The following is a 238111-nucleotide window of genomic DNA, read 5'->3' on the forward strand; positions in this document are numbered from 1 at the left end:
TGCTGGATGGCATTTTTAATAAGATTTCTGTGATATTCCTCTAACACTCACACTGCGGTAGATATGCATCAGATGTTTCTCGCAGCATTAATGTAGCGTGTGTTTTTCGTCAAGGTATGAAGGAACAAATCAAAGATTGTGTGATGTTTTCAAGTCTGGGCTTGTATCCGCATGTAAATACTATAGTATGGATGTCCCACCCCCTGGAAACAGGGACGTGCTGCCCCCTATCAGCGACGGCAAGCCCCGCCCCGCAGCATCTCTCCGTCCGTCCGCAGGAGCTGGGAGTCTGTAGGAACTGGAGCAGACGGCACAGAGTTCAGCAGCTCGCACGTTAGTCCGTCAGTTAGCAAGAGCTGCTCCCCAGGCAGTGGAGGTGATGATGGCGGCGGCTGTAGAGAGAGGAGGCGTCCGGGCCGCTTTCCTGAACCCGAGCAGCGGTGGCGGCGGTGGACCGGCACCGATGAGCCTCCCGACCGGAGCGGTAGCCGGGTCTATGGTCCTGGGCTCGGGCTCCGGCACCATGCCTGTGCCCATGAACCTCTTTGCGACCTGGGAGATAGACCGATCATCACCGAGCTGCGTACCGAGGTAACGTCTGCGGTTGTCGGGTTACAGCGGGGTGGCTCCCGGTGTTTAATCCGTGTCATTTGATACAGAATCAGCTAACGTTACACAAAAGGCCATACAGGATAACGTTAGTCAAGACAGACGAGCTGCCACACATTTCCAACAGTGGTAGATTTGGCTAACTCGCAAGCTAACCAGCTAGGCAGCTAATGCTAAAGCTACCAAATAGCAACTGCTGTGTGAGTTTCTCCCAAGCATGATGCTAAAAGCTTATACGCTCCCCAGTAGCTAAGTTACCCCTTTTTATTTCACGCTTAGAGAACATGGCTGGCTAAATGTCCATTTTTTGTTTGTTTTATTGCTATACAGTTTACTAAAGATGTAGGGTGCAGGTCTATTTTCTTCTGTTGCACTCTTTGACTGTTTTATCTTAATCCGCCCCATCGGTATGATTAATAGCCGACAAAAGTTCAGCTTCTGTCTCTGGCAAAAGGGGTGTTGCTGCTCATCTTCGACTTTGTGCCTGCGATAAAAAAAAGATATTACAGTTTCCTATTTTCATGTAGGCCTGTGCTCGAATTGATTTACGGAATGCATGCCATCCAGTGGCAACCCATCTATAAATACAGTGCTACATGGATGCTGCCTGTGTCATACATGTTGAGTGTCAGCCATCCTTTCCCTCTGAAAGAGCACTGGATGTAAGTGTGGAGCTATTTGAACAACTGAGCAATTCAACAGCTGGCTTTTTCAAATCCATATTTTGTGGGGGGTTTCCTTGCTCTAGCATGTGGGCTGTTTTATGTTCATGTGGTTACATGTAATCACAAACTGGCTGTGAGCATAACAAATAATAGTGTTGGAACATCAGCCAATGCAAGAGAGTGGACAGTTTGTTTTTAGATGTCTTTTTTGGTGTCCAAGTTATTCCTGTTGTCTTAGTATTGTACTGATGGTAGCATTTAGAGTTGACTATTACAGTAATGTTGTGTATTAGTATTCACTGTCAGAGAGCAGGCACTGCTGCCACCTGACCAGGAACCTCTTGGGAACTGTGGGCACATTAATCAGCTTTGACCTAGATCTGTTCCACTCACTGGGAGAGCAGTGGGCTTGCTAAGGGAGGGCTTCCTCCACTCACTGTGCATATGTGTGCTTGCTTACTGCTCAGTGTCTGCCCGAGTATGCAAGTGTGAATGAAATCGGAGCACCGTGAAAACATGGGGAATGTACCGTCATTGTAATATTTCATCTCTTCTCGACAATCATTCCATTTGGGCTGATTTGAAGCTAACCTTGAATGAGAATGAATAGAAGTCTTTGAAGTGGCAGCATCCCTTTTTAATTTGACATTTTACCAGCCTGTGTGTTTGCGTGGACATCATTTCTAAAAAGATGACTCCCTTATTTTTTCTGTTTGCTTTGTTGGCTTTTTCATCAATTGTCTTGGCTTTTCTCTTTAAAAAAGCGGGTCAGTGGTATTTAGAGACGATACCATATGAGGCTGGATATTGATTCTCCTCCTCTGTCTCTTCCCGTGCCCTATGTGCTCTCTCCATGGTGGATGACATACAAGGTGCAGTATTAAAGATGAATAAGGGTGAGGATGATTATGGATTATTAATGGGCAGAGGCATAGATTAAAGGTTTACTGCTCATAGTTGAGTATAAGACTGCACGGCTGAATGGCATTAATCTTTATAACGTCCTAGATACTTTACGATTTGATACGTGACTGAATGAAAATTTTCTGAGATGATGCATGACATGAAAGTTTATTTACCCTGAATGTTAAATGCTCTGGTTGTGGTTTCTGTTTGACATGGTGGTTTGGAATTACAGCCCTCATAGTATCTTACAAAGTAATTTGGCAGGCCTATTTCTAGGCCACAGTGGGCCAGACCCACGGTGTTTGCAGACCACTAGACTGTTCAGAGAGATCTTGCATGCAGTCCAACCCAGCGCCTGTTTTGGGGATTGTGTCTTGAAATTCTTTCAGGGGCTGGGCCTCTCTTTGTGTGCAGCTGTTTGCTCCTCAGCTATCCCATAGCATTTGTGGATGTCCAGCTGAGTGCCATGATTTCAAATTAGGGCACAGGACCAGTACCAGTTCATTACTTGTTATTATGTCAGTCCTTCAAAACAGTACACACACATCTGTTGTCCTTTAGTCATCACAGCACTGTGTTTTTTAAAAACTGATGCTCCAAAGCAACTTCATATCTTGCAGCTCTACTGAAAGCCACACTTTGGGGAAAATATTTTATCCACATTGGAAAATATGTTGTCAGCTCTCATAGGCCCTCTCAGTGTGGGGATGTGGTTCCTGACAGCTTTGCTGATGACACACCTATGGCACAGTGCCATGAGAAGACTCCTTACAAAACTAGGAAATTTGTTTGCCTTTTCTTGCTGGATTTTCCTTCTTAACTGGCCACTTCTCAATCATACCTCACTCAAGCTTCACAGAGATATTTGTTACATGTGTTGTCTCAGCAGTGAGGTTTGGAAACGTGCATTCCTTACTGTTGATTGCTTGTAATGTCCAAACACGAGTGCTGGCTACATGCTTCAGTGAGTTAATGTGTTTTTGTTGCTGTGTGTCAGTTGACTGAATGGTGACTTTTACTTGTTAGAGGAGTGTTGTTTGAGCTTCATCCCGAGCACCACTGCCTCTGTCTGCTGGACAGTTACATTGTTTTCATCCCATCGCTGTGAAGCCTCCCTGAAGACACAGGCAGAGGTGAAGGCCTCTGCCAAATGTCTTTTAAACCCTTGTGGCAAACTTGGTCTTCCAGCTAACTTTTTCTACGCTGAATGTGTTATTTTCCTTTTTTTCCTTTTTTGGAGTAGCCTTACGCCTGTCTTTTCCTTGTGTCACCTTCGAAAGTAATATGAGACCCCAGTGTAAGGGGGTAGAGCTAGTGTACCCTGCCTTTGCCTGTTATGCCCCAGCCCTCGTTCCCTGAGACATATAGCTGAACAATGTTTTGGAAATATTGCTGAATAAGCCGAGATAGACGAGGAATAAAATGCACAAGCTGACTTTTCCTGAAATGTGCTTACTACTTACAAGGAAACATATGGACAAAGTGTTCATTTTAATTAAAGATAAGAGTCCAATAGGCTTGATGTGTGTTGTGGATGGATCTGTGTGAGCTGCATTGTAAACAGGGTGCTCATTGATGATATAGCTAAAATATTAAAAAGGAGAAAAAGGTAGTGCCCCCATACAGGAAGAGTATTTGGTCAGGCTGAGCTCTCCCAGGACATCAAGACACTCTTGTTTCATTTGAGGAGGATGAAAAAGGTCTGTTTAAGAGTTTAATCCACACTTCTTCACACCCAGGTGGTTGAAACACTTTGCTGGCTATTAAGGTTTTTGCCACACTTGCTTTGACTTAATTTGACTTTGACATAAGACTCTAACATGGAGATTGTTTGCTCCCTCCCCATGATTGATTTCTGGAAAATCACAGCCACACTGCAGCCTCTCTCGTGTACTGTAAAAAAAAAAAACTTTTTTCAGAGGTGTTTTTCTTTCCCATGACAGATACAGAAACATTAGACCAAGTGGGAATTACATTCCCTGAGGGTGCACATGCAATTAGATTGTGGTTAACCAAAGTTAAAGCCAAATTTTAATTAGCCTGCTGTGATGTGTTAGCTATTTTGACTTTGATATATTTGTCTCTCTGATGTCAACAGACTGAAGAATAATAGCATTTAATAACTTTGTAGTGCAAGAAGAGTTCTATAGAGAGATTGTAGTACTGCAAACAGGCAGTAGCGTCTGTGTGTGTCTGCGGCTAAGGCTGGCATTTGTTGAGGGAGCGGTGCAGTATTTGGAGGTATGACACTAATGCAGGGGTCGAGACTGCGCTATGTTTATCTACTAAGGATGTAGAATGTGTAGCAGCATGAGAAGACTGGCTTATTACCAAGTCCAAAGATCTTTTTCAACTCAGGGTCAAAAGTTGTGACATTTCACCCTCATCATTAATTAGATGAGAGTTATCTGTTGGTTTGGCTATGTCTGCTATCCGGGTTTCCAAAATGGAAGGGAAGTTGTTATTGTCATTAACACAGCACTGTAATGTTTAGATCACCAGAATTTTAATGTCAAGCTATTCAAAAAATATTCTTAAAGAATATATATATATATATATATATATATATAATTTTTTTTTTGCATCCTATTTTTTGCCTGTCTTCAATCTTTCAAGCTTTACTGTGAACCTAGGGAGGTGACAATATCTTAAACTTGTGCCCACTAGCCACAAAGAAACATTTTGCCTCTGACATTTACGTTGAATGAGGGAGGCATCTCTGCCCATTTGATTCAGGCAAGTCTCAAGACAACCTTATTCCCTTGAGACTGGGAAGGTCCTATCTGGGTAGTAATTGAGTGTATTGTGCAGGCTCTGCGGCTGAGGCTTGTTTCTTTCGCCCAGTGTCTCACAGTGGAAATCGAATGGACGTGTGCCACTTATATCAGCAAATAAAGCAAGCAAACAAAACCATACTGAGGTCTGTATTGAAGGAATATTGTGTCTTTACTTTTCCAGGTCAGTGGAGATGAATCCATAAGCCTCAATTCTGCATTAGTCAACATATCTCCTTATGCTAGTACAGCGAAAAAAACAACATGCTACAGCCCAATATTATGTTCTCCTGAGATTTCCATTCACTTAGTCTCACTGTTTTACTGTTTTAGTAGCAATATTGTGGATTAAAAACCAAGGTAACCCAGGATACAAATAAAGGAAGCTGGTCTATCAGATTATGTGAGCTTCTTTACCCTTTAACCTCCCAGGTGCCCCTCAACCATAAGGCTTAGACAGTGTTCCTCTTAGCAGGGGAACTGCAGTAGGGCTGGGCGATACGGACAAAAATCAACCAATCAACTTTACTGTGACGCAGCCTTTAAAACCAGGAAAAGACAGCGCTTAAGCCATATCATGATGTTAAGATATCCAGACGATATCTAGTCTTATATCACAGTATTGATGTAATATCAATATATTGTCCAGCCCTAAGCTGCAGTAATCTGATTTCATAACAGGAAAAGAAGATGAGCCAGTAATCTGATGCTGCACACAGACAGTGTCTGCTTAATCCCTGGGTTCCCTGTGGAATCATAAACAAGGCCCCAGCAGCCTTCTCCAGGGCCCTCCAGGAATGTGACACAGCACCCCATGTCACTCTGTGTCATCTTAAAGCCCCGCTCAGGCTTCAACAACACTATTGACATTTGATGCAGCGCTTACAGGAACAGAAATGGTGACTGTAAGGGGTTGGCCTGCTGTTCCAAACTTACCGGAGTTTGTGTAATCAGGCTGACACTAACTTTAGAAACAGATTCTCTCTTACTGTGATGTGGAGATACGGCAGCTGTCAAGGTGCTGCTTATTCCTCAGGACATTACAGCATTTTGCCTTCTCTGATCCTGTTTGGTCTCACTTGTCTCTTGTTTGTGTTTGGTTGCGATGTTCAAGTAGGGCTAAAATCCACATGCCATTTAAACAGTAACCTTAAATGAACCAATAATGTGTTTATGTTTTTAGCTTGGTTCAAAATTAACTGCATTTACCATGAGTGTCACTGGCGATGGGTTATAGCCCTCAGTCTGCTGCAGTGCTGGAATAATCAATGCACCAGTGTATTCTCCAGCAGAACAGATCTACTGTATATTTTTACAGTCAGGTGTGTTAGTTGTCTTTCAGTATTCTTACATAATGGGTAGCATGTGGTTGATATTTTTGCTTGATAAGACACTAAAATTATTAACCTGTTGATCAACTAATTGATTAACTGACTTATTGTTTAAATGCTTTATTGTATGAAGACACGAGCAACATTAGGTTACACCAGAAGCATTTGACTTGGGGACTGGAACCTGAAAAGACTTATTAGCATGTATGAAAATGCACCAGTATAGGTCAGTGAGGAAGCATTTCACTCAAAGACATGACAAGGCTCATTGCCAACCAAAGCAACTTTCACACTGCAGCTAAAACCTGTTTGCAACTGAGTTAGATTGGCAGTGTGAAAGGGTGTATCCGTCTGATGTCAGCTGGCATGGCTGTTCTGGACCCTGCGGCCTAATCAACTTTGTTGTGAATGGTTTTCAGTCAAATCATGCTCAAGTCAAGACCACAGAGTTAGAGTGTAAGGGGTGCTAGTCAATAGGCGATGGTGTATGCTGCTAAATTTGCAGCTAGGAGATGAAAGGAGTGATACCTGCTCATGGAGTTGAGAGATAGGTCTGCAGTTGTCACCTGCAGAGAAATTTAATGACTTCTAATGAGTAGGCCTAATTTGTTTGTCAGCAAAGCGAAATTGGAGAAAGACATGCCTTCACAATGTACTCATCTACTTTGATTGTCTAATTTTCAAGGTACTGTTATCACATATTTCAAAAAATTCAAAACAATTCCTTCAACTTTACTGTAGTTGCTTTATGTATTCTGGCATCCTGATAGAAAGTCTGTCATGAATTTTGGCTGGGGGGTCCCACCTCCCTGCTAACAGTCTGATGAAACTTCCTAGGCTAATAGTAGACCAGCCACCCCCTTCACTCCCCTCTGTTTCATGGTCACTCCCACCGCCTGAAATGTGTCAAGCTTTTCTCAGTTTCCTTCCCCCGACTTCCTGGAGGAGGAGGAATTTCCTTGGGAAACATTTCACATTCCTTGCAACTAGAGATCTGCTGGCACGGCCGAAAGCAGCCTGCTTCATTCTGGGTCTCCGCCCCCTTTTGTATCCCGTTGTTGACCAACACCCTGCTCCCTGGGAGGCGGGGCAGTTTTGGAGCTGTGCATTGCCCACCCCGTTGAATAGTTTTGCTGAACTGGCCCAGAGCTTCACAGAGGAAAGGACATGAGCTGAATGCCCATGGTGAATTCCTCAGAAAGGGAAGAAAGGTTTGTGTCCCCCCTCTCTGTACCTCTGAATGGGATCGGGGCCAGCTTCTAGAGTGGGTGGATAAAGGGGTCTGTACTTGTGGAGGGAGATCCCACTGCCCGAGCCAACAAGTGAAAGGCAAGAAATCTGTCCTCTGATACAGGGAGGATCCTGTCAAAACAAGCACATTGGGGAAAGAGAGACAATGTCTCTCAGCTTGTCTTCTCTCTCTTTCCCCCTCTCTCTGTGTCCTTATTTTCCACCTCTCCCCTTCAGGCATTTCCTGCGTTATATGTGCCAGTAGCAACACCGAGGCCATTTATTTCAAAGACAACACACTGCAGCATTTGGAGTGCTGTGGATGGATGAGAGCACATGACAGTCCATTAAAAAAACAACAACAACACATGTTGCACTGTTGCAACAGCATCCAGAGAATTTCTGCTACATTCTGGTGATGCCTCCATTAAACAAGCACTTGTGGGCATTTTTCTAATTGCTGTGCTATGCCTATAAATCCAGTAGAAAAGTTGTCCTTGTTTTGGTCAAATAAGAGACAGTATAATTTTTGCCTCTGCACTCAAAGTGAAGACACAACAATCCTCAAGCAACAGTGAACTGGATCTCCTCCTGCTTGTCTAATCACAGATTAACTGGCTAGAAACCTTTGCTGCCTTTGCTGTTAGTTCAGCTCTTGCACACTGTCTGTCTGTGGAAAAATACCTAAACCCCACAATTAAAACTGACGTTAATACGTTGCTTTAGATGTGTGTCAGTCTGCCCTGCTTCTAAGCATTACTCAGGGGAACAGTGGTTGAAGAAAAAAAAAAAATCAAGATGCTGAGTGGGAAACATCGCCAGTTCAAAATGGTTGAATGTTGGATAGCAGCCGGGCGAGGCTTTTCTCTGAAAATGAGGAAGGGGAAATGCGTTTTTTTTTTGTTTTTTTTTTACATCATCTATTGCGCATCCTTTTTAAGTGCCCACTTTATCTCTCATTTTACTGTGTCATTTTGATGAGAAAGGATCTCCCTCCCTTTCTGTCCTTGTTAAGGAATTGTGTCGTGGCATATCGCAGCCAATTGTTTTCCTCTTTCTTTTTCCTTTTTTTCTCTGATGAAGGAGTGCTATCCGTTTACTGAAAGCTGTCCATCTCTGCAGCAGGTCTTTTTTTACGTTGCATTTTTTGGGGTTGTGTTTATATTCTTCTTTTGGCAGCAAACTGTTGGCTTGTATGGCCATTACTCAGCTCTAATGAGCCTTACGCTTTTGGTTTCCACTCAGTTTGACTGATGTTAAATTACTATTGCATGGATACGAAGAAAAGCAAAGTCAGTACACAGAAAAAAAGGGAGATGCTGAGCCTGGACAGATGAAGCAGATTAGTCATTTCGATATATTAAGCTGGGGGGAATGATTTGGGTGGAGTAGCCAGAAAACATTTCTTGGCCATCATTAAATTGCTCATTGTAAGTGCAGTACCACAGTTTCTTTCAAGTAATATTGCAGAAACATTGTAATTGAAAGCATCAGTTGTTTAGTTGACTAATGAAATCGGCACTAGTGGAGATTACTGCAAAAGAACCACATGCCAGTAAATCACTTGTTAATTTAAGCCTCCTTCCTTTTTTCCATGTTGGTTGACCCTTTAGATACATACATCAAGGTGTATGAACCATAAAGAATAACACCATCTTATCATTTTAGGAAATAAAGCAGAATTTTATTTGCTGATGCTGACCATGGCACACTTATTGATTGCACAATATGCAGTTCATAGTGCACCTCTATTTGTCTTCTTTGAAGTATTGTCTACGTGGCACAAAATAATTTTGAGTCAGGCTAAAGTTTTGGAAGGCCTCTTTGTCAAATGCAGGGCAGGTAGCATCATTAGCACTGACAACACTTAACCATGCTCTGTATTGCTTCGTAAAGCAATATTCTTCGTACTGTGATACATCATGCATCATTTTTATTAGTTGTCCCCTTTACCAAAAACAGATGTGCAGATGTACACCACCAGTAGAAACACTGTCGCTTTTTGTATTTGTCTAAGTAGATGAGGCCAAGGGCATTTGGGTTTTTGTCCGTGTTTTTTCTTGTTTTTCCCTAAGCTAAGCAGGGATTCTTGAATATGTGGCCATGATGCAGACATTTCACAATACAATTTGGCAGTAGGGCCAGACAATATGTTGATAACTTGACACAACGTTAGGTGTCTGAGATTTTGGATATCCTAATATAATGATATGGCATAAGCCTTGTCTTTTTCTGGCTTTAAAGGCTGTATTAGAGTGAAGTGATGCAATTTGCTGAACTTATTAGACTGTTCCACCTGTTCTATTACTTGCCTGTACCTGTTTGGTCATCAGATCTACATTACTAATAACTGTTTATCAAAAATCATATATATGTAAACTTCTCATGAAAACACCAGTAGTCAGACCCTACAGTATCGTCACAATATCAATATTGAGATATTCAGCTGAAGATATTGTGATACTTGATTTTGTCTATATTTAATCTATTTTGTCCACCCCTGATTGGCAGATCTGTGGCCCAGCCAGTGAACTTTGGTGTTATGAAATAAACTGAACCTGTAGCATAAAAAAACTTGAGCCTGCATATGTTATGTTGGGTGGGCACAAAGGTACAAAGGCTTGTGGGTATGGCAGTAAGTTGTGCAGATGGGTGCAGCGCAGAAAAACCAGTAGGAGCAGTCTTGTTAAAACAGGCCCAAACAGACCTGTACTGCAAAATACAAATAAAAGTAAATTGCTTCTATAGATGGAATTAAAAAAAACTGTACATTTCATCAAGGCCACACCTAGGGTTGCTTAGTCAATTTAAGAACCTCAAATACAATCAGATGGATTTGTGCCTTACTCTTAAAACACTGTGAGGCTGTATTTATGTGAAGATGCTTGGGAACCAGAATGGAACGGTTGCCTTGCCTGTACAGGTATTTTAGGGTGGGGAAAAAAACTGTACACCAGCCAAATCCAGAGAAATTTTGGCTGCGGCTGGTAAGTTTATCTACGCTACCAGACAACCATATTTTGGGAGTTCTTTTTCTATTTAAAAAATTCAATTTGCTGGTTAAATGGTGAAAATGGCTATAGTGCAGTTTGGTAAGAACCAGCCATGCCTTTTCCCCTATAGGTATATTATAGCAATCAGTAGGTTTTCCATCATTTTTCCACTAGAATTTTGCAAACCTTACATTTTTATTCTGCTTATTTAGATAGCATATTAGGGCTATCCTACATTTATCTTTTATTCCCTAGGTTGGTAGATTGAAAGCTTGCATTAAATTTAAGTAAATTTGAGGTTTCCTTTATGTAAACTGGGACTGGGTCTTTTTTGATGTGCTGGGGGCTACAGATGTTCTGTTGTGTAAAAAGCTCCCACGGGTCAATGCAGAGGTCTGGCATGCTTTCCCCATCCATGCTTTTCATTGCGTTTTTATCCGTGCACAATTCACCCCATTCATCAGGGCTTTTTAAGATGAATCATCTTCAGTGATTTTTTTTTTTTTTTTTTAACGGAAGAGTGCAATAACGTCAGGCTTACATAAGTCCTGTAAGCTATAAATATTGCACTCTGACATACTGTGTACATTTTAATTTATTCATGCTGTTTAGCAATTCCAAATCTTTCCAAGTACAAGCATTTCATTTCTATTGTTAAGAGCTTAGGGATTATTTTTGCTCCTATTGCTGTACTTAGCAGCCCCAGAATGTTTCATGGTTAGACTACAGTGCTGGTCATGTACTGCATATGCTTCATATGTTTCTGTGAGACCAAGACTTAATTCTGTCAAGGTTCAGGGTGTTTGAATGACAGGATTTTCTTGGTCAGTAGGTCAGACGGCAAAGCTGTTTTAAGCAAGGCGTTGCTCTTGAGCTTGTTATGATCCCACCAGTAGACAGCATGCAAATATTGTTGATGTCATGCAGACCATCCACCATAATAGGATTTTAAAGCTGAGCCATAACCGTGTCAGAGGCTCTTAGCCTAACAGTGACTGGGTCTGTATTTATAGAAATGTTTTGATTAGGTGTTATTGGCATGAACTTTAAGACACATCTACAGGATAGGATATGGTTGAGAAAAAACAATAATGTGATGAGTCTGTACTGTTTTCTGCATTACATGGAAATATCAGTAGTTCCCCTCTGTAACGATTAAGCAGATCCTGGTCAAGGTGTCTCTTTCTGAAATGTGTTTCACCTTGGTGCTGATTTTGCCTGTAAACATGTCATGTCTGGTCTTGTCTTGCATAGCCACTACAAATATGGACCTGCTGACCTCATCAGTTTACAGTCAGGGCTGAACAAAAGAGCTTGTTTACCCCTTGAAAATGACAACACGGGATGACAGCCATGTAGTTGGTTACTTTAAATGATTGGCTGATAACACACAGTCCTCAGGACACACTGAGGTGTGAATGCAGCTCAGTGTTGTACATGTAATTGGCACCAGTGAGGCTGAAGAGATAGGGAAGAAGCTAAGAATAGTCTGATGAACCTGACTGGGAGCACAAATGTGTCTTGAAGCATTTGTCTACAAGGGAGGCCATGTTGTACCATGACCATGGCGCCATGTAACTGCTGGCTGTTATACTGTGATTACATATTTCTACACTTTTAGACTGCTTTCTGATTTTTTTTTTCCCACAAGGTGCAGTTGCATAGAAAATAAAAAGAAAAGGCAGGTGCTCCCATTCTTTTGTTGCCTGTTGTCAGTGAACAGCCATTTCTCCGTTTCATACTTTACTATCAACATGCCCTGTCTCCGTAGCACCCCTCTCCTTATCAGAGAAACATGTCTTAAGGACAGCCACACAGCAACAGTATATGGGTAGTGAAACCTCACAGGTTCACACTTGGCAGATAAAAATGAGGCTTGTGTTTTTCAAATTGGTTTTTGAGGAAAGGACACAGGCTTAACCCACCAAACGGAAGTAAAAATCTGGCACCGCAGCTGAGCTCTAATGCACCGGCCCTGCTTTAGTATTACATAAAATGTGCGTGTAATCCCCACAACAACCAGAGTCTAACATAGCCCTGGGATGCAGCATGCATGACCACAGAGTTCACAAAGACCGTAGAACAGAAGAGTATTACGACAGATATGAATGCAGCTATTGCAACATTTTTTCCTGCATTCTCACATGTACCAACTGGTTCATCTACTCTTTAAGGTGTCTTGCTTTTTTTTTCTCCTTTTTTTTTCTTTTTCTTTTTCATAACATATCCCTCAGGGTGATTTCATACCTGACTGATGACACCTGTCCTGCCTCCCCATTGCACCATATCACTCCGTTGCTGCTCACAGCTCTGTACCAGCTGGCCCGACAAAGCTAAAATCCTTCTTGGCAGCGACAGAACACAGGCTATGTATGAGGGCATTAAAAACAGCCAAAGCGCTGTCTTGTGGCTGCTTGTTAATTAACGTTAACATTGAGTCAGATGGAATCATTTATGTCAGCCCTCCAACATTCTCACCCTGATTCAATAAAGTGGATATTTACCCTTTCCTTTAAATCTTGTGACAATTATTCCAATTTTTATAGAACAGTTAAACTGTTAAGCACACTTACCTTCATGAGACCGCATTGACAGCCAGTATTAATTTCCAGCAATCATTATTTGGCGCTTTAACTTTTTTGGACTACATAAATAAGTATAAGTATAAATAATTGCTCTAGAGTATGACTCTGGGTTCTAATGTTTGTAGTTTGTGTATATACAAATAACAGCAAGAGAGAGGTGATGATTACAGATATCGTGGGAACCCACTAATTACCCTTGACAGTTCATTTAGGTATTCATGCTATAAATCGAAAATCTACCAAAGCGACTTAAGACTGTCACTTTAAAAGCCTAGGTCAGCATAATCCATTAATGGAAATATTATGCTTAAAGACTTTGGCTTCCATGGCCAGGGTTAGGCTTCCTTCTCATGTCAAAGCACTTCAGTGTGGTTCATGGCATTTTTTAAAACTGGATGTGCTCCATCTGTTGGCTTGGATGAATTAATATCTAAAGGGAAATGTTAATCGTTATAACTTGCATTTAAGATTAAAGAGAGCTGTCTGTATCATCTATGTGTTGTTGTATGGTAAAATTATAGGGATTTGTGATAAAGTATATGGGGAAGTGCTCTTAAATTAGACTTACATTTGCTTCCCTTAATCTTTGAAAGTGACTAGGCTGGAGCTTTATTTTTTCCCCCTTTGGTCAGATATGAACTGCTAAAGTTGATAAATCCAGTTTGAGATACTGCCATTGGTTTGTCTAGTTATCACTTAGTAGCCAAATGCTGCAAAATTTTAGTTGTGGCTTGTATATTAGTTTGTTTTCCTGTCTCTTTGACAGGTAAACAGACATTGTATTAATTTTTTTTTTCTCTCCTAAAATTTTTATTCCTTTGTGAAGCACTGGAAGGTTGTTGTGAGCCTGAGATTCTTTCGCCTCTGTTGCCCAGTTGTGTCTCATGTGAAACTGGGCAGCAGAGAGGATCAGGCCATACCAAATGAATAGCTTCCTCTTGTTCTCTTTTTGTACCCTGGTCACAGCCTTTTCCTCCTCTTTCACTCTGGCCTTGAGAAGATTTCATTCAGGGAATTAAAGCCCAACCAGCATATGGCCATCTGGCACAGATAACCAGATATTTGGGGGCTAAAATAGCTTTTGCGTGCAGGCCTAAGTGCAGCCTAATCTCTCATGGCACATCCCACTGTGTGAACTTGTTAAAACCGATCCTTTCAATCTCCTGGATTAGTCTCCATCACTCATAATGTAGATTGGATTCAAAAATTAATTGAGCAGCTCCCAAATAACCTACCTTTAATCTCAAACTACCTCTTTCTTCCCTCTCGAGCCTGTAGGACTTCCCAATCCCCATCGCCTTGCCATATTGGTCTACGCTCTCGGGATTTGAAAGAAAAAAAAATAAAGGAACATAGGTCAGCCCTAACCATGAATAGACTTTCCCCCACAGTGTTTCTTGTAGGCGAATGAAATATTCAGGGCAAATAGCTTTTAAACCAGCGTACACTTTATTTGGACTCAATTATGCAGCTAGACATGAACAGGTAATGGTGTTATGAAAGAACAAAGTGCTATGGCTTTCTTCAATATGGCTTTAACTGGAATGTTATGTTTTTTTTCTACGGTTCCCCAAGTGTATGCCTGTATGAATATCATCACATTCATAACTCGAGAGCACAAGCAGAAGTGCATCGATGGCACTGAAAGCATAATTTGAAAAGTCCTTTTTTTTCAAGCTTGGTCACCCTCCGGGATACACCAAACATAGACTGTCTCTTTTCATTCAGCCCTGGGTTACGTCACTCGCTCTCCATCCTCCACTTCCCCCTGCTTTGTGCCTCTGACAATCGCTGTGCACTGATCCGAGGGCATGAGGCTGGCAAAACATCAACCAGAATGCTGACCAGGGGGAAAAGAATTACAAAAGTGTGTTTTTGTTTAGGCAGCATATCGTTCAATTCAGAGGGTTTGGTTGGCTTCTTTCCGGATGCCATGCAAGCAAATGCGGAGCATGTGAGTCTGTGAGAAGCCATGGTTGTTATTCCATGAGAACTTGATAGGTTCCAGTTTTGACCCTCTGCAAGCTGTCGTCTGCACCATTCTGCAGTACTGCATGAAATAGCAGCAGTGTAACTAAACATGTGAATAAAATCAATTACCAGTACTTCTATCTTTACACCTGAGACAAATGAGGACATAAACATTGCTGAAGCATAGGGTTGCCTCCAAGAAAGTCAACCGATTTGAATCATTTGTCTAAAACCCAAGTTACACTGAGTATTAGTGTTTTTTTTTGTTTGTTTGTTTTGTTTTTTTGAGATAGTCAACATGCATTGCAACACCACAATACATCAGATTAAATGCACCCTATTTCTGCAAAGATGCACCTTCATGATCAAAGTGACAAGCAATGTGTGGTTGCAGACAGAGCTACACTAGCACACAGCCACCTTTGGTATGATATTTCTGTGTAAAAATGTAATAAAAAAAATAAAATCATAAGTTAGGAGTTTCATTTAACCAAACAAACCTGTGTGCTGTCAGCTTATTCCATCTCATTGCTCTGACAAAGCCGGTGTTTATGTGAGTTGTGCTCATAAATTTAATAGATTTTAGATGTTCACATATGTTTGTTTGACTCTGCTGCATTTGATTATACTGATTATGATTATGTTGATTATTATTAACATGGTCTAACAACATTGAAACTGTCTCATTACCGGGAAGTCTGTGGTTTAAAGCAACAACAACAAATCATTGAAATGTCATGGTGAACATCCAGATGAGCAACTGAGGAAATTATGAGTTAGGCACAGCCCTAATAACACATCAATATTGCATTGGGATGACTAGCTACCGTCTCTTTCCAGTCTCTTTAATTTTAGGACGTTTCTATCGCCAAGTCATTTGAGATGCTGCTGTCACTTAAGTGTTCCAGAAATAGAGTAGCCTGTAGCCACATGTACTTTCACACTACAGGACATCCTGGACTAATGGCATTGAATGATGGTAGATAAAGGTTTAGAGCTGTTTTGGAGTTGGTTTATCTGTTGACACTTTGTCGAATGGATCCACACAAGAGTCACACCTGAGTGGCACTGTATTATCCATGTGCAGGATACAGCAGTCATTTACCCCACTGAGCTGTACTTTATAGAATGTTAACTGAACTGTCGCTACATCAGTTCCATTTAGGATGTCTTATAGTGGAATGATCAAAGTTTCATATTTCCACCTGTTACATCATTCCTACCTATAATATGAAGCGAGATGTAAGGAGCTAGATTTGAATTGGCTATGTCAGTTCTGCCTCTAACATCCTGACGTTTCAAAAGCAAGGAATCAACAGAGAGGAAGCGCTGCGGTTAGTAAGTTCTTCCATGCAGCCTAAATGACAATTCCCACATCTGCACGCAGTTGCATCCTCTCAGATCTGATGCCTAGGCTGAGGGTCTGGAGCGTTGATTTCAGATTTGGGGGTGTACATTAATGCTTTTTGATGTCACTGTAATGAAAACTGTCTCTGCTGGCATATGTGCAGCCTCCTGACAGGCATATTACTTTACCAAAAGAACCCAGCTCAAAGCTCTGCATGACTGAAGCCTGGTCTGGGGCCAGAGGTGCTCTTTGAGTCTGAACTGCAGAGAAACCTGTGTGTGGTAAATTAACCAACCCGAGTTAGGGGAGGATGAGGTCAGACAGGGGCTAACAAAATGGGTTATTCACTCTGTGAAATGTGTACAGCCCATGGCAATGCTCCCTGATTTCCACCTCGCTGTCCGCCTTTTAATCCACCTGCCACAATTCATGTGGTTTCATCTGGCAGTGAGAGAGTTGAGACATTGCAGCTTCAACATCTGCTCGTGCAAACTACATGTTTGTATAACACTGGCATGAGCGAGGTGTTGGCTAACTTGGAACAGTTGCACACTGAAGGTGTCGGGCATTCTTCCTTTCTAAGAACACTGTTGCATCCTCACTTTGTCCTGAAAAGACCTCACTGCTGCTTCAGTGAAATGAGGAAGATACTTTGCAAAACGTTGGAATTTGTAACCCAACTCATGGCGGATTAGGCTCGTACATGACTGTTTAGCTGAAACACAATGTTTGAGTTAGTCTAGTTACTTTTGGATGAAGCAGCCAAGATAAGATAAATGCATCATGGAGTATAGCCCACAATCACAGACCTCTCTTATCTGAAACCAAATATTTGACCATGGCTGTTGGAGCGTACAGCCTGATAGGTTGTTTTGTTTGTCGAGCCCAGATAAACGTGAAAGGATTTGAGTGGAGCCACTGACCATCTTTCATTATACAGTAGCTCCCTGCTGTGCACTGCGTTTGAGTGTTTCTGTGGGTTTACTAATTAGTAGATCTAGAGAAAAATCAATTAGTTAGTAACAGTATTCTTGCATGTTTTAGATATATAGGCTTAGAATGTTCATTTTAATTTGGGGGAAATGGTTCTTCCAAAATATTGTGCCTGCAGAAAGCTACCTGGACAGCTGATTGCGTGGTTGATATTAGGCTGATGAGACGATTCAGCAATGAGGAGCTAAAATGATTACAGGCTATATTATAAAACCAAGGCTTGGATCTGTGCAGACTGACAATTGTAGTTATAAACCAAAGAGACTTGCGTGGCAGCTGGCACTGAGTGCAGTCTGCAAGGATATTACCTCCCACAAACAACTCCATGAGACTTCCTCAGCTACATGCTCTGAAATTGGGTGCTGTCAGTTCTACAGTGGGATTTTAAACCAAGAAATGACTTGCTGTTTAAACTGTCTGACAATAAACCTGACACTTGGCTTCCCAGTTTCACACCTACTCAGTTCTGCCCACTGATTTGTTTTTTAAACTTGTGATGAGACGGTGGTTATAGGATATTGTGTTCAAATATGTCTTTTTAGACATATTCTCTTCGGGTCTTCAAAATGTTTATTTGAACATTTATCTTGACATCAGTATTTTGTAATTTATTTGAATATGTATGTTGAAGCCAAATCTACACTTAATGTAGGTGTTGCAGGTCGTGGCAGTCAAGAGGAAATGTTTTTAAAGCTGCCTGCTTTGTGGGAAGATATGCTGAGATATTTGCAAGCTAACATAGTCATGACCTGTACCTCAAATATAAAACTCAGATTAACCTCCTGAGAAATGGAGCAGATAAAACATGAGAAATATATGCCTTCATTTGAAGGAGTGCAAATCAGTTTTAGTTGCCAAAAAAAAAAAAAAAAAAAAAAAATCATTTACCAGCTATAGGATTATCTTTGCTGCTGGCTCCAGTTGCATAGTGTTTGTTTATTGTGTAGACATATAATTGGAGGCCTCACAAATTTGCTTTAGTCTTCATATCTTGAGCTTAGCGACATCAATAGAAAAGAGGCAGTGGTTAGTATTTATTGCCAAGGGCAATGTGTTGCTATTGGATCTGCTTTTATATTTCTAACCATAGCTTCTACATAACTTATACATGTATATGCAACAAAGGGCAGGCATTGAGGGTTCATAAAGGTGTGCAAAGATTTTGTTTTTGTGTCCCTTGTTTTACATCTGTATAGTGGTGAGAACACAGCCTGTTGTCTGAGATGTTTGTAGCCTAGCGCTTGTTTCCATGACAGTAGGTTTATGAGGTGCCAGTACTTTATGGTTGAGCTGTTGTCTAGTCCAAACAGCAATAGGTGCGTTACTTCATTTAATACTGGAGCAGGAAAATAATATAAACACGTCATACTTTGTTATATAATATGGAAATATGGCATGTGGAAAGGATATAAGATGTGTTATCTAAGCCAATTTTCTTACACATCAGTTCACTTATTCCATCTAAACAAATAACATATATACATGACCATAATTTTTTAACATTTAGAATCATTTTATACTATTTAATCTAATTAAGAGCTGATGCTTCTGTGGTTCCTGCTCGTCCCGCTCTGGACGTCTCTCTGAATGCCAGTGCCCGCTGTCACTGCAGCTTCTTCACAACTGGCTATCTGTGTTCTGGTTGGCTCGCCATTGCACTGTGAGAATTAATAGACTTTCTGGATTGAGCAGTTGTTCAAATGCAATTAGGAACTGAATGTCAAATAATTTGCTGGAGTGAAATGCAGAAAAAACGGAAGTCCTGATTATTGCTCCTGATAACCTTCACCCAGTGATCAGGCAGAGCCTTGCTGCGTTATCCATGTCTTCTCAGTCTAGTCTGCATAATCGTAGTGGGATTTTTGACCAATCCTTGAGATTTGATGCTCATATTAGGACACTGTCCAGTTTCTTTCACTTAAAGGAATTATTCATAAAACTGGGCTGTCTATGCAGTTGAAAGGCGCAAATGTATAAATCAATTTAATTTGTGCTAGATGACCAGTGAAAACTGAGGAAAAAGGCCTTTGGTATTCTGATTGGCACAAAAGGTAGAAAACCTACAAAAATCAGCATGCATTGTGCAGATAGCACTGCTGCCTATCAGACTGGGTCGGTGTACATGTTCTAAGCTAATCTTGAACGGGCCTCATAAAAACGTGGATTGTGTGTTTTCACAGTGTAACGCTGCCGTGTTAGTAACAAGACACTGTTGCTATTGCACTTACTCTACGCCCAGACTTCTGTTTCAGCCCGCTGACAGAAAATGCACAAGTACAATTTGTTGTTTGCTACAGCCGGCAAATGAACAGAGAGGTCTGGGTTCAGGCAACATGGGAGGAAGCTAAACATTGTTCATTTGCGTACACTGTTGTAATGATACAAAGCTGGCTGAAATTCGGCGAAGTATTCTTTTAAGAAACATAGCCAAATTTAGGTCTGTTGTGTCCAGAGCTTAAATGGAGATGCTCTTACATGCTTTTATCTCCTCACATTTGGACTGCTGTCATTCTCCTTTTACCTGCCTTAATGAATCCACCCTGGACCATTTGCAAACTGTCCAAAATGTTGCCGCTAGGCTGTTAATACAATCCAACAGATGGACGCACATTACAACTATTTTAACTTCTCTGGCTGCATTGGCTCCCTGTTAATTTAGGAATTCGTTTTAAAATCTTAATAGTCACTTTTAGAGCCCCACATGGCCATTTCCCCCAAATTAAAACTTATGTGTTCAGACAGACATGGTATATAATGTTTTTTTTAATTTGTATATTATATCTCTATCGCTAAAGAAGGCATTTTTTTTTCTTTGTTTATGCAGCTCTAAATGTATGGACAGTGCAGTTTTACCTTGAAAGAATGTAAAACACCTTGCAGCTTTTTGAGAAGAGCTTTATAATAAATCTGTTTTTTGTGGATCAGATCAAATTAGGCCGGAGTCATACAGATATGAATGTCAGTACATAGCCAACAGCAGAGGTGTGGTAAAAATACTGTTAATTTTATGAGAGGCTTACAGGGTTTGATTTCCCCCTCCCCTCACCCCCCAGCACTCTCTGGGATTTTGACCCCAGGATAAAATGTGTGTGGAAAAGTGAGGCAAAGGACAGACATGAAAAGAGGCTTAGGTGCACTTTCTTTTCACTCTGTGTCTAATTGCCTGATAATTGAAATGGGGTCATGCACTGGACAAAATCCCTGTGTGATGCATCAGAGGACAATGCTGTGTTCAGCCTCAGCCTCATTGCTTGGGCAATTAGACAGTGGGAAGGACACTGGGTCAGCCAGTTTGAATTAAGCAAGGAGAAAACCTTAACCTTAATTCAAGCTCTTTCTTTCTCTCTTTCTTTCTTTCCCGTTGCTTTGAATCAGGATATATAGAGACAAATGGTCATGTAGACGATCTTTCTGCTTCTATCAAGTGGAGAGGAGGCGGATGAAATGATGGAGGATAACAGGAATGTGAGGCAAGGGGGGAAATGGCATTGACAGGCATTAAAATCCTGATGAGTTTATGTTCTTTTCCACTTAATAGCTGCATCATTTGATAGTGTGTAAACCCGTTTGTCTGTAATGAATAGATTAGCCCATAATAAGGCTGTGTAAATTGGGTGATAGGCAGGCATCCACTGTGTTCGGGATTATGTTATGGTTCTTTGCTGTGAGGAGTACACATCAATTGTTGAGAGCGGCTCATGTTTGTCAGTCCAGAGCTTTGGATTCATCTTGTTGGTCTACTTGCTATAGAGAAGCTCACACAAGCCTTTTCCCTCACATTTCATACTAGAAGGAGAAGTTAAATTTAACAACCTCATACTTTTAATTTCCTTAGTAATGCTGGCTTGTCACTGAGAGCAGTCTATATAATTCTGAAAGGGGGGAAATGGCCCCATAAACTAATGCCCTAGCCTTACTTTAGAGGCCAATGAGTCAACAGTTAGTGACGGTACAGCGAGTGACTTGGACGTACTAATGGACTTAGATTGAGCAGCCCTGCCCCGTGCTGCTGTGAGCGATGCCATGTAGGCCAAACCTATTAGCTGTCGGGGGCTCGGTCTCCTACTGGGCAGCACCGGCCATCAGAGCAGTCGATAGCTGTTGATTTTTGACACGAGGCTGCTGTTAGCCTATTTGCATGGAAGGTCTTGGGTTTGTCATCCTGGAAATGATTTGCATTTTGTTTGGTATAATCAGCCTATATTTGGACTATAAATCCTGCTTGGCTTTAGAGTTGGTGGGCCATGGTTTCAATCTAGATTTTTCTTGTCTTTTTTTTTTTTTTTTAAATTTATTACTACCACTAACTGATGGAAATGTCTGCGAGCATGATCGTGTGACTGGTGAATTGCGCATGTGTTTCTGGGCATGCATGTTGGTTGTAAATGAGCAAATTGGGCTTGTTTGATTTTATGAGTCAGCCATTTTTCGCCCAGCCCGATCACACACAAGGTATTTTCGATAAACGGTTAACCCTAATGTGGACATGGTGACCAAGCAGGTTACAGGAAATAATAGAACAGCTTTGCATCTCTTTGCTGTAATGTGACCTTTAAAACCAGGAAAAGACAACACTTGTGCCATATTATGATATTGTGATATCCAAAAACCCAGACTGTATCTGTTCTCACCACGGTGTCGATGTAATAACAATAAATTGCCCAGGAAGAGAAGTAGACAGGTTGAAAGTGAGTCAGGAGAGGAGAGCTCGCAAAACACAAATTGACCAAAATGTAAACAACAGCAGGGATCAATAAACTCGGGTTATAACAACAATGACCCAACCAGCAGAACTTGGCAAGCAACGTGTTAGCTTAACCAACACAAGCACTGAGACTGAAAGAGGGATTTCCCCCATGAGCTCTTATCAACTGGGAAACAGACTGAAAACATATTATGACTTATCTTTGCTTTCCTCCGCCTATTCGCAGAAATATTGAACTCGAGACTGCTCTATGGATTCTCCACCCACCCGATCTTCTCTGTGGGTTGATAACGCTGTGTTTTGTGTTGGTCCTGTTTGGCACAGAGAGGCGTGCTGTGATCCCACCCCAGGCTCTCTTTGGGAATGTGGGAACGACAAGCCAAAAAAGCGCATTAATGCATCTTTTAGGGGGCTGCTGCAAACCCCCATTTTGATCTCAAATATGTGCTCTGGAGTCATTTTGCAGTGCTGATTACATGTCGAGAGGCGAGCATATCACAATTTACAGCCCCCCTTCCCCGCCTGCAACGACACACACACACGCCCACACACTTACCCACACTGCCACTCCCCTCCAAAGCCAGCTGAATTATCCTTGACCCAGCACACTGCCTCTGCCAGATATTTTAGCACAACGATTAGTGCCTGTGTGCGACACCTGGTCTGTCACCGTCATCACTGTTTGGGTGGCATAGTGAACTAGCCCTGGGCAGGGGCACAGGGACAGGCTGGCACCAGCCCAAAACAGATGGCCATGCGTTTCACTTACAGCGCGACACAGTGGCAGGCAGCAGTGGAGATAACACCTCTGTCTAATAATAAAAATCCCCGGTTCCCTAGGTGACCCCTTCAGTGCCTGCAGCCTTTTTAATTACATCTGAATCCCAGTCCACTGAGAGAGAGTGAGACAGAGAGAGAGCAAGGACGGGATAGAGATGTTGTTAAACCATCAAGCACCCCCCTCCCTCTCTCGTCTTCTCTCAGTTCCTCTGTCTCCCTCTCTCTTTCGTCCTCCCTCCATCCCGACAGAGAGCTGTGGCTGGCTGGTGACTCATCCTCACCATAAGCCATGCTGGATCCATGCACTACCTACAAGGTCTAACATTTTATTATTTGAGCTTCGAATGGATTCATAGATTTTTGTTGTTGGTGGTGTTTTTGTTTTTTTTAATGCCTGAGATAACTTGGGTAATCGTCCAAACATGCTGGGCTGCATACATTTTAAAAAGAGCTAAACTTGGCTTCTCTCTCTCTCTCTCTCTCTCTCTCACTCACACACACTCACACACACACACACACACACACACACACAGATGCTCCATCACCTCCCTGTAAAATGTAGTGGAATGCCGCCTATTTGGGCCAGTGGGTCTGGGAGGGAGATTACACATGGGAACACCAGGCTCCAGGCTTATTCATGTTGTTGAAAATTTCATATTGTCGTCATTAAAAATACAATATGTGACTAACCAAATTTTCCGTAAATGCACATTGTGAGGGGATTGAATTGTAGGTGGAAAATCGTCTTTGTTTGAACTGTTCAGCCCTGTGAAACTCAACGTGCAGATGGGTTTTCATCCAGTTTTAAAAGCACAGTCAATGTCAACAACGGCTTTTACAACCTCAAAATTAATGTATCACTCAATTTTTCATCATTGTCATTGTCTTTGATTATGTGTAAACCTCAGACAGTAAATGTCAAAATGAAAAAAAAAGCAAAATTAGGCATGCACTGTCACCACATTTTCAATACCAGTAAGCAGAAAACATTAACTACCAACTGTTCCTGAGCACTGATTTGATCAGTTACTTCTGCTGAACAGTGTCGGTTTGAACTATTAGTTTGGGTTTATTGATATAAAATCCTCCTTTTTTCCATTATTTAAGAAATGCAGGCTTCTTTATGCCAAAAATAGAGAAAATCCTAGCATTCCTAAACAAAATCATCAAGGATCAAAACAAACAAAACAAAAAAAAACCCTAGTTGTGCAGAGACAGCACTTCAGTGTAATTTGCCATAGTGCAGTTGCAAATTGGGCCTTTTTTTAAAGGAAAGATTTTATTCTTACGGTCTTCCCTGCATGTACACCAAGCATTCAGTCTGAACAGAGCACCTTATTGTTGTCGTCTTTTCACCAGCGTGTTATCGGTGCTTGAACATGATGAGGCTTTATGAATCACGCTCACACAGCTGTGTACCAACAGAGGCGAGTGAAGTGAGCGAGTGACTGAGTGAGTGTTGCAGAGTGGCTCTCTCAAGGGAAGTGGGTGAGCGGATAGCTATTTGTTTGCTTTGTCACTTAGGGCGCCCCCCCAACCCTCCTCCCCCTCTTTCTTCTTCCCGTTGGACTGTGGCTGAGAGTAATCACAATTTAATGCAACGGGACTGGTGGAAAAGTGGGTCAGGAGGAAGTTTGGCAAACTTTGCGCAGGGAGGTTGTTGACTTCTTAGGGAGGTTTTTTTTTTGTGGGGGTGGAAGACAGTGAGCTTTATGGATTTTTAAAGGTCACTACTGATTGTACACCCCATGCTAGAGACATGTGGAACCATGCTTGTGACTGTTTTTACTCATTTATGTTTCCCCTTTTTTGCCTCTATGTTGTGTCAGCCTTGCATGACCTGCAGAAGTATCCACTGGGACCCTCTGACCTACATGTGTTTTTCTGATTAAATATCCTTTTCACCATTCTATAGCTGCAGAAGTGAGTGCTGTATAGCAAGCTCTGAGGAAACCCCATTACTGTTTTTTTTGTCCCTCACCTATTCTTCATCCAAAAGTGCTCAGATGGCTCAGTGTGGCAGCTCTTACTGAAGATAACTAGAGTTATGAAGGCCAGCATGCCTGTCAGAAATTGATTTCACTTTAGAAGGGGAGGTATGTGGTTCTTCGTTGTTTTATTTAATAGCAAACAGATGCCAGTGAATCACTTAAAGCTCTCTCTGTTCAAAATTGTAATTTGTATCTGCATGCAGACACAGAGCTGACTGTTGTTGCACTATGGCTCATCCAAGCATCTGTGCTGTCAACTTTTATGAGGACTCTGCCCATAAAAAGCAAAGCATTAAGAAATCAGAGAATTCAGAGTCAGTGGCAGTGGAACACATCATCCATTCACCAAGAATCGCAGATTTTTGACATCATACTCCCTTTTTTAAACTGCATGGGATCAGATTTTATCACTCAGCTGTTCTCTTGATCATTCACTCACTTTCCTACTTGGCGATGGGATATGAATCTCTGATGTGGCTCACAGTTATACTATCACACCTGCAGAACAAGGGAAGAATAAAGACACAAGTGGAAATCCAATGTGGCAATAGTGGGTGTTGTTTTGTCTTGAGTATAAGAGTGTCAGTCATGCTTCATCACAGATGCTGCGATGTATCATGAAGGCGTGCTCATACAGTATTAGTCATGCCTTTAATCGGTTTCTTTCTCTGCCCCCCCCCCCCCCCCCCCCCCCCCCCTCCTTCCCCCCCTCCTCTTGTTCTCTGTCTATCTCACACAGGCTCTGCAGTCTCACACTGAAAAAGCTTATCGTCCTCAAGGAGCTGGACAAAGAACTGAACTCCTTGTCTATAGCTGTCAAAATACAGGTGAGTTGGTCATCTCCTTTGTGTCCTGAGAGCATATTTGCTAGCAATGTGTCACAGTCTGGAGTCTTGCTCATAATGTCTCAATTCATTGTCAAGGCTGCACCCTGTTGAACATAAATCACTAAAGCCTACAGGGTGATAAGACAGGCCACTAATCCTGCCGATTGATTAAGAACCCTCCTCCTTAGCTGTACAGGAAGCTCTGGTGAGTCACATCCACTCAGGTGTTTTAAATGGCACACTAGCATTATCACTCTAAGCAGGAGCATTAGTACCTTTAGATGGATTTAGCATCTTTCATCGATTGCTAATACATTTTCTGCGACTGCAGGTGCACAGTCCTAACACGTGTCGTCTGGCATTCTTCTCTGTGCCGATCTAAAGATGGGGGAAGATAGTGCACCGGTCATGTAGAACGCCCTGGCTTTACCCAGACTGATCTGTGTTGGCACATTGTCTTACAAATGACTGTTGGAACACTTTGCTGTTAGTGTGCTTCAGGGTTTTAAAACACAGACTCAGCAGTAAGCCTAGTAGCGGTTGTGAAGATGATGGTCCACTGCCTCCAAAACGGTTGATTTTGGGAGAGAACTGAGGGCAGTCGGTACACCTTAAGTGTAGACACACACACACACACACACACACACACACACACACACACACACACACACACACACACGCACGCACACAAAGTGCCGTAAGGTAGGCATGTGGAAATAATTTCCCCAGGAAAAAGTCATTCAAACTTTTCTTCACTGCAATTGTCCAGGAAACCGAAGCAGAGGCAAATTCGAGAACTGGGCTCACCTCATAGTGAGTAGGAGAGAGTCAGCTTTTTCCGCGACTTTTACCTGAATGATTCAGCGTCGCAAGATGGAAGTCTGAGCGAAAGCTTTTACATTGCCCACACAACCGGGGTTGCCCTCGCCACAAACAAACCTACACTAATGTCTGGACTTTCACAGGCATCTCTGTGCAAGTTATATTTCCTATTTTTGCTCTTGATTTATTGACTGCCATCCTGCCGCTCCCTTGCAGAAAAATGGTTTTGTGTTGCAGGGTTGTGCGAACCATTTTAGAGCCTTTTGTCATTCTGGTTTCCCCTCAGCTGACCTCTAAGTAGGAATGTGCCACCTGTGCCACGTCGAGATGACACATTATGTGCTCGACATGCCAGCTTTATCTGCGCGCTGATGCTGTGCTTATACCAGAGGGGAATACTGATTCGCAGTACTGTCTTAACACCAGCAGAATAGGAAATACATGAGCATTATTATAGCTGTAACCATCAAAGGCATTCTCTGCTCATATTTTTCAAAATAGCATAGTGTGTAAGAATGAAAGATGAGAAGGGAAGAAATATAACTCCATGGTTACCACAAGACTGCTTCATCAACTTGTGAATTATTGTCATGGCTGCGATGTGGCAGTGTTTCCTCACTGTTCATTTAGCAGTGGCAAGCTGCAGTGGCATGCCACTGCAGCAAGAAATTTACCACCACAAGAGAATATATGAAATTAAAGTGATCATTGTAATTTATCTGTCTGCTTTTACTTTGTTCAGGTAGTCAGGGTTTCCTCTAGGATTTTTTTGAAACTGTGGGGGAGGGCTTCAGCATCGTTGGTGGTGCAGGTGCAGGTGAAACCACTGGAGCAGTTGTGCCACCCAAATTTGCTTCCCTCCATGTGATTTTCCCCAGACATATGTCCATATTCCACACAAAACAGCATTTCATTCAAATTATGTCAAATTCGGTGATATTCCGCGTTAAAAAATAGATTGCGTTTTATTTCGGTGATCGCGGAAATTATGGGCCCTACAATGTAAACATTAACGATAACATTAGGGTCGTTTTCACAGGCTTGACCAAAAAAATGGATTAAATTTAATCTTGCCCAGGTACCTTTCTCTTGCTCTTTTCTCTCCCTCTGCGAGCGCACAGCAGTAATAATCAAACAGGCGAGTGATGACTAAAGTTAATTGCAGTGTAATGTAACATTTCATGATATTTAAATTATCATTTCAAACTGATTATAATAAGTATATTTGCGCAAATAAAGGCTACATAGCCTATATATGTGTATATATATCCATTTAAAATTGTTGTAATGTCTGGAAGAAAAAAAAAATCATCATTCCGAAGGTGTGGCGGCCCTGAGGTAGTACAGTTTATGTGTTTGCATTCAGCTTGTGTTTCCTGGTTTGTTGTTACTTTTGTGGTTTCCAACTGCATTTTATGTATTTTATCTTCTCCGTTTTATTTTTATCTCATGGAGCACTATATAACATTGTTTAGAGAAGTGCTATACAAATATAGTTGTTATTAGGTTAGTTTTGTAGCTGCAACTAAAAGTATAGTTCAGATGTTTTTGGCATAATGATTTCGGATGAAATAAACATTTTTAGCATCACAACCTCAATTCAAAACATAAGACCCAGTCGACACAGCTGCATTTAATTATTTAGGAAACACCGGGCAAAGCAAGCATCCTATTTTATATACACTGTATAGATTAACTGCTCTAATGCAGGCTTTCAGGCTTTGTTTTTTCCTCCTGCCTAATTGGGTTGATGCATAAAGATGGCTGCTTCCATCCAACATTGGAAAGTGTTTGAATATCAGCATCCATTAGTGTTGCAGAAGCTGAGTAACAACTGGGTGCACATTACACTGCTGACAAGAGAACCACATATCATTCCAGGAAGCCACAATTTCTATCCTCTTGGTTTATTAATTGACGGTTCTTCCATTGCGTTGTCATCATTCTCCCCCTCATTATTAACTTTAATTGAAATTTTATACAGTAGTGGGTCACTCTGTTTAAAGAAAAACAACTCATTCCCCGCCTCGCTGTCATCATTGAGAAGGAGCAAGCAACCAACCACGTGTGGCTTTATCCATGAGCTGCGTTGTCTCCGGAGCGTGAAATCTCTCCATTTCTGCTGAGCTGCCCGGAGGAAAGCCAAGCAAGCCCTGGTCACCACAACTCTGGAACTGGAGCATTAAATCCAATTTCCAGCAGGTTTGGCTAAGGAAAATGGAGACGCTGAGGAGATGAAGAGAGCGTTGGAGAAGATGACAGAGCAGGAGCAGGGTTTTTATTTTTAAATGACAAAGCCTCATTACCGCACGTCATCAGTTATCTGGCCGTTACAATGGCCATCTCTTTGTGTCTCAGAGGCTCATCAGGTTAAGTGGCTTGCATGCACCGCCCCACCCTGTGGGGTGTGTACCACTAGCCATTTGGATGGTCTCCCAACCCGCAGCAGCAGGGATGATGAGATAGCAGCTCGGTCTCCAGGACACTCAGTGTTCCCAGGGGAGCTCGTCTCCCGTCTCTCACCCCGGAGACCGCCAGGTCACTCCACTTCGAGCCTCCTCACACAAACCTTTCCTGCGTTTCCCACTGGTTGGGTTTCTGATTTCTGATTAATTGATTAATCATTTCACCTATAAAATATTTAAACGAATGACAAAGACCTAGGCCTATCACAAGTTTCCCGAACCCAAAGTGATGTCTTCAAATTGCTTACCTAGTCTGACTAGGGGCCAGACTAGGTCAAAAATGTAATGACACATAGAAAGGAGGTTGTCTCAAATTTATTCACAAAGGAACTGCAGCTCTTCAGTCTTAGTCCTTTGTTAGGCATACATGAATTAAGATTGACACAATGATATATAAAACATGGCACAGCCAATCAAACAATCATAGGCTGCCACATGACAACATGTCATTTACCACACAAAGGATCAGTCGGTTTAACGTCACTGGCTTGACATCCAGTATAATTTGTTCCTCCTTTCAGCATTTCATCTTTTGTTAAATAAAGATTATTCTTGTATGCAGAAGTCAAAGTCGTTCTTTTGCATTTTATGATATGAGAGGTTAAACCAGAAAATGTTTTCACTTGAAAAATGACTTAAACAATTACTCAGTTATGTAAATTATAATAGATTTGTTGTCAAACGACTTATTGATTTAGTCGCCTAATTGTTCCAGCTCTAGCTGCAACAGAATGCCCCGGTATTCCTCATGCCCTACATACTGAAGTATGAGTTCAGTGAAGTGTCTCCTCTCTGTGCGGATGCCTGGGGTCATGGTCAGACATTGTTTTGAGCTGGATTATGTTAGGAAAGGCATACAATCCTCATTTCAGCTCCAGCCAGTGTCCAAAGCACTTACATTTGCTGTACTCTGAGATATGATCCAATTATGTGTCTGTGAGTGTGTGTTGAGTGAAAGCAGAGGTGCAGTATGCCAGTTCTCTTAAATACAGTTGCACATGAAGCTCTTGTCCTCACCCTGAATCACTTCTAAGCTGCATAAAAGCGATTGGACCCCATTGGGAGAATTTCACATCCTCACGTCTTTAAAATGGTTACCTTGCATGATAATGTACAGTTGGAGTTATAGCCAAGCTTTTTTTTTCCCTCACAGGCATGCAGAGCTTGGTAGAAGAGAGGGGCTGTTACATCCCCCCATCTGGCCCCAGAGAGACAGTAGACAAGCTTGTAGCGGTGCAGAGAGGGCGAGGGGGGCGAGGGAGGGGGCCAAGCAGGACATTCAGTACAAGCTTTCCTTGCCAAGGCTCTGTATTGTTAATGCATGTCAGGCAGTTTGAGAGTGCTTGGCTTTTGTGCCTTGATTCATTGTACCAGCTACTGAGCTTGAGAAACGAGCGCATACAAGGCTTCTCTGTGTGGAGCTCGAATTAGTGACAAGGTCAGCCTCAGACACAGAGATTTACCCTTCTTTTTTTTCTCTGCGCGTTCCAAAACAACCGCTGTGGATACTGTCAAGACTCTGCCAGCATGTTCCATCTCTGTAGCATATTGAGCCATGATGCATAACAAAACTTAGCAAAGTTTTAGAATACTTTATTCCCATGCTCCCTTCAGTTCTTCAAAGCTTTTTTTCTCGCTGTTCTTTGGAGCTAAGTTGAATATCTGTTTTAAAACCCTTGGCTTTTTAATGAGTGATCAACCCATGCTAAAACTTTACGTTCCTTATTTGTGAGATAGCAAAATGAAAACATTATTAACCACATGCAAGATCTACTGATGTATGAAGAATGAACCTGTTGCATATTTGTAACATATTGAGAGGAAAGTAAATGTACCACATACAGCCTTGCATTTTGTTTGCTCCAGCTCAGCTATTTATACTGCCTGACTGATCTCAGAGAGTTGGTTAATTGAAGTGTGGGTACGTATGCCAGCTCTGTGGGCTGTGACTCTTCTCCTGTTCCTCTTCCCCTCAGCGGCTCATTAAGAGAGGGCCATTGATGACAGCTTCCTATTGTCTAGGATGCTTGTTGATCTTACTGTCTCCCACAGTGCTTCTTTCGCTCTTCCTCACCCTGTTTTCTCCATCCTTTATCCATGTTGAGTTTATACGTGTGGAAAGATGGCGAAGCAGCATGTCAGATCAAAAACGGAGCCAAACAAGTTAGTTAATGGAGTAAAATGCAGAATTGCAGCCTCAGTGTTATGTGTTACATCTGTAGGAGGCATGCATTGTCATTTTGATGCTATTAACACACAAGTGGGTATTTTAAATCCATCCAGGTTATTTTGCTCTTGCTTTTACATATGTAGCTAGCACCGCTGCATAGCTGAATAAGGCCAATCCCCCCTCTGGTATCCTGTAATGATTCCTCAGCACATGCCCGAGCATTTCATTTGGTGTCTGTTACATGATTCAGCAGCACTGCCAGTCTAGCTGATGACATTAGGATCTAATGCTGTACCCGCTGGATCAGACTATTAATGAGTTTCTCCCCAGGGTATTAAGTCAGATACAGGATATCCTACCTGCCCCGTGGTGCTCAGCAAATCTTATTTCATGCTTTCGTTAGAGTTTGAGTAGACATGTGATTTAAGTTTTGAGCACTTGTGAAATTTGTACAGCAGTCTGTGAGCAGTCGGAAATCAGGCCTTCCGTCTCCAGCGAGAGCTTGACACCTTCCTAAAATGGAAAACTGAGACTTTACAAGCTGTTTCTGCCCTGATGTTCATATTCTGCATACTTGCTTTGAAATCATGATAAGCAGCAGAAAAAAAGAGTTTGCACTGTATCTTAATGTGGTGTATGACAGAATCCCATGCAGTTGCACTGAAAGAAACATGCTGAGATGATGAGCTGTATGTTAGGACTGAGCGATAGTTCCCCTGAGGAAACACAGTGGGCATTAGTATCCATATAATTTTAAGAGACTTCCATACCACATGGGATTTAAATCCCCATGCTGTTTTGCCACAGCACCTTCGTGCCAGTGCTAGCATGTGCTTTGATGATGAGCTGTTCTTACTTGTGGCCAGAATACCAAGCGTTGGATAATTAAGCTAAATTTGATCCTGGGCAGCAGCTTAGGACACTTGATCGTTACTCTATTCAAGAGATCCCTGGCATCAACATGCAACTTAGTAGCAGATAATGGCTTAAGTCCTCTGCATGTTCTGAAAATAAGTTAACAGTTTAGTTTTTCTTATTAAAACGTGCTGAAGGCCGAAGCCTTGAAGTTTTTTTTTGTTTTTTTTTAACCAAGATCTAAAAAGGATATGACATTTTCACCTGGATCTTACACCATTCCGGTCAAGGAAGTATTTAACTCACACATGAAAAAAGGCTTGATAAGTAATTTTGTTGTCTCTGGTCATCAAATCGGCTTGGAAAACATGGATAGTGAAAGTGAACCCTAATCGTAACCCTTCTCTCTGTCTCTCCCTCAACACCTACTCTTGATGTGCCCTTGAGCAAGGCATCTGATCCTCTTTTGCTTTAGTGGCACTGTTCAGTAGATGGCCATGGAGGTGTTGAATGTGTTTGAACTTGCCTGCTCTAATGTGTGAATCTGTAAATGTGTGAATGTGATACAGGGTCGTACTGAGAAAGAGCATGCATTCACGGTCACCATTCCCTGGAATAGATAAAAGCTAAAAAAAGCAACAATAAGAAGGAATGAGATGTGGGATTTGGGGGGATTTTGTGTTCCATAAATGAGTACGGGACAGAAGTGAGCTTTGAAAGCCATAAATCTCAATGCCTGGCAAAGTCATTGCTGCATTATTGGTATTAATCAGCAACCCTACCAAAGCACCACAGATGTAGGATTTTTGTTTGTGCTATGGGACCGCAAAAATTGTACTTATTGTCGAGGATATGCCGATCCAATATTAAGCATCTATTTTGGAGTTTATCTGTGTGAATTTTGATGTATTGCATTTGCTACAGGTTGTTCGATAAACATCTGATCTGCTTACAAATATATTTATTCCTGGTTAAGATCCCTTACAGTGTTTGTAATGAAAGCAGCTGGATAGCAGTCATGTCTGCAAATGGAAAAGACTTTAAAACTTAGTGTGAAAGCAGTCAAACAGCTAATTGTAGGCTACTGCTGGCAATGCAAGTGCCTCAAGGGACGGCAACAGTTGAGCTTATTACAGTACTACTAATTTTATTTGGGCACTCAAAGAAACACTGAAGGAATACAAGGAGTTTGGTCACAAGAGATCTGCACTAAATGGTGCACATGTGTTTTCTTTGATTCTGATTGTCATACTGTGTTTTGGCTTTACATCACTGATTGGAGAAATTTGTTTATGGGCTCAACAAAGTGGTGTAAGATTACTGCACCACACTGAGGAAACATTTGGCAGGTGATGGATCTGTTTTACTACTAGGTTATGAACAAGAGACTTCCACTGCAACACTTTTCACAGACTTCCACTATAATCATATTATTCAAGTCGCATTCAATCAGCCCCGTTCCATTTTGTAAAACAAAACTGTAATGTATAACATCTTACTTTATGACCCTTAAATTGCTTTACATGCAGAATGCGTGTAGCAAAGCACCCTAATAGCATCCTGAGTGCTATTCAGATTTATGTATAGCATCTATAAATGTCCAAAATTCATAAGGATAAACTTTTCTTCCCTTTGTCTTCCAGGGTTCAAAGCGTCTTCTGAGATCAAATGAGTATGTCCTCCCACCCAGCGGCCTAATGGAGACTGATCTGGAGCTCACTTTCTCACTACAGGTAAACATTCAGTCATGACACATTGAATTCTTGTTGCTGGCCAAATAAATATCGCACTTGGGCTTTATGGGACAAGCTCAGGATTTTTCAATTTCTGTAGGATGATTCATTTACCCGCAGACTCTTGATGGCTTCGGAAATGATTGTAAGCCCTGGTTCACACAGCCCTTCTGTCTTGTTGTAGTGTACTTTCTGCCAGTGAAACAAATTGAGTGCTTTGAAATGAGTCTACTGTGTGCATGTCAGTTCTTATCCAAAAGCTGATGAATATATACTGCGGCTTGCATTCAGTTTTGTTGATCTGAGTTTTTGTTTTACTGCTAGTACCCCCATTTTCTGAAGAGAGACGCCAATAGACTCCAGATAATGTTACAGAGGAGGAAACGCTACAAGAACCGGACCATCCTGGGCTACAAGACGTTGGCCGTCGGAGTCATCAATATGGCTGAGGTACTGGAGACATTAATGTAAATTAACATACGTCTCTTTTTATTATTTAATTTCTTGATACCTTGTCTGCCATTTAATTTCTCTGGAGAAACAAGTCATTTTGGTACGAGCGTGTGATTGCATTCTGTCTCTCGACAGTGATTGACATAGTTATTAGCGTCTATTCACCATAGCTTGTTTGCCAGAGAGAAGGCCTCCTGTGTCACACGTCATTTTAGATGATTCATGCTTATCACACATACTGCTGTGTGAGATTATGGGCCATCTGGAGCTGGTTTCATATGCACTTTTGTGAAACAACAGTGTTCAGCCATGCTGTGCATAAGTAATGGACTATGGCTCACAATATTACCCAGTGTGAATATTTGTGTAATGTCTACCATGGGTGTGCAATACAGTTGATAGTTACTAAGCCTTACTTATGTTCTCTGCATAATCACAGACAGCATTGATACCATGCTAATTACAGCATTGGATGCACTGTACATGGGTGTCTAGCCAAAGGTATTTTCCAACAATAGCCCCGTGGCAAAAGTAGATTGACATCTGAAGACTAGGGTAATGCGTTATTACAGTTTAAAATACCACTCAACTGCTGTGTTGTTATGATGATGCAGTGAGCAACCCACAGTCTTGTATGAACAAAGCCAGATTGGCCATTATTGTAGCCCATTGGGTAATTATGTTGTCATCAGCTGTAGAATAAACTCTCATGTCCCCTCATTTTGAATCTGTCAGGACATTATGTGGGAGGAAGACCATTATTGGGCTTTGCATAGAGTCTTCTAGTGGCCCCCTGCCACTGTTTGAACAAAATTAGCCTCACTCCCTCAACAGCAGTTTATCAAGCAAAACACTGAAACTGCCCCCTGGACAGTGCTTAAAATTAAAGCTCATCCCTTCTCATATGATTCAGACAATTTATACCAGCTATGCCATGCTGTTTGACTTGGTGATGTGAGCAAATTGGCTTGGCACATGATGACATTCAGAATGGAAAAGCAGCACTGTGCCGGTGTCGGTTTATTTATAAAGAGACCGCAAATCTGTCAACTTGTAATCAGTTCAAGTTGGTAAATCTCTGCAAGCATAAAACAGTGTAATGAAAGCCATCTCAATCTCTGCTGGGTGTGTTAGCTGCTCAGTGAAGAGAGAGATACGATTCTCCCATCATTGTGCCTGTCTCATTTGTTCCATTCAGCTTCAGCATGGGTTTCCTGAGTGATTGATAGGCACAGGAATTGTAAGGGACATGGCAACGTCTCAGCTGAAATGGATTTGATATTTAGGCAGATGCTATCCATGTTCCATGTATCAAGTCTTACGACAGATGAATTCATTCCAGAAAAGACAGTGTTGTCAGGGACATTACAAGGGAAGTATAGTGTACAACTACAGTTTGTTGCAGTTGTATAAAATATTTTAGACGTGATTTTTGTGGAAATTCATCTCCTTAATCTGCAGCCAGCATTAATATTGTTGCATCCTGCGTCCAGGTGATGCAACACCCGACAGACGGAGGACAGATTCTTGGTCTCCATAGCAACGTGAAGGAGGCGCCAGTGCGTGTGGCGGAGATCAGCGTGTACTCTCTGTCCAGCCAGCCCATCGACCACGAGGACAGTAGCGGGCAGGCGGGACGCAAGGCCAAAACCTCAGGTGGGCACAGCCAGCTCCCCTCCCCCTCCTTGCGTGTGTTAGAGAGGACTGTACCCGTGCTGCCCAGCCAAATCCTGTCTGTAATTTCAACCTCCATCCTGGAGCTAGCTCTCCCTGCCGTGGCCTCTCTCTTCCCTCCTTTTCACATGGCTCCTATTTCCCAACCAAGGACAGAATATACTCTATTAATCCCAGGCCAACCTATGGCCAAGGATATGTTATTCTCCTCAGCTGTGGTTGTAATGTTGATTTGAGAGTTGAACAGATGTACGGCCTATTGCCTTACACTACTCTAAATCTGGAGGGGGCAAATGTTGGGCCTTGATCGGACTCCACGCCTTCATCCTGCTAAGTTGATCCCTCCCTGTTCTGGTTGTTATTAAGGAGGCCACTCAAACATAACAGATGAGCTCATGCACCAAGTATTAAACTAGTGTCACTCAGAGGGAAAGGAAGATGTTTATCTTTCTCCTTTTCTGCAGTGATTTGTAATAACATCCATCCCATCCAGGAACATAGAACAGGATGTTTCATAGTGAGAAGGAAGTCTGAATTAGCTGTCCAGAACAAAGATCTTCTATCACTTGATCTGTCACTTGCAGTCAAATATGCAGTTAAGTCTGTTCAAGCCCAGCTCTTTAGGAGTGGAGCTCATTCATACCAAGTAAAGCTGCTAAACAGTTAAAAATTTCAGTCGTTGAAATGTAGTTCAAATTTATTCAAACCGTTAAACATTCATTTCAGAAATCTTTCTGCAGTTGTATTTGCATTTCATAAGCTTTTCATTATATGTCGACAGGCAAATTCAGCGTTTAATTGTGCACAATGAAAAGAATATATTTTTACATTACCACATAATGTTGTCCATTATGCCTGCTAAGTAGACCGGACAGTTTGAGTATTGAAACATAGAGCAGAATTGAAGAGGATAGCATAGACCGTGCAAGCCTACCGATAGCAGTGCAAGCATGACATTTACAGAACCAGACTAGTTTTCATACTGAATTTGGGAGGCTTGATTACACTCAGAAAGAACGACTTCCTATAGGCATTCCTCGTTCCTGCAGACAGTTCAGTTTGCATGAGTTTCAACGCTGATGTTTAATAAAGCAGTGACCTTGGATTTCTGCTTGGCTCTTTTTAGGTCACCAGTTAAACTCGACCTCTCTCAGTTTGGGTCTAAAAAAAGACGTCTCAGTGGGAAACTTGGCAATTTGAATCCATGTAGTGCTGCCTAATATAATTCCGGACATGTTCTTGCCTGTATTTTGACGTGTGTCTGTATGTGTTTGTGGGTTGCCCAACTCAGACCGCTCCCCAGACATGGATAACTATTCTGAGGAGGACGACGACAGCTACTCGTCAGAACAGGAAGCGAGTGATGACGCAGTGCACGGCCAGGTCAGTGCCAGAATGTGCATGGGTGTAGACGGTGCACAAATCTCAATGGAAATACCCAGTAAATTAAAAATAAAAGCACATATAACGTACACAGCTGAATGAACATGCCCACATATCAGTGAAGCATCAAGACACATAAAAAATGAGCATTCATGTGTGATATTTGCATTAAGTACAGTACTTGTGCAGTTTTCTCTGTGTTCATTGTGTTTATTGAAATATTTCTTAAAAAAGATTTTCTCTATTAATAGTTTTCTCGTATATTTTTTTTTGCATAGTACTTTTTAAATTTAAAGATATTGAACACCAGCACAAAATGTTGGTAATTGACAACAAAAATTGTAGTCAGGGTCAGTGTTGAAAAAAACATGTCGGTTAAAACCCTAATTCAGATAGGAATTTAGTTGTGCCTGCATATTGCCATTTATGAAATATTTTGTCTGAATTGCCAAAACCTTCCCTTCATTTCAGGATCTCTACGATGAAGACGACGAGGTCAGAAAGCCGAAGAAGGCCCGGAGGAAAATGATCCGAACAACCTCCATGACCAGGGTTAGCCGCTCCCTCTCCTCCGTTTATACTTGCCAATCATTGACCAGCAGCATAACTCCAGACTTGTGCTTGCCACTGTACAAGCTTTTAAGGAGGAAGGACACAGTGTGTTCCATTTGTTCAGGCCATTAAGGGGATGTGGACAAGCATGTAAATGAACGTTGTGTGCTCACTGGAGTGATTATAATGGTCTTTACATAGAGCGGCTGTGAATGAATAATCCACTGGACAGTTACTGGGAGAACTGATAAGCTTGAGCCCAGCTGCCATGCTTATTTAATCGGCAGTTGTTGCATTTTCAGGGGGTTCTCTTTCATAGTAGCTGCTTGATTCTTCTGTCCCTTTTTTTTCTCTGAACAGCAACCCAACTTCAAGCAGAAGTTTGTGGCCTTGTTGAAGAGGTTCAAGGTGTCAGATGAGGTAAGTTGGGAAAAAAATAATTGCTTTTGTTTTGATCGCCACCCAGGGCAACATGTTCAAGGTCAAAGCAAAGGAGGTAGCACAAATCGAAGAGGGGTAACATACACCCCTGGTCCTCCCTGCGTGCACTTGCCTGGCCTCTCTCAGTCTCTCTGTTGTGGAGCTTTCAGTAAATCAGCTGTGAAACATATCAGTTATTAAATTGCCCTCAGGGCAGGAGAATAGAATCACTCAGTATTGACTCTCTAAACAGCATATTGCTACATCACTGCTAATGTGTTCCTGACTGGGGAAAGAATTGCCTGTAAAGAAATTATTGCCACAGCATCATTATGGCGCTAGGCTGCATTACCTCTGTGTTCATGGATGTATGATTCATACATTGCCATTAGCAGTGATCTGCATGGTGAATCCATTAACAGCCTCATTCTCCACCGCTTAATCTAATGATAAATGAGGGTTCATAAACTTGTCCTATTTCCTACTTTTTGAATAAATGTTTTCTATGGGTTGTTCTACATAATGGCTTGTAATCAGGTCATCAGCAGCGCGTAAGCCATTTGTATGCAACTATCCTAGATATCCATTAGTAGATGATCTGTGTTAGGCCTTTATAATGATAATAATTACCATATGACTGCATAATCTTTGGGATTAATTGAGATATCTAGAGCACTTGTTTGTGTATGGGATTGTTTGTGACTTCAAAGACAGTGCATTGATGGCTTCAACAAATATCTTAGCTGTATAAATAGATGCTATTTATATTTCCTCTGGTTTTCTGACTGAATGGGGATTTACTCTCCCGTTGTTGTAATCTCTTTAGCTCTATATTTGATTCAGACAGTTTGGAGCAGTGTTACCCGTGTGTGAGTGGTTTAACCTAGTGTTTCTTACAAAAGCCCTCAGGCCATCTGACCTGTGCTTGTCTAGATGTTTCTGGAAGCCTCCAGGTGGCCCAATGATCTTTTTATCACGTTCCCTGTCTCTAATCCCTTCCTTGTGGCCGGGCAGCGTACAGGGCTACAGCTCTATAAATACATGGCCAGGAGGAGGGAAGGGGACAGACTGTGTTTATCTGCTTCCTGCCAGCTCCTGCTCTTATGGAGTGGCATTAATCACCTGATTAGTCCACCAACCTGCTTGCGTGCAATTCTTATGATATACTACCCCACCGTGCAGCTGGGACATCAAGGCTCAGCACCTTGGCTGTCCCCTAACACTCACTTACCTTTAATTGGCCTGCTCAGGACCAAGGCGTGGACGTATTTATAGCATAGAGTAGATACGCTCATCTTACAGTTTTCAATGCATCTCATTCATTCTTTAAGCCCCATTAGCACAGCTCTGTAAGTGATTAGCTAATGCACAGCAGCAGTGACTCCCCGCTCTTTATTTAATTCGTAGTCACAAATACATTATTCCGATGTACCGACGTATTGATGATGTACTTCTGTTGTGTGACAGGTCTTGGACTCTGACCCAGTGGATCAGACCCAGGAGGTGGAGGAGGATCTGGACTTACTCTACGACAGTCTGGAGGTGTACAACCAGAGTGACAGTGGGCCGGAGATGGAGGACAACGAGAGTGTCCTGAGCACGCCCAAACCCAAACTGAAGTATGCCCATACTTGCTTACTCACATCGAAGGTGGATTCATGCCATGTAGACGGGATTATGTTTGACTGAAATTAGGCATTTGCTCTTTAAGATCATTATTTTTTTAACACACATAAATTATTTATGCTTATATTGGGGATGCACTGATATCTTTTTTTTAGGCTGATACTAATATCCATTATCTCCACATTCATAACCACTGATACCCATATGCATATTTATAAGAATCACAATGCAAATGCAGGTGCTGTACAGATTAAGTTTTTCAGGCAAGTCTGTTTTAAGATAATCTTAAGTCTTTTTTAACAAAAGAAAGTGTTAGCCTTACTTTTTGCAAATTTTATAGCGATGTTAACTCACACACATCTGCAAGAGGGTCCCACATGTGCCAGTTTCACAATTAGACAAGCATAGACAGTAAAAATAATACTGCACTGATATCAGATGCTTTTTAAAGCTGATATCAGCTTATATGGGTGCATCACTAATTTGTATTGTTTGCAACCTCTCAAACTAAATGAGCCTGTACATGGATTTAGAGTGGAATTTAAAAGTTGATAAAAGATCTGTAAGATACTACTATAAATATATTCATAATTCATAATTGGTAAAATCAGGATTGGGCCATCATATTGTCCTGCCTAGCTAACAGAAAGGTCACATTTTATTAAATAAATGAGGAAATAAATCATAAATCCATTTTTTTGTTCTTTTTTCCAGGCCGTTTTTTGAAGGGATGTCTCACTCCAGCTCCCAGACAGAAATTGGAAGCCTGCACAGCCAAAAGAGCCAGCACAGAGAGCTGTCATGTCCTGTAAGCAGATGACCTTGCACTCTATTAACTACCCCCTGGGATGGCTTTCAGCTCCAACATTTATCTATGAAGTGTTTTTTTATTTTTTTCCTTCCCAATGTTACGTAAAAAGCATGACAGAACTGCCCGAGAGCACCTGTTTAAATGCCTTGCAATCCATTATTTTTATTGTGGTCCGGGGTTTCCCAAGGGCATGCTGGGATCGCGGTACTATAGGCGAGACATTCTCAGCACGAGTGCAATGTGATCCCAAAGCACCACTACCCCACCCCACTATCCCCTCAAGCCTCACCCCTACAGGACAAGGTGGGGGTGGGAGTGGGGGTCATGCCACGAAGCCCTTAACCTATCCACCCCTACAGCCCTCTTGTATTTATAGAGACTGACACTAAACAACCCCTCCACCACCATCAACACACCTACACAGAGAAAAAAAACATACTCCCAGGCCTGGAGAGAAGATTGGATGGAACAGTCCCTGAATTCCTGGTCTGAGATTTATGGCCCATTGGAAAGAACAACGGCAGAGAGAGAGGGAGACATGTTGAGACTGATGATGAGAGAGGGAGGGCTGTTTATAAATATCTGGGAATCCATTTTAGCCTGTAATAAAACAGCCCAGAGCATTACAGACTGCTATAGCCAACCATTTTGCTCAATAAATGTCTCCCGTACGATTTGATAAACATTTCAGGCCGGCAAAAATGGAAAGTCTTTCATCTAACATTTAAGTAAATTCAACTGAACATCTCATGAAGTACTTAAACACTCCTATTGAAATAAACTTCAGCGTGCAAGTGCATCAGCCATTCTTATGGGGTTTATTCACACTTGTCAGTAGGTCGCCTCAGTGAAGTAAGTGCTGCCTGAGAGTGAGCAGGCATCAAAGGCTGTGCAGGCTGTCAGCCACACCACTTGGAGATATTTATCCCTGCCAGCTCTGCCGCTGTCACTAAGCCTCGACTGTGTGGAGCCGCTTCTGTGAAATTGTTCTATTATACATCTTAAGACGGGTCAGTCTGGACCTGAACAGATGGAGCAAAGCACTCCCATTTGGAGCTGTCAAATTTTGTGAGTTTTATACAACAAGGCAGTGCCCCCTATAGTTAAAAGTTTTTGGTGTGTGTGTGTGTTTTCCCTGCAGAGTGGAGAGTTCCTATCTGTGGAGAGGTGTAAAGTGCAAGGTTCCAGGTATCAGGATGACAGCATCACAGACACCACCATTGGGGTATGTTTTTGGAGCAGCAGCATTTTTACTTTTACACCGTATCCCCATGAGCATCTTTTGTTGTATTTTTATTTCACCCTTCCAGCACTTCCCTCTCTTTGCTCTAGTGTCCTTTCCTCCCATGGGGCTCAGTTGTTTTTCAAGATAAAGCAAAGAATGAGTATGTGAGTGAGGGCAGGCAAACCAAACAGCCCAGTCATCCATTATGGATGAGTTGACTAGACAAGGCAGCCAGAAGCTGGATAAATCTCGACTGATGAGGAGCAAAAGAGGAGTGTTTGTGTTTGTTGTTGCCTTTGCGCTGCTGGATCTGACTAACCTCGCTCCTCTAACCCTGATTCCCCTCCTCTGACCAGCGTGGCGGCTACTTCACTAACCCAGTTCAAACTGAATATCTGAGCTACAGGAGCAGCATTTCCCCGGCTGCCTGCTGAGAGACCGTGACTTTTTATCTCCTCTGTCATGGTGGGCTCCCATCATTATCCTCAGCCTCTCAGCTAAGCTCAATCATCCTTTAAGCCAGCACCTCTCTGCCTCCCCGCCTGCCTCACCTCTATCAGCTTTCACCCTCGATACTCCCGCCGTTATTCGCCGCATACAAAATAGTGGAAGGCTACAGAATGCCAAAAGCCTGAGAAAGACCACGATGAAGATGAATGGGACATGACGGTGCCTGAGTTGCATGATAAACATCAACATTGTCCTCTACCGCCTTCTCAGGTTATCTATGCTCCCCCTTGCTTTAGGAGACAGAGGCGGACGATGGCGGGCAGGTAATGGGGGACGTGACCAGCGGCTGGGATGTCAGCACTGAACGGCTGGCTGGCACTGTTGGCAAGCTCTGCAAGACAGAGTCCCAAAACCACATGTCCCCCAGGTACACGGCTCAACATTACATTTGAAACATGGTAGAAAAATAAGTCATCATGCTCTAATTTGTATTATAGAAAACTTATGGTGGACTTTTGTTTATTTTCATTTATTTATTTATTTATTTATTTTGTTCAGAAATGATTGCCGAATATGTAGTGTTTTTGTTGTATGATCGGTAAAGCAACAGTTCATCCAGAATACAAAAAATATTCTCTCACTCTGTTAATCCAGACAGTTTCTTTGTGATTTGGTGAGGTTTTCAGTCAGTCACCCTTTGCCCCAGTGCAATGGGGCTGGATGGGTATTGTTCATGGGGCAAAGCAAAATCTCTCTCCAGAAACAACATCACAAATAATCATAATCACATAATCCACCGCCCTCAGGGGCAAAGAGTTTAATTGGGAACTACTTCCTGCTGAAGAACACAGGCAAACTGTTGCCGTCTGCCTTAATTGGTACTCATTGAGGCTGAATAGATGTATTGCTCTTTGACGATGATGTCAGCGCCACAATCGAATACCCATTCAGCCCCATTACATTGAGTGGATGGTGACAGCCTGGAAACTTCACCGAAATCACATGGAAACTTTCTGGATGGACAGCATCCACGAGGGGTAAGTAGGAAAATACCGTTTTTGTATTTTGGGTGAACTGTTTTCCTTTAAACCTCCTCATCCGCTTCTCCTCTCCTCTCTTCCCCTGCTGTGTATTCTGATTTCCTTGCGGTTTGTCTCCTCCTCAGCAAAGTGGAGAACAGGCTGCAGCGGCGTCCTCGCAGCACCTCCATGAAGGACAGACAGAACTCCAAGGCCCAGAGTGACAGGACCAGCAGCATGGACAGCGAGTGCTCTCCAGACTCACGGCTCATAGCACAGGTCCAGACAACTCGCACGTCACTCACAAATGCTATTTCAAGCCGCAGATCTTCTCTCCAGTGTCCACATGTTTTGTCAGATGGAAATGCACTGGCCTGTGTCGCCGTCTGACTCACTGGTTCTGATTGGTCCTGAAGGTTCCCAGGAAGTCTGTGTACGACCAGCTGAACCAGATCCTCATCTCTGACGAACGCCTACCAGAGAGCATCATCCTCATCAACACCATGGAGTGGCAAGGGCAGGTAAGTCTGTGTCTGTGTCTGTGTCTGTGTGTGTGTGTGTTATTATATTTCTAACTCCTCAGTCATAAAATCCCTCTCACTCAGCTCCTCATATGTCGATACACACAGGCCACGCGGGTTCTTGCAGGGTAGAGCTGACTTGTAAATGATCCTACTAGTCGACATTTATGCCTTTTATCATTAGGAAAATAATTAAATGAGTATTTTTCAGACTTACTCAATATTTTTGTCTTTTTGTAATGATGTCAACTATGCTAACGTTTACATATTTTTCTCCACTGTTGCCTGACTGGACAAATGTAGATGGATAGGTTTGGTTTATCATGTTTTTTGTTGTTTAGGTTATTTTCTGCTGTGTTTAGGTTATTTTCTGCTGTTTAAATTGTTCAGTTTAGGTTATTTTCTGCTGTTTAAATTGTTCATATTTCTATTTTTTCTATATTCCTTGTTTATAGTGTTTATATTGCTTGCTGCTATTTATTATGTTTATAATGTAAATTTGCTTCATATTTTGCTATCCACTTTGCTACTGTAATGCTGTAAATTTCCCCACTGTGGGACTAATAAAGGAATATCTTATCTTATCTTTTTGAGGCCAAACTCAAGTTGCTCTGTGTTCCAGATGACGGGTACCAACATTTTAATACAACCTGGCTTGAAAAACTCTGAATCTACTGTTAAGGTTCTTGCTATTGTACAGGCAGTTGGCAGTGGAGACCGTTAAACATGTAAAGGTTAGCATAGTTGACATTATTTCAAAAGGACAGAGACATACACAGAAAGTGTTTGAAGGATCTACACGCTGTGTGTTCTCCAGCAGCCTGTCTCCCCTGGTTTTTCCCGCCTCGCCTCGCAGTTTGTATCCACAAACTCATCCTGTCCCTCTCATGTCTGTCTTTGTGCAGTATGTAGCGGAGTTGCTCCATGAACAGGGCCAGCCCATTGTGTCCACCTGCTCTGCTGCCGATGTTCAGGCTGCCTTCAACACTATCGTCACCCGCATCCAGAGATTGTGAGTCACACCGCATACACACACACATGCTGGTTTGAATGACAGGTCATCGGAGAGTTTGGTGTTCTTGCTCATCATCTCAGAGCGGCCCTCACCAAGCTCTTCAACATGTATGTTTATCATGGCTTGCTGCCAGACAAATTCCAGGATGCAGTCACTCACATCTGCTGAAGTGCTCCCTGTCTGTGAACTCGCTCACTCACAATGTGCCCTTTTCCCCGTGAAAGGCTGAGTTTGAGCTCTCTCTCTCTCTCTCACTCTATCTCTTTCTCTCTCTATCTTTCTCTCTCGCTCTTGGATCCATCCACCTGGCTGCCATCTCCACAGGAAGTCCTGTCTGTGGGAGATGAGGCTGCCTCAGTCTGCTATGCCTCTTCTGTCAAACCTATTTCTCTTTAATCCAACTGAACAGCAAGTTTTCCACTCTTTACACACCTGCTCCTCAGTCAACGTGTTTACTCCAGCTGGGACCATGTCATGTCATGAGTCCTCTGATGTTAACATGCTCACTCTGTTCTGTCGCTGCTTTAGCTGAGCAGGGTTTTTCCTTCACAGGGAATGGGAATGGCACGGGGTGCATTTTTGAAAGCCAGAAATCTCATCTGAGCACCCGGCGGAGTAACGGTGGAGTCGGAGATGAACAAACCTATCAAACCCTCACAGATAGGCTGGGTCATTTTTATACCATGGGACAGTATGCACCATTAGTATGTTGAATCCCATAGTATTTAGCAGTCAATTCTGGCTGTCTACAGATTTAATTTACTCCTTAATCTAAATTTCCAGAGTAAATTTAAGACCTCGGAAGTCGCTGCATCTGTTAAATACAACTTGGAAGTCTTATATTCAATTTTTACAACTCTTACTTTTGTTGTGACTGTTTTTCTGTTTTCCTAGTAAGAATCTACGCGGTCATACCCATAAAATAAGTAAAAATGTTGTTTCTTGCCATTTTTCCCTTATATTTCATTCCACCCTGAAATGGAAAACTTGTGAAAAGTAGTTGGTTTCACTTGCTGAAATTTGCATGTGCTGCTAATATGCAAATTAACATATGACATCATCTGGCTCTTACAACAGCGGCTCTGGCAAAAGCCCATTTTGAGCCAGAAAAAAAAAAAAACCCTGCTTAGGCCTAAACTTGTGCCTCAGACACCCATTCTTTTCTCTCCTCTTCCTCACACTCTCTCTGACACAGCTGTTCTCTCAAAATTTAAATCTCTCCCTCTCACTGGCTCATTCCCTGTCTTCTCATTACAACCCCTGCAGCTGTAACTGCAATGCACAGACACCACCGACGATCAAGGTGGCGGTGGCGGGCGACCAGAGCTACCTGAGCACCATACTGAGGTTCTTTGTGGAGCAGCTGGCCAACAAGACACCGGACTGGCTCAGTTACATCCGCTTCTTGGTGATCCCTATAGGTAAGGCAACCGAACTTAGCACAAACCTCACAGCAAAGAGCTCAGTTCAGTTCTTTATTGTCCTTTGAGGGGAAAGTGGACAGTTAAGACATACAAGTGGCACATGAAAGGCTCATTAAATCAAGACAATAACCCCTTAATCCCATATTTTTCCTTAAATTTCCCTTTAGTAGCTTCAAAGTTAGATTTTTTTCCTCCACATTTGAGGGCAATATCACATACATATTCTGTATGTGCTTACTGCAATGCTTCATTGAAGCTATATCACATTTATATTGGGTGAAATATTCAAACCCAAGATGCCAGTGTTTTATGGCTTCAGCATCACATCAATACAATGGGACCTGCAGGGTTTGAGGCGCTCAAAAATAAAAGTAATTTCACAACTTGGCTAATCTGTTCATACACAGTAAGGAGTAAAATGGTTACTAAAATGTGCAGTGTGCAATGTCACAGTGTGTGCAAATTTAGCATAGTTAGCGTTTAAGCAATAAAAGAAAATTTGTCTTTATTGACCCAGTCATTGGCTAGCTTGCCAAATATTTCATGCACCTAAACTCAGTTGAGAACTTTTGCTCTGTGTTCATGCACAGGTTCTCACCCCCTGGCCAAGTACGTGGCCTCGTTTGACAGCAGGTTCAACAGTATCTTCATGGACACCGCATGGAGGGAGCTGTTCTGCAGGACAGAACGGCCCGCCTCAGGTAGGACTCAGGCTCGTGCTCTTCAGTGACGCACAGCTCTGGTATCTAGCTGTAAAGCAAGTCTGCATATCTAATGTTCACCCACCATGAAAGGGAAAGAGATGGGGTCAGCGCACGGGTCAGAGGGTGATGGATGGGAAGATGAGGTTTGGTCCAATTGCCGGAGACAGCTGCAGCCTGCTCTGAACAGCTCTGCATCGCCTCTCCACTCCTCCACCGCATGAACCATCAGGAGCTGCTTGATGAAGGAAGCGCTTATCCAGAGTTGCAGACCTCGGCGCTGTCAAAGCTCTGATTCAAACATTCAACACATGGGCTGTCAAACTCAGGCATTCACATTGATAACTTTAGATGACGGTGCAGGGTGGACACATTGTGGGAAATACACACCCTGAGGTCACACTCTGTTTTCTTTTTATTATTTCATGTAATATGTATCAGTTATGGTTTAAGTTTTAGCCTTTAAACCTCAGTTTATTACCGTTTGCTATCTGGCAACCAATAAAGTAATGAATAAAGTGTAGCCTTAATCAAAATGGGACAACGGAAGAAATTCGTCTTTTTGTTATTGGATTACTGCAGCGTTATTTTTAGAGAATTGGAGCACTGTTTTAATTAGGTTTCAATTAACTGTACACACCCACATGCAGTTTATAAATCTCGAAATTGTTGACTCACACACACTCGCTCGCTCAGTAACATCCAAGCTCAAGGCTCTTCCCCCACACATCTCCTCAGTTTTCAATTGTTGTGTTATAATAAGCCCACTGATTTTCACCCAGCCCTACTTTTTAATTCACTTAATAACAAATAACTCATCAGAGATTCAAGAGACACAGTAGTGGGGCTTAACAACATGGGTAAATAAAATCATATTGCAATTACTTTTGACAGATATTGCAACTGGGACATGATTCACAGCTTTAATGGGAATGCTAGATTATTATCTCCACCAGGATCATGCGTTTTAGTCATGTGTATCTGTCCATGTGTGTTCATGTATCTGTCCGCAGCTAATCTCGCATACTACTAGGACTATCAGCCTGACATTTTTGTGCACAGTTGTGACTGCATGACCAAGTACCTCTCGTGGTTGCGGTGATTCAAAACCTTTGAAAAACCTGTTTTATACCACAAACGAGTGCCAGCGCCTCAGTTGGTTTTCTGCCAAAGTCAAAGCACTGGAGAAAGGGAGAGACACTCAGACAGTGCCTCCATATCTCCGCTGTGTCTCCCTCTCTCTGCTGCTCAGACTTTAGTGGAAATCCACCCCTTTTGGGCCTACAGGAGAGGGGCAAAATATGGAAACACTGCCTGCATATCTCCCCTTCTCTGGAGCTGCTCTTTAACTCAGTGGAATATGAATGACTAACACACAGGACACTAGCTGGTTACTGTATGTAAAAATGAGCACATTTGCACCAATTTGTTTGCATCCTGTCAGTCAGAAAATCACTTTACAACTCTGCACTGGAAAAAAACTGGTTGCTTACCGCTGTGTGTCTCTGTCCCTGGCAGATAACATAGATGTAGCAGGACGAGTTGTTCAGTATCTGGCCGGTGCCAACGTGTCCCACCAGTTCCCCATCTCAGAAGCTATGCTCACCTACAAGCAGAAGAGGTAAAGTAACTTTGATTAGTCACCGCTCTGTATACTAATGTGTGTCTGAGTGTATGCATGTATTTGTGCCTCTGTTTTCTTGAAGCATGTCTGTGTTGGAATGGTTTCTACCTTGTGGCACTGATGTTGATGTTACTTGTTCCTGTTTCCTCTCATTAAAATTTTGTCTCGGGAAAAAAAAAGCTGCTACAGGTCGACTGCTAATCACTGTATCAAGTGAATACCTATTCAGTTACATGGGGAAATATATCCAAATGCACATGCATGGAAAAACAAAGGCACATGCATTATTAGACAGAGTCACAGATTGATGTGTAGTGATGCAGCATCAGTTAATTAATTTCCTCAGCACACATGCATCTGTTTAGTGGGAGCTAGAGATCTGCCACCTGACCCAAGAACAGCAGAGGCCATTTTGGCTCCTTTCACATTCACTTTTTGATAAATAGGTCTGACTCAGGAGGGGCTTGGTCCTGGCTTTCAGGTTAGAACAGACTTGCAAGAGCCTGCGAAATAGACAGAATTCAGAAGCATGGATGCACTCCTGTTGGTTTTCCCGTGTTTGAATGGACAGCCTGTTGCCTTTGTGCAGTTTGCCTGTTTTCTTTGAGGTTTGACCGAACCCTTCCCCTCTCTGTCAGCGTGGCTTCCTTGTGGTCAGAAGGTACTCAATACGACGCACAATTTAACACTGTTGCATTCCTTCTTCCCCCTTTCCCTTTGGTTTTGCATTCAAGGAAGAGAAGTTTGTATTTTGATTTTTACATCAGGTATCTAATTCAACTATTGTTTTCTTCCCTCCTTATTTTTCTCTCCTCCATTTAGCCTGAGCTTCTTGCTGTGTCTAACATTTCCCTTTTCACACTCGATAACTCACTGTAACCTCACTTTGCACTCTGTCCCAACCTGTGTCCTTGGTTTGGTGTGACTTTGATTCTTATTCTCAGTTCTGTGTTGTTGCTGTGAAGATATGCCTAACAACCTCAAAAAACTAATTCAGATATTTATGGTACTGACAAATGAATGGTGACAAATGAATGGAGGGCTTTGGTCGCACCTGCAAAATGTTTCAAATTTGGGCAAAATCATCTGCATTTAAGCATACAACAAAAGCAAACCAGCAGAAAGGTAATTAGATAGATTCAAAGGTGAGCTGACCAAGAAATATGTCATGGTTGCCGCATGACTCCCATTCTTTTAACATTATCGTTCGCTGAATCTTGCTGCTGAGTACTGCAAGACCAACCAGAAAGTCATGTACCCAGTGTTATTGGTTTCTTGAACTACTAAAAAAATTTTTTTTACATATCAGGCAAAAAGGAATTGCAATTCACGCAGTTTTCAGAATGCTTTATTCTACATAAATTTTGCAATGATAATGCAGAATCATGTTGGATTCCTAAACACAGTACTTGAAGGTAACAGCAAGGGCAGTCTTGACAGAGGTAAAACAAATTGTATTTCAGGCTTTGCGACAACACTGACCTTCCTCAGGCATGCTTTTTTTTTTGGTGCAGGTGATTGCAGTGAAATGCACAGTATAAGTCTTAATCCCTTCAGATGGCACAGGAACAGAAGGACAGTCAGTACTCAGAAGAGCCCTAGCACATTGAAAAGGTCACGTCTGTTCAATCCTCTCATGTGCTCAACACTTTTTTCGAGTAGCAACAGCCACAGTTCGCCTTCTGACACCCAAACACAGTTTAAAATAGCCACACAGTTTCAGCCACTGGGCCCAAGCTGACTATCGCTATAATAAAATGGCTCTCTAATCCCAGCCCTGTCCTTCTTAAGAGAGGCCGTGTCATTTTGGTTGTAAGGAGCGGTCCTTTCATTCATCTCATTGTAGCTTGACCCCAGAATAACCCCATTCCACTCAGCCAATCATGTGCCATCTCCACTGCGATGGTACATGGTGTCGGCCATGCAAAGGCCATCATCCTTCCAGGGCCATTGAGTGTTCATGTGCATCCCTGGAGTGTTGAAGTTTTAAAGTCAACCCTGATCAGGCTCACAGCCTCTCTACTCTCTCTGTTCACAGCCCGGACGAGGACTCCTGTCAGAAATTTGTGCCATTCATTGGGGTAAGGATTTTTTTTTTTCTAAAGTGCCAAACAAGGCAAAAAGTTAATTTTGTAGTTAATTTCATTGTCTTACACTTGTACTTTTTCTTCTTGCAGGTTGTGAAGGTTGGCATTGTGGAGCACAGCCTCTCAACCTCTGGTATGATTATCTCTGTTTTAAGCCATGCTGCCTTTCCTTGTGGCTATAATCATACAAATGTTACTGTTCTGTCAGCTGTCTGCTGTAGATAAGACTATTACCGCAACGTGCGATGGCATTCATTAATCTGAGCCTTTCTCTAATTGCTGCACAATTTTATTATACAAAGAAGCTGATGCTTAACATAGAGTACAAGTGTCTGTTTGATACATGAGTGCAACCAGCCCTGATGTAAATTATTAGCAAGGATGGCAACATTTTGCCACTCATTACATGTACTAACATGTAAGTGCCAGAAAAACACAGGTGTCTCACACTGGTAGCAGGTTTTAACCAGGGAAGAGGGGGAGAAGTGACCCAGATTTTGTGACTGAAACGGATACTATCCCATTTATTCCAAAATGTTAAAATTATGACCAGGACTGATGTACAGTATTTCAACACAAGCAGTTAATACAGGGCTCTGGAAAGTCATCGAAAATTTGTGAATTTATAGTATATATAATTTATAATTTATACAATATATATAATTTATAATCCTTAAGACAAATCATGGGAGATCACAAAATTTTGTCAGTGTCAATTTAAAAATTCAGACACAAATTATTCACCTCATATAATATTTATTTTGTATTGTCTTCACTGTTCACTGCATAATAAAACAAAATAATTAACTTAAGAGCTCTGTATATGCTGTGGTTAAAAGGAATAAAAACCTCATCAGCTCATTCAACATTTTAGTCATGGAAAAGTCATGGGGTTTTATATTTCACATAGAAAGGGAAGCCTGGCAATATATACAGCATCTTCTTGCTATGTATTTATTCATTTTCAAGCTTTGTAAATTGATGTCTTTACCACCTTGCTATGCAGTGGACTCAGATGATGCCATGGGGGGAAATACGAGCATCCTGTCCTCCCCAACGCCCCCATCGGCTGGTCCGTATGGGAAGGAGATTGGGGGCACGCCCCCTCAGTCTCCCTCCGTCTCCACCGCCCTCTCTGGAGCTGGGTATGTCAAGATTACACATCACTTTATCTGCCATGTTTCGTACATGCAGTGAAAGAAACAAATTACAGCCTGCAGTGGCTGATAATTAAGTGATAAGCCTTTTTTCTGCTGGTAAAACAGTATTTTTCTATGCCAACGTTTTTTTTGTTTTTTTTTTCTTTGTCAGTCTGTAAACGTTAGTTGTGCTGGAGCATGATACAGATGCCTCAGACTTTTAATTGTTTTCCCCTCTCCAGTTCTCCATGCTCAGGCGGTGAAGTGATGGGGCTCCAGGTGGATTATTGGACGTGGCAAGGCCCGGAGAAGAAGAAAGAGGGAGAGAAGAGAGATGTCGGTCTGAAGAACACGCTGAAAAGTAACTTCCGTTCACTGCAAGTCAGCCGCCTGCCCTGCGGCGGAGAGCTCACCCCTCCGCCCAGCATGGCCATGACTGTGGTGACCAAGGAGAAGAACAAGAAAGGTACGCCGGGGGAAGGGGTTTGACTTGTGCACTATACAAAGGAAAGAGTCTGAGGAGCATGTTATCTAGTAATCATGCGTTATGAAATGGAGGTTCATGTATAACAGGCTTCCTTTACATTTATATTTTAAGCATTTAGCTGATGCTCATATCCAGAGCAAATTTAGAAAAAGTTTGAATTCTTAGATCATCAACATTAGAGGAAAACATTAATCAGCCACAGTGTAACAGAACCAGAGTCATCACACTGAGAGCTGCTTATGAAGAATATTAAAAAGTAGAAATGTATTAATACCTAGACAGGTGATGTTTTAAGTGCAGTTCATCAAACAAAAACCAGCTAAAAAAATACTAACCAATTACATGTGTTCCCCCAGACTGTTAGGTAATCAAACAAGCCAACAGACCCAGAATAGATATGGTTATATTCAGCACAAAATTTGACTGTAAAGATAAACACAATGAAAAATAAAGAGATAAGACCCCACATGTAAAATCATGTCTACAGCTTGGGAGCAGCTTTCAGTTTACAGACGTGTTTTCCATTTTGTAGTAAATATTCCTGTGACTAACAATGTGCATGTAAAGGAGAGATGTGTGAGGAAAACCTGGATTTATTAACATGGAAAGGTTGAAGTACAGAGATAAGGATGTGAGGTTTTTGTTGTTTGTTTGTTTGTTTGTTTGTTTGTTTTACTCACTGAGTTCTCGCTCCACAGTGATTTTCCTCAGCAAGAAGCCCAAGGAGAAAGAGCTGGACTCTAAGAGCCAAGTGATTGACGGTATCAGTAGGTTGATCTGTACAGCCAAGCATCAGCACACGATGCTGAGAGGTAAGGCCAGTCAGTGAGACATACACACACACACACACACACACATCCACTCACACACTCACCCAAGTTACTCTACTGCTTTCGATTTGAAAAGTGCTACTGCCATCTAGTGGTGATGCCAAGTACAGCAGCTCTCCTCTCCAGATGGTAAAGACAAAGTCATGTTAACAAAGATTTGTCTGCTGCTTAATCAAAGTGTCTGCAGGTCCTTCAAATATTTTAAATGCGTCAGTTGTATTTTTTGTAACTGTTGGACCTTAAAAGCAATTAAATAGTCATGAATTTCTTTTCTTTCTCAATTTCTTTTAGTCAAATTCCATTTATCCATCTGTTTTTTTCTGTCATGAATGAGTCATGGCCTTTTATGTTCAGGGTAAATTTTAGTTTTATGTTTTTAATTTAGTTTTAGTATTATTGAGTTTGGGATTTTATATTTCAATTTTAGTTTCAATTTTTAAGTTACATTTACAGTTTTATTTTCTGAAAATTACTAATCTTAGTTTAGTTTTTATTTAGCTTAAGATTAAGATTCAGTGGCGTACAATTTAGTTTACTGTTTGCATTCAGATGAGAACTGAAGCATTGTTCTCTGCAGTTTTAGTTCATTTTACTGTAATTCTGCAATGCACATTTGTACCAGTTTTTGCAAATGTTCATTTTTATTTCAGTTAACTATTCACAACTCTCATTCATGAATTGTTATCTTTGTGATCTGTCCTGCTCGTGGTCTTGCATCACTTTCCTGTCCCGTTGGCTCTTCAGTTTCTATCGATGGAGTGGAGTGGAACGATGTCAAGTTTTTCCAGCTGGCCGCCCAGTGGCCGACTCATGTCAAGCACTTCCCGGTGGGAATCTTTGGTTACACAAAGCCCATGTGACCCCGGCCACCGCCCACCCGTCACCACCGGACTCTCCCCTGCACTTGTCTCACCGAGACGCTACGGAGAAGTAGAGGAAACGCCAAGTGGCCCCGGCAGTAATAGTTTTCCTGTGGAAACCTTACTGACTCATAACCACGTGTTCAATACACCCAAACAAAATTTCATGTTGTCAGTTTGATGTTTTTGATGTTGATGTTGTTGGTTGTTGTTGTTTTTTTACACACTACAAAAAGAACAAGTACTATTTTGTAAGATTTGTGCTGCCGCCTCGGAAGTATTTTGAGGTTTTTGACAATTTGCCACATTTCGATAATGGCAGCTGTGTTTGCACTTTGTTTTTGTTAACATTTTATTATTTCTGTGAAATCCTACGTTTATTGTTACTCTATAGACAATGGAGGAGTGTGATGGTGATGTGCAGTGGTGTGTGTGTGAGATCGTTTGAGACTGTGTTCGTGTTTGTTATTGAAAGTTGGAATATTGCTGTGAATCTAGATGGAATCCTTCCCTTCTAACTCAGTGCTCTGTTTTCTTACTCGTCCCTTACTTTATTTTTGACAAAAGCGTTAACTTTTATAGTAAAGAACACATTACCTTGTTCTTTCTGCCTTGTTGCTTTTAAGCACACTGTGTACCTAAAGCAAATCAAAAACAGTTGAAGCAAGGTATTTTTGAAGGTAGCTATTATGAATGTAGCTATAATGCATTTGTAACACATGTAAACAGCTCATGAAATCGATCCTTTGTTCATCAATGTAAGTGCTGAAGTTTTTGTATCGGTGTCAGTGTAGATTCATTACTAAAGGCTGTCGGCCTGTAAAGTTATATAACCACTTTGAAGCAGGGTAACCTGATACACAGAACAATGTATTTCAACTCCAACAGCTGAATGCCAAATGTAAAAATCCCTTTAGTTGTGAATGCATTCTGTCTACTCTTTCAGTCCTGATCTGTTTGTTACAATTCATTCCCAGTTGAGATTTGGTCTTTAATTAGAGGTTTTACACCACTTATTTGTGGTAAGTGGTTTCCTCGTGTTCAACTCTGATATATATCGGCTTGCTAGTGTCCGTCTCATAGACTTGCAGTATATTATCAATTATTGGATTAGATCAGATGTGTAGTGATGTGCCAAAGTCAAAGTTTCTTATACAGGATAACTACCAGAACTTTGAGCTGTACACTTCTCTTGGCTAAACTAAATATTATGCTTCAACTGGCTAAAAATGTACAGAAGATGTATTTGTTGTCCCTGTAGACATCAGTATTGAGTACTGAGCTTGGAAAAAGATAAAAACAACAAAAAAAAAAAATTCATGAACATCATATGGTAAACTCTTCCACATTTGGTTCAATTAAGGCAAAGTATGTTTTTAAATGTGCACATCCTAACCAAGCAATTTACACTGCGTCCTGTACTGCAGCCTCGTCGTGGCTGGACATGCAAGTAGTACATAAAAACCTTAAAAAGGTCTTATCCGTTCAGTATTGTGTAGGCCTCTCTCTGGACATGTCGTATTGGGAATGAATTGGTCCGACTTGAAGTGCGCTGTGACACAAACGTCGAGCGCGGTCCAAGTATTAAGTTGTTTTTAAAGCTGATTTGATGGTGGAAAAAGCATATGGTTGGAGCCTTGCCAGATGTCCAAGTCACTGCCTGTGTGTGTCTGTGTAGGTGTGATAAATGTTTGATGGTACTCCCTGAATAGTGTTACTTATGTGAACTTCTTGCAATAGGAAACCTTTGGACAAAGGGCCTTCTGTATGAGTTTCTTTGTTGCTTTTTTATAAAGTGAAGACTTACAAGCTTTGATAGGCTGGCTTTTTTAGTATTGTATATAAATATACAAGATGTACTATTGTGAATCGCAAATCCCCCCTTCTACTAAATTGAAAGCACAAACTTGCCCTTGTTTCTCACCTTAAATGCCAAATGTTACCAAAATGGAAATGGATGGATTTCTACAATGCAAACACTATTCAATATGTATTCTCTTGTACATTTCTCTCCCACTGTGTAATGCACTTTCTCATGGTTTTATACCTTTCAGCTCTGATTGGGACACCTTTTGGTTTTGGAGGTGAAGTGTTAAAATCTGTTCAAAATATAAACCACTACCTAGGCTGTACTTTTTTCAGTTTTAACTTTGCCCTTTTTTGTGGTAAGATTGTCATTTTTTTTTTTTTCTGTTGATAGGATTAAGCCCCTTCTGAGGTCTGAGGAACCATCACAACTCTGTTACTTTTTGATTTTGCCACTCGGGATGTTACGAAGCTTATTCAGCAGCTACCACCATAAGTGTCTGCCTGTGGCTGTTTAGTCAAACCGTCTTGTTTCCTGGTTTTCCAAGTGTTCGCTGTCTTCTCTTAGCTGGGAGAAGTGGCCTGGCCCGTGTGTGTTCTGTGGAGCTGGGCTGTGAAGTGCTGGCCAGGGCGGAGTTGTGTGTGGAGGGAGCTCATCATTTGAATTAGCCCTTTAAATCCCCCAAAAGGGCCTAATGACAAGTGTATCTCAATGTATTTGACCTCAAGAGTTTTTTTGCCCTAAATCTAGAGGTAGCATGGGGGTGTTTTACAAGACTGGATCATTGAGCCGGCATGCTCACGTCACACCACCGTCGTCTACCATCTGAAAACGGAGCACTGCAGGAAAAGTTGAACATCACTTAACATTTTGTCGTGAATGAACAGATTACAAGTGTTACAATAACATGCCATCTCACTGATCCTGTTACTTGAAATGCCACCCAGTGTCTTTGCACAAACCCTATTTTAAATGACATGACAGTATTTTTAAATTTACCACTAAAAAAAAAATATGGGTTACTCTGCATGTTTTACTATAGATGTAAATATGTTTTGGATTTTTATATTGTTTTGTTTCTTTCCATGCTCTCACAAGCAGTTGTGTTTAATAAAATTTTTAATCTTCTGTACAAACAGTCTTTGCCCTTCTTCTCTCTTTTGGAAAATGACATTTTATTTTGATGTAGACACAAATGTAATGATCAAAGCAATAATACAAGACATGAGCCGGCTTTTCAGAAAACAGACTCAAGTTGTTAGATCTCTCCAGCGAGAACAAGACAATCTCAGAGAGTCCAAAATAATCAACTTGTCCATGTTTGTGTTAGTTGGCGGAGACAGAGGGCAGGTTGACGTAACTCTTCATCGGCGGCAAGGGTTTGATCTTGCGTCCTGCCCAGCCGCCCTTCCTCTTCCACAAGCCGCTTGACGGCCGAATGCCGAGCCAGCGGTTGCGACCGGCTTTGCCGATGATCCGTTTATTGTGGTCGATATTGGAAACGCGACCCACTGTCACCATGCAGGTCTCCAGTACCTGTGTGAGCCGTGACGAGATTTAGGTCAGAGTAAAGTTTGGTAATAACATGACGGGTGCATGTTTAATCCCAAGAGTCTCACCTGAACTTGCTGCTTTGAAGGGAGCTGAACGATTGCGGTTCCGTTTACTTTACGGAGCAGTACGCCACTTGTGCCTGGAAAAAAAAAAGAAAAGAAATGGCACTGAACCACAATATTCAATTTACAAATAACCACATTATAACTATAGCAATTTTCAGCAGCCACTGTTCCAAATATATATGTATCTAAAAAAACAACAACACACAATTAGATTAGGCTGTCACTGCAGACAGCAGAATATAGCCAAGGCAATAAAAAAGCAATCACCTGAACATATTGAAAATAATACAACAAATAAGGAGCATCTCTACTGACAGATATAGAGGCTGATGTAAACAAAGTGTGGGTCGACTAGATTAAAAAACTCTAATGTTGTCACTGAAGAAAACTGTTCAACAGCCTAAAAAGCATGGACGTGTTTATGAGTAGGGCTGGGTGATAGACAAAATCCATAATCAAAATATCATTGACTATATTTATATCAAAAAATAACTTAATTTCTGCCAATCTTGTGGGTATGACAACTGGTGCTTTCATCAGATAATTACACAGTAGTTTTGCTTTTTGAACAGTCACTGGTAATGTGGATATGATGGCTGAGAAGGTAAGTTCAGAAAGTTGCATCCCTTTACTGTTATGCAGCCTTTAAAAATCAGGAAAAGACAACACTTATGACATGTCACAATATTACAACACCCAAAATCCCAGATATTGTCTCGTCTCATCTTACAGTATTGATCTAATACTGACATCCTGTCCAGCCCCGCTGTGTGCACACCGTGTAATGCAGCATCAGATTTAAGTGCAAACTATCAGGAGCTGAGAAACAGAAACTAGGCTGCAGATTACAACAACCAAGCTAAACTGCTTGCAGCCTCAGGTGTTCATGTTAGGACTGAGTACCCCGGAACAAATGTGCAGGAATACTTGATAACACCTACATATATATAGGAATGGTACAAGCTTTGCACCATTGGTGTGCATTAGTATCTTTTTTCAGTTTACAAGATAATGAAAATGCAAATGATTACCAGCAGCACGAATGTATTCTGCTCCCTTCCCTGGGAGGATCTCCAGGTTGTTGACCAGCGTGCCCACAGGAAGAGCTCCGAGTGGGTAGGCATCGCCCTCATTGGCTGAGACTGGAAGGTTAAAAAAAAAAACAGTATATACACATACATATATTTATTTATTTTTAAATCACACAAGTCACACAGGCCAATCACACAGCTGATTTCATGTGATGTAGTTTAACCAACAAGCTGATAAGATGTAAAGCGGAGCTCAGACCTGCCATGCGTCCGATAACTCCAGACGTTTTTATGATGTTTCCAGGCTGCATGCTCTCTGTAGCGATGATCCATCGCTTTCTGTTGCCACCGGCGACCAGGGCGATATCTGCAGACCTGTTCACAAGACCCAAAACATGATTATGAAAACATTATTAGCCCATTTTTGCCCTCTTTTGTAGACGTGCTGATGAAATGTTTTGTCCCACGGAGCGGTTAAGAGGCCTTGATCTCACCTGCATGGGTCGTATCGGACTTGGACGACCTTCTCCGCAAAGGGCTGGTCATCTTTGCCAGTTTCATAGCGAAGCCGCTGGAAGTCGACCCAGCGGTATCTCTGTTTGTGGCCGCCGCCGATGCCATGTGTCCGTATCCTCCCTGTGTGGCAGGAGAAGAGAAGCAACAATTACACTCACGCTTCAGTCATCACTAAGCGCTCTCACTGCCCTTCTGCTCTTAGTCCCCAGTAACCAAACACTTCTTGTGAGTGCTGTTACGACCAAACTGCTATTATCAAGCCCTCTTCTGCTTCTAAAGTGAGCACACTTCACTTTGAGATTCTCCTTTCTGCTCTGTGGACCGCGGCCCTCCTCACCTGAGTGATCCCTGCCTCCTGTCTTTTTCATTCCTATGGGCCGGACAGTGTACTTGTCCCTCTGCTTCCACAGCGTGCGGTTCTGCTGTAGAGCCGGTGTTGTGACGAAGCCTCTGCACGGTGTGACTGCACTGAGGGCAGATACAGGAGCCAGCTGGGCGCCGGAGACGGCCCGAGGTCTCAGCTTCGTCTGCACCACCGCCTGCAAACACAGTCAGGAGGACATGTAGCTTCTTGTTTGTGACGGTGCAGATTAATGAGTTAAACTGTGGGAGTGTGTGTTTCCAGGAGTGTGTGTGAACCTGTGAGGGGAGCAGAGCAGGCTGGGAGAGGGTCAGGGAGCGCAGGGCCCGGGTGAGACAGGACAGCGCCATGTTGATGCCCTTTTCACAAGGCTGGAAGGAGGAGAGAGGACAGAAAAGCTTTTAATTTAATCACCTCTGCTGTTTTTCACCTTGTCTGGTAGGCAGCATTAGCCTGACATGGCTCTCTTCTTAGCATAACTAGCTAATTTCATCCACTCTAAAGGGTTTAATAGCAGTCGCCAATCAAATTAAAGTGCTTAACAATTAAAAATGCCATTTGCCATTAAGTTTGGAGTAAAACCACAGTTGTATTCCTGGCTGGTTTCTGTCTGTGCTACCGACTGTCACATCAAGCTAGCGTTAGCTTAGCATGCAGCTAACCACCTTATTTAATCTTAGCCAGCCAGCTGCAGCTGTGTAACACAAAACTCTCAACCTTTTCCTTTTCTTTTGAGCCAAGTGTGACATTAAACTGGCAGCATAATTTGACTGTCGTCAAGTGTAAACATCACGGTAACACCAACCTCTGTTTTTTAAGTTATTTCATCCCGGTCCTCTTGCCTGCGTCCTTCACTGACTTGCACGCTGCGTCGCGCTGTTGATGACGTCGGGCAAGCTTTTTTTTTTTTTTTTTTTTTCCGAGCTTGCATAAAATATTTGATGATGGTGTCAAGGGGTCAAGGGGCAAAAACAAATAAAATAAAATAAAATAAAATAAAATAAAATAAAATAAAATAAAATAAAATAAACAAACAAACAACAACAACAAAAAAGAACAGTCAGTCTAGGAGTCCAGATGTTTTGTCTTCCTGGCTCTTTTCCTGCCAGGAATGACAACATCTCTGGGTCGCTGGCTGTTTTGGGGCAGGGAGCCGTCCTCCTCCTCCTGCTCCTCCCTGCTCCTTTTCTTAGAAGCAGAGGCTCTCTCCTCCTCTTCCTCCTCTCTCCCCCTCTTGCCGGAGGAGTTTGCAGGAACCGAGCTCCTGGCTGCAGACTCGTGGGTCAGAAATCTGTAGATGGAGCTGCAGTCTCCGTCGCTGTCCCAGCTGGCCATCAGGTGTGCCTGCAGGGCCCGGATGGTTTGGAAGTGCTCCTCACAAACGGCACACTGGTAGCAGCGGGAGCACAGGCTCTCGCTGCGGGCCAGCACAGGCCGGACCTGGATGTGCTCCGTGCCCGGCTGCTGCAGCTGGACCTTCAGCCTCTCGGTGCCCTGGGAGGTGGAGGCTCCAGCTGTGGAGGCTGGGCACCGGTTGAGGCCTGGAAAGAGACATGAGCTAGCAGTGTTTCTCAAGAGTTTATGCTCAGGGTTATTGGAAAGAAGTCAAATTTAATGATACAGCACATTTAAGTTGACCAAAGTGCTTCACAGACTTTGATAAGATAAAAAAAAAAAAAAAAAAAGACCAAAAAGATAGATAAATAGATCAATATAGTCTTTATTGTCCCATAGGAAATTTGTTTTTACAGCCTGTACATACACAGGAACATTCAGATACTGCAGCATACAGATATACATACAGATACATAAGCAGATAACCTTCAGTCCTCCCTGGCTGCCAATACATAGAAGATTATGACTTTATTAGGATCCCCATTAGCCATCACTCCACTATAGGAGCAAAGGCTATTCCTCCTGGGGTCCCAGCACAACACGTACACTCAGGTTTTACTATGGAGTAATCATAAGATAATTACATACAGAATAAAAAAAAAAAACAACAACCCAAAATCACGTCAGGTAATCACATACACTGACAAAGCAACAACCTACAATTTCAATCAATTTGCCACAGCATAGACAACAATAACAATAAACAATAATAACAATTAACAGCGAAAAGGGTAAAGATAATAGAAGAAATGAAGAGTTCATTTGCAAAAACAGATATCTCCATTTGAATTTATTAAACCTTTTCAAACTTTTTTGAATTTTATTAGAATTTACTTTATATTTATTTCTATTTTTTATATGTTTATTTAGCCTGGCATAATGTTTATTATCCTAAATCATGCTTTGTGTGTGTGTGTATATATGTGTGTGTGTACTACGAGCAGTATCAGTGAAAAAGGTGTATTCATTTTAAGGATGGCTTTTATCTGTTTTTGCAAATGAACTCTTCAAATAATTACAGACAGTTTGAACAATGTGCAAACTCAGAAAAAACTGGGTCCTAAACTGGGCCTATGAAAAAAAAAAAAACGAATAAAACAGAGCCATATACATGTATCACACACACAGATAAGCCTGGGTCTATTCTAGGTCAGAGAGGCCGTTTATTTAGTGTTGCTATGGCAGACAGCAGTAAAAAACCATAAAACATTAAAAAAAAAAAAAATCATATTCATTAACACATATATAGGAGCCAATTAGAGCTCATTTCTATAAATAGGAACCAATCTTTGCCGGGTCAGGTGTTCCCCCCGGAAGGTAAACAGTTTTTGAGCCCTGCGGCGGTTGGTTTCAACGGTAGACAGTCGTGGCTCAGTGCGCTACTGTTTCTTTCTTTGTTTGTTTGTTTGTTTGTTTAGTTGTTTGATATTATAAATAAATTCGACTTTAATGGACACGGAGAAGTCAGAGGAAAGTAAATGAATTGAGTTTTCAACCGGAAAGTTTGTCTCAGATTCAGGAAAAACACGGTAATGAGATTTGGCGGTTGGCTCAGCCGCTACAATAGACATGTACAGTAATTATTCACAACATTCATATATAATAGTTGTATATCGATAGACATCTTCCACTTTTAAACCTCCACACATCACAGGTAATATTCTCAGATATGCTTTCTTCTTTTATTCCTCATCTTCATATTAAAAAAAAAAAAAATACTGGAAATGGTTCTCACTGTGTAGTATAAGGACTATTTTGGCCAGTCAACACTCATATCTAGTCACAATCTAACAAAAGAGAAAGGTGTATTACTAAATCTGCCTCCTGTTTTGCATATATGTAGATTTAACTTTTTCCCACAATGCCAGTTAAACCCCTCTGGTTCCAAGCCTTCAAAAATCTCCGATGTTAGTGTTTATTTTCAACAGAAAAGGTGTACAGTTTGCTGTCGTTATTCTGACTGAGCGGTCTGAACAGTAAATGAGACGCAGGGGAAGAGGGGAAGGTGGTCCAAGAGGCAGGGGTCTTTCAGCACAGTTCATTTTCTCTGGGCAAGTCTGTGTTTCTTAAACCTAGAGGAGCTCAGACTAACTCTGCGGCAGATTTAACTACCTGGAATGAGACCAAAGGAAGATCTGTGCTCGTGTTCACACTCAGGGCAGAATCCTGTGTGTGCAGAGGGAGGAGTCCTCGGTGTGCAAGGCACAAACAAAACACCACAGGCTATGCAAAAGTGGCCATCAGGGTCCCAGGCATCAAGCTCTGCAAGACCTGCAGGGTCTAGAAAGTCCTGATCCCTGTCCATCATCCACAGTTCACCTGAGGAGGAGAGAGAAGCACAGGTGAGCAGCTTCTTCAAAGTTCCTGCACAAGACAAAAGAGGGCAGAAACAATGTCCATGCGATTTGTAGTCAAGTGATCACATGCCTACCTGGGTTCTTGGTGTGTTGAGTATTATAAAGTAAGTTTGAGGTAAGTTTGTCGAAATCCGTGCGCTCTCACGTACAAGACTGCTTTCTTCAATGGTATTGGAGAAATGGCCGGCTTGGTACACGTCTCCACCCTCAGCTGCAGGGGAATCTCTGTGTAACAATGACCCATTCTGGAATATCTTTATGATGCTGCAGACCTCTGTGCATTATGTTATCACTGATCTGGAGGGAGGTCTGGTTTTAAATTTAAAAGATAAGTAAATGTATCACTTTTCCATTTAACCTCCCTGTGCATCAGTATTGGGATAGTTAAATGTAGTTATTAGTGACCAGTGAGTGAGGGAGTGAGGGTTGGGTTTTCCTGGAGAGTTAGGGGACCTAAGTGCATCCAGATATGGATGTCATAGCATTTGCTACAGGCCTTTCTCTGTCTTTCACTGATGCTTGTTTACATGGACCCACTTTTTAATCATCTAACACAGAAGAAATTACATAAAAATAAATTGTAGAATACATTTAGTACAGTGTTAGCTAGTGGAATCACTTTATTATTCACTCTCACTCAGTTGTAAACTTCTAGAGCAGTTTTGGAAGGTATTTAATTAAATCATGACCGTCAAAATTAAGCAGAAATTGGAAGTATGCTTATCTAGTCGTTGATTTTCTTTAAAGAACATACACTCCATACTCTGTAGGCTTCACAGATCCTCTGCCAGACGTGCTCAGTACTTTTGACACTTCCTCCCTTCATTTGCATTGTGTTTCAGCTTGAGGAAAGTTTTTTTTTTTTTTTTTTTTTTTTAATTACTGTCCTCTACAAGGTCAAAGTCATTGACTGAACAGCAGCCTTGCAGCTGGTAGGCACCAGGGCAGATGAGTAGGTAGGTGGGTATCTAGTTTATTGATCTTCAGGAGGAAATTTTCAGTGTCATAGAAAAATAATAGTAAAACAGTAGATATTAAATCACACAAATAATACCTCAGACCAAGACAGCACATTATTAAAACAGTTAGATCAGTATCAAAGCTTGTTAAAACAGAGGACCTTTTCAACCTAAAAATGTAAATTTGAGCAGGTATCAAAGAGCTTTTAACTTGCTCAGTTGAGCAGGTGTGCATTTAATTCTGTGTTTTGGCCCATGTCGTCTTCTCCAGCTTTCTCTGAACATCATCCAGGCTGTCCAGAGCCGCTCCTAAAGTGGTGCTAACTTTGTTGATGATCTTCCTCTGCATTAATGTCGTGTGTAGCATCTTGCCGCACTCATTAAAAGCCGGTTTGCTAAAAAGAAATGCCTGGGCTTGCCCTTTCTATGAAGGGCATCACAGTTCTTTCTTCTGACCAGCTTGCAGTCCAGATGTACCCCAAGATTTTTATATCAGCTCCACTTCTATGAATGTCTTCAACAAGTTCCTTCATTTACCTGATATTGAAAAGCAATGAAATCTTTTGACTACATGCCATGAAGTCAGCAACTACTGTCTCATACTCCTGGTCAGCTCCAGCTGTGATCCATCCAGCCACAGAAATGTCATCAGAAAATTTCTGTAGACGGCAAGTAGGCTGGTTGTATTGAAAGTCTGCGAACAGACTGAAGAGAAATGGGGGAAGTACACTTCCTTGAAGGGCAACAGCATTTCACAAAATTATCACAGATAAGGTATTATTTAATTTGCTGTACCGTGGTCTGGCTGATAGATAGTTCTGTTTCCAGTTTATTATGGGAAGCTGACACTGCATGCCTCTGAGTGTGGAGCTGAGTAGCTGGAGCCAGATTGTATTAAAAGTACTAAAAATTTCCAAGTGAGTGTATAGTCTGCACCAACTTTTTCATGGCGGGCAAATTGCAGTGGGTACACATGCTGGTCTGCCAGTTCGCTAAAATGCTATAAAACAACCCTTTCAAAAGTTTTCATCACCCGTAAGTCAAAGGCCACTGATCTAAAGTCATTAAAACCAACAAGGTTTTCCATAAAACTGGTTTTAATCAGAGACAATGACAAATTATACATATAGCAAACTTTAGAGGACAAACCCTGCACCTCTTCTGAACCCCCCCTGGTTAAAGGACAGTCTTTTAACTCACCATACCACCCAGTTGTCGTCTTTGTTAAGTGTTGAATTGGCTCATATGTAAAATCAACTTCTAACACTATCTGTCAGACAGAAGCCCAACTAGAGATAGACAGAGAAAGAAATTTGAAATGTTCAACAAAACGTCAAGAAAAAAAGAAAAAACATGAGTATGCCTCATTAGCGGCAAAATACATTTAGGCTACATGTCACAGTTTGAGGACACTAAAAACCTAAAAACATTTGTTATTGGATGTTTGAATATTTTTAAGTATTGCTTTGAGAACAACTTTTGTTTTTTCTCTTTTATTTGTGTTGTCACTATCTTTTAACATGCACTTGCACTATACATATTCTTTGACAATCAGTACATTTGTATTTTATGCCAGTAAAGCCCAATGGAGTGAGTGTAATAAACATTATTGATCATACAAAGTGCGTGCCATTGTTGAGCTCGTTATATGAACTAGAGTAGACTTCTTGGTGCCATCGAGGAAGCTAATCTTAAGAGAAAATGTAACTTAAATGGGCAAAGGGGCAAGGCAATTTTTTCTGGTAAACTGTTTTCAAAAGAGAGGGATTAATCCTTACCAAAATAAGTCAATCTGAAGAACTGAAATTAAAAGTTGAATACATCTTTTAGTGTTTACAATTTGACCACAAGATGGCGCTATTTGCTCTCTGTAATTTTTGTATGGGGGTGGGGTGGAGGGAGGAGGGGTGTTGAGGTGCAATAATAAGTTGAATATCTCTACACATCTATAATATGAAATTTTTCAAACTGGACAGAGGCATCAGTTCACTAAACCCCACATCTATAGCATGCACTGCCACAATATAACACTTCTCCCCTCATATGATTATTTTACTTGTATTTTTGTTAAATTACATTCATACACACCATTGGTTTGATCGCCACTCCAATGTAATAATAATAACATCAAAAACTACGCCAACAATTACTTCCAGTATTTAACTTTATTCGCAGTTTAAACAAAGGATTCATTAGAGTAAAAATCCATTGAAACACATTGGAAGATAAACACGAAATAATACGGTAAAAAATAAATAAATAATAAAATAAACAGACAAAGTTAGTAACTGGATAGCTAATTAAATAGTAAATAATCCATAGATGAATAAAACATAAACAAAAAAGTATAGACACAAAACATGACGTCACTCCAGAGCAACTTAGGCGCCGCAAAGGCTGTTGGGAGAATCTTGCCGGAGACATTTTGGATTTAAAGGGGCTGAGCTAGCTGTCAGTCCCAGCTCTCGGTAAGTGTCATATTTACACGAATATTTCATCTTTCCAAGCCCGTATCTGTCAGTGCCATCACCAAGTTGTGTCAGGATAAGTTTCCGTGCAGAGACATGGCCGGAGTTTGGGTTTGAAGGCTGGAAACTCGGAGCAAATCAGGGAGTGGTGGCGCTAGCTGAATTGGCTGAAGCTAGCTAGCTAGCTAACGTTAGCCGCTGACGGGACCGCCGCAAAACAGAGCGACAGGCAGGCGAGTCTTTTCGTGCTTTTCAGACGAGATGGTGTGAATTGAGTCCTGCTCGTAAAGAAATCTCGAAGTAAGTCTGACAGAGTCTCGGGTGTGGAGGAAAGCCCGTCAAATGTAGCGCTACAGTTAACCAGCCGGTTCCTCGCTCTGAGATAAAATCATAAAATGACACTGCACATGCGAGTCTGGTGAGGACTGTCTACTTTATGATGCGGCTAAGCAGATTACTTGATGTGTTGTTTTCAGCTGAGGTCATCATGTCCACCATTTGAAGTCTTCCCTTTCTCTGTCTTAATGCATACAAAGGTGTTTCAGAGTCAACAACATCAAATCAAGTCTGCCTTATTTTGTCCTGTTGGGTTTTACTTGATATAGACATGATGTTTCACTGTAGGAAGGGTTTCATCCCAGAGAGAGCACGTCTATTGCAAGACTACTAATTTCAGTACTTTGCAGTTAATTATTTAAGTGAGGAGGATGCTGTGCTTGATGTCCTCCCTTGCTTCAGTTGCCACACAGAGGCAGGCCTGTTCAGCCAGGAGAACAACACTGTAAAGCAGCTGTTCCAGTGGGATGATGGATTATTTTGGCAAGTGTCATTGGCACTTCCCTCCGAGTTGTCCCATGTCCTGCCACACCCTCCTTGTTGGCTGACGCTCCTTTGTGTCTGGTGCGGCCGGTGGGTAGGGTTGCTGTGTGTGCAGGAAACAGAGGAAGATGAAATGATCTGGTGGTGTCCATCTTCATCGACTGGACAGGAAATGCAGCTCTAGGGAGACGGTGCAAATGTCTTGGATTCAGCCACCTGGCTTGCCGATGCAGTACAGTCTGTCTTTTGACATTTTGTGTGCATTTAGGCTTGCATTTTATCTTTATAATAATAACATCCACCACACCCTCTCTCCGCAAAGGTCTATGAGTCATAGTCATGTTCTCTATATGCTCAGTAATAATTAATTGATGTAGTTTCTCCCTCTTCCAGAAACAAGTTTGGTAAATTCAACTCCTATGAATAATTTCAGCTTCTGGTATTGCTTTTGGTCAGGTGGCTAGAGAAATGTTTCAGCTCAAAGTTAAAAGCAAGCAACTGCAGAAAAAAACAGAGGCAGCTACTTAACAGTTTCTCCTTTGGCCTAAAAGCAGAGAGCTGCAATGTGCAATTGCATTTGGCAATAGCAAGCGCACGGCTATGCCAGTTCAGGGGTATTCAGTTCATTGCCTCTCGCCTCACATCAGAAGTGCACTTGGAGATGATTAAATGTGAAAATGGTAAGGTGGGAATAACATGAATTATTTTTCAGTGCTGATCATGAGAAAAGCGCAGTATAGCCTTTGTTGACTGCGATGGTGATGGTGGTGTCGGCCAAAGGGAAGATGTGATGTAATGTGAGGGTCAAGGGCACCCTGGAGATGGTCACTAATGAAGACTGGGACTCTGGTGAAGCAGATGGGGCAGGGTGAGACGGCAGAAGGGGGGTTCCAGATTCCCACTGTGAATAGCACACAGCTCAGAGGAAAATGAACAGTGAATTCAGAATCCTTATATGCAAAACTGTTCTTCATAACATTATCTTTCCCTCTGTCAGATCACTGGTCTGTACTGGCTTATGGTACAGGCTGAAATACAGTTTTCTGTGCAAGTGACCTGTTTGCTTTGTTTTTAGTGGTGCAGGCATTTTATAGCCTTTAATGGTTGCTGTGTTTAGCAGTCATTGCTGCAATATTATGGTCTAATCCTTGAACCCTTTTGAAACATGAGCCACCTAACTTGACCATAAACCTTAGTTTATGATCCATCTCACAATACAGAGTCAAGCGTTGTTAAATTCTCTTAAATAAATCTGAAGCTGCTGGTGACTAACGTCGTGGACATAGTAACAGCACCCGGTGTGATATTTTTGTGTAAGCTTCTAGTTAAGACCTTTCAGCGCTGTCATGAATTTAAGCTTATTTGCATGGAAAAGGTGAGAAAACAAGTGGTGTTTAGTTCACAAATTTAGCCTTTTATAATTTCAGCACCGCAGCTCCGGTGTGCGCTGCTTCATAGAGTCACAGTCTATGTTCTCTGCATTCTAGCATTTGGAGTGAGTTGTTCACAGTATTGATATGAATGTCGAGATCATGGGAATAAGCAAATATTGTTTCTGGAGGGGCTTTCACTCAAAAAGCCCATGTGGCAGGTCTAACATTTTCACTCTAGTGTTTACCCACAGGTGTGTGTTTTGCCATGTGTTTGGCTTAGGCAAATTCCATCCCGTATTTTCTCACTTTATCATGTTATCAGAGGGTGACTTGCACTGACCGCACTGCAACATTAGTCAGCCCATGAAGGTCACCTCAGAGTCTTTCGGTATGACAAATATGATGCACACTTAGTCTTGCATGAATGGACGTGACCTGATCTATAACCCGTTATAATCTCTTGTTATCTCTTGTTAATCTTGTTGTGTGTGTCTTCTCTGGGACTCTAAATATCCCCATCACTTTGTTGCTGTTTACTGGACCTTATGAGTTTATTATGGTCATTCTAAGGGCTGGAATTAGGACTAAGGCCATGGCCACAGTAAGCCAGGTAAATTTGGAAAGGCATCATAAGTATTAAACTGTTAAACAAATATTTGCCAAATGCATAACCACGTTTTAGGTTTTTTATTAACTCAGGGTTAAGTGATAAACTGAAGTTGAACTAGCAGAAAAAGAGAAGGTGTTTTTGGATTTACCCGGCTTAGTGTGGACACGGCCGAAGTCAATGGCGCATCTTCACTCATTTGGTAATGCAAGACGCACACAGCATCGGGGCATGTGAGAACCACTGTGGAGCTTGCAGATAGTCTCATTATGCCTATTCCTTTGTGTCTGATGACTGTGGAGAAGCAGCGTCTAGATGAGGACGGCTCCCTCCCCCCATTCAACCTGCTCCTCTGCTCCTCTGCTCCTCTCTGCTCTCCTCCCACTGTGGGCGGGGCTGCTCCCTGATGGGTGCCCTGAGCTGATGTTGGCTGCTCTGACGGAGCAATGGGAAGGTCACCACCCTGCAGGCAGCTCTCCTCTCCTCTCCTCCACACTGGCGCTTATCACACTTACCCCTGTCCTGTTCGATCGCTTCTGGTTCCTTCTGAAGGTTTTGTTTTTGTTGTAAGGAGGATCTCTCTGGATTAGCAAGGCCACTTTGAGATGCACTTGGCTTGGGTGTAACGGTATTGCTGGAGGAGTCGTCGTCATTTCATCAGCTTTTCTCCGTGCCAGAGTATGAGGCTGTGATCTTCCGCTGAAACTGAGGTTAGTTTTCTGGTCCAGTAAGCAGTAGTTGTTGGAAACATGGCTTAGTCATTCAGCACGGCCTGTGTGTGTTTGTTTTGGGATGGACGCATTATCATTTTGGATCTGTAGTCTTACTTGTTCCCTTCCATTTCTGTATTGACAAGTATTCTGATATGATTTTTCTTGGGTCTAACCAGGAAGGTTTTTCCCTTACTATTTTTATTTGTATCAGAATTCTACTTTTAATACATGCTGATAGCTCTAGATGGCAACTTGTTATTGATAAGCTACTTCTTGTAAAATGATCCATCTTTTGCAAAGTACCAGTGAAAGGCATAATCACCTGTTATGCAGCACTCCCTATCTGTGTTGTGCATGAATTAAAGTGATAGGCCAAGTGGTTCCAGGCTTGTCTAGGCTCAGGGCTGTGCTTTAAATGGTTTCCCCATGTTGACCGGCTGTCTGCCCGCATTACCAAGTGAACCAACCACACTGCTAGTTGTTTGCTGCCCCTGAAATTAGGCTAATACTTGATTCTGGGCACCATGATGTAGGTGGCACGGCTCAGTGGGCGACTTGCATGCTCACTCTGCTCATTTATGTTGTAGATGTTCTTTTATATTGTATTATGTTATTCTGATGGTTGTTTGAGCATGTGATGCATTACGAATTCTCATGTGAACAGACAAAGTGTTATCACTGAATCTGATTTAGGAGAGCAAAATGAAAGTCTGTTGTGAAGGCGCAAATATTGTGTAGATTAATGTGTAACTTGATGATGACTGTAGTAATGGCCAAAAGGCATCATGGCATGGCCTGTATCAGCATTATGAGAAGTTAATATTCATTCCATCAAGAACTAGGGAAGGTACCTAGGCTATCTTTTATTCGATTTTATTCATTCTGATGCCTTTATTTTTACCTTTGCCACTATTGTTAACTTTTAAATGCTCATGTATTTCATGATCAAACACGGAAAAAAGAAGAAATGTAAGATTAAAGATTAGCCTAATTTAAAAGCAGTCTTTTGTAAGAAAAACTACCAGGGCTGTTGGACTTTATCTCAGCTCTTTAAGAATTGGGAAAATATTAACTCAAACTGAAGACAGAAGGAGCTGATGCAGGTGTTTGTCTAGCACACCAAGGCTAGGCCACTTGTTCCTCCTGAGTAGCATGAAAACACAACTTCTTTTTGTCAATCCCTTTGTACTCGGTCACTAATTTAGCTGAGTCTTTTAGTCCTTTCAGCAACAGGAGTGTTAAACCGCTGAGTGACTGTTTTGGGTAATAAACCATTTGATTTGTGAATGTACTCGACTTTTCAAAGAGCTCATATAAATATAATACCATAAAAAATACTAACCCTAAGCAGCAAAGAGCTTTGGAAGGAGGAGAAATGTAAGGTTCAGTGGCACAACACAGTTCTCCCTGTATGTCTGAGATATTTCTATGCCCCGTGTGGGCCTTCCAGTCCTGCTTTCACTCTGCTTAGGGATCCTCCAAACCCCCTCCTTGGTTTACTGTTCACTGTATTAACCATGTTCGTGTTGGAGCTCTTGTGTTGCAAAATCCACCCTCTTAGAGCTTGGCTCTGAGACTAACCATTTCAAAACCAAGTGGACAAGCTCAATGTCACAATAACTGTGTTTTAGCATATGCTCAGGCTTGTGTTTGACCATTCAAATTTTTACATAACTATATCACTGCCTCTGTGACCATGCAAATGAGAGTTACCTGGAGTTGTTTCTAACATTTGAATTTCATGTAAAATAGTATGGGTCACTATTTTCTTTGTCTGTTCTCTTCAGGAGAGCGTGGCTTTTAAGTTGTCCATACCCTGTGATTCTTAAATGCAGCACTCCTAAAAGACATGCCACTTCATGTCTGCTGACTAGCTTTACTGTGGAGTGCAGTTATGTGTGTTTGCAACTGCTGACTGTAGGCCTCTTGTTTATTTTCTGGTTGGCATACCTTGGATATGCGCATACCACGGCTACAGCACAACATCCTCCGTCACACTGTGTCTTTTGGCATTCACGAGTTTTTCCAGAAATATTTTATGTTTGGATATAATGTTGGCTTTATTGCCTTGCAGTGCCACTTGTTTTTAACTGTGCCTTTGTTACATTAAAAAGTGCACAGAATATACTAATCCTAGACTGACATGTAGGTGCATGTTTGATTCTGAACATTATTGAAATGGTTCACAAATTAAAGAGAGTGGGCTACCGTTTATGAGATCTGAGAGTGGCCTACTATTTATTTTTGATCCTGTATTTCAGCAGAACAGGGGATTTAGGTGTTTGTCTGAAAATGACTATCAGACCATCAAGCTGGTCTTCTCTGATGAAATTGTTCGCCTGGTGAATTTGTTCTCCACTATCCCTCTGTTCCCTCTTTGTATAATGAATGCCAGTAAAGGAAGATTGTATGTGAAGCGCAATAGAGTACTAAATTGCAGGAGAGAGATGCTTAATGTCACCTCTGGGGACTGTAACTAATCTGCTCAGATATTAATCAGCCAGTGTGGCTCTAGCTTTTATCGGCCTAAGCGGGGATGATACCTGCACTACAGCAGCGATATGTGAACTTGCTTCAGCTTGCACTCTTGCTTTCTCCACCCTGAGGCTTTTTGCACTTAGCATTAAAGCTTCTATCTCAATAAAGTTTTCATGTCAGGAACTGAGTGAAAGCAGCTCCCATTAAACGCTATGCATTTTTGGAATTCTTCAATGGATTTGAATAAGCGGGTTCATGAGCTTGGAGATCGTGAAGCCTTACGGGGCACTGTAAGCGAAAAAGGAGAAAAATCGCTCAAGTTGCAGTTTAGGTTTTCATTCACACCAACTTACACCGTATCCTCCTATCTTTTCCATAGGGCTAGGTTACCTGACACTTGTATTGATCACCAAAGCGCTCTCCCATGCCCATCAAGAGCCTCTAGCTTATGGTGACATATAGTCTCCAAATCATCCTGATTACACTGAGCTCATTCAGAATGCCTGCCTGAGATCTAGTTGCCCATTAGCTGGCCACAGTAGCTGTCTCCTTGTGCATGCCCAGCATCCATCATCAAATTCGTATCGTAAATAACATCTTCCTGACAGAGCCCAGCTGTGATTACATGGTTTAACATACATTACATCAAGGAGGCAAACTATTATTGGACACTAACAACAGACCAGCTGCGTTGTTTTGGGTGTGTTTGCCAGTGATGTTTCAGGGTACAAAACCAGGCCTAGATCCACTGGAAATCCACAAACATATTTGATTTTCTGTGAGAAGACCTGTTGGCCAACGTTAATATTCATGACCGTGATGTGATGTGTTGTGTTGGTGGTTTGACACCAGAAAGTGTTTGACCCACAATACAATCACACTCACAGAAGACCGATGAAAAACATTTCTTTCTGGTTTTACAGCTGATTGCAGTCATCCTGAATAAAATATATATACTTCCCATTTTCTCTTTCTGCGTCATACCTTTAAGTTAACAGCTGTTGGTTGTCATTATTGACTGTGGATTTTCTTCGTGAATTGTTTTTTCTCAGTGGCTCTGCTTTTATTTGAATTGACAATAGCTGAAAAGAGAGCAGCGAAGTGGGGAGTGGCTCACCAATAGTGTTGTATATTTTTCTCTAAGCAGATGGTTCTCTCAGCTGGTGTTTATTTCTGCCCCTTTATCCAGCCTCATACTGAAAATGAATGCAGTGCTTCACTACTGTTTGAATTGCCCAGATACAGTCAGAAGGGTAGGGCTACTTTGTACACTGTCAGACATTTACGTGATGTAATCAACAATGACGTGGCACAGTGAGTCACAGGCTATTGCCAGGCTGTTTGGAAAAAGACAGATGTTCCATGTACTCACAAAATGGCAACAGGTCTTTGCTCAAGAACACAATATTGTCAATGCTGAGTGTTTCATTTTTTTTTAAATGGCTGGACCAACTATTCTGCAGCACTGCTAATTCCTTTGCCTCGTCATCCTCTCCTTGACCCTTCAGCTACTAAGGCAGACAGCTAGGCCTCTGTCTTGTTGCTGGTTTAAAGCGTTGGCACCAGAAAGTGTCCATACTGCAGCATCTGTGTACCCTCTGTCAAACAATGCCCAATGCCCAACCAGGGTGTATTTTGTGTGCCAAATCCTGACAGTCTGTCCACCAGAACACCATGTCCCTATGGCCTTCAGCTATGCATACAGCAGGCATTCCACACATTTCATTAGGACGCCGTTCATCCAACACAGACAGCTGACAAATTTGCCAGACGTGCTTGGGGCATAGTCTGTTTGAATTTATTTTATGTACCCACCTTACTCTCCAATATTAATGGGCTGCAAGCACACATTCAGGGTTTGTATAATTTGACAGCTCAAAGAGATACTGACCTATCTAATACATGAAATCTGATTCCCTTCATCTCTGTTGCAGTGATAAAATGTGAGTTCATTTCCCCTTTTATGGCTGTCACGATGCTGGTAGATCATGCAATGATCTTATTAGCAGAGCGGAGAAATGACATGTCATCTGTAAGCACCAGGGGCGGGGCTCCTACGGTGAGACAACAATATCTGTAGACAGACTCTTCTAGACACTGTCTTGGATAGCCTGCAGTGTGGAGGATCACTTGAATTTGCAGATACTGTCGATATTGAAAGGAGAGAACGCAACAAGAGACTTGTTGTGACAGCTGAGGGTTCACCCAAGCCAAATCCTCTGCACTCTCAGGTTTAATAAAACAACGGTAAACAAGCACAGCCGCATGCTTGGAAGCCTGTCATGAAAAATTCTTTTCATGTGACAGGTGCTGCTGTGGTTTATGTTCCCACTTTTCCACAGAATTCCCCTGGGCCTGTCTGCTTTAACAGCCTGTTTTTCATTTGTTTTTTTAATCTTTACAGGTTTCCCTGAGCTACCTAGAAGATGTCCACCATGGTGTACCCACGGGAAGAGAAGCTGGAGAAGCTGTCTCAGGAGGAAATCATCTCCAACACTAAGCTGGTGATCCAGGGCTTAGAGGCCCTGAAGAACGAGCACAACTCCATCCTCCACAGCCTGCTGGAGACCATCAAGTGCCTAAAGAAGGATGAGGAGGCCAACCTGGTTCACGAGAAGTCCAACCTGCTGCGCAAGTCGGTGGAGATGATCGAACTGGGCCTCGGAGAGGCACAGGTGAGATGGGGGAGGTAATGGGACGAAGGCTAAAAGGGGACAAAAGGGATGATGATGACTGCTGTTAATTCGGAGCTTATGAAGTTCGGTCAAGTGGAGCTTCTATACCGGAACTTAAGATCCTGAATGAACCCAATGCGACCAAATTATTTCTGTCAGGCTTGGACATCACAGAAATTTCAAGTGTATCAGGTCACATTTTTATCCTCAGGTTTCAGATTTTACACTTTTCCTAATTATTGTAATGTTTAATGGATAGTTAATATATGCTGCTGCAAGGTATTGATTGATTAGAAAAATTTGTTAGTGGCTTTTAAACTCCATTTTGGTTTGTTCATAAGGATGTATTGGGTATAGCCTAATGTTAAACTTAAACTTTCCATCCGTTCATTGTAATGGACGGATGGAAAGTTTTAATGGAGTTTTAATGGATCAGTTTTAATGGATGGATGGAAATACGTAGACTTTAAATAATGAGTAGTCTAAATATAAATTTCCACAACATAATTGTGATGTTTTATTGATACTGTGGCTGCTGATGGGCTGGTTTCAGACAGAATTTTCAGATTAGGTCAGAGTCAGGTTCAACATTTTCTTCTGGGTGACAGGTTGGATTGGGTTTGGACAATACTTGCTCAACCACACTTGGTCAAGTTTGAAATATCAGAGACAAAAAACCTGCTCATATAGAAGATAGAATAAAAAAAAGTGCATTACAAATATTAATAGCTGGATTTTCAGAATTGGAAAAAAATGACTAAATGCTTATGTGAATTTTTTTCCTTCCCCTGCCATGTGTTCGTGTTCTCTGCTTTGGGTCACTGAGGCTGGTTCTTCACAGTTTCCTAATTCTATATTGGTCTTGAATGGTGACCATGATTCACTCTGAATCAGCTCTAGTTTTTGCGCTCTCTTGCCTTCTTACCACAAGTCATTTCCAACCACAGTTTTCCTCTGTAACCGGTCCTTGCTCAATGTCTGCAATGCTTAGCGGCCTGTCTCCTTCCCAGGTGATGATGGCCCTGTCCAACCACCTGAACGCCGTGGAGTCGGAGAAGCAGAAGCTGCGTGCTCAGGTGAGGAGGCTCTGCCAGGAGAACCAGTGGCTGCGGGACGAGCTGGCCAACACCCAGCAGAAGCTTCAGAAGAGCGAGCAGAGCGTGGCCCAGCTGGAGGAGGAGAAAAAACACCTGGAGTTCATGAATCAGCTCAAGAAATATGATGAGGATGTGTCACCCACTGTAAGTACCTTCTGAAACATTTAAAGAAAGGTAGATATTAACACCCAAAACTCTTAGTTGCGGTGAACCTGAACACAGGTGTTGCTGCAGTTAGTCTTTATTAAAATTATTTTCTTTTAATTTTTGAAATGGTGGCATAGATATGTACATACATATCTCTCGCTCTATTTCTCTCTCTTTCTCCCTCTCACTCGCTATCTAGCTATCTACATATATACATTTTTGTGAGACTGAGTTGATACATTTTGAGGTATTTAATTTCTGCCAATGAGCTTTTTTACATATAGTGTGTACAGCATATATAAGGTCCCCAGTGTAACAGGATTCTTCAAAATATGCTGGCTGGTAATTTTTCTTACTTTGCTCTCAGAAAAGCATTATTTTCAATTGATTGGTTTCATTTTCATTCAGTAGCCACGGCAATGCAATAGGCTTGTCAGTTACCATAGGCAGAATGTGTCAGAAAACTGCTGTTTATTACAAAATGCTGATATCACTCCCATGCCAACCTATTTGGAGCATTTCATTTGTGCTGAATGCTGTTTGCCCTGATTTACTGAAGAGAGGAAATCCAGATATCCACACAGCTGCTGTTTGTGCTGGGAAGGGGAAATGACCTGCAGGGTCTTCCCGGAATGAGCCTCCTAGTTGGGTCCTCATTGATTGGGTGGTGGGGGATGAATCCCACCATATTTAACCTAATCCATAGTCAAAAAAGAGGTTGTAATGGCCTGTATATCTACGGACTGCTTAACTCAGCAGGAACCAGTCCAGCCAATAGCCTTAGGGATCATAGTTCCCGCTCCGATAGCAGATTTTCCATTTTCAAGTCTTTTTAAGAGGCTGCCCTATCGAGAAAATAATTTAATGATTGTGGATTGATGCATTCTACCCTTGAAGGCAAATGTGTCTTGCCAAGGTGAAATTATTTGCTCATGTTAAAATGAATTTTATTCCTGAAAGCCTAAATCTAACAACTGTTATTTTCTCGTGGATGCAGCTCGTGAAATAATTACGTTGATGTGCTTGTCATGCTTCATTTCCAGCTGTCATCTGTGCGGTTGCCATTACCATTAATTGTTTATTTCCCGTATCTGACATGGATGTTTCCAGAGTGTGTTGTCTGTGGTTCCTGCTGTCTGTTAGAGGGTCTAATGGGATGTTTTGTCACATGCTTTATCAGCAAGAGGAAAAGGATGGAGAAACACCCAAGGACTCTCTGGATGACCTCTTCCCCAATGATGAAGAGGAGCACGGCCAAGGCAGTAAGAGCAACACCACCCATCAACCCATCCTGACATTTTACTCCTAGCAGATAAGAGCTCAGAGCCGGATAATGTTGCTTTTCTGTGCTGAGTTTCATTCCATCCTGCCACATGGGGGAAGAACTAATACACTTTCTTCCATGATTTATAGTACTTGATCAAAACCAAGAAAAAAAATCCTTTCATGGGATAGTTTGTAATTTTTAATCTTAAGTAGCTAAATGATAACACTTTAATTTGTTTCAAGTACATTGTCACTAGTCTGAACACACATTACAGAAGTCAAATGTAAAAGATTAATGATTAAATGAGTTTAAACAGCTAATTTCCTAGATGACATGCTGGAATATCCAATAGTTCAACAAAATAAATCATATTAAACCATCAAAAGGATACAAAGAATATGAAACGTGTATAAAGAATGTAAAGATACATGATTGGATACTGAATAGATTGTTGATACTCAGTATTGTATATTTTTGGGAAGCTCAGCAATGCACTGTAGGTCAACTGTTTTTACGTCAGCAGGCAATTAAGTTAAGACAGCAGGCAATAATACATTCACATGCACATGAATAATCTACTTATACCCTCATTACAACAGTAGTTTTACTATACTAATTTTGCTGCATTTATGTTAAAAAAAAAAAAAAAAAAAAAGACTTGCAAACAAATTTTACCCCACAAATCAAAGAAATCAACATTTTAACAAAGTGTTTGGTATGCACAAAAACACAAACTCCATACAATATGATAAAATCTTTGGTGTGATATCAAGATGACTGAGACCCAGGTCTTCTGGTGCCACATCTCTCTCTTAAGTGAACTAATCAACCCAGATATCAAATAAATCCAATTTAACCCAGGCTGTTTAGGGAGATAAAGTTATATCAAGCCATGTAATGCCAGTGATACAATCAGGCAGGTATTTTTTTCCCCCTTTGATTACAACACTGACCTTTGCCCTCTGCATGTGTCCTCTCCGCCCTACAGTGCAGCACCAACACAACAGTGCGGCCGTGGCAGCAGCCCAGCAGGGAGGCTATGAGATCCCAGCCCGTCTGAGGACCCTCCACAACCTGGTTATCCAGTACGCCTCCCAGGGCAGGTACGAGGTGGCCGTGCCCCTGTGCAAACAGGCGCTGGAGGACCTGGAAAAGACCTCTGGCCACGACCATCCTGATGTGGCCACCATGCTGAACATCCTGGCCCTGGTTTATAGGTCAGAGCCCCTACACACATTTCTTTGCAACTATTGTTACTTCTTATATGCTTTTGAAAAAGGCCAGCAGTCAAACACAGATGAATGAATATTCTTCTTTATTCATCTATAATTACTAATGTCCAGCACACATTTTGGCTACATGTCTTCAGCGGTGAGCACTTGTAGTATGATTCCTAATGTTAGCCACAAACCAACCCATTAACTAATCAGGGACTGACTAAAGATTTCCGTTGCTTCCCCAATAACATCCATTTACTAAGTTTAACTGCGAAACACGACTGTCCTGTTCATCTAATTCATCGTTACCTCTTCACAAGTGAATGAGGGCTAATGATCATTAGCTGTTGGTGCATTGGCAGTGTGTCAGCAAAACATCACCGACCATTATGGATTATGCATTAATTACCATTCTTTATACAAAGTGAGAGAGGTATATCCAGTGGAATCAAACTGGTGAATAGGTGCAATGTGCTTGTTCTGCAATTCAGTGCAAAGGTGTTACTGTGAGTTACTGTTGACAAATTCCATTACTAATATAAGCAAGTTTGAAGCAAATTGTAGAATTGAAAGTTTTCACTTTAGTTTTCATAGCGAGGAGGTCATGTTGAATTGAGTACAGTGCTACTAGTCTGTGCATTGCCAAATAACAGCTGCATAGCCAGCTCTCTTATGTGTTATGAATTTGCTAAAAAATTTTAAATGTCTAAAACGATTATTTTAAAAAAAATCTTCCTTTGGACGGAACAAATTTTTCTTGATGCACCACCCACGTGAAGCCTGTATGCCCTTGGGCTGATTTTTTTTTTTTTTTTTTTTGTAATTATTTATGATTTGTTAAATGAGTGCTTGTTAACTTGAATACTTGTTTGCACTTCTGTTCATCACTGCGTAGATTTGTGTTTATGCTCTAATGTTGGCTCTAAATGTGTTGCACTATTCTAATACCACATCTGTCCCTCTTGCTTGCAGGGATCAAAACAAATACAAAGAGGCCGCCCATCTGCTCAACGATGCTCTGTCCATCCGTGAGAAAACTCTGGGCAAAGACCACCCTGCTGTAAGACTCCACAGCATTTGTCCATATGGACATGTACATGTACAGATAGATCAGATTAGTTATCTGTTGTTGGTTTATAATCGCTCAATAAGCCTGTCAACCGGGAAGCAATAACTGCACGGCCTTGCTTATTTACTGTTCCTCTTAGTGACTCGGTATGGATTTCTCCCTCTATTTGAGTATGGATTTTTTTGACCAGATGCTCACAGGCATGAAAGTAATCAGTCACAGCTGATCAATACCTGCTCATATATCTTGCACTAACCAAATCACAAAATCCATACAGTTTAAAAAACAACAATCAGTGGGAAAACACTGGGAGATATGAAGTATTTCGTGACTTCTGTGGAAAGATTTAGAAAATCAATTTACATTGCCGTACCAAGACATACTTAGCCAAAGGGAAGCAATTAAAGGTCAGTGCCAGTCCAGGCAGCTCTAAGGGCTTTACAGTCTGCCGCGTATCCTCACTCATGTCATACTACCTGATCCTCCAGACAGAATAATGAAACACCAAGACAGGTTACTACCATCCCATGCATCCCCTGGGGAATTTTTAAAGAGACGGCTAGATTGAACAGTTTTAATTTTTTATGACTGCGACAGCTCATCTGATAGCAGTAAAAGAAGTTCCAAAATTGTGATGGTAAACATCCAGGAATTCAGCACAATGTAGAGGTAGAGAACAGAGGCAATTTTATCATATTTTCAGCTTTTCTGTATCTCTGTTTGTGATTTCCAGGTTGCTGCAACGTTGAACAACTTGGCTGTGTTGTACGGAAAGAGGGGGAAGTACAAGGAGGCCGAGCCACTGTGTAAGAGAGCCCTGGAGATCAGAGAAAAGGTAGGCCATATCCCTGGGCTGCTCCACAGAGCTGTCCACAATACTCCTATCTAGGCCTCTTTCCCATGGCTAAACCAATGGTCAATTAGCTCATTGTAATAAAGTAATTAACAGTGATTATATTTTAAGAATGTCAGCGGGAGCCACTGCTAGGCCGGTTACTATAAAAAGGGAGAAGAGCAAATTATTTTCTTAAATTGTCTGTGAAGTTCCTGCCGCAGGGCGTTCCTGTTTCTGGGGGGAATTAAAGGGTTTAATTGAGAGCACAGCCAAAAACGGATCGCAGGAGATAGATAGGAGAAACAGAGCTCAGCATGGTACACTGAACAGAGCCTCTCTGCCTGAAAGCCCCATTCAGTCCCCGCTCTATTGATCAGCCAGCCTTTTATTAGATCTTCTCAGCCTGGAGAGCCTCCAGCAGGCAGGCATGCTGCGCGGTGAAAGCAGCATGGGGAGATGGAAGGTAGAGGGAGAGGGGCGAGACGCAAACCGTAATGCTTATGAAATTAAAAGTGTAAAAACTGTGACTGTGCTGTGTGTATTTAAAGATACTCGAGTGTTTTGGAACATCTCGTCCTCTCTTTGCCGTCATCATTATCCTCCATGAATGATGTTTTCTGATGTTTGTGTGCATGTATTTCGGTGTGTTTGTGTTTGTATGCACCCTACAGGGCTTAATGTGCCCAGGCACCATTCTTCATTTTAGGCACACCAGCTGTTTAAGATTCATAACATATTTAAGCTGCTACTGTCTAACTTTCCAGCTTCTGGGCAGTCGTTGGAGAATCAGAGACAGTTTAGGGACCTTGGTAGGGTGACATAGGCACTCGCAAAGCTCCTGTGACAAGATGAGGAGCGGGAAAACCAAAGGAGTGGAGACATCTGAGAAACAAAGTCCATAGATACACAATGAAAGACCTGTATTCCACCAAGGAGCCACTGGTCATTTTCTCCAGCTTATAAAATTCTTACCCCTGGGTGTATTGAAATGAGCAAAGATGTAATTTATTGCTTATAAAATCAACTTTTAATTTGGATAGGTGAGATAAAGCTTTTTTATCATACAGATTTACACAGTATTGTTTTAACTGAATTCAATGCACACATTCCCTGCTGGACATAGTTTACAGTCCAGAACATTTTCTCACTTTAAACCTTGTTCCTGTCAGGTGCTGGGGAAGGACCATCCTGATGTGGCCAAGCAGCTGAACAATCTGGCTCTGCTGTGCCAGAACCAGGGCAAGTACGAGGAAGTGGAGTACTACTACTGCCGCGCCCTGGAGATCTATGAGAGCCGGCTGGGCCCAGATGACCCCAACGTGGCCAAAACCAAGAACAACCTGGTGAGAGAAGAACTCATCTTACCAGTGCCATTGTTAACTTTCCCATACAGTTTGAACAGCTGGACCCTTTCCGTTTGATGCCCAGTGATTTTGATGAGCTAGTTTGTCTTTGACTGTGGTTTTACCAACGTAAACACTGTCAGAACATACAATTATTGAGAACAGGACATTTCATCAGTTCCTATCAGCTTACTTTGTTATCTTTGGAGGAGTTCTGTATCTTTAGCTGTTGCTGCTTTCTGTCTGCAAAGTTTCACCATAAGATTTGTTTTGCAAATTTTTTCTTTCAAATGTGCTTTAAATTGGTTTTCCAGGTGATGTTTGACAGTGTACTAGACGTTATGAAAGGAACATGCTTTGGTTCAGCATGGGTTCATGTTTATTTTTGGCTTGTTAAAATGTAAAGGAGGTGAATGAGTCCTGTTCACTTTTCGCTGCCATTCAGAGAGACAGTTCAGGGTCTTTGTAGCTTTTCTCCTATTGCGCTCATGTCAACATCTCAACATTTTATGACTAAAGCCTTACTGCACAAATGTTATGGGGGGGAAACATGTTTGAATTAGCATTGCATGGTGTGTGCAAAGCTTCCAGTGCTTTTTCTGTCACCTTTGTTGCTGCAGCTCTCCAACGCCCTGCCTCCTGCTCCCATCTTGTTTGACTAATGATTGAAAGGTTGTTTGGAAGCAGTAAGGGAGGCACAGTGGTACCATATCATTTTTCACGAGCTATACAGTGCAGGAGTGTGCTCTCAGGGGGCACATTGAGATTCAGCAGACCCATTTGATCCAACACAGAAAAAGTGCATTTTCTCCCCTGTGTTTTCCAGGCATCCTGCTTTCTCAAACAGGGGAAGTACAAGGAGGCTGAGATTCTGTACAAAGAGATTCTGACCCGTGCCCATGAGAAAGAGTTTGGATCCGTTGATGGTAAGGCAGCACATATTCATTAGTTTATTATCATATTGCTGTGGGGAAGTTATAGCTCGAAATGCCCTTTAACCAAGATGAATATGTAACTAGCCTACGAAAAAATGGTGACGGTTTTACAGCAAGGTGCCCCATAAAATATGCAGGTGGTGTATATCACTGTCATCTCCTTGTACTCCATCTACTCTTTGTCTCACACCAGCGAGCAGGGTCAGTGATCGACACAAGGTTCAAAGGTGGACCGTGTTCTAAAGCAGGATGCCGGCCCTCACCATTGAGACGACTCTCGAGGGAATTTTGCTGAGACACTTTGAAGAAATAAAGAGTCGATTTACTTGTGTGAAAGATGAACTGTTTTTGCGGTTTTCTTCTCTTTTAGGCTAAACTAAGCTATTTTATGGTTTGCCTCCAGGGATTAGATTTCCAACTTTGAAAAGCTGCATTACTAGAAAAAAAGTGACTTTGCACAGTGCACCACTTTGTAGCATACTGAACCAAACCAGAAGTATTTCAAATATTTTCTCAAAGCCTTTCTCCATGAATCATTTATCCTCCGAGTAGGGCTTAGATCTTTTTCTTTGTTGTTTCAACTTGTTGGTTGAGTGACGGATGAAGGAAGCACAGCAACAATAAGCAACATAGTTTTTTTTTTTTTTTTTTTTTTTTTTAAATCTCAGGGAGTGATGACTCAGTTTGCTGTGAGACCAAAAAAATTTTTCTGTCTGAGCTCTGCATATTTTGTTCTGTTTTACTGAAGTAGGGACCACAACCCCCAGAATTTAGGGGGAAAAAATCACTCCTATTTCCTACAATATTACAATTTTATATTGACAATTGTAATAAGGAATTTTGGCTGCTGATTGCATAATGTATTATTTCAGCCCCAGGTTAAAATCTACTGTGGTTCTAGCTTGGAATGAGATCCATGCAGTGTCAGTGCCTGATGAATCCCAAAATTCACATGTCATCTGTTGTATTTAATAGCCAGATAGAAATAAAACAGATGTTCACCTGCCAAGAAACATAAATTATACATTCACAGCCATGAGGGTGAAATCTCGATGACACTGCCTGATTAAATAAAGATTAAATAAAATAAAATGAATAAATGACTCACTCAGTGCATGTTTACTGCATCCAGTTGTTCCAACCAGTTGGTTTTCATTGACTGGTTGCAGAGCAATAATGTTTTATGTGGTTTTGACAATCCATCGCATCTGTTATTCAGTTAGACACCATGAAATATCACAAAAGCAAGTGGTCGGTCTCTTCTCTAGTCTTGCTGTACTCAGTGTAGAACACCTCTCCTATCTCTGTCTACAGCTGAAAACAAGCCTATCTGGATGCATGCAGAGGAAAGGGAGGAGATGAGCAAGGTGAGCAGTGCAAGTGCTCATTTATGTGTATATTTGACTCTGATCAAAACCTCTGCAAATGAGCTCTGCAGATGCCTTAAAAGTTGTCAAAAATGTGTGGTTTCCAAAGGGAACAATTAACCAGTTTAGCTCACTTCCTGGAAAGTTTTGGACATCCTAGTTTAATTTTTTTCAGCACACTGTCCTTGAAATACAGTATGAGCTAAATGCGTATGCAATAGTTATAAGTAAACACAGCAAAAATGCTGCTGATCCAGTTTGATCTACCACTCCCCTTCACACGTTTTTTTCTTCCTCCTCTCCCTTATTTACTTCCAGGGCAAACACAGAGACAACACTCCGTACGGAGAGTATGGAGGCTGGTACAAGGCCTGCAAAGTCAACAGGTGAGGCAGAGCCAGGAAGTGCACTTTTACAACTTGATCACATAAAAAAGGGTCATAAATTAATTACAGTGGCCTTTTCAATTTTCAAATCATCTTCCAAGGGCCCTTTCTTTGTTTCAAGAAACTTTCATTTATTAAAGTGAATTATCGATGCCTGCAATTTTATTTTTTAGTGCCTATGTAAACTAGCATGCATTTCTAAAGGAATGAATGCATTTATGTATCTATGAATGATTTTACTTTTCAGTCTTAGAAATTCTGTCTGAAATACTTTCACATGTGCCATGTGTGATATCATGTGTTAACGTTCATGTACACCTGTCATGTGTGTGTCCAGCCCCACAGTGAACACCACCCTGCGAAACCTGGGGGCTCTGTACCGCCGACAGGGCAAACTAGAGGCCGCTGAGACTCTGGAGGAGTGTGCCATGAGGTCTCGCAAGCAGGTCAGCAGCATTTCCAAAGTCCTTAATACGACCTTGGCTACAGTCAGACAGATTTCTAGTTTTCTTGCTGTAAGTTATGGAATATGTTCCCCGTGCTAGGGCAGACAATCTCATGATATTTCTTTTCCTCTCCCTGCATTTCTTTGGATCCAGAGCAACACAGTAAGTGGTTTCTCTCTAACTGATAGCCTTACTAGAGTCTCCACTTCACACTCCTAACATCACTCACCTTTTTAATGTGTTTTTATCTGTCATGCTACTGTGCCAGTGCTTTTGTTGCATCAGAAGAGACAGGGAAGATCATCACTCTAATACCTCCATATAATCGTGCACCCTCACCATAGAGACTGTAAGCGCCAGGTAATTTCTTCCTCAAAGGTAACAATGATTATAAAGCATCTGTGTGTTTGTGTGTGTCTGTGTACGTTACCTCCACCAGGGCATTGACCCAATCCACCAGACACGTGTGGTGGAGATCCTGAAGGATGGAGACGGTGACAGGCGGAGGAGCCGGGACAGCCTGTCCAGCGTAAAGTATGAAAGTGGCTCAGAGGCCGGCGAGGAAGTGAGTATGGGCGTGGAGTGGAATGGGGTGAGTACAAATCCACTACAGTTCAATCTCACAGCCAGTGGGCTCTTGGGGGGGACAGGGTGGTAGTAACAACATCTCTGAGTTCATGGACTGGAACAGAGCGTCCTTAAACCGGAGCCTCTGAAACTGAGCTGTCAAAGCCTGGAAACCTTTCAAGATAATAGAGATTGGCTTGGTATGTAATAGAACACTTAGGGTGTGTTGGCATTATGCAACGTTTATTTCCAAGTGTCACTGTCTTTTTTTATGTTAAAATCTATGCAGAGCAGTTAGACGGTGGATTAAAAGCACTCATTTAAGGAATGCTGCTGCTCCTCACATCTTTTTTTCTTAAAGAGTGGAGTGTATTTCAAAGGAGGAGATGGGTTTCTACAGCCCCCCGTCTCCTTCACCCCAGTGCAGGAAGTTGTCTATGGTCAAACAAAATACAGAAAACCCCAAATCAGTGGCACATGCACACATCATGCATCTATCTATCATTAATGTGATCTTTTTAATGTATGTAATCCATTTAGCAGTGTAAACAAAATGCTGATGCCGTCACCAGTTGAACAGAGTGCCCTAGCAGTATTATAGGAACAAAGTGTGCACTGTGCAACTTGCTTTCTCACAGAATGCTGAGGCAGTGTTTTTTTTAACTAAATCAGTGGAATATGACAAACACACCCAGCGGCTGCTCAGTCCCAGCTCTGGAGTTATTGGAGATATCGAAGAAACCATGCCTGTACCAGTCGATCAACTCGATATGGAAGTGCCCTGTCCTCCACATGAAGCTTAACCCGAAATCCCTTTTGGGAATGTAAAGCTGATTGAGTGTCTTGTCATGCTGACTTGGTTGTTTCATAGCAGCCGAGTTTGTGCTGGACTAGATCTTGATGTTTTAATGTTCATTGCTTGTGAATGAAGCCCTGATGTCTTGTATTAATAAGTGGTTGTGCTAAATGTTGCTGGTAATGCTTCTACATGAGTGGGAGGGTACCAAAAAGGCACAAGCTCATTCTGGGGCATCCTGTCAACATTAATTATCCCTTTGCTTTTATCATATTCACAAAGATATCCCCTTTCCCGTCCATATTAGGATGTTTTGACTGTCAAACACAATTTACAGGGATGCCAATATCCTTGATACTCATCCTTTAGTCAAGTGATGTTTCATCCTGCTGTTTTATTGCCTCATTAGAACAGCCACTAAGCCTTTTCACCCAGACCAACAATCGTTACTGTCATTTCACTGCTGGGCTTTTATTTTTGGGCTGCTTGTCTCATTGGACCATTATACTACTTGTAACCCTCCCGCTCACTTTGAGAGGAGCTGGAAGGCGAGATATTCTCTCACAGCAGTTTATGGAGTGTTTATAGCTTCTGTGAGAGACGTGACCCCGCTCCCAGAAGCCCGCTGATGAGCTTTACCCAAGTCATAGGGCAGGGGTTGTGCCACCAGAGATGCCTTGTCTGAGTCTGTGCCTACGCTTCTCCTCTCACTTAGTGCACCCACGCCCTTCACCGCACCAACCCAGTCCAAACATGCATGTAGCACTGCTAGCCTGCCAGGCACACCTGTAACATGCACACACTCGTGGGCCTTTTTTTTTTTTTTTTTTTTTTTGATATGAAATGCACTGTCTTCCTCTTAACCTAATGTCTGCTGTGCTCTCTGACTGAGAGTAATACTAGGTACAGTGGGTGGGTGGTATGTTTGCTGGGTCTTGTTTGATAGCTGAGTTAATCCCATTCACATCTCCATATGCATAGTACAGCTACTCAAAACCAAATGCGCTGGCATGTATGTTGTGCGCCTACCTCTACTTGAACTATGTAATGGCATGCCATGGATTGCTGGGTATGTGCTAGTCATGAATTATTCTTCATTGTTCTCATAATGGCCACAGTAGTGGAAATTTTATTGACAAAGTCAAAAGAGAAAAGATTACTCATGAACGTTTCATGCTTCCTGCAGAGCTTGACTTAATGTGAGTGTAACAACTTGGAGCTTTGGACTTAACATTTGTTGCACTTATTCCATCCATCCACTCATTATTCAAAGCTGCAAAAATGAATTAACTACCATTATATTGTGTCTTATTCTGCCATGGTATCAGTCAGCATGACACAGAGCAGAACATGCACCTGCAAAGTGCAGTCCTATCTCCTCCTTCATTATTAAGCTTTGTAGATATCTGTTGAAACATGATGGGTATCTTGGAACTGCCAGTCGTGCATGTTTTGCCTGTTATGAAATTTGTGAAGAGACGCTCCGTGTTCTGTAAAGAAACAGTCTGTTTTCCATTATGGGCTAATCTTCAGCGCAACAGGCCTTGCTGTGGAGGTCATGTTCAATCCAAAATGGGCAAAACAATCATTTTAAGTCTCAGGTTTACATCAAGGTATCGGTCCTGACACATTTCACTCACTTTTTATGCATAATTCAGCTGGGAACATGTTTTCAGCTTGTCTCAGTGTACGTCTGATTATAAGTATATTTAGGTTGTTTACACACTCATAGACCTTAACCTTGGCAGTTGACCTGAACATAGGCCTACTGTGTTGCTTTAGATTTATCATTTACATGGACCTGATAGTCGGACATTTTGCAGAAGATCATTTATTAAATGTTGAGCTTCACCAATGGAAGTAGATGATAAATAACAATGAAGAGATGTCAGTAGTGCACTGTGAAACTAGCATGTCAGCAGTTTTGTGGTTGTCCTATTCTGGGTCATGAATAATATGAGTTTGCGTGTCTGTTTAAAATGCATGACTTGACTAGTATGTGTTTGTGGCTGTGCTCTTGGTATTTGCTGTTGGCTAGGATGCGTCTGTGTATGTGTGTTGCCTGTTAGTCTGCATGCTCTCTAAGCGTCACCCTGTGCTTTTTTCCTTTTCTTTGTCTCACTAACCTACCTCCTTGTTAATTACTCTTGCAATGACAACCAGTCAGCCTGTCAATCAAATTTCCTTTCCTCACTGAGTGGATTGTACTCTCCCTCTTGACATCCCATTCCACATTTCACATGATAAGCTTTGGTGGGTTGGTTTATATTGACATCATAGACTAGATAATGAACTAATGAGTCATCTATTTAGCTATATTTAGTGATGCACAGAGTCTAGGCTGCATTTTATTTAGTTTGATCAGGGTTACATTTTGTCTAGTTGTAAATAAATACATTTTGGGTTTAGGTTCAGGTTTTATCTCCCCAGGTTAATACAAAAAGGAGAATTCAAGATGCTATAAAATATAAATATAGAAATGATGCTCAGGGCCAGTTCCACTCCTCCTATTATCAGTGTAATGACGATATGAGTATGTGTGTTGCAGTGCTGATGCTTGCAGATGTCTTCCATCTGCAGTGCACAGTCACTGGCCGGGCACAGCGTGCCAAGTTCACCCTTCCGGTACTGAGAGAGAGGGAGACGGGGAAAACGGCTGAGTCACGGTGACTGCAACCACCAACCTGCTGCATCACTGACCTGCCTGGTCATTGGTGCAGCGCAATTTGTAAGATGGCTGTAATTTTTCAAAAAGAAACACGACTCAGATGCTAGATTTTCACATAGGGACTTGCACTATTGAGGTTTAGAAAAGCAGTTTATGTTATAAATTTAGACCTCAAGCCATCATGTCTTACTCTGTAGAGACTTGACTAAGGAAAGATTCAGGGTACTTTAATATACAGGAGGATCAAGCTGAGATATACAGGTTGTTAGTGTAGTGTAGGACCCCCATCCCAGAGCTCCTAATCTTACAATGTGTGCCGTTTGTCTTTTTGTCTGTTTTCTCTCTCTCTCTCTTTTTATCAGGCCTAAGCCATCAAGATTATTCCTCCATCCTTCTCTCCTTCCCCAACACAGTAGCAAAGGATGTGTGTTGTCGTTCCCTCTGGCCTTCTCTCTCCCACCAAATGAACAGCTCCTCTACCACTCCCGGTGCCCCCGGCAGAGACTCAGAGAGCCCCTCCTGGTTGTCACCTCTGTCCCCTGTTCACCTGAAAACTGCTGGGACGTTTGGTCTTCTCATCTCTGCTCTGTTCTCCCCCTTATCCTCTTTTTCCTCTCTCTTTCTTCCACTCTCTCTTTGTCTCTCTCTCTCTCTCTCTCTCTGTCCTTTGCTCTCAATAACCTTGTGTCATCCATCCTGACAGAAATTGGTATTTCGCCTCTCTTCTCTTCTTTCTCTCTCTCTCTGTCTTCATATCCCAATAACACATTAATATGTCATTGTGTGTAACCTTTCCCCCTGAAGAACTCACTCACACGTTTCCTGTCTTCAACACTCATTTGTAATTTTTCACACATGCTAAGTAGATTTATCTGACTAAATAGGGGAGCAGTAACATTGGAATTTTAATCCTTTGGAAGAAGGCAAAACAGAAATACCATAAGATTTCGAACAAGAAGGACCTTTGCTCCAGGCATCACTCCCAACCACAATCCCATACGCTGTAGAAAGTTGCCACCATAGACTGAAGTTGTTTGGATATTACAGAGAAAAATAGACTTTCACAGTTGTTCCGCATTGGTCTCACTCTACAGTGTATTTGTGTTTGTTGCTAGCCTTGAACATTTGCAGCCACTTCCTAGAAACAAGAGAAAGTTGACATACAGTAGATGGCCTCAAAACTAGCTTCCAACCCGGTGCCTGTGTTTAGCCATAGCATATTTTCTTTGAGATTTCGCTTTTATTTGCTACCTTAAAGTTTTTATCATCTTTGTAAATGTATGCAAATGCCTGAGATCATATGCAGTTGTTAAGAGGTACTGTATAGTTAAAAAACAAACAAACAAACAAACAAAAAACACTTATCACAATAGATAATAACTCTTCAACTGTTACAGCCTAGTTGGTGAGAAGTGAGAAATGAGAAGGGAGCATTAGCATTTTTTTGTTTTTATAAATATATTTCCTATTCAAGTTTAATTTTGTATGATTTTATTTGTTTACATTTTTTAAAAAAATGCTTTTTATGACGTTGTGGCTGAATATAAAGGCAGTAACTTAACAGTACATCACATAAACGAGCAGAAACGTGGTGCCCTGCAGCAGTCAGGCCGGTGCTGTTGGCATGTCGCTCTGATCAAAGCAAGCTGTTGTTTCCATGGTAATTTATTTTCAAGTTGCTCTAACTAGGTAGATTGTCCTTGGTGTTCACACAGGCTGTACATCTGTGCAGGTTAGCTTGTATTTACAAAGGGAATATCCAACAATGGCAAATACTGAGAAGCTTAAAAAGGCCGTAGAGACCAACCTGGAGCACCTAGCACAGATATTGGCCACCCATGAGATTGCAGCGTAATAAATTTAAATGCCCAGAATATTGCCTTTGAACTCATTTGTTGGTGTAGGAATATAATAGTCAAGCTAGTCTTACAATTTGATGGAAGTCTGGATTCCACAGTAGTATTAGTGTGTATTTGTGTGTGTTTTGGTGGTACAAGGCCCACATTGGCTCCGGACACTGTATTTTGAACACAAAGCTTGATGGAGTGTGTTGCCTTTCTCACACAGTTCATTGCAAGTGAACATTGTCACTTTGGTGAAGCTTCTTTTCGGCACCGAAAGTTACAGTGCGAGTGTTTCCTCAAGATCAAATGTTATTTCAGATGTTCAACTAACTGAATGTAAAAAAAAAAAATTAAAAAAAAATTACTTTAACATCTTGGAAGTGTAACTGTAGGCTGTATTTATAGATTTGATAAGTGCATTCATTATATGGCTTTCATTATGCTACTTGCCTTGATTCTCCATTCCTTCCAATGAGTAGGCCTGTACTTCTAATGCAACTCTGGACAAGAGAAATGACAATGTTCATCACATAATTATGACAATATTGTTGTGTTAGTGGAATGCTGATTATTTATTGAACTGTCCGTTCTTGACATATATAGTGTGACTTCAGTTTCCTTAAACGGAAGAACATAAATGGTAAGGTCTATAAACACTTATCGTAGTAAGTAGGACTGCATTATATTTACCATTCTGCATTGTGAAGATTATTGCATCAACACTTGTTGGTATTCTCAAATAAAGTTTTTCATTTGTGAAGTTTGTCTTTTCTCTGTGTCAGATTATAAATGTTTGTTTTTTTTTTTAAAGTTATTTTTTTTTATTCTATTTCCATCCAGTTGAGATTATTTTCATTTGCTCACCTTCAGTGTCTGCTCCAGAGCCACCTACTGGAGTAGTGATGCTGCACCTTTTCACTTACAAACATGCAACTAATGCCCTCTGCTGGTGACACTGTAAAACTGGATTATGAGGACCTCTTCCCAAACACTGTGTATACTAAGCATTGCATTGTAACCAGACCAGAGGAAGGTGGTCAAATTCTGACTGATAATGTTCGATTTTTTAGCAGCTAAAATACAAACAGGGTAATAGAATGTTCTCAAAATGTGGATGGATGATGATGATGGATAGATAAGTCAGTAAAAGACTTTTCCCCCTCACATATTGTAAGGGAATAGATTGATTCTTTATTTCTTGCTGTGGGGAAATCAGTTTGCAGCACAATCACAAGGTATTTCATCGCAACATCAGAGTCACCAATTGACACACCCATGCGCAAACACATATCTCACGCCTTGCAACAGATGAGATGCAAAGAAAACAAAAAAGAAAAGAAAACAATAGTTAGGATGGGCGTGACTGTTGCCCAGACCCGCTGGACGTCCTGCTTATTATTTGTTTGTATTACCAGTTTAAAAACTAAACGGCTTGTGGAGCAAATGAAAATTTGGGTCTATTTTAGTGAGAAGAGGGGGGGAATATCGCCCCCCAGGTGGTAACGGCTCAAATGAGGAGGCAAGGGGGTGCCACCCTCAGTGTTGCCTGTTTCATCAGCTTGTCTCTGTAGGTGCATTTCATGCTTGGTAACAAAATCCCTGCAGTGTTTTTCTGATGGTCTATTTCTGTACCTCAGTGGCATCGCCAAACCAGGAAATGATGCAGGAGGCCCAAACACTTTCACTAAAAGCACCACACCTTTGAAGCATTTTGTTGTGGACATCAAAGGACAACAATTTCTTTACAAAGTACATCCTTTGTTCAGTGATAAAAGAACGTGTTGAGCTGGTTTACCATCTCCAGATGCTCACTACCAAGCAGGACAGGGGATGGGTTTTCCTTTTCCTCTGTGAGGAACATGGATCATGATTTCAGTTCCCTGTCATGGCTCTCTGGGTTTGCCAGATTCTAGACTGGCCACTATCTTTTGTTTATAACTGTACTTGTCTCTCTGTATTTAGATATAAATGTATTTATATGTAGTACTTGTAAGCTTTTAAAAAGCCTTCAAGTGTTATATATTATGGCAGTGGTTCCCCAACCGGGGTCTGGGCTCATTTCACTTTTATGACGTTCTCTTGAAGTTAAGAACTCTATGGAAATGTATAAAGGCGAGTGTAATGATCATAATTTATAGTGAAGCTAGTCTGATCATAGTTTCCCCCTCTCAGATGGCTTTCCAAGACAAAATCTTCTCAAACAAGGGTCCATGATTTATTGCCCATTTATTTCAGGGGTCCTTAACATGAAAACGTTCAGGAACTCTGGTGTTATGGGATGTGCAGAACATTTGGCCTGTGTAGTGCTGATGGACAGGACGACAACCACTGGATCATAATTATTAAAAAAAAAAAAAAAAAAAAAAAGTACAAACCTCACTTACAGTCATAGGGCACCAGTTGACATCATGATATCAACTCTGTACATACATAGCTAAATATTTCACTCGCTACTAATTTACACATCTGAAGCAAGGGTTTCCTCATGGCTGTGCAACTGTGTGACCTTATACATGCAGGCCACATGGTTGCATAAATCATTTACAAGCTGTTTTGTGTGAGCACGTAGGGGACACACTGTTGTCTGCACCCAGCTGCTGTGAATAGAACTGACCTACAAGACAAATAATACACAACATCGTTGCTGAAAGAAAACCCTACCTCTGCAAAAGTATGGTTTTCAGAAATCAGTAAAAAAGATGATTTGTTTCTCATTTGTCACCATGTAGTTTTGAAATAATAGTGTTTCTAACAGATTTCAGCTTACCAAGTAAATAAATGATGTGTAAGAAGAAAAAACTGCTGCATTTCAGGTATTTTTTTCTGTCACATCAGCAGTGATGAGTGGATAGGATGACTGATGAGTGTGTGTCTGCAGGACGGCAGTGGAGCGCTTCAGCGCAGTGGCTCTCTGGGGAAGCTGAGAGATGTTTTGCGACGCAGCAGCGAACTGCTGGTGAAGAAACTGCAGGGCAACGGACCACCTGAGCCTCGCAGCACCAAGTAAGAACTGCTTTTGGAAAAATAGCAGACAATTAAGTCAAATTATAGTGCATTTTGAAGAGTAGGAGGAGTTTTGAGAGACAAACTCTTAAAGTCCCCATGAAATGATCAAACAGGGCATCTTAAATAGTGACATCAGCCTGCACTAGTTTCAACCAAGAAAACGCTCACAAATCTCTACACATCCTGTCATCCACCTTGTTATCCCTTCAAATGAAGTTGTATTTCTAAGGCTTTGATCTGTCCTGTTGGTTTTAACTTGGTTTACTACAAATCAAGAAAGTAAGAGTTTATTTCATGGGGTCTTTAACACTTTTGCATGCTGGACACTACATTTTAGAGACACTGAATGATTAATTAAGGTGATTGTTATTTACTCTCCAACTACCCCAATAAACTTCATGAACTAGGAGCAAAATTCATGCTGCACAACTGCCTTGATCACACACAAGTTTATTCTTACCGTGTTCCTTTGACGTTCAACAGCATGAAGCGAGCTGCCTCCTTAAATTACCTGAATAAAACCAGTGATGACTCATTCCAGGTGAGGCCCTGTTGCACTGCGGAAAGTCTTGTGAAATAGAAAAGGATTCATTTTTTACTCGAGTCTGCCGTCTCTTCCCTAACAACTCGCCCTTCTCTTTTCCCCTCCGTATCTCCTCCTCTGTCAGACTCAGGGCAGCAGCAGGCTGAGGGAGAGCCGAGGCCTGAGCTCCAGCACCGTGGATCTGTACAGTGGAAACTGAGCAGCAGGCAGACGGAGCCTCGGCTGCTGGAGTCACCGCTGTCCCAAAGATATACTCCCACTCCCTGGGCCTGTTGTCTGAGCCACAGTGACAAGCAACAACCAACCAAACGGTACCAGATCACCACGACAACTTCAGCTCCCCCACACCACCCGTCAGCATCTGACCCAAAGACCTGGTCTCTCCAGCGACTCGGACCCAAAGACACTTTCAGTCCCCAGTATTTTTTGTTGGTTTGTATCATTTTTTCCCTCTTTTTCAATTCAGGTTTTTGTTTTGGACAGACAGCTTCCATTGATTTCCAGTGAGAAAATATTGTATTTTTTTTTTCTACTTCCTAATCGTGTTCTTAATATTAGGACCAAGCACGAGCAACCACTTGGTGCCTCCTAAATATGACAAAAAATCAAACATATTGTCCCCCCTTCTTTGTATGATCACTGTGACTGTGATTGGTTTTACATTGTCTATTGAATCTGTCTAAAATTGCTATTTCTCTTTATGTTGTTTTGATTGAGATATTCCTGAAAAATCCCCTCTGGATTTTCATCTTCCTGTGCCATTCATTGTTTTAACAGTGCTGACTGTTTTTTATCTACATGTAAAAAAAAGAAGAAAAAAATCTTTAGAGATTTAGTTTTGTGTCTCCCTAAATAGAAATTAGTTAACAAAAGGGTGTGGGGATTGTCATGGCATACTGTAAAACTGACACCTGATAATACTGTTTAAAAAAAAAAAAAAGAAAAAGAAAAAAAAAAGGTTTTATTTGAATGGTTATACATTTGCCTGTTGAGATTTTTTTAGGATACAAGATGTTAAAGTTTTGGGAAACAGGGTGAAACGTTTATCCTGCTGATATGATTTAAGTCACATCACTTTTTACGGATAAATTTTGTTCATACGATGTTGGGGTTTAGAGAAAATTTAGATAGGCTGCTGTTTTATTTTGTGAGATCCAAATGATCGATCTCTCACCAGTTTCACTTCCACTACAGGAAAAATAGGAGGGCTGTGTGTCATCTCACAGCAGATTGTAGGCTCAGAGAGCTGGCTAAGAAAACACATCCAAACGAGAATCTACTGCACAAAAACTTTAGAAATAGCGTAGCATTATGAAGCTGAGCGAGGTCACATGATTTGACCTCGGCTTCCTGAACGATCTCTGGTGCCAACAATACAAAGTTCAGAGTTGGAGTGTCTTTTCTTTCTTTCTTTCTTTCTTTTTTTTTTTTTTTTTACTTCAGTGGACTCCTCAGTAAATCTCTCCAATTGTAGGCACACTCTCCTCACATGCTGTTTACAGTTGTTGGGATGTGAATCATACATTTCTATACTGTAAATCATAGATTTTGCACAACACTCAGATGGGTTTCCTCTGCCTTTGATCGCATTTATTAGAGAAAGCTACTCAAAGCAACTGGAATGTTCCAATTATTTTTGATCTTTCTTGTTTTGGACATATTTTTTTTCTCCATTGTGAAATACATGTACAAAATAGGATCTCATCGTAAGTTGACAAATCTTGCAACTTCTAATCAGGGATTTCGGAGGACATCATTGAAGTGAATTTCTTTTGGTTCAAAATCATTGTTGGTCATAATAAATCAAGAGCCTGCATCTGTTTGGGTCTGGTTCTTAATCAGTCCTCCATGTCATAAATACTGCGTATTCATGGTAAATATTGTCAGAAATAAAACCAACAATTTTGCTATTCATTGCTGTGCTTCTTTTATTTATCCCTATCATTCAACTTGCATGGGGTTACATTACACCCACAACACTCAGTAACTTCATGGTGAAAGTCACACCTTCACCAATGAATTTGCCATAAAGCCATTTGTCTTGATCAGATGTTTTCCAGAAGTGTCCTCATGTATCCTCCATCTACACAGGGTCTCCGATGGGACTTGAAATCTGTTGAAGATATGAGAATTTTTTGGAGATTTGTTTTGGGGGGCATTTCTGCTTTATTTGACAGTGATAGCAGAGAGATAGAGGGGTGACATGCAGCGAAGCTTTGATATGTGGGATGCTATGGCACTTGAAAATTGTGAATTTTGATGGAAAGCAAAATAAGTCCCTTTAAATAAATCGATGGCCTTGAAATACCTTATTTTTTTGTGAGACTGTGGCACCCAAACTCATGAATGTGCTCTCTAGGACATTTTCTGTTCAAGCATCAAAACCTCACATCCTGAGGAAAACCTTGTGATGGTGATTTGTGTTGATGTAGTAGCCGTCTTAAAATGAAAGATTTCAAAAGGATTTCTCGGCTTGACAAGACCCAGAGTTAAATCTGAAGCCTCTGTGATGTGAATTCTGACCAAAGTCATGATTTACCCCAAAAATGCAAATGTTGAGTGCTTTAAATTACCAAGCGAGACCTTGGAAGTCATGGGAAAGTGTTTTTTTTTTTTTTTATGTCAAAGTGAGAATGGGAAACTTCCTCTCCAGTGTGCTTTGTCCATCTGTGATGTGTCTACCAGAGTATCCCTCCTCCTGTTAGGAGTCAGCCTGAGGTTCCTACGCTCAGTGGGAGTCTACTCGGCTGTCAGAGCGCTGCCTGGATAGCCAGAATTGCCCTCTAGGAACCTGAGAGCTTTGATTTTCCACTCCCAGGATGGTTCAGTCACACTGAGCTGACACACTCCCTCTCCCAGGTCTTGAAGCTGCAGCTGTCAGGGAAGCAAACAACATGTTGGAGTAGCTGGGTTCATTAGTGCATATGAGTTCACACTGTGCCCTCCGAAACTTCAAAAGAGCGGAGCAGGCAGGTCGGAGCTCCTGTCTCCTGCTGAAACACTCCTGTTCCCTCATAACCGAGGAGTTCATATGGGGAGCGGATGAGCTGAGAGGCTGTCAGGTTTCACCATAATGTACTTGGAATTCAGCGATGCAGTGAAGTTAGCAAGCAGGCGGATTTGGAGTTATTTTTTTCTGAGCCCCGCAGGCTTGATTGACTGCATCACCCCGAGGTGACTACAAAGGTGCCAGCTGGACCAGCAACATGGCACCAGTCACACACAATGCCACCAGTGGGGCCAGTAGGGGCGATCCCTTCTGCTGAGCATCATGTGTTGCTGTGGCCTGGATTCATCAGCTCTGAGCAGCTGGTGACATTTATTACCTGTCACAATCAGTCATGTGCGGCCTGGGTTAACCTGGCACAAGGCTCTTAACATTTGAATTAAATGTTTCAAATGTGGACAAAATAGGTGCACACACTGAAAAAACAGCCAGCCAGCATCATCATTTAAAGGCCAGACCTCTTCCAAAAAACAGCTTTTAATCCTATAATAAATTGTAGAGGGATAGTAGCCTATACATTTTGTTTTATAGGAAAACTATCATTCCTCAGAGTAATAATAGATCATACCACGTGAAAATAACAATTCCCATAAAGAAGGATGAGTCATATTGCCACAGTCACACTATAAATCTCTACTGTAACATTAGAAAAAAGAAATATGATAGGGGTTAGTCGTGAAGGGCGGCCACATGAACAGCAGGAGGGTCGCTCCTCTCTGGTTGGCATGGCCGTGCTCCGCCAGGGGGTCGCACTGTTGTCCTCCGTATCCCCGCTCAGGTACGGCCACCGGAAGCTGCACTTCAGTAACCGGAGCGGCTGCGTCAAGCTGCCACGGAGACACAGAGTAACACAGGAAATTACATGATCCCTGACTTCAAAAGAAAGCAGCAATTGTGCCATTTTTTTTTTTTTTTTTTTAATCTAAGAGGGAAAAAAAGACGAGGCAAATATGAAACAATGCTAGAAGAAGTGGAAATAGGAAGCCAAGAAGGCAAAATTAATATGAATAAAAATACTTTAGCATAGGAAGAAAGAAAGAAAAAAACGGTTATTTGGTGTGAATGCGTTAGTTGAAACTTAAATAATGAAGTATGAGCAGACAAAAAACAGTGGTACAACATACAACGTGAAAGGAAAAAAATATGCATTTAGTTAGTAGTATTAAGCAGTTAGTAGTATTAAAAAATAAAAAATAAATAACTGAAAAACAATAATCATATAATCACCACCTTTTGGATACATCATTTGCCTTCTTACATTCCTTTCTATGTGGCATCTTGCGTATATCTGGATATGAATATATGCTGCAAAGAGGGTGTTCTTGGGGCAAAACACAAACTGGGTTTTACTTTATTACTGTGTTAACAATGTCCAGAAACCTTTGCAACATGTGTTTCGAGGGGGCTTTTATCTTTTTGTTACTTAAAACCGGAAGTGGTGCGCGTCATTCCCGCTGGCTTGGCGCTGGAGTGGAAAAAGCGAGTGGGAGGAAGCCAAGTTGGGAGCACGGCGGAGTGAAACTCCCTCTTGTTTGAGACGGAGCTGGTCCGGCGGTCGGCGGCTGTGAGAGCGGGCACACGGCGACAGACGGAGGGGACTGTAATGTCCGAGCGGAGAGTCAAATTCCCGTTTTCCCACCGGCTCGTCGGCGAACTGGAAGTTTAACGTGCAAACTTTCGTCGGGGCTTCGCGGTCTCAACTCTTCGGTAACTCGTCCGTCCGGCTAGCCGAGACGGTAGCGTAGTATTTTGCGTGCCAGCCCCACATGTTTCTGCTTTCTCCGTAGTATCCACAACAACCAGGTGAGCAGGGCGCCCGCGCTCCCCGGAGACCTGCCTAGGTAGCGGCGTTAGCTTACCTTTACGCACAACGGTGACGCACGGATCCGCTGTTCTCTCCCTTTTCCCTGCGGCTCTCAGCACCGGGGAGCCGCTGAGCACCGCGCAGCCATGGATCTACCAGCCGAGACTGGAAACCAGCGGAGGATAGGCAAAAGTAACTCCGCGGTGATCAACAAGAGAAGGGCGCCGGTGGACACGCTGTACGCCGTCGGTGTTTTCTTCCTCCAAGGTTGGTAACAAGCTGCAGGACACTTTGCATGGCGGGCGCAGCGGTGTCCCTCTGTTTAATGGCTCCAGGGCTTTGCGAGCCTTTTCGCATCGCAGACCCCCAGCACATGCACATCAAAATCATTGTTGTTGGTTATTGTTGAGTTGCTTGTGAAGGGAAAACACCGGTGAGAGCAAAACCTATGATTGGTATCGCCATCTTCATGCATTTTCCGGCTGGGATAATCGCTGTTGCTTAATTAAATTCTTGAGGAATTAACTTCATTTTGTTGGGGACCCTCTGCACCGCTAGACCCCAGTTTGAGAGTCAGGCAAACTAAACTAATTAAAAAAAAAACATCTATTGTCATTAGAAACTATGTTAGTCTAAGGTAATCAATTACATATCAATTAAATTTCTCATTTGGAACCAGGGAATTGCAACATTTTAGTGCGGGGTTTCCATCCATCACTGAAGACACCCCCCTCTCCATTATGTATTCCCAGGAGTACACTTCCAACCTCACACAACACACTGGATACGCCATTTCTGATTATCATATTCATAACTCCCTTGTTTGCATTTTTGCACTGCCTGTCTGAGCCCAAGCTTGGCATGCTTTCATGGGTCCTGCTCATGTGCATGAATGGAGAGCAGTGCTGCTACTCTCTGGGCTGCTGTGTCTCAGTCAGAGTACTATCCCAAAGGAGGAAAAAAAAAAAAAAAGGGAAAAAAGAGTGGAGCTGAAAGGATGTGCCGCCCTCCCACATTGTTGAAGCGTCTAAAGTTCATAAACTCAGCAGAGTGTAAGGAACGCCAAGAAAAAAGCCACTGATCCTTCCTAGTTTGTGCAAGGAATGCTCTTATCCTGCCAAGCATCGGGCTCATTAACTCATAGCTCATCATGTCAAAACTGGGTGAATTTCATCTGATCTCTCCATGTAGCCTGTAATGTAGACCGGGAGAGAATGGATTTGCCTGTACCTCCTGCGTGGCCATGATACTCACAGTGTCTGAGAAATATCCGTAAAGTTGAAGTGTGTTTGCCCCCCCCTTCCATCCCTCCTAATACTAGCCTCCTGGTGGTGCTCACTCAGGGATGAATGTGTCCTCTGTGTGGCGGCAGCCTGCTCCGGGCTGCTGTTTATATGAGGCATGAATAGAGCCAAGCCAGGTACTGCCACCACAGTCTCACATTTTAACTCGCTTTAGAAATCTCCTATATTTAAAAAAAAAAAAAAAACCCTTCTCTTTTGAATGCACCACAAAGGCCAGAGCTGGCTGCTGCCCTCCAACATGGCGAATGGTGGTAGTATGTTGGTTGATTTCCACATTTTGCAGAGCAGAGCACACTCCATGTTTCTGTAGGGCTGTCCAGTCTACAAAATCCGGCTGCCATGATTAAATATTTACCTAGATCTTTTTTTTTTTTCTTTCTCCCTCTCTCTTTATAATAACCACTCTGTTTTGCCATTCCACTCTTTGCTCATGGTTTTTTATCTCGATCTGGTTTCCATTTGTAACTGACCGGCTGGAGTGCTCTCGACGCAGCTCTCAGTGCAGATGAAAGCCACTTATGAAGTTAAACATCCATAATGTAAATGCGGCATCCCCTCCCCCTTGGAGCCCATGTCATCCGTGTGCTCCCTTTCTTACTATCCCATTCTACCCTTCCCTACCTCTGCCTCTCTCTCTCTCTCTCCCCCTCTCTTCATGTTTTTTCATTCCTCTTCCCCCTGCTTCATCAAGAGAGCCTCAGACCTGAGGCGTTTCTGTGAAAAGATGACTGGGCTTAGCGCCGAGTTAGCTGAGATGGATCTGAAATGTTTAGTTAACACCCTCACGCGCTCATCTCCTCTCAGGCCCCCTTCTTTGATCTCCTAAAGTGTGGCTGGAGAAGATCTGCATTTCAGCTCTGCTACTGCATTAATGATCTCGGTGCCTGGCACAAAATAATGCTCACTTCTTGATGACTTATGATTACATCCCCAAGTTGCAATTTTCAGGGATGGATTTCAAAAAACTAAGTCCCCCTGACTTTACTAACTTTCTGGATTCTCACACCATTTTCCTCTGTCAAAGCAAGACTCACAGAAAGCCGAAGCATACACTAAGAAAGCCACAGTGCATTTAGTGTATTTTATGTGATAGGTTTGCTGCCCTGTGTTTTGCCCAGAGGTAAGCAGGTATTGTGCAGAAGCTCTGTGCAGAATCCTGAAAGCAGGATCAGTGTTTTACGCAGTGACGGCGGTTCCACTGCCATGATTAGAGGCTCCATGAAGCTAATCTACAACATTTGTACTGTATCAGTTTCGGGTCTGCTGGCCAGATCTGAGCAGATACCATGTGGGCTTTCAGGATGTTTTGCTGGCGTGCCCACCTGCCGCTGCTTTATGTTAGAATCCACTCACTTGGCTTTCATTAGCCCTGCCATGCCCTGCGGCTGTTTGGCTGCACACTAGTCCTGATTCTGCTGAGATTCACCGGGGATAAAGGATGTAAATAAACTCAGGAATAGATTGTGCAGACTGAAATTGCTCCCATTACACACATACACAGAGTTTTGTAATCCTGAGGGAGACATCAATCAATCTGTGGTTTGGATTTTTCTTTCTTTCTTTTTTTTTTAAATTTTATTGCGGATCTAAACGGATTATGAAAACAGCACAGCGTCCCTGATTGGTGTCTTTGATCCAGCAGCTATATTTAGCAGCCATTATTTACGCTGTAAACTGCTGTAACTTTATGCAAATATTGCAAGGGAGTTATTAATTTCATGTCATATCATGAGACAGTTTTCAGACAGCTTTTATTTTTCCTTAGAGCAGAACCCAGTATTTTCCCATCTCTGTCCATCATTTCAAATCTTGTCAGTTACTTCACCACAGGCTTCCTTACATCTTCCTTACCTGGGTTTGACTCTCCAATACAGCTCTATTGGATGAAAGCACAGTTGAAAACATCAACTCCAATAGCATTTTTGACATTGATACACAGGGGATGGAGTTATATGTAGTTTTAGACTGATAGCTGATGTCTTTGCACCCATAGCAGCCAATACCAATACTAATATGCATTTTTATAAGAAATGTAGGTTAAGCTTTTCATTCAGGCCGGTCTTACAATACTCAAGCGTTTTATAAACAAAAGAGTATGTTAGTCGCAAATTTTACTGTTGTATTAAGTGACAAACTCCTGGAAAACGGTCACACAGATGCCAATTTCGCAATTAGCCAGATATTGACATGAAATAGGAATATTGGGCCATTGCTGTTTTTCAAAGCTGACATTGGCTGATATGATGTCTGATGAGTCTGTGGTCCGTCCCGTGCTCTCTTTGTACCAAGACATGTGGGTACAACAATGTAAATGAAATTAGTTTAAGTCATATCTGTGTTGCGTGGCTTTGATGCTGCTGTGGCCACGGCTCCAGCCCTCCTCTTGTTTGCATTTCGCCAGCCGTCTGCAGCTGCCGGTCTACATGTGCGTTCAGTTTATACAAGACCTTACAACTTTCACTATTTATTTTGCACTACTTTACACAGTGGTGCCTGTCAACAGACAGCTGCAAAGAGCAAGCACGAACGTGCCGAAGCAATGGCCCGGGTAGCGTCAGAACTGTCAGAACCAATCCATGACTTTAGATATTTTCACTTACAGCGTTTTACCCATTTCACTTATAGAGTGAGCGGTTAATGTGTTGAAAGAGACATGTTTTGAGGGCTCTTAGGGCTGATTTTTGGCCATTTCCCTTGCTGAAGAGCCAAGCAACATGCATTAGGGATCAGATTTGGTTCAGTATGATTGGGAAAAAGGTGGAGAAATGCATCCATTTAAACAAACAAACAAAAAAAAAAGTAGCCCCCTATAGACTGTATAAGAGGCAGAAATGCTGGTCATTATTGTAACTTTGCCAGGCCGCTGCCAAGGTTCACCAAAGCTGTGACAGCCAAGTGTGACAGCACAACAAAGCCATTCACTCGCAGCAGAAAGAAAGCCTGATGGATCGAGTAGAATAAATAGATCTGCCTCTCCTCTCTGTAGCAGCCTAATATTTTAATGTTTTGTCGCACATTTTACCTTTATCCCAAAAACTGCAGTTTGTGCCATTTGGATATTGCATTTGGCCACGTTGTGATTTTTAATGATGTTTTGATTAATTGTTCTGCCCTACACTGGTAGCACTAGTTGTGAAACTGGGAGAGGGGTCCAAATGTTTTCCATGGCTCTTGTTTCTGGTCATTCATCAGGCAATGTTTACCCAATTTTAGGTGCAGCCTTTTGAACGTGAGAGCCCCCTTTTTTCACGCAGATGGTATGTGCCGTTGTGCACTCACTCCATTAGTGAGGGACCAGAGTTACCGCAGGGCTATTTTCCCAGGGGAGGGTCCTCTCTCACAGAGTCATGGCTGCCCAGTATTTTAGACTTGTTGGCCTCTTCCTCTGCCTCCTCCTTCCTTCATCCTATCGCCCTCTTTAGTTTTCTCATAAATTAAATAATTTGGCAGAGATATGAAAAAAGTAGTTTCTACTTCTGCTTTGAAAATGTGTTGAATGAAGTTATTTTGAAGTCACAGATCAAATGCTCGCCAAAAACAACTGCCTCGTCGGAGAGGGGGGGAGAAAGCGGTTTAGAGCAGTGGAAGGGGATCAAAGTGTAGTCTCCATTTTGCAGAAACGGTGGTGAATTCAGTGGCGGTGCACTGGCTGAGATTCCTCCTGCTTGGACATCCATTACATGAGCAGGCCGGGGCATTACGGACGCCCCTGCATGTAGCCTCAGCGGGAAGCGTGCCTGTGCTTAATGGCCGTACTGATGTGTGCAGGAAGGCAGAATCTCCCTGACATTCCTCCGCCTGGGACGGGAAAATAACTCTGCATAATGATCAGTGCCCCCGGTGGCCTCTGTTGGCTCAGTGTGATCGATAAAGGCAAATCGCCGAGGGACTGCCAGGCTAATACTACTTGTCTCAGATGTTGATTGCTGTGTGTAACGGCCCATATACTTTAGCTGGCGTGTATTTGTGTGTGAATGCATGTGTTGGCTCTTGTATTTGTGGTGTATGTATGTATGTTAATGTGTATGCTGGTTCTGGAAAAGGGCCCTGTGGTTGCAATTGGAGTGGGGCCTAGATCTGTCTCTCTCTCTCTCGCTCTCTCTCTCGCTTGTTTGGTCTCTCGCCCCTCATGGTTGACAGCCTGGAAGGATGGCTGTTGTTTCCTGTTGATTTGGTGCCTGCCTGCACTTCTGTCTGGACGGGGGAGGCGGGGGGTTGAGCACCGACCCCCCCACCCACCACCACCACCAGTCCCATGTTTGTCACATTTCTCTCAGCAGTGTTCTGCTTTATGGAGGTTCCTCTTACTCGCAAGGGTTGAAAAATCAATCAAAATGCAATTGAAATTGCAAATATGGCCAAATGCAAACGCAAATTTCAGGCGCTACAGCTTTTTTTTTTTTTTTTTTCAAATAAATGAAGTGGTGCTACAGAGATGCCCTGGCCGACAAATCATATTCCTCAGATGTACAGATTGGTACAGACCCCAGAAAAAAAATCACATCATCATTTAATAGCCTTTTTTCAGTGAAAATGAAAATTATGATGCAAAAAGTAGCTTTCCCACTTCAACTGTGAATTACACTCCAATGGCACTATCTGTTGGAGTAATTGCAATATGATTTGTTTCACTGCCTCCATGCTTTAGTGACACAGTATCTATGCATGGAAGCTTTGTAATTTGCATGAATTTGGAAAGAAGTCCTTAATCTAGTATTCTACCAAAAAGCTGTTTCGTATCGCTAATTTGGAGCAAATCTTACACATGTAGTAGCGTGTTTTAAAAGTCTGCAGTGTAATTTAATGACTGAAGAGATCTTTTCTTTTTTAAGTCCCTGTGATGCCTTAATAATGTGACATAATTATTCTTTTATCAGATCCACTGGCTGACATTTTTTGACCCTTTAACCCTAATCCTGTTTAATCTGCTGTAGCTGGATCACTTATCAGTTATGAGCCATTACTCCTGGATTCCTGTGCTCTTTAAAAATGATGAATACAGATGTTTCTACCGGTTTGACACCTCGGAGATCGTGCCCTCCTGACCACGGTAAATCCTCGTGACAACTTCTTTCCCCCCCGCAGGCCAGGTGTGAGGCCTGAGTGAGGGCAAGCTCGCCTCGGGAGCGAAACCAAATCCCTGTTTTGTTCCCACGTCCGCGCCAAAGCATGTGTGGTGCCGCCGCCGCATTCAAACGCATCTGATTGAAACGTGCAGGAATGCCTAATTTGGCTTTAGCCCGTGTGAAGGGGGCGAGGGGGGAGGAGAGAGAAGAGGAGAAAGGCGTCTGGCGTGCCATTGCATAATCCCCAGCAGCCATTAACTCTTTGTGCCCCGAGGCTGAATGAACTCATCATAGCAACGGCCACAGGCAGACTGACATGAGGCAGCTCTCAATCAGCGCCGGGCTCCTCCCCGCCACACCGGTGAATTTAAACAGGCTGAAAAGGCCGCTGGTGTTTAATAGCAAGGGCGATGAACTATGTTTGATCTCCAAGTGAATAGGGTCATCTGTCTACAACTGACCCTGCACACGACCCCGGCTCTTGTGTAAGTAGAATATATTTACCTCCAGTGGTTCTCCTCCTCCTCCTATCTGTGCTGATTTACTATATGATCCAGCTCGCCTGTCAGCTGGGTGTTTTTGGACGTCCGCTGTGCCTGGCGGCGCTCCACGTCATGTCGCGTCTCGTCTTTCAGCTGTGGCAGACGACGGCAGAGCTCGCGGGCCAAAGGAGGGGCAGCGCCGTCTCCATGGCAGCCCGTACGCACGACGCTACCCTCCTCGCCAGAGTACCCGACGAAAGCCCGCGGAGATCTGGGGATTACGCCGTAGGTTGGAGTCAACGTACGGCGCGCGGTGTGACTGAAGCTGGTGGCTTTATCAGCTCTTGGCACGGAGAGCATGTGAATGTTTCAGAGCTTCCTGGTTCCTTTGAATCCACGCTCATACATATTGGATGCGAACCAGCCGCCACAGTACCTCTAGTGTTCTCCCAGGCCAGTTGTATCTTTTCAGCGACTCCGCTCAAACAGCAGTTTCCCTTTGCAGCAATATTTCTTGTGCGAGAGGTTTTTTTTTTTTTTTCTTGTTCCTTGAAAGGAACCCTCAGAGAAACTGTAGGCATGAAGAAAACATTTTGCATCGCTGAGACTTCTCGCTGTTGCATATTTCTGTGTGTTTCTCCTGACAAAAAAAAATAAAAAATCCCTAAGACTCTGTTGGCTTAACATGATTGACAAGCCGGGAAGACTGATACACTTGCTGCATGCCTACATTTGCTCTTGAATGTCGAGGTCTTTGCCCAATCTGAGAGCAGCAGACAGCACACACACAACCCACACCGCCCATGATATCCCTGTTGAATGTGGGTTGATGATCCCATTTTTTTGTTGACTTTTAAACACAGACGTTTTGATGATAAAGTCTTTTGTTAGTGCAAGTCAGATGAACGCAGCGGGACACATGCAGAGAGCAGACGTCTTTGACTTCCACACTGGTGGAAGTTTTAAGACGCCTCTCCTGAAACTTTCACCGCTTTTAAGAGTTACTAGTCGCTGCAGACTCCCCTAAAAATCAGCTCCATCTCAATCTGTCAGCCTGCTGGCTTCAAACACGCTGAGGCTCGCTTTGACACTTTTCCCGTTTAATAATCCTCTCCCTCATTGCTGCGCTGCAGGATCCAAAGTTACAGTTTGTATAGTAAGTTTCAAGGACTTTGTTGCTGAAATCAGTCGAGCACATATTCCTCCTTGCCTTTCTTTACAGGAAAAAATCCACCCTCGGATATTCTTTCTCTGAGTGTACTTACTGCAAAGACATTTCTATAAGTAATTAAGAAGAAAAAGACGTATATAAAAACAAAACAAGCACCGCATTGGCTTTGGACTCTGCAGGCGTGCTGAACGAGCGCCTTGAAAAGCTTTTCACGCCGGCACCCAAAACATCACATGACTGGTCATGTTGTGTTGTGGACAAGCTCCTCCTTTCTTTTTTTTTTTTTTTTTTTTTTTGAATCCTTTTCCAAGATTCAAGATCGTTGTCATATGCACAGACAATGCGTCGCCACGTGCGATTAATCTTCCGAGATGAAGTGCATAAAACAAATTACATTTCTCACTGCCTTTGTTTACCTCTCTTGTGTCTCTCACACCAAATCCTCGGTCCTGTCTCTTGATTTAATGGACAAACACACCGTCTCCTCTCTCCTCCTCTGCTCCTTTTATTAGCACGAGATATAATAAAAGGGGTTAGGCCTTCTCATATTCCCTCAGCTGCCTTTGTCACTTTCACCACAGCCATTGTTGTTATTGTTGCTCTTAACTGTGGTTATCTCTGTCTCTGCTCTCCGTGGGTGACGGTTGCCTGTTTTAATCTTCATGCACCCCTAACAGAGTTAATAAATGAACAAAACAGAGCTGCAGTGGAGAACACGCAGTGCACATCGCGTTTGGCTGTGCTTCTATTTCGGGCTCGTTCGACTTTGTTTGAGCTGCCCCGCTTCTTCAAGACATCAGCAACCGTTAATGTTCAGCGTGGCTCACAACTTAATATGCGCTCAAGTGTTTTAATTAGCTTTTTTGTTGCTCCCGCTTTCCCTCAACCTGCCTCGTCTTCGCGTACTTCACGGAGTGATTTCCCAGAATGACTTTCAACAATCTCTGGAGGATGGGTGTGAACGTTCGGCGCTCAATCCAAAGTGGACAAATGGATATGTAATTAATATCGTGTGGTAGCGTATTATTTGGTGGACACTGGGGCGTGTCAGTGTTTGTGCCTCGTAATTAAAATCTAACATGTCTTGTGGCTGCACTGCATTGCGATCTTGCATCTCTCCTTGTTTAATTGTTGAGTTTCATGAAAAATGATCCAGGATGATACACCTCCTTTTTTAATTCTAAGGGGTTTGACTGCCAAAATGATGGTTATTATTGATGTATTGTTGGTTTTTTTTTTTTAAAGAGTTTCTCCTTCCAAAGTCCACTGTTTTTTTTTTTTTTTTTTTTTTTTTCTGAAAATATCTTCATGTGATGTGTCTACATTTGGCCAGCTATCCACCGGAAGAAGAAAACAAAACCACCAAATTGGGCCCAGAAATGCATAGCAGTGCACATTCTACTTTTGATGGTGAATTTAGTGTTTTTAGGGTGACTATTCCTTTAACTTTTCCCTCCATTATTCCCTCTCTTATTCGATCTCGTCAGGATGCCGGGACATTCGAGGAACCACTGCGCCTTGTAGCTGTTTACCACGTATTGCCGTCAAACGTTGATCGTTCATAGATTTATTTATCGGCCGCATAATCGCCCGCTCAGACGTCCGCTGAGCTGAGGTCAGTCGCCCAGCCGTGTTGAGCGATTATTCATCTCCTCTCCTTTGGCCTGTACACCCCGTGGCATTAGCACATCGTGTGCAGCGTTGCTCGGTGTTCGCGGACAGTAATTGCTGCAGCAGAGAAGGGACCTCATTACACGGAGCACATCATTCTTTTCTGTGGCTTTAATTATGTTAATTAAAAAGCCTGAGCAGCTTCCCCGTCTCGTCCTGCCCTCTCTCTGTTGCCTTCCTCCTCCTCGGTTCACTTTTTTTCCTCTAACTATGCCATTTCAGACTACTAATTTTCGTAAAATCCGTCCTCTTTTTTTTTTTTTGCGTCCTCTCTCTCCAACTCCCTCTGTGCCCGAGTTAAGCCAGACATCACTGTTTTACTTGATCTTTTCCGACAGAGCGATGGCATAGCAGTGGCTGAATAATTGAAGTTTACTACGTGAGGAGGTTTTTTTCGCTGCAGCATCACCTCGTTACTCAGAGTTCAGAGAGCGACTCTCCTGATGTGATGGGAGCTGACGTGAGCCCGGGGTCTGACTGTGTTTGATGTCAGGCGGCCGCTTCGGGGAAGTTTCCCCTTCGTCCAGAAACATTGTCCTTCCTTCCCAACTTTGCAGCGCTGCCTCTCGCAAGGGCCGTGCTTCAGGCTCTGCGCCCATTTCTGACCAAACACTCGCCCAGAAGGTTTTGTTTTTTACAGTAAGTTTACCGATAGGGGGGAAATGTTTTCTGTTGTTTTATTGGTGATTGTCACTGGTCAGTGCTATGAGAGGTCAGAGGTGAGCCCAGCAACATCTGCTATAGCCGCCTGCTTCCTGTTTGTCTTGTGGGATTCTCCCCGTCCTTCCGTGCTGGTGTTGTTTTGAATCACCGGACTGACATCCCAGAGGAAAACGTTAGATTGACATCCGATATATCAGACCGATACTAGCCTTTTATAAAAATATGGCATTATTAAACAAAATACTTGACCGAATACTTCAATATCGATATTGTGGGCATGATATTGGTGCTCTCAAAAGATATTTACACAGGAGATTTTCGATAAAGAATCATTACTACTTTCGATAAAGAATCATTACTTACTAATCATTACTATTATATGATGTCCAAGCAGGTAGAGGCAAATAATGCGACAGGAAATTGCATCCTTTACTATAATGCAGCCTTAAAAGCCAGGAAAAGGCAGCACTCACACCATATCAGGATGTTAAATCCAAAATCCCAGGTGATAGCCAGTCTCATGTCATGATATTGATGGAATGGGGACATATGGCCGAGTCCTAATTTATTGTGTATTTAATTAATGCTACACTGATTTTTTTTTTCTAAGTAAGCCTGTAAACTGAAATAATTCTAATGCATCATTTTGATTTTCAGTCCATACAAACATGCAGGAGTATTCTGTTTCACTGGTGATTTTTTTTTTCGTCCTCTGTGGTGTGATTGTTATTTGAAAGGCTTTTCCACCTCGCCAGGAATAAAATTCTAGGGGGGAAAGAACATGGATTGCAGCAAAACCTTGGATTTTGTTGGCACAGAGATAAGTCAGATGTGAATACAATGAATACTGGCACACAATGTCTAAATTTATCACCCGCCAAACACTAAATGCAGGTGCAATTTGGTTTTAGCTGATAAATTAAAGGATTAGCCAACACAAAAGCTGGTTGATTTTTGTGACAATAGCATTTGAGGTCTTTGGTTAAATAATATTTGGTCTTTGCCTTTTGTCAAACTTGTGTTTCATGATGAATTATTAAGTTGATCCATTGTACACGTGAGTGACCGTGTTGTAAAATGACACATCATACCTCAAGTATACATGAAATAGTGTGGAAATACCCAGGAGGACATATGTATTTCTATGAAAATTGTAAAGTTTATTCATTATTTTGGCCAAATAAAGAAATTGCCAAGTGTTTATCAAGTACGTTATTTTAGTTTTCCAGCCACTTGGTCCAAAAGGTTTTAAATTGTCACCATAGAATATCAACAATCAGCAGCCTAAAGCTACAAAAAATATTTGTATCAGTATTAAACTAAAAAAAAATAAATAAAAAGGTATTTATAGGTGCGGACACACACATGCACCAACACAATAGGCTCCTCTGTGCAGGTGCAGCGAGCGTTGTTGATGGGGGAGCGCAGGACAGTGTTTCCTGTCTTTATCTGCCGAGGTGACGAATGACAGCAATGCCAGTGTTGTGTCTGACGGCGGCCCCGCCAGCTCCATCTCCTGTGCCAGAGAGCTCAGGAAGCGGATGTGTTGTGAGTGTGTGTGTTGTGATTGTTTCCTCCGAGCGTTACGTCAGAGAGAACGAGGCGCGCGGCTTGCTCCCTGCTCCACATGTCACAGCTTTCACCGGCGCTTTGTGTCCACGGCCGGGTTAAGGCCCAGACAGGCGGCTGCGCTGCCGTCTTTCCTCAGCCTGAGCTGTGTGGCCAAGGGTCCCGGCTCTGCGTGTGTGTGGTCAAGAGGAAGGGCAAAGGCCGCGCTCTCCCTAAGGGTCTGGACAACAGCGGTGGCAGGAGGTGGAGGCTGTGGCTGTGTGGCTGTTGCCTTCCTGTGGTGCAGATGGAGCTGGTGAACACACGGGGCTTTCACTGCCACTGGAATTTTAAAAATATGTAAAAGCAGACTGCTGTCATTCAGGAAATGAAATTTTGTGCAGGCATGTGTTCGTGCGGTATGTGTAGGGACGTGTGCATCTGCGGGCGCATATCTGCCTGTGCGTTTCATAGCGAGCTCTTTGTCCTGGTGCGTGTCACGACTGACAGAGCCGGGAAGACGCCAGACATGGAGGCAGACCCGGCGTTCTGTGTTTGTGTTGAGAAGTGGGTCAGTGTGACAAGCTGTTTAAGTACAGACCTATGTCTTTGCAGCCTGCCACTCACACACACAGACACACTTACACATTTTTTTATTCACCTTACTGTTTCTGCGTCCTCCTTACGCTTGACTGGCAATGTCTCATCCTAGGACACAGCTCTGACTGAGTTCAGGGCTGCATGAGAAAATGGAGAGCCAGAGATTCAGGCTTTAAGAAGGGCATGCAGACCCAGTATTTTTTCTCCTGCTTTCCCATAGATATGACATACTCTGTTTATATGCACAGAGGAAACCAGGTCACTGTGAGTAACCAGGTTATCACTGGAAATTGGTTCATGTGTTACTTATTCTGATCATCTCAAACCCCAGTGTATATGCAGTGGTGGAAAAAAGTTTTCGGACACCCTTAAAATTTTACACAATCTCAAATATTATCATGAAATATTTGTGGAAGAATCTTTTTTGTGTTTCAAAAGGTGTGGCTGCATTAGACAGATACAAACAAATACAAATTATATTTTTTTGTTTATTGTTTACAAGAAAATCAAACAAAACTAAATTCTCGACAGTGTAATCTTTCTCTTCAGGCGTGTTTCCTGCGTTAGGTTCCTTGTTTTAGCCATTTTTGTGTCTGAAGAACTTTCAAATGTGCTGGCTTTATATAGACACCAAGCTGGGCAACAAAAATTGTGTCTTTTAATAAAAAGAACGACCTTCATCACTGGTACCAAAATGACCCAATACTCAAAATTCCTTATGTATTTTTATGGAACCAATCAATTTTAAGTTTTTAATGGCTTTTTTAGGATTTGTTTAGTATTTTGGCTGTGACTGTACTAAAAGAAATTGCACTTGACGACCTAAGAGTGATTTGTTAATGCAATATTTCACAAATGCATGGGGTGTCCGAAAACTTTTTTCCACCACTGTAAGTTAGTTTTTATTGTCCACAGGTGTGGACGTTTGCCTTCGGCTTCATAAGTTAGTTAAACACATCACAATAAATCCCAATACATGGAACGATAAAAACACAGCATGCACAGTACAGACAACAATAACAGACGTGGCTCTAGTGTGAATGGTGTTTACGAGTTTAGAGTTCTTGCATTTGGTATGAAAGACGTTTTCTAAATGTTTTTAGTTGCTGCAGCAGCTCTATAGTGTCTTCCTGAAGGCAGTTCTATAAAGTCTTTAAACAAGAGATGAACAGGACCCGCTGTATATGTGCGTTCCCCAATAATCATTTTTCTCCCCTACCCGAGTCGTTCCCCAGATGTTACCACAGCTGGCTGCTTGTGGGGGGGTTTACCTGATGGGAGCGACGGGTGTTTTTTGTTTCCTTATATTTTCATCATGAAATTACTGAGCATTCTTCAGTGAATGTAGAATGGAAAGTTTTACTCTGTCGCGCAGTAAACAGTTCATATTTATCCTGTCAGTTTCCGTATCGGTGCTTTTCCTTCACATGTAAAAATCAGTCCAGAAAAACCAAGTCAGGATTTACACGGCACAATAATCTGGTGTCTCCACGAGAAATCTAGCGGCCTTTCGCCAATCGCTCTTAATGCCTTACCCTGATTATGAAAAAGCGACTTTCTCATTTTCATGGCATTTCAGAAATCAGATAACTCCTTGCACATGGTGAAAAACCTGATTACAGAGTGCATGTAAACGCAGTGATAGTCTCTTAGCGGTATTTTTAGAGGGAATTTGAAGGCCAGCATGTGACAGAAGTTATTACCTCTTTTACAGTGACCTAAAATACCTCTACCATCCGGGACTTGGGTGCAGAGTATACAGGTTACTCTGACATTTTAGTCTCGCGTTCTGAACCCTGCAGCGGTCCCGGGACATTCTCGGCTTGGCTCCGATCGGCGGAGGTGTGGACAGGTCACTCTCTGATTTACGACCTGCGTAAGACACAGTCATACAAGACATGTACTTTGTTTAAAGTTAGCAGTCATGGCCTCGGTGTAGGTTAACTTTAACCTCTGTGATATGCAAACAAGGCTTCTGCTAACCTAGATGATGTTGCCTTCCTTTTAGGTGTTAGCGCCAGGGAAAAAAGTGGTGTAAAAGTTGTTAATTTGACGAAGAACCGATGACCTCAAGTGACAGGAATATGTATGACAAACAATCCCTCTTGAATGCATCTGACCATCAAGTACACACTGTCCTCAGCTGCTTAAGCTTCTCTCTCTTCCCGTCTCCGTCTGTTTCTGGAGGTGTAATTTTTGGAAGAATACCCTGGACCGTGATTTGGTAATGGCGCCGTGTATTTCTGCCCATTGCGTTTTTATGCCGTGACTTCACCAGGGCTCTTTCATCTCCGTGCGGATGGTTTCCAGGCAGACGTCTTACTCTGCTTTGTGTGGGCCCTCTTTCTTCTTCTGTCATCTCGGAGGAAGGAAAAGAAAAGGTTGCAGTGAAAAGGTACACCCTTGCCTTCCCTGCAACCTCATGGGTCTGTCTTAAAATGAGGTCAGATGACACATGAGCCCTGGGTGCACCTCTCTCTCTCTCTCTTTCTCTCTCCCATTCTCCCTTTCTCACTCTCCTTTTCTGTTTCTCGCTCACACTCTTTGAACATGTAGATCGATGATGGGGTGCTTTGAAAGGGGAAGACGACCCTCTGACTTGGGAACAGCAAGCACCTCGCGCTCTGATGTAAAAAAAGAGTAAAAAAAAAAAGGCTAGAGAACCCCTGCTATCCACTCTCAAAAATGTTATGTTCGAGCTGTACATGTCTTGAATGACAATGAGCTACTCGCTGCTCCGTTCCTCATGTGTTCAAATGAAAAAGAAGAAAATGCATGCCAGACATTAGTGGTTATGCTGACGTATATCCGCAGTGTGCGCCCTTGTTTCAGTATTATTTTGCGTCCAATTTGAAGTTGACGTTATTGTTGTCAGTCCTCTATCCTAACTCAGGAGCCCTGGTAAATATCATGCGGGGACGTTGCTGGTTTTTCCGCTTGGAATAATTTTGTTTGAATGGCTGTTCGGATCTTAATTTCATTGGACTGAATGACGGAGAACTCGATCAGCTGCTTCTCGATGGAAGCGGTGGTTGTCCTCACATCAGCAAGGCCGCTGATGGATAAGCAGGCCCTTCAGAGACGCAGCCAGCTGGGGTTGAATTTGACAACACCTCACAGAAAGAGGCCAGTCATGAATTAAACAAGCGTTGCTATTCATAGACACCCGCACAAATGTTTCTCATCTCTTACAAGAGAGAGAGCTGATGTCCTGCAGCTTTCTTCCCCTCCCCTCTTTGTTTGATCTTTTCTGGCACTGTAACTCTTTAGAAACTCTGGCTGTTCAAAAGGCATTAAACATGAGTGGGTTCCCCAGTGGAAGGAAATGGTGAGAGACATTCACAGAAAATGCTGAGCATGGCAGCCCAAATTAAAGCTATGCAAGAGACCCGAATCTCCCCAAGCTGTTGGCCCTTGCACTCCCGTTTCCCTGAGTAAACACACTGCGCACACTTGCGTGCACGTCCGCACACACACACACTGTTTCTATTAATGTCTTCTTTTAAGGTTGCCATTTGGGATTCTCAAAAAGTTGAGTTTGTGCATTCCCCAAAGCCATTACTTGGCACCTTATTTCCTGCTAAATGGTTAGTTTACTTTGGGAATATGATCATAAAATGTTCATGGAGGAGAGGAAAGAGGAACCCGAGGCATTGTTTTAGCTCCAGCAGACGTAGTCTTACTGTGGACATGTATGAAATATGACAGCACTGTCATGTATTAAACCGTACCCCTAAGATTCACCTCTTAGTTATGCCTCCTTTTGATGTGGGCAGTGAAATATTGGGAAGCAAGCAAAGGCAGAGACAGTAACTTGAAGACAGAGGATTTGCTTTTGATCTACTAAGCTTTTCCAACTGAAGAGACGAAGTTAAGCGCCTTCCCCCGAGTAACTTGAAGAACCCACAATCGACTAGTCAGAAACTCGTCATGATTTTATGTTCTGTCCAAGTTGGAGATGAACTCCCTCCTCTTTTTTCATGTCACAGCTGGAAACCAGAAAGAAGTCAAAGGTGGTTTGGGCTGCAGACAGTATTTCAGAGTGACTTTATGGTGGTTGGTTTGTTGTTGCGCAGATTGTCCACTTCACTTTTTTTTTTTTTTTTCCTGGGTTACGCCATAACCTTCCAGCTTCTAAAATACGAACCGTGGTTTACTAAATTTTAGGAAATGCTCCAAAGAAGACTTTCATGTAGAGCGGGTGAACCGGTAATTTGTTCACCAACGGGGCATTAGAACAAGACGAAGGGAGTATAAAGGGTCAGGGAGAGCTTGAGGTCAGCCCCCAAAGACCTAAGACCTGCTCATGTTTCAATGCAGATGGCCTCTAATAAGCAGTAGCCCGATACAAAGTGGGAAAGAGAGACATGTTTTGAGCCACTACAGACTGAAGTGTAAGCTCCAAAGCGGAACTCTTGTCAGCTTTAAAAGCCTAATGAAGGATTATAGGTCACACAAAGGATCCATTTGTTGCATTTACATACGGCCTCTGTGCAAATGGTTTCCTGAGAGGTTCCATCTTCACAGGCGGCTACCTGAATTGATTTCTGCAGAATAAAAGCACGGGGCTGTAGCGTGATGTGAAAGCATATTTTATCTGTGAACTTACAAGCGGAGGGTTGTTCATCATGGTTACCTACCCTCCCTTTTTTCCACTTTGGTTTCGTTTGTCAACGCTTCCAAATAGTTTGCACCATATTGCTCAGAAAGCCTCTCCAAGTGACCTCTTACAGATTAGATTGCTAATTTTGTGATAAGATGGTTTTGTTTCTTGCTGCTGTTGATGTTTTTTTTTTTTTTTTTTAAGTTCCATTTCAGCTAGTGTCAACAATGAAATTACAATGCTTTCTGGCCTCGTATATCACCATTTTTTTAGTTCTATACTAGCAGTTTCACGGCAGTATTGGCCCCGGAGCTGATTTTCGGTTTGGCTCCGGCTCCGGCTCCGGCTCCGGCTCCGGCTCCGGCTCCGAATGAGACACTGAAGCCAAAAGAGGCAGGCAACGGAGGCAGCCCTGTGGATGACCTTTGCCTGATTATCTCTGAAGATATGCATGTATAGGTGGCTGTGCGTGCTTGGTTATACAAAAAGACCATCTGCTGTGTGTAAATTGGCCAGTGAAGTAATCCTCATCTTCATCTTCATCTCCTTGAACTCTGTTCCATTTCCCCCTCGGTTCTTCCAGCTCCCCTGTTTCTGGCGCGGGAACACACCAACTTGATCCTGTGATCCTGATCTAATTTTCTGTCTGGATCAGGTGATGCGAGTCAGCCAGGGCTTGTCCTCGTACTCTCAGATGAATGTGTTTACAACTACGATGGAACAGCCTTTGATGCCACATCTGAAATCAGCAAAACCTGGAATGATGTGTGTACATAGGCTAGATCATCTGTATTTTGATCGTTTCACCTCACTTTGACTGGGAAGATGGGGTGGTTTGCCATCATTTTGCTGGCTTCAGATCTGCTGACTTTAGGTCTTTGCCACCAGCAGGAACTTCATCCTGTTAATTATGTGAGCTTCTTAATATCCTGAGTTTGGTTAAAGACCCCCTCCACTCAAAATATGTTTTTCTTACGTTTGTGTCTCCTAAAATGTCTGATCTTGACTATATTGGCTTGTATGTGTGCAAAGTTTGGCACTGCAGAGGTGTTTTCACTGTCTTCTTCTGAAGTGAGAGGGCGGTGCTTTCCATATCAGTAGCACCGGCTCCGTCTTGTCGCTTCCATGTTTTACTTTCAAAAACCCATCCAACCAATCAACCAAGACCAACTCGAAATGGCTGCTTCACATGAACAATATTAGTCAAAGAGTTTCTCCAGAAAATGTAGTGTAAGTTACAAGCCGATGTGCAAGCAGGCAGGGGGATGGGTGGGGACTGTTTGCATTTTTTCATGGAAGAAGAAACTTTAATAATATATGTAATACTGATGAACATAGATGAGTTTTGGGTCAATGATCAGGAGGGGGCTGTTTGTGCTTTTTTGTACATCATCATCACATTCCTGATTACATTATAAAATTGAAAACATTTTAAAAAGTCAACGACAATCCGAATGCTCTGGAAGTTGCTGTCGGTCTCACTAAGCACGTCTAATCACTATTCATACAGACATTGCGTGCAAAGTTCTCATAATAATACTTTGGCTTTCTGAGGCATCGTGCCAAGGCTCGTGTTTTGAAGAAGGTTTGGCAAGAGGGGGGAATTACAGATTAGATTAATTCAGATGCACATCTCCAATCAAGATTTTTTTGTTATTGAATTACCCCGTCTTGCAGATTACTTAAAGAGACTGTCTCTCTGTATTAGCGTATAAAAGGATGGTCCGTCATCTTATCTTTATCCAATGACATTTCAATTCATCATCCATTTGGTGGTGATATATTAAGTGTTAACACTGTTTTTATGACCAGAATTTGACTGATTGAACCTCAGGTGAATCTAGTCTTTCTTTTTTTCCATCCAACATGATGTTTTCTTCCCCCCCATGGGCCTGCAAAGACAAACTTGTGCAGGCCTTTGTGGTGTGTCTGATGTTCCTTTGAGGTCCTTTGCGGATTTTATGAGTGAGGGTTGCTTTTAGGTGGCTAGTTTCCTGAGGTCGCACTCAGGCGTGCGGTGAGGTGATTCCCTGCTCTTCTAGAAGTCGTGCAGCAGGAGAACAAGTGGTTCTTGTTAGATGAGAGTGGGCAAAAAATAGCTTTAATTGAATGTGAAGCCATATGCTTCTTATTTGGCCCCCTTTTTTTTTTATCTTGCTAAATGTAGTGTTGCCAAAATACTCAGTAGAAGTCATAAACAATGGTCTGTATTCAGTGTTTTATAATGGAACATTACTGTATGACAAAGAACCAAAGAAATTTTACCCGATTTAAAATCAGACTTTCATTGTTTTTTTCCAGTTTAAAGATGAAACATTAACCTCTGTTTTTTTTCTTGGACGCCGTTTAGTAACCCTATTACTCCGCACCCAGAAGTGACTATGCCGCAAAAAGGGAGAATGAATGAATCTTTGAGAGAATTATTGTGGTAATAATCTTCATGTGATCCGCTGCACATGGTCTCATCAGGCTGTACTCTTTTATCACTTGGAAACTAAACCTCATTACCTCCTTTTGAAAGACAACAATAGCATCTTTCACTTTTTCTTTGGCTTCTGAACCCTTAAAAAGACAGTCCATTGCAAGTAATGTCATTTCCTCTTAACTGGGTAAATGTGTGTAGAGACAAGAGCAGGTGGCTTCATGGAGCTGAAATATGGGCTGATTTGAAGGTATGTGGGGAGACAGAAACTTGAGTGTGCTGTTTCCCTTGGCCACGCTCCAGCAGAACTAGGCTAATCCAAACGAAATAACGGCTCCTTCTGAAAAAAAAAAAAAAAAAAAAAAAAAGCAACAAAAAAAACATTTTCTTATACTGCTTCTCAGGCAGCCAGCAGATTTTTCACTCACTCTGCATGTTTGCTTTAGCATGAAGTTGTTGGTTGATTGAAGCACTTTGATTTTTCAATGGGTTTGCCTTTTAATATGCTTCAGGGAAGGGGTGGCTTGTGGGGTTAAAGAATATGTTTGCTCCCGCAGACAGCAGGGGATTATGTTGCAGCAGAGGTCGAGGCAACTCAGCTATTTTTTCCTCATTTAGGCTATGAGTGGTAGACTTGTCAAAAAAAAAAAAAAAAAAAAAAAAAAAAAAGGACAAAAAAAGCCGGTTGTCAGCGATCCTTAAGGAATCAGAGCCTCAAGATTTAAATTCAGTTGCTTGGATCAGTGGCTCTTTGTTACTCGAGATTAGAGAAAGTGTTTCCTGACCCTCAACTCTCCAAGAAGGTTGTAAGTCATAGCCTGCGGAGCTATGAGCTTGACCCTGGGCGTCAATCATGTCAGCCAGAGTTGGGGCTTTGTGATCAAAGGTCAAGGCGTGTGATCTAACCTCCGGCCCTGAAACACTGGGGCTTCTGTTTTGTACGCCCTCGCGCCTTAAAACAAGCCAAATCAGCTCCTTAAAGGGTCATTATCTGATTATCCCACCATGTAATTTCACACAGGAAACGGCATCTTGACCAGCTGCAGCCATGTTGTGTATTTTACAATGGTTTAAATCCTAACAAATTGTCACGCTCATCCAAACAGCCCCAGCCGCCCGGGGTTTTCCGTTTACTCGGACAATAGTTGGGCTGTTGTGGTCGGCCGGAGAGTGTCCCAGGATGTAAATTCTTGCGTTGTTTGTACGAAACTTTTCGAAGGCTGCTTGAAAACGCAGCTAATCAGAACCTTTTCTAAACCAACACGGTGCTGACGCAGTGGCTATGTGGAGCTTCTCAGCCCCGCTCTTTTCTGTTTGTGTGAAACTCAAACAAAGCCCGCGTCACCTTGCTTACCTTCGCATACTGTAATAGATTTTTTTTGGCCCCCCCCATTGTCAACAAAATGCATCATCCCTCTGGAGCGGCAAACAGTGGGGGAGGTAATTTAGGTGGCATCTACTCATTGTGAAATAACGCTGAAGCTCCGACATGCTCGATCCCTGACAATCCGTTCGTCACTCCCTGTGGAAAGGCGGCTTCGTCGGGCAGCTTTTCAACGCTGAGGTGTGAGACGGGGAGCGGGCTGAAAAACAGGTTTCCCGGTGATAAATAGCAGGCCTGGTTTGGAAAGTGTCTCCTTTCTGACAGAGGATCGGGCTTTGTCTTGAAATGTGAGCTGCCTCTCTGCAGCCACTGCCAGCTTCTCAGGGGCTCTGACTTTCAGCAGGGCAGGGAGAGAGGGGAAAGAAAGAGAGGGAAAGAAAAGGGTGGAGGGCAGAGGGAGATTTATGTTACAGGGGGATGCCTTGGGGCGACGTGGAGGGATAAAAAGATTTGAGTAGCTGTTGCTGTCTGTTAAAGGAGATTACCATTTAATTAGAAGTATGGTCAAGGAACGTCCAGTCAGTATTTTTTAATTTTTTTTTTTTTTTTACATGAACTTTTGTAACAGAGTGCAGCAGCCACATTTGTCGTTTTATCAAGAAGAGGTGGAACTCCAAACAGCCATGAACTTGAAAGTGTAAATGTATTCCCTCCAAAAAATCTCATTGGATGCCCTCACAGCCGCCCATTTTATGTATCTGAATTTTTTTTCATGAATTTGTATTTGTGTTCTTACTCTGTGAAACACTCTGTGGCCATGCTGCTTGTTAAAAGTGCTCTATAAATAAGCCTGGCCTGACTCATAATTGAAAGACACGGTGCAGATTTAAAAGGTTGAACCGGCTCTCTGCTCTTGTTTCCGATGGTTAGTTTATGTTAGTGAAACTAGGAATTCCTGGGGCGTAAGAGACCCATATTTCAACACCGAAATTTACCGGTACTCGCCTTTAAGGGCCTGAGGTTTGGAGCCCAAGTGGTCCATTAGTACTGACAGGCAGGCTGTGTTTAGGCTAACAATTATAATGAGATCCCTCTGCTGTGGGTCTGCTTGTCATGTCTCTCTGCACGCCCGCTTTAACGAACTGTTCTGCCAGGCAAAGGCTGACCTTGTGTGTCCCGAGATGTGTGTGCAGCCTGACCCTCCTTTGGTTCGCCCCCCCCCCGCATCTCACCGTCGGTGCCTTCGGGTGTGATATGCGTGTTGATGGAGTTGGTGAGTAGGGATGGCTGCGGGAGGATATGCCAGGTGGTAAATGGGAATTGTGATTCACCCACAGTGGGGGTTTGGGTGCCAAGCGTCACTTTTCACGGCTGGCAGAGCTCACTTTAGTGCATCTCTGGTACGCTGGTGCAATCCCTGCTGTGCCCACAGCTGCACCCGCTGCTAACACACTCCTCTAAAAATTCACACACACACATGCACATCCACACAGAGACCGGAATGGTGTATCGCATAGACTGAAGGGAGACAGACAGGCAGACTTATGTCCTTTGGCAGCGAGCCAGTTGGGACTCGAGTGTGATGTCATGTGATGGATGCAGTCCATCTCATCTGCCTGCGCTGTGCCACTGATGGATGTGAGTGACTGGTGGATATTGTGAGGGCTCATTACCCTTGCTCTCGGTGTCAGAGCGCCTGGACTGCTCCTCGCTCGGTGAGCCCTGCGTGCACAAACATGCTCGTGTAGGTCCAATTTCGCTCGGTTTCACTTTGATCTACCGCGCGCTAAATACACGCTTGATGGTTGTCGTCAAGTCATGCTTTGGAAATGCGCCCTTAGTCGGTTTGGCCGGGACTGGCATGAGTCAGAGTTAAGAGCATCATTAGACTCCCATTTTAGTGCTTTTATCATAACGATGACTGAGCGTTCACATAGTTAGCACCCCAGGTATTCACCCCCTGCGCATCAGCTGGAACACAGAGACAGACTGAAGCACTTAACCTGTGGTTGCTACAGCTGGGAGATGTGGGAGAGCTGCAGAAGACTCAGGCAGATTGTGTAAGGCCTTCCCGCCTGTGGGAGTGCGGTTTCCTGAGCTTGTTAATATTAGCCATGAGGTCAGAAGAGTACACAGTCTGAGCTCTCAGCAGCACAGGGCTTTGATCAGCCAATGAGACCAGCAGGGAGTAAACAAGAGTCCTGCCTTCCAGTGGACCCTGACTCATCTGGTCTGACAAAAGATGAATCTATTGATCATGTTACATATCACGTTTTAACACCAATAAATCATTACCACAATAACTCTGACACAGTTATAGTTGCTGTAAACAAAACAAGAGCATCGCTGATGAATTCGGTACCTCTTTCCGGCTTCAGTGGTGCAGCTCCTGTTATCTGCATCTGGGTCAGATTTCACGGGGAATCTGCCACGTTGTTTTACAGCACAAGAGGGAGATCACTTTAAAGCATCAAAAAGGAACAATTTTTAATTTGTTCCAGGCTCACTCTTTTAAGGGCATTTAAAAAAAAAAAAATCTGTTTCCTTACTTTGAGACGATTTCATATTTTGAAGGAAATGCAAATGGAGCACAGTGCTTCTATTATAACACCTCATAACAATTGAGTTAAACTAGAACAGTCTGTGTTTATGCACTTTATATGGAACGGGAACAAAACAAGAGTAAAGGGAGGAATTTAAAAAAAAAAAAAAAACTGCAAACGCTACAGGCTAGGTGGATGATTATCTGTCACAAATTGGAGGAAATATGTTGTACTTTTCTTTTCTGCCTGTCCACTTATCAGCTTGTTTTCTTGAGTGTTTATAGAGTCCTTGGGAGAATATCAAGACAAACAGTCTTACCAGATGACTATTTTTTTTTTTTTTTTACAGACCCTTCAGTCAGAAGACATCATAGGTTGCGATTTTCACACGCAGTTAACATGTGTTGTAAAAAAGTGGAGAAAATGAATATGATTGAAACATAATAAAACTCTGAACCTTCAATAGACCAGAGTCGGACACATTTTTGATGTCGATGGCAACATGAAAGGTTTTGATAATATACAAGGTAGCACGACAATTTTATATCTTCACATTCAATCAGCAGTAGCTCCCCATGGGATTTCATTGACCAAGCACTTGTTAACCTCAAGTTACAGAAAAAAAAACTGTATATTTTACTCAAATGCATTTCTTCAACTCGATACAGATCACTCTGTGAGCTCTGCTCCGCTCAACCTGCTGTAGCTACAACTTTGAATATCGACCTCGCAGAGTACAGTTGCGTTATTGATTGGAGCCAGGTGTGAAAACAAACTTTTTTTTTTTTATTTTTGTATCCAGTAACTCAGAACTCCAGTCGATTGATTTTAAACTGGTTCACAGATTTTATTTCACACCAAAGAATACATATCTAGAGAAACAGTAAGGAACACCCGGTGTCTCTCAGCCGTAATGAATACACAGTTGTCTCGTTTTACACATCATAAGTATTAATATATGTCTCCTCAGTGACGCTTAATGTTATTTGGAAAATATTTGGCAGACTGGTTGTACTGCTGCTAAAAATAGAAATACTTGCTGTCAAGGCACTTTGTAACTTCAGTTCCCCAATAAATACATAGAATGCAGTGCAAAGGAAAGAAAAAAAAAAATCACACACAGAGGTGATGCCAAGTAGCTAGATGTTTCTGAGACAGGAAGCGAGGGAAATGAGCAAATGGAAATTCACAGCGTGGTCATAATTTTGAGGAAGACGAGCATTAACGATGCCGAGTGAAATAGCCGTCTCCACAAATAGTTGTAATGATGCCAAGATATCACAATTAATCTGTCAGTGATGACTGTGTGTTGAAGACGGGATGGTGCGAACGCAAAAGCTTGCCCGTACATCAGCCTCCAGCGTACAGTCGTCTGCATAATGGACACATCTTCCAATTAAGCAAAGAGCCGCCACTGTATGCACCATTCTCTCGGCTCATCATCTGTGACAATCTCTAACGGTAAGGAATACATCACATCCGATGTTAAGTAATCACATGATTGGTAGCTTAATTAATTCAAATGATGTTTTTTTTTTTTTTTTTTTTTATGGCAGCCTCTCCAGTCTCTCCAATTGCCAGCATGATGGCGGCTGTTGGAGTGCAGCTGTTTAATTGGACCATTTCATTAGCTCTTGCCAATCCCTTTTTTCCGTGGCGTTTTATCCACGCCGTGTCCGTCGCCCATCATGCTCTCAGGGAGCTGTTACCCATGCTAATGCGGGCCGGGCTCTTTTGCGGCGGGATGGTCGAGAGCTCATTCCCGGGGTTGTGGAGTGGGGGGGGGGCTGGGGCTTGCAGGGTTGTCACTCTCTCATTGAGGAGCAAAGGGGCGCGCCTCAACACATCTTACTCTAATACAAAGGGAGGCTGTGATGTACATACAAATGAGCCCATAATAGGTGGTTTTGTCACTCAATTCCTACTTAGTTTAATCTGACAAACAAACCCCTCTGTGTGTCTGTGTGGATGTGTGCATGTGTCTGTCATTCCTGTGTTCAAGTGTGTGCATGTACAAGTGTGTGTATGTGTGGGAGGGGGTTGGCGTGCACACATCTATGCTGTGTGTGTTTTGAGGAGATTGGGGAGCAGAAACTCAAGTCAGCCCCCCCCCCTTCTTCTTCCTCCTCCTCACCCCGGCCTAAATCCTGTGAAAAGCAAAACATTGTTCATTCTTGGTGAGCATGACCTGCAGGAGATGGTGTGTAGAGCAGGAAGTAATTAGAGCTAATTATTCTGCTTTAATCATAGGAAAACTCCACCACCGCCGCTGCCTCGCAAGTCTAGTTGGTTAGCTGGTTGTTCTCACCCTGCCCCCCTTATAATTATTATTTTTTGTATTAGACACAGAGGGTTTATTGTTCCCAATGAGACAGGGAGGCAAAGGGACATGATGCCCTTGGTTTACAACCACTCTGAGTCATCTGGAAGTGCGTCATAAATCTCAGATAAATTTGCTTGTATCAGAGGCTCAATGCTTGACTAAACATTCAGGAGATTCCAAGTGTTTCAAATGTGTGTGTTGGTGTTCTCCTATCATTTGTTCTCCGCACTTCTGTTAATATTGACAGTTTGCAATATTAAAAGGACAGAATCTCCTCTGTGGGGACTCATCTGTGGCTTTCTGTTTCTCTCTCACTCTCTCATCCAAATCCCTCTTTGAAACCACTTTCACTCTCTAGTATTTCCCTATTCTCCCCTCCCTTTGTTCTTAGTGTTACACCCCCCCTGCGCACTCGCTTGGAAGTATCTCTGGATAAGAAGATTGTAGAAAATTGTCAATATGACATGTAATGTCTTTTGTCAGCCGTGCCTTGAATCTTCAAAAGCACTTTGTGTCCGACGATAGGAAAACTCAAAATCATGACTGTCATAACCAAAATTGTCACGTTTTTTTTTTTTTTTTTTTCAGTTTTGTTGTCATGTTATTTTGTTAACTTCCCCTCAGCATGTTTAAAACCCAACATATGACCAAACACTGGACATAATCTCCTTTTAAGGGTTAAAGATCTCCCTTGCGCCATAGTTTATTGAAAAGCAAAACAAAGACATGATAGCATTAAAGAAACTCAACTGTTTGTGTGATTGTTTGGTTGATGCTGGATAGCAAGCATCTCAAACATATCTGACTTAATAAAAAAAAAATACTAATCAGAAACAGTTATTGTGACAATTAAAATGGTGTTTAAATAACCGTAGACTATTTTATCATGGTATATAATCAAATGTGTAGCAGTTCCAACTCTCTACTGTTTGTCTCCTGGAAGCTCCCAGCCTTCGCCTCACTGTAGTTGTCTAGTTATCTGATGTGAGATCTGTATAGAAGATATTGCAAAAAGCCACCATTTGGAAAGCTATTTTCCAATTTTTTTTTTTTTTTTTTTTTTTTGATACTATATTTGAGCCACCCGTTCCTCTACCAAAAATGGATGCGAAGCCTGTTGGAATGAAGCTCTACATGTATGGAGGAAGACAGATGGACGGCCAAGTGTTGCTCCTGCTGTAGGATCCCTGTACATCTCACTCATCGCAGGCGGCAGCTGCTGCTTGGCTAAACGCTGCAACGCCATCCCTTTGAAAAATATTCCCCCCTTTCCTTCCTGTTACATCTGGGCAGTGACAGCACACAGGAACTAATCTGTCATGTCCTGCACACATTACACGTGGTTAACGGATGACAGGTGGATTGTGGTCTTCGCGGCACAGCTTGCTCACATGTGCGTCGACCCCACGGATTCGTTCACGAGCACTCAGGGGAACCAAACCCTAATTGCCAGGGGAAATGGGACGGCCTGGCTGGGAGGTTTCTTTTGTGGCCAAGGCAATTAACTCTGCTTTTTTCATTCGAGCGTCTCCTTTGAAAAGAGACATTGTCCCTAGCGGCTTGGTGAGCACCAAGATGGGACTGAACTGTTAGCAGCAGCATTCCTCTGCAGTGCCAAGAAGAGGTGGGGGGTCAGGGGGCTGCGGGGACGCCACAGAGGCTCTGTCCCCGACTGCCTGACCATGTCGCGTCCCCCAACACTTGCTTTGTGAAAAACACAAAGACCAATAAGCTGTGTGTGTCCTGTTGGCTACTTCCTGACAGTTTAGTCCGTTTAGGGCTAAACATGTTTGGTCCATATTTTACTTCAGAACAGCGGTGAGAACTGAGACTGAACTTACATTATAGCCCCGTTTTTTGCAGTGAGCTGCTTGATCTAATGCCTGACTCCTTATTGCTCTTTTTAAAGCTAGAGGACTGTTAAGGCGGCTGGAGATATGCCTGCAGGAAGTTGGCTTGCTGTAAAGAACCCTTAACCACAATCTGTCCGGCTCTTTACTTCTTTTAAAGAGGTAGACGATGTGTACCGACCCAGTATAGAGACGATACTGGAGTGGGGGGTTTGAGGGTCATGACACATCGTGCCAGACTCGAGGACTACCTCAGGAGAGCTGTGGGAGACCTGAGGAGGGGGCAGGGATGAGATGAGACTCGAGTCTGTGAAGTTCTGCAGCCAAGCATTTACGAGAGCACTCCGCATGTCTGCTTCCCACTGGAGTGGAAAAGGGGGCCATGCAAGGCCAGGGCCGGGTAGAGCCAGGCTGTGCTGGGCCGAGGCACGTCAGAGTGTGGTGGAGTGGTGAGGAGATGTGGGATTTAGTGAACGGTGGAGACAGAGCTCCCCCCCTCCATCCCCTCTTTCCAACACTGAACGCCACACTGTGAAAGAGAAACTGACAGGCACAAATTAATTCAACATCTGAATGAATCATCTCTTCATTTGGTTGTCCTAATCCGACACTCCCCTCCTCTCCCTTTCTCTCCCTCCCTCGCTCTCTCCCCTCTCTTTCTTTATTCATGCGTCCTTATTACCCTCTCTAACTGTCCAAACTCATACTCCAAACTCCAAACACCCCAGGATGTCTGAAAAGAATATTTTAGCTGTGTTGCATATCTTCCCTTTCCTCCTACTCATCTACATTTAATTAAAACACCAAAGAGAATACCCACTAGTGTGAGGGAGTGTGAAACAGCTATGTTCTTAGGGGAACATATTGTACTGTGCGTCTGTGACCCACTTATTCATTTACCAGAGTGCCCTGCAGGAAAGTTGCATTACTTTGGGATAGATACTGTCGGCATGAAACTGATTAAGCTGTTACTGTGTTTGGGGGGGGGAGAAATTTGGAAAAGTGGAAATTTGGGTATTTTTTCATAGAGGTGTTTTTCTCTTTCATGCAGAGCTAGCACAATTATTCAAAATATTCTAATTACTGCATGTAAAATAAGTGTTTTTTTCATGTTCAATCTGCTAATGCACATTGAAAAGTGCACTTAATGTAATTGTAGGAGATCGTCCTGCTCAAGGTTGCTTTCTCACCTCGTCACCCTTTCTCCTTGCTGTCAGGTGTTACTTTTCACACGTAGTAAATACAATCGGCTGCATGGCTTCCTTGCAGAATAAATTAGAAGAGATACGCAAGTACCCTCTAAAAGAGTGACTACACAGCTTCATAAAATGTGAAGCCGCTGGTCACTGAAGGACTGACTGTCACCGCAGCGCTGATGTTGGATTCCCTTGAAGGCACAGCCAGGTTACTGGCCCGTGTGTTTCTCCTGTGTTGGATACGCTCTTTAGATGTCTGTGTGAAGCTGATCCCTGCTGAATGTGTGCGGTGACACTCAGTGCCGTCCCTTGACATTTGGGGGCCTCTGTGTGGGACAAAATTCACTTAAGTTATTTTTATTTGTATTTTTTTATTTGTATTCTTGTATTTATTTATTTATTTTTTTTGTTAATTTATGGCATATTTTTAGTTTTTGGGTAATTATTGTAATTTAAATGTAAATGTTTAACTCCAGTATAGTTTTCTAGATTTTTGTTTTGTTTTATTTATTTTATTTTATTTTATTCTATTTTATTTATTTATTTTTTTTTTGTCTACCAATTTGATGGAGAGTTTTTGGCTAATTTTTTTAAATTTCTTGTCTTTTTACTTTTTATTCAAATGATCAACTTTTCGAAACCTTCACTCCTCCACCCACACCTGATTTGTTTTGAAAACATGGAGAAAAATGGTAATTGGTAATGGTAATAAGTAGCAAGAAAAAAATATCTGAACATTAGTTAAAAAAAAAAAAGATAATCAACAAAAATTACTAGAAAATTAGAAAAAGAATAAAAAAACTATTTATAATCATTAAAATGCTCTATTTAAATGTCAGGTCAGTCATACTGGATTGATGGCAGATTTGTAAATGGTGTCTGACCGTACTGTTAATTGAGCTTACAAAAAAAAAATCTGACTGGATGTGGGGACCCTCTGTTGGAGGAGGTGGGGCCCGAGGCGCTGTGCCTGACGGCTCTGGTGATGCCGACAATGGCAGCAGTGCCGCTTTAGACTCCTCACCCGGCAGCCTTCCCCTCGCCCTTATGCTGCTCACTCAAGGAGAGGATGTTGACGGTCCAGTGGCTCTCCCAGTGAATACCTATCATTGTCCCACTGGTTTGGAGGAACTCAAGAGGCTGGCGTAGGACACCCTGGCCGGGGTTCAGGAACTCTGCGGGGCCAGAGATTAGCAAGGCATGGCAGGATCCCTGATAACTGACACCCTCCACGCAGGCATCTGAGCTGCTCTCCCATCCCGCTAAAGACTACAGCCACAAAGACGCCTTTCAGCACCGGGCGCTGTGGCGCTAATCCCCTTAGCACAAAGACCCCGGCCACCGATAGCATCTAAATAACTCTTCAGTAAATGTCATTTGCCTGAATTAGCTGTATAGAATCTCCCGATGCTGGTGGATTGCCTTGCAGTGTGTACAGAAATATTTGTGCCTGTTGTGATTTCTGTTGATGTGCTCTTGAGCGTTGTCGTTTAAGAAGCCATGAGGATAGGTCACCCACGGAGAGGCGGTGTGCCATCGGCTGCCTGGCCTCGGGGTTTAGGTCACTTTAGAGCCGCGGCTTTGTCAAAGGCGTCCTTAACATTCATGTGGCATCCGACCGTCTCAATGTTGGCCGTCACTGACACCATCGCCTTTCAACCGTTGGAGGCTTGCATTTGGGTGGGGATGGGGGAGAGGTGGGTGGTCACTTCAAAGCAATGCAGTTGATATTGCCTTCGATTTCTCATAAGTGAAAACAGCCTCTGGGCATTGTCTAGATTGCTGCCTTATCCAGGTCACCTAGCATTAGAGTGAGGTTCGATTGTCCTTGCAGTGGTCCTGTCACAAACAGGGTTAAAAGCATTGGTGCTTATATGGGATTGAGGGAAAATATCACAAAGTGGATTGGCTTCTTTTGCTTCTGCTCTGAAGAAGAGGTCTCTCTCATTGGAAATAAAATTGCTCCCCCATTCATTAGAAAACTCACACATGTCTGTGATGGAACAGTGACAAATTGCCTTTGAAGCAACATTTTTAAAACGTCAGAATGAGGTTTTAAAAATGTTGCTTCAAAGGCAGAAAGAAGAATCAGTCAGTGGTGACTGAACAATGAAATCCCACCTTTGAAGGAAAGCATAATGGGAGGATGGCTGCTTGAAGATGGGAGGATCATCACTTCTCCTGGCAGAAATAAATTACCCTTAATTGACCTCTGACCTCGAATGGGGCTCCTTTTCCCGGGAGGATCACTGTCCTGCCGTGGTTTCCTTGGAAACGCCTGTTGGAAGATGCTGCGTGGACAGGCAGAGATACATGAAGGATGCTCTGGGTGCATCAAATTGCCTCCACCCTCCTCTGATTGTGTTACACTCCACCCAGCCTCCTTAGATGAATGCACGCCCATTACAAATGGTTGCTAAATTTGTAATGAAAACTGTAGAGGTGCTCAACCCTTGCCCCCCCCCCACTCTGCTTCTGTTTCTGCACAACCTAATTATATGATACATGACATTTATCTGCCAGTTGATGACTTGCGCTGCCACGACTGAAGCAGCATTCTCCTTGCCTCCTTACAATGCAGCTCACACCCTTTCTTCGTGTAAGCCTATCAGCCCATTACGAGGGCATGTCTGGGTCTCCCTTAGACAAGACCTTGAGCTGCATGGAGCTGTGGATCAATACGCCCCACTGAAATGGAGAATGGTAAACAAACAGGCTGTGTGTGGAAGTCTACAAGAAATGAAAGATCCTTAGCCCGCTGTTTTACTCTGCTCACTCTTCTCCCCGCGGTCCTGGCCGGGTTTCAGAGTTTGAAAGGGGGGTTTTACCCAGTGCTGTGCCCCAGCCCTCCCAGCCGCAGTTCAATAGGGCTGACACCTGAGAGCTGGACCAGGGCTGCGTTAGCCCTACAGCCTGCCTCTTGGGTCCAGGCCAGATGGAAAGAGAGATCATACTGTTAGTGGATACATGAAAGGGGCGGCACAGGGGGCTGCAAATTAGACATGCAGATACTCCCGTTGTTACTGTAGAACATGATCTGTCATTGTTGAGCATCTGCCGGTAAAGCATTTCTGCGTCTTTTCTTTCCGGGAAAGATATTTTTATCATTTTGGTCGCGACAATCCACATAAAGTCAAGGCAAAGACCTGTAACTGAAGCTTGCTTAGCCTCTGAAGCCTGAGAAAATCATTAAATCACTCAGTCTGGAGGCAGCCATCACCACTGATGTGAAGAGAGGGAGCGCTTCTCTTTGTGATACTGATACGTGGGTGGGGGAGAGTTACTGATGATGCTAAACAGAAAGGGTTTCCTTTACACCGCTTCAATCCATGTGAGATTTATTGGACATCCTCCTTTTAAGATCTTCAATGACAGACTAGAAGCAGTGGGTCGACCACTCTTAGTTGGTGCTAGATTCACAAACATGTTAAGATAAAAATCTTAGGGAAGAGCGTACAAAGACATTTTTTTAAAGGTCTAAGAAGGCTTTTTAGCGCAGTCCCTAGTATTTTCTCTGTAACAGTCACATTTCTCACGCAAATTTATTTCATTTTATAACTTGAAAACTTATGAAAACATTTGTTTTTCATTGTTTTTTATGAAAACAAATGAAAACATTTTAACATTGTTTGTGTTATTTATTAAAGTCAAGTGTACCTGTAAAATTTCCTAGCTGTTAAATTTATTAAGTGTAGGGAAGTCTAAATCTTTATTCATATGAAATCAGAGGCTTAGCTTGTCACTGAAGGAATTTTGAGACAGGTGGAGGATTGTGTTAAGAAAGCCAAAAACAATTCTGAGCGCTTTCATTTCAAGGATACATCTTATTTGTAACGTTTTTTTTTTTTTTCTTAGGAAGACAGATAAGATTTTTTTTTCCTGTATGACTAAAGGCAAGAAAAAATGACAACATGAGAAGATTTTTCTTGAAGGTTTCTTGAATCTGGTCACTGGAGCTTAACTCAACTTGTTTTTTTTTTTTGTTTGTTTTGTTTTTTTTTTACGGGAGAGTAGCAGTGCGGTTGCTAAAGGGCCTGTGTAGACCTTACAGTCTATTAGGCAACATTCAGACCTAGATGCTTTCAACCATTTACCATTTCAGCTCAGTCTTAGGCTCGATAATCCCCTCCTCAGGGTGCATATGAGGATGTATGCTTGTGCATGTATGGCTGTGTGTGTCTTAACCCCCCTTCATACTTTCTGCTGTGTGTGTGTGTGTGTGTGTGTGTGTGTGTGTGACACAGTCCACATATTTCAGTGAAGATGATGTCCTCTCGTCTAAAAGCAGCTCGTCCCTGTGCGCCTATTGGCCCGGTGACATCATGGCGCCCAGGAGCCTCTATCTGGGTCGTCGTTACTTTGTGCGTTCCCATTTGCCTCAGTCAAAGTGCTCAGACATGTAGAAACGCATGTGCCTTCCATCCACACGGTGCCCTGGAAACATCCACTGGGGACGTGCTCTGGGTCGAGCCGCTGATCACGTCAGGTTGCGTGTACGAGCTGCATTGTCCCCTCGATGCCCCCCCCCCCCTCGGGCTGGGAGCGCTGGTAGAGACAGAACGCCCTCCCGCTGTCTTTCTTTCTTTACTTAATCCTCTTATAAATAGGCCACTGTGTGTATTTTACAGGCAATAAAGCAATGTGGTCGGAGCATGTCAGTGAGGTTTGGGAGGTGGGCTTTAAGGAGGAAGGGTCTCCCCTGGTGGCAAAGGTCTGTCTTGGTAAGATGGAGCGAGATGGATCCTCACCTCTCTCCCATTTATAGATGTGCGATCTGTTATTTAGCCCTTCCCCTCCCTCCTTTCTCCCCTCTTGTGGTGTACAGACTGCACCAAGATGAGTGGGAAGATAGATGGAGAGAGAACCCGGCATGAAAAAAAAGAGATTTATATTGCACTGCTCAGGGGGGCTTTTAGAGAATGTAGTCGGTGCACCTTTTCATAGATCGTTCCTTTAAGGCAGAGAGCGCGCTCGAAAAGGGAGAGAGGAAAAAAGGGTTGACCCCATCTGCTCTTCGCTGGATGAAAGCGTTTCCCAGAAGCCCCTTGTTTTGGCCCAGGAGACTACCCCTGTTGTTGCTGCGGCCCATGCAGCGAGAGCCGATGAACCGTAAATCCATCATGGCCGTATAGTTTTGTGGAAACATTTATGAACGATGAATAGATAGATTCATGTTTACACCTGGATTGATTTATCTCGTCCTCCCCTCCCTTCCCTCTCTCCTGCAGTCAGATGTGCAGGGTTTTTGTGCCAGAAGGGAATCTCACCGTTACTACAATGATGTATTGTGTAAGACTCGCACTAAAGAAAAACACCTTTCCAAGATAGAAATGTCTCATGTTGCCTCAAGGTCATACTTTAAAAAAAAAAAAAAAAAAAAAAAAAAAGTCATGCCACCAGAAAAAGACCTATTCCTGTCTGTGTCGTCAAGGTGATGTTAATGTTGAGCCTGTGGCTAACATTTTGCTTTTTTTTTTCTCTCTCTCTCTTTTTCTCTCCTTATGTCTGCTCGGATGTGACTGATGCTGCCGTCTCCACCAAAGGTAAGCTTAAATGCATTTCATCTGCCTTCTCACTGCAACCCAAACACATTCACTCTCCTGTTGTGGGAGGCGCTCAGCTGACCATCACAGTACAGTAGTTACTCTCCAAGGCTTGTTAGCTGTCTATAAGTGCTTTATTGATCACTACGGGTCCTAATGTTTACCTCTTAAAGTGCAGTGCTGATCTAGCCGGATCTTATCACTTAAGTGTACCCATTTAGTTAATGTGCGTCTTAATTGTGTTACATTACAGATTAAAATAAGTATATGTACCAGCTCTTCTCCTCAAATGTGCGTACTTACAGAAAAATAGAGTTAAAGTGGTATAATAATAGAAGATGAACTCAAAACTGCATGGACCTTCTGCAAGAAAAAAACCATTTGACCTATTTTCTAGAAAGTTGCAGGATTTTGGAAAGTCCATTCAACACGTGGTAAGTCAGGGAAATTAATTAATTCTTGTGAGAAGTCATGGGAGATGATGGAATATGAATTGAATATGATTTAATTTTTTCGGCCTCAATTAAACAATGTCACTGGTTAGCTATTCACCAAGTGTAATATTTGTTTTCAGTTCTGTTCACATTGTTCACTTCCCCTTCACAATAAAAAGGAGTAACAATTAATAAGACATTAATTCTTAACATTAATAAGAACTCTGAATCTGCAGCTCTGAAGTGGGTTTGACATTTTGGTCAAGGAAAAAAAAAATCAGAAATTCAGTCATTGTTGTTGTTGTGAAGAGCTGTGGAAAAGTCAGGGAACTTTACATTTAACACAGAGAGGGAACCCTGCAGGGTTTTCTACAATAAAAACACAGTTAAAACAATGAGGAAAACAAACAAAAAAAAACAAGTGACACCAAAGAAATCAGTGCACAACACAGAGCACAGTGAAACAAACTGGGGAAACACATGCCGTACATTTGTCGCCATCACCAAACAGGGAGTCAACAGGTTGGCATCGCACAACAAAAGGTAACAAAACAAAGTACTGATAGACACGAGAGGCCGCATCATTTCATGTGCAAATGAAGCAATCTAAATGCGGTGAGGATAAATGAGCGCCCGCTTCTTTGGCTGTTGTGTCGAGGCTTTTTGAAGAGACGCCTGGAGGGGCTCGGCTGCGGCCTGCCTCATCACAAACTCTTTGCCGGGTGGGAAAACCTCTGACAACAAAAACTGGTCTGTGGGACATCAAAACTGATTTGTTGATGATTATGATAATGATGATGCTGGTTAATTAATTGTAACAGCGACGAAACCCATAACAACCCCGCCAGTGACAGCAATAATGACTCGTGTAGGAATACATTTTTATATTTGACTGTCTGTTTAGGCTGCAGGAGGCTTATTTTCAGTGTCGATTAATCTGTTGTTTATTTTTCCAATTACATGATTAAACATTTTGTCTTTAAAGATTTACAAAAATATAATGACAAATTCTCATGTGAAGTTAGCAGAGGCCAAAGTCATGTCTTCAAATTTCTTCTAAAGTCTGACCGGCAGCCAAAAACAAACCCCCAATTTTATTTTATAATTATACAAACGGAGAAAAGTAAGTCAATCCTAGCATCTTTGTCGTTCACAGTGAAGCTGTAAATCACAGATGTTTGACATTTTTGCTTGATAAATGATTAAAATAGTTATGGAAATTATAATCTGTCTTTTTTTTTTGTCCCTTAACTAATCGAGTAATCGTTTCAGCCCTCCTGTCTGTATGTCTGTCGAGAGAATGACAGAGAGAAAGATGTAAAACCACTGAAGGGCAGAGAGGACAAAAAAAACACGAGAAAAGGCACTAGAGCAGTGACTTTTGTGTCATGTATGGAGTGGTAGGGAACGATTATGGGATGGCGACCCGACCTTGGTCTCCCGGGGAGACGGGGAGGTCCCTTCGGGAGGAAGCGGCATTGTCCAACTCCACTTAAAGAGGACACAGGCTCTGACAGACAGACAGGGAGAGCTCCAGCCTCACACACAGGTAATTGGCTGTCAGCGTGAGGCGGCGACTCAGCGTGAGACAAGACTCTTTATTCCCAAACCCCCTTCCCTCTCCTCTTCCTCTCTTCTTCACCTTTTGAGGAGCCTGCTTATAACAACAGCTGCTGCCCGGCACCCAGTTAGTATTCACACACAGCCAAGCAAGCCAATTAGTGGCCTTAGAGTATATAATTGTGTGCGTCTGTGTGTGTGTGTGTGTGAGTGCATGTGTGAAGGTGTCATTACGTTAAGTCTCAGGGGGCCGCGCCACCTCCTGCGGTGAGGTGTCTCTCCCCAGAGTGTGAGTGACAGTCGGCTCTGAGGGAGGCCATTGTGCCAGTCAGGCCTCAGTGGTTCCCAAAGCTGTTTACATTCAGGGCGAGAGGAAACCAGTTTGTTGTAGACTTGTGTGTACACCAGGGACCGAGGAGCACACAAGGCCTGTGTTACACCCACGGTGGGAAAGAGGAAAGAAGGGAAGGAAGATGGCACGGCGCTAGTGAGGGATGTGACAAGAAGAGACATTTGGCTACCAAATCAATACAAACCACTGTAAACAATACTAATAGTAGTGTTTTAAGTCGAGGGAGGGCTGAATCCTGACATTTCACTTGTTTGTTCATGTATTTATTCATCAGTTTTTGAATTATACAGAACATGTATACTTCAAACGCGCCGAGGGCTGTGTGCCAAAACGCACGTGTTTTGCTGTTGTGATGGGAGCCAAATAAACAAGTGAGATGTGAGTGTTTCGGCCTCCAGGGATGTGCTACCTTTTCACATGTATTTTTTTTTGAATACGCTCATTGGATTTGGGGGTTTAGCACTCCACGGAGAATCCCGTTGTTGAAGCACAGCCTCCTTTTGTAGTACGGATGGACAATCGAGTGTTTGGAGTGGGGATGGAACTTGTTATTCTAAGCTTATTCTTATTCTAGTGGAGCCTTATCCTTTATGTTTACATGCTTCAAAACACTGTTAGTACCCGAAACACTTGAAGTTGCAGCGATGCTTTCAGCACTGTAAATAAAAATGAGAGCACACCATCACACCATTGTATTTATTGTGACCATTGTGTTTGTTATTTTACACCTGACAACAATGGTAACACGATACAGGAGATCTTGTGATATGTGAAGGTGTGATACATGACGATATCTGCAACTGAAGAGGAAAAAATACACTGGAAACGGCAAAATAATTATTCAATTAGCAGGAATCAATCATATTTCCCAGTGCACCATGTACCTGACAGAAGACACGACCTAAATGACCCAAAGGAAGGCTACAAATCAACCTCATTAACTTTTATGTGCTAAGTTGAAAGCTCAAATATCGATAATTGGCACAAGTCTATTGATAACACAGCCCAAGTGGAAGTATTGCAGTATATCACAATATCAATTGAGTTTCATACAGATCCTCTGATTTGAATTAGCATTTCTTTGGTTTGTTTTCTACTGTAAGATTAGAGGCAGGGGTCGTATTTTCACTAAGTGTTCTTATTCTAATGTAGCCTTTATGTTTAAATATGTGAAACATACATTTTCTGTCAGCCCTTAACTGGAATACATGTGTAATGTTCATTCTCTCTTGGTGTTACGTGCAGTGTTTTAAGAAATAGGAGGCAGTTTGTATTCACTTAGGAGGATTAGATCATTTTCCTTGTGATGTTGGGTTAGCGTTGTTTGCCAGAAAGCAAACACACTCTTCTCACAATTCAGGAAGTCGCATCGAGAGGACTGCTTCCTGTGCTTAAGTGGGCTAAGCATCTCTCCTTTACTGTAAGTGGAGCGAGAGAAGGTATGCATTAATGTCTCAGCTCGCACATCAGACACCAGGGTTTCCCTCACGTGCTTGGGAATCTGTGCTTTAACAAGGTGTCCGCAGGCCCTCAAACACTCTTAAAATGTCTTTGTATTTAATTATCTGTATTTAAGGCCATTAAAGTCTTTCAGTACTGTTAAATGCAGCTTTTTAGAATGTGGTTCTTTATAGATGTGGTTGCTTTTTTTTTTTTTTTTTTTTAACTGAGAAACCAGCCCAATTACGCTGACGTACGCACACTGATAGCACCATGTTGTTTCTATTGATTTTGTTGTAGTCGTAGATTTAGATTGATTAAACGTGCAGACGACCTGTGCAAGTACAAGGGCTTTGTTTAGGCTGAAGGAATGTCTGTTACCTGTTTGGGGGCATTTCAGTATATTGTGTGCACATTATTGTTGTAACAAAAGCCATTGTTTTCAGTGATCGGCCGCTCCACACCTCCTATTCGTGTCAGCTTAAATTTCGTCCGTTCACCTGACTGGATGGTCCACTCAGTGCTTGAACTCTTTCCCGGTGATCGTTATTACCCGAGTCACACAGCCGGTGGATTACTTGCGAATTCACCTCATGAAAATAAAACAAGCATCAACAACTTCAACAAGCAAGCCGAGGTATTTTTTCCTTGGAACAGTGACTTTGCTGGAAGGGGAGCTGTGGATCCGCTTTGCGCCTGCAGTGGAAAAGGGGAAGGCGCTCCAAAAGCCTGGTCAGGATCACCTCCGGTCTAGCCTCGGTCTGTAACTTCCCCACATCGGCATCCTCATTAGACCGGAGCCCTGAGCAGAAACAGACGGTCCAGATGAGAGCAGCCTGTCCGTTTGATCCCCATGATAGAGCCCAGATCGCCTCTAAACACAACCAGCATCCAAGCCCTCGCTGAACCAGAACAGAAATGGAAATGGCAGAGAACAGAGCTTAGAGGCAGAAACTCAGACACACCAACGTGCATTCACACACATTTTCTCCCCCCTCGCTCTCTCCAGCTCCGAACATCCCTCCTGTTATTATTTCTCCTTCTCTCCTTTGTTCAACTTTCCTCTTTTTCTGTCAGTCTTCCATTCTCTCACCTAAATACAGGCACATATTCACATGCACACACACACGGATACATGCACATGCAATCACCACGGACATTTGTGAAACAGATGCAGCAATGGATGCCAGCTGCAGGCGTGTGTCCTCCTCTTGGAAGTTGATGAATGGAATGACAAATGCAATCTCCCGCATTTACATTGACCCACTTCGCCAAGGCCGGCTTCCTGGAACGGCATCAGGGAAGGAATGCCTTGGAAGGAGGCTAAATCGCAATCAGGATGGTTTTTCATAACAGATCATTATTCCTGAGAGGGAGACAGAGATTCTTTCTTCTTCTTTTTCTCCAGCTTCTTTTTTCTGGTCCAAGCTTTCACAGAGAGACAGGCAGACAGACCTGCGTTTTATTTAACTCAGCCTCTGGTTCTACTTTTAGAAAGGGGGAATTCAGGAACTGTCAGGGGGGAAAAAAACGGCAAAAATTGTTTTCACAGCGTCGGCCTTTAAGAATGTGTTTTGGCTTGGGTCGGCTAGTATATTTAAATAATTCGTAATGTTTGTTTTTAATGCGCATGAAGTACAAGATAAAGGGGGAATTGCTGTATCATACAATTCAGGTTCTGTTAGCTCGGCCACACAGGAGTACACTAAATTAACTTTGAAACGCTTTGCTGTGATTTTCCAGGGTTCTTGGCACCCTCTCTATGGTTCAGTGTGGCAAAAACAAACCATGAAAATAATTTGCAGATCGCTATCTGACCGAGGTATTCTTTGTGTGTATGATCTCGCAGCAATTACATAATGTCCTTTTAGTTTTCCTGTAGCCATCGCTGTGGTAAACGAAGGTGAACACCGGCTGATAGCCTGGAGCCTGTAAGCTGTTTGACTAGACGGGTTGTACAGTGGCCCAGTCTTACACACACACACACACACACTCTTAAACCCCCTTTGTGCAGGCGTTTATCGGTCACACTTATCCCCCAAGGAAGTCAGCTATCTGTCTTCCTGTCCTATCTGAGACCCTCACGCTCTGTGTGTTAGTGTCTAGATACCTATCAACAGGTGCCGTACCTGTACAAACACTCCACACAGCCACAATGTGGAGAGACCAAACATTTCATTTCCTGTCCTGAGACCCCTAATCTACAATACATACAGAACAGTGAGACTACAGTAATCTGGTAGCCAGCGCTGCCGTATTATTTCTGTAGGCTTACAGGGCGAACACAAAGCACTTTTCATAGCGGGCGCGGGGTGAGCGTTCAGAGAAATAACATAATCACCTTGACTGTGTTCAGCTCAACCTGAGTGGGTCTAAATATCACAAGTGGTGTGTGTTGCCAAGTAACGCAGCCCTACGCCAGCGGTTGTGTGAGGGTCCATAATAGCTGTGGCTGTACGTCACAAAGCTTAAATAAAGCTAAGGTTGTGAGACATAGAGCTACGTTTTGAATTTTTATCTTTTTTTTTTTTTTTTGAGAGGTGGAGTCGTTCCTTAAGGTTGCCGCAGCATAATTTGATTTGAAACGGGGCGAGATCCATTTATTTATTAGGGAAATTAACCTTTGTTACTCCATAATTTGATTCATCTGTGTTCGTTATTTGTTAATTAGCCTTCAGTTGTATGTAATCTCTGAGCTATGGCCAGCGCCCACCTGATGGTCTCTTAATATTGACTGACAACTAAATACCACACAGATTAGAGAGGGGGACCATTAGATCAAATATTCATTAGAGATGCCTGGCAGGAATAAAGAGAGCCATTAAGACCGTGAATTTTCTCTCTCAATTGCTCTTTTTTTTCCTCCTCCTCCCCTTCATCCCTCTACCTTCAAGGTTTGAAGTAGACGCGGCTCTCTTTATGCTAATCAAAGCGGCACGATCACATCCGAATGCCGAGCCTCACCGGGGGTTTTGCTGCATCTGCCTCACCTCTGATATTCAAATAAATGGAGAACCTGTAAATGTCATGAACTCCCTGCGGCACACTCGGAGTCATCCGATGGGATTGGGAAGTGGCACACATGCCGCAATGCCCTTTCTGAATAGTGTAATGCTATATATGGCGAACATAAATGAAAACAAATAGATTCATTTAAATCCCTGCCTCTGCTAACAAATCCCTCATGGTTTCTTGAAGCTCAACAAATAGGGGGTACAGTGCAAAAAATAAATAAATAAATAAATAAATAAGCAATCTTAACCAGTCATTTAGCATCATATTTAGTAATACTGTCTGTTTTTCTTGAAGCTACAGAAAATCAAGCAGGTTGAGATAATCTAGGTTGAGGTAATTTCTCTTGTTTCCCGCGCTGTTACACTCGATTCAGGGATTTTGTAGTGAAGCATGGCACCACTGTTGTATTACACTGACACTTGATCCAAGAAAACGGTGGAAACATGTAAATTTGCATTGGAGGCGAGTGAAATTATCTTGCCTTTTTGATGGATGTTGGTGCATTTATCAAGAAATTTGAAATTTCAGGACTCAAAACTGCACTTGAAACTTGATAGGATTAATACTGGTCTGTCTTTGGTAAACCCCAAACATAGTAGACTACAGAAAAGAGATTAGCAGCTGTTTTTTCTCCTTCCTCTTTATCTTCCTCTTTGTTCTTCCCATGGCAGTGCAAATGGACCACCTGCTGGCATGCGAACATGACGGCGCGGAGTATCGCGTTTAATTAAAAGCTAATACAGCCTAATTAAAATAATTTGAGCTACAGACCGAAAATGCACAAAAAGCCTCTCTCATAATGGGATGCTTTTGATGTCAGATTTTATTTCGATGACACACATTCTCATAAAGTGTACAATTAGTTCCTTGTGTCCCACGCCTGCTGTTCGGCTGGATGTTTTTCATGCTGGGGGTTTTGGACCTGGTTGTGTGTTACGAATCCGGGAGGCTGACGTAGCTTTGACTCCATCTGTCACTGAATAGTTACTTCAGGCTTGTTTGGTTCCTTGACACATATTCACTGGAGACCTTCCATCTCTCTCTGTGCATCTTGACTGATGGGTCAGTTTATTCTGACCAGTTGGCGGCAATGCAAGAAGCTCAGATTGCATCTTAGTGCTCTCATGCAGGAGTTTTGAATTGGCAAATCATGTATATGTAGCTGTTTGCGTTTCATAATCTTACTTTGTTTTGGTAAGTTAACATAGCAAGTGCTAATTAAGCAGCCTTAATAAAAAAAAAAGAAACAAAACACAGTAAATTTATTTCAGAGCTTACCGTCGGTCCCAGTGATGGATGCAGCTGTTCTTTAAGCATTTTTTTTTTTTTTAGATGTTTATTGTCGTAGTTTCTCAAATAAAAGTTGTAGAGTGGGGAGTAGCTGTGATCAACTGCCTGTCCATTTTGCAAGGTAGGACTATTATCGATGAAAACACATCGGTAAGGAAACAATAAAGAAGTCAAAATACTCCTGCCCGCACAAAATTAAACTGCACCTTTCATGAAGATGTTTCAGTCATCTAACCTCTCTCAAAACATTTTGAACGTGCTCAAGTCCTTTCTGAAGACACAATGTTTAGAGAAAGGTCAGATGACTGAGTCGTCAGCACAATATTATTTCAGAGCTTGATTTTGTGAGTGCGGGAATATTTTAATGTTTTCCCTCCATATAACAAAGACGCCTCAAACCCTGCACCGCAACTTGAAAAAGTTTGTTGGAGAGTGCATTTTGTTTGATGCTCTGCCTTCGAGGAAACAAGAGAGCACAGAAATCCGCTGCTGCTGAAAAGTTGAGTGCTACCTTTTCTCGGTCAACAACTTTGTCGTCCACATGTCAGCCAAGTTTCTGTGGTTGCCAGTCTTTATAGGAAATGAATTGACTTGCAGTGGCTTGTTGATTGTTTTGGTAACAGTATGAACTTAGTTATCCTTCAGCAGCTTTCCTCAGTATAACGGTCCAAGTGTGCAGCAGTGGAGATCTTCCAATGGAAGTAACTTTCTACTGTGGTATTTACGAAGTCAACAAAAAAGCACACACACACACACTCCTACCTATGTGGTCCACCATCACAGGCTCCATTCTTGTAGAGGTAGACATTCCAGTGACTGGCGCTACAGTAGACGCCTGTCCAGGAGGTTGTGGCTAATTAAGCATTGATGACCACACTGCGCTTACTCACCAGACTCAGCCAAGCGCTGCTAGGAAACAAACACCGCAGAGCTGCCTGGTGCTGGAACCATCCTGGTTGTCGAGTTTGTTTGATTCGCTGCTGCCAGCAACAACATCTGTATGTGTGGTGGTGTGTTTGTGTGTGTGTCTGTGTGAGAGACAGGGAGAGATTGAGAGGCAAAGAGGCCACCCATGCCTCCATTCCATTTTCCCAAAGGAAACGAGGATGAGTAGGAACACATTGCCCTCTTGCCTCACTTCCTCAGATGTGTATATTGAAGATCTGATCTATTTATAATGCTTGTTGTGAGCCATGCTCTTCCTCCAGCCTCAGTTAGGACTCAGAACCTAATATTGCATCTCAGTCACTTCAGAAACTCTGTCGGATATTGTGGATTGCTGCTGCCACGGGGGTTACAGGAAGCTTTTTAGGTACATACTTCTGAAGGGCAAGGGCAGATGGATTGTTGCCGGTGTGATGGAGAGCAAATGCTGTTTAATGGAGACCTTATTGCACCCTGGAGCCCCGGTGGGTGACTGGAGGAATCCAACTCTAGAAATAGCTATCTACACATGCCATGTTCATCCATCTGTCATTGGGCATTCCATCTTCCCCTCTTCCTAATCTGAGTTTCTCATTAGATCAGTGAATTGATACTGCCCCGACCGAGGAATCTAATTTCAGACAGCTTTTTTAATTAACCTACTGAAATATATGAGCTGTCGGATGTTACTCCCGTGACCCGACTTTGTATTGACCCAGAATGAAATTGAAAAACTCCAGGGGACTGTTTTATCACCTATACAATCTCTTCTCCTCCTCCGTGTGAAATAGTGATTGGGGAAGGAGTGCAACAGACTCCCTGGCTGGCGCACCCTTTATAGGAACTATCTCATAAAGCCAAAACGTCTCTCGGCGTTAGATAAGCTGTCAACAGAATGACGGAAGTGAGGATTCAGGCTCTCCTCTTCTTCTGAATTGCTTTCCTTTCTTGTATCCTCTATTTATTTAGGCCGTCCCTCTTCTTATCTCTGTGTTTTCCCCTCCATGCTCAGTAGCTTGCCAGGCAGCGGCTCACTGAATGCTACCACATTCCTCGTTGGCACTTTCGTCTGGGCATATATGAGGTGCAGGCATTAGCCAGGACAGCCTGCAGGGAAGAGAGCAGGACCGGCAGCCAAGGACTCAGTGCCCATCTGGTGCCCGAGCCAGAGATGGAGCCATCATTTATTACCTCTGCTGATGCAAAGAGCAGCTCCTGCCATCCCGGAGATTTAGTGCTTTAAAGCATGATCGCTACCCTCCAAAGGGTTTCAGTCCCAAGCCACAGGCAGTGTCTTACAGCTGGCTGCATGGATCACTGTTTTGGTTTGAGTTGCAAAGTGGAGGCATTTTCCCTTTCTCTGTTTAATCCATTGACAATGTTCATCCTCGCAGATCATATTTCAGAATGCAAGAGACTTGGAGACGGTGCCCCCCCCTCCCCTCCTTCTCTTCTCTTCTCTCCTCTCCTGCAGCTCTCTGCTTTATCTCAGATCTGTCAAATAACTCGTTTGAGGCAATATCTGCAAGCCGGCAGAGGAAGATTTAAGCTTGACACCAAGTTTGAGTTCTGTAACTCCCACCAAACAGCGGACATTTTAGTCTGGAACATCTATCAGATCCGTGGGATATGTTTAGCCTGGCTGCAAAGTGCTGAGCTCCTCCGTTCCACTGCCGTAATCTTCCATCTTTGGCTCATTATGCTGGAAAAATATTGCCGACTGTGACCCCACATGTTTGACGTTAGCTTTCCTTTATGTTCAGTTTGATACTAAATCCTCTGTTAAGTTTTGCGCATGCCCTTTTGCTGCATAGTTTTAGCACTTACTTGTGTAAACAGTTTGCATTAGGCTTTCATCATGTTAGCGGTCTGTGGATCTTTTGTTGAATAAGGAAAGCTAAACATTCGTACAAGAAATCGCGGCCTTTATTCCCTCGCTGCCGCTCTTTTCAGTTTTCCCTCCAAAAGCAGTCTCATTATTGGATTACTGCCCAGCTTTACAGGACCAAAGAGACAGCAATGGCCCTACCTGCTTTACCTGGGTAACCAGCCTAATCCGTCTTAATCTAATAATTGCTCCCATATTCACAGTCTCATAAGAACACAGCTGCAGGGATGGCTGTGGCCCCAGACTGCTGTACACCATGGGTAATAATACCCATGGTCCCTTTCATGGCCAGGATCAGATTTGTGGATGCCGCATGTGTTTTTATCCTCATTATTTGGGCGTTCCAGACTAAGATTGTATAACCTCCTGTCAGTCTCTCTCTCTCTCTCTCTCTCTCCTCCCTCTTTGTCCTCTAGAGCCGTTCCCGGCGTGCATGGGTTACACCGATGCATTAGGCCGCCTGTGTTTCAACAGTCGGCCTTTTATGAGTGGGTGTTGAAAATCGGCGAGAAGTGGCTTGGCTCAGGCGTCTCTATTTTAGATATGGCATGACAGTTATGAAGTCTTGGGGAGAAGGACGGAGCAGGGGGGGACGATGAGCGATGTAGCTCATATCTCCTCCGAAAGCCTTCATCGTATAGCCGCATTTGTCATACAGCTAACAGATCACTCTCTGTGGACAGCCCTATGAATAACACGCTATAATAAGAAATAGCATGACCCTGTAGTGGAATGGCTGCATCACAGTGGATGCTTAATGACCCCAGCGAGCGATAAAGCGAGAAATTTACTTCAAGTAATATTTACTCTTGCCAACTGTTTGACAGGAAAGGACAAGTGAATGTGAAGAAGTAAGTGTGAAAAGTTCTACATGACATGCATGTGAGTTTTTCCAAAAAAAATTGCATTCTGGCACATGCTGTCAGCAGTAACATCAGTTTACTGGTTTCGCTCATTGGCAGCAGCCCTGTAGGGTGTTTTTGCACAACTGTGAGAGTCCTTCTTGGGCTGATGAGTGATGATTTTGTTGTTTTTCCCTCCTGGCTATGTAATGGAAATCCTAACATCCCTCAGGGGGCTAACCCTCTCCTAGCAGTCCCAGTCTGAGTCCTTCGTCGCTGCCTGAAGCTTGCTCCATCCCCCCCTGGTGGGACACGGTAATGAGGCGGTAATGGCCCAGGATGGGTGGCCTATTAAAGCTCACTTTGAGGAGTGTTTGGGTGGGGCTCAGTGCACGGCTAACTCTTTGATGCTGCTGCCCCCTCCCTGTGTACTTATTAAGAGATTTATGACTGATGTGCACCCCCCCCCCCCCCACCTCCTCCTAAGCGCACGCAGTTACATGAGTGTTTTTATTATTTTTCCTGTCATGGAGACCATATGGTGCAATCCTTTATATTTCAATGGAAGAGGTGCACTGGCAGGCAGCGGCTCGTTAGGCAAGAGGAGCGGGCATATCACAGCGGTGTACGAGAGGTGACATACTTCTGTCAAAATGCCATGTCAGGCACTTTGCAAAGGAAAATTAATTTCCATCGCTCTCAGAAAAAAAACACTGATACTGCAGCTCCTCTGTCTTGTTCGTGACAAGAGTGCTAATTGTGTAAGTTGTCAAAATAGCGATCATAACTTCCACAGAGGCTTCATGGATGACTCTTTCTGCGGGTGTGTGAGGCTCTGTTCAGGCTTGATCCGATCACAAGTGGACAGGTGAGACAGATCACTGTCCACACCTGGCGTTAGCAGGCATCTCCGGTAACCACTTCTGTTTGGATTTGCGATTTTTGTCATCCATCTGACATCCATCCAGATCACCTCCTTTTCCTTTTTCTTTTACACCCATCCTCTTCCTCGTCTCTGACGCACTCGAGCGGTTGTGCCCACCTGCTCTATTTTTAGGGTTACCCAACAAAGACACCGCCATCTCACCACAAAAACAAACTTCATTCAAATTTCATGTCAGGGCCACCAAATGCTCCTTCATTTCAAAGAGGCGGTCTTGCAATTTTGTCAGTGATGCATTGAGATGCATTAGAATCGAGCTCCCACTAACAATTATTTTCATTATCAATTCATCCGTCAATCATTTTCTGTATTAATCAGTTAGTTGTTTATTCCATAAAATGTCAGAAAATGGTGAAAAATGTTTGCTTCTCAAATGTGAGTGTACCTCAGAGAATTTGGACATTTTCTTGACGCAAAAATATTAATTAATTATCAAAATAGCTGGCAATTAATCCACCAGTTGGCCACTAATTGATTATTCGACTAATTGTTGCAGCTCTACATTAGAATTCGTATTACAAATGCTGTGTGGCCCAAAACGTCTCTGCTCACGTCCAAAGCTGCGTGATCCGATCGTGAACCCCCGTCACATCTGCACATAGAGCTGTCCACTCGGGATCACATCACCTGCAACAGATGTTAAAGCCGAGCCCGAACACGGTTTGAGAGAGGAGTGCAGCAGAATGGCAGAGCACTCCGGTCCACCTGGGGAGAGAGAGAGATGAATGAAGGAACAGAGAGGTGAGAGATGCGGTTGCCATGCCAATGCTGCCTGGTAATAAGGCGGGGAACAGGGTCTTTGTATAGTTGGTGTAGAGTGTGCTCCCTGCTGTCAGTGGCAAGATGGAGAGCAATAGGCATGAACTGATACTGATCTCAGTGTGGTTTGTTATAATGAGCCCGGCCCCTCTTCGCACACGAGCAGTCACTTTTCAGGACGTGACCCCCCTCCACAGTGCAATTACCTGGTACAATAAAAGCAGTGATTGAATTAGGCTAGAGGGTGTGCATGCCGGTAGTGCTGGTAAAAAGGCAGTCCGGCTCTGCTCCTTTGAACATGGTTTTCAATTAGGGCCAGTGGAATGAACACAGATATGTGGGGTACTAATGTATTCCCCATGGACATGCAAGCTGGGGAAAGTTTTTTGGATGTAATGGAAAATGAAGAGGCGGCAGGAACTCTTTTTTTTTTTTTTTTTTTTGTATTACTCTGATCCATTTGATCTTGATCTTGCAGTGCGGGTGCCTCCATAATGGTTGTGGTTGAACATGATATATTGGCTGTCAGTCAGCGCCTCCTCGTTATGTTATATGAAAAGCGTCGGACACATTTTGACTCGTGTGTGTCTGTGATACCCCCTGAAAACACCCTAAGAGAACACCCACTGTGGGAGAATTTACAAACGCCGTCCTGGTCTTGTTAAAATGACAAATGGACTGGGTCAGGATTCAGTACGTGATGCAGAGGACAGCCCTCAGAGCCCTTTTCGCTATTGCACATTGATTTATTTCCATACCCCAAGCACATCAGGACAAAATCACTTCGTTAAACCAACCAAACCAAGCCAGAGGTCAATAATGAGATCCGTTTGTGGTGGAACAGACTGCCACTGCCGTTATAATGCCTTGACAGAGACATTGTACTTGGTCCGACGGCGTCCTGTTTAACGTCTCTGCTGTCAAGTCAAATAAGGTAGCCTGCTCTCTTTGTTTGGGTGTTTCAGCTTCATGCATTGGTAATTTCCCTTTCGAGATTCCTGTTGCACATGCCCCGCTATTGCTGACACACGGGCTCTGCTAAAAATACGGACCAGGAGACTGGCGAAGCATGAAAATGCACGTTTAGCAAAATAGACTTGAGATGACATCAGCATTTGAAATGACCTTCCACTTTTCTTTTCGCTGTGCTTGGTTTATAGGCTCCGCATGGATTATTTATTTATTTTTTTTAACCACACAGTAGGTTGGAAGGTGTTTCTTGCATGTATTTCCCACTGAGGCACATGCAAGATGAATTAAACAATGAATTAAATCAATTTTATCGAAGACTTAACAGCTTGGGATGGAGTTTAATGTGGAGTCTCCTCTGTTGTATATCCTTATTTACAGCAGCTCCAGGGTCCTTTTGAGACCATATGTACTGTTGCTTGTGCAGAAGACTTTTTGCCAACCAGTTTTTAAGGAGCCTGTCATGGGAGGCATCTCACTCCATGGAAAACTGGAGCATACACATACACACACACACATACACACACACGCACTCACACATCCAGTTATTTGTTGAAAGACCATGAGAGCTCTGTCAGTGAGCTCTGGTGCTTCCCAAGACTTTTCCCTTTATTCCCACTCCCATTTATCTCCTTGACATCTCAGTCTCCAAACACACTGAGGATGAAGCTGTTGCTGTTTTTCATCTGCTTCTGAAAAAGATCGTCTCTTGCATTATGGCAGATGCAGACGGTATCTGTCTATGGCTAACACGGCATTTCAAGTCATAACTTCTTTTGAGATTTCGTTGTCAACATATGATGAAATACACTGCAACAAATGAGTATTCTACGGTACACTCCGATTGTCTGTGGATCTGACCTGGGTTAAGTAGTTTCTCTAAACATTTATGAGCTTTTAACCTTTTTTAAGTGGGCGGTATTCACTTTAAAGGGGCAATTCAGCTAGTGCCAGGTCAATTATCAAATACAAAGATAGTAAAATTGATTCTACATGGTCTGCACTTTCAGAAACTAACTGTTTTGCCTGTTTGTCCCCCCCCCCGCCCACCTCCATTGGGCATTCCAAAGTTTATTAAAACAAAGAATCATTTGCAGATGCTGATCCAGCTCTGCTTGTGTGCAGCATTGTGCATCTTACTCTCCATCCCCCATATTAAGACTCCTGCCTTGTCTCCTTCTCTTACTTGCTCCCTCCTTCATCCACCCTGCCAAGAATGCTAATCTTGTTAGCTAGGCATTCCAGAGCAACAACAGGAATCTGCAGGCATTGCTAAATTGCTCAGGAAATAAAAATATTAACTGGGATTTTTTTTTCTCTCCCTGCTGCTGGCATATGGGGTTGGCTTATTGGAGCACTTTGGCAAGATGACCTCATCACGTGTGTCAGGGAGGATGCAGAGGATGATCCACCTTGATATTTTTAAGCCTGTTCTTAAAATCTTAAAAAGTTAGTAGTTTAGACTTGAGTGCAGTGAACTTCTGACAGCGGATTGAATTCATTTTGGGGCTTTTTACCGAGCACCGTCCTCAACTTTTTAAGTCGTCAGCCTCCACTTCTGAAAATATTCCAGTCTCCAGTGACCGGTAAAGTAGACGCTTTTAAGGGTGAAAGCAGCTTGCGAAGCCATTTGCATCAAGGCTCCTTCGCTGCTTGTCCTTTGCAGCTTGAAAAATTGATAACGTATGTTTTTCCACTCTGTGCTCAATGTGCAAGCCCTCATCTGACCCACTGATTGACATTTACTAAATAAGTCGTTTATTCTGCCTTTCAATTCACACCGGGCTCTCTTTTAGATCTCATACAAGCCCTTGGGGTTATTAATAATTGATCCAATCAGAACTGCTCTAATCGTGTTTGTGCCATTTCCTGTTTTTGGCGCCCCTTTGAAGTTTCACTGTTTGTTGTCAGTGTTTGCATTTTGGGTAAAGAGGACCGATGTTATCTTGAGTCTTGCCGCTTTTATCCTTAATTGGGTTATGTAGATTTAGAGGCTGGGGAGAGGAAGGGAGGGGCAAACGGGGAGGAGGGGTGTTGAGAAAATAGAGTGATCACTTGATGGTATAGTCATGTCTTCATTCCCAGCGGCAGGAAATGGCAGATGGTGTTTTATTCCTCTATTCTGCAACATGAACATTACATCTAGGGTTTTGTTTTTGCATGTCAAGTTGTAGTTTTTAACCTGTGTGTGGTGTGGCGGAGTGTGAACCTGACACACACCTCATGCCTCTCATCTGACTCTCCGAAACGTCTTTCAGGGCAGCTGTCGTATTTAGAAATGCTCCACTGAGAGCCTGATAAACCATATTTATAGGGGCTATTTGAGATCCCACAGCGGGTGTGTCTGGTGCCAAGTGTTTGTGGGTGCCGGTATGTGTATATGTGTGTGTGTGTGTGTGTGTGTTTGTCTATAGCCCCTGCAGCCCCAGCCCTGTGTCTCATCCCCGGCTGTCGTCACCCCGCTGTGACTCGTTTAGAAAAAGTTGCAGAGATAACATCGGCCCTGTTGTCTCCCCGGCAGTGTGTGATGGCCTGCTGGAGACCAGATAGGCCATCTGTAAACACTGATTACAGACTCCAAGCCCTCTTTTTAAAAAAAATGACTTGGAAATTATTGTTAATTGGGGAAAAAAAGGTCTCATGTCATATTACAACAAAAAAGCATTCACAGTAGGTGTATCTATCTGTGGAATTAATTTATTGGATAAAGATAGAAATAAGCTCGAAAAGATCTATTGCAGAAAATTGGAGAAACTCAGTGATTGTGGCATCAAAATATTTTATGCAGGTATGTTTTTAGCACATACCTTTACCCAAATCCAACTTGTGAGGGGGGGCTAGTGGCAGATAAGTGCAGAGTGTGTGCTCACTATGACCTCTGGGTGCGTCTCTGTTCAAGATTAACATCAAATGGTTTCTCTTATCTGGATATTGATCCTATTGTGAATGTCCACACACACACACACACACACTTACTTTCTCCTAATCCCCCACTTTTTCCCTCACACACATGCCCTCTTTCTCTTATCCTGTTTTTGTTTCTTGCCCTTCCCTCCACTGCCGAGGTATAGAGGCTTTTTGTTGAAATGTGATTCAGCTTGGCCAGCTCCGTCTGTGGCAGCAGACAAAGCTGAGGCGGAGAAAAGAAAGCGGCAGGCTTGCTGATGAGCCCATTTTGGTGGGTTCTGGCTGTCACGCCAACTTAAAACTGACTCCTACCTGACAGGCTTGGCAGACGGGCCGACTGACAGCAGAGTCGGGCTTAATGGGGTCGTCAGTGCAGCAAGTCGAAGAGGAGAGTCCCTCTGTGCAGATATTTTACCCCTCTCAGCAGTTTCCCCTCTCTCTTCAACCCACTTTCTGCCTTTTCCAACACACTCTTTCCAGATACCAAGGTTGAAAACCAGGGAAACTCAAGCTGTTTTGAAATGCAGGCAATTAATATTGCATGATGATCACTGCTCCTCCAGGCGCATTAGTGTATACCTCTTAGCTTTTCCAGGTATGTGCATATTGATTGGTATTTTTTTTATCTGGTAAGATAAGGAGGCTCTCTGGAGATAGACTGCGCTGCTCAGCTCGGTTCTTTATAGCTTTATTTTATCAAGACATCACATTCTCTCACAAGCAAGAATGCACACTCATTTGCTGTGTCCAAGAAACTAGGGCTATCCTAAATACCTTTTTTGATATTCAGATAAACACTGAATTACATGAGCACATGTTTGGATATTTGCTTTAAATTAATTGGCCTACATTGGGCTGTGGTGGAGCACACTCCAAACAAACACGCAGATCTCCCAAAGGAGACAGGTGCTGCGCCACCAGAAATTCCCCCCACCGTGTAAGGAGCTTGCAATTAAACGTGCAAATGATATTTTCCCAGTGCATGCTCTTTATTTTGATTTGAATCTATTTAGATTTTCCCCAAGTATTTTGAAACTTTTGTTAGCCTAAATAAGCAGAAAGAGCTTGCAAACAGAATATGCTAAAATTCATGGTTTCAGTAATTCCAAGTGACGTAGTCCTGCTAATACCAACTGAAATAATTTTTGACAACTTTCTTCAAAGGACAAGACCTGTCACACATACCATACAGCTTATAGTGATTTTGAAAAAAATATGCTGCAATGAACACCTCACTGTCTAGAGTGTGATGTTTGAGATCAAGTCATTTTTGCTGGGCAGGATCATCCCCCACCCCCCAAATTACCCAAATACTGAAAATGATGTTTGACTAGCCACCTAACAAGCATTTAGCTGAATTTTAGAAAAATAAAACAAAACACAACACAACAACAGGCTGAAAAACTTGGTGATTCAGTAGATTTCATATGCCACCGAATTGATTTTCTTCCAGTTCCTTTACCTTGCCAGAAGAATGGCAAAATGCGTCGAGGTACAAAATGACTTGAGTTTGTTGACAAGGTGTGTGACATTTTTGAAGCCGTGATGAAAACAATCCTAAAATCACCAGCATTGGTTAGCATGGCATTACAGTAGCTGACTTTGAAATTTGTGTCTGGTCCTAGTTTGGTAACAAATATATGTTTAAAAACAGATTAAGGCAATAACACAAGTAATGAATCCAGCCGTTGGCCTTTGGTGACGATTTAACACATAATACACAAAAATACACTAAAACTGGAACCAGAAACCCTATTCATTTTCAGATTAGGTACAAAATGAAGGAATCCGATGTTGCGTGGATCAGTTCGTGGCTCGTCTTGTGTCATCGTTTCCACCGGCCTTGACTCTGTTTGTCAGTTGGTTGAACGCACCCTTCATATTCCCCTCATTCCCTTAATCCCTCTTTGAATCGGAGGGGTTTTGGCATAAGAGTATTACCATCTGATCCCATCCGCTCTCACTTTGAAGGGTCCTCAGTCGGAGTTTGGATCGCATTCGGCCTGCTTATCTCTTTGTAGCGTTTGCTCGGAGCAGACGCGAGCGCTCCCTCTCCTCCAGCATCAGTGTGACTCAGTGAAAAGCACGACCTCAAACCCGGTCTGCTGATTGGACTGGACAGATGAAATTTTTTATGGTGTCTGCTGGTAGGGACGTGACTCCTCGGCTATGTGACTATTTGATGGGGGGTTGTGTGTGTGTGTGTGTGTGTGAGTGTGTGTGTGTGGGAATGTGTTGGCGGGGGGGGGGATTGTGGCTTTGCGTCTATAGGGCTTTGTGTTTATGACTGTGTGCTTTGTGTGCGTGTGTGTGTGTGTGTGCCCTTGAAGTCCGTCCATGTGTGTCTGTTTATATGAGTGGTAGAGAGGCAGGGCGGCTGTGTGTTGGTAAGATGTAGGTCACGGTGCCTTCTGTGTTTGAATAGTACAGTACACTTGGCAGACGTCCACAGATGTGATAGACTTTGCCTCGTTCTACGCCCCCCCACCCCCTTCTCTCTCTCTCTCTCTCTCTCTCTCTCTCTCTCTCTCTCTCTCTCTCTCTCTCTCACTCTCTCTCTTTACTCATCTGTCATTCTGTGGTATGTGAAAACACCTTATCTTTGTGTGCTGTCACTGCTGGGACTTTTGCTGGGAGTCATTGCCTGTCTGCACTGATCTGAACACACACACACACACACACACACACACACACACAGTTTTCAGTGTGCATCTCAAATGAAACCATCAAATGCCTGTGCTCAGCTCTGTGTGCATACCAAAGCCCTATAACGTTGTTTTTACCGAGGAGGTGCAGTGTGATGGAAGTTGGCAGGCCACCCCGCACACCCCAGCTGTATGCTTGGCATGGAGTGTGCTGTCTTTGAACATTACCTGATAGAGAGCTAGAGGTGGATGTTATGGATGACTCCGCGCCGATGTTTCCAACCCATCTGCCTCCAATTATCCCAGTCATACACAGATGGAGCGCATTTACAGCCTCTTGTAAATAGACGAATTGTTGCAATCCGTGTCCCGACACTCAGGATGTGCTGCATCAGTCCTCTGGTGCCATGAGCCTGGGCCGGCGTCCATACAGAAGCCCGGTTCAGATGTTGAAAGAGTGATGTACTCATCCACTAAGGGTGACAGTAGAGGAGTCTGGCTAAACTGTCATAGACCTACAGGACTGTCAGCCAGTCAAGTGTCAGTCTGTGTAGATAAAGTCAATCAGCGGAGATGAATGGAGTGAAATGGATGCAATTTGGATCTAGGCAGCACCAGGCTTGGGCCAAAATCCAGGAGTGTCAAATATTGAAATGTATTATATTTGCTCAAATTTCAATAATTGTTACAAGAAAATAAGAGAGGGCGGGATTAGGAGCGCCATGTGGGTCCTCAAATAGGCAAACAGGAATCAGGTGATGGTTAGATCAATGGAAAATATATATTTTAAGCTTGTCTCCTTTTAAATAAGCATTCAAACTAAAATACGACCAGCACATTAAAAAAAAAAAAAAAAAAAAAAAAAAAACATCCAAGGCACACTGTTCTGTTGAAAAAATGTTAAAAAGCCTTTATTATTATATTAAATGGCTAAATGTGATTTAAAAACCTGGATGCTGACCAACATGCTTCAGGGTGCATCAGTAATTGTTTTTTTTTTTTTTTGTTTTTTTTTGTGCAGTCTTTGCATTTAAGTGCTCATTTGACTTGATACTGTATGTAATCAGGAATAATAATGAATATTGAGAATATTTTGATGGGACAGTTTGACAGTATTTGATTTTGGACGTTGCCCTAGCCAAGGCAACATGAATTGAGGTGAAATTTGAACTCAAGTGAGAAATACACCTGAGGCATTAAAGGAATAATCAAATACAGTGGTCCCTCGTTTATCTCGGGGGTTACGTTCTAAAAATAACCCGCAATAGGCGAAATCCGCGAAGTAGTCAGCTTTATTTTTTACAATTACTATAGATGTTTTAAGGCTGTAAAACCCCTCACTACACACTTTATACACTTTTCTCAGACAGGCATTAACATTTTCTCACTTTTCTCTCTTGTTTAAACACTCTCAAAGTTCAAACCTTCGTAGAAAAATAAGTCCAGTATTATAGAATGAACGCATTCTGTACTGTACAGGAGACACGGCACGGAGGAGATTGATTGACAATGGTCTACAGTCCCTTAGCCAATCAGGACGCAGAACACAATGCACTGTAAAAAAAAAAAAAAAAAGCATGCAAAATTGCACTAAAAAAAATCTGCGAAACTGCGAGGCCACGAAAGATGAACTGCGTTATAGCGAGGGACAACTGTATAACCTGGTTTAGCGTGTGGGTGCAGATTTGTCAGTGGGGGTTTCAAAAGCTGCCATCTTTCTTTATCAAAGTTTTGTCGAAGAGGCCTCACAACCTATCCGGAAGGCTCTATAGTTTGTCATGCTGCCTCTTCACTACACCTGCTCTCAACACTAAGCACAGACATAGACACCTAAACTGCTTTGTGCTTCTTATCAAAACTGAGCTGGCTTCCGGTATCACACAGTTAGTGGTTTCCAGACTCGCTATTGATCTCCCAAACAGCAGGCTAATGGGACGGATGAGCCTGTTGGCTGGAAACAGCTCACTCAGCAATGCAGAAACTGAGTTGTCCCAACAGATATGCTTCATAGCATTGATCAGCGTTAGGAAAAAGGCTTGTTTATCCATTGTAGTGGTATAGGAATTGATCGCCCGCCTGTAGCGTGTGACTGTGGCCGGCAAGTTTCCTCTACCCGTACCGTGCGCTCCCTTTCTTTCATCAGTCTCCGTTACTTCTGGCTTGCTCAGCTGCATCCTGCATCATCTTCAGCAGTCTTTGTCTTTTTTCCCCTCACCTGTCTGCCTGGGTGTCTGTCTCTGTGGCCTATAGATTTCTTCCTGCTTGCTCACCACCTTGCATGCCTGTCTGTCCGCCCGTCTGTCAGCTCTGGCCACCTGCGGCTAGACAAAGGGAAGCCTGATGAAGAGATGGGCCGGCCAGCGGAGGACAGGAACAGGGGGATGAGGAGGGTCAAAGATGGAGGGGATTACCTGGGCTGCTCATCTGCAGCAGGCCACTTGATTTAGTAGTACTGAAAGATCCCCCCTTTTTACTTGGCGTCAGTCCTAAAAAAGTAACGCACACACCAGTACATACCCACCGTCACGCAGGTGTAGTCGACTCCGCCGGTGGACCGCTCCTATGATAACAAACCGTGACATCGGGTATGATAACATTGTGCGATGCAAGGCGGGGAGATGGTTATTGATGAGCTCATTTTGTCAGTCGTTGAAATAAGGAGGCTTAACGCAGCTGCTGAGTTCAAATAAGGCACAGCCAGTCGGTGCTCGCTTCCCCCAAACCCTCCCCCCCAAACTTTTGTATAATTTATTCTACAACGAAGACTGCAGTCAGGCAAGCATGAAAGACATATTAGTGAACTGAAATAAAAAAAAAATAAACCGCACTGTCTCTCTGGATCCTTCAACACAATGTTGCTGCAGCGCTTCCCACATTAAATTAAGCTCGATGAGGCCAGACCCGAAGAGAAACAAAGAAAAGAGTTTTAGTGTTCCTTTTTGTGAAAGAGGAAGGGAAAAAATAGATTTCACTGTGTCTGTAAAATCAAAGAGTATGTACATTCGTTAATTAGCAGATGGATATTGATCGTAACACTCTATTGCCGTGGTATCACTCTGTTACTCTTGCCAGCTCAGAGATGCTCTTTAAAATTCCTGTTGTTCCATTACAAGCACTAAGTAAAACCAAATGTAACACTGGTTGGAAAAATAGGAAAATGGGAAGTGAGGGAACCGAGACCAAGCTGAAAATAAGAAAATGAAAACAAAAAGCACATGCATAACACCTCTGACTACACACTCTGTACTCCACTCTGACTCCATCCTCCCTTTTATCATCTTCTCCTCTCTCTCTTTCCTTTGCTCGTTGCTTGAAATCTCTTAAAATATGGTTTATCGCTTTGTGATCTAGGTTAGGAAGATATCTAGTATTCTGCCAGTCTAGCCACCAGTCTTTTTTTTTTTTTTTTTTTTTTTTTTCACATGAGACATGGGGAAGTAGAGCAGAAAACATGTCTCTCACACCAAGCTTGCAAACAGCGTTAATTCAAATAAAAGATTTAACTGCGTGTGAGGGTGTGCGTGCAACACATCACGTCTTCGCCGGGGAGAGGCTTCTCCCCGAGCCGATGACACATGGCTGTTGGGCACGTACATGTGTGTGTTTGTGTGTTCCTGTCAGAAATTCATCCGCCCACATCCTTTTAATAAGGCACAAGTTTGCTAAAGGGGAAAAAGTATTCTCTCCGTGTTGGGTCCTGATAATTTTACGACTATAATAATTCACGGCTAGCCAATAATGTCTAAACAATACATTCCTCCACTGCACTAAGTGGTCGCTGTGGCATATGCTTAATGAACGGAAAATGCAGTAAAATGTTAACAGCAACTCTATTCTAATCCTCTCTCATTTACTTCCCCTCTCTGTCCTTATTTTACACCCCCACTGTCTTTCTCCTCCCCCCGTCCTTTATCTCTCAGTTCTGTCCATCCAGGCCGCCGCCATCCAGTTCACCAAGGAGCCCAAGTCCCAGGATGCTTTGCACGGCCGCAGCGCCATGCTCCGCTGCGAGGTCAGCGATCCGGCCGGCGTCCGTTACGGCTGGCTGCACGACGGCCAGACCCTGGAAAATAACGAGAGGCGCTTCCAGGAGGGCAGCAACCTCAAGTTCACCGCCGTGGATCGCAAGCTGGACGCCGGGAACTTCGAGTGCGTCGCCCACAACGCGGCCACAGGAGAGTCGCTCCATTCCACCAACGCATCCTTCAACATCAAGTGTGAGTGGTGCTTTTCCAGCCTTTCACATCCTCAGAGTGGCTGTATTAGCGTCCGCCAAGTGCATTTCAAAATAGGAGAAAGTGATTTATTGATATTACATCGGTATCCTGATAGGAGATGAAATATCATCTGGGATTCTGGATACCGTAATATGATGATATGGCCTAATTTTCCTGGTGTTGAAGGCTGCATTGCATTAAAGGAAGGACTTTACTCCACCGTTCTAGCTGTTATATCAATAGCCTCTGCCTGCTTGGTCATCATATCTACATTGCTTATGATTGTTTATCAAAAATCTTATGAAAGCACCAGTCCTGCCTACAGATATTGATATCGCTGTATTCCTTCAAAGATATCACAATATTTAGTTTTGCCCAAATCGTCCAGGCCAGTGCCAAAGTAGTCCGACCTTACGATTTCTTTACGAACGTGTCGGGTTTCATAAGGGCAACAAGGCTCTGCATCCAGTTTCTGCATCAAACGGGCAAAACAAAAGGTCCCAGTATAGAATGACAGGGAGTATGAGCTGGAGGAATGTTTCCACCTTGTTGTTAACCTTGTTCTTTGTGGCTCGCTCTCCCTCGCTCCAAAGGAAACTGGATATGTGCGCCACCAAGCATGTGTTTCTTGTTTCTTGTATCTTTTCTTTCCCCCGTTGTGTAAAACTCCCGTTTCCCACATCTCCTCAAAAGACTTTTGTCTGGAAATTACTGAGCAGTGTAATTTGCCTCCTAGCCATATAATTATTTAGGTTTTAGATTAACATTGCCCTCCTTGCTCCAGCATCTTATTCACGTCAGGCCTTTCACCTCCCCCCCCCGCTTCCTGAAAACTTTGCCCTAATAATTGAGATCTTAATGTGGCTGTTCAGCCGCGTACTCAAACCTCAGTAACCATCTTGAGTTTCAGACGAAGCTACGGGAAGCCCGCTCAGCACCATTCTGCATAAATAACAACCTTGTTAATGTGTATTGTTGAAGCCCCTCAGGTACCAGCTCGTTACGGAAAAGACTTTGTGTCTCAGCACCAAAATGAGTTTGTTCTTTGTCCCCTTTCTGACGGTGGTCAAAAACAAGAAGCAAAGATTCTTGTTTTTTTTTTTTTTTTAAGAGAAAATGTCTCAACATCTGGAATATGTTGTCAACAGGAGGGCTTCTTGTGCTGCGTTCACATGTTTAAAGGCAGATTACAAGAACAGATGAGTGTCGAGCCCGGTCACAATAACAATCTTAAAGACGTCGAGCGAGATAGAGGCAGATAGAGGGAGTCAAAATAACAAAAAAGAGCCGAGGTTCACCGTACGGTCCTGCGATCTGCCTCCACCTGTGGGTGTTTGCGGTCCGTGATGTAGTGCGGACTCTGAAGTGCGAGCCAGACCGACCAGAGAGGCACATTCGTTTTCCAGCCTTCCTCTGACCTGAAGAGAACCACTTTCATGTGTCACAATTAAACATGATTTAGTGGTTCAATAAACTCCAACGCAGCGCACATACTTAGATTAAAAAAAAAACAAGTCAGACATGAAGCACCAGTTTTTAATCGTTGCCATCGTGACCTGGAATAAACTGTAGGATCTGCCACGTCGGTAGACAGTAAGGGATAGTTTTATTGGATGGGAGACTGTGTTAATCATCAGAGAAATGCAGAATGTCACCCCGTCTCAGAAAACACATGCAGTCATGGAAAATCCTCCTTGCTGCTTACAAAGCGCCGTGTTCATGAGAGCGCTGATGCACCGAGCGTGTCTTTGGTCAGCAGAGATGTGCGTTTCTCTCAAGGATCGACATCAAAGTGAGAAACCGGGCCGGCGATCCAAGATTTTCCCGGGAACACGATGTTACTGTGCAACTCAAACCCCAGCGTTCTTTGAAGACCTTGGATTGCGTTCAGGCTATCCTCGGATCCGTAAACATCTTGCCACGGAAATTCAGGGAATGTAACCAATTATTTTGAATATCATAGAATTTTCTCTGCCTCGCTAAATAATAATAATAAAAAAAACATAAAACAGAATAGTAAACTTATGTAAGACCTTTGAATCTGAACTTTTGGTCAAGGAAAAAAAAGTCATTATGTTTACATAGATCATGCAAAGTCATGATTTTAGTCATGGAAATGTATTTTACAGTTTACACAGAGAGGGAAAAGTGAATTTAAGTCTTCAAAAGTAGCTGATTATAATATCTTAATTACAGTTATTAGAACTCTTGGTTTTTTGGCATGCAGTGACATGTTTCTTTGCCTTGTAAACTATACACTCTTACATTGATACAGAGCAGTTTTAGTCGTACAAATTGCAATTACAAATTACAACCCCCCCCCCCCCCCCCCCCCCCCCACCATTTGTATTTGCATCACTAAACTCAGTCGGACTTCAATTTCCTGTTGTCGTTCTTCTCATACTGGCCATTTATAGCTTCAAAACATTAATTAGGTGAGTTTAATTGGAAGTGGGCTTCTTTGTCAACTTATTTTCTTTACTTTGGTTTTTCAATTCACTTCTGCATAGCATGAAAAGAAAAAAACAAAAAACAAACAAACTGTAGATTACCTGGTCTTGACTTGTGCATTTCTGGCTTAGCAACAACGAGCATTTGATACTTACTGTGAGTGTATTTATGACTAAAATCGCACATGGTATGCACATGATGTGTCTTCATTAGTGTCTGTTTATTAGTGTGCGTGTTTGCATGCATGTGGATCCTACGTGGGGCTTAGAGAGTTGGATAGGGCAGCGCATCGACTAGCCTTTCAAGTAGGCTTTTGAGATTGTCTACTTGAAGGAGGTCTTAACAAGCACGCAATGAGGCCAGACTGCAGGATATAAGCTGCACACCATCTCTCTCTCTCTCACACACACACACACATAAACACACAGACATGCCATGCTGTGCCTTGCTGCATTCTAACCAGCCATCTCTCTCACTATAAGCACACACACACTCCCCCACTTTCAGATAGCAGAGCACTAAGGCACATACATAAAGCAGATAACGGCAGCAGATACATAGCTGAGAGGCGGTTATTAATGGATGTAGTGTTATTAACATGACGGGGTGAAAACACACATGCACATATGCTCGGCACAGTGAGATTGATAGCTCGGTATCAGCCGGATAAGAGAGCCGTTCCCAGGACATCAGCAGACACCAGACAGCCTGACCTCAGATAGGAAACCACCTACAGTAGCATTTGGTCCCCTCTTAAAGGAGAAGGGAGCTCATTTCCAGCAGCCTGTCTCGTATCTAACGCACGTGATAAAGTGGCCTTGGTAAATCATTCCTAATCACATCTCTGCGCGCCGCATCTGTCAGTGTGCATCGACACATTTGTCTCTCTCTTTCTTGGATTGTTGTGGGCGGATCAGGCCGTGTTGTGACAGATGTTCTCATATTTTCCCAACATGCATTTAACGGGCAATAAAGCCGCACGCGGCCTTCAAGTAAAGACCCCCTCCGGCATTAATCCTGCATGTGCGATCGGTCATGTGTGTGCTAGTTTGCGTGTGTAAACGGAGGCGGGGGGTTGGTGTGGTGGAGGGGGCGTCGGTCCATATGTACAGTGCATGGACTGTACATTGCACACCCACCACACCACACCCCCACCCAGCCATTGCAGAGCGGATCATCCGAGTGTGGGAGAGTTAATTTATCTTGCTCTCAATGGAGGGTGGGCTAATCCTGCCAGTTGAGAAGAGTCATTTGGAGTAATTATCCCCCCCTTTGTTTTCACTGATAGAGGTTTTGTGTCCCCCCCCCCTGTTGTCCCGCCTGGTCACTGGGTCTCTATGGCGAGAGCGCGTCCAGCAGAGGCGTCAGGCACCGCTATTGTCAGTGTGTTTGTTGGTCCTGGAGGCGACGCTTCACTTCCCTCTGAGTAACAAGATACAGACTGACAGTGTTTTGTTTGGAAATGAGCGGCATGGCTTGTGTGAAAGAGAGAGACAGAGGGAAAGAGGGGGGGGAGAGGGGGCGAAAAGGCAGGCAGACAGATTTACTTTCATATTTAATCTTTCAAATCACGGAGCCCCCTCCTCCAACAAATGGTCACCATCGTTGCTCTAATCGCCCACCGTGTGTCCCCCCATCCTGCAGCGCTCGGTTAATGCGTTTTGGAGCGGTGGCCCACAAACCGTCTCGCCTCGGGCTCCACATTTGTCCCCAGTTGTTAAGTCACGGTCCACGCTGAGCCTAAATTAAGAGCCAGGCAATTTTGTTTCGCAAAATGAAAAGTGCAGTAATCCATAATACTTAAATGAACTGTTAAAACACACAATAAGAGAGTGCAGAAAGGGCTTAAAGCACAAATGGAATAAGAACTGGAGGTTAATTCAGGCCTACAAATGTATGTTTTTCTCGACAGAAATAGCAGGGCAATCAATTATTTAGGCTTGTTTATTTGCTGAATCAAATAAAGAAAAAAAATAATGTCATAAATCGCAGGCTGGCCGTGGCTTGATCCGCTGGTTCTGACACGTGTTTCAGAGCAGACACGAGTGAGCAATAACCCGACGATTTTGTCTTGGAAGGTTCCTGCCAGGATGTGACGGCGTCATAATCACAAAAACAGGAGCCGCTGGGAGTTCACTTATTTTGCAGACTTTTCCCTTTTCTTTAACCTACTTAAATGAAATAAGTCAGCAGCTTTCTATGTTTAATTATTTGAATTTTTATTTGAATGCCTCTTGTTCAGATCCTTGTAACTTTTGTTGAGAAACAGCGGCAAGCACTTCCCCCCTGTCAGTATGAGCCTCTGTGCATCCACCTCCACTGTCCCAGCATCCCTGCATGAAAAACACAGAGTTCAATGCAGTTTCAAGGCTTTGTGGTGTGTGCTGGTGAAATGATTTTTTTTTTAATTTATTTTTTTTTAACCCAAAGTGACACCAGCTCACCTGCTGACTCTCGCTCCAGGTGTGAACATCTTCATCGAAACTTCTGGCTGCAGGTTATTTTTTCATGCCACCCCTCCAGTGGTATAGATTATTAACAAGTTTAATACATTTTACAGGATTGTCATACTTTGGCCATGCTGTGTGCGGCTAGCTACCCTCCTCTCCATCTATGAGGCTAGTCTTGCTTACATGCCACAGTGCGAGATGACATTTGCTCCTGTTGTTGAATATTTGTCACACTTGAAAACAGTTTTTTTTTTTTCCTGTCTTGTTTTGGTGAAGTGGACCCTCGCCGCCTCTGTCCACTGGGAGTCAGAGCGACCCACCGGCTGAGAGCCGCCGTTTCAGAGCATCCTCAGTGATCGCTCTCGCGGCTCCTCTCCCTCTCATCCTCACAGTTCCTACAGTTTCCTGTGGTGAGCTGACAAAATGCCTCCCCTTACGCAGACTTAATGACCCCGGCTCCGTCCGTCAGCTTCTCCCCTGCAGAGCTAAGGCTGAGACTCTTCTAGTGTCAGAGCCCCTCTCTCTCTCTCATTTTCTCTCTCTCTCGCCCTCTCTCCCTTGTGTTCCTTTACTTTCCTCTCTCTGTCACAGCCCCCTCTCTCTCCGAGTTGCTGTGGTCTGCTGCCTGGCCCGTCGACCTCTGTCAGCCAGAGCTGATGAAATCTGACACCCAGTCTAACGCAGCGAACTGGGTCCCTCAAAGCAAAGCTCCCGTGGCCGTGCAAGAGGACGCTTTCTTTCATCTGAGAAAACTTTACAGTGTGAATCCACTCTGCCGTATGTTTTGGGTTATTTCCATACCCATACGGTTGCCCTCAGTCACGCAGCATCCCCCTGTCTCTGCACATCCATGACCGACCAAATCCGCCCTTCTTCTCCATTTCAGAAAACTTCACCATGGCAACAAATCAGCTCATTGAGTGTAACCGGCGTACACACACACACGTACATCTTGTGGCACACTGAGGCATGAATGGCCTTGACAATATCTGCCTCGACGATATCCTCACAATTCATCTGTTATCATCCCTGTGTCGATATGCCTTCCTGTTCTGCCTCCAACATAATAATTATACGCCCCTAATTATGGCGTTGGCTGCCAGCCTCGCTCCTGTGCCGCTGTGACACTTAGTCATGCATTCTGATCGGGATTACGGGGAAGTATTCACCGCTAATAGGTTATGAAAGGGTGCCTTCTGTTTGTCGAGTGGACAGCTGGAGAAACCTGAGCCGTGAACCGGTTCAGTGGTGAGAACGCCCGACTGCCAGAAAATCCAGGTCGAATCGTATTCCCCAGTATCACTTTGTATTTGTTGTAACCTGCCCGTACAACCAGATGGGCGTGCGGTGCCAGAAAGTTTAGGCAATCACAAGCGCTTCGCATGGTAATCTGCAAATTCCCAGAGATCCCATGTCAATTAAACGGCAAAGGCACAACTGCGACGTTTCCTTTCTCCTTGGGTTTTCCGTCTGTTTGCTACAAAAAAAAGCTGCTAGAAACATAAAACACACCACGTCCTGTCAGCCTATACGTGGTGTGTTTCCAGGCAACATGCATTTCTAGCAAAGAGATCTACGAGCCTTCCAAGTCCGTCAATTTTGAATTAAAAAAAAAAAAACACATGCCACTTGTTCTTTTCTTCTGTTAAGTTAATTTTATCACAAAGACAAAGAGCGAGGGACTTGGTTTTGTCCGTACATGCATTGTTTGTTTGATTTGGGATTATCCATGTCTGCTTGGATCTTAAGTGTAGCAACCGGCAATGCAAACACAACAGAGAAAATGGGCAAAATTGACTTTTTTATTATTTGAAAATGTCATTTTTAAAACATTTTTGTTTGTTTTTTTAACCTTGGAACACGTTCTGCTCCTCTCTGACTGACAGTTTGGCACCATCTGGTTTAGTAAACGGCACCCACCTGTTACGCTGAGCAGGTTGAAGCGAAAGCTCAGGTTTATTTGCAAATACTGTTTGGCCTGGGTCTGGCTGTCAGTCATGTTGTGGTTGATACCCTATCCATTTGTTCCCTGTTACTTTTTCTTACTCTCCTCCTCCTCCTCCTCCTCCTCCTCCTCAGTGACTCAGTGTTTCCCCTTGTGCTGAAGTTGGCCTCTTATTCCTTATTCCTCCTTCCACATGCACTAATAACAGGCCTGCCTCTGTGTCTGGCCTCAGGTCCCTGTAGCTCGGATGGCCTTCAGCTTCTCCTCCTCCTCCTCCTCCTCCTCCTCACTAAGTAACTGCACTACCCACCAGAACAGCCTTGACTGACACACACAACCAATTAGCATCCTTGGCTGTAGCGGCAAACACATTTATTTGCGCACACACACACACACATCATTTTCCTCTCTCAGCAGTAGCATCAGCTGTTTTACGGTTTTCACACACACACACGCACACACGCATGCATGCATTCACACTGTTCTCTCACAGATAGACATAACCGTGCACATTCATTCGGATACGGCGTGATCATTTCAGCGCGTGCACACACACACACACACACATTAACACACATGTAGCACGGGGGCATCTCTGTGAGGGAGGTGGCTAATGAGCGCTGGCTGGCTCAGACGGGGATGTAAGCGAGGTGGTTTCTGTAGAGACCATTTCCCATGATCCCTCGGGGTGCTGAGCGCTGTAAAATTTCCCCCGTGATTCGTTGTGACAGGCTGTAGCGCCCCCTCTGGCCGCGTGGTGGCAACTGCATCGGCCGCTGCGCTCTCTCAGGTGGAGGATTCATTCCATGCATGTTTTATAGATGATAAGACACAGCCTCACTATTCAGCCATGGGCCATGGGAGTGGAGCTCATCATGGAGGAATTTCTCACACACTGACACACACGCACACACACTGACACACACACACACACACACACACACACACACACCACATAGACTCATAAAACTGTGCAGCCCAAACAAACATGCTCTCTCGGTGAGTGGATGCAAGCGCCCAGCAGTCATACAGCAGACGCAGCGTATACAGTCGTGCATTTTACACAAGAAAGGCCTATACGTTATTGTGCAAATAATAATTAGCCTACATGCTCATTCAAGGGTAAACATATTTATTAAGTCACACGGCACAGCGGGGATGGGGAATCCCTGCAAGGAGGAGCTTTTTTTTTTTTTTACAACCGAGGCTGCGATGCCGCCGCAGAGCGCTTTGAACGCTCCAGTTGATTAGAAACAGGAGTTTAACGATCCGTTCATTGCATCAGTGCATTGTTTTAGTGCGCTAGAAATAAGAAATAAAATGAAACTCTCTGACTTTTGGCGTGAATCAATACGAAATGTTAGAGATTCTTTGTTTAAAAAAAAAAAAAAAAAGACAACGTCACATTGATGAGTATGATACTGCGAATTGGAAGTTCTTTGGTCATTTGTTCTTGGACAACAGAATTACTTTATTTTATAATTATTTCAGAATGAAAAGGATTAAAGTACTGAATCAAATTTTTGACTCAATTTGTGGTTTATGAATTTGAATCAAATGAAATCATTCAATAAAAAGTAAAATTCTTACATCACGAACCAGTAGGCTAAATCATGACTCAAACCGAATCTAAAGATTTACACGCCTGATTCGTAAATATTAGGCCTATCATTCATCTCAGCCATAGATATTCGGTGTTCATTCCACTCAGCCGCTGACTTTTTAGATGAATCAAAAAGGACAACTTTTTTGATTCTCTCCTTTTAGGGAAAAAGTAAAAAAGAGGAAAAAAATGCAGCAGGAACTTAGCGCAGTATATCATCTGACATATGGTCTGGTTTTTGAAAGGATCATTTACTTGCAAAATGTTCATGAGTAACCTTTCTCTCATACCTTTTCCATGTTGTCAGAGTTCAGACTGTAGGAATGATTTGCTGCGGTGATGATTTCTTGATATACGCACTTGATTTCTCCCGACATGCTGGGACAAACCCCTAATGGTGAAAGCAGACGGTTGTCAATACGAGGAAACACCAAGAGGGGGAGGAAGGAGTTTGGATTGACTTCCCTGCGTCTGTTCGTTCGTTCATTTGTTTGATGATCAGATTTCGGCAAAAAAAAAAAAAAAATTGGTATGATGCATCTCACCACTTTGTTTTGCTGCAAGTACACCGGTTGACCCAACGGGGGCGCTACAGTTGCCCGTATTTCCTGCACAATATCTCTGACACCACCGACCTGATTTGAAAAAAAAAAAAAAAAAAAAATCTTGAGGATGATGCACACTGTGTTCCAGCATTTTCATGATTACACCAATTGATGGGATGCTTTCTTACTGTTTGACTGGCCATGTGAGGAGATGGCATTGTTCATTAATAATGTATGATATATGCTGATTGTTGCCTAGTTACCCAGTTTCCCTCCACCAGGCTTCATGTGGTCGTCTGTCAGTCTGAGCGCCCCTGCGTCAGCACAGCAAGTCCATATCGTCTCCATTAAATGTCTAATAAAATGTCGTGTAAAGAGCACAGCTAGCCCTGGTGGCTTCAGGACAGTGGTGCACTGATGTGAGCTGACCCGGTGATGCGGTCGCTGTCCGGCCCGTCTCTCGGTGTGTTCCCGAGTCGCGGCGCTGTCACGGCGATGTGCCCGACTCTGCCCCCATCCCTGCTGCATCCATTAGCGTCAGCAGAGCAGGCCACCGCGCCGCGTCCCGGGAGGACACGGCACAGGAATACCACTTAACTCGATTTTTCCTGCTGTCCTTCCTTTGCTCTTTCCCTCCTCCCCGCTGACTGTCTGTTCTGTTTTTTTTTATTATTATTATTTTTTCTCCCTCTGCAGGGTTGGAAAGCGGGGGCGTGACTTTGAAGGAACCCGCGACAGAAGGGGAGATCGAGAGCTCTGCACCGGTCACGTTGCGCTGCCATATTGATGGACACCCGCGGTGAGTCTCCTCCCCCCCGTCACCTCGAGTTCAGAGTGCAGCGGGTTAAGGATCATGCAAAGCACTGTACTGACAAACTACCCATATGTCCCTCTTGTCCTATTCTTCTTCCTCCCCTCCCCTTTGAGTCTCTCTCTCTTCATTATCGGCTGTCGTCCCACCCTTCTTCCCCCTATTTTTATCTCCTGTCCTCCCCAATCCTCCTGGCCTTCGCCTCTCCCTCTCTCAGTCCGACATGCCAGTGGTTTAAGGACGGGGTGAAGCTGACAGAGAAGAGCCACCAGATCAACAACAAGGAGAGGACGCTCACCTTCAGGAGCGCCAGTCCAGACGATAACGGCCTCTACTACTGCTGCGCCAAAAACGCCGCCGGCCACGTCTGCAGCAACAGCAACTTCACGCTCAACATCATAGGTGCGTGTCAGAGTCCCCGTGTGACCTTTCCCCCCCCACTCACCGCCAACCTCGCTCGCTCTCCACGCTCTCTCATCTTCAAAGCAGCCGCGCTCGGCGTGACGTCGCCCCGGTGTTTTGTTGAACGCGCCGGGCGAGGTGGTGCAAATTAATAAATCACAAAAAAACGTTTTGCCGCGGTGCGTTCGCTGACTTTGCGTGATGGTTTCCATTTTCAGGGGATATTTTCCATCTTTCCGCACCTGCCGAGAAGTGCTCAGAGATGAAGGTTGGGGGTAGGAGAGAGAAATTTTACGCACCATTAGCGGTGAGAGAGTGCTCGAGTACCTAATGTGATTACGAGAGAGTGTGTTAGTACCTTCGTTCTCAGCCACCCACGCAGACACAGCCAACATCACAAACACGCACCGGTTGTACAGAAACATCGGCTCCCTCGGCTGCAGCCTTGTTCCCTTGATCTTAGTCTGCATTACCATTTAGCTTTCACAAACAGGTTGGCTGTAATATATCTCCGGCTTGTTTGTTGCTGTGTGGCTTCTGTTGTTTACTAGGTGTGCGCCTCCTGTGTACGTTCCCCCTTAGCTCCTCACCGAGGGGAATAGCACATCTGTGAAAGAAACCTGATGCCCTGTTCACTCTAATTAGCCGCCTGCAACACATGCACACACACACACACACATGCACACACCGGCACACTAGATTAGCACCTGGGTAGAGGGGGAAAAAAAGGAGAAAGGATAATTGCCGAGTCTCCGGTTTCCAGTTGCCGCCCTCTGCACTTCCATAGGGCTGCGGCTTAAGGAAGAGCTGACAGCTTTCGACAGGTTTTTCTATGCATGGTCACAGGTCCTTAAGTGAGACCTTTCCATCAGCTTCCTGGGTGGGCCAGGTGTTCTCTGTCTGGTGTTTACGCCCTCTTTTTTCTCTGCATCACGCAATCGGCAGCGTCAAACCCCCTAATGCCTCCGCTGGCCCCGTCGTTCCCTCAGCCGTTCGGTTTTGAAATGCCTACACATATAAACCTGGATTAGAGGTATTTACGTTGCGTCAAATCAGCTTTCACGTCAGGATGCCGTTCCCTTTCCCTCGCGGAGCTCCACATTTTGGGAGTTAAAGCCTCAGCTCGGTGTTGGGGGTGTAAAAATGTCCTACAAGCTGTGATAAATCCTGTGGTTATTACTCCTCCCTTCAGGCTATGCAGTACCACTTCCTTGGATTTTGACAGGTCAGTCCGGGTCAGTCCGGCTTCAGGCGTTAGATGGAGGCTGGCAGATGGCTCCAAAATAGACCGAACAAGGAGAGAAGCAGCGAAACAAAGTTGTGAGAAGAAAGAAAATATGGTAACACTTTACAATAAGAGTACAACAATTAACGTTAGTTAACGTTAGTTAATGCCGTAATGGTTTATTAACTGTTAGTTAATGATTATTATGGCATTTACTAATAATAATAATATCTACAATAACCCTTAAATAACATAAATTAATATCTTAGCATGAACAGCATTATTACATGATTCTTAGACACATTAGTTAACGGTTATTTAACTGTTACTTAATGTTTATTACCTGTTACTTAATGTTTATTATGGCATTAACTAATGTTAATAGTTGTACTCTTATTGTAAAGTGTATTATGTAGTAAGGCTCTGATAAATAGTGTATGTCAAAATGCATCAGCTTTACATAGCCTTAATAAAAGATGATAAACTGAAGCCAGCTTTGCGTTTGGAGTGCTGCTGTTCCAGTGTTGTGATGATCTTTCAACATGCAGTTAGAGCAGAGGCTAGTCGACAGGGTGTATGGCTGTTTATGGACAGGTTGTATGCCTTCCAGATTGGTTTCCATGCAATCCAAAAGCCAAAGTAAGATTTCCATTGTCCCATGACCATCGTAAAATGACCATGACCGCAAAAAAAAAAAAACGGCTGTAATACATCTAGGGTTATTTGATAGGGATGCTGATCATTGCCAGTGCCTTGACGATTAATGTACCTCGTGCTGGGATTGTTGGCTTTCAGAACTCACTTTATGGCCTGTGCTCTGTTTTGGAACAAAAGCAGCGTCCAAACATTTCCTGTCTCTTCTCCACTTAGTTACATTTGCACAAGGACAGCGCAAGCAGCCGACATTTCCTTTTCATCTACAGAAAGGCTGAAAAGCCTTGTTCTCAAGCCAGAAACCCAAATGACTCGGCAGTATTATTATTACTGTTTTAGTATACTGCATGGTGATATACTATCTCCTCTCTAGACATCAGATCTCTGGTCTGATGAACTCGCTTACTCATCTCCATTATAAACTGTGACTTCATTGTTTTTGTCAGACCACCATCATTGAGCGAGGGCTGTGCCAAAGATTAGTGTTTTAGGAGAAAATATTTATCCATGTTGTAATTCCCTGTGGAGGCCAATAGAGGTCTATAAAGCTCATAGATAACATAATGCCCCTTTAAAGAGCTCATGAAAATGCACTCTCCCTTCCTTCCTGATTTATTTCCTGCTGTAACAGGATGGTTAGACTGGACATAACGAGATGAGGGATTATTTAAACCAGTAAGAAATCAGTTAAGGAGAGAAAGGCAGTCTTATTTAATGAGATGGATGGAAGGGTCGGATCTTTTCCAAGATTTTATTGGTTTAAAATTGTATTTATGCTCACCAGTGTGGCATGAGCTCACCGCTAAAGATACACGGTTTTCCAGGACGTAAAAGAAATTGGGGTGTATTTCATTGGGACTTAAATAAATTATTAATAAGATTGATCACATTGAGTTATTGTTCACATCAAGTTATTGTTCAGGCAGGGTTTTTTTCTAGGGATGTTACTTATACCCTATTTATATGCCGTCCTGACTCCAGTTGCTTGGAAAAACCCGATTTAGAGCAGGTGGCGAGGAGGGAGAATGTCCCCCGTGTGTGACTTTATGATTCAGGAGGTAAAAAGGAGAGATGATGGTCCCGATAAGCCCGAGGTCTGCTGCTGCTATCAGCAGCTCACTGACCTCATTAAGTCTCCCCGGGGCCCAGGGGTGCTGACACACACCGCCACCTGAAGCCGGCCTGCACAGCGGCGTCACACTGCTGTTGGCAGATTTTAATAAAGCTTGGACCCAAATGCCGTGTGTGGGAGTGTGTTTGTGTGTCGCTCAAGCGTCCACACAGATGTGACTTGATGGTCTGATGCCTGTAAATGTAATCAGAGATGTTTGTATACCCCCCCTCCGTTTCCTTCCACCAGACAAGAGTTTTCCGCGGCCAGTGGTCACCCCAGAGGACCAGGTGGTGTTGAGGAATGAGGAGGCTGTATTCCACTGCCAGTTCACCGCCGTGCCGCCGCCCACCTTGGAGTGGTACCACGAAAACGAGCTGCTGGCAAACAAGACTCGGTATGCCTAGAGCTGAATCCTCCCCTCTGCAGCGCTTCTTTCTTTTTCCTCACACACCGTCCTCCTCTTTCCCTTGCTCCCCTTCTTTTTTTCACTCTATATTCTCTACTCGTGCTTTTCCACTTCTTTCTCCTCCCCCACATCCTCCACCATTGCCTCTCCTCTCCCTCTGTTCTTTCTTTCCTTCTCACCATTATATATGCATCAGCCCTGTGTGTGTGTGTGTGTGTGTGTGTGTGTGTGTGTGTGTGTGTCGGGTGTTCTTTCGGGCCCAGTGAGGTGGAACCTTGCGTCGGTGTCTCAGCTCTGCGCTTGCCATTACAGCTCAGCCTTGAGATGAATTGGAGGGGTAATGTTGCGCATTAAGGAATGTTATTTCTGGAATAGAGCGTTGTAAAGTTGGTCCACGGTCTTCTATACACGACTTGAACACCGCCTCGCTCTCCAGCCTATAACGAAACGCTCTCCAAGGTTCGTGCACCGGATGGAAAAAGCCTCCAGGCTGCAGTCGTCCCGCTGCCACGTCCCTCATAAACATACAACAACTAAAATGTAACCAATGGCTATAAGTCTTGTCAAGTATACCTTTGGGATGGCGTGCTTATGCATAGCTACAGTGTGGGCAGCCTGTTCAGCGAGTAAAACCCAGTTTTTTCCGTATTAAACTGGTTAGGGGAGTAGACTGTGTTCCCTGAGTGAGCGAGGTGAAGCAGTGTCATATCAGCAGCCAGTCATTTGTGTAATGAGACTGTCAGAGGCAGCCTCGGTGACCCAGCTAGTGATGACTAAGCATCGGGGAAGGGGAGGGATGGGTAAAAAGCGTGACTGAATATGAACATAAACCCACACACACACATATAAAATACACAGTGTGTCCTTAGAAACTTGGGGTTAGATTCACAAATGCATTATTAAGTTAGTTCTTAAGAAATTAATTAAACACTTCTTTAGAAAGCTGTCAAGTGCAATTCTCCAGTATTTTCTGAGAAACAGTTTTTCTTATGAATGTCTTTAATTTTCCTGTTTATGAACTTTTCAAACTAGGGGCTGAATTAACTACACTTAATAAAAGTTAGGCTTACAATTAAAGAGAACTGGAGACCGAATTTAAATTCTGATTAATTAAAATAAGCATGCTTCTCATTATTAATGCTCACTGTGAGAACTTAATTTGATGCATTAAGCTATGAATCCACTGCATCGTGTCACTAAATCCTCCCAGTTTATGGTTTACCTGAATAAGGTAAGTACAGGAAAATGTTTAAACACTGGCTGCTGTTATCTGGTTAAAGTGTAACTGTAAAATTTGCGAGCTTATTTTCAGGAGACATGAGATATATCCAAAACCAAATAAAGCCTTACATTTTCTTTAAAATCTCAACGTTTCCTGTGGGATCCTATGAAGACTTTGGACTGTGTAGTCACTGGGCCATTTCAGAATAGGGCTTCAGAAATGACTTTTGCTGACATGTCTGGGTAAAAGCTGACAACCTATTTTTTCTGTTAGAGGGGACCCATAGAAGACTTTTTAGGGTGGTTGTCATGTTGAATTTCTTTTCTTGTGACTTTTAGAGGCCCTTTAATCCTTATAGTCTGAGGGTATTTGGCCGTTTGTGCATGCTTTTCATTTTCTATTTCTAAAACCCATTCAAAATGTTTTACCATAGTAAAGTTTGGTATCCTTTTTTTCAGCATATCATCACCTATATAACTAAGCCATTATTTTTGTCATTTTGTCATACTGTATCAACATATTGGGCCCAAAACACACAAAAAACTAAAAATCGGATTTGAGAATACAGGGTTTTTTTCACTGGTAAAAGGCAGAAAGATGCTTACTAAATTATTTTGAAGGTTGGAATGTTTTTCCCATAGTCTTTTGACAAATAATCCTTTTTTGCCAATTAACATCATTTGCTTTTCCACATTTTTTAGATGCTACAGCTCCCACAAACGCCAACTGTGGGATGGGGGTTGTGGCTGATATATACTGTGTGCATCGATTAGCTCGATGCACAACAGGTGTGTGAGTCCAATTAGTTTTACTCAGGCCAGGTGTGACTACACACAGGATACATCAGTCATCCTCTATCCCAGACAAAGAAATGTTACTATTTTACAGTTTTGCTACTTTTAAGTATACAGTCATAAAATGACCAAAAAAAATATTTTTCTGACATGACAACCAAGCTAGAACATATAAGGGGTTACATATTAATACTGGACAGGTGTGACTACACACAGGATAAATCAGCCATCTTAAATCCCAGACAAAGAAATATTCATCACCAGTATTGTGGAAGAAAGTCTGATTTTACCACTTTTAAGTATACAGTGATAAAATGACACAAAAATAATTTTCTGAGATGACAACCAGGCTAGAACACATGTATATTGGATAGGTTGTCAACTTCTACCCAGAGATGTCAGCAAAGTTGTCAGTTACAGTTTTGGCCCCCTGACGAGTATGTTAATTTAAATTTTGTTTAAGGTGTGAAAATAGAGGGTCAACTTTTCACTGCAGGAATTTTAAGGTAGAAATGGTGTAACACCTCAGACAGGCTGTCTTAAAGTTAAAGGAAAAAGATCAAGAACAAATTTAAGAACTTTGATTTGAGGAGAGTTGTTTTCGTAGGGAGGAACATAAGAAGAAAGCTAAGAAAATATAGAAGGAAATGCTTTTGTGAATGTCGTTTTTTTTTCTTGGAGACTGAAGTTAAGGGCAAAAAAGATTTTTTTTCCCCCTTTGAGAAGGTTTTGTGAATCCCGCCCCTGGTCTCTGTGTGGTTAGGATGTTTTTTTTTTTTTTTTTTTGCGTGTGTGTGTGTGTTTCTGTGTCTCGTTGTGTTTATTGAACTGGGCCTGCATGATGCCAGGGGAATGCAGCTCTCTGTATGGGATTTCATCTGCCCTGCACCTGTGCAGCTCAGGCAGCCCCCAAAAGATTATGTGTGCATATATGTTGTAGACTGTTTTTTCATATGTTTAGAAGTAAGAACAAAAAAAAAGACAGCTTAGGCTCAAGGCTATTTTGGCAAAGAGAAAGGAAAAAACTCTGCCCCGATGTTAGCAGTCAACCTTTGGAGGCAAAATTGTAAAACCGCATCAAGTTTGAAGTTTCTGGTCTGCAGAGGAGCTCATGTAGTTGTATACCCATGTATTATTAACACTGAAACACAAAAAAAACAGCAACTATCAGTCTCCTTCATTATGCTCTATGGTTATTTTAGATCTTGTTTCTTGAGAGCAGAGTAATATTGCACAGATCTCTGGGGTGGAAACACAACACACACTCCCAAAGCTCATTTCCCTCCCGCTGTTGAACAGAGAAAGAAGCGGCACCACAGAAATATCACTCCTCTTCAGGGAATCCACCGCAGAGCCAGATACACCAGGGCCTCGATGCATCCCTCTTCTGCTGGATTCTTCACAGGGATTACATAGCGCTTCAAATGCATCCAACACTGCCTGTGTCTCTCCGTTACCCCTCTGCTTTGTGTATTCACTTATCCCAAGAGCGGAATAATGACTGTCAGACAGGCGTGATGAGGTGCAGATTTGGCCCGTAGAGCGTCTGTCTGCGATGATGTGCGATGTGCAGCTCCCTATCTGTCATCCAGAGTGCTAGCTTGAGGTCAGCTTGTAATTACTCCTCATCCCGTCCATCACTGGCACCGATACTCCCTTTACCCTGCCAGATGCCAAGGGCCAGCCGTCAAACTGGGCTTCTTAAAGCAGAAGATTTAAAAAAAAAAAAAAAAAAAAAAAAAAAAAATCAAATCACTATCTAGGCCACTTTTCTTTATGTGCCGTTGAGGCTTGAGGCGTCGTGTTTGCAAATCATTCTCAGCATTCGCTTCAACTTATGTGGAGCACCAGATGGATCGGGTTTGCTGAATCAGAACAATTCAAACTGCATCAAGTAAACTGCCACGCACCAAAAAAAAAAGGCAGGCCTATATTAAATTAACTTTAAAGTAGAATAGTCTGAACTATCTGGCGTTGAGCGTTCTGTCCTGCGCTGCAGACCCGTCTCCATCTGGTCCGCCAGGCAGGCCAAGACAAATGCTAAGAATTATATGCAAATGCTATTTGAGGAATTTGGGGAACATTTCTGTGACACGCATTGATCCGTTAAAGGAAGATTCTTCCCTCAAACACTTGCATTTCTGGTGCCATTGTATTGTTTTATAGTGTAATTATGTTTTTTTCCCATTGGTAAAATTGCCAAAATATAAAGCTGCAGCTACAGTGGAGATAATATGAGAAAGAACTGTGCTTTTTTTTTTCGTCTGTGCTGGATGTTCAACATTGCTGCAAATGGGTGAGCCTACAAAGACGCCCTTGCTCTTCTTTTGAGGGTTGACATTGAAACCTGACAGCGAACACCTCTATTTTACATTGTTGAATTTTTTTTTTCCCCCCTTATTAAACACCACTGAAACTGTGCTGAGAATGTCTCTCAGTGAAGTCAGTGGAACTTTTAGCAAGTCAGCCACGAAATATAAAAAAAAAAGTCAAGTAACAACAACAGCACCAGAAAAACAATGTACATCCCCAGGTTCAAGGTTTTAAATAATGTTAATATGTTCGTAGCTGGAATTTCCTCTGATATCCTTTGTTTTGAGTTTCCTCCTGTTTGTTGAGAAGCTATTATTATTATCACTGTGTGTGAAAAGAGATGTAACCGCTGTTGTTTGATCTGTTTCCTCTCCAGAGTGGTCCTGCTCTCCAACGGGACACTGGTGATCACCCAGGTCAAGCCCAGGAACACAGGGGTCTACAAGTGTGTTGGCCGCGGCCCCCGAGGGCCCGACGTCACCCTGGAGGCCTCCCTCCTTATAGCAGGTCCACAAACACACACACACACACACACACAAAAAAAAAACAGAAACTGCAGTTATTGAGGTGGTGAAAGATAAACACCTGCCATGCTGAACCCTGCGTTATTTCACCCTCCAGGCCCCCGTCTCTCTCTCTCTCTCTCTCTCTCTCTCTCTCTCTCTCTCTCTCTCTCTCTCTCTCTCTCTCTCTCTCTCTCTCCCCTCTCCCCTTATCTCAGCCTTTCACTTAGTGCCAGATCACTCCTACGATAATCACATTCCCCTCATTGACATCCGCCCCAGCTGTATTCTCCACAGAGGCCGGACCGGGTGCCTTTTCCTGCCCCACACCCACCACCACTTCTTCCCTTTGTAGCTGCTTCCTCTCTGCTCTCTCCATCCTCTCCTCCGTCGGTCCAGCACGCTCGCCGAGCTCATTCAGCTTCAACGAGCTTCCTGCTCTGTGCCGCACCAGTTTGACAGTAATTTCACAACACAGGGACTGAACGGGCCCATTTAATTTCTGTGTTTCAGAACATATGACAGTGGCAAAAGTAACATTAGGCAACATATAACCCAGATTGTGGTCAGTGTGTTTGAGATCAGTGTCAATATACTTAAGAATTTGAAAAAAAAAAATCAATATACATCAAGATATGACTCATGAATGCAAAATCATGTTTAATAATCTTAATGTTTATCCCGTTGAACTGAATGGTAATGTCAGCTGTGAAGTCAAACAAACTCCAAAATTTCTGTGTTCTTTAGTGTTTCATTTCTAATTGTGTCAGAGTTAATAAAATAATATTAATAGAAAATATTAAATAAAAATTGTCTAACCCTAACCCTTTCTATCAATTTAGACAGCAGAATTGTGTCATGCCGTTTTAAAAATCACCATATCATCAAAATATGATTCTACTGAAGGACGATGACAAGACAGCGTTGAGTTATTGACTGATTAAATGTAAAGTATCAGTAGAACTGGTGATTAGTGTGTGTGTGTGTAGTTGCCAGGTTGTATCTTTTCTGACAGCAGCCCCTGACAGACAAATGCATTTCTGTTACACACCGAAGAAAATTGGCCGTCGCTCATCAAACTGATTTTTGTAGAAAACTGTTCCAGTGGCACAACTAAAGCCTTTAGCAGGGTACAATGAAATTCTTGTGGTTTTGCTGATTTTCCCTGCTGATGCGGCGAGTTAAAAGCATTTTATATCAAAATATGGAAACGTCCAAAATTTAGTATTGCACATAACCAGTGCCTTTACTTTTTCCCCATTTAAAATCTCTAACAGTGATTTAAATGAAAAATTCATCTAAAACAAATCCTAAAAAAAATAGCTCCAGGAGCTTAAAAGCATGGACAGATTGTGGTATCTTCTCAATTTACAAATCAGACAGCATTTTGGGAAACGTGTGCATGCAGGTTAAATATTTTGAAAAAGCTCAGGGCTGGAATTTCAGTGTTTGAGTGTCCCAAACACTGCATTCTCTTGATCAGACCTCTTTTCCCTAAGGGTTCGGATTAACGAGGTACGACTGTATCTGCAGTTTTAACCCAGTGAACCACAGCTCCATTTAAATACCTTAATTCACTTAATCTGTTGCTAATCCCTCCAGGCATTATAGGGGATTGTGTCACAGTTGAATTCAGCATTTAGGGACAAGTTTAAACAGTGACTCCAATCACAGCTCCACCTCGCTCCCCTCCCCTTGCCGCCCGGTCCTACTTCTCTTTCATCTGCTGAGAAATGTGTGTGTGTTTTTTTTCCTCTGTTCTAATAAATTGATTTGGACCTTAGACTCGTAAAAGGTCGTCACCGCTGACCTGCTTTCTGAGCCATTTTGGCCAATAAAGCACTAATGACTTCCATGTGGGGCACACAGTGTTATACCACACAGTAGTGGCAGAAAGACAGTCTTGTGAGTCTTACCACCACAGATCACATTCCACTCACTGTACAGGGTTGCCAGTTTTGATATGACTCACCCCACACAGGCTGTAGCTAATTCCCATGTCCTCGCCAAGAACAACGTATACACACAGTTAACCTACTGAGCACTTTGTTCTCTAATTACTGTGCTGTGCGCTCCAGATCAGAGGACTTTACGTAACAACACAGGAAGTCTGTCAACAGAACTGTTTTCTGCAGCTAAGTGCGCTCGTAGCCTCTCATGAAATTCAAATCTCGCCATGCCTCGCTGGCTTGAAAGACACCTCAGTGATTATCAGGGGACCCGTATAAATGGAAATCAATTTGAGCATTTAAATTGCTTTCTTCACGCTGAATACTCTCTGTCTCCTGCCACAGAGATAGAAGACATGGTGCCCAAGCTGTCGAAGGTCTTCACGGCCGACACCCTGCAGCGGGTCGCCTGTCGTCCCCCGCGAGGCCAACCGGAGCCGGAGGTCTGGTGGGAAAGAGGCGGCCAGCGAGTCCCCACGGAGGGCCGGGTCTACCAGGACGGCCTGGATCTGGTGTTCAGCCCCACAGAGGAGGGGGACTCGGGCTCCTACACCTGTGTGGCCCAGAACAAGGCGGGCCGCAGGACCCAGGAGGTCACCTTCACCGTCGCCAGTGAGTCAGATGCAGATCGTTAGAAGCACCCAGAAAATAGCCTGATTATTTGATTTGGCCTGATTCAATCAAAGCAATACACTGAGTTTTGGGAACATTGGTGGCCTGCTGATCAATTTAACCATTAAGTAATAGAGAGCAAAATCATGCACATGCAGCTGTAGATCATCTGCCAAAATACTCGCATGGAACAACAGGAGTTTCACTGCTCAAGTCGTACTACACACAGGGGGTTTGACGAATTATCTCGGGAAGTCAGGGAATAACAGGGATTTTCAGAAATGGGTCGTTTTGCAGAAAGGTACCAGAGGGTAATTTAGAACTTTTTCACACATCAGATGGTGGTTTTTAACATTTTTTCCCTCTACAATAAGCGCAACAAGACATGGAAATCGGGCCGTTCACCGTAGAAATTTTATGAGCTGAAAAAACAACATTAGCGGTCCAGAGAGGAATATTTTTTTTAGCTAATAGAAGTCATGAAATTTTACATCAGGGCCATGGTGGGAGCATGAGAAACATAGACTGCGGGCACGTGGACAATTTTGGGGGTGTCGATTAATGAGGTCAGGGCCAGTCCCCCCAAAACTTGATGTATTGATGTGTAAAAGTGTGATATTTCTGATGTAATTGTGTATTTGTGTGTGTGTGTGTGTGTGTGTGTGTGTGTGTGTGTGCTCAGCTGCCCCAGTTTGGGTCACCAGGCCCCAGGACAGCCAGCTAGAGGAGGGTAAACCCGGTTACCTCCACTGTCATGCTCAGGCCAACCCTGAACCTGAGGTCACCTGGTTTCGCAACAGCATCCTCATCACATCAGAGGTCAGTTATAACACACACACACACACACACACATTCATGTGCGCCTTTATATAAACACATAAACTTGGCCGCGGCTCACACAAACAGCTGCCCACACACTCTTGTACACACAGGACCCAAACGTCATCCCTCGTCTTCCTCTCATTTTGTTCGGTCAGTGGCCGGGTTTCCATCCAGCTGTTTTTTTTTTTTTTTTTTTTTTTTTTTTTATGTAAATGATGATATATTGAATTAGACAGGTGGAATGTAAACAACGGATTTTTGCAAAATATGTTGTTTGTACAGCAGCTTGAGGTGCATTTTATGAGGTAAACAGAAGTGGAAAGCCTTTGTTGAATAAATAATATTTTATCATTTTTATTTTTCTCGAGGTTATGTTTTATTTTCTGACATCGCCACATTCTTTGTGTGTCTCTTCTGTTCTATGATGGCTGCTCATTCACTTTTACCCAGATGATGGATAATACAATTTCTTTTTTTTTTTTCTTTTTTTTTGCACATTTGAAAAGTTCACTCGGAAATTCTCTTTCATCCAGGACTCTCGTTTCAAGCTGTTTCCCAACGGCACCCTGAGGATCAACAGTGTGGAGGTGTACGACGGACAGATGTACGGCTGCGAGACCAAGACGGTGGGCGGCCGACTGTCTGGACAAGCCAGAGTCTTTGTGCTTGGTGAGCTGGAACCGGATCAATCAGGCGATCGATATATAGATTATACTTTTCCCAGTGAGAGCATACTTGCAGGCATTTCCCCACACAAACTCAGAGATAACGTGACTGAAAAAGCCCATAATCCCTTAATAACAATAGATATACTGTGCTAAGACAGAAAACAAAATAAAGATGTTGTAATGTCTGTGTGCCTGCATGTGTGTGTCTTCCTAGAATATTGAGTGTGTTGCGCGGATTGTGTCTCCGGGCTTCGTGTAGGACACCCGCCGAGGTGTAAAATCTGACTCCTGCACGGCCGCCTTATCGCAGCCTCCATTTTAACACATTATCACAATGTTAAATTCCTATCTGCAGAGTTCTGCTTCTGTAAGATTACTGTGATAGATGGCCTGACATGTCATTGTTTTGTCTGGCCGATCTCGGTGTTTATACGATCTGCGCCCCTGATAGACTTATGTTCCTCCACTCAGCCGCGTGTACATCAGCGCATGTAGCCACAAACCCCAAACGTGTCTGGGCACGACCCGAGTGAGCCGAGTCTTGTTCGTCTGAGTGCAGGAGTGCGGGCTGCACAAAAAAAAAAAAAAAAAAAAAAAAGGCTTTGACGTATGGCGCTACCTCCCCCCCTCTGTGTGTGTGTGTGTTTTCTGCACGTGTAATATGCATGTGTTTTGACTTGCTTGTGTTCCAGAGAAACTGAAGTTCACCCCAACCCCCCAGGCGGCTCAGTGCCTGGAGCTGGATAAAGACATCACCATCCAGTGCTCGGCCACCGGCAGAGAGAGCCCCACCATCCGCTGGGCCAAAGCAGGTGTGCACACAACAGCTAAAACCTAACTAGATAAAGCACAGATACCATACACTTATTGTTTTTTTAAGAGATAGCTCATCCAGAGTGCTGCTCTTGACTAATGCTGATGATGACGAATGCCGTTTCGACAAGGATACGAAGAGACATGTGGAATATGTAGTGAACAGTGTGAGGACGATTCATCATCATGGATCTTCTTCCCATTCATCTACATTGACTATGATGGATTAGATTCAAGCACTTGAGTTCCCATGCCAACCCCCCGCCCCTCTGTCGCTTTGTGTCTCTCTGTCGCCCCCTGCAGAGGGAGGAGAGCTGCCACCGCACGTGGAGCAGAGGAACGGCCAGCTCCACTTCACCAAAGTCACACGCAGCGACGCCGGCAACTACACCTGCATCGCCTCCAACGGCCTGCAGGGGGAGATCAGAGCCTATGTCTCCCTCACTGTGGCAGGTAAACTGCCCACTCATCGTCCTGGGGGATTTTAACGGGAACACGTCATGCCGTCCTATTAGTCATCAGTCCTACATTTGAAGCATTTGTGGTTTCAGTGCATCCGTCAGAATGGTTTTATGAGCAAGTCATTCATTAATCACGTTAAGCATTACATTTATAGTGCACTTGGTGGCCTTTTTACAGCTTTGTAATGAATTGCATTTGGTTTGTAGACTGCAATTGACAGGAAGATGTAAACCACAAACACCACATTCGCTCAGTCTGTGAAGGAACTATTCTTCCCTAGCTGTGGTGTAAATACTGCATAAGTAACTGTACATGTGTGGGTGTGTGTTGATGTGCATGTGTATGTGTTTGTTTGTGCACACGTGCAGTGTACATCCACTTTAAACTGGATCCGGAGAATACGACGGTGTACCAGGGTCACACAGCCATCCTGCACTGCCAGGCCACCGGCGACCCAGAGCCTCACATCCACTGGATGGTCAAAGACAAAGCGCTGGAAAGCATCAAGAACAGGAGGTGGGGCTGCAGCTGGTCACACACAGCCATGCCATTTCTATCAGTTTCTGTAGGGATCAGAGATTAGAGCATAACAACATCTAACACAGACATCGAGGAATACACCTTGTGCCTAATAGGCTCTTTGATAAACTCATCATGCAGCGGTTTCAGCTCTGAGTGTCCATTAGGAATTTGGATCCTGCTAATAAACACACTTGAGCACATTGTGTATATTCAGTCAACAATACAAACTAGCTTTGCGTCATCCCAAAAATATTTGTATATGCATTGTAGGTTGAAATTAGTGGGGGATTCATCCCAGAAGAGAGGAGAAACACGGTTGTGATCACAATTAATAATAAACAATAATAATATTAAAAATCCCAGTTTCCATCACTTTCAACTCTGTAGTTTTCAGTTAAATGTCCAGTATAGTGTAATGTTAAGTGTCAGCACTGACATACTGTATCCCTTTGTTTCTGTTTCTATTGTTAGTTAACGGTATAACCCTAAAAAGTGATTTGTTTCAAAAAGTTAATGGGTCCTGAGTTCTGTTGCATTTTTCCCGAAAGCGTTTTTGAAAAGACAGTTGCTTAGTTAGCACCTTATTGGACTATCAATACAGGAAAACTCCCCTAGAAAGCACGGGAAAATATGTGCTTTCATCACACGACGAGCTTTTGTTTGCCATCGTCAGTCGTTTTTCATTTTAGTTGTTCAGAGTAAATTCAATGAATACATGAATAATGAATGAATTTAACTGGTGGTGCATTTGTCTCTCAAAAGTAATAATGAAATATGTGTCAGAGGACAAGACAAATATGTTGTGTTTGCCAGAACGCAGGAAATATTATGACAGCTTCAGTGTGAGAGGAGACAGAGAACATTAATTTGAACACAGGTGTTTGTGGTGAATCTCCCCAGACGATGCATTTCTTCTCTCTCGTTTCTTTGTGGCCCGATCCTTCCCCTCCATTTTTATCTATTTTACTTCAAAACCTGGAACATGCTCCATCTTAATCTGCCCTGTTTTTTTTTTTTTTTTTTTCATCTTTTTCTCTGCCAGGTTCCAGAAGATGCCCAATGGCTCCCTGGTGATAAGTGATGTCACTACGGATGACACAGGCAGGTATACGTGTGTGGCCGGAAACAGCTGCAGCATCAAAGACCGTGTGGCGCAGCTCTATGTAGTGGGTGAGTTCAGCACACACACACACACACACACACGCACACACACACTCACATACTCACACAGACCTCCTTCATCACAAACAAAGGTGCTCCACAGTGGGCGTAAGCCATGGTCACGAGTGGTGGGTGAGGGCATTAATTAAACCCTCATCCTCTGCCCGTCATCGTTCTCGACAGGCTAATAACCGCGTCCACATCTGTCACGCCAAGGCTGTCACAGAGGTGACGGGATTGGGCAGACACTAGATTTAATAAAGCTTTGTACTCTGTGGCTCCTTGTGTGCTGACTGAACCTGAAAATTACAGTCACACACCAGCACAGGTGTTTCATATTAACTCATTTTCCCTCCGTGTAGCGGCACAGTACTCTGGACTGTTTCAGCGGGGGAAACGGAATTGAATTTGGATGTTTTATCGCACTTTGTTAGGGTTTATGTGACAGTGCCTGTAAAAGCAGCAAATAGCAGCAACTGGGTGCGTAGTGCAGCTGACGTCAAAGAAAAAAAAAAACTACTTCAAAGTTTAGCTTCTTTTCTGACAAAATAATTATAGGCAATCAGGTGGACTGTTTGTCATTTAATAGCATTTATGCTTAGAACTGGGTTGCCATTAGATATGAACAGTTGTCATGCCATTTGAGCTGTAAAACACAAAACTACATTACTGCTGTTTTCCTTTATAGGGCAAATTGGTTGCATCACAGAATCCCACATATGTATTGCCTTTCAGCACAATATACAGTGTGCCACAGTAACAAACCAATGGTACCATTTGTATGAAAAGAAACAACAGGAGCTTGTGACGAACTAGGTACTAGTTGAACGTAGCACATTATTTTTTAAGTGCGGTCTCGTTAAGCACGCTGTCTGCCTGTGCCTGACAGAGAAACCGGTGCAGAATAATGGTGACGACGAAGATAAAGCGCCCTATAAGATGATCCAGACCATCGGGCTGTCGGTGGGAGCAGCTGTGGCCTACATTATCATCGTCCTGGGTCTCATGTTCTACTGCAAGAAGAGACGCAACGCCAAAAGACTGCAGAAGGGCCAGGAGGGAGAGGAGCCCGAGATGGAGTGTCTCAATGGTATGTGTGTGTGTGTGTGTGTGTGTGTGTGCGCGCAGGAAAAGTGTCTAAATGCATGTTTAGGCAGTTGTAAAATCAATTATGAGATTATGCGGGTAGTTGATGTTCCCTCAACTTTACGATCTTACAAAGAAAGCTTTGTGGTAAACGTGAAGGCATTTGCTGCCATCTTGTGTTCATCTTGGGTACTGCATGAATATGTATGGAGGTCATTATGTTCTCTACCTCAGATGTCTTTTGACTAAACTATGCACTCGTAGTGAAATAAACCAAGGGAAAAGAGTGGACTTATTTGCCTCACTCTTGTTAAACGGCTCTGTTTGAATACTCAGTTTTGATTGGTCACTTGCTGAACTCTGCAGTCTAATATTTCTGAACAGTGAAGGGCCGTTGTTAATGAGTAACTGACTGTTGCTATGGCTGGTCACATCACACAGGTTTGATATATCACTCCGCCCAGAAAGTCTGGTACGCTTACTACAGTTAATCAGGCTAGCTAACGGCGACACCTGCTGGAGGCAAGAAGTAGTTACAACATGGGTAGCTCTTTTAATTCATTCAGGGGAACATGACACTCCTGATTCATGGTTGAAGGCAGAACTTTTGCCAGAAAATAAAAGAAACTATCTAGAACTTGAATGTCTTAAGCAGAATCTATTGACTGGTTAATAAAAGTTAATGACATCATTTAATTAATATTTTCTGACTGTTTCTTGCTTTCTGTCATAAGTAGCCTCGTTTAAAAGTGATCACCCTGTTTGGGTTTTTATTGCGTTAATGACCAGCTGATTTCATATTATCTGTTACCTAATGGCATCTTGTGCAGCTGTTTACCACACCTCTGACACTCAGATAAGATTTGGTCAAGCAGAACGGCAAGGCTTAGCAAGACTTTGGTCTGTGCCCTAAATACGTGGTTCTAATGAGAAAGGAAGTGCTAAATGAAGTGTTGACTTTGTTCCACTTCATGTAGCTATAGGTGTCCGGTTCACAGTGCTCTCTCACACACTGCGGCTGTCTTTTTTTCACCTTGTGCGTTGTGTTTATCAGGTGCAGCTGTGCAGCAAAATGGCCACACCACTGCTGAGATCCAGGAAGAGGTGGCGCTCACCAACATGGGCACCGTGGCGGCAGAGAAACGCCACAGCCACGTCAACAACGACAAGCTCCAGTTTCCCAGAGCCAACTTGCAAACCATCACCACTTTAGGTATGACAGATTACATATGATATGTAAGCAATAGCAGGGGTACTAATATATGTGCTGAACAGCTGTGGAGACCCAGGAATGGACAGTTTGGGTCAGCTCACTCACCAGGAACAAACAAGAAAAGAAACTGTTTCAGGTTCATGCATATGATATAATAATAATTTAATAATTTGAGAATACATGCTGTATCATTTACAAATAAACAGGAAATTCTATTCATGTTTTGATTTAAATGGAATTGAATGGTGCCCAACTCGGCGGAAAGTTTTCCTTTACCATTTAAGGGATAGGGCAGAGTTGAGAGCACTTCCTAAAGTAATTTCATTTGCATTTGTTTTATCAGACAGGCTCAGTATCCTGCAGTCTAGATGCTGTCACATCATAAAACAAGATGTGTAATATTGCTTTGAATATCTGCTCTGACATTTGCCCTCTGGTGTGTGTGTATGTATTAAAGGTAAAGGGGAGTTTGGTGAAGTGCTGCTAGCCAAGGCTAAGAGCATCGAGGAGGGCGAGGAGGAGACGGTGGTGCTGGTGAAGAGCCTCCAGACCAGAGACGAGCAGCTGCAGCTCGACTTCCGCCGCGAGGCTGAAATGTTTGCCAAACTGAACCATGCCAACGTTGTGCGCCTGTTGGGCCTGTGTAGGGAGGCAGAACCCCACTACACCATCCTAGAATACTACGACCTGGTAATCACACACAAAGACAAACAGATACACACACACACACGCACAAAAGGATATTATTTTTGACCTATTTTAATTCTCTTTGTCTCGCTTTTCTGTTATTAGGGAGACCTAAAGCAGTTCCTGAGAATTTCCAAAAGCAAAGATGAGAAAGTCAAGTCTCAGCCTATCAGCACCAAGACCAAAGTGAGTGTGTCCTACATGTCTAAATTCAAGCTGACTGTGAGGTTATGTCATCGCACTGTGTTGTATAGCTCCCTGAGCATCATCTGAGCAGAGCCTCCTGCCCACCATCTGCCTCGGGCCTCACATCCTCTATGAATCAGTCTATATGCTCAGATAGATGCAAAATATATCACTTGTGCACTTCAGCTGTGTTTGTCATAGCACTAGAGATTAAATGAATCAGAAATATGTGCATCCATATCATCAGGAGATTTATAAAGGCTTTTTACACACCTGATCCTTCCAGTATGTTCTGTTCACACTGGTGCATCCAACGAGTAACTTTTTAGTTTCTGTCGAAGTTATGGGTACATTTCTCAAGATGACTTTGCCTCTGCAGCTCCTCAGTCCATCACGTCCTTCTCTCTGCAGGTTTCCATCTGTGCCCAGGTGGCTCAGGGGATGGAGCATCTGTCTAATCACCGCTTCGTTCACAAAGACCTAGCCGCCCGAAACTGCCTGATCAACGGTCAGCGTCACGTCAAAGTGTCCGCACTCAGCCTCAGCAAGGACGTCTACAACAGGTCATTTAATTAACATCATCAGAAACAAAATCGCTGTCATTAACAAGTAGAGTAAATGTACAGGAATTCACCTTGATGACAGTCTATATGATAAAAATAACTTCATTTTTATTTTAAAATTTGATATCTGAGTTCATTACAGTACTATTCAACATCTTGATTTTGTTTTGTCTCCCACTCCATCTTGTCTTCTTCCTTTTTGCCGCTGCGTAGTGAGTACTACCACTACAGACAGGCATGGATCCCCCTTCGTTGGCTCCCAGCAGAGTCCATATTTGAGGATGACTTCTCCACTAAGTCTGATGTGTGGGCTTTTGGTGTGTTGATGTGGGAGGTTTTCAGCCTTGGGGAAATGCCATACACCAAGCTCAATGATGACGAGGTCCTGGAAGGTCAGTATGACGCTTTAGTGCTTCAGTATTAACCAAAGGAGGGATCAGTAACACAAGAAAGTGCTAAAGGCCTCAGGAGAAACACAATGCCCACTGGTCATGACATTTCTTGAACATCATATAATGTCTTTGGGGACGTTATAGAACATCAGGCAATTATACAAATATGTCCTTTTACAATAAAACACCACAGTGTATACCGTAACTTCTTGCACACCGTTATTGAATTAGATGGTGCTTTTCAGTCGGTTTTATGCATGCGCTCGCTCCTCCTCAGTATGGCCAGTTGTATTGGAAACAAGACTGTTTACCCCTTCAGAGCTTAAATGACATTAACAAACAAGGACAGAACAACATTTTCTGGTCATGGGATTACTCCCAATTTAATTATTGTAAGTCACTGAGAAGTCATGGAACTTTACACCGGGGACACAGAGGCCAAACCCTGAAGGACCCTGCTGAACCGAATCCAGCGTTTCCTCCATATTCATTTATCAGTGGTGCGCCACCAAAGCAAGAAAATTACCACCACTGCTAATGTCATCTAAAACTAAACTATGTGTTATCCAGCTCCTTTAGAAGTAGTGATCATTTAATACTTAAAAAAAATTAAAACTAGAACCTCAACTTCAAACATTAGACGCAAACAGCAGCAGATACACTACTCACAAAAAGTTAGGGATATTTGGCTTACGGGTGAAATTTACGGAAAATGTAAAAAGTTCACGCTACAGTGATATTATATCATGAAAGTAGGGCATTTAACTAGAAGCATGCACTGGTGATTTCCTCATCTCAAACAATTTCTTGAAACAAAAGCCAACAACAGTGGTGGGTATACCACAACAAAAAATGTCAATGTCTCAATAACTTGTCATGTGCCCTTGAGCATCAATTACAGCTTGACAACGACGTCTCATGCTGTTCACAAGTCGACTTATTGTCTGCTGAGGCATGGCATCCCACTCTTCTTGAAGGGCGGCCCTCAGGACATTGAGGTTCTGGGGTACAGAGCTCCGAGCCTCTACACGGCGACTCAGCTGATCCCATAGGTTTTCTATGGGATGCAGGTCTGGAGAAAGTGCAGGCCACTCCATTTGAGGTACCCCAGTCTCCAGCAGCCGTTCCCTAATGATACGACCTCGATGAGCTGGAGCATTGTCGTCCATGAAGATGAAATTAGGCCTGTGTTGTTCATGCAGGGGCACAATGACTGGATTAATGATGTTATTCAGGTAGTATGGGCTTGTCACAAAGTGTAGGGCAGTTCTGTACTGACTAGACACACCTGCCCACACAGTAACACCACCACCACCAAAGGCTCGTCTGGTGACAACAGTGGCTGATGCATAGCGCTCTCATTGACGTCTCCAACATCGTTGGCGGCCATCATTTCTGCTCAACATGAATCGGCTTTCATCAGAGAACAGCACTGAGGCCCACTGGTCCCTCGTCCAGCGTAAATGCTCCCTGGCCCATGCAAGACGATGACACCTGTGCCTGGTGGTGTGGTCAGGTACCCTTGCAGGTCGTCTAGCACGCAGACCATGCTGATGTAAACGGTTTCGAATGGTCTGACGTGACACTTGGGTGCCTCTCACCTCCCTTAAACGTGCCTGGAGTTGAGTGGCATTCATCATCCGGTTCCGCAGGGCACTGTTGACAATGAAGCGGTCATCAGTGTGGGATGTGGCCAAAGGACGTCCACTTCTATGCCTTTCTGTGACTCTTCCAGTCTCTCTGTATCTCTGTTGCAACCTGCTGATGACACTCTGTGACACTCTAAGCTCAGTGGCCACTTCCGTCTGAGAACATCCTGTTTGAAGCCTCGCAATGGCGAGGTACTGTTGATCAATTGTTAGGTGTCGTCTTGGTCTCATGATGTCAAAATGTGAACAGCATGATGAGGACTGTTTAAATACCAATTCTAATTGAACCAGGAAATTTATTGGTCGATTCATGGATCAAACACCTGTTGTGAATTTTGCCGTTAAGCTCCTTGTTAGAGAACAGCAACTTGTGCAAAAGGTACTGAAACATTGAACAGTTGGACATGTGCATTCAAAAGTTTACAGAAGGTCATATTAAGTTCACCTGTAAAGGTTATAATGCATTTTAGGTTCATCCTGAAATTTCACCCGAAAGCCGAATATCCCTAACTTTTTGTGAGTAGTGTATGAGACAAAACTAGAGTTACTGCCCAAAGCACCTCAGCTCTGTTAAAATTACAGCGGAAACATTGAAATCACTGATTAATTTCCTTGCAGTTACCAAATGTTACAGTCTCACAGCTGCACTGCACAATTTAGAAATCCTTGAGACAACAGCTAAAGCTTTCAGTATTTTCATTTAACCTCTCTCTCTCTCTATTCTCCAGGTCTGCAGACAGGCAAGCTGAAGCTGCCTGTTCCAGAGGGATGCCCCTCCAAAGTCTATAAGCTTATGGTCCGCTGCTGGGCACCCAGCCTCAAAGAGCGCCCCTCCTTCACTGACATCGTCCACGCCCTGGGAGAGCTGCCCTCCGACAGCAAAGTCTGAGACCACAGTCCCACAACAGAGGCGAACTTATATATATATCAAGCCGCCTCCCCCAAAATAAAGACAGGAATGCTGGACTATTAGTCTCACACATTTCAGGGAAGAGGGTTGAGGAGAAAACACTTTTTTATATGTATTTCAAACAGTGGGTGTGTGTAAGAGGTGAAGACTTTTGCTATACCAATGGAAACACACTCGTGTTTGTGTGAATGGCTTCTTGTGAGCAGTGCCAGGAGTTTACATTTGCCTTAACCACAGCATGGATGACTCCCTCACTGTGGTTCCTCTGTGGCCCTGCCTGCCTGCCTGCAGCCCTCTCCCTCGCTCTCAGGGCTGCTCTCTCCCAGACACACTCTCCTTTGTGGAGTCCGACAGCCTCAGTGCCTCTGCCCCACCACCACCCACTCACCTGGACCTCCAACTGCTACATAGAGATGCTCGACTAAGCTCGCCGGCTCAGATCAATAGCTACTATTGCTCTGAAGCCCCATTGAAATATAGCATCACTACTTTCAAACCTCCCTGGTGTGTTTTCTTTTAAAATGGAGAAAATATCAAGGGGGACAAAGGATTTTTTTTATGACTTCAGTGTTTCTTTGAAGCTTCTAAAACAATGTATCACCACTTAAAGAGTGTGTCAAGTTACAACTGGCCTGCTTGAACTTCCTCCCCCAAGTTCCCCAACCTTTTCCTGGAGCAGACACTAAGCTTTTCTGTCCAGCAGGGGGCACTGTGTGCAAGACCCACCACCTGTACGCCACAACTTCCAGTGTGTTTGTGCCACCAAACTGCGCCTGTGATTTGTTTAAATGCCCAATGAGGCAAACATCAGGGTGGTTGGTAAGCACAAGTGGAAAATGGTTTGCATGAAGGTTTGTCGTCTGTTACGCTTGGCGATTTGTGACGTGGGAGAACTTGTGAAGCAATCAGTCTGTGCTACGGTAACACTTCAGGACAAAAGGAACGATCAAGTTTATAGCAAAGGAATATTTTGAGTGGATGAGACTGTGCCAGTGTGGGCTTTCGTATGTTTTTATGAGTGTGCTCTGTTCTTGTATTAACTTTGAGGTGCTTAATTGGTCACTACCTATGGGTAATAACACCCAGTGTACCACATCAACCTGCTCAATCACCGTGTTGTCAGAATTGCAGCGATGCAGCCGACCACCGTTGTTCACCTGCAACATGATGTCTTCAGAGGTCCAATCACAATTCCCCTCCTTCCTCTAGGTGGTCCAGTTCTTTTGTGCAATGTTGCAAAGTGGACCATCCCACCAGGCAATGTGTACATAATGTAGAAGCCATGCACTAACTTCACTTAAAAAAAAATATCCCTGTTTATCTCTTATCATGTTGTGTAGAAGGACATGCAGGTGCCTGTTTATTTATGATGAAGGTCCTGTCTTTTTTTAATTTTTTACTGTGTTTATAATAGAAAGGTACTCCTCTGATCACTTAAGGTAGTTACGCTGTGTATACAGTCTCATGGTCCATCTCAGTGTGCATTCAGTCAGGTAACCAGCTGAATATGTTAACACAAAGTACAAAGGAGGTCAAAAGAGTGACCACTGGTCACCAGTACTCATTTAAGTGCCTGGTAAAAGAAATGAAGGATTATCTTAACTGTTTCCCTTTTTTTTTTTTTTTTTTTTTTTTTTTTACAATATCTAATCAAATGCAATGGCCTTTGTTGTTTATGAACTTGTTTTTATACACATTGTTTTTAGTGTAATGTTTTTTTTCTATGAATGCTATAGGCACTCACAACTAGACCTCTTTTTTTTAATCCGCTTCAGCAAATGTTCACAGTAATCACAAGTATATACAAAAAAAAAAAATATACATGCTGCTGTCAATAAAGGTTTCACAGTGTTTTTACTTGATGTGTGGTGCTTAATTCATGGCAGGCAAGTCACTGTAGTCCCAGGCCTTTAGTAGCCTGCAGATAAGCCAAGTAGTTCTCTGATCTTCCACTAGGGGGCAGCACACTCCTGTAGGACATCTGAGATACTAGTTGACTCAAGCTTGCCAAACAGTTTTTTTTCTTTTCTTTTTTTTTTTTTTTTTACATGCAATTATGTGTTAAGAGATGAATATGATAACTCCACAGAGCCTTATATAGATGCACAAGAGGTTTCCTCGGTGAGTATGCTTCATTGTAGCTTCGAATTAGACACGCAGAAGATTTCCATCTGAGATAATTTCATTATTGATGATGAAACATTACACCAGAAGTCATAACAGGGGTTTGATCGGTGTTTCCACCTGACATGCAAAATGTGACCCATATAGCTCAACTTAGGCACTGTACTGTGAATATTCCCACCTTTTTCTGTCACAGCACCTCACTGTTGACTTGGAGGACGTGTCACTTGTCACACAGCTCGAGGCGTCATACTACTTAAAGACTTGCGTGGCTGTGAGATGAAGTTTAAGTGCTTAAAGTGTTGCTTATGTGCAAAGTGTTTGGTTTGCTGTATGTTGGGTGAGGAGTCGAGGGAACAGCTTCAGCCTTGCAAACAGCTCTTTATTTCCTGCATCATCATAGAACAAAATCCTACACATTAATAAGACTGGTTGGTTTGATATTTTTTGGTGCAGTTTGCCTCATAATCATTACAGTGTTACTGAAGATAAGGGAATCAGTGGGACTACAGATTATCCATTGCTCAACATCAGTCTGACTGTGAAACTGATTTATGAAGCTGTTAATGTGCAGGATGTGCTCTTTAGGCTACTATTACTGTCCAGTCATGTCATGACAACTTTATCTGGGTCAAATTGTTGCAATTAATACCTATCATTTGTTTAAACCTGCCTGCCGGATCAGATGGATGCAGCACCAGGACATTTAAAATAATGTCAGATAAGATGTCAGTTGCATAACAGTGTACCAAACTGACTCCCCCCCAGATTTCCCTGTGATTATCCAAACTTTCCAGCTTTTACAGGCGCATCACATCCATTTTGCACACAAGTAGGTTATACTTATCCAACAAAAAGTAATCACTAACGCCTGTAGACCTATTTCTCCTAGCCAGCACCGTGACCACAGCTGTTGTAGTTCTTGAGAAAGTGAGTATACAGTGGCTTATATGGTAATTAATGGTGATAGCTGAGCATATTCTATATCCTCAAGGGAAAGAGAAGAGTGATTTGCATTACTGAGAACAGAATCAATAAACAGATCTAAAAGATATAAAACCTTTGATTTATGGCTGTGGGGTCCTGTAGGGAAGTCTTTGGAGCCTAAGGGATCCTGAAACATCAAGCAATGAAGGAAAATATAAATTTGGCTATATTTAGTCCACCTGTTTATCTACAGTGATACACCTCAGTGCTAAATCATGTCTCACCTTAAAAAACCTCCATGGCCAGCAGCCACTGGTGCAAAATCAGATTCAGATCCGTGGGCGGACACATCTGCATGGCTTTCCCAGGCGGAAAAACAGTCAGAGAAACTCTGATTTAAGGAATGAGATTGTACAAACTGGATGGAATCAAAAGTTACATGTTTGTTATTTTGGTGTCTCATTCCCTGTCCACTTCAGTGACGTTTGAGTAGCGCAACCATTTTGGTATTTATTCTAATGAGCGCCTTATTGGCCAATGAGAACGCTACTCAGATCACCCTCAGCCAATCGATAGGCGACGCTGTGACTCACCAAATAAGGAGAGACAACACCATATAAGGAAACATTGTATCTCTTTATAAGGAGGAAAGTAGTTCCTCGGTTGTAATATTACTCCACTTTCTCTCATGCTGTTCAAAACTACAGTGATCATAAATGTGTACAAGTCACGCCAAGAGAGTTATGGCGATATAGAAAGAGACACAGTGAACATTTGGGCACTTATAGGCGGGGATCAGCGACATTCTCGGTTCACGATGCGGCCTACATGACGCGGCGGAGCAACATTTTGGTCGCCCTTCGCGTTTTCCTTTTTGAGAAAGTGATCAGAGTTTTGGAGATAGAGGAGGAGGGTGAGCCAAACTGAGCTGGGGGCTGAAGGGTCTCGGGGGCAGCATCACTTTCCAAAGTTTGTCTCGGCAATTTCCGAGCGACTCCAGCCCAGCGACCGTCCCGGTTTGTTTACATCTCGCGCTCCGGGGTTGCATGCGCTTTTGCAGTCACACACAAGACAGCGCGCTCCAGCTCTCCTGGCTGGTGTTGAGAGACGCGGTCCCGTAAATAGAATGTTGCCGAGCCAGGCTGGATCGGCACCATCTGGAAACGGGTCAGCTGCTGGCAGGGGCACCGCGGGACACGGTCCGGGGGTCATCGGGAGCGGAATCCGTCCTGTGTTGGTCAGAGCGGGGCAGGCTTTACCGGGGGTCAGCGAGAGCGCCGGGGCTGCTGGGCGACAGGGGGACGGCGTTGGGATGTTGGGGGGTAATGGTCCTGGAGGTCCGAGAGGTGGGAGACCGGGGAACGGGACGGGGCTGACGCCTTTGCAGACCGCCGCTCAGGGGAGCATGGCCGGGTTAAACACGGGGGTCGGCGTGCCGCACGGAGCCAGGTTCGACCCGGACAGAGAAAACGCGCCCCTGTGCAGCGGCTCGGATAATGACTCGGACTCGGGAGATGACGATGACCCAATGGGTTCAATCGGGGACAGCAGGAGAGGGGTGAAGCGGGAGAGAGGGGAGATGGAGGCGGCGGTGGGGGCGCAGGAGGCTGGAGTTCCCCCCGGAGGTTACGGTATGGTTCCCGGTGGGGTCGCCGGTGCAAAGCCAGGGAAGAAGACACGTGGGCGCGTAAAGATAAAGATGGAATTTATTGACAACAAGCTGAGGCGATACACAACTTTCAGCAAGAGGAAGACGGGCATTATGAAGAAGGTGAGTTTACGTGGGCTGTTTTCTTGGATCTGCTCGCAGTTAACACTTGATTGAATTGCCTTGCAAGTGGTGCTGTAAAATAATGGACGGCACATTGTTGTCATCTGTTCATTCATGCTGTTGACAAGCGTTCCTCTGACGTCTGTACCTTAACAACCTGCACACAACACCTGTGATAATGTGGTAATGTCAGTAGTTGGAATAAGAACCAGAATAAAAACGCAGGACGTATTCTCCCAGTGAGTACACAGGCTACAGTGGAGCCGTTTGGATAACTGTGCATGAAATAGAAAAAAAAAAACATTGTTGTGGTAGGTTGCAAACTGACTGGAGGACAGGAAGTCAAAACAGTCATGACTGGCAATGCACTTTAAATAGACTTGAGCAAATGACAGTCCTATTTCTGACCGGGAGCCCACCCCCTGCCAACACACACACACACACACACACACACACACACACACACACACACACACACACACACACACACACACACACACACACACACACACACACACACAGAAACACAAAGAGTGCGAGAGAGAGAGACTGTCAGACAGATTGACAGACACATTCATACCCACATACCCACGTACACTTCACTTCCATACATACACATGCGTAGGAACTGCTGAAGTAGGCTAACATCACTAGCCTTCAGTGCACAGGCTGTTCTCTCTCTCTCTCTCTCTCTCTCTCTCTCCCTCTCTCTCTCTCTCTCTCTCTCTCTCTCTCTCTCTCTCCCTCTCTCTCTCTCTCCCCCACTCTAAATGAAGGTTTGCTTGCAGGCGGCAGCCATGTGGTGGTGAGCAGCAGCCTGGCCTGTTGGTGCCAACAGCTGACTAAACCCCAGGGACACAGATCAGAGGACAGTCAAAGGGCACTCAAACAGAACAGAGGAGCAGGCCACTGTCTGTGCATGTATTAGCCTCTAGTATTGTGCACGGTGATGCCAATGTGTGTGATTGAGTTATGCACTAGTATGGTGATATGTGAAGTTTGGGTGGGCACATCGGCAATAGTGTGGATGAAAACGATGATAGGTCCAAGACTGGGTCCAGAGCAATAATCATCACCGCCATTACCAGCCTTTGAAATCCAGTATCCAAGCCATAGTACACTTGCTATTATCCAGCATTGATTCTTTCGAGACGAGAGGGTGCTGTCAGCTCTTGAGCAAAAGCGCAGCACTTGAGTTACCCTGCATAAGCTGTTGTTTTGGGTTTTTTTTTTTCATTATGGTTTCAAAAGCTCTAATGTGAGAAATTTCATTTGCTCTTCTTTTACTTAGAAGCTGCCTGTGCTTTGGACTGTGTTGTTCTTTCTTTCCTTTCTTTCTTTTTATTTTTTGTATCCCAGACTGTTGTCGTGGAAACTGAGGTGTCTTTATGTAGGCACTTGGCAACATGAATGCTATTTGACACAGTGGGGATGGAGATTTTGAAAAATGTTGCCTACAGTATGTCAGCCATCAGAGCAACTGACAGGTAGGTGGAGTGGGAAGATTCAGAGTAGATGGGTGTCAAACCCTGGTGAGGATGAGCCCCGGTTTAAACAGCGAGGTGGGGAATTCGGCCGGAAAAACCTCCTTTATGGGTCAGTTCAGCTGCGTGGACTCTCTTCTCGTATCTGCTACAGAGTAAACAACACATAAATACGCACACCCACTCATACACAAACGCTAACCTCGACACAAGGAGAGTAGACATTTGCGTTTCTTCCTTCTAGAGCATAACCACCAGGTCGTAACACCCCCAACCCATTCCTTTTGCCGTTATTTGTCAGAGAAAAATCATGCACACTTTCCCTCCAGCATTGAGCTCACATTTATGCTTGGGAGCTGCCCAGTTCGACCGCAGTCTTTAACTGAGAAGCTTCACCGGAGTAGCTGGAGTGCCTTGCTTATGGGCACTTTGAAGCATCATTGAGTGACTTTTGGGGATTCTAACCAGCAACCATCTGCTCACAAGCGTGTTTCTCTAACCTTAAGGTTGCATTCAGGCCTGGAAATCAACCTCCAAGAAGCCTGATGGGGAGCATGTGCACCAACATATCCAGCATGATGTTGGCAAAGACAGAATATTGAACAAGAATCCACAGCCAGTTAACCTTGGGGACATTTCTAGCTTTGCAATGCAAAACTACACGTCAGAATCCATGATATGGGCACTTATCAACAAGTATGGATACTTTTCCCTGTTTACCTGACGTGTAATCTTAACTGGCATATTGCACTTGGCAGAGGAAGTGACTGTAGCTTGAATTTAACCATCCGCCCCATGTCCATTCCCACCTGACACACTAAAGTTGACTATTTCCATCTTGGATGCCGCTGGCTACCACATAACTAATCAGGGGAGTTAGTGGTGGAGGAGGATCATGGGGAGCTCTGTAGTTCATTACCTGCTCCACAGACTCCCACTTTGCTCTGTTGGTGAAGACACACTCTTGTTCAAATGCATACATATTCACACAAACATGGGACTCTGCAAAGAGACTCTGTCATCAAATGATAGCTGATGGGCTCTGAGATTGGACTGTGCATAGCTGAAATTTGAAGTGCCCAGAATGAGAGCCCATGACAACGACACGCCAACACGAGCTTCTTTGTGCACTGCCATCACATTGCACACAATGGTTTTTGTCTCCTCAAATAGGTAAGACTGTGCCTGTAATGAATTAAGTTGCAAAGCTGGTGGAGTAGACTAGTATAATTTGAAGGCATAGCATCATAACTACTCAATAAAAACCGTTAATTTGAGTGTGATTTGTCTCCGCCTCCTCCTTCAGTCTGACTGAGTAATGCCCTGCAGATAACAATGGAAATCTATCAGCTTGCTCATGCTCTATTCTGCTCACCAAGGTGATGTTAATGGTGCTGTGCCTTCAACACACTTGAAGCATCCTCCACATAACTGATGACTCATTTCAATGAAAAGGCTTTCTTAGGAGTTCACTCCGAGTGCAGCATCGCTGTGTGTGTGAGTGTGTAAGTGTGTGTGTGTGTGTGTGAGTGTGTGTGCGCACGTGTCTCATGTATGTTGGACAGAAATGAATGTCTTGGTCCCCTTTTCTTTTTTATGTCCTTTGCTGTATAATGAATGACAAGGCGGCAGAGTGTGCCGGTGGTCTCATGTTTCACAGTCTGCCACCTCTGTTCATTAAGAATGATTCTTCATATCCTCCATCAAGACGGAGCCTGGGTTACAACCACGGCCCCCCACCCCTCACGGCAGTCTCTCTCGACTATATCACACTCTATTCTGGGAGCCTTATCTCATGTTATTTTAGCTGCATTTGTGCTATACGTCAGAGTTCACTACGTGCATATTTTTAGGTTGTTGTGTTTTCTTGATTAGTTGGATGTATTTTTGTTTTTTCTCTCGGGGGTCACCATTGGGACTGCTCAAGTCCCCTCTCATATGGAGGATACTGTAATTTGTGCATGGGAAAGAAGCGATGCAGGCCTCATGTTGGTTTGCCTGTTTGAGTTGGGCCCCATCAGTTATAGCAGCATTATAGTAGCCCATACTTTGGACCTGTATGCTCAGTTAGGACAAAGCAGTGTATTGATTTTTGTATCAATATTGTGACACGACACTATCTCATCTGTGATTTTGGACTCAAGTGGTGTCTATTCCTAGTTTTACAGACTGCAGCACAGTAAAGGGTTGCAGTTTCTGAATTTATTAGACTGTAACGATAAAGCCACAGTGTCAATATTGTGGTATTCAGCAAAGATGTTTGATTTTATCCACATGGTGCTTAATTCATTTTTTTTTTGTTGTTGTTTCTCTTTGCTAGGCCTATGAACTCTCCACACTGACGGGAACCCAGGTTCTGTTGCTGGTGGCCAGTGAAACAGGGCATGTCTACACATTTGCCACCCGCAAGCTCCAGCCCATGATCACCAGTGAAACGGGCAAAGCCCTGATCCAAACGTGCCTCAACTCCCCGGACTCGCCGCCGCGCTCCGACCCCTCCATGGACCAGCGAATGAGCGCCACGGGCTTCGAGGAGACAGACCTCACCTACCAGGTGTCAGAGTCAGAGAGCCTGGGTGACACAAAGGTGAGAGTCGCCGATGTCAGCGATGCCAGTTCCCAGGGATGTGATTAGGAACATAGAAAAAGCAGGAAAATGATAAACACCCATTTGAATGTCAAAAGTAACTAAAATCTCTTTCTTCTGTGCACAGTAGCAAAGCAGTAGCTGTTCATCACTATGCTGAATTTATTTTTTTTTTTCACATCCCAAAGGCCCACTTCTCCTGTGTTCCGCAACAATGCTACTCGAGTTAGTTTTAGTGACCCGTTGACTGTCTGGTCTCTAATGGAGAACAAGGATTGTAGACTGTAGACTGTGGAATTTTGAAAAAAAAAAAAAAAAAAGATAAAGCACCACAAAGTCACTAATGGATATGATGGGAAATCTCTCCAGAAAAGGCCAGACAAGCTCACGGGAAGAAGAGCAAATGAATCAAACCCACAACCAGCTGTGGAAAATAAGCTTTGCACTGTTGTAAACTGAGTTTTGAACTTTTGCCTGCTGAAGTTGAGGCCTCTGGTTCGCTGCTTACGTGGTTTTGGTTTAGCTCATGCTGTAAGTCATTTTTAATTGAACCAGAAGACTTTGAGAGCTGCGGAGTGCAAGAGCCAGGTAACGTGTGGAATATTATCTTTGCAAGAAGAATAGACGGGAACTGTCTTCACTTTACCTTGCCGACCTTTTGCCCAGGAAAGCCTCGTAGCGCTTTGAAAATATAAATCACGGCAGGCCTGGTTTGTGTTAGGATGAGAAACATGCAGTCTGGGATGGAGCTGTCCTGCATTTGTGGCTCAATCACTGTTGCTAGTTTAATTGTAAATAAGATTGTCGAAAATAGGAGAAAACCACACCAACTACAGTGAGATGCTTTTATTTTGCAAGGTAACATAATAAGGGATACACTGGAAGGTAAACAGACCCAAATTCAGTTTACACTCTTAATCATTTTATGAAGAATAGAGTTTACCCAATTTGTTAAGCTAATATAAATCTTCATGACAGACATTTGGTGTTTCTAGTAGGCTAGGTAAATTACATAGTGAAGGATAGTTTCATGAAGATCATAGATAAATTAATACTATTTTAGAAAATCTATTTATTAATTAGGTTTATATCGCAGGTTGTGTGGTGATCACTGACCATGAGCTAATTATTGCAGCCGTTCTCAGAGCCGGGGGCCATGAAACATTTTGCAGAGTGCACCGTGAACCCGTCCGCTATCCCGCACCTTCATGCAATCACGTGCTGGCAGCCGAGCTTCCCTCCACTGTTTACACGGCTCAAGTACACCCCTTTGAAGACAGACACGTCTGGGGCTGTGTGCCGCGCGTTCTGTTTGCACAAATGCGGCTCCTAACGCGTACCATACATCGCCAGGGATGGAGGATCAACCTTTGCGTGTGAGCCACTTTCATGCCCGCGCCGCTCATTGATAAAAATTAGATTCTGCCTCTATTGCCATATATGGTATGGTTTCCCTGCCTGTTCTCTTGGCTGAGGCCCCTCGCATTCCTTATAAGCTGCAGCTGTCTTTGGAGTCCTGTGATTGCTTTTTTCCCCCACTCATTTAGTGATATGGAGGGGAGGTATGGATGTACATAGGAGTGGGAGACAAGGGGCGGGGAAGGGCGATATATATATTTAATAAGACAGATGGAATGGAATGGAAACATGCGAATGCTACTTAATGTCCCCCGTTTGCGTGACGTCTCTTTAAGGGGGTTGTTGATGTCGCTGTGACCTCTGGCCCGGTGCAGTTGTGAGTGTGGGAGATCAGCGTGGGCCCCTGGGGTGCTGAACACAGAAGGAAACACTAGAAATTGTTACAACATGATCCATGTCGGGATCAGCGCTGTTATGGTTAAGACATGGCAGGTGTCTTTTTTTTCCTCTGGAGTCCTGGGTTTTCGGGGGATGGTTTCTGTGCAGTAGGTCTGTTTTTTGGCGGCAGTTGCTGCTGCGCATCCCCGTCCCGTCTGGACACCATCCATCAGGAGAGCAGTATGTCATACATACAGTCCGGGCTAGTCTAAACATTTCATGGCTTGCGACGGGGCTCTGGAGGTGGAGGTGGAGGAGGCCGGGAGAGGCGAAGGAGAGAGGCCGAGGTGCTAGGTGAAGCAGATATGATGAGCTGTCAAAGCTTTGCTCGCAGAATCATGTGATGGCAGAAATCCTATGACACTCTTAAAAAAAACCTACCTGAAACGGCTTTTGTGAGACTGTTTAAAAAAAAAAAAAAATTTAAAAAAAAAAAAAAAAAAAGGAAAATTTATCTTGCTTTCTGGATGGCGTTGTTTGGTGGTTTATGTTTCTTCTTCCTGCGGATAACCGGCTAGATGTAAATAAAGTGACATCATGCTGAGATTTTCTAGCAACAGTAAACATGAGATTCTGGTGTCAGCGCCCCACAACCAAAGAGGGAGCTCTTCTCTCTGGATTCACAAGTTCTCACCGATAATAAACGATCACACTGGGAGAAATCTATCATAAGGCAGAGAGCAGCCTCAATAGACCATAATGCAGTGCAGCCACAAGTGGTGTTGTGTTTTGAGTAAGGGGGGGGGGGGGTCAGTCACCTTTTTCACAGCTGGAAAAACACTGTTATCACTGTTGGTATCTCTGTTGCTCTCTCCACTTAAACTCGCAGCTGAACGCAACAAGTTCTCACACCTCGTCCCCGGGGGGTTGTTGAAAGGCATTGTGGGAGATGCAGGAAATCAATACACTGATATAGGAGCAGATGAGGCGGGGAGTCCGAGGGGAAAGTGAGCACAGCAGAAGAGTAAATTACAACACCTAATCATAAATTAACGTCTGGAATGAATTGAGCATCCCAGATGGACGTGTAGCAGTGTAAGACCTTCATCCCATAAGGGGTCTTTGTGTTGTTTATGGCCTCTCTTGCTTCCTCTTGATATTAGAGGGACTTACAGTATAGATGTTTTTGTGTGTGTGTGTGTTTTTAGATTATCTTGGGAAGGGGAATGGCAAATCCCATAACTCTGTTTACATAGAGAATCTAGTTTAGCAATGAATTCTCAGTGACGCAGCCTCTTTTGGCTCTCTCCTCCTCCTCTCCCTCACTCCTCTCCCCCCCTCGGCCTCCCCTCCTCCTCCCCCCGTATCTCCCCGCTAGCCCTGGCTGCCAGCGCTGTTGCTGTTGTAATTATGGTGAGGTTTATTTGTTCCCACTGCTCGTTAGTGCAGATCGCATTTCCTTCGCCACCGTCACGTCGGAGTGCTCCACTGACCAGAAATCCCTCCACGCCGAGGCCGCAGCGCCCGACCACCAACCGACATCTTTGCTTTCCCTGCATTTCATGGCTAATTAGACTTCCCCTGACGGATTTGACGGCCTCATTACTCAACATCTTGCACGCCTTTGAGTTTCTCTTTTGTATGCGTCTGAATTGGTCTCCCCAGAGAAACTGAGCTGATTTGGTAATTAATTCGCGGCCCCGATGTTGGGGAAGCTCTTCTTTTAAAGGACGGCATTTTTCCGTGTGTGCCACTCCTCTTTTTGTCCCGATCAGCTGCTGCTGCCAGGGCGGCGACCCCAAGTGCCAGGTGACAAGAGAGAATCACTGAGATAATGGAAAGTTAATTTACTCAGATATGCACCCTTATCACACGGCTGCTCCTAAACAGTGTCTGGAGAGAGAGAGGAGGCAGAGAGCAAGATGGGGGTGGGGTGGGGTGGGGTGGGGGGGTTGATGGAGTTTGGAGGGGAGAGCAGTGTGTGGCTGTGCCAGAGGGGGAGGGAAGCAACGTTATGTCACCCCCCCCACCCCCTCATCCCCTTATTTTACAGCAAGCAACTGGACAGGTCAGCCGCCATTGGCTGCACCTCCTCCACTTGGGCTGCCTTGCCTTTTTTAGCAGTCCCAAACGGAGCCGCAAATTCCATGTTGCTGGCAGGGTGACAGACTTGGAGATGGGAGCCAGCAAATGGGAGATTAGAAGAGGGCCAGCCACCAGTAGGCTGCACAATGGGCACTCCAACCAGCACTGGACTAGCCTGCCAGTTGTCACCTTCAATTTGGGATGATTTAATCCCTCATGAATAGCGAATCATTTGTGTCCTTCTCTGTTTAATCATCCTCTGCTTTCCTGAGCCTTCATGTTGGGATGTTTTAGGACGACGTCTGTGAATGTGAGGAGAGCAAAGCACGCTCTTCACAAAACGGGCTGTATATACAACACAGAAAACACTATTTTTGGTGCGCTTCTCTCTGGTCCTGTTACATAGTGCTGAAACAATTAATCAACTTAGTCCATCAGCAGAAGATTATTATAATTTTGGTAATCATTTGTTTGAGCCAGTGATCAAGTCAAAATCCCAAACATTTGCCTATTCTGGCTTCACTAAGATGCTAAGATTTGTTTACTTTTCTCTGTTCATATTGTAAAATTAATACTTAGAGGGGTTTGGTTGCTGGACAGGAAGCAACTGGAAGCCTCTGCTAACTTCCCATGAAGAATTGGCATTTTTTTTGACACTTTCTATAGACTGAATGATTAATCACTTAATCAAAAAAAAAAAAAAAAATCAGAGTAATTGACAAAGAAAATAATCATACATTTTATTTATGCAACGTTTCAGTGCATTCCTCAGGCATGGCTAAGGGTTTGCATTACTAATTATTGTTTATTAAATACCTCTTGTGCGTAAATATCTTATGCACTGAAGCGTTGCATAAATAAAATTTTGTAGTGCAGATGCTGTGCTGGAGTTTAACACTTTCTTTTTGTGTGTGTGTGTGTGTGTATTTAAGACTTGCCAATGTGTCCTGATGAGTGTTTTCATACATTAATTTTTTTCTTGTTATCCTTCACATTAACATCTCAGTATATTCACAGTGAGTGTAAGAAGGGCGAAGCGTGCAACACTTGAGATCCTGCTGTAATATGAGTATTATAATGTCCCCCTATTGTAAAATGGATTAAATTGCATGTCGAAGACGGCACTTTCACCGGCTACACAGACTGATACATGAGTCCCGAGGATCCATTACTTACCCGAAGCGGCGCAGCCTTCCATTCTTACCGACAATAAATTCAGAATTCATGGGTTAAATTCGGATGCCTCATTATACTAAGTGGCAACTTTCCCCGGGTCAGTGTTTTCTTCGAGTGCCGGTTTGATTTTCCTAAGAGGTGCGAGCAGCCGTGAGCTCGGAAAATTAAAAGGAGGCGGAGGAGGAGGGAGTTTGGGATGTGGACATGTAGAGATCATTTTTCTGTCGTGAGATGAAGTTCATCTACCTTATCACTACGTATCTTCATTATCCATGTCTGCAGTGGGCCTGTGCATTGCAACAGGACCAAATCAAACCAAATATCACAACATTTTTGCCTGAAATCGATATTGTAGGGATGACTGGTGGTGCTTTCATAAGATATTTACACACAACAGATTTTTAATAAACAATCATTAGTAATGTGGATATGATGGCCAAGCAGATAGAGGCAAATCACTACAGCTACAACAATCTAATTAGTTTTCCCTTGACTGCAATGCGGCCTTTAAAGCCAAGAAAAGACAACACTAATGCCATATTACGATATCCAAAATTCCAGATAACATCTAGTCTTGTCTCACAATATCAGTATTATATCAATATATCACCCAGCACTAATTGTGAGTAAAGAATTGTTTTTTGTCGTAGATTTGAGTCACAGTATATCAGCAGTGGGAGTTTCTTTCTGCTTATCAGCGACCACTTGTCACTTATTGTAAGATAAACACCATAAAAAAAGACTGCCTCCCAAGAGGAAGCGTTGCTAAAGTCTACTTCATGCAACACTGAATAAAAAAGCGGTATCATAGTTTCCTCTGCACTACTTGCAAGTGGAGATCGTATCAGGGGCCGAGCGCTGAGGGGACGCGAGGAGGAAGCGCTGGTGTTTGGAGGTTTCTGACTGCGCCAGTGAGGCGAGTCTCTTCTCTCGCGCGCGTCCGCTCCGAAGGAATGCGTCACACCGCCGTGGTTTATGTTTACTATGCGCTGCCTTGACTCTGAACTAAAAGCCAGGGCTGTTTATAGAATGGCCAGTTGAACAAGAGACACATGGCGATGGTCAAACAAAGCAGTAGGTCAGTGGAGGAGCGATATGTAGGTCACAGAGAGTGGGAGCTTGACTAGGCTCCGGGTGCTGCTGGGTTACCAGATGGGTGAAAACCTGGACAATCACCGTTTTCATCCAAGCTCCCACCTCTATTCACTCTCTTCTTTCTGTCGGCCTGTTGGACCTGAGTAGGTGTCGCCAGATGAGCCGCTCATCGCTCTGTTTAGAGTTTGTGCCTTGTGTCTTGTAAATAAGAAGGCCAGGACGTGATGACCTTGTCCTTTTTGTGAAGCGGTGCTCCTTCTTTTACAGTTTCTCTCTGCCTGGTGCAGGAATCGAGCGAGTCCCGCGTGGCCTGAGGGCTAATGGCGAGGTGCGAGTTACGAGTCAGATGGCGGCCGCCTTCACACATGGCCCCCTGCCACGTCAGCTGGCGTGGAAAGGGTTAAATCTCCTTCAGAGGTGCTCAGGTTTCCCGCCAGCTGTCTGCACCCTCAGCTGTTTGTACTCTCACCCTTATCCTTTCCCGGTCCCGTGTCCCGCCGTCCCGCTGTCCCCCTGTTCCCCTGTCGCCTTGTCCCAGCCCCATACCGCCCAGTCACACACACACACACTCACACACACTCTCTTCTGCTACTGTGGCTAATAAGTGCTATTTGCCACTGTGATGCACCAATAGGTATATTCCTATTAGTTTACTTGGCACAGCTCCAGTTGGCCTCTTTAAAGCTGATCCAACACCACAGACAATGCTCAACTGTTTTAAACAATGGCAGTTGTGTGGTTTGATTTTTTTTATTTATTTATTTATTTTTTTGGCAGGCATTTGGGATTTTGCAGTCATTCTCATGATGTAGTATCTCTCTGTAACCTCTCTGCCAACATGGAATTGGAAATATTGCACAAGATTTTCCCGTTTGTCCTATTAGCAAACTAAAATTGAATTCAAAATGAGAACGTCTCCTGGTGGACATACGTGAGCATCGGCAGCTGTGTCGTGATTTGATTGTCTGGATGGTTGATGGGGCTGATAGTGGTGATAGTAAAGGGGTGTCAGATTTTTCTTTTTTTTTTCCTGTGTGAATTCATTGAGTTTCCTCCTTGGGTTTAAATAGCACAACAACAGTGACTGCTCTCTGTGCCCCTCCCCCCTCCAGCTCTCCAGCTTCTGTTTAACCAAAGAGCCAGAGGACCTTGGACTAGCAGAGCCCCTCCGCGAGGCTCGGAGCTTCACAGAAACTGACTGACAGCTCAGCACTGTGGAGTGTGTGTGCTGTTGTTGATTCAGAGCAGCTTGTAGATAAAACCTGGTTTGCCATCTGCAACGTCATGGGGACTACAAGTCTCTGACTCAACTCTGACATCCCAGATTGTTTATTTATGAATTCTTCATGAGCTTTTAAACTCAATAGAGGAAGAAAATCCTGTCCAGTTCTTCCCTATAAGACATTTAATGAGGCACACTATTGTGATTTTTACAGACGTATCTAGTAGCATTATATTGTTGAAGTCTGGGATCTATTTCTCTGTGTGTGTGTGTGCGCATGGTTGAAAGATCTTATCAGTGCAGTCCATGCTGCATCAGAAGATCCAGCATGGACTCTCACCCAGTCACATGTAATCAGTCACATATAAAAACCAACAGTGGTGCTCTCCAGGTTTGCCGAGAGGCTTGCTGACCCTGTTTCTGCTCTGCCTCGCCGCTCTCGATAATTAATGTGATTTGAGGATCTGAAGCTTTGCGGAATCACAGCTCCCATTCATTTCGATGGCGGGCACTCCACTCGTCCTGCCATTTTCCTTTTGTTTCCTGCTTTTTTTTTTTTTTTTTTTTTTTTTTTTGTGTTGCAGCAGTCGCAGCCCCGCTTAATGCAAACTCATTAATATGCTGACCTTACAGATTGGCCTCAGCCCCTTCTGTGCATCCTTGTTTAATCAGTTGGAAAGAAATCCTTGGAGAATATTGCCTGCACACAGTAAAGGGGAACTATGGCTGTCCTTCTAATGTGCAGCCGTATTGCTGCTATTCCTCTTTTACACATCATTAGTATCATATCATGAGAAGCCACTAGCCTATATGAGCGTGTAGGAAGAGGCGCAGTTGATTTAGATGTGCTTTATGATCCGGGCCTGACGCCTACCCTCCTCTTCTCACACTGCCCACTCACCAAAACATCCTGTCTCTCTCTCTTTTTTTTTTTTTTTTTTTGGTCAGTTGATGTTCACACCAGAGTATGGCGCCGTGCTACTTCTCCCCACCTTTGATCTCCAGCCGGATGTGGTCATTTGCATGCAGTCTTTCACAGAGATGTCATGTTCGAGGGTCACTTTAGTTGCAGCTGTGACTTCACAAAATATGAGCCGTGTCTCGGACCGCTGTGTGTCACAATCTTCTGCCATGCACGTTCACATCTGATCGGATTTCTGTTAGACTGATTGATTAGTTGGCTGATTAATCGGGTTGATATCTGGTATTTTAAGAAAATCTGCACCAGCTCATATCTGCGCTTATGAGGCCGATGCTATTGTTAAGTGCACTAAATCTTAACTGCAATGTCAAATAAATGTTAATTTAAGTTCAGCTTTTTTGTGTCACATTTGTTATTATTAACAACATGAAAAACAAATATGAGTTGACCCCTAATTTCTACATCATTTTCTTTGTCTCAGACATTACAGAACAGGCGTTCGGTCTAGGATGAATATTTTTGATATGATGTGGGTTTATTGAGTCTTTCCCTTGGTTTTAAATGCTGTATTTTTGGGATGCAATTTTCTGAACTTAGCAGGCTGTTCTAGCTGTTCCATCATTCGCCTCTACCTGCTTGGTCATCATATCCACATTACTAGTGATTGTTTGTTTATCAAAAATATTTTTGTGTGTAAATATCTTAAGAAAGCACCAACAGTCATCCCCACATGATATTGATATTGAGATATGTAGTTTATTTATTCCATATCGTCTAGCTGTTCTACTCTATATCATCTGTACAGACTTTATTAAAACCCTTTCTGGTCTTTCGCCCAAGTTTTAACTTCTGACTCCCCACTTCCATCCTCTCATTATATCCCTGAAGAAAAGCCCCATTAATAGTGTTGTTTTAGGTGTGTTCCACTGAAACGTGCAGCAGCTGGATTCATTATATTTTGGCAAACTGGAGTAGCCCGGTTGCACCAGTTTGACAGAGCAACTTCCAGAAAGTGGAGATTAGCGCCTTCACACCATCCTCTCCTCTGACAGAATCCATTACAGTTTTTCTTCCTCATCATGTGATCTGGCCCAGTTTTCCCCTCCTCACGGTGCTGATGTTTCCGCCACAGGACACCCTGAAGCCTGCGTTCACAGTGGCCAGCCTGCCAGGCACCACCAGCAGCGCCCAGTCCACAGTGCCCACCACCTCCACCACCATGCAGGTGAGCAGCGGACCCTCGTTCCCCATCACCAACTACCTGGCGCCCGTCTCTGCCAGCAGCAACGTCAGCGCCAACGGCACCGTCCTCAAGACCACCGGCGCCTCACCAGGGGTCATGCAGCTGCCCAGCGGCTTCACTTTCATGCCAGGTACGCGCCTCTGCTCCTCAGCGACGAGCACCTTGTCTGCCAGTTTGCTTTTAATATTTGTACATTCGTCAATCATCGCCATTCTTTAGTCATGATCCCGACCCTGCAGGCTGTCGACAGTGTTATCTGTCTTACAACATGATTAAAATTTGAATGGCATCGTGTCATGACCTCAGGCGTCATCTAGATGTAGTCGTGTCTCCGTCTCCAAGCTGTTTATATCACACAACAGCCCTTCATACCCAGACACTGACACTCAGCCTCCTTGGGTTTTACAAAGGCCCCGTATCCAGGAAAGCCGCATGTATAGACGACAGGCCCGGTCTTTGATTGCCACTCTGGGAGAGGAATAATTAGGTGAGAGGGACACAATAGACCTGGCAAAGGAGGCTGACGAACACGGGCCATAATTACTCATGAATATTCAATGAAGGATCAGTGTCTCGTGCCGAAATTATAATTGAGGCGTACTTTGAGGAGCCTGAGCTGTGTGACAGAGTAGTCCTGAACTAGACATGACCCTTTATTGAGGGGGACTTCACAGACGCACCACGACACGCAGGGGAAATCTACTTCACCGACAGGAGGAGGCTCTGATTTGGGGATGTCTTCACGTTGTGGATCAGACGTGAAGTACAGTTTGTCAAAGTGGGTTCAAGGGTTTGGGGCCATCCGGCAAAATGAGGTATATTTTATTTTCACTTTAGCTGAATTTATTAGAAATGATCCCAATTAGAGGACGTTTAAAAAAAGACTATAGTCATCGTAGCTTTCACTCTCATCACTAGTGTCTCTCATTTTCCAGTATATGTACCGTATTTTCCCAATTAATAGCCCGGGCGTTTAATACGCAAAATCAACTTGGACCCCAGGTGTTTAAAAGAACCAGGCGGCTATTCGCTGCAGGCCTTTATTTATTTTTGCACAGACCTGCACCAGGCCATTATTGTGATGAAAGTTACTGTCCAACATAATTTTTAGTACAAAAGTTCTGTAAGGCATAAGTTAAACATATCTGTACATCCAAATATAGTGCAAACTGTCAAATTGACGCGCTGCGAGTTGTTCCCTCTATCAAAATAAGAGTTAGTCGGTTGAGTTAAGATTACGGTACACCCTTTTTTTTCTAACGTTAGCTAGCTCTCTTATTTTGACAGAAAACGGAAGTGCTGCACAGTTATTGTGCGGCTAACTGTTTACTTCTGCAAAAAATAAGGTGAATAGCCTTATTTTGGGTTTCAATATAATGCAAATAATCACCCGGGAGGTTATTCGGGTGGGTGTTTAATACGCAAAATGGGTGCAGACCCCAGGCATTTAAAAGAACCAGGTGGCTTTTTGCGGCCGGGCGATTAATTGGTGAAATACGGTAATTGATGAGTCTGATTTGGTTGATCCGTGACATGAAAGTGCTTTAGAGGCCCTGTTCTGCATTCAGTCCGGTGCAGCCTGTTTTCCCATATGATGCTGTTGGATCATGTGAGATGCTCGGCCGTGTTGCACAAACTGTGAGGCTGAAGAGGCCCTGAATAGATCCGCGGTCGAGTGGCGCATTTTCTAAGTACTGGCAGTGCTGTTACTCACTAGCTGTTGTGGGCCTGCTGGTTGACTCCGCTCTGCCATGGCTGACCTGGCAGACATGTGATGCCCGCTAACAAGTCCTGTGTGTAATTTTGACAGACAGCTGAAGGACAGCTAGGGAGCCGCTCTCTCTCTCTCTCTCTTTTTTCTCTCGCGCCGTTCCTCTTCCTCCGCCTTGCTCTCTCTCTCTCTCTTTCCCTGTCTTCCTCTTCCTATCCTTGTCATCTTTGTCCCCCTCCCTTCCCTTCCCTCCCCCATCTCTTTCTGTCCGTCTTTCCCTCCCTCCCCCCCTCCCTCTGTCCTCTCCACCACCTGTCTGGCACATAGCAGCAGTGCCAGGTGGAACAACACACCCTCCCACACTAAAACCTCCTCAGCTGACAGCTTGAGAAGGCCTGCCCGCCCTAATGAAGCAACTGTCTCTGGAGCATATGATCAAATGTGAGGGTGTAACTCAAGAGTTCCCGTCTAAAATAGGATTTCTGCCATTTGGAGAAAAGAAAAAATCACTTCAAGCATGAAATCAAAACAAATCGTGCCATTTAAAATAATAATAATGATAATGAAGTAGTTAAAATTCAAGAATAACAAGCTGACACACTTTTACAGATAATGTGCTGTATGTAGGTGAGCAATATTGAGTGCTATGACACTGTTTCTGATTGGCCGATTCATGTTTGTCGCCACTGTCAAAGGCTTGGTAAACACCTTAGACAGCATAATTTAAATATTAATGCGCAAGCCTCACACGATTACTTGCATTTCACTTCGAAAACACGTTCAGGTCCTGCGCAAAGACAATATATAATATTGCTCCACAGAAGATGAATATAACATTATTATTGAATTGTTATTATTGAATTAAAAAAACAAGTTTTATTCAACATTGTAATTGTGTAAGGACAGGCTTGTATTTATCACTTCCGCCTGTTTACATTTTGCTTAAATGCGCTGAATGAAAGTGATGATTGTGTCCGTCTCCTAGCAGCCACATTATTTTGCTGCTTTTCAAGAAATATGATGCTCGGCGGATAAAATAAAGTTTCATTGTTTATTTATTTAAATGATGAAATACTTATTGAACATTTGCATTTTTTTTCCCCACACCAAATGTTGAGGGATCACCGCTCAACACCTTGCTGTCGTGCTTTTTCAAAAAAAAAAAAAAAAAAAAAAAAATCAGCTTGAGGTAATGATGGTTTTTCCAGAATGGATATAGCATTTAGTAAATAAATTCTTACTCCCTACTGTGTGTGTGTGTGTGTGTTTGTGTGGTTGTGTGTGTGTGTGTCCTGCCAGCAGGCACTCCTCTCCCCCCCGGCACCCCCACCATTCCTCTGAGCCAGCTGCAGCAGCACTCCCTGGCCCTGCCGGGGCAGCATGGTCAGGCCCTGGCCGCCGCCCCGCAGCCACAGCAGGGACAGCAGGCCGTCTTCCGCTTCCCTGCCGCCGTCTCCCTCTCAGGTGACCCCCTCTGCCTCAGTCTGTCCCTGCGCTCCCTCTGGCTGCTAATCCTGCATTGATCTGGCATACAGACGATATAAAAACCTGGGAGGAGAAAAGACAACGACTACTGCTAATACTAATGCACTGTGTTTCCTTCATGCTCGGCTCTGCACGGCCTAAACACTGCATGCCATATTTCCCCAAGCAATAATCCAGCTTTGACTAATACTACTAATACATCTATTAACAAAATAGTAATAGCTTTGATTTTCAGGATCTTTAAAGACACTTTACATTACATAACAAAAAATCATTTATTTTCTGTTTTGTCTGTCTGTGTTTGATGAAAATGTAGGAAATAAACGTAAACATGTACAATAAAAGTAAACATAATTCGATGCTATCATGAGTATGCAAAGATTTATGAGGTGGTGTGCCACGGTTCTGGTGACTTATAGCAATAACAACTTGATGTATGTAGCACTTATAAAAACCAGAGTTACAAAGTGCATCAGTTTTATCAGTCACTGTAGCGGCGGTGTGTGTGTGTGTGTGTGTGTGTGTCGTGTCTCCAGGCGCTGGGGTCCCCCAGCAGCTCCAGGCCATCCAGGTTCACCCCAACACCCAGCCCACCTCCAACAGCGACAGCAGCCCTGAGATCTCCCAAACCTCCACTAACTCCACCGGTAGGTCGGCTCCCTCCTCTGAAGCGAGGATCTGTTCTTCTGCTGTCCAGAGGTTTTCAAAGTGGGGATCTGGGGACCCCCATGGGTCCTTAGCGGGCTTCCAGGGGGGTCCTCAGCAAAATGAGCAGTATAATTAAATTTGGTAGAAAATAAAATGTGGTTTTTAGACTATGTGAATCACAAACTGTTTTCATATCAGGTACAGTCACTTCAGATTGGGTTCCACAGCTTGATGAAAGTCACCTTGGGGGTCTGAAGCATGATCAACAGTTTGGAAACACCCACTTCATCCTACTCATACTAAAGCGACATGAGTCAGCTCCTCATGTTGGTGGCGCTGGCTCCAGATGGCAGAGATATGTGATTGTTTAAATATTGGAACTTCAGTTGCCATAAATCATGTGATGTGATGTGAACTGCACGCCACACGCTCCTGTTCACCGCTCTGTGGTGGCTTCAGACCAGAGGACACCACAGGGATGAGGGAGATGAAAATGGAGCAGCTTTAGGTCCAGGTTTCTCTGAGTGCTGGTTTACTGCCGTTTAAGCCTGCTGCGGTTCATATTTCAGTTAAACTTTTCCTGTGGGTGATGTGTGATGTGTGTGTGTGTGTGTGTGTATACACAACCCGAGAATGTCACTCAGGTAAAAATGATAAACCACTGGGTTTCTATTAGTCAGCGAGCACTCTTCAGTTGCAGAGGAACTCGTTTAGGATGAAAAGAAGAGTGTTTTTGTCCATTTTTGCCATGTTTTGATCATCATTCTAACCTCTGTTTGAAATGAGCTCGCACCCCCAAGGTTATTTTTTGTTACTGTATGTTTTTTTAAAGCTGCATTTACAATAAATCTGACTTGAACTGAGAAATGGTGGCAGTGCTTCTCCTATGGTCATGAAGCGCCATCTGTTGGACAGCACGTGCAGATGCCTCTTGCTTTCCCTTGTTACATCTATTTTTCTTTTCTTCCCACACTCCCCTCCTCCGCCTACTACTCCCCCCCTCATTCTCATCTCCTTCCAGCAACAGTGAGTCTCCCAGCAACCATCGTCACCTCCTCAGTGCCCACGTCCATGGCGGGTCACATGATGTACCCCAGTCCCCACACAGTGATGTACGCCTCCACGCCGGCACTGGCTGACGGGGGGTTGGCTGTGCTCAATGCCTTCTCCCAGGGGCCCTCCGCCATGCAGGTGTCCCACGCACAGGCCCAGGATACAGGTGAGACGCCGCTCCGCGCTGGCTGCTGTTGGTGGGTTTGTAGTTGGAGGTCATTTCTCGAAAACAATGCCGAGTGTGTGCGTTTTGACACTAAAGTGAGCTAAAGCAAACCATGTGTGGCGAGCTTCTGTGCTGAATGGAGCCGGGCAATATATTGGTATTATTACATCCATTGCTTATTTGATTATTAAAAAGCTCATATGTAATATTAAAGCAATAGGCATTCAAATGTGATATTGTCACTTTCGATATTGAGCTACCCAGTCAAAGATATTGTGATATTTTTATTTCAATCTCTGCTATTGAATATATACACTGCAGGGAGCATAAGCAGCATTGTTTATATTGTGTGTAGTCTGTACTCCGGGTCAAAATGTCTGAGTTGAAGTGTGTGTGTGTGTGTGTGTGTGTGTGTGTTTTCAGGTGCTGTCCCTCAGGTGTTCCTCACAGCACCCCCAGGCACGGTGCAGATCCCCGTCTCCGCGGTGCAGCTACACCCAGTACGGAAAGATCTCCATTTTACAAGTGAAACTCTCATATTCCCTATGCAACCCGCATGCCACCGACTGCACTAATGCATCCTAACAGCACGGGCACAGCGGGGCGCCGGGCTCTGACCCGCCTCCTCTTATGTATGGATGTGGATGATCAGATGGCATCCGGCTACACCTGTGACACGCCGTGCACCACACCAAACGCCTCTCTAGCCATGCATGAAAATCAGGAGCCACTGATGTAAATGGCGAAGGAAGTCATAGAGATTTTGAATTTGATAGTATAAAACTTAAACCTACATGAGGCGCTGTTTTCTTTAAAGGAATAGTTCACCCAAAATACAGAAAAAAAAAAATCCCACTTGCCCTCAGTGTAGTCTATGCATCCAGGTAGTTTCCATGTGATTTGGTCCCCCTTGTCTCTCAGCACCCCAATACAGTGGAGCTGGATGCATTTTTTTTTTTTTTTGTGGTGGTGCTTTAAGTCAAAAAAGTACATGTGAAAAAAAAACTCAACTGCAGATTGATGAAAAGAAAAATAATATCACAGGTACCTGGCATACTCCACAGCCCTCACCAGCAAAAAGTTTTACTGGGAGCTATTTTCTGCCAAAGAACACCAGCGAGCTGCATCGGTCCGCCTCCAGCGAGGACACGTTCGAGGCAGATAGATGCAGTTTGCCGGTGTTCTTCAGAGAGCACTATTTCACTGAGCACGTTTGATAGTATCTAGGAAGTACGTATCAGATGATTTTTACAAAACAGGTAAAGGAATACTCCAGTGCTTTTAGCAAAATACCCTTTTTTTTCTGACTTACGCAGACCGAGACGAGATATTTGATACCGTTTTCACATGTGAAATGTCTTGGAATCACAGCAGAACCCTACAGCAAGTCCGAAGCTGTCTTGTTTACACAGAATATCGTGTGTATTTGAAATGTGTCTCTTGGAATTTAAAAAAAAAAAGTTTCATTTGTGCTGGATCTACCCTCACCTTCAGCGTCCCAAGACATGTTTTTCAAATCCACATGATACGCTGTGTAAAATAAGACCGCTTCAGAGTTTATTTTTTCACTTTGATGGAGCCAGGCTAACGACTCCCACAGACCTCAAGTCTTTATGCTAAGCTAACACAAAATGCTACACATGGGTGGACGTAAAGAGGTGAAAACGGTACCAAACTTCTTGTCTTGTCTCAGTCGGAAAAATGGGAATTTTGCCCAAAACGTTGAGGCATTCCCTCTAAGTCCTTCAGCCTGCACAGCATGCCGAGTGGAGAGTGCTCCAGTTTGTCGACCTGTCTGATTTGCTCGCTCGTGATTGGCCGGCGTTCTGACGCAGCGGTGTTGTGTTCCAGATGGTGATTGGCCAGCAGTCGAGCGGCAGCAGCAGTAACCTGACGGAGCTGCAGGTGGTCAACCTGGACGCTGCACAGAACTCCAAGAGTGACTGACAGAGCCGGGGACACAGACAGACACACGGACTGACTGACATCTCTATTTATTGATGCCTTCCTACAGAATTTCATGTCACACCTCTGAATGTGGCTTTACAGTACATATACACCCACACACACACACACACTCAAGGGCATATTTGTGGCTAACCCTCATGTTTTGGTATATATAACTATATATATATATAAATATATATATATATATATTCGCAAGAGCATAGAAATATATTAAGGTGTTCACTACATCTGTCGTCTGAACCTGTTTTCTATGCTGTAGATGGTGTTATTTTTGTGTGTGTGAGTGCGTGTGATTTTTTTTTTTTTTTTTTAAACAATGTGTAATTACGTGCACACACACACACACACACACACACACACACACATACACTCTGCAGGTGCCACAGCTTCACACCAGCCAAAGAGACATTTATTTGTCTGAATGTTCAAGTGTGAGTAAATGTTTGTGCACAAGCATGTGTGTGTGTGTCTGTGTGTGTGTCTGTGTGTGTGTGTGTGTGTGTGTGTGCATATCTGGGGTTTGTAAATGGGCAGGGAGATGCATATTGACTTAAAAGAGACATTTGGAAATGTACATAATTCTTTTTTTTTTTTTTTAATTGAAAATTTGTATTTTCAACCTGTTTTAGTTTGTGCAGCAGCATGTAGTTTTTTTTTTCTTTTTTTTTACGTAGCTGTTTTGTATGTACATGGAAATGATTTGCATAAACGAAACTATTTACAGATCGTATATGATGTAAATTAATGTAATATACCAGCATATTATGTTGATTTACTGTCATGCTGGTGGGAGTGTTGAAATAGTTTTTATCACTACACTTAATGTCAAGATGGAGCAAGAATGCTGGATATTTTTCTATGTTTTGGATTGTGAAATTTTCAGGACTATCCCTCAAATAGAAGCAAGGAGTTGGGTCCCTAAATGTAAGACATTAGATATTTATGGTTCTCTATTCAGATATTCTGTAATTCAGCTGGGATGAATTTCAATGTTGATGCAAGAGCTGCAGGATAATCACGTAGCATGACATCAACTTGGAATGTGAAGTTTCCTCGTGAAGCTGTGATCTTGGGATTTTCTGAGCGAATCATTTCGGGGAATATCTTAAAAGCGAGGACAATCTGATGGCGAATGCATTTTTCGATCCCAACTTTCGGCACGTACTCGAATCACAGGGCCAGTTTGCTTTACTTTTCCACGAACACATATTTAAACAGCTCGATTTTGAAATCTGATGCTCCTTTGGGCATCTCAACCCCAACAGTGCCAAGCAAATCACAATGGGTACAGCAATGAACCTCTCACCTTGATGCATTTTGTAAACATATTGCCCTGCTTTGCATCCATCGGACTGCAAATATGATTTTTTTATTAATATTTTTTTTTTTGTAACATGTCAAGTGACTATTGACTTCAGTCAGGGTGTTGGATAAGACGCTGTTCTCTTATCAGGAACAGGCATTAACACTGTAAGAACTTGTAATGTAATATTACACTGGCATTTGGGATTTTTTTTTTTCTTTTTAAGAAATAACGATATCTGAATTTGGAAAAGTGACGATTCAGGTGCTATGAAGGGTTTTGTTTTGTTTTGTTTTTTTCTCTCCACTAAGCATTGTAAGGCCCTGGCTGACTGCAATCTCAGTATGTACCTCAGCGATCATGTTAAGAATGAACGGGGTGAGACTGAGAGCCTTCTTTCTGCACCATAGTGCCTCTTCTCCATGGCTGAGTACACTTTCATTGCAAGGGAAAATTTAGAGTTTGCATATTTCCAGACCATCTCACATTACTCCGGACCTACTGTATGATCCTCTGCTCTGCCCACAGGGAACTAAACTCGGTTTTTGAGTCAGTATTAGGGAATTAGCTGGTTGACTGAGCATGGTAGACTTGAAGCCAAAGAGGATGTGACAGAGGACGAAGCACCCATGCTGGCTAATGGTGCTCAGTCATTCACTGACAAGAGAGGGCATTGTATCGCTAGACTTTCTCTTACACACCTACATTTGTGTGCACGTAACGCCGCACGCAGTTGTAATGGACCTGGTCAGTGGGGTTGTTTGAAGATATAGAAAATTAACACTGTATGTTAAGGGCGTCATTTTTATGTTAATTTACAGTCGGTTCCCCCGGTTATGTGGTGTCTGCTCAAAAATACAATTTGTAAATGGGGTTACTGAGTAGAATTTGTGGTTTTCACATTGTCATTGCAAGATAAAAATGTTTCTTTGTGTCTTTTTGTTTTGTTTTAGTACTTTGGGTTTTTTTTTTTTTTTGGATCTTTATGTAACAACATATGTACAGATTTTTTTGTAATAAAAACAGAATGAAACACAATCAGCGCTTTGAAGAATGACCACACCTCTCGCTGAAGAAAGTCTTTTATTTTTTTTTTTTCCTTTTAAATTGGGACGGAGAATGTTAACCAAAGCCATAGTGTCCTGAATGGAGCCTAATACATTTGTATAATATCGGTCATAAGATGGAGATGGCTGACGAGGAATAAAATGAACCAATGCCCCTGAGCGCATGAAAGACTGCGGTGATCACTTAGAATTACTATGCGAAGCATTGGAAGGCAAGAGGAATGAGCATGCACCTTACCTTAATGTTTAAATTATGCATTGCACATCACATAAAGAAAAAAAAAATCAAACTGGCCATGGCATTAGAGTATAAAGAAAATCATATTCCATTTCACACCAGAGTAGAGCAGCAATGTTTAACATGATTAAACACAGAAACATTTACCAAATGATACAGTGATTGGTCTAAGCTGATAGAGGAAAAGAAATCAGTTGGCATCAGACTTCCAAATATGCTCAAATCCTGCACCTAAGTGAGGAAATACAAGTCCTGTACATCTTCACAAACCAAACAAAATCTATGTAACAAGAGATGGAAGCATCTTAAGGTCACGGCCAAACCCCAAGCAAAGCAGATAACCCAGAAACACTGATTTTAGGAGTCCTCGGAGACCACAGTGTGAAGTAAGGCATCGTATCTCCCTGTCAGAAGAACAAAGTGCTGACAGCTAAGAAATCATCACGGATGGCTGGTCTGCTTCTTCTTGTTTTCTGCTACCAATGAAAAATAATGTACATGCATGCATTTACACCAGGTAGTATCTCTATTGCTATTGTACACATACATTATACACATGTACAGAAAGGTTGGAAACACAGTCGATTAAAAATGTGCACAATTGATAATTTAAGAAAAAAAAATCCCATTAAAATATAAATGTTACTCTTGGTACATCCTAATATTTTTTTTGGTTCATGAAACAAAATTTTGAAAAAACAAAAAGCTTTGTCATGTTGGTATATATATACATTATGAACAAGGATGAAGACAATGTGCAAATCTGATTTCATGCAAACATTTGCATATGTAGATTGGGTGCTTGGATAATGGGTAATGTAGGATACAAAAAAAAAAAAAAAAAAAAAAATTGAGGCTTTTTCCATCCACCCATAGCAACAATGACTCATTACACACACAAATACACACTAATCAAGCTCACCCCCAAACACACTTACCAATCATGGAAACATTCAGACAGCATACTGCAAGGATAGAAGTTACATCAAGTAATTTCTTAATTTAGACAAACTGAAATATTAGATAATGAATCACTGCTCCATTAGGTGAGACTTTGATTCAAATTTACCGAAACTCTCCCATGATACCTGAACATTATATCACAAAAGAAAACCAATTTCAACCACACATAGCATTTTGTCACCCAAGCTCTCGATGTTAAGTAATACTGCTGGTAAATGTGATCATTTATAGGAAGTCACGACAGCGTGTGGAGGAACTCCTGTGTAATATGTTGATGACGTGATGTCGGGTTGCCTGACAGACGCAATAATTAACATGATCAAGAGGACTAATCATCTATATCACTGCCATGTTCATCTCCAAACACGGAATACAGAGGTTATTGAGAACTATGACAGGTGTAAAATACAACATCACAGACCACACCTTGGACATATCAAACACTGATGTGCGACAAAAGCGATACTGTACGTGGAGAGGAATATTTCACAACCAAAAGTGATGTGGATTTGGGAAAAAAAAGAAAAAAAAAGAAAAGGAAACTTGTCTTTTTCCAGAAATGCCAACGTGGCATTCCTTAAAAACAAAGCAAGCATCAATTCTGATACTGTAACAAGTGCAATGTACAGAGGTCCATGTGCAAATTCACATAATTTGCTTAATTCACTATTTCAAAAATCCACATTCAACTAAATGTGATGACAGGTGACGTCTTTGGGTGACTGTGATCAATACTCAGTTACAGATGAGCTGGGAGAGCAAAAGCAATGACACAAATCAAAGAAAGGCCAGGCAAGATATTTAAGCGATGAGCATCTGCTTACTTAATTAAGATTACACGACTGGTTAAAATCCATTTTTTTCCTAATACAAAGAGTTAAAAAGGCAACCTGAAAGCAAAAAAATATAAATAAGAGAGCTTGGCATTGAAAACATGAGCGTAGTATCTTGGATACTACAGCACAATTCTTCCATTTTCTGTAAATTATATGTAACTATTAGCAAAATACCTTGGATAACAGGGCAGAGGGCATTGTTCTCTACAGCCTCTTAAGTCATCAAACAGACAAGATAAAATGTTTCAAAAGGAAACAATCCTCTAACTCAAAAGGTGTGATTCCACACTAAGGCATTGATGTTTACAAATGGGTGAGACTGAAACCAGAAATAAATACACATACACACACACACCGCTTTCCTCTATGAAATACATGAGCACGGGGCAATCATCTCCTTTTGGCTAGTGAGAAAGACGATGGTGGGAAGAAAGTGTGAGAAAATGCAGAGGATGTGTGGGTGCTTAACCTCACTTTTAGAGTCCAGTGAACATTTCTCTGCACCTCCATCCTCCTCCTCCTCCTCCTCCTCCGCTTCCTCCATCCTCCTCCTCCTCAAGCCCCTGCTGGCTGGGCAGTGTCTGTGCTTTGACCTGCTGAGGAATGAGACCAAACACCTTCTATAGTGAAGCCCAGGAAGCCAGAGGGGGGGGGTGATGAAACCTGTGCTCCATGTGGGCAATAACAGTCTTGCAGGGATGACCAGTTAGTGGTAATGGTTAGCTAACCCTGTGTCGCCTGTACCTCCACCAACAGTTTTACCCTGACCTGCCTGCCTTTTCCAGGCAGCGTGGCGAGCCAAAGGCCGGTTAGGGCGAGGAGGAGGCCGTCGCGTGGAATTTGACAAAGGCGATGGCGGCCAGCTCCTTACAGAACTCCTCCAGCACGATCACCCCCTCCAGCAGAGTCATGTGGTCAATACTTCAACACGAACAGACAGACAGGCAGAGGGGAAGACTAGGTCAGAAATCATCTCACAAACAAGGCTGAAGTCAAATACGCCAGCAGCAGGAGAGGACAAGACACATTACACTAGCAAAGAAGGTAAGGCACAGAAATATGTTGAAGTACGTACTTGATGCCCTCTGGCTCAAGACCTAATAATCTCTTCCTCACAAGCAGCAGCTTGGGTGTGAAGTCTGGGATGCGCTGGATCCTCAACATGAGATCCCCAACCACCTTACAGACAAGAAGGCAGCAGTCAACAAAGAAGCACAGCTGAATTAGAAATGCCATTGCTTAAATGCCTCATAAACGGTGCTACATGTAGTGGCTTAACACCATTAGATCATTACCACAATTTTGAGACATTAGTATAATTGCTGTAAACCAACAAAATTGACACTGAGGAGACTGGTAGCCTCTGCACTCTATATTACGCTATGTGCCACAGGGTTAGATTTCCCGGGAGATATGCTGCATAGCTCTGCAGCACCAAGTAGGAGGGCTGCTGTACTTCCAGCGAAAAACAAGGCAAGTAGCAACATCCTCTTTCTGGCAGGAAATTGAGTAAGATCGAGATTCATATGAAATGTGATCTTGGCTTTCCCTTAAATTTCCACTTAAGTCGTTTCAAAGTAACAGAGAAGATTTTTTTCCATGTCATACAACAATGTTCCATACATATAGTTACTCTGCAAATGCCTAATCAGCAGTGATAAACCACGCTTGGCATCACAGTCCAAGCTGGCTTCTTCTAATAGTGACACTTACCCTGACAATGACAGAGAAGAGAGACCTGCAGCCCGGGGCCAGGTTGATATAGGGGTCGAGGAGGTACTCATGCATGTGTGGGTGCGGTAACAAAGACAGCTTAGACAGCACGGAGGTCACCTGCAGGTTCACATCGTAGGGCTGGAGGACAGAGGAGACATACCACAGGTACAACGCAATGTTATTTCACAGAACACCAGGGCAGAAAAGAGAACATGTGCTTGCAATTGAAACTTCATAAAATTCCCCATGACACAGGAATATGTAGGCAGAAAATTAACCACAAAAAGACAGAAACACCTAGTGCCACAACTGTAAATGTTTCAGTGACAGTGACTCATAAAAGCCTAAGACTTCCTCTAGACTCAGTTAATGAGACCTCACCTCCTTGTAAATTCCATTAATTTCCTGTCTACTACAGGATACCACTAAGCTGCCGGTAAGTGTCTTTCAGTGTTAAATCTCTACTTGGTATCTTCTATCATCTCACTGAACATCATTTGTCAAGTGAGGGTATGACCTCATTTCATCTTAAATGAATGTGCACTGATTTTGGTTGTACGAACTAGATCAACTGGCACACTGGGAAAAACTGAGATTATATTCACATGGTGTAATACATAATGGCAAAATAGGAACTTTTGCATTATTTATCTGTCAGAGCCTCGATATAATTAAATATAATGTTTAAAATCTGCTAAGCTAAGCAGGGAAACTGATGTGTTTTACTCCAATGACATGATCCTAAACTGCATTTGCTTTTTCTATTGTGTTTTTTTATCCAAATCTGTGGATTCTGCTTGATGGATTTTGAAAATACAATATAATTTATTTTATTTTTTTATAAGTATTTCAACACTAACAACACTTTCAACACTTTACAATGGATTCAAACAACAAAACTAGACAAATCTGACCTGATCTAAGATGCGTCCCATCCTGTCGAAGAGGACCTTGAGGAAGTGGCCCTCGAAGAAAGGGCTGTCCAAGTTACATTTCTCAAAAGGCTTCGGGTTCCCCCTCCAGTCCCACCGCTGGCAGACCCCACAGTAGTCCCTGAACTGGGGATGTAACAGTCCACACTCAATATGTGTTATGGTAATGACAAGGTGAAAATAATGGGCATCAGGTAAGCTGTGTCCTAGAGGCTGTACCAACATTAGCCTGTAATAAATTACGCAGAATATCCTTTTGCCGGAAAACACCTGAATAGATATTCAAAGTTGATCTTTGTTGACATTACTGCAGGTGTGATAGTGCAGCTGCAGGCATAGCGCTAATTTACACTGACCCTCCAAAAAATGACCAGCGCCACACATTTTGCTGATATCATTTGCTGCTAGACAAAGAGAGCTTACCTGTCTGTGTGCGTCTCTTAGGTAGGTGTCATAGCCTGTGCCTTCCACTTGATATGATGATTTTGCCTCATCGGGCACCAAACACAGGAAACTGCAAGCAACAAAACATGAAAGTATGAAACAAAACAACACTGAACTGTTTCATATTCAGAGCGACATGCTATGAGCAGATTGTGCACCTGTTGACAATCTTGTGGACCTCCGTCTTCCCTTCACATTTACTATGCTCAGGACTCAGCGGTGGAGAGGAGCTCAGCCAATCAGAACTTGAGAGTCTCCTGTCTGGAGAGAGGTCATCACCAAACAACGGATCCTCCTCAAGGTCTCTGTCAGATAAAACATGATATGCATAAATATCCTGCTAAGAATATGACCCAAGTCCCATCACAACTGCTTAAAATACCATAAACAGGAACTCCTTGACATTGATGGGTCCCACATACCAAGCAAGAATAATAGATTGTGAAAAACATGCATAATAAGAACAGCGTTTAATCAACACTAATAAATATTCAAAATAACTTGATAACATCAAAAACATCTGACATGTCTTTCAAATGTATTAGCTCATTTTTCAACAATCAGCATAAAATATCAATTAATGAGACTTGCAGGTTTTGACAGCGTAGGCTACTGAGATTTCCTTGTTTTGAAATTTCTTCTCTATTAAACTTTGTCTCTCAACTCTAGTAAACAAAACTTAGAGGAAAACTCTTATGATGGCTTTTCCCTTGTTATGTCTTCATTTTGAATATTCATTAAAGGATGAGATTAATAATTGCCAAACATAAACAAGCAAGCCATTCATCATCACAACTCAATCTCACAGAATAGTGAGCCTATAAATAATTTCATTTACAGTCAGTGGCAGCTGGCATGTATTGTCATGACCTCAGTTAGTGATGGTTCAAAGGAAACCAATGAAATAAAACAGACAAAGATTACTGTCACTGGAGTGGGCAGGCATTTGAAAGCACATCTAGTTGATGCATTCACTTTATTTCAACATAAGTATGTCTGCAAAGAGTTTTCCAGAGTGCACAATGCAGACCAGGCAGCTCAAGGGGCTTTAAGGGCAGAGGCAGGTCCTTACACAGCATCATGGGGCTGGCCGTTCTCCATGGGTTCCCGTTCCTCCTGGGGCTTGTTCTCCAGGTAGTTCCTCTCCTCCAGGCTACGCAGCACCAAATTGTGGAGGATGTGCTGGTTGGGCTTCTGGATCAGCTGCTCAAACAGACGCAGCGTCATGATGCTGATCTGAGGACAAGGAGAAATGAAGAAGGTTTAGGCAATAAACCCAGAACAACACGCAGAGTTTAGTGTCATATGTGTTCACTGACTGAAAAGTAGGCAGTGACAGTTTCAGTGCCATCAAAGAGATGATTCATGAATCTTTTATGTGAAGTAAGAGCCATGCAATAGCTTTGACAGATGGTATTTAAAATTCAAGTGCTATTTGTCGATCACACAATTCACCAGAACACAAAGTCCTGGAGTGTCAAGTGCTGACGGTGATCTAAACTTCTGGATATCAAATAGGCAAAACAAGACCATGAAGTATACAAATTTTCCATTTTAGGGTGCTATAACCAAGCCTGATCTCAGCTGAAATGATGTCAAAGGTCAACCTGTGCGGCAGGACTGGTACAACAGAGATAGTAACCATGTTTATGAGATGAGCACCTCGTCTGACAGATGGTCACAGTGCTCTATGAGCCTGTGTCTGAGCGGAGTCTGAGCGATGGTGGCTACCGTCTCAGGTCCCCCGTCTTCTCCCAGCAGGAAGTAAACCATCTCCTGCAGCAGAGCTTCCGACGTCACCTGTCTGATGATCCTGTTCAGCAGAGCTGTGGAGGTCAGGATGCCCACCTCAGACCTATGTGCACAAACACTTCTGTTACCATAGAGAAACTACAAACAAACAAAAAAAACAACAACAAAAATTAGCAGACATCTTATTGTGTAAGGACAGACTTCAGCAGATAAAAATGCAGCACCAAAGCTGAGAAGGAGCATTTATTTGATGATTTTACACAGTACTCACGTCTGCATTAGCTGTGGCTCCATGACTGACACAAAGAATCTTTCTTTCACTGCTTTGGCCATCACTGCAGCTGCCGACTGGAGGAAAGAAAATTACACCAATCAGCCCTCTGTGGTTATCATATAAAAGAATAACTTTTTTGATGAGGTATTTTTTTCCCAATTCTAATGGCAACATAATGCATCAAAACACAACATGGTGCAGGGTGAGTCAGCATTCGTGTCACAAACCTTCTGAGCCTCCTTGATGAGCTGGTCACAGTAATCAAGCCAGGACAGGAAAGAGATTAGAGCCCTCTTTCCTGTGAAGACTGCAGCGTCCTCCTTCAGGTTATATACATCCAGACTGAAACAGAAGGTCAACAGGGCAGAAGATTAGACCACTGACACAACAGTTCCAAATTAATCCACTGACAATGGCATTTTCAACCTCAAGTTGATGCCTCTGATTCATGATCATTAATGTTTCCTATCAGAGGATACAAAATGTAGCTTCCCCACACTTCGATTTAGGGCAACCTTGGTTTTAAACATCTGCACAATTTGTTAAGAGTTAAGACAAACTCACACATGATAAATCATTACACTTCTATTGATTATCCAATCTGAGGAGACAACCCTATCCATTTGAGGCAATTAAGAGAAAATGAGGGTGAAGTGTGAAAGATGTGGCTGTGGGAAGTGAACACTGAGATGAAATTACCCCCAGTTGACCGACTCCACCGTCTCAATATCCAAGGGGTCCATGGACTGAGGCAGGGCCTTATAGAAGGCTACCAGCCTGTCAGTCAGTAGCTCACAGAGCTCAGTGTTTTCGGTCAGACACCTGGCAGCTGCAGGCTCAGGTAAACTGACCAGCAGCATCAAGCCCTCACATGCCTTCACCACTATCCTGCCATCCTGAGAGAGCAAGAGAACAGATGGATAGAAAGGACAACATGGGAATTAAAAACAGACTCAGCTTTAACTCAAATAACAAACAAAACAGATTACATCACTGGCAAATGCACCAAACTCCACTGCATGGGGTTTACTAACCGGGCTCTTGGTGAGGCTGAGCAGGGAGGTGACCAAGTTGTAGTTGCTGTTGTTATTGTTGTTTGTGGTTGGGCCAGCACTGGCACCAGCAGCTGCAACCTGGGGCTCCTCTGGGGGGTCAGCTTGTTCCTCTGCCTGGGGCTGGCCTGTGTCTGGTGCTGACAGGTTTTCCTTCACCCCTTCTGCCTCTCCAGGAGTTTTTGCCTCAGACCTCTTTGCTTTGTTCTGCAAGTGAAGTTGCAGATAAGATGAGAATGAGAGGTATCCTCAGAACTGGTTACTTAAAATTCCTAAGAGGCTCCTTCATCTGCTGGTTGCACATACTGATAAATATTTATGAGTGTGTGGCTCAACTTCTTTTCTCTCTCCGTTGCTCCACAGTTACTGCATTGATATACGCCTTAATAATGGGGTTATTTGCCCTAGTGCGGCAGCTGATTTAAAAGTGCCATGTAAACAAGAAAGCCGGTTTCTTTAGTCGGGATGAAGGATTAAGATAAACTGGCATAGAGCAGCTAGATTTCTCCTGGAGAAACCCCATTATTTTGGCATGCAAACCCATCCGTCGATTTCTGAGTGCCTTTTTTTCCCAATGTGTGCTTGTGTAAGGGGACAAAGTGAACAAGTAAACTCACAGGATAAACAAAATAAATACAGACTGTACAGCACCCAGGAGAGTAAAAACTACATTCTCTGCATGGTTGTTGTATAAGGAACCAAATAAACAAAAAACAACACATGGCCACTATCACATGACTGCCTCCTTCCACTCTCCAGACTGAAGGGGCATAGCTCGGTGAAATACCCACAAGGAGACAGGTGACAGGTGCTCTCTGCTGGCTGCAAGTAGACTGCAGCAGCACTAACACTGGAGCATCAGGAGAGAAATACCATTACTGGGTGAGCACATGTATATGAGGGTTTTGAGTAATTGGCTTACTGTGGCGCATGTATACATGTTGCTCACTTTCCTACAGTAACCCAGCTATTTTCAATAATCTGATTTCCAAAGTGCATGTAAACATACTGAGTGTCATAGCAACCTACCTCTAGGAAGAAGTTGACAAGGTATGGGTCCTGCTTCAGTTTGGCACAGACTATGCAGAGGAACTGGATCTCCTCATTTTCTGTGGGAGCAGCCAGCACCTCCCCACACAGACGGATCAGTTTCTAACAAGGGAAACATCACAGCCAATGGGACGAGTTAAACCAGTGGCCACTTATAAAACCCTTAGTGGAAAACAGACTGCAACACTTCTCACCTGTACAGGTCTGTGGACATTGATATGGGGCAGGAGAGGCTGACGAATGCGCCCCAACAGTTTTGTGTAGAAAGTCAGCACCTGCTGTTTCATCCCCGGAGGACACTAATGAGAAAATCACAACAAAAAACAACCAACATCACCATTACATTACGGCCACTATCGCATGACTGGACAGCATATTCACTTATGACACTTAATGCTTTCCTAATACTGCAGCCTCTGTAGTGTGCAGCATGGTTGCCTTACATCTGCTTTGCCCAAGGTGTAGAGGGTCTCCAGGATCTTGTGATGAAGGAGGTACTCCATGCAGGGCCCCGTCTCGCCAGACTCCCTCTCCCCTTCCTCCTGGGTCAAGATGTCCAGCATCTGCTCCAGGTGGGATGGGATATTAGTGTCCGTAACAGGGGCTTTGTCATCTAACAGGGGAAAAAAAAATGCATACATGTCAAAACACATAAAAACTACCCAGCCCTGTAACTTTACTAACATTTCTAAACAGCTGGTGCAGAGACATGCGGACAACTCACAAAGCAATCTAATCAATAATGCAACTATCTCTAAAGAGTGGTCTTACCAGAAGTCTCTATGTAATAATGTGTAATGGCCTTCCAGTGATAGACAAAGTCCTCCTGCAAGGGCAGCGAAGGGGCAAGCTGAAAATAAAAAAAAAAAGAAGAAGAAATTGTAAACCATTATGAAGTGCATTTGCCATGTTTGTTTTAGCAGCACTTGTCATATTTTTAAAACATGAACTAAGATTAATATCTATTATGACAAAAAGGTAAGTTGCATGAGTTTTGGTGTGTTTAAAGAAACGGGTGTAGCTCCTCTACCATTATCTTTTAACTGGATATAAAGATGAGAATACATAAAGTGATACTGAATATCTCAACAACATGACAGTGAACTAAGAACAATAATCAGTGTTTTATCCTTACTAATGACCTTTCAAATACAGCAGAGCAAGATGATAAGACTAATCTATACATGACTCTCATAGTCTGCTCCCTGAACTTCTCAAAGGGATTGTATGAAAGAGTTGCAACTAAATTAATGGGTTATACAGTCACTAGTGACACCGGCCATTCATCACGTTATCTGCTTGTTTACCTACCGACAGGACAGAATCAATTATGCAATTCTGCAACTCACTAGCTCACATCTTAGCCACAGTTCAAATACGCTCTCACTGGGTCACTTGTCTAACGAGTAATGTTATTGTTTAGAAACATTGTCGTGAAGCAGTTCGAGATCAGGTTTCAGGCAGGTTGCAGCTGGTATCTAGCTAACTACTTGGCTGTCTCAAGTGTTTGTATTTCAAGCAAACGGCTCAAGCTCATGTAATTTCCACGCAGTCCTCTTTTGCAATAACAGTAGAGCTTTTGCACAATATCAACCAGGACTGCCCAACACTTCAACGAGACTCTAAACGATGAAACCCAGCTGGGTGAGACGAGCTACAGCGTTAGCTTAGCTTGTTGTGGCTATCGTTACCTAGCGGCTAACTAGCAACGGTAGCCAGGCTAACGTTAACACAGATGGCTTGGGAACAATGAAGGACAAGGGGTGTGTGGTAAAATGTCAATTACCACTAACGTTAGTTAACTTAATAAACATTTCTACGGCTGTTCTTACATGTCTTGGGAGCAAACTACTGGCCGCTGACACCACAAACACAAAACGCTAACGTTAGCTTCGGCTAATTAGCGAGCTAGTTAGCCAGCGTTAGCTATCCAGTGTTAATGCTGACGTTATGCTGTGTGAGCCGACTGAAGGCCCCTCTCTGCCGAAACACACCACACACACCAGCCAGTCGTAAGATAACTGCACAGTTATGGTTTAAGACTCACCGCTTCCACAGCGTGCTGGAGAATGGATGTAAATTTGGAGAACATTTTGTTCTTCGACTGGACCAGTTTCTCCCGAGAAGACCTAGAGAATTCCTCTATCTTCTTCTTCCTGTTGCTACCGCCCCGATCCAGATTGGAGGTTTCATATAATGACCCTTGAGATGAAAGAATAATTGTAAGCAATAAAAATGAGAACACCGAGCCAGTCGCTGGACTTCACGGCCCTGGCAACAACCACTGTAAACAAGACGTCTTCTGCCTTGAGTAACGCTCACTTTGGACACCGTGGCACTTCCCCGGCCAAACACTACCGCCGCTCACCACCAGGGGGCGCACGCACATAAGAGACGAGAGCGTTTAATTAGGGCTAATGATCAATGCGTGCAGCTGGGGACAAAAATCAATGCACTCAATTAGCGACGATGATCAATGCACACAGTTATAGAGGAAAAAAACAGGCTCTGATTATGAAAATGGCCACTTTCAAGTATAAAAACAACATGATTCATATAATCATGCTTTTATATCCAAAGTGTGCAGCATATGTGTAATAATTAGAAATGTTAGATAATACATAAATAGGATTCTTGTAGATTTCATATCAAATTTAGTGATGCTAAAATGAAGGTCAAAGGCATAAAATGTGACTCTGCCTCTCTTGCCTGACTTGGACTGGCCTATAACTGAAAATTCAGTATTTTCCCACATAACGGCAAGGTTTATCTTCATTTAGCACTTTTTAAAAGTAAACATGAGATTACAGGCCACTTTACGTCCAGCTGGACGTTAATATAGAGATTTTTTCCCCTGAAAACTAATCAAATTGTTGGAAATTTTAAAGAAAGCAAAACTGTTTTCCCCAGTCTGCTTTCAGGTCTGTCCGTCAACTTTATGATTCAGCCCAACTATCGCGGTCAGAACAGCACAGTCATCCTAGACAAAAAAGTAGGCTAGCCGGATTATAGAGCCCCAGTAATGTAGACAGATACAGGCAATGGGTTTTAGGAATTGGTCAGTTTGTAACTCCATAGTCCTGCGGTGTTATGGTCAAAAAAATGAATATAAAGTTATAGGAAAATAACGGGGATGCTGACTGTTCCAGGACACGCCCTGTCGCTAGAAAGTGCTCTCTCCATCGCGCAGTCTATTCTAGTCCACCAAAACGCAGGGTGTGTGTTTCCCTCCGTATAATCCCATTACATGACAGCAAAAAAACTTAAAGTGAAGACAATATCAGACTGTCAAGCGGTCCTTCTCTTCTTCAAAGCGGCACCGGTGGATCTCCTGCTGTAAATCTCGGTAAAAGAAAAAACGGGCTCTACCTACCGGGCATGTCTGCTAGAGGTGAGTATCTTTTGCCGCAGAAGCCTTCATCTCGATACAGAGGAACCGAGGGGAAAAAGTCTCTCTTTATGGTGATCTTGGTGCAAGGATAGATGCAATGGAGAAGGGAGCCTATTTGCGTCGTCTTTCGGGAGGATCGGGCTGTGGTAATGACACTGTTATTATAACTAGGTTACACCGGTGCATAGCTGAAACTACAGCCTCCTCTGCTGCAGCCCCTTCTGCACAGCCTACAACTTATAGATATTGTTGAAATGAACAGTTTGCACTCTGGAGACGCGAAACCTAAAAATAGATCAGGCTGTTTTGCAAAGAAGATAAACCTGGTCTGGCTCCTGCCTTGTTATTGTTGCTTGGCATATAATTAACGAGGAATATTGCATTTCCTTAGTAATTACCGGCACATCATCACTGTTGCTTAAATGAAAGCTGATTTTAGAGGCCTGGGTGCGAATTATCTACGCCTTGACTTGAGTGGATGTGATACAGTGAAGTGGCTTGACTCCCTTATGAATTAATACATCTGTCTCGACACTCATGGGTTATTTTCCTGGGTCAGTGCACACACACACACATAAAAAAAAAAGAAAAAAAAAACTGACACTTGTTTTAGAAAAGGTGGAACAGAAGCAGACCACAAGTGGAGCATCAGATGCTACCATCTCACCCTGCCTGAGCTGGGGTGAATGTTTCCTAGATGGCCATTTCCTGCTGAGCATAAAGCAGTGATGATTTCTGCACACGCTTCAAGCTGAACAGGTTTGGTCCCATCAGGTGGGCCTCTGTGCTGTCCTGGATTTGAGTCAGGTGACCGTGTTTTCTGGCAGAAAGAGACAAACAGCCTCCAGCTGTTCCTGATACAGACTATAATCAGAGGGGACTGATTGAGAGCTTGATAGGGACAGAAAGAGTTTTATTTGGGGTCTGATCCTGTTATTGGAAGCAACATCAACCTTTGAGATCCTCTTTGACACTTGCCTTCAGCTTCTTTGGAATAGCTGGGCCGGCAAGGCACGACGGCTTTGAACCCCCACCACCACCACCACCATTACTGATGTGGCCCACTGCATCTGCCTTCCCAGCCTGCTGGTGGGGATCAATGGTGCTCAGAGCCCACCATTTGACAGGCCCCTTGTGGTACATAGTCCTGATTAGCAGGCTTAAGTCCCTGCAAACAGCCAATCATTATTCATGAGAAGTAACTCCCCTACTCACCACAGTTGTGTGATAGTGGAGCACCAATCAGCCTTGTGTTGGTTGGAAGATTATGCGGTTATTAATTGATTACCGCAATTAAAGTCCAGTTTTGTTACACAGTGGCAAAGAGGAGTGTTCATAAAACAATGCGAAATTAAATACCAGGCGCTGATTTGTCATCATGCGTAATACTGCCTTCTCCATTTTTCTTCAGACACATACATTTGGCATGTGCCTTTTGAATGTTTTTTTTTTTTTTTTTTTTTTTTTTTTTATGTCCCATAACGCCAAGTACTTGTCAGCCATCTGTAGTACTTCCATAAATACACAGCACAACACTTTCCAAGAAGAAACGTCATTCAGGAAGCAGAAATAACTCATGCAAAATTACTAATAATGCAATTAAGTCTAATGACACACCTATGTAGGCTACATTTTGCACACAGAGGAATTTCACACACAGAGATATGTGTCACAATATTCAAAGATTGGCCCAAAGAGGTTTTCTACATGAAGATTACATTCATTGGAGACACTTGAAATATGTTTAGTTCCCCATATGCTGCTAAGAATATATACACTATATTACCAAAAGTATTCGCTCACCCATTCAAATGATCAGAATCAGGTGTCCTAATCACTTGGCCTGGCCACAGGTGTATAAAATCAAGCACTCAGGCATGCAGACTGTGAAACAAGACATTTGTGAAAGAATGGGCCGCTCTCAGGAGCTCAGTGAATTCCAGCGTGGAACTGTCATAGGATGCCACCTGTGCAACAAATCCAGTCGTGAAATTTCCTCGCTCCTAAATATTCCACAGTCAACTGTCAGCTCTATTATAACAAAATGGAAGCGTTTGGGAACAACAGCAACTCAGCCACGAAGTGGTAGGCCACGTAAAGTGACGGAGAGGGGTCAGCAGATGCTGAAGCGCATAGTGCAAAGAGGTCGCCGACTTTCTGCACAGTCAATTGCTACAGAGCTACAAACTTCATGTGACCTTCAGATTAGCCCAAGTACAGTACGCAGAGAGCTTCATGGAATGGGTTTCCATGGCCGAGCAGCTGCAGCCAAGCCACACATCACCAAGTGCAATGCAAAGCGTCGGATGCAATGGTGTCAAGCACGCCGCCACTGGCCTCTAGAGCAGTGGAGACGCGTTCTCTGGAGTGATGAATCACGCTTTTCCATCTGACAATCTGATGGACAAGTCTGGGTTTGGAGGTTGCCAGGAGAACGGTACATTTCAGACTGCATTGTGCCGACTGTGAAATTTGGTGGAGGAGGAATTATGGTGTGGGGTTGTTTTTCAGGAGCTGGGCTTGGCCCCTTAGTTCCAGTGAAAGGAACTTTGAATGCTTCAGGATACCAAAACATTTTGGACAATTCCATGCTCCCAACCTTGTGGGAACAGTTTGGAGCGGGCCCCTTCCTCTTCCAACATGACTGTGCACCAGTGCACAAAGCAAGGTCCATAAAGACATGGATGACAGAGTCTGGTGTGGATGAACTTGACTGGCCTGCACAGAGTCCTGACCTGAACCCGATAGAACACCTTTGGGATGAATTAGAGCGGAGACTGAGAGCCAGGCCTTCTCGACCAACATCAGTGTGTGACCTCACCAATGCGCTTTTGGAAGAATGGTCAAAAATTCCTATAAACACTCTCCTCAACCTTGTGGACAGTCTTCCCAGAAGAGTTGAAGCTGTAATAGCTGCAAAAGGTGGACCGACATCATATTGAACTCTATGGGTTAGGAATGGGATGGCACTTCAGTTCATAGTATGAGTAAAGGCAGGTGAGCGAATACTTTTGGTAATATAGTGTATCTCACATTTCAAATGAATGTTACCTTTAGCACATAAACAAATGGCCTTTGTATATTTTGTTATTATTACATATTTTGAAACAAATCATAAAAGATATTCTGAAGTGTATGTGCGATTCTGGGATAGGAAAAATGTCATCTTCAAGTCGCCCTCAGGTGGCTCCACCTACCTAGGTGAGCCAAAGCAGATGCGCCTGACTTTACTCTCAAACAACAGCATTCATAGAAAAAAAAAAAAAAAAATACACAAGAATTACAACTGGAGCACTTTTGTGGAGAGACTGAAGTGTTTGCCTCTCCAAAGAAGCACATAATGTAGCACAGTGGCTCAGATCACCCCAGTCCTCCCTATCACTCTGCTGCATCCATTCATGATAACCAGCCACTCCTTTACTCATCTGTCCGGCCAGCATCTGCCATTACAGAGCTCTTAGCCTTGCAGCGTCTACTATCGCCGCAGTTCACCTGGCTAGTGCTGCCCTTCCATTAGTAACCCCGTCTTAATCCAGCCTCACAGGCATACTACTATACCTGGGCTTTTTACAGTGTCATATTTCTGACTCCGTATCCTTTTGTTTAGAATCTCAATCACATTAAATGATTTTTTTTTTTTTTTAAACCTTCAGTATCCAGGGAAAGTTGATTGAATGCATTTAGTGTTTTTCATTCAGTCGAATAAATTCCCACAGTGCAACCACAGGCTCATACTGGTGCCAGTGAGCAGCTGCACTGGAGGAAATGTGAGTTGAATACATTGTCCAAGGTACTCTCGATTGTTATTAGAGGGTGGGACAGCTTTTCCTAGTGGATTTCCCCATCCTGTCAGTCTGGGATTTCTAATGAGCAACCTGTGAATCAACCACTGTATCACAATTAGCATAATCTCCTCATTTATTTTTACTGTTGATTCTTCACTGTTATAGTGAGCTCTTCCTATGTGGCATGGACTCATTTTTTTCTTGGGTTGTTAAATCCATTCATCTCTGCTCCACTCTGAGTCTCAAAGCCGTGTTGGGCAGCAGTGTTGTCACTTTGTGCAGGCCGGCATCATTCATCCAGTCAGTCGCTGCCACTCTCGGGTTGTCGCGTAAGTTGTCATGTCACATTGGGAGTCTGATTTTATGGACACTTTTAGAGGCACTGTAGCGGCAGCAGAAGTGTTTTGAAAGTGTGTTGTTCTGGGTCCATGGCTGGTATTTATGAATCTCAGCCAAATGAATCAGAAATTAGAACAATGACAGAATGTATAAATAAGTTTTATAATGATTAAAAAAAAAACTCCTCATCTAAGTTACATCAGTTTTCCACTATTTACTGTGATCTGAGAATGAGCATTTTTACAGTCATAAGCACATACAGATAATTGTTATATACAGTGAAATTGTTTCCACTTCTCTCAGATGCTGTGCATTAAAAGAAATAAAATACTTATGCAAACAAAACAAACTACAAAAAAAACTACAATACTGCTACTTTATCTACAATAACTAAAAAACTACAATAAATATAGATAACTAAGCATAAGAAAGAAGTAAAAGGCACATGTGAAATACTAAGAATAGAATGGGTGATGACGATAATCTTCCTGTAACTTACATCAATTTGACACTGTTTACTATAGCCAAAGTAAGTCGTGTCCTGAAACTGCCTGAAAATGGATGGTAAAATACTGTTAAATCCCCATGTGCAACACAGAGGGTTATGTGTGTCTTTAGTAAATCTAATCCAAAAGTGAAAGTATTTGCAGCTGGGGGCCGAGAGCGAAATCTCCTCTTTCTTTTCCCAAAGAAATAAGCGCCTCAGAGACTATCCTTCTTGTCCTGGGAGCTTTAAGTGAATGGCAGCGAAGGAAGTCCTCTCCCTTCCTGGATCAGTCTCCATCCCAGCCCTGCCCCAGCCTCCTCCTCCTCCAGGACCCCGCCCTTTCCTCGGGCATCACCCACACCCTACCTGTTACACTGCAGTGTAATTTGGACAACCAATGGTGGGTGGAAAAGACGGCATGGCTCCATTCTGCAGTAACCCAATCTGATGCCTTCTCCTTATCTGACCACTGGAGAGGGCTGCTCACGCTCCACCAGCACAACCCTCCGCATCAGCACTTTTCTCTGTATGTGTGTGTGAATGTATGTGAGTGCATGTGCATACATACGTGTGCATTTGTGTGTGTGTGTGTGTGAGTGTGTGTGTCTTCGTCTGTGTCCGGGCAGAAGCCTGAATAATTGATGAACAGGAGGAAGGAGTGAAAACGCTGCCGGACGCTACGGGACGGTTTGTGTGTGTGCATGAGTGTGTAGAGATGGGGGAGAGGAATACAGTGAGAGAGCAGCCTGGCTACGATGGGCTTTGCAACTACGCCCAAAAAATCACCTCCTGCTTCGGACTGGACGGTAAGACAAGGGGGAACTGGGTTTTTTCCTTTTAAGAATGGAGGCGGCCTGTGGCTAGAAAATGTCTGCAGTGAATTTTGTGTGCGATGCTGATTTGGTGTGTTGGGACAGCTGTCTTGTTTTGTTTTGTGGCCGTGTATGTGTCGATGTGTGAGTAGTTGTGTCAGGGCTGCTGGTTTGTGCATCTGTTACTATAGACAGTGGGATGGATGACAATTGGAGGGCAATATCCCACTGCAGCAGAGCAGCATGTCCTTTAACTTGGCTGCACTCAGGACCATGTGTCTGCATGTGTGGGTGTAGGAGTGTGTGTGTGTGTGTGTGTGTGTGTGTGTCCTCTAGCCTGTGTCTCACTATCATGGCTTATCATAGTTCATCATTACCCCTAGCAATAAATGTTTGTTTTTTTAAACGGGGAATGAATGTCAGTGTACTCGAGAGGGTAAATGAAGTTCAATTAAATTACTAAAATGCAATATTGATGTCAAGAGTAGTAAACTTTCGCCGGCCTGTTTCTGTGCAGTGACACTGACGTAGGGGAAACGCATTCAATTTGAAGTGCAGGCCAAGCCCCATGTTTCCCCTCTAAAATAACATTTTATGCTTTGTCATTGCCTGCTGTGCTCTTCATCATATCCAGTGTTCCTCATTGACTTATTTCATTTGATGGTAGGAAGTAGATAGCTGTGATTAGACCTAATCTGTTCCGTGGATATTAGATCTTACGGTTATTTTTACATTTTTATGCTTTTATGTCAGTTATTCAGTTAGATATTAATCAGTGTGTACGCTGTAGGCAGTGTTCTCATTAGCGGGGCTGTTGTTCCTGCATTCACAAAGCTGCACTGTTCAAACATATAAAGCTGCTTTAAATATGTCAAGAGGACACTATCGTCAACCCATGCGCGTTTTTGTAGAATTTGCTCCGTTTCTCTCTTCCCGTCGTCCATCATTTCACCTCCCACCTGGAAAAGTTGATGACTCAAAGTTTCCCTCACGTTGTTGTCATGTTTTCAGGGAAGGTGAATGCATCTTTGCGCTCTAATGTAACACAAATATAAGTGCACCAACTAGAAGGCTCCTCGATAAAACCTTTTCCGAAAGTCATTACAGAGACAGTTCTTTTTTTTCCCCCCGCAACATTAAAGGCTTGAAAGATTACAAGCCAAAATGAACATACCTCCTTATAAAGTTTTCATTTTTCTAATCCTCTTGCTTTACTCACAGAAAAAAATCACTTCATCCACCAAAAGAGAGCCATAGCTGACATTTTTGCTCATGTGCTGATGTAGGTAGCCTTCATCTTAAATTATGCTCCTGATACTCAACAGTGGATTTATGGGTTATTGGCTAATAGGATGACCTTGCTGGCTTTTGACCTTGTAATGCATCCTGCTTGAAACGATTTCTCAGATCTCTGTGATATTAGACCTGCAATCTGGCTTCATGTTACACAGTAATATCCATCCATTGTGTTATGTTGATGCACCTCTACTGTGCATGAACCACATCAATGCAAAACACCTCAGCACAGAAACACACTCAACCACACTCTGTGAACATAATGGCTGCTCAATGCATCTCCGCTGAACAACTTCCCATAGTTTATTAGATTAGGTTGCTTTAACGTAGCCTTTTCCAAGGAAGAATGGAGTGCAAAGAAAATGAGGATTATGCCATTTAAAAATTGTGACAGCACCTCAGATCTTCTTTGGAAAGATGCAAATAGGCGTAGAAGTGATGGGGATGCAGAATGAACTGCAAAATGAGAAACATCAAAGTGAAGCCATGGCAATGATGGAAAATGATGTTAAAGGATCTTTTCACAGTTTTCCAACATGGTTTTCATGTTGCCAGCAGTCAGGTAGTCACACTATACACAGGGTAGACCTAATGTAGAGCCACCTAACCCCACCCAGAAGATAATCATAGGCTCGACGTCAGCTCTAAGCTGCTTAAGGCACTAGGCTGGCTGGGTTGAAGACACTCATAGTGTAAGCTTCTTTCCCTATGTCCCACTCTGCTCTACCTGCAGCAGGGGGGCTCTCTCATACCTCACATCTCATAT

At 43.1% G+C, this 238111-nt stretch overlaps 6 protein-coding genes across 16 annotated transcripts; 4 read left to right on the forward strand and 2 right to left on the reverse strand.

Annotated features, from left to right (window-relative positions):
* Window positions 1-308: 308 nt before the first annotated feature.
* On the forward strand, window positions 309-56865 carry LOC115372368 (phosphofurin acidic cluster sorting protein 2). 2 transcript variants are annotated; one of them, XM_030070204.1, is made up of 25 exons: window positions 309-591; window positions 25621-25708; window positions 33664-33753; window positions 34078-34203; window positions 35700-35862; window positions 37172-37263; window positions 37735-37815; window positions 38176-38235; window positions 39703-39854; window positions 40576-40669; window positions 41814-41897; window positions 42644-42774; window positions 43513-43645; window positions 43783-43887; window positions 44793-44899; window positions 46169-46323; window positions 46917-47027; window positions 48546-48648; window positions 49386-49418; window positions 50690-50732; window positions 50829-50871; window positions 51745-51883; window positions 52120-52343; window positions 53063-53176; window positions 53939-56865. In XM_030070204.1, the coding sequence occupies exons 1-25, from the start codon at window positions 380-382 to the stop codon at window positions 54052-54054; spliced, it is 2799 nt and encodes a 932-aa protein (XP_029926064.1). In that variant the 5' UTR covers window positions 309-379; the 3' UTR covers window positions 54055-56865. The 2 variants fall into 2 exon arrangements, with proteins under 2 accessions (XP_029926064.1, XP_029926065.1); XM_030070205.1 differs by lacking the exon at window positions 49386-49418.
* A 152-nt stretch (window positions 56866-57017) lies between these two features.
* On the reverse strand, window positions 57018-60292 carry mrpl2 (mitochondrial ribosomal protein L2). The gene is made up of 8 exons (XM_030070206.1): window positions 60194-60292; window positions 59667-59759; window positions 59365-59566; window positions 59006-59147; window positions 58771-58886; window positions 58512-58622; window positions 57481-57554; window positions 57018-57397 (listed from the first exon to the last, which is right to left on the reverse strand). The coding sequence occupies exons 2-8, from the start codon at window positions 59736-59738 to the stop codon at window positions 57188-57190; spliced, it is 927 nt and encodes a 308-aa protein (XP_029926066.1). The 5' UTR covers window positions 59739-59759; window positions 60194-60292; the 3' UTR covers window positions 57018-57187.
* A 6197-nt stretch (window positions 60293-66489) lies between these two features.
* klc1b (kinesin light chain 1b) lies at window positions 66490-96680 on the forward strand. Of its 6 annotated transcripts, none has more exons than XM_030069942.1 (17): window positions 66490-66567; window positions 74962-75232; window positions 76243-76473; window positions 77657-77738; window positions 78732-78960; window positions 79933-80020; window positions 80763-80864; window positions 82034-82207; window positions 83034-83133; window positions 84457-84509; window positions 84828-84895; window positions 85233-85341; window positions 85495-85503; window positions 85781-85933; window positions 94095-94219; window positions 94706-94763; window positions 94891-96680. In XM_030069942.1, the coding sequence occupies exons 2-17, from the start codon at window positions 74984-74986 to the stop codon at window positions 94963-94965; spliced, it is 1905 nt and encodes a 634-aa protein (XP_029925802.1). In that variant the 5' UTR covers window positions 66490-66567; window positions 74962-74983; the 3' UTR covers window positions 94966-96680. The 6 variants fall into 6 exon arrangements, with proteins under 6 accessions (XP_029925802.1, XP_029925806.1, XP_029925807.1 ...); XM_030069944.1 differs by lacking the exon at window positions 66490-66567 and adding an exon at window positions 66611-66800; XM_030069945.1 differs by lacking the exon at window positions 66490-66567 and adding an exon at window positions 66849-66867.
* A 3028-nt stretch (window positions 96681-99708) lies between these two features.
* On the forward strand, window positions 99709-192053 carry ptk7b (protein tyrosine kinase 7b). The gene is made up of 20 exons (XM_030070943.1): window positions 99709-99844; window positions 157775-158071; window positions 167762-167864; window positions 168094-168278; window positions 171518-171665; window positions 176383-176513; window positions 178804-179070; window positions 179753-179889; window positions 180426-180561; window positions 181253-181372; window positions 181677-181826; window positions 182204-182351; window positions 183400-183527; window positions 184408-184608; window positions 185659-185817; window positions 186275-186507; window positions 186610-186690; window positions 187102-187253; window positions 187467-187645; window positions 190023-192053. Exons 1-20 carry the CDS (start codon window positions 99724-99726, stop codon window positions 190181-190183), a joined length of 3237 nt encoding a protein of 1078 aa, XP_029926803.1. The 5' UTR covers window positions 99709-99723; the 3' UTR covers window positions 190184-192053.
* Window positions 192054-194162: 2109 nt separating this feature from the next.
* Window positions 194163-217867, forward strand: srfb (serum response factor b). 3 transcript variants are annotated; one of them, XM_030071190.1, is made up of 8 exons: window positions 194163-195026; window positions 198831-199097; window positions 208467-208707; window positions 211588-211752; window positions 212310-212420; window positions 213443-213640; window positions 214064-214165; window positions 215492-217867. In XM_030071190.1, the coding sequence occupies exons 1-8, from the start codon at window positions 194382-194384 to the stop codon at window positions 215527-215529; spliced, it is 1767 nt and encodes a 588-aa protein (XP_029927050.1). In that variant the 5' UTR covers window positions 194163-194381; the 3' UTR covers window positions 215530-217867. The 3 variants fall into 3 exon arrangements, with proteins under 3 accessions (XP_029927050.1, XP_029927048.1, XP_029927049.1); XM_030071188.1 differs by having other exon boundaries at window positions 214064-214140; XM_030071189.1 differs by having other exon boundaries at window positions 211591-211752; window positions 214064-214140.
* A 110-nt stretch (window positions 217868-217977) lies between these two features.
* On the reverse strand, window positions 217978-229604 carry fhip2a (FHF complex subunit HOOK interacting protein 2). 3 transcript variants are annotated; one of them, XM_030069992.1, is made up of 18 exons: window positions 229558-229604; window positions 229283-229437; window positions 228007-228085; window positions 227679-227848; window positions 227430-227534; window positions 227215-227337; window positions 226168-226392; window positions 225833-226029; window positions 225361-225475; window positions 225131-225207; window positions 224770-224962; window positions 224180-224343; window positions 223266-223412; window positions 223087-223177; window positions 222646-222789; window positions 221729-221869; window positions 221091-221194; window positions 217978-220936 (listed from the first exon to the last, which is right to left on the reverse strand). In XM_030069992.1, exons 2-18 carry the CDS (start codon window positions 229325-229327, stop codon window positions 220825-220827), a joined length of 2232 nt encoding a protein of 743 aa, XP_029925852.1. In that variant the 5' UTR covers window positions 229328-229437; window positions 229558-229604; the 3' UTR covers window positions 217978-220824. The 3 variants fall into 3 exon arrangements, with proteins under 3 accessions (XP_029925852.1, XP_029925854.1, XP_029925853.1); XM_030069994.1 differs by having other exon boundaries at window positions 217978-220608; window positions 220784-220936; window positions 229283-229598; XM_030069993.1 differs by having other exon boundaries at window positions 217978-220611; window positions 220784-220936; window positions 229283-229598.
* Between the last annotated feature and the right edge of the window lie 8507 nt (window positions 229605-238111).

This window comes from Myripristis murdjan, chromosome 15 (assembly GCF_902150065.1).
Source record: "Myripristis murdjan chromosome 15, fMyrMur1.1, whole genome shotgun sequence".
In the NCBI taxonomy this organism is placed as follows: Eukaryota; Metazoa; Chordata; class Actinopteri; order Holocentriformes; family Holocentridae; genus Myripristis; species Myripristis murdjan.

Bases quoted from the DNA above. Each gene is read 5' to 3' on its own strand.
- LOC115372368 (XM_030070204.1), top strand. From the start codon at position 380: ATGATGGCGGCGGCTGTAGAGAGAGGAGGCGTCCGGGCCGCTTTCCTG. The intron at 25,709-33,663 runs GTGAGTTGGTCA...TTTGTCTTCCAG, and splicing joins CTATAGCTGTCAAAATACAG to GGTTCAAAGCGTCTTCTGAG. The intron at 47,028-48,545 runs GTAGGACTCAGG...TGTCCCTGGCAG, and splicing joins GACAGAACGGCCCGCCTCAG to ATAACATAGATGTAGCAGGA.
- mrpl2 (XM_030070206.1), bottom strand. From the start codon at position 59,738: ATGGCGCTGTCCTGTCTCACCCGGGCCCTGCGCTCCCTGACCCTCTCC. The intron at 58,623-58,770 runs GTCTGAGCTCCG...TTAACCTTCCAG, and splicing joins AGTTATCGGACGCATGGCAG to TCTCAGCCAATGAGGGCGAT. The intron at 57,398-57,480 runs GTGAGACTCTTG...CGGCTCACACAG, and splicing joins CTTCAAAGCAGCAAGTTCAG to GTACTGGAGACCTGCATGGT.
- klc1b (XM_030069942.1), top strand. From the start codon at position 74,984: ATGTCCACCATGGTGTACCCACGGGAAGAGAAGCTGGAGAAGCTGTCT. The intron at 80,021-80,762 runs GTAAGACTCCAC...TGTGATTTCCAG, and splicing joins TGGGCAAAGACCACCCTGCT to GTTGCTGCAACGTTGAACAA. The intron at 82,208-83,033 runs GTGAGAGAAGAA...TGTGTTTTCCAG, and splicing joins CCAAAACCAAGAACAACCTG to GCATCCTGCTTTCTCAAACA.
- ptk7b (XM_030070943.1), top strand. From the start codon at position 99,724: ATGGATCTACCAGCCGAGACTGGAAACCAGCGGAGGATAGGCAAAAGT. The intron at 167,865-168,093 runs GTGAGTCTCCTC...TCCCTCTCTCAG, and splicing joins CATATTGATGGACACCCGCG to TCCGACATGCCAGTGGTTTA. The intron at 179,890-180,425 runs GTCAGTTATAAC...TCTTTCATCCAG, and splicing joins GCATCCTCATCACATCAGAG to GACTCTCGTTTCAAGCTGTT.
- srfb (XM_030071188.1), top strand. From the start codon at position 194,382: ATGTTGCCGAGCCAGGCTGGATCGGCACCATCTGGAAACGGGTCAGCT. The intron at 199,098-208,466 runs GTGAGAGTCGCC...TTTCCGCCACAG, and splicing joins AGAGCCTGGGTGACACAAAG to GACACCCTGAAGCCTGCGTT. The intron at 214,141-215,491 runs GTACGGAAAGAT...GTTGTGTTCCAG, and splicing joins CCGCGGTGCAGCTACACCCA to ATGGTGATTGGCCAGCAGTC.
- fhip2a (XM_030069992.1), bottom strand. From the start codon at position 229,327: ATGTTCTCCAAATTTACATCCATTCTCCAGCACGCTGTGGAAGCG. The intron at 226,393-227,214 runs GTAGGTTGCTAT...CTTCACTTGCAG, and splicing joins TTGTCAACTTCTTCCTAGAG to AACAAAGCAAAGAGGTCTGA. The intron at 221,195-221,728 runs GTAAGTGTCACT...CTTGTCTGTAAG, and splicing joins TCTTCTCTGTCATTGTCAGG to GTGGTTGGGGATCTCATGTT.